This window comes from Aythya fuligula, chromosome 4 (assembly GCF_009819795.1).
Source record: "Aythya fuligula isolate bAytFul2 chromosome 4, bAytFul2.pri, whole genome shotgun sequence".
NCBI lineage: Eukaryota > Metazoa > Chordata > Aves > Anseriformes > Anatidae > Aythya > Aythya fuligula.
Window position 1 is genome coordinate 5,512,647 of NC_045562.1, and position 222,976 is coordinate 5,735,622.

The 222,976-nt window shown below is 38.6% G+C and overlaps 3 protein-coding genes across 9 annotated transcripts; 2 read left to right on the top strand and 1 right to left on the bottom strand.

The window, feature by feature from the left end:
- The first annotated feature begins 65,147 nt into the window (after positions 1-65,147).
- GIMD1 (GIMAP family P-loop NTPase domain containing 1) lies at positions 65,148-68,277 on the top strand. Its single transcript, XM_032187531.1, has 2 exons — positions 65,148-65,540; positions 68,005-68,277. The coding sequence occupies exons 1-2, from the start codon at positions 65,148-65,150 to the stop codon at positions 68,275-68,277; spliced, it is 666 nt and encodes a 221-aa protein (XP_032043422.1).
- A 1,253-nt stretch (positions 68,278-69,530) lies between these two features.
- AIMP1 (aminoacyl tRNA synthetase complex interacting multifunctional protein 1) lies at positions 69,531-102,436 on the bottom strand. 4 transcript variants are annotated; one of them, XM_032186917.1, is made up of 7 exons: positions 102,361-102,436; positions 85,725-85,858; positions 84,838-84,951; positions 82,222-82,380; positions 79,397-79,608; positions 76,362-76,530; positions 69,531-70,421 (listed from the first exon to the last, which is right to left on the bottom strand). In XM_032186917.1, coding segments are annotated over exons 1-7 (957 nt in total). In that variant the 5' UTR covers positions 102,363-102,436; the 3' UTR covers positions 69,531-70,254. The 4 variants fall into 4 exon arrangements, with proteins under 4 accessions (XP_032042808.1, XP_032042810.1, XP_032042809.1 ...); XM_032186919.1 differs by having other exon boundaries at positions 102,306-102,361; XM_032186918.1 differs by lacking the exon at positions 102,361-102,436 and adding an exon at positions 95,061-95,402.
- Positions 102,437-102,663: 227 nt separating this feature from the next.
- TBCK (TBC1 domain containing kinase) lies at positions 102,664-206,368 on the top strand. 4 transcript variants are annotated; one of them, XM_032186573.1, is made up of 27 exons: positions 102,664-102,693; positions 102,971-103,055; positions 107,801-108,035; positions 110,504-110,576; positions 129,639-129,753; positions 131,276-131,349; positions 132,021-132,162; positions 133,368-133,428; positions 134,715-134,776; positions 135,643-135,704; positions 136,406-136,554; positions 137,586-137,727; positions 139,146-139,245; positions 141,040-141,089; positions 141,468-141,597; positions 142,496-142,594; positions 143,866-143,928; positions 144,853-144,979; positions 145,523-145,573; positions 146,754-146,837; positions 149,864-149,949; positions 156,873-156,909; positions 158,271-158,432; positions 174,314-174,489; positions 189,980-190,155; positions 194,172-194,331; positions 205,687-206,368. In XM_032186573.1, the coding sequence occupies exons 3-27, from the start codon at positions 107,843-107,845 to the stop codon at positions 205,795-205,797; spliced, it is 2,685 nt and encodes an 894-aa protein (XP_032042464.1). In that variant the 5' UTR covers positions 102,664-102,693; positions 102,971-103,055; positions 107,801-107,842; the 3' UTR covers positions 205,798-206,368. The 4 variants fall into 4 exon arrangements, with proteins under 4 accessions (XP_032042464.1, XP_032042463.1, XP_032042466.1 ...); XM_032186572.1 differs by having other exon boundaries at positions 102,678-102,749; XM_032186575.1 differs by having other exon boundaries at positions 102,678-102,749; positions 137,589-137,727.
- Positions 206,369-222,976: the final 16,608 nt, after the last annotated feature.

Genomic DNA, 222,976 nt, shown 5'->3' on the forward strand with positions numbered 1-222,976 from the left:
TCCTTCATAAGGCATTCAGCCAAAACATTCATCTGCTGAATTTCCTTCCTAGTTATAGTGAGATTTACCCTTGAGTGTTTGTAGTGATAGATATAGCTTTCAAGAGACCAGCTCTCACTAACAGTCTCAAATGTAGACAACAAGAAGTACAAACAATATATAGCCTGCACCATGAACATCTGTACCCAATGTCTCTGCAAGTTTTCATCATTTTGTCTGACTGCTCATCTTTGTGAATCACTTTCAGGAAGCAGCCACCTTCTGCTGGAGAATTCCCTCTCTTCTGTTCCTTGCAAAGACCTCAGCTGCAGATGGCAATGACAGTATTTCAATTCAGCAGGGATTTTGACAGTGAGTGTTCACAGTTTTATCAAGCTTGAGGAAAAGCTGTTTAGGGTTCTATTTCATCATTTTTGGTATTTGTTCTGGGGAGTAAAAAAAGTGTTCCATCTCAGATGATATTTATGACACAGAGTAGTTTTCACTTCAGAAAAAGGCATTCAAACCTTGCCTCATCACACGAGTTCAATAAATGACTTCTAAAAAGTGTCTTCTGGTTTAGGTTGAAATGCATGAAATTTGACAGTTTGAATCCCGCACCAAGTTTATACTGAAGCAGTTCTATTGATTTTGGTGAATAGTTCGAGTATTCAGAAAATACAATATCAGTCAGAACATGGAGGAAAACTCCTTTTCTTCAGGAATACTGACAAATATCTATTTTTGTTGTTGTTGTTGTTGTTTTTTTGTATAATTAAAGTCCATATTAATAAGCTAATTTCTTATTTTAAAATTTACCCCACCTATATTAGATCATAGATGGTGACTGCTTTAAACAGAACATGCATTTTTTTTTAAGCAAACATCTAATACTGCGGGTAAGGCAGGATTAGGTCGGAGACACTGTTAATTTAAGTGTCGAATACTTTTAAGAGTTGAAAGTGTTCACTCACAACTGTTATGAATTCAGCATATGTTATAAATTACACGCACATAATGTCAAAAAACAGATGAATTCTGTGTAATGCCTTTTTTTGATTAAGATATTAATTGGCCAAAAAAAAAAGTCAAGATTAGGATAGGTGAGGCTGCTCTCCAGTTAAAAACAAACAAGCAAAAAATGAGTTAAAGGAATCAACCAAAGAATTCTCTTGCAAAATCACTAACTGTATTTGGAGGGGTGGGGGGGTGTCTGTTGCTTGATGTTTCAGTCATCTATAAATTACACTTGCACTGTTTATTTTTTCCCCCCCCCCAAACAAAAAAAGGTGTTGACATTCTTGATAGTCTACAGTAGCTGAAAATCTCACATTCAGATGGAAAGTCACAACCTCTCCTTCATGGAAGGGCTGGACAGCAACTGGGTATGTTATCTCAATACATTTTACTATCCTTCTATCTTAACACTTTTTACAATCCCATGTGGACTGTAAAACATTCAAAGCCCATAAAAAAAGGGCAATGAATTTATAAGGTCCCCATTATGCACCCATTTCTTACTGGGAAAAGAAAACATACACACGCACACAACACTAGTTAAGAATATAAACTGCATCAATTTTGAACGTTTTTACTTTCCAGACAAAACAAACACAGCAAAACACACACAACAACAACAAAATCATGCAAGATTACACCAGGGAACCCTTCAACTGACCCAAGCAGCTTCTCTGCGGCTACCAGGGTTTGGCAAAGTCCATTTGGCAATGACATTTCCTGGCAAAAGAAAAACTGGTCAAGAAGAACAGCATAGCGGGGAGTAGTACTCTGATTCAGACTCAGATAAATTGGATTACAAGTCTGGAACACCAAGTAACAGTGATCTGTAAATAAAGGTCATAAATGTTTCCCATCAAGATGCACACAAAGGAGCTATAAAGCACTGCCATGAATGCACTCTATTCAAGCATACATTGACTGAGCACTAAGTCTTGTCACAGTGCTTTCCAAGGTGTTTAAATACATGAACAATAAGTAAAAATAAAAAATAAAAATCTTACAGCCAAAATGAGCAAGTAGGGTAAAGACTCATCTAGTGACCATGCAAAATCCAAGATACCTCCCTCTTCGTTCTTGCACCCCCCAAAACATCAAAGGAGCTTGTTTATCTTTTCCAGCTGTTTTCAAGTGTTTGTGAGTTACTTTTCCCTCCCCAGAAGCTGAAGTAGAGATAGACCACAAGGGGCAATCCTTCTTGTGATACTGTTGACTTTATGGAAACCAGGAAATGCTGAAAGATTCACATGACGGCTCGGTCTCTTATGGTCGCCACACCAAGGAGCTCTGCAAAGCACTCAAAACTATTGCTGCCTTCTGTGGTCTGAATCATCCCACTAATGCATACTTCGACAGCCACTAGCAATGAAGCATCTTCTGGGAGATGAGATTAGGCCTTGATGTCCTGCTAAATGCTTTATATAATTATGGATTAGAACTTGAAAAGAGCCAAGCGCTCTCTTCTACCGAGGAGATCACAACAAATGTAAGTGATCAGGAAGAAAGGAAATGCCATCAAAACAACACTTGGTGCAAGAACGTTAACAGTCACCTTACTATGGTTACATGAGAGAAAATCGAAACTAACTTCTCTATAGGCCTAAAACAAACAAAATATAAAAGCAGCAAAAGCTGAAAAACAAAGCCCAGGCCTTCTGATTCTCATTCCCCTATCCACACCAGTAGGTCTCAGTTATCTTAATCAGATGCCTCAAGGAAAGATCAAACCATGGACTGCTTTTCATTCTGAGATACACTAGAAAAATTTGAAGCAAGTTTCAACCTGAGCACAAACAGCATAACCAGTTGATGAATGAACTGTTTTTTTGGACCTAAACTTATTTGAACAGACCAAAAATCTCTTTCAATGGGCCTTGAATGAAACCCCAAGGGAGACATCCTAGTTATGCTGGCCTGAGCAGGAGCTTTGAGTTCCTTAAGCAATGAAGTCAACAGTAAAGCAATGTAGCAAACAGTCCAGAGTTTACTGCAGAAAATACTCGGGGCTTCTCACCTCCCAGTTCAGCTTTCGCATTTCAATTCTACTGAGGATAACTGCTGTAGCCTGCCAATTTCAATCTGCTAAAAGGCAAGCGGAGTCAGCCAGACTCCTTCTGTGCAATCTACTGGAGACAGCATCAGAAACCTTCTGTGCCTTGCTTCACATCTTCTGAAGTGGCAGACCACCACATCTGAGTCACAGGCACAGCACAGGAATCCCTCCAGTCACATCGATGGAGGTGCTCAGACTGTTATGGTAAGGACCACAAATAAAAATTAAAAAAAAAAAATAGAAATAGTAAGGAGAAAAAAAAAAAAAAAAAAAGGGTGTGGGAAGCAAACTTCACATAAACAGAAGACATTGCCCTGCTCCCAGGGAAGCCAATGATAAAACGCCTGCTGACGTCAATGGGAGCACATTCAAACCTCAAGCTAGGTTAAATCTGAGAAGTGTTCAAGCAGTAGTTTGTGTCTTCCCGTTTACCCTCTATAAAAGTGAACAACTCCATCCTCACTAAATCATTGTTGTGTTTGTCAGCTTCCTGCCTCTCCCTGCATGGTGGGATCCAAGCAGCCAAGCTACTTATAGATACACACAGGCGTGTGCATGATTTTAATTTTATTCAACTCCAGAGGAGAAGAGCAAGGCTTGCCAGGGGTGGTTTCTGACACTATAGGATTCACTCATTTTCTTCATTCCCCTCATATTTGCAAAGCAGTGGTAACACATTCAAACCATAAGCCTCCTGAGGGTGTGGCAGGAGATACAGTCCATAAATATTTGTGAGAGCTCCTACAGGCACTCTTTCCATTTTTAAGAATTTGAGTGAAAGGCTTCCAAAGACACTAAAATACCTACAGATACTGGAAGGGATCTCATCAAATTCTTAGAAGTATTAAAGCAGGTAGATATGTATAAGCCCCATTGATTTCAATAATATTTAGGTATGTAACCTCTTCAGGCAGAATTGCAAACCTCCTGCTAACACAGTATCTGTATCAATACCTATTAACTGCACTGAAAATATAGTTTGAGGATCTTTGCTCCCATTGACTTTTGCTGAAGCATAGGTAAGCTCTTAAAAGTTTATATCAGTGGCAGACCAAAAGCGTTGATCTGGAATGGATTGGTGCTACTGAGATACCGAATGCAGAGGTCAAAGTCAAGAGGCAAATGCTCGCCTTCAAAGTTTGATTTCAGATCAACAGTCACAGCTTCACAAATTTGTTCCCCAAATGCATCAGTCCCACGTGTATTGACCTAGAGATTTCCAGCCCCTCAGCAGGTTTCCACCAATTGTCTTATTTCCTTTGACTTACGAGTTTCTCTAGGAGGCAGGAGTTGAGGCAAAGCCTGAACACCTGAGAAAGTCAGAAGAGATATGATAAATATGCTTAAATCCATTCCAGAACATGGCATTTGCTGCTTGTTGAGTGTGTGAAAGTCTCAAGGACTATGGCAACTGGAAAACGAACAAAGGAAGCACACAGGGAACAAGGCAACTACAAGCACATTGACCAAATATCCCTCTTCCTTCTCACACATAATGCACGTTTGAAAATAATCCAAGTAAAGGATTGGATGTACGCATAAAGTGAATCGAGTCTCTCCACCTTTGTTGTTTAGTTGTCTTTCTGCTCAGAGTGACACAACTCTGAGAAGTCGCTTATTGAAAATGTTGGTATTTCAGAATAAGATCGCAACCAAGTTGTCTAAAATATATTACTTCCTGAATAAGCTGCACATAGTTCTTTGAACGCATTTTTGCCTCACAGAGAAGTTACGGGGGTGGGCTCTTCTCCCCACCCCCCCCAAATATTTCCTTTATTGTGCTCTGAACTTCAGAGAAAGATGCAGGAGAGTAGCTGTGCATCAGCCAGGCCCCACGCTGGCTCTCCTCAGGGGTGGGGAGCAGGCACTCCAAAGCTATCCTGCATGGCAAGTGGGGTCTGTCCTAATTACTAACAGGCTGACTTCGCAGTCACCAAGCTATGTGGGGATCTGAAGATGATTAAGTCTCCCCTGACATCACTCCAAAAGACAGTAACTCAGCCTCCAGCTTTCCCTTCTTTCGTAGGTGAAGAAGGGCCACAGCTAACATCACTGCCTCTATAGTAAGGCCAAAAGCTAGAAGAGAAAGTGACAGCTAACCACACAAGCCTCACGGTATAAACTTCGTTCGTGAACATAAAGCATTCCTGAAGTACAATTAACATCCGCTGCTCCCAAAACTGCCAACATCCGATGATTTATCATTCAGTTTACTCACCACCATTTCAAAGCCTTATCTTCAAGAAAACAGGGCAGATGAGCAGTGTCTGTTGTCTCAGTTCAGTACTTGGATCTAGGTGCCTTCTCTATTAAAATCAAATGTGCCATCTATCATAGCACTGAATTCAGTCTACACTTGGGGCGAGCTGGCTTCGTTTGCTAGGACTCCTCGTACCGACAATACTGCTGGAAGAGAGCAAGCTGGAAACCCCCAAACATAGCAATCTTCTCAGGCATATTCGTACAGCCTTGTTCACAGATAAATGAAATGGACCTGTCTGATAAGGGCAGACCATCACTTAGATATCTGGGAGGGACACCTGTTCAGCAGAGAAAACAGGCAAAAGCCGAGAAAGGAGAAGACTTTGGCACACTGGATGAATTCTGTACAGTCACATCAAAGAATATTTCACAGGCAACCCAAAGGAAGTCAGCAGAAACTCCAGTAACTTAAAGAGTGGGAAACCACAATATAAGCTGTTGGCATTTACGGAAATTGCAAACATAAATCAAATACAGAAAATTGCACTTTTAAAAAGAATTTATTTATTTTGTTGAATAAGCCATGCTTCCATAATCTAGACCATACACATGGCATAGGCAGAAAGATATTAATTTTCACCTTCTCATTCAGGGCGTGCAATTTATGGTGTCATATTAAAAGGACATGAAACGAAGATAAGTGTCTAGCGCATGGCACATTTTCTTTTAAGAAATGAATAACCATAGATAAGTCTCAATAAAAATAGCTAAGCAGAAGGCAGCGAAGAGAGGTTTGTCAAAAGGTCCATAACGTTGTCAGTGAACTGCTGGTTCTCAAACTTTACTGAACATTTTCCAGCAGTGTACTTAGCATGTGACCTTTCTGTGGCTCCACAGTTTCCCCAACTGTTTTCATAGCTCATAAAACGTTTAGGAAGTGTTTATAAAAACTGCTTGAGGAAACCGTGCCACAAAGAACTTGAGCTTCACGTCTCAGCAGTCCAGCTTTGATTTAGTTCTCTTCGATGGGATTTAATTCTGCAAATGCCCCACTAACATCTGCATGCGGGTCCTCTTGGGACAGCACTGAGACATAGTCCAGTTTTATGTATATTACTTGGCCAAGTTTCTCCAGCATGTGATGGTTGACTTGCCTCCCTCATGAAATCACACATGCGAGCGTTCCCCCCACATACACTAACTGATGGCCATTTTCAGAGATCTGACCGTGTTGGGAAGAGATATTATGTCATAAACACCATCGCAACATCTGCAACGGATCCTTTTGGAGCCTGACACATGCACCACCAAACCCAGAGAGCGCTCTCGCATCAGAAGCCCACAACTGACAGTTCTTGACCTACTGCCTTGTGATTACCCTGGCTCCTTCATGCACGCTCAAGCAGCCTGTTTGGATACACACAGCCAGAGAAGTGTCACCGATGAGCTCTCAGTATACAGCTCTCTGGAGAACGTGAGGAAAGAGCAACAGCGAAACACAATCACGCAACAACGAGGTTTAAAACCAACATTTGACTACACTTAATTGACTGAAACCAACATCCATGATGTTCTGGAGGAACTCTAGTCTTCAGCCACAGCCTTGTGACTTCCTGAGCCTCAGATATGAATAAGTGATTATTAGTAATTAACAAATATGTTTTGGATATGTCCACAGGAAGACCCTCCATGGCTTTCCTATGCTTTAGCTTTCAAGTAAAAACACGACCAAAACATTCTACCAAACAAGAAATTGTTCATAATATATTTTACTTAGAAATTAGGAAGACATCTCTGGTGACAAACCATTAGTGCTCCAGTTCACTAGTTTTAAATCTAGTCATCTTTACACACTTGTCAGTATGAATAACAAATGGAATATCACCTTGCAGGTTGATGGCCTCATCCACTACCTAAGCAGTCTTCTTACAAGAGTCAGTAAAATAAAAGGCATTTAAGACTTATTCACATACCTACATCCACGACCCTAAACTAGTAAGTAGGATAATTTGCAAAAAAATTCAATGCTGTGCAAAAAAAAAAAAATAAAAAAATAAAAAAAAAAATCCACCAAATACAGCAAAGATTTTGTTGTATTTTAGTGGTAGAGATTCAATATCCTCTTTAAAAGGATAAGAGAAGCACTATTTGTAATAAAAATAAATTATTGCATACACATAAAACTTTTAGCACATACTTTTGACAATAGAGCTTTTCCAGTTCAAGGCTGTTTTATGACACCAAAAAAAATAATGTCATTCAATTCCAGGAATCACCTATGCGAATTCTGAGTGTCTAGTCAAGCGTGCACATTCTCACCCCTGTTAATTAATTATCCACTCCTAAGCAGTAAATAAGAAGCAGTCGTTACCCTGGAGGAAAAAGCATGACATACATATCAGGTGTTAGACATAAAAAACAGCTTCAACCGGCTATTTGGTTCCCAGGCTTAGCTCGGGAATTAAAATGAAACAGTCAGTGGAAAACAGCTACCCTGTTCTAGCTCTGAGGACTGCAAGGCTCTTTCGGAGTCACCAGACAACAAAATGGAGTATCTTTCCTTAGACTTCAAGGTATCGCACAGCTCCAGTCATTTGGGTTTTGACCACATTTAGACAGCTAAAAAAGGAACAAGGAAAAGTGAATGCCCTTCTTATGTAGTTTTAACTACATTTCAGAGTAATGATCAATCTCTGCTTGTGATATTCAGAATAAATTGTAAAATGCCTTGTAAATCCTTTTTTTTTTTTTCTCCAAACCTGTTATTGGCTATCTTTTATCAACAAAGACCTCTCTGTAATGCACACAATGCTTTTTTTTTTTTTTTCTTTTTTTTTCTTTTTTTTTTTTTGGCACTCTTTATTTGCCAAGCATCACCTACTTTATTTCATTATTTCTTCCCCATTAAAGAAAGAAACCCTCCAACAATGCTCTAACTCCTCTTCACCTTAACTACATGACCCAATCCAAATATTTCTTATTAATATCTGGCTAAACAGAGACACAAGCCCTGAAGATCTGAGAAATAAGATCAAATGACAGAGGTCTGAACTGTAGCAAAGCATGACTTTTATTACTTATATGACTTGAAACTTCTTTCTCCAAGCAATTAGCCACATACTGTGCTACAGGTGGTTATACATTATTACAGTCTATATATTTGAGTACATCCTACAAATAACTCGTTTCACTCCACAGATCCGGCTTTTGTAATTGAAAGGGTGGCCAGCACACCCTTTAACAGCTGCCACACAAGTTATAGGTTAGGAAAATGAGTTTTTGTGTTCTTTGCAGTTGATAAGGGTAACCACAAAAGCATAACATAGAACGTCTATTTTGCCAGTACAGAGGAAAACAGAAAATAGGATGAAAGAATGCTTCAGGATATTATTAAGTCCTTACTTATGGAAACCACAGAGAGAATATAACAGCCAATACATTAGCATGTACAAATATACATAAGCTGATGGTCTCTATGCCTAACACCCTTGCTAAACAGCAATCCAGTCTCAAGAGCCTTATTTCTTAATGGACAAAAAACAGGCAAAAATCACATCTGCCTTCTTTAGTGGGATAGAAAGGAAAGGCACACTATTTTCCAATAACTGAAAGCCTTAGACACAGTTCCTGAAGGGGAGTGGTGGGGTGGGGGGGACGAAGAGTCAACATAGAATCTTTAAGAACAAAACCCAAACCAACTGACCAAACAAACAAGAAAAAATACCACCACCACCAAAAAATAACAAAATACACACAAACTGCTCCGTAACTTTAAACACGTACGGACAAAATCATTCAGCAGACTCCCGTCTTTACAGTAATAGTATAAAGCAGCACAAGCAATGATTCCCATTAAAAAGGACCTCATTTGAGGTGGTAACCCTCTCTGTCCAGGATCCATTGCAGAGCTGTTTGCTTTGCTGCCCTCCTGTTTCTAGGGGATAGCATTGTCCAGATGTGCACATAACAGCACTCTGGAAGTCTGTACTCACCACATCTTGTGAGCTAGTGCAGTTTTACTTTTTAAGTCACGTAATTACATCATAGGTGAAAACACTATAACACTAGCATCAAAGATGACGCTTGCCAAAGCAATACAGCTTAATTTCTGATTTATTAACTAAGAAAACATCTATTGACAATGCTACCTTCCTCCCCCTATTACCCAACTCCAGCGCTGGCAGTCACCAAAGTAAATTGAATGTCACCAATTCTGTATCACCATCACATCACTGTTTGTTCACTTTACTGAGGATTAAAAATCTTTACTAATATAAAAATAAATATCACCTTCCATTTAAACACAAGTTCGCTTGCAGTAGTTTAGATATCTGACTTTTATCTTTATGCTTCCTCAAAATATAACCCAACCTAAAACTGCTGGAAGGCAGAAGATACACAAAGCGTGCAATTTACTGTGCTCAGGAGGGGTAATTCTCTCTTTGGGGAGTTAAGCTACCGTCCTTCAATCATCATTGTCAAGCAGGAATGAAAGAGGTCATCAGCAAGAAACATTGCGAGACCTGGACAGCAATTCAGAAGAGCAAATGCTCTAGGAAGGCTCTTTGATAAAAAACATGACTTTACAGTCATAGTGAGATCTTCACACTGCTCTGTAAGTTCTTCACTACGCTAGGGCAGATCTGTGATATTTGAATAATTATTTGTATTGCATGAGGAAGCCAAGGTCTGTTTAAGAAATCCCCCTTTACTTAACTTCACAACACATTTACTTTATTATTGTGCTGGTGTAGGCACACACACACACCCCTACAAAATTAATTCTCCGTCATGCTGTAGCTACGCTAATAAGCTGTAGCTGAACAGCTTTATTTTAGAGGTAAAACAGTTGGAAGAAGATTTGTTTAAAGTAAATCAAGTACGTGACTAATAAGTGAAAGCTTTTAAACAAATCTTTTTCCAGGAGGTTAAAAACAGCACGGTTGAACACAGATGGGAGAGCGAGTAGCCTGGCAGAGCCAAAGCTGCCTGGGGTGCCACGCAGCAAGCAGCATTTCTGCAGAGCCAGCAGGACAAGCACAAACTCGGTTCCCCAGTGCACACTCGGCCTTATGTTCCTTTTACTCCACCCTGCCGGGGACCTGCCCTGCCCCTTAACAACTCCTGCAGAGCACGTATCGTTCCTCCACCTAATTGAACTGGCCAGCAGAGCAGTCCCACTTGTTGGCTTGAAGTCTGCCCAGTCGAGGAGCCTGTGACTGTGCTTGCAAGAAAGGTCATCAGTGTCTTAACGAGACCAAACCACCTTCCATCCACCTGAGCTGACAAAAGGACCGATCTTGTGCACTTGAGCAGAAATCAGAGCATTTTTTTTTAATTATTTTTCAAAACATGCCATTTCTCAGCTGCGATGCATTTCTGTCATTAGCTTGGGAATCATCTTACAATTTTCTATCCCGTAAAAGTATGACTTCGCCACTGATGTAGAACAGGGTTACGTCTTTAACTGGATGGCAGCCCACTACTTAAAAGGCATCTTCCCTGGTTGACGCAGTTATGTTTCTGCCAGCCTTGGAGCACAGACAGCCCGCTCTCATGTGGTTTCACTTGTGCGTTTGTTTCCCCCTTTATTGCAGATTCCACACCTGAATACGTAATCTTCAATGGTGTTGTGCGTGCTTGGCCAGAACTAAAAAATTTTATGCTTCAGCCTCGCATTTCCCAATACATAGATGAATATGAAGGATTTACACACACACAGTACTTCTGACCTCCTGCTGTGAGTGGTATTTCAGCAAGATGTCCTTTTTTTGGCAGGAGTGGGGGAGAGGGGAAAGAGGGAATTCCCACCTTGTTGCAGTGGGTCCAGAACCTCAATAATTTAAGGTAAGATGACCAAATGACCAACAGAAGTGTCCCACGTGTAATATTTTTGCCAGGCTAGATCATTTTATCTCAAACTCTTCTTGCTGTGACTTCCACATATTTTATTATATAGTAAATCACAAAAGGATACCCAATTAAAATAAACGTATATGTTTCCTAGGATTAGAGAGTACTTATATTTTTAGGAAAAACAACACAAACTGTCAGTGAAACTAAAAGGGCTCTGCACACTATTAAATCTAATATGATACCTAGAGAGCATCTCTCTTTTCACCAGAACAGATTTCTGTCCAAATACTTATGGATATAAAGCTGTCAGGCCAATAAACAAATTTAATTACAAAACAAATCCAGTTCCTGTTCATGATTACAGTGGTATCAGAACAGATCAAACCTAACTTCAGTAAGTACTGAGTAACAAAAACAAAACATCACCCATATATCCTCCTCCTACATTCCTGCGAGCTACTAAAACATCTGATCCTTTGACTACACCACTGTGTAATCAAAGAAACATCGTGCCACTGATTTCAGAATTGTCAGCCCTAATTAATTTATGAATCAGTTATTCTGGGAGGGGACTACAGGCCAAGAGAACATCCTCCTTACTCTTGCTTGTATCCCTATCAAGCAGCATGGCAACTCCAAAAGCAGAACTTCATGGGATTTTATGACTTGACTGTATGTTATACAAAGAAAACTTAAGTCACCTTTTATGAGTCCTCTGCCTGTAGAGGGGAAATGCCGTGTGATCCTGGCTTACCTTTGCTGGAGTCATTAAATGAAAAGCCAAAAAAAATCCAGGATAAGTTACAAGAGCTTTGAGAGAAGCTTCTCCCCAGAACAAAGAAGAGTTTTCTGATAAACCCCTCTGTCCTGAACAACAGAATGACACCACACCCACGGTGATTTACAGCACAAGCTTCAGTGTGAATATGTACAAGAAGTCCCAGTTCCGCTGTTACTTGTAAGGCTTCAAAAACAGGATCCCACAGAGCTAGCTTGTTCAGGTACAGCCAGAAATTGGAGCGGTATACAACAGCCGGGGCTTTGAACACCTGATCTCAGCATATTTGTGCATTCCAAACGTAGCAAGTTATTGCTTCCTGGCTGATGGCTAATACATCTGCATCTTTGCAGCGTGCCTGGGGGCACAGTTATAGGTCTCCAGCAGCATTTTAATAAGCTATTCTATACACATCTTTTCTGAATTCCGTTAAGAAATTTACCACAAAAGACACTCCCAGGAAATTACAGAGGGAGTGGGAAAGCAAAACAAAACAAAACAAAACAAAACACAACTCCCACAGATGCTCCGCTGAGTCCCCTACTGTCAACATAGCATTAAGGCTACATAGGATTAGCTCACGCTCAGGAAGGCTGAGACCCACACCCAGAACAAAGCCGTGCACTGATGATGTTTTGTTCACCTTAAACATTTTCTGCAAGAATAAAAGCCTCTTTAGGTAGAAGCCATGGAAAGGTGAGACAGTGAAGCAGCCACATTTATGCCCACTGCTGGAGCTTGGCTGTTGTTCCAAGTGGCCCAGTTCAGCCTTTTCTAGGATCAGACACACAATACAACATCAATACGCTCACTAGTGCTCCACTGCTCCTGAGCATTAGAGTCCCACTGGCACAAAGGTACCTGCAGATTACACCCAGGGGACCCTCACTGGGCAAGGAGAATTGTTCTCATGCATTCACCTGCTCACAATGCTGACTTGAACACCAAACGTGCCTCCTGAAAGGAAGAGTTGGAATAACCACCAGGGGTTGATGTATTATTAGTCTTTTACTCAAATAGCTGTAAAAGAGGACCCTATTGCAAGACATAAACCTGTTTCTGAAGAAGTGGCCGTTCATCAAATGGTTAAGACAAAAAGCTACACCAAACTGAGCTGTCATGTCTGTCAGTGTTGATATTCAGGAGCTTATCACCTTGTGACAATTGCCTTTAATTCAAAAGCTGCCCATACTTCTTGCAAGCCAACAGGAAGTCTTAAGTTGGAAGAAGACACAAAGCAGACATTTCAGGGCAACTCTGGAAGATCATGAGCATATCTTCATTTCCACATCCACCCTGAGCTCACCTGCAGCATGCCAAACACATGGCCATGTCTGCTCTTACAGGATGTCAAACCTGTCTCACCCACCAGAGCCTAACCCACAAGGCAGCAGGTGAGCACACGGCTTCTTCACCTAAACACAAGCTAAGTTACACATGGGCGCCAGGCTTGCCAGGGGAGCAGGGAGGCAATAAAGAATGGATGTTTGGGGTTTCTGGTCTGGGTTTCTCCTCCTCCTTTCCCCAGCAAGCTCCGTAGTTGGAGTAAGGAATTAATTTGGGGGTTAGCACAAGGATAACTATCTTGTTTATTGACCGAAGAGCAGGATGTTTTCTTCATATATTCAGAACAGTTTGCTTGTAGTGACATGTATGGAAGCACACAGTAGTCAAGTAAACGTGACTTGCCTGATGAGGAACAGCTCTCTCGCTGAGGACAGAAAGCAGTGTTTCTGGATATAAGGCTGATTTGCATGTTTCAGGGCTAGGAAAATCTGCAAGTCCTGCCCTCCTTGCATTGTCAAATGCCCTGTTACAGCACAGGGCAAAGCAACTGAGAGTTAGCACGTACACTTAGGACTAAGACACTGAAACATGGGGGAAAGCTTTCCCCTAAAACTGTTACACTGGGAAAGTTTAAGGATTTTAGCAGCCAAGTGCGCAGAGATACCTGTACTTGTACTCAGGTGCTGTACAACTTGATCCTCACATCACCCTACCTGAACAACACATTGCTTCCTTGCTGTCCTGTCAGGGGTGAATTTCTGAGCATCAGACAGGCACAGTCCTTTAATGCTAAACCCGAGACCCAAGCTCCCCAGGATGGAAGTGGATTCTTTTATTTTCTTGAACATAATTAGATTTCAAGTTCCCTCCCTCAAAACCTAGAGGAAAAGAAAATACAGATCAAAGAATCGGACTTAAAATATATAATGTGAGTGGGGATTTACTTTTTCCTCACAAAATATAACTAACAAAGATAACTAACAAATCAGAAATGAATTTTTGTCAGCCAAGATAAGCTTTCTAATGGTATAACCAGCTGAAAGTAGCAAACTACTGTATGCTACCTTTGCAGGTAAGGAGAAGTAAAACAATCCTCAAGGTCCTGCTGGTGCTCAGGGTTTTGTACCCTTTTCTGCTCTTGCTGCCTTTTGACATAGGTATTTTCTACATCAGTCTCCCAGAAGGCCCAGTCACAAGCACAAAACAGCCCTTCTGCTTGGGACCTTCCTTGCACATGGTGGCAATTAAGTAACTTGCAGTTCTTTGCTTTATTTCTCTCAATCCACCAGCTTATTTTCTGCCTCCTGAACTGGAGCTTTGCAGCTGCTGGTATCACTAAACCACACTTGGCAAAGCTGGGGGAAAACTACTGACCACCAAGAAAATAATCCATAGTTCCTCACCTAATAACACTTCTGAAATCCAGCAGAATTTTTGTTTCCATGTTTCATTTCCAGGACACTTCAGGAGCCTCTGTGGCAGTAGGTAGAGAACTTCTAGTTCAGCTTGTACCCTTCCAGATGATAGATATCTCTTCAATTTATCAAATCTAATGAAGTGCTGGCTTCTGTTGGACTCTGGAAGTAAGGAGTTTTGGAGTTTGTGGATCTAGGTGGGAGGCAAGAAAATATCCCACCTGCCTGTACCTTTGGGAGGCACCTAAGCGTTTACTTGGCAGTGCCCTTACCTTGGATCCCAAGGAAAGGACAAGGGGGAAGTACCTAAAACTACAGACTACGTGGCAAGTGACAACATTTAATATTAGCAAGGGATCTGACTCATGGAGAAAAACAGCAAAAAATAAAATAAAATAAAAAATGAAGCTATGAGAGAATAAAAGGAAACAAGTATATTTACTCCATAGCAGTTACCGCTAAAAGCATGGAAGTGTTACTTTTTGACATACATGCAAGTTCCTTCTCAATCTTAATCAAATCAAGTAAAGCTCCACTCCAGCTGAAAATGCTGAAAGATACCTGTAAGAAGAATGTTGGAACTACCCTAAAAAGGGATTTATGTATAGAGACAAAAAAAAAAAAAAAAAAAAAGAATCTCAGTTGCTGGGGAAGGGCTTCAAGTCAAGCTCAATTCCAAGTTCCTCCTATTTAGGAAAAAATTGTTAAGTGAAGGAAGACTCAACAGCACAGATTCAAGTCATTGAAGAGGAAGCTATGAGCATTAAAAAGAGAGTAAAATCCATTCTAGGAATCTAACAATTCAGATGAGAATACTGAATTATTTTGAATTTAGCAAGGTTTGCCAATTCCAGGAACTAATGATTTTAATTTTTTTAAAAACTTTAAATGGTAATGAAATTATCATTGCCCTAAGGATTTTCAGCTAATTTGCTCCTTTCACAATCATGTCAAGTATATAACACTTCTGAATAGCTTCCAGTTACTAAACACCAGCCTTTAAGATATGCAATTGTAGCCCTTTCCTTTGCACATGGGACTATAAGATTGAAAAGCCAACCTGCGACTCTCGTTCCTTTTCTATCCTGCTTGCTTTTCCTATAGTCCTCACCCTTCCTGTGGTCTTTTGTTATACCATTTTATTCATGAAAGCAAAAACTGTAACAACATTACAAAAAAAAAAAAAAAAAAAAAAAAAAAAAAAAAGGAGGTACACAGTTTATTGGGTACAATATTTTCTTTTCTTCGTTACATAGCCTGGTTTCATGCTCACCCAAGGTTCTGAAGGAAAAGGAAATTTGGTGGTCTACCATCAGTCCCACGGCAGAGGGATGTTACATCACCAAAGCAAAACACATGATTCCACAGAATCTGAAACGTATCTGCTGCCTCTCCGCAGAGAAATGAAAGTTGACATGAATGGAAATTAAATTATCTCCTTCCCCAAGAGGTGGTCATCTTCCCAGGTCAGAGGTACGCAAAGACAAAATGGAAGAGTTCACGTTTCATTGCTTGCAGCACAGCTGTGACTAGACAGACAATATCTGTTTTTTCTATTTTTCCCCTTCCCTGACTTAGATTTTCCAAATATTCTTCGGAATAGAACTATTAAAATACAGAGGGGAAAAAATGCAGATTTAGGCAAAGCATTAGTTGTGGAAATGTGCTGAAATTGAAAATTGTGTGGTTTTGTATGAAGGAAGAGAATACTGTCACATAACCTCACTGAAACATATGGTTTGCGTTGATTCTCAAAAACCATAAATAAACATTAGGAAAATCATTATGAAATTTTTAAGAAATTGTTGGTGGGAATTGGAAAAGAAGAGACATGACAAAAGAGAGCAGACTGCCAGACTTGCAATTGCAAGCTAGCTGAGAATAGATACTTCTAAAAACAAGCTTATGTTTCACAAATATTTACAGTAGATGAAAAGCCTAAAGGCATTTAAGAAAAAAGCAGGAAGACAGCACAGTTACATCATTAAGGCCACCATGAAAATTTCTGGACTTCAATGAATTAGCAAATCCTGCTAAGGCCCCTTTCAGCAATTCAATCAGAATTCAAGTTTGGTGTTAACAGATGAGTTCTACTACATTTAAATGTACACATAAAACAACAAATGTAACAAACATTTTAATGCTTGGAATGTTAAAATAATCTGATTTTTTTTCCTCAACACTGTGAACAAACGGTCTTCCAAATGACAAGTAATATGTCTTTAAAATTTATGCCATTTCATAAGTATTCAGAAGCAGGAAAAGCTCCACGACTTACCACGTTCCTGCTTATAAATTGCCCTTTTTAATTCAATGAAGTTGCAGAATTAAATATGTTGGAGTTGCAGAATTAAAATACTATGAATATGAATCCATTAATACTGTTTTATTTTAGCACCAGTCTAAGAGTCCTAAAACCTTCTGGATAGCAGTAAGTCACAAAGAAATAGAAATGCAATCACTTCTGGCTGTCTGTATATGTTCTTCAATCATACCGAATTAGTTTTATCTATAAGGATGGGAACAGGTTCATTAAACATGTTCATTTTGCTGACTTGACTAAGACAGGTCATATAAAACAAGACACCAATGATAAAGTAGCGTAAGGGAATTGACTTCCTCATCCTTCACAACATCTAAGAAACAGGCCCTATATCTAAACCATTCCTGTTGGACAGACACAGTACTGAGATCTATTCCGTTTCCCTTTTGTTGCTTTAAATCTTGCCACTGATCTTTTAAAAGCACAAGTCTTAGAAGTCCTCAAAGATCTTGCTAGGAACACCACTGAACAGGGCTGGCAATCCTAGCTCTGTCCTGCACGTTTGCATTTCAGTCCTACTATTCAGGAGAGAAGTTTTGCCTACTCTCATCGAAGATAATTTCAATTTTGTGCTGAGTTTATGTTACTGGCTAGCCTAACACTTGACCACAGGGTTAGGAATATGCAAACACATCTTTACAGGAGCTGAGTTTGGGAGACTTCCAGGTCAGTGAGAACACAGAAATGTAACTATGGCAAAAGAAATCTTCGTGGTAAGAGGTACTTAGTTTTCAAAGCTTGCTTCCCTGGAACCTTCATAAAAGAAAGGTTTTCGATAAAAGTGGCCAAAAGGAATTTGATTTTATTTTTCCTTTTCCTACAGAGCACTATGGTGAGAAGAGAGGATGTGCAGCCCATAACACTGAGCTCAGCTGCATGCTTTGCTACAGTAGACTTGTGATCATGTATGCAAACAGAGCCTGTCTAGCCATACATGTGTCTTGTCTTCGGCCCTTCCATGGGGAGAAGCTTGTGACAGCTCAGACAAATTCATGCCCTTTAACTAGGGATGCATTTCTGCCATTCTAAAACTATCAGTAGCAGTAATACCCAAGCCAACTGGAACATTGCAAGGGAAAATGAGCAATAGGCTAATCCCACCCTGAACGTTTCCCATGCAATGTCAAAACATGGCCAGGAACCACCTAGAGCCTCCGCTTCTATGGCAGTATAGCTGTTAGTTGTCATGATAGGTGGGTCTTATCCTTCTTATCCTGAATTTACTCTCTGGCACGAGATTGTTGATCCCGTGAGACTGGTTTTATGTTCAAAGCATTCTCAAAGCTTTGTTTCTTTTGTGGCACATTCTGTATCCATCAACATCAAGCCACAAACTCCATTTTTTCCTTGTTAATTATGCCTGTGCTGCTCTGCTCTGGCTTTGTTCATCGCAGAGCTTTGATAAATGAGCTTTCTGCCCTCATCATTCTGAGGACACAGAGAAAAGTCCCATCCAGTTCCAACTTACATGATGAAAATAAGGAAATGGGTTGGTTTTCATATTAGAAATTGATGAAGTGTGTGGGGAGGTGGGGAGAGAGAAAAGAAATTCCGGAATTAACCAGACCAGACCAGCAGCTCTGCCTTCCTGGAGCTGCTGGGTCAGCCAGCTCTGGCTATGCTTCCAACTATAAAACGACTTCTCAACTTGATTTTGGACCAGCACAGCTTTCCAGTTTGAAAGATGGTAAGGCTCCTCTTAACTTAGATAACTTACTTCTTATGAGCACAGCTCATTTACAATTTAGTAATTGCACATTGCTGCATTAGGGCCACAAGACCACTAGGAGATGTCCTGACCTTGTGACAAGTTAATAGCAAACTGTTTAGACCTAGAATTTCTGTTCAGTACTGTACTTTAGACAGTACAGCTAGTCTATCTCAGCTCAGTCTACTTCCATTGAGCTCAACAGAAAAAAAAAAGGCAGCCTGTAGCTTAGTTTTGCTAAGAACAGCATTGTGTGCCTCCCTCCAAGCCCAAAGGAAAAATACAGAAGAGAAAGGAGGGGAAAGGAAAAATGAGAAAAGGAGGGGAAGGGAAAAAGAACAGTCCTAGAAACACAAGCTCATGGTTACTCAGTTACAAACTAACAGCAAAGTTGTCATAAGGGTGCCAGCACCTGCTTTTCGTAGAGTAAGAAAACTGTGCTGTACTGGTACTAGCTACTACAATTACCATGGCTTGCACAGACTGATTGTAGGACAGCAAAGCAAGGAAAAAAAAAAAAAAGTGGTTTCAAATTGCTCTATGTAAACAGATAAGATTTCTGGTTTATGCAGGTGTAATGTGACAAAACACGTTTAAATAGCAGTAGTCACCTGGCCACTTCTTTATGCCGATTCCTCTATCAGGGAGGTAGCACTGCTCACGAAAACGCCAGGCTCAGAGGTCAGCTATAGGCCAGCTCTCTTCAAGCAAGTACAAAATAGCGGATTCCAGCTCTCTGCTCATCAGAAGTGGCATTTGCGAGGCAGCCCTTTTCTGTGCTCTTTGCCCAGGGCATGCTCAGAAGCAGGCGGCAGGGAACATCATATGCTGCAACACAGTCACGTCCAGAGCGCAGTAGCCCAATACCATGGGCTAAGAGGGAGCACATTTCTTTCACTTCTGATGTTAATTCTCTCGTTTTGCCTGTTTTCTATCAAACAAAACATCCTTCACTTTTCAGTAATAAATTACAGTGAAATGTATCCAATGGTACCTAGAGGGATAACCAGCTGTATTTAAGTTCACTTAATTTCTTTGTTCTCATGAAAACTTGTGAGTTTCAGGCATGGTCTGAATAAGGAAACAAAACAACTTGATTCAGAACCAGAACCTCAGTGTTCCCATGATTTGGCTCCTTTGTCCTTCTCCCATTTCTTTGTTTGCATCTGGTTTTTCAGCAGCAGGATGGCACGGCTTCCTCTTCTTTGCTAACAAAACCATCTTTACACGGATTGAAAAAAATGCAGTTTTCCTCTACACAAAGTTACAAAGTGTTCCTAGCTGCTGGCTTCAGAGTTGGACGTCCATTGCAACCAAGGCAAGAAAAATATCTTAAAGGTCAAATCCAAATTGTGTATTTTGGAGATAAAGCTTGTGGAATAAATTCTGCACTGAAATACACGTTGTATAATTTCTCAAGCCTAAACAGGCTCACCTATACATGCACAGAGGTGAGACGCGATGCAAACTGTTCTGAAATAACTAAGAGAAAGATGTCGATTTGTAGGGAGACCAAAACAAATATCATTCCTGCCTGACCAACCCTTCTGAGAGTGCACGCTTTGGTCAGTAGAGCCCCAGATATGTCTTGCCTCTCTCCTACCATTCCTCCTATACAATCACCAGCGGGGCAGTCCTGCTGGCAGGGGCTAAGCATGTTCTCTGCCCCTTCAGCATACACATCAGTGCTCTCTGCACACGTGGACTTCTCCAACCTTACACTTCACACTCCTGACATATGTATCTTCTACTCTCATAAGCAGCTCTTGCACTCTAGAGTTTAGTCATCTGCATTACCCGTTGTTTTGGGACATGCTTGTTTCACTCTCCCTGCTTCATTTTACAAAACCAGTATTAGCCCTGCTTATTTTCATGTTGGTGATGCTTGGCTGCTCTCAACCTCTCCTCACCTATGGTGTCCCCACCATGAATGGGATACTTGAATATCCATATTTGGTGAGAATTAGCTAAATTGATTAAATACACATATGAAAAAATTACAGGCAGCAACAGATTAAGCTGATAAACATGGTGTCAGCTCAGCCATTCAATCCTTCTTGTCCCATTGCTTTTCTTCACTAGTTTATTAGACACACCTATTAGATGCCTATTCCAGGAGCAAGTGAAGAAGCAAAGCTGGAAGCTAGAAAATTATTACCCGTGCTAACGTGAAGCTTTTCAAATTTTCTAAAAGACTGTGGGTAGTTTCAGGATGTCTTATACTTACTTTTAAAGGCAAATAAATATACTGTTATTTTTTTCCCAAATATTTATTTGGAGGTTTGGCATTTCCTTATTTCACTTGAGCTCTGTCTTTTACATGTGAGAGAGCTCCAGCAGTTGAACAGCCCTTTACAGATATCACTCCTACATCTACAGAGAATAAGATCAGCTAGCCCATCAGTACAGCTAATCACAGGACAATTGGAAACTGCATAAAAAGTCAGAGCATTCACGTGCCTAAGCATCTATTTAAGCATCTTTCCTGGTGCCTGTGTCTTCTTTTTATATAGATACCTCAAAGGAAAGCCCTGGATTCACCCTACGCCTAAGGGAAGTGAGTGGAAAAAGTTGAAGGGAGGGTTCTTCCAAAATAAAAATAGTTTGTGGAGTGTGGTGACTTGTGTAACATGCCTTCTGTTTCACTGACATGCAAGCCAGGCACATCTGATATTCAGCTGTTTTTTTCCACACAAGATAGTAGGATTATATCAAACACTGTGTGGCTTGCCGCACCAAGAAGGGAGGTGTGCCACATGACTTTCATTTGACCAACATGAATAAACATGTCACTGAAAGCTTTCTTAGGAAACATAGACTTCATGAAATAAAAACCATATTTTGAAAGATAGCCCACAACAGAAGTCATGGAATCAGTGGCCTTTGCAGAACATGGAACATTTTCTGGAATAACCATCACGGCGCAGCCGTCTTCAGGACTGCCTAGCCGTTGGCCTTCAAGCTACGCCATGCATGGGGTTCAGATGCTCTGCCTTTGGCAGCCAGAGGAAGGTACCTTGAAAGCTCAACAAAACTGAAGTCCAGATCCAGCGAGTAGCTATTACTTTTCGTGCTGGCAGAGGGCCAAATCGCGTTCATTTTACTCACAGGAGCCATCCAGCTGAGGTCAGCGTGATGACTCACGCGAGCAGAGTGCACAGGACTTGGCACAAGGCGATGCAGAAATGCAGATGTGGAAACTACAGCCAGAGACGAACAACGAGGCTCGCAAGGCAAGAAAGGATTGGAGCTTGTTTCTGCTGACCTGCTCGTGCACTGAGACCCAACCAGACTATCGCAACTCCCTAACGGTAGACTTTATTGCTAGTGTGTTATTTATGGTTTCAATAACCTCTATCTCAAGAGCTCACCAGTTCAACAGGACCCACTGACACTTTCTGAGCACCTCCTGCAGTGTAGATCCAATTGTTAGGCCTTGAATAGCAAATGTCATTAAAGATTCGTGCTTCTCACAAACACACCTTGATATTAGTATTTCCCTACACCTGAGTACAGGAAACGCATTTTCCTAAAATATAATGCAGAATCCCAGACAGTTCTGAATAAAGGGTAGCCTTCCCATGCAATTCCAGTTCTATTCCCTCCTATACTATAAATTAGGTATTAGATTTTTATTATTACATATATAAGCAGCAAAATTGTGGAAACACTGAGCAGATGTATAAGTTTCTAGTATTTTTGTCAAATTCATGAATCTCCCCTCTTTGAGCAGATATTCTCAGATGGCTCAGCTTTATGTGTACTATGAAGGACCTGGAAGAATTGTATGCAAAAAAAAAATCTGAACAACTGCAATCTTAAATGAGTTTGCATTCCATTTGGAATAACTCATGGACAGCAGGTTGGAAACTCCACCAGTTTTGACTTGTGGAGTGTTCCTGTGATTTCTTTCTCTGAGGGCATATTTGGCTCTCCCCAAAGAGACCAGGGGTCCCACCCTACTTCAGATGGAGCACTAGATGCGAAGGTCACCTGCGCTATAGCTAGCTATGTCTGCTATTCCAATGAGCATACACTGCTTAAGTACTCCTTCCAGGTTCTTCCTTGACTGTGTTTTTTCCAGAACAACCCTTAGATGGGAGCTTCCAAACCACAGAAAAGGAAAACATTACTAGCTAGTGCTGACTATAGATTGTGCTATCAGTCTGGGATGGAGAAAGAGAGACAAAGAGGATAAAAAGAAAAAGAAGAGAACTTGGTACAGGGACATACCCAGTTTCTACACAATTTAAACTCCAGATATAAAATACAGAAAAGGAGCATGAGAGTAGATCTGGGAAGAATGAACATGGCATTTATGGTATGAGGAGGAAAAGCCTTTTAACTAAACCAGAAGACTCAGTTGTAAATTAGATCAACCACATCTCATCAACATATTCTGACTCACCACAAAACTGGTATTCTATTCCATTTGAGGTTGCTGTTAAGTTTCTTCCATATAGAAACAATATTGTCCTAGTTTTAGCAGGGGGGTGATTATTAGCATCAAAATAAACAAGACAATAAGAGTTTTGTGTTAAAATTTCCCTACCACTAGACCAACTCATTACAAGTTCTGGGCTTTCTTTACATGATTACTTCAAGAAAGTAGTTGCATTGCTGACTTCACTCACATGTCGTATCCTTGAGTGAATTTGGCCATTAGTTTGTTTTCATCATAGCAGCAACCTTAGCTGGCTTGTACCATTTTGAACACTGCAGTGATGTGTTTGATGTCTGAGGGACTGACACTTAAATGTTCCACTGTAAGCTAACAAATGTTGGTTTAAGCAAGCAGAAGCAATAATGTTTTCAGCAATTGAAGGCACGCATACAAATATGCGTTTCTGAGTACGTCTCCATTCTCATGTCCTCTTACCCCCTGCTTCCCCTTTTGAACCCCTACTTTCTCCTGGCTCAGTCAAGAACAAACCAGGGTTCCCAACCTGTCTGACCCTGAACAAGTCAGATCTCCATCTGCCCCTACACATGGAGCCTCCATGATCAGCTTATATACAGTTCACTCACGCATTTGTGCACCTGTATCATCATTTCTCACTCTTTTTGCTTCAGAAATCAGGGATGCTACAGGTGGAGCTATACATTTCTCTGGAGACCACCACTGGGATGTGAAACCTAGCCGACCCTGCCCAGGTTCTCAGCATGTCATTTGTCCTTGTCTGAAGGCTGTTTGGCACCTCAGGTGAGATGCTCTGGAGGCTGCCAGAAGTACTAGAAATTCTTTCCAAATCCTGTCCCACTGTGGCACAGCCTTTCTGTCCCTAGCCCAATGGGGCTGCACTCACAGGTGCCAGAGGCCACCTGCTTCACCATACAGAAAGGGGCTACTTCGTGTGTTAGCCACAGATAAAAGGAAACAAGTGTTCATGGATTAAACAGGGCTGAAAGCCTTTCTTATTCACTATTTTGAACATGGATCAGAGGTTTCCTACCTTATCTCAGCTTAACAACAAGTACAAGTATGTTAAAACAGAGGGGAAAACTGTTATGGCATTTCCCTGCAAAGGGGACTATATGAATTACTCCCTGCCCACCAAAGGTATCTCTATGCAGACACACACAGAGATATTAATTTGATTTTAAATACCTATTTTAAATACCAGAGCACAGATTCCCTCCCAAATCATACACACACATGGAGAAACTCAGCACCTCAATCACAAAATGGCTGATAGAAACTGCTTGGATTTGACCATATTACAAGTACCTGAGAAACTTATGTGTCTGTGAAGCGTCATCAAGATCATCTTTTCCCGTTAACTTCTAGTACTTGGTATGGAAGCTGACTCTGCAAAAAGTTCGCAGCAGTCTGTTTGCATTACCTGAGTAATTCTGGGCAAGCCTAATGAATTGAATTTAAGCGGTCTTCTGAGATGCACGCTGAACAAGGTGTGGTTCTGCAGATGCCAAGTTACTCACAGCTCTGCATCAGCGAGCGCAGGCTGATTACAGGGTAATACAGTACAACACTAGCATCACACATCTTGCTTGTTTGATGGTTCAGCTCTTCTTCTGCAGCTGTAAAATAACCAAAGCACATCCTACCAGATTTCTTACAGGCCTCCTGCTTGCCATGTGAGGTCCAGGGAAGAGCCTTGAGCTGGTCCCAAAGAGCACTCCCCTAACCTAGCCCTAAGCAAAACTTATGCTGATTCTTCACACTGCAATCAATCCTTGTTTAGTTTTGTAGTCAAAGTACAACAGCGTCTGCCTTCTGTCAGCTACAGAAAGCCATATGTGACATTGGGCACTGGAAAGCAGACAAGCTTTGTGTTTTCATAAGAAGTTACACCAAGTACTTCAGGACATCACAGAAAGACAGGTTTGCTTAATGTTAATCAGGGACAGGGTTACATTCAGTTACACCAGAAGGATGAAGACTTGATTTAAGCCAGCCACTACAACACTGCTTCTTAACGTTTGACTCAAGTCCTGCAGCGACAGCACTTCTATTCAAGTGCTAAAGACTAGAAACCATGTTTTGAACGTACAGAAGAATTTACCAAAAGAGACTTAAATTTCTGCTATTCTCTTTAAGGTTTCTCTGAAAACCGTGACTTTCCTAAATCTTTCCCTTTGTGCATCTGTGAAAGAAGACAGCAAATATTTCTGTAAAAATGGCAACGTTAATAGTCATTTGATCACATCTGCAGAGCTGGCAAACAGTTCAAATAGAAATAAAGCATCTTGGAAGGTCTGCAGGACCAGAGTCCTGCCAGTGACCATGCTAATACTTAACAGCATGACTGCTCTCGTGTCAGCACTTGGGTGATCCATGTTAGCATTGCTGTTGCCACCTCTGTTTCTCCAGAGCACTGCAATTTTGGCAAAGACAACTTTGCCAGCTTTTGTGAGCTAGTTCACAAGTAATTTAGGGAGAGCATTTCCAGCAAAATCCAGCATGATCAAATCAGCTCTACTTCTTGGCATAATTAGCACACAGAGCTAACCTTCCCATCCCGGGCAGCTTCAGCTACATCAGCTCCAATACCTGTGCAACTCCATACCAGCACATTACCACCTTGTATTAAGCCATCCTTTCTAGGGCAACCATACGCGTAACACTTTTTCTGGTCCAGAAATGTGGCTACGCTTGCCATTTTTTATTGCATGTAAAAAAGCAGCATCATTTCATCTTCCACTAACTGTTCTAAGAAGTTCGGAAAGTTCTTTTTTTCCCCCGCAGACATCTCCATCTTCTAAGACAAAGTACAAGAACAAACCCTTGTAAACGTTGCCTTTCATATTTATTGTGCTGTTCTAATTATCACAAACATTCTTCCCAGTCTTTCAAACACCCTTCATATACCTTGCCTAAGAGCCACATGCTGTTGCTGACATCAGCATAAATTACATCTTTCTTGGTGGGAAATTATGCTATTTAGAAATTGAAGGCAACAATAATAAATTCAAGGAGAAAAATGCAAAAATTCTCCATGACCTTCCTGACAAACTGCTGTAATGGTCTGAAAACTGCAGATGTTTTTCCACTAAGTTTTTACAATGTTTATTTTGAAACGATTTTTTTTTTTTTTTTAAATCATGTTGTTTTCCTGTTGTAATTTCTGTAAAGCAGATGTGACATCTTGGGCTTAAGGGCTTTAAGCTGATTTTGATGGCTTAGTCTTGACACTGTTCATGCAGCACAGAAAGGCCTCTTGCAGTGGAAAAAGGCCCGCTGTGTAAAGTGCACGATCACCTGGGAGGAAAGGGGCTGTCCTCACCGTGTCGAGGACAGGACTCTGACCTTGAATTTAGTGAAGGGGTCCATCTACGGCTCAGTCCCACGTGGTTAATCCTCTGCAATTGGAAGGACACAATCGGCCCTATCAACTGGCCTTACACATTTTCATTTTGAGCAGCCTAAGGCCATTTATAAACACCCATCAGGGTTACAGCAAAGCTGGGTTTGAGAACTGCAGGAACACGGATTCCACCTTTGAAAGCATTTAAGAACTACTTCTTTCTCCTAAAAATCATAAATCTGTGGAAGAGTTACGACCTGGAGCAGATAGGTTAGCCTCTTGGATAGCCAAGTTACAGTCAGGACAGAACTACAGCTTTTTCCCCGTCGTAAGTCCTCAGAACAGGACGAGAAAAGCCATTGTCTGAATGTCCAGCTGGTGAGAATGATCAATGATCCTAAACGCCTTGTCTGTCTGCCAGTTAAGCTGCAAATGGTTTCAGTGAGGTGCTGAACAACCTCTTGTGTTTTTTCCATTCTGCATTCCCAGGTTTCACCGATGTCTACACAACAGGCATGTTGCACAAAACCAGGTGGATCTTAGGCAGTGCTATGAGAATAATTACAACAACAAAGAAGCCGATTCTTTCTTCCTTTAAGGTCCTTCTTCCCTCTTCTTCAAGGCCCTCTCACAGACCCCTACCCTTCAGAGCAGCTCCCCCTACGTAGGGAATTCTACTCGTGGCTGCTGTCCAGAATATTCTGTGATGAGGACAGGTGTGATTTCAGAATTAACCACAGAGGTTTTAGCCAGTACCTAAAATTAACATTTACCTGCACCTTCCATCTCACTCACCTCATCTGTGGCCCTTCAGATGACACAAAAGCACCATGAAAGCCCACCCCCAAGGAGACACTTACTCATGTCGAGAGCATTCAACAGCTACATACTGTTGACTTGCTCAGGTGCTGGGAAATTCCCCATTTACCTGCAATCAAGCCAGGAAACCTCTCCATTTTCCCAGGAACTTAGATCCCTGGACAAAAAATGCTCAGCTATTTTTCTCCTGATTCCTAATTAACTTTTGGAAAGTCACCTTCCATACTTAATGATACCTTGCAAGCCTACGCATCCACAGAAAGTCTGTGTTCAGATGTCCCAAGGGGAAAAACAAAGCTGCATGCTATGCATTTATGATTTCAGAATACTGTGCTGCTAGAAGGTAGACAGGAAAACAAATACTTCAGAGCTCATGAGTAAACGCTGCGAGATGTTTTAAGTGAAAGGAGACTGCCATTTAGTGCCAGTCACATGCTGCTCATAAAGCGAAATACATTTAAAAAACACTCATTAATCATTCCCAGCATGCTGGGAACCTCCAAACAGATGTTCATTGCAGGACAGACCATGTGGTTCAGATGTCCCTCAGTCATCTGCTTTGGCCTCTTCAGGGACAACGTGTTGTTTTATAGCGCTGCCTCAGAGAACTTGGGAAAGGGGAGTGAACATTACTACATATTAAATACAGTTCCAGAAACAGACTTACATACCTTACGTAGGCAAAATAAAACACAAATAATGACAGATATCTGTCTCGGGCCCTCAGCCACTCATCACTACAGCATCTTTTCTCAACTAAGATAATGAATAGTACAGAAACATTAAGAATTAAGAACGAGAATTTCAGAGCTGCCTAGATGATTTAGATACCAGTTAATTTCTGAACTGCTGGGCAGCTCAAATGTTTCCCAGAAATTCCTACTGATGGCTCAAAGGCCATACAGAAAGCTAACACCCATGGCAAACTATTGCCATAAGAAGGCTCTGGGAACTCAAATGGTAAGCTAACCAAGGAAGGTGAGCAATACACCCTGTATGAAGGCTTATTTGATTTTTCCAGTATAAATCTAGCTTTTAGTCTATCACTCCCCTTACAAACATTCACAAGGAAGCTGTGCAGTGTGGGATGGTGAGACCATGCCTTCTGCTCTTCACTTGACTAAATGCTACCCATCAAATCTTTTGCTCAAAATATCCCTCTTATCGATGTTTGGCTATCCTAACTCAAATCTTTATGACAGTATTTTATTCCTTTTGCACCTTGAGTCAAACAGAGAGGAGCCAGCAAACAACGCAGCCCTACAAGGCACAAATAAGGCAATTCTATAATCAAGCCAAGCCTCAGTCTCCCTGAAGGCTGTTCTCTCCGAGCTGTTCAAATATTGAGTAACCCCAGAATATAATTACCCCTTGTATCCGATCACGTGCCAAACTTAAACTAACCCAAGCATTGTAATATAATATAGTTCCTTGAACCAGCTAAACTTTCCAATTGTTTATATCTCTGCCATATGGAGAAAGACCACCCAAACACAGTAGCAGGTGAAGGTTAATGTCACTGCTCAGCAAAAAGGAAGGTCCTAGAGAAGATGCTAGGTATAACACAGCAGATAAGGTGCTTTAGTGCCACACAGGTGCCAGGAGATTTGTGCTTTATCCTGTTCTGAGCCCCTGGCAGCCATATGAAAAGCTGTCACATAACCTGTCTGGCCATGACTCAGTACTTTCTTCATGAACTGGAGGTGACTTCACTAAAATGTACGTGTTGCCTGAAGATTTTCTGTGGTTGGAAGAGAAATGCAATCCTTTACTACAATATAACTGGATTTTACTTTCAGAGACTGGAATTTTCTGTATTGAACATGACAAAAGGAGAACACTACTCCCAAACAGTCACAGATATTTCGCTTGTGCAAAATGTAACCTTACAGCTTAAGTTTAAAGTTTGAAAGTTTAAATAAAGGAAAGCTTTCCATTCACTAAATCTGATGCCAGTAAATATCCTTATATTTTACAAGCACTGAATAACGTTTCAAATCAAGAGATGTTATTTGAACCTGGGAATACCACCTGCTATTAAAGACTTTTTGTTTTCCAGATAAACATCCAACTTTGAAACATGTAGAAGTAAGAAAACACTAAATAATCTGTTCAAACAAAAAAAAAAAGTTACTTTCATAGATACCTTTTCAAAAAGTGTTTTAAGACCATGTGGGGAACAGCTGATGAATTTAACAGGCTATTTTTTTAATATGGGTCATATTAAGGACTAAGGGTCTCTTAAAAAAAAAAAAAAAGTCGGCGCCCACTAAGCTTAGAATATGGTATTTCCTGGCTGTTGCAGTTCAGATCGGTATCAGTCCAATTTTCCCTGCATTTTCCACTCTACAGCCTTTCCCCAGCCATTGTCTGGAATACAAGGTAAGACAAAGCGTGAAATGGGTTTTCCATATGGACTGAAAAACACACCACCAACCATTCAGTTTAAGTGAGGGAAGTGATGTTATCATTTACTGTTGATAGACAAGAGAGAACCAGAGTCTCCCAGCTTCTGACCCCAGTGGTCTAGAAACACATCTTCAGACAAGTCAGTCTCATCTTGGTCCCCCAAAAGTAGTTAACTACCAAACTTTCAGAGTAGTTATGGGTTCACACTGTGACCCAAAAAGCACGTCCTATTATGTGGCTTGCTGGTCCAGCATTTTAACTTTCCTGCTTTATTTCCAGACTATGAAATCTGGACAGAAACATGTAACAAGAGGGCAAAACAAACTCCTGTAAGATCAGGCATCGGATTTCCCAAAATAACTTTTAGATGTCTAAAGTGAGATTCCTAAATACCTTCTGTGCAACTCTGACTTTAGTTTCTTTTTAGGCTGATAGGGACTGAACTTCAAGTTTGGCTCTACTAGCTTTTTTTTTTTTTTTTTTTTGGCCATTCATTCTGAAGCACTGAGACTTGCTAGGGATCCTTGAACTGTTAGGAGAAGGACAGAGAGAACCAAAGGGTAAACCCAAACAACATCTGAGCCAGCAGCAAAAATCATCTGGTAGAAGATGGGGCTGGGAGAGCCTCTGCCTCTTGGCTCAAAGAAGTACTTGACCAGTACTGCACTTGGTCCTTCTGTGTAGTACTTGTCAGCAGATCATGCTGCTGAAAAACCTGTAAACTGGTAGACCAAAGTCAAGAGGTTTGAGGGCAATTCACGTACAAGAGCGTACGCTCAAGTTTATCACACTGATACTACCAGCTAAGTCTCAGAAGGATCCTACAAATTCTTATTATTTCAGCCTTCTAGAGGGAAGAGAAATGAGAAATAAGATACATTCAGCAGAATAAGCCTCGACCTATCTACAAGCCTCCACTGTAGAGAAGACATTACTACAATAAAGAGCCATCCCACTTGGACAGCTGATGAAGGGATACTGGACTGAGTTAAATAGAGGGAGGGATTATCCTACACTTTGCAGGCTTTTAAGTCACTAAAAGCACTTTATAAATTCCTCTGGCACCAGGAGCTACATAAGGAAAACATAAGTTGGTCTGTACGAACATAAGGTTTTTTAAAGCTTTCAAGGAAAGCTCAAAATCAGCGCTTATAATACGTTTCCAATAAAAGAAGAGATAAAAAGAGGAGAAGAGATTTTTGTATGCAACAGCCCATACAACAATCCTCTCTAACAGCTCATTTCAAACCAGCTGTACCCTCTGAAAGGATTTGCTAGACTTACACAGGCTATTTTTCAAAGGCCACGGAACCAAGTTGCAGGTGATGGGATTGGCAGTTGGTGTAATTTCACATCAGTGCATTATAAAACAAAAATCCCAACGAAGCACAAGCCCAAAAGACCCACAGCTATCTTCGCAACAAAGAACCTCAGTTTTTCGGTTCTACCTTCTGTACAGCCCTCGGTTGACTGCACTACCTCGAGCATCACATGCCATCAGAGAGCTGACAAATGCATTTTTGAAGTTTGTAAAAATAGCTGAAAAAAAATAAAATAAATAAGTTATTTGGATTTCTGCAGGACAGTTCTAATCTGACATTTTGTTTGCCTGCTTGTTGTCATACAAAATAAGCCTCAGCTGCCACCACTGACTGCATGTAACAAAGAGGCTGGATTTTGCTTTGTTTAAACACAAAGTTCCACCAAACTGCTTTAAGCCACTCTACAATTTAGTGGCATTTATCCTCTCTGTGCCTGCTGGAAACACATTAACGCCACAATTAGGGCTGTCAAATGACTTGCTACTCATTAGCTAAGAGAAACAGAAGCAAATTTGAATTGTATTTAAATCGACTGCTTGTTGTGTATTGAAGGTAAGCCAGCCATTCTCATCAGTGGGAGACCATCAGTGTCTACAGACATAAATAAATATGCACAGAAATGTTTATTTATGAACAAATGCATCAACCTTGACACAAAGATCTCTCTGAGAAGGTTGCCGACAGACACCAACTATCCTTCTCACCCTGAAAGAAGCAAACCCTGTGGCCACAGTGCTATTTTCAATTCTCCATCTTCAACACTGTCCCTAGTTACATGTTTGTACAGATGTGATCAGGTTTAAAATTTAAGAAGGAAGATTGGCATTCCTCAGAGCCAAAGCCCAAAAGTGGCAACTGAGGGTGAACTGAGCTAATATTGCTCTTTGAAATAAGCCATCCGCAAACGGCAGTAACTTAGTAGTAGTGCTGGAAATGTCAGTCAATTGTTTTGATGTAAACACTCTGCTTAAAAAGGCACTGGATTTCTACTCAGAAAAGAGCTACATGTGGAATAAAGAGCATTCAGACAACGTGCGATCAAATAAAAACCAATGAGTAAACTAGAACATCACTATTAATGAAAAAAACAACAACAACAAAAAAAAAACTAAGGTGCAAGTAGGTCATCTTTCACTCATCTTACAAATTTCTCGAGCTGTCATCCAAACAGCACATAATCAGGAGCGCTCTGTTTTAGAAATGTAGACTCCGAGAGAGAGGACATTCTAATATTTCAAAAATCGGCCAAGATTTGCAAATATGGGTTTGATTTCTTGCTTTCACAAGGGTTTCCAGTGTATCTTGGATTATATTACCAAAGGGATTCCAAAAAAGTCAAAAAATCAAACTTGGTAACAAATTTAGCATCAAATTTTCAAAGAGCGGCTGCTTAACTTGGAAGCATCTAAGCCCAGCAGCATCTGTGTTTTCTACCTTCCATTTAATTAAATAAGCAGCTCTCCGTTCTGGAGTACGACCACAGCACCCCAGCCTTACTAGTGACGAACAGCTCTCTTGCAGCGAGCTTCGATGGTGAATCCCAGAGGGACTCCCTTGCTGGAGGCTGGGCAGCAGACTCCCACTGCAGTCCCAGTTACCCACTGGGAACAGCGCTCCAGTTGCTTATGCTGGGGACCAGACACACACATACACAACCGCCTTGCTACAGGCATGCAACAAAAGCAAACTGCGTGCATGCTTGGACTGCAATTGTCATGTCAGCTCTCTTGTGTGTCCCTCACTTTCACACTGCTCTCTTTGAGAAAGCAAGCACAGTCCAGGCGAGATGCTTAGTAGACTCTTTGCTAAGAGGGCCACGCTACGCAGATCGAAAATAACCCCATTTGGGACTGGCTAGAGGTACTAAAAGGCCTTGTACAGCAAGCATTTAAGAGCTTTTCTAGGTCATGGACCACGGGGAGAACAAGCCCCAGGGACTGCAGCTTTTTCTAGCGAAGGAAAACCTCTCTGTTACATGAAAACGTCCTGAGAGTTTGGCACACCTGTACTTAAGGTCTTTAGTGAATAACACCACCACACGGTGAAATGTGTTTTCTATTGTGTTACACAGGGCCAATATTTAGATTAATTTTACTTGACATTTTCCACTTCATATCATTACTTTTTTTCATCAAAATGGAAAACAAGTAATAAGACAGATTCCCCTGAGAAACATTTTTCTAGCGTGAAGAATTTGTATCAGGGATCCTGGCCAACATACAAATTTAGAATAAAGCAATCAAATGCAATTTCACCTGTAGCTTTCTTCCCATCCCATCCTCAGTCTGCTGAACACAGTCCTGGTTTTCCATTTTCTCCTCCTCTGTGCTGTTGGGGGTACCCTGTGACCCACTGTGTTAGGGGAACAAATGAGCTCCTGGTTTGATGGGGTTTGCTTTATCTGTCCTTCAGATCTTGCGAGGCTTTAACTGCAGTTCACATGGAACATCTATCACTCTATGGAACTCTATCACTAACCTGTTCCAGTTTTACAGTTGAAGTAGAAATAAACAAGAAGCTGAAGAACTATAATAAAAATAAGATTTATCTTCAACTTCTACCATTATCTCAGGACTCCCTTCATTACTACTAGTGTTGAAGCCTCTGTAGGAAAACTGGTAGTCAGCAGTTTTTTCTTTACATGGAATGACCCTCTCCAAAGTCCCCTGCTATCTGACAACCATAAAAGGAAGAACCAATCTCACTAGGCTAATCTGAAGGCGTGAACGTGGACGTGCAGTAGTAATGGAGGACTCTAAGGAGCTAGTAACAGAAATGCCAATTAAAGACTGGCATTTATTTCTGAGTCACTAGAACTCCAATGCAACTGACCTTTTTTTTTTTAGGTTAGTTATTGATGACACTAATACCATTTGAATGGAAAGGATAGAAAGGATATTGATATATTGATATATTGATTTTGGTTTTGCTCACCTAGAGTAAATCCAGACATACTTGCAAACCTAAAGTCTGGTCCATGTGCCCGGACTCCTTTGGATGGAAAGGAGTGAGCAGTGATGGCACATCTCATTCTACCCCAAACAGACATGAAACCAGCCAACTACACACACGCTATGGTACAGTAATTTGAAAGCACCCCAAAGACCTGCCTGCAGTTTAGATATAGATTTAGCACTGTAAAGGGATAATTTCATCAAGGAGGAACCGGTGTAACCATACCCAGTCATGCTCAGAAGGGCTACAGATGCTATAAGTACAGTTCATCCTTGCTGTTCATCCACAGGTGAAAAAAATATAGTTATGAGCTGATAAAATGATTGACTGGATGCTTTGACACTTCAGCTGAAGTGCTGCCAGCAGTTCATCTTTAACATTTAGTTCCTACTGTTTTCATCTATGCAGTTTCATGTCTTAACACAAGTTAATTTTTCTTTATATAGTAGTGACACATCCTAGTGCAAAATACATCTCAGAATAATGTTATATATTTAGAATAGGTTTTGAGAAAAGCACTTAGAGCTATTACAGGAATAGGCAACTCCTCCCTAAACTCAGATTGAAGAAAGATTGAAAGTTCATGTTGAAAGGGAGGAGAAAGAAGAAATACAATCAAGTTTTCAAAATAGCACCTAAACTACAAAAGAGACTTAAAATTAGTAGTACCCTACTTCAGAGCACAACAGAGATGAAGGCCATGGCAAGATGAAGGCATTCATGCCCTACTTTAACATGCAATAGAGTTGTGTTTTTTGTTGTTGTTGTTTGTTTTTTCCTCTTAATCTAGTATTATTCATGAATGAAGACAGAATATCAGACTACAGAGATCCCAGGTCAATTCCTAAGTCAGGTGGCCATTTCAAAGTGCTTCTGTGTGACAGCTTTCTACGGCAGAAAAAAAGCATTTGGTCATACTTTTGTACATGCACAAATCATTAAGATTTTTACTTACACTTTATACATACTAATTAGCCACAAACAGTCCCACACAAGCCATGATCAAGAACAGAATACTCTCGCTTAAAAAAAAAAAAAATCTCCTTTGAGCTATCAGCAACTCAAGGACATGCCAGGAAGTGGTTATTTAAACAGTTTTCTGATCTTCAGCAAGAAGCTTGCTGCTAAGTGAAAAAGAATGTATGAGCACAAAGGCAGCAGTGCTTTGTGTTACGGTTGTGAGAAGGAACGGACCTTCCCATCCCTTCCTTCTCAGTGAAGCCTTGTCTACACTATGTGCAGTCCAGAAGGGAACGTCTCTGCCATTGGTGCGTTAAGGATCCTTTCCCACAAATTATTCCCTTACCTGATTTATCTTATTGTTGAAATCTTATCTTTATCTTATTGCTGGTTATGCTAGTCTAATTTCACTTTGAATTTCGGGGAGTTTTTCTGCCTGCCAACTGGACTCGTTGCTTCGCAGCACTACTTGAAACTCAGCCCCAACAATACAAAGAGGGTTCCTAAAATAAACCATGAGCTCTTGCAAGTCAGTGACAGAATGAGATGAGATCTCTGTCCTCTTCCAACTTCTTGATCAGCTCTCTGAACTCTGCAATGAAGATGAATGAAATAAAAACTAATGGTTTGAAGCACGTTACCCACAGTTGCAGAGAAAAAAATATATAGAAAGACCAAATCTTAGAGAAAAGACACTATTCATAGCAGATCAGACTCTACTGTTCTGATGGTGGGTCAACAGGACAAGCCTTTCAGCTGGGCACCCCCAGAGGAAACAAAAAGTTACGCCCCTTTAGCTGAATGGTAACAGAAGCTTGGTTTTGCTTTACATACATTTTAAACTATGAAGATGTTATGAAGCAAGAGGTTATTCATAACTAGTCCTGGTCAACTTCCTTAATTCACATGTTACTCAAACAGCTAATCTGGTGGCTGTGTTTCAAAGGACTTTGTGTGTACACAGCTTTATCAAGGGTACATTTCGGTAGCATCACTAACATTTGGCTACGCTGCAGGATAAAGAAATAAAATAGAAGCAAAGAAAAGTCTTGAGAGCAAACTGCAAGTTAAAATCAGTAGGTATGATGCTAATAAGGATGTTCTAAACAACTCATGGAGCCACAAAAGGGATACAGAAAAAGCGAATTTTTGAAAGATGCAACATCTGGTATAATTTTTGGAATCCACACCCCTCCTCCCCGCAACCACTAGTACAATGTGTAGAACAAATACAACAAAAACATAAAGCTGGGGCAAATATTTGTTGAAGAAGGAAAGTAACACCACACAAAGAGATGAGTTCAGCTATTCAAGACCTTTACTATTAGCTGTTACCTTCAGATGACTTGGATTTCTTCAAATCAGAACTTTAGGCGTTCTTGTAATTTTACCAAAGTATCTTTAACAATACTCTCTTACATCTTTACAGAACTAAATGAAAATAAGCTGCATAATGTCAAGTTTCAGTTAACTGCTGTATTGAGTTCACAAGGCTACCTTTTAAAAGCAATCAGGAATTCCTTTTAAGGTTTTCACTTGAAGCTTTGCTGCCTTTTTGTTTCTCAAAAGACTTAAGAAAAGTGAGTGAGGGTCAAAGCTGGGAGGTAAAGCTAAATAGCAATGCAGTAATTCATTTTCTCTCAGCTAGGAAAGTTGCCTGGTGAATCTTTCAGCAATACGGGAACATTGGCACAAGTCCTTCTTATCCCCTGAGAGAGTCATCTGGATTATATCCTCTCTAGCAGTGGGATTAAACCACTTGTAAAGAAAGAGATCCCTTTTTATTAGTTTTCTTTATTTATTTAAAGAAAACAACTTTAAAACTAGCCCCATAAAAAAAGAGGAACTTTTGTGTGGGTTTCTCAGGGCTCAGAATGAACTTTACAAGTTCTTCAGAAGAAAAAACGGGTTTGCTTTATATTTTCAATATGTTGCAAGAGTCCTACCACGGGCCTGATCATGACACTCCTCTGGTGTGAAATTACTACAGAGTGACTCCACTGATAGTTTTGCAAGTACAAGAACAGGGGGCCCTATATCTGAGGTCTCCCAAAAAGTCCTTTAAATTAACGCACTGAAAAAATGGTCTTAGCCCTTATCAGTATTACCCCAGCACAAGAATAACACTAAAATCAAATAAATCACCACACTGGAGATTTCTTCAACACCGATCTATGCTCAATATCAAGAGGTTGTTTTTTTTTCCCACCTCTACAACTTCAAGTGAAAAGCAATGATTTTGGGTACAGATTAAGCTCACCTTTGAGTAGGCTTTGGGATGTCTATAACCTTGGAAGACAGAAGTTTATTGCTCCTACTCTGCTCTTAATGTCGGTTTTCACAGGGCCCGTGGGAGATCCTTTGACAGCAAGCAGGTTGAAAAGCAGCTCTGATCAGAGTCACTTGGAGGTTGCCACATACTGCACGCGGGGTGAGACAGCATCCCATTCAAGATTTTGGTGTTTTCTGCCACCAGAGGTTTTACATTTTGATAAATAAAAAGCACAGGATTAAGACATAAACAGCATGGTGCATGGAAGAAAAAAAAGAAAGGAAAGAAAAAAACAACCCAAGGTTGCTCCTTCAGCAGCAGAGTGGAACTGAGGGCACATATACTACGCAGCCACGTGAAGAAACCATATAAGAAGTTTTGGATACATAAGATGCAGGAACCCAGCAGTGGCACAGGGACCCAGGTGTGCAGAGTACTTTAACTCAGAGCATTACAGCAAACTTTGCAGAGCATTTCGAACATCCATTCTTCACAGACTGACTTTTCACATCTCTGCCTCCTCTGGTAGATGTCCCTGCACACCCCCTTGGCCAGCCACAACTGCCCTGAAAGCACCCAGCAGCCTCTCCTGATCTAACACTGCTCACACCGCAGCCAGCAAGGCACTCGGAAATCAGCTCAGCCCTTTGCTCTCCATACAGACCAAGTGATTGAGATGTTTCCGAGCTACCTTTGGCACCATTTTCTGAGTACATGCAAACCATCCTCCCCACTGCTCCAGACTGTATCCTGACATTTGATTAATTCCTGACGCAGCCATCTGCTTCATTAATCTCTCCTCCTGTCATTATTTTACAGCCATCTCTTATCTGCATGTCAGATAATTCAACACTTTCTTATGAGTTACTTGTGGACTCTTCTCCAAAATTATTTCTTCTCATTTGAGCACGTTCTGTTTGCTCGTATTGAACGGGTCAGCGAAGGGTTTCACAATCGTGTCAATGAGTTCACAGAAGATATCCAAATGGAGAGCAAACTGTTTTCATTTGCTTCTCGCTGTGTTTGTCAAAGGATACCGAGTCAGTTTGGAAATGCTGTAATCATATTTCACATGCACAATGTTAGAATAAGTTAGAATGATACAAAGCAATAAGGGGCTATTTTACCTTAATATTTTAGGATGAGATTTATGGTAATTTATGACAAGATTATTTGTAAGAATGAAAGTTATAAAGATAAGGAATTAATCCAGACATTCTATATTGAAGATGAGGTTGCTGAACCCAGTTTTAGATGTGTTTTAATTCCATGTAAAACCCACTAACTCCTTTGCTTTCTTCTCAGATGTTAGCTGCCCAGCAGTCACTATTATCAAAATAATTGTATTTTAAGTCCTAAAGAGGTACGCTCTTGGGCAAAAATGGAAAGAAAGACAACATGTCTCTGTTCTGTTCCACCAAAGTTTGCTTTGGATGACAAGCTGTCATGTGTCTTGCAACCACAAACTTTTATCGCTGTAATTTTTTTCACTAAAGTTGTGAAACACACTGGAACGGAATTCTGTATTGCCCATGGATGTTAAGCTTGCCTGCTTGACACAGGAACTGGGGAAAGGACACACAGAATATGCTCACTTACTGCATTTGCCACAGTGCACAAAGCCGAATTTAAGTGGCAAGTCAGTATTCTTAAACTAGAGAATTAATGCCTGCCTTATGATTTTCATTAGAGCAGAACACAAGTCTTTGAGGCAAAAGGCTTCCTCCATCTGTGAAAAAGAGAAATTCCTCTTCAGAGAGACAGTCTCTGTGCTCAGGCACTGGGCTTCAGCTTTGATACAGCTCACTATCTTTTTACCCTAATGCAATGCTCTTCTAATTGATCTTTGATATAAGTTTAGAAGCATGCATTAAATGAATAACACATTTGGTGAGCCACGTTTTTGCACCTCTCAGTACCTCTCCAAATATCATTATAATATTCTGGTTACTCATGAATTAAAGTACCTTGAAGTAAGGGGAAGGGAGGCTAGATGCAAGATGTTATACACACCTGTCCCAAATTATCATACACTGTTTCTTAAGCAATGAACACAGAGTGACCTGCTAATCAAACTAGTATTAAAAACACCAATACAATGTAGGTTAAAAAAAAACAGAAGTCAGGAAATACCAAAGTTAAGTTCAACCATGCTATCTGGAACAACAATGGATGTTGATTTTATTATTATTTTTTTTTACTATTTGTTTGGCAACACATTTCATTCTTTTACCTCTCTTAGTGGTGAATGCTTTTGACAACAGACACTTGGCTGAGAAGCTAGAAATCAAACTGAGTACTGCTTTAAGAGGTAACAGACGGCATCTTAATCTTCCAACAAAAGAAGATGCTATCTTTACAGCGCAGGAGAGGATCTGCCTCCCAGAGCACGTCTCATCCTGTGTGCCGGTTACTGGTTTGTGCTGTTTCAGGACCCAGCGTTCCCACCTAAAGCCAAGTTGTCTACAGGTGAAACCGAACCACAGCCTGTAAAGTAAAATCAGCAGGGAAGTTGGTCCTTTGTCTTTCAGGATAATAGAAGCAACTCTAAGTCATCAGAAAAGACCTTTCTTTTCCTCTGCAACGGGAAGGCTACACACCACTTGGCTGTTAGGTTGCAAACAGCCATTTGAGCACAGGCACTTAGAAAAGTGAATAAGAAGTTAGAGGAATCCCAGATTGGTTTTGTTGGGTGGCCAGATTAAGTCCTATTTTCCACCAGACAAGTCAAAAGTGAGATCAGAAACAAACAAAAAAGGCCAGCCTGGCTTATATGCCAAAAAAGGCATTCTGCTAGTCAAATTATCGCCTCTGTTGTGATTCCATCTCCATGGTTGTTCTAAGAGTTTATCCTGCTACACACAAGTGAGTGGGCAGACGTTGTAGCAGTTACCACTCACAAACAGCTAGAAGCTGCTTCTCACCTGCCTTTGCATTCTCAGTTCTCTAATGCCTGAAAACATTTTTTTAAAAGTCATAAAAGCACCATCATTTTTGTCACCGCAGCAGTCGGATCCGAGTACAGATGGACAGCAAAACCTCCATGACGAACCAGGATCGCTATTAAAACACTTGAATTTTAGAGTATCTCAGTACAAACCTGAGGTGGGACAGGAACAGTAACACATTTGTCTTTGCTTCCCCCTTCAGGCAAGCTGTGAAGACATCTTTCTAAGCATTTTTCCTGGCTGCCTCATATTTGCCAGAGATGGCAAGCTGTCTCCTGCGCACTAGTGTCCACGTTCATCCTGAGATCAGGTGGCTCTGTAATCAACTCAGAGTTCATTACTACAGGCCAACGATGTCATCCTTGTTAGCGAAACACTGCTGAGGCACCCATCACAGCAACAGAGGCCTCAACGAAGTCCTTAAAACAGTAGTAAAGCATTTGTTTAGCATTTGTGTCCTGTCAATCTTCATCTTTTTGTACAGCAAGATCTATTACAGCTGGCTCCTCTTCTCTGAATGTGCAGGGTGTCCAACATTCTCTTCATAGCATGTTTTCCTAATGAGATATCCAATTAGTCCTGTACATCGTTACAAGTTGCATACGGGGGTTTACTCATGAAAATACTTTACTTCAGAAAGTGCCAGACCACCCCTGCAGGTACGCATGCCACACAGAACAGTAACATAACCTTTGTCTATTCTTTGCTCTAATCTGGGGCTGAAGACACCTTAATTCTTTCTAGAGATGACCAGGACTTAATGCACTCTTCAGAAATAAAACACAGGTCAATTCATGACCACAATCGGTACCTTCTTAAAAACTTTGCTTGAACTCTGCTGTTACATCTGATAACTTCAGCTCACTTTTCTTCTGGTATATAACACACACTGCTTTTTCTGGTCGTCATACTCTGTTGGCTCTCTGAGTCCTGTATATATCGCATACTGCCAGTTATGAAGTCATGCTAAGATTGTGAAATACATCAAAGCAAGGACATTCAAAGTTTCTTCAGGCATTCTCATCTCATTTCCTCCTTTTCTGCCTTAGCTACAGTTTGTGCTGCACTAAATTCAGGCATGAGCCTGAGATTCTGGTAATCCATCAAAAGAATAAGATGCAGACTTTACGCTTTTTCAGAAGTACTGTTAGTGGGTGAACCTCAAAGGCATTGCTGAAAACACCCAGTATATTCACTAAACCTCATGTCTTTGTGACAGCCTTTTAGGAATCAGATGGTATCTTGCTTTTTCTTCTCCCGAGGAATATGAAGTATTTTTTGGTTTTGGAAATTAAAATGCAGGGTTAGTGTTTTGTTTGTTTTTCTTTTTTCTTTTTTTTTTTTTTTTTTCTTTTTACAAGGCAGATGTAACTCCAAGTGGCTACATCTACATTGCCCAATACTACTCGGGGTATACATTTCTCATGAAACTCATGTGTATGTAGACAATGCCAAGACAGTTAAGAGTAAGCTTCGGACTTGTTCTCACATCGGTTTTTCAGTTACTATTTCAAGCTTTCTCACTTACAGCTCATATGCTGCTAAAGAAGATCTTTAGATCATGCCACTGACCAGCTCACAAAAAAGCCATGATTAAAACTGTTCTGCTAAGATTTGTATTATTATTTTTTAAATCTGTCTTGCTACCAGCATAAAGAAAAACATTATTCCCAATAACCATCATCATTTTTTTCAGTAGTTCACATTTATTTTGATGTCAAGTTCCTAACTAATCCCATTCTCTTAGTATCAGAGGACAATGAGAGGTCTCTGAAATCTGGGTGTTTGTAGAGTTTGTCTACTTGTGCCTATCAATGTGCTGAAATAGCATTGTTCATGGTCTCTACAGTAACTCCAAATACCTCACAGGCTGCTATCCCTTCCTTCTAGAGGCAGCTTGGATAATGCAAAATCTGTGGCTTTTTTTTTTTTTTTTTTGTCCCCTTTTTAATGGAGTGGGTCAATTCCCATGCATACATCAACTTATCAAAAGAAATATTTTTGTTGAGTGCATCAACAGCAGAATCTCATTAAAAAACAACACCAAGAAAGCAGGCTCGTAGCGAGGACACAGTATGCAGATTAACAGGGCTGATCAGTACTGAAGTTCTGAGTGCTCCAGGTTTGATCTCACTTGTTACAAGCAGGATTTTCTCCAGCTCACATTCTGTAATGAACATGAAGAATCTGCTAGCGACAACAACAACGAATTTAGTGGAACTACAGGAATGACTACTGCCATGTAGCAGTGCAGCTCTCCTCAGGCTCTTAGATGGATCCAGCAGTAATTTAATATTCCACTGTAGCTCATAACGCTGCCACACAAGGCAATGATACTGGGAGTCTTCATCCATTTGCTTTTTCAAGGTTTTCAAGATGAAAGAGACATTACAATACTAAACTGTATCTGTAGTTATGCTGTGGGCTGGCAAGCAGATTCATATTTCAGTGAAAAAAATAAAATACTTTTTCTTTAAAAAAACTTTTAAAACCAGAATAGGGAAAATGCTACTGCAAAATCCCCTGGAAAAATCCCTGTTTTAACTCCAGTTTTTCTGCATACTAAAGTGATGCTCACTTTGTCCATTATTATTCCTCTCTAAATACTAACCTGTTTATAACCAAGCAAGCACATGTTCTCCACCATTTTCAAAAGGCCACAACTGACCCTAAATCCCAATTTATAAACAACGGCCAAAACATCAGAATAATCAGAAATCAAAAATCAGAATACATTTTTGGTTTTACTAAAGAAGCCTCCAAGAACAGCAAAACTACCACCTTGCCTTTTTATTTGTAAGCATTTAACTGCTGAGCTAAGCTGTCCCCTCTTCCCCAAGTGCCAGTTGTAGGATTGTTTGACGTGCCTGGCTAAGTCAAAAGCCTCTAGAGCACAATTTGGGGTTGGAGTGGAGAAAAAGGATAAAGAAGAGTTTTCAGAAGTTAGTATTAGATCCATATGCAGAGAGGAACCTCAGTCAAGAATCACCTTTGATAAATAGTCTTGTAATTTCCCAATTTTCTAGTATTTATTAAAAGCCTATGATTTTAATCACCTCTGTGGCTTCTCTGAGCATTGGAAGGTGCCAATTTCATTATGTTTTTTACCCTTCAAAAGTCCTTGAAAGTACCAGTTTTGCAGATGCATCAAGTCTGTTATTGGAGACATTTTATACAGCAGATGAAATTATCCTGAAACAAGTTCAAGACCTGGAAGAGGCACTGTTCCAGAGGGACAAGGCTTGTAAGAGGTTTCTAATGCTTAAAAAAAAAAAAAAAAAAAAAAAAAAAAGGAAATACCCAATAGAAACAAACGTGTCTTTGTAACTTTGATTCTCATTTCAGATAAATTGAATACAGACACCAATTCACAGGCAGAAGGTTACTGTACACAAACATGAACTCCCCTACCACCTCAAGTCCTAAGGCTACTTGCTTGCAATCTCTCGGTCCACAACTGAAATGAAGAGTGCAAGGAAAAAAAAAATCCATAACAAAGCAAGGCTGAAAGTGACATAAAAAGCCTGTAATCACACGGAAAAGCTTGCATAAAAAACAAACAGTACTACAGTGAACTTGAAATTCAGAAACACTTAAACTTCCATTAATAAGCCAGTTAACATTAAGAATTGTTTTGGTTAGAGGCCCTTGCCAAAATGACTCAGTAGCCCTGCTTTTAATCCCCCTTCTGCCATGAAGCATCTTCAGATGCCTAGTTTTCTGGAAGTTATTTCTACAGAAATAGAGCGTCACAAGTGGCTCCTGCTTGGAAGAAAACCCCACAACAGTTCAATTTTAAACATGCTTTTGTATGGAACATACTACAATTTAAAGTCTCAAGAATATGGTGGAATATAAAAAAAAAAAGACTGTTTGGGGAGAAGAATGCCCAAATCATTCACTGCTGCAGGCTTAAGAAATGGCAACCCCACTTACAGGCTGACATCTCAAAACTTGTACCATGAGTAAGGCCAGTCCCAGGCATGTGGAAATCATGAACTCAATCCAAAAAGAGAACGGAAAAAAGTAGAGCACTAAAAAAAAAATTAAAAAAAAATTGCTTGTGAGAAGGGTTGAGCTACCCACAAGGTACGGGGATGGGGCAGAAGGAAGCAGAGCCCCCGGCGTATCAGGCTACAGGTGGGTCCCAGCAATCTTTTCAGTTCTGAATTCAGATGGCATCAGGTAAACACAGAAACACAGGACAGAGATCTGATGGTCACATCGATACCGATCACAACATGTTGGTGAAACAACAGAAAGACTATTCTTAAAAAATGACTATTGCTTAAACCAATCTTCCAGACGCTTCCAGAAGAGCCTTATGGTGTTCCATGTGGATGGACAAGGGCTCCAGGAAAAATACAAACAAAAACTGCCCAAGGAGCCTGGGACCAAGCAACAAGTTTGTTCTCAGTTACTTCTTGCATTTCTTTCTCTGCAGTCATGCAAAATAAATAAATAAAAGAATTAAAAGCCAGGAGGTCTCCTGGTTCTTGAGGCTGTGTTTCCTACAACATGTACATTAATATTCATAGGGATCTTAATGGATAAACAATTCTAGGGCAGGAATAAAAATATGTATTAAAGAAGTTTGTTTCAATTCTGATCTGTAGAACTCAAATATTTAATGACTTTTTTATTAGGGAGGTCTGTAGTTTCTCATTCTTCACATTTTTTTCCAAGACCAGTACTGGCTTGTTTATTATTGATGTTCATTTGTTGTTAGAAAGAACAGATGAAGATGAAATTAAATATTTTTCTGATGTGTTTCCAGAAATTAATTCCCACATTTCATTAAATTAATAACACTGGGCAATTAGCTTACACCTCTCCTCTCAGCATCAGGAGCTAATTGAGCAATGAATGCGTGTTAGAATTTACACTAAAAATACCCCTGAAAGACACAGAAACAGGAAAAAAGCAGAGTTTTTGTACGATTTAAAAATGAAGTGGAAAAAATCAAAACAGAAACGATTCCCACAGTTACAACATCACTGGAGGCACACAGCAAATGAAGAAATTATTATCTGGGTTCTAAGGGCATTGGGTGGGGATCAGGTGCTGCACGCTGCAGCAATACAAAGTTCATTATAAGGAGTATTTAACTATTAACCTGTATTCGGAGTCTATGTTTGTGTTCAGATTAATCAATCATTTATTTATTACTAGTATGAGCACATCTCCTTTAGTGACCAGTTTTGGTGAGTGACGCTGAATTCCGATGAAAATTTGAGCTGCATTATTTAAGACACATCAGTATGGGATTCTCTGTATCTTAGGAAAATAATAGTAAAACAGAAACATAAAACCAAGCGGTAGGGCAAAAAGCTCCTAAGTAAGTTCAAACATCTTGCTGCATGATATTACTTTAGTGGGGCTTCTCCTGATTGGAAGTTGTACCAGAAAAACCTTGTCACTACTTAAAGTGGCTCTGGACACTTGCAAATTGGCTTGTGCACCTGTGCATCTCTTTTCTGAAGTGGTTTCCATTCAGAACATCTCAAAGCATTCCCCAAGATTATCTGAATTTTCTTAACACTTCCTCAGATCTAGACTATATAGCCATCCCTTCTGACACAAAAAGCAATCATTTTGGTGGTGGAACAGGGCCACTTTTAACCAGTAAGCAGCAGCAAGCCCATAAAACTGATTAGAAGAGGAAAAGACGACAGACCATTAACACAAATCACAGATTTTGCAATCTCTTCAGGAATGAGAGCAGGACTTCTGTCTCTCATGCAGCCTAGCCATGTTCTTCCAAGGAAAGAGCTGTGCAGGGTCTGAAGTTTTATAGGGTAGGAACTGACCGAGCAGCTTGCAGCTCCACTGCAAAGCCCCTGGGGTCCTGATGGACAGGAGGTAAACAGTGAACCATGCAACCTGGCAGCAACGAACGCTAACAGCGTACATGGCTGTACCAACCAGAGCATCCCCGATTTTCTAGAAAAGCTATTATGCTCCCTTAATTGAAAAAGGTTACACTGGCTCTGAATTCAGCACCTTCCAACCTCACTGATTTTTTTTTAGTGCCATTGGGCTGTCAGGAGCACAGTGGAACCTTTTTTTTTTTATATTAAAAAAAAAAAAAAAAAAAAAAACAAACACTTCTGCCATTGCAGCATCTCCTGAAATAAAAAGCATCTGGTTCTACACACTGTTATGCCCCAGAAGGTTTGCATGTTCAAGATCTAGCCCTACCTAGCTTTGAGATCAGATCTCTATATTATCATTAAGCTCCATTCTTTAGAAACATACCTACCACGCTAGCCAAGTCAGTCAGTCTTAACAAAATCCACTCCAGCATATTTGAAAGATGACATGTATGATTCACTCATTTAATACAATTACTATGATGCTTTTATTGGAAAACTCTTGCATTCCTCAGATTCTCAGGGCTATTCATTATAAAGCGACCTAGGAACAGGGAACTTTGTTTCTTTTGTCTCACATTACCAACCTAAGCACCACCACCTCACTGAGATCTTTAAGACATTTATTGAGTCGAGCCAGGGCCAAACAAGTGGTCTGGTAAAAAGCAACAGTCACTATGCTTATCGTGTATTGCATGGAAGGGGGAAAAAGTGGACTATTAATTTATGTTGTCCAAACATAAAGATGTGCCTAAAACAATCTCGGCACCCGACATCCCCCAAAAACACGGCTGTACGTGATCTAACTGCGTCCGTGCCAGGTTTGCTGCAGGAACAGCAATATCTCCAGCCCTGCACTGGTTGGAGTGGGGAGAACACCACTCCAATATTTAATAGCAGCTCAAAAATTTGTTGAGTGTGATTAGTACATTCCAGGTAATAGATTAAAATGACTTCATCCTTCAGGCATCCCGGAGTGTTTAAGGGATTACAATAGGTAAGTATGACTTTAAGGAAGCCCCACATGGTATCACTTACTATGAACTCAGACCTCAAATTAAACACATGGAAAAAAGAGAAATGCTTTGGTAATTTACTCTACGCCTACCTCTAAAACTCCCTGTTTCATCTTCTGCGCTGCCTGCACAGCTCTGTGTCAAATTGTCTCCTAATGTGCTCCTAAGTCCTGCCTGTCTCTTGTTACGGCACAGGCGTGTGCCAGGCAGCAAGCCAGCTGGAGGCACACAGCCCCACGCTAACTGGGACCAGCTGATGCTCTGCCTCCTGCAGTTAGGATGATCCACTGATGCAGCGGAGCCACGCTTCACTTTCAGCCTCTAATCGCCACCACACCTGCCTTATCCTGCCAGTATGCAGCACGGGGCTTCCCATTAGGGCAATTTTATCCTGAGTAAGGGCTGTTTCAGTGGTTAGACTAGCTTACTTCAACTTAAAATTACCCATTCCAACTTTTTTTCGAGTTGGTGAAATTCTTTCTTCCTCATGAGAACGAGGAAAAAATAAAAATAAAACCACTTGTGAGGCTGGCATATTTGCATAAACTCAAAGTGAACAGAATATAGGAATGAAAAAACACAGCACTTCAACCAGTTCCCATCAGATGTGGCATTTTAAGATCAGCATGAACAAAGAAGAGGAACCTCTGGAAAAGCTCTAGCCTCCACATGCACCAGTGTGATTTTCTGCTTGGTTTTGACCTCTTTTCAGGCACCTCCAGCTCCCCTGATGGCCAAGATGGACTGCGACCTACAAGGTCTGCAGTGCCAAACACCAACTGCTTATAGTTAAACAATTTGGACACAGCATCTCCAACCTTCTCTTCCTTACTTATCAGCAGATATGAAGCACGCTGCAGAGCTGCGTGTACTTGTGACCACAAAGCCCACCCCAGGACAAAGCTCTAGAGACTGAAGGTACCTGGTAGGAGAGAGTGGCTGAATTTCTTAAGCAGGCGCAGAGATAGCAGTAGTTTTCTGGAAATACTTCATTAAAATATTCCCAAATTTTAATAAGAACTAGCTTTGCTAATCGGATTTAGACTGTCCTGAAAACAGCAGCAAGCTCTGGAAATTTCAACACATCCAACAGAGCAGCAAAAGGACACAGATATATTAACACAAGCAGGTACAAATGCCTCTTCCCCACGTAAGCTGTAGCAAGAAATACTGAGATTTCTACAGAGCTGCCCAAACCCTTCTGCACAGCTATAAATCATGACCAGGATTTCATCCACTTAGCCTACCAAGCACTACCCTTTTTCCACTATCCCAGTCTACCTCCTCTCTTCCCCATCTACCATGTGGAAATCGCCTTGCTGTAACTTAATTAATTAACACCCCTCGCTTCCCTTCGGCAGCCAGTCACTCACCTCCATTAGGCAGCACAGGAAACCGCACACTGCTGCTCATCAGAGATCAGCTTCTCTCTTAGCTTTGGAGTGTAGGAAAACTAAAATAACTGTAAAACCAAGAGCTAGCATGCTTTTTTGAAGAAAACTCCCACAGAGCAGACCTATGCTTACCCCACACATTCTCAAATGAAGGAAGAAAACCTTCCTATGGTATGCAAGCAGCTCACAGGTGTTCCCCCCTGTTTGGATGCCATCACCTAGATAGCACAGGTGCTACAAATCAAAGCCTAATCACCACTCACCACCAGGTTTTGCCAGTTCAGAAAGATAACAGCATCATATCAACAAGGCTTTACAGCTGTTACATCTCCATGCATCGCAAAACATTTTCTTTCTACTGTTTTATTTGCAGGAGTACTAAAAATGCTGTTTCTTCCAAAAGTGTAGAGAGGGGCTTTTCCTCTCAGAGCTCTAGAACTATTCAACCTGTACTTGAATTGTCTTGATGCGTGACCTGCGTGAATTGCACTGATGCTTTTAAACAACAAGGCAAAGATGACATATTAACATTTGTTAGAGTGTGAAATGCTGCAAAAGCAGCACTAAAGAGGAGGCTGAGCGCCATGGAGCAGCCTTTCCCCTTTTCTCTGCAGTTCTAGTCACATTACAGAGAGTGGATGTTTCTCCTTGCTTAGATGTCATAAGCAAGCATACACTGTGCTGGGCTTGATTTTTTTTTTTTTTCTGGAAATTCTCTCCTGGAGTGAGTGAGAAAGGAAATTTTTAAGATGATTGCAAACAGTCAGTGTTTTACAGCTCCAAAAGAAATGAATAGCCCATCAAGAGTCAGTAGAGTTATTTCCATCAGAGATCAGGAATGACATTAATAGCATTTTGAAAAGTACGAGTAGAATCCCGTCTTCATTACCTCAGTAATCCTGGAAGGAGGAGAAGCCAAGAAAGTTGTATGTTTAAAATTTCAGTTACATAATTTCCTTCATGTTTCACCAGAGACAATTCTGCTTGCCCTTTTCCATGTCTTGTGAGAGCCAAAATGTTCCCATGCATTTCATTCCAAGTTCGTTCTGTATTTTATACCTTCATTAGTACATAACCTTTGTGGTTATATGTGGTTGTACAGTACAGTCCATTACAGCCAACTGTGTATTCTCACATTTAAGACCATCCCATGAAAAAAAAGTTTATGGATCAGTTTTAAAATTGTACACTGAGCTGTGGACACAGACACATGACACACAGTTCAAATAAGAGGCATCCTATGCTTTGTTAGCAAAACTTATCTTTGCTCAAGGTTCTCCTTTAAGCAGCAACAACAACAATTTCTGAATTTAGCTCTTCACATCCACCTTTTTTCTGTCTATATGCTAATCTCATTAACATATAAGTTATATGGTAGAGCATATGCTCTACTTCTTTGTTTTTAAATTAAGTTTTTGATACATGGTCTAGTAGGAAAGACGATGGAAGTACCTGTGTGTAAGGCTGACAAACAGTGGGGTTTGGGCTGGCTTCAGCTTTTTCATTCAGAGCACTTTGCCTCAGGAGCTGAAGACCTGCAAGGCCCCCTTTCTTCTCTACAGACTGAACTCCTCTTGTACCATTACTCCTTATATATATATATATATAAAAAACACAGGTCTATTCCTGAAAGGTAGCCACCTTCAGAAGGAACAAGGGTGCAGCTAGAATACAGCAATTCATGATAGGAAAAAAATGTTGGAACAGCCCCTTCTCTGTTAATGGTTCGTACAAGTGAAAGTTCAGCAAAACGGTAGATTTCATGCAAACATCTTTCAATTGTACTTCAAAAACGGCTATACAGACCTTGACTAGAATTCTAAATTATTCTGTCCTTCAAATTCTTTGATATATTGACTGTTGCTCCTTTGCCTTACCTTGTTTTCTTTACTGTTTCTACTATCACTGCGTCTTGCTTGAGCTCCAGATCTGAAAGCTTCCCCGGTGCATCCTTCCTGTCCCACACATTCGGCGTCCTTTAACAAGCAATCAGTTGCTCACCGTCTTGTCAGTTAAAATTCTGAAGTCTCCTCTTTTCTTTCAGCAGAATTGACGTGTGAGATGTGACTCGGCATCCCTGTGCGGCGACTTCTCAGAACTTGCCTCACTCTTGAAGAACTCCTTTTATTTTCAGAGCAGAAACGGGAACTCATTCCATTATGAGAAATTTCTCTAATATCAATTTAAATGCAAGCCTTTTACCACCATGAATATAAATATTTACATTCTTTTATAAACCACTGTTTCCTGATAGCGTATGCCCATCCATTAGGTGTTTCCAGGTCTCTCCAAACTACGCTTCAACCTAATGTATTTACTTGCCTTTTTTTTTTTTTTTAAGCACTGCACCAGAACAGGATGTCCTACAAGAACTGGCAGTGAAACCTTAGATCATTAAAAGTCCAGTACTATATTTTGCAACATTTTTGATGAATCACAGGATAAATATTTGGCCCGAGCACAATTTCTGCAAGCTTGAATTGACTTTTCTCACCCTATTTTCTTGTCCCTTGATGCTTTGATCTTGTGTAAAAGGAAGAATGGACCATAAAAACACTTAAGACAGATATTCTGGCTTCACAGAACATGTTTTTTCCATTTTGACAGTTTTTAATAAGGTTTCTGATTTCTTGAACAACTGTAAAAAGAGAAACTGTGATTTAAAAAAAAAAATGAAGTAAATGAAAAAAAAAAAAAAAAGAGAAAGAGATATCCAAAAGAGTTATAGAAGAGATTTGAGGATATTCCAGTTAAAGTCCACCAAAACAAGTAGCATAAGATGTATGTTATGAGATGGACACAGGCTCTCCAAAGAGCAGTTATAACTGAACACTGAAAATGATTTTTTTCTATACTACCATAGCATTACACTTGGCTAAAGAGATCTACTATGAATCCTGAAAGTTTGTTTTTTTTCTGCAGGTGAGGGAAAATACCAAATATATTAAACAGAATACAGCCAGGAATTAATTTTGAAGTTAGGAAAATGGAAAGACAGGTGAAACTAAGAGGAAAAGCACTGTTGCTTACGAGTCATAGAACTGTTAGTTTTCTACTAATACCATTGTTGTCTTTATTTTTCTATGTAGAGTGCCAAAATTTTATTTTTTTTTAATTGATGACTAAACTATCCAAAGACTATACTGCTGTATCACAACTAACTTAGTCATTGCTCATTAAGAAGTTTTCTAACTGTGAAGGTAACAGCCTCAATGAGGACTAGCAAGGCAGCAAAGCAAATATAGCTTAAGCTTCCCTCAGTTATTTCTTTTCCTATTGAGACACACTAAAGGGCACGTTGCCAAACCAACATCTTAGAAACTTCTCCCACATTTGTATACTCTTCCATAATGACATTTAATGTGGATAAATGATCATCAGCATCTCAGAAGAAGTTCATAACCAATGCTTTCATGCACAGTTTGTGTTTTAAGTTTCGCAGTTTAACTTTTTCAAGAACTTTTAGTTTCTTGCCGAAGTAGTTTGGCCTTCAAGTTACGTCTGAGGATCCTGCTTTTAATACACACCTTTCCAAAAGGATTTTCAGTGAGAAGAATCAGACACACACGCTGACCCGCAGCTCTAAAAAAGAAGCAACTTTTCCCTTGATATCTATGCATAACCGAAACATCGTGTATCTTACAAGTTGTACAATCCCCAAATGAAAAACATCAGGATGAGCGTTCAGATCTAGCAACTACTGGCTCCCCGTTCTGGCAGGTAGGAATCTCGGGATTTCACAGCTGCAGCTGTCTGTCAAGCAACCCAGAAAGGCCACTGCCTTTCCCCCATCACATATCCAAAATGAAACTTCTGCGATGCGAACCACATCCTTTGGGCCTCAGGTGCAACATCCGAAGCTGTTCCAACACCACAAATGATCATTTTTAGCAAGGATTCATTGTCGTCAATTGCATTAGTCTTAATGAGATACAAGGTAGGCACCAGAGGAGTCTGTAGAAGACAAAGGCAACTTAAATTTGCTGAGAAAACCAGTAGCCATCGACACATAGAAACCTCAGGACACAACCAGCACCACTTGGTTTTGTGTAACCTCAACTGCAACTCTCGAATAAAGCAGGGGCATGGAAGAATGCCTTTCTGTGGCACCACCAACCAAAATTAAATCCCTGAGTGGAAGGGACAGAACAAGAACTTATTGAGAGGAGAAAAACGTTTGTTCTTGAAAAAGCTGTGAAATTGCTTTATCTTACCTGCTGTGCTCACTTTCAGAACATCATCGCTCCTTGTCCTTTTGTACACAAAACGCATGCCCTGGGAGAAATGAGTACGGGGGCAAAAAGGCACCTCACAATTGCGTCTTTCTATGGGTGACAAAATGCTTGTCTCCCTTTCTTGAGGAGGGCCATTTAGAGAAGTGTTGCTTTTTATCCTTTCAATAAATATTTTTCTCTCTCTCCATCCAGACTATTAAAAATAATAAGAGAAATGTAATACAACTTTAAATGAGAGTTTATATATCACATGCTTTATGACAGCTGCTTTTATTTCACTTTAGATTAACAAAGCCTTTATGTTGAGACTTTGGAGCTGACCTTACAAAGCAGCAATACCATTAACCCTGCAGCACATGTTTCCCATTTAATGTTTCTGAGGTAACATTCTTTGTGGAAGTGAGAGAAAGGAGAACGCAAACTTGCAGGGAAAATAAAAGTCTGAGCGTCCTTCTTTTGAACAGAATTAAAGTCAGTCTGGACACTGGAAAATATGAAGTGAGAGGCTATGGCCTTACAAAGAGCTTCTCAATGGGATCCCAAGAGCTACAATGCTCAGCTTTCCTTTAGTATGCCATAGCTCATTGTCATTTCCTCTCAAGAGGCTGAACATATTTTGCCATCTCAATTTGAAGTGAAAGGTCCCGCTTACATCAATGTTATTTCAGTTTTAACCAGCATAACTCAAATGATTTATAAGCACGCCCAACCAAAAGAGCACTGTTGTAGTTTGAAGGAGCGAAGCCAACAGAGTTGTCCTGGGGTACAGCAGAGAGAAATCTGATCTGCTGCATTTGCATGAGTCATGAGCCACTGTTATTCGTGTAAACCTAACTAGTCCTAGTGGCATTTTACCATTGTCATGTCCTAGTGGCTCAATGCATGAGCAATATAGTCACTTTTTTCTAGGTTAAACTTAACAGTGCCTACACACAAGTCCTCCATCCTGTTTCTGTTCTTGTTAATACCTGCACATATTAAAGCCTGCTCGGTATTCTTAAGCTGCTTTCACAGTTATGGTTTTGTGCTTGAAACTCTTTCTATGCTCTTTTCAGTCAGTGAATCTGAAAAGCTGCAAACTACAGAGTCTACAAAGTTCAAGATAATCTCAAAAGAGACAGACAGATCCAGGAAAGAGGTGGAAAGAGACAGTTTGGTAGCCATTATATGCTTATATCTGGGACCTTGCCAAAGAAAAGAAAAAATGAACGCACAAGAAAAGGAAAAAACTGCACGATTTGGATGAGAAACCAACAAATTCAGTGCTAAAATTCGCATTGATGCCAGTGGAAGATGGATCAGAGTTCCTGTAAACATGCAGACTTTCACTCTTAGATCAAGCCTCCTCTTTGAAACACTCCTGCCAAGCCTTCCAAGAGTGATGATGCAGGATTTGCTGGAGCTGCAGCTGTTATCCAAAGCCCAGAGACTGTGCCTGCGCTGTTATCTGTGACCAGTATAAAACTGAAATTTTTTATTTTTTTTTAAGGACTTGGAAAGCTTGTTACATCCATGTTTAAGCACTTAATTCATAATCCTAACTCAAAACTGCAACACTTGCCCTTTCCTACTGACTCAAATGAGAATTCTTGGATGCTGAACGCTTCTGGAAATTAGAGCTGTCATCTAGGGGGCAAGGCAACAAAGGAGCAGCCTGCTTGAAGTATCCCTCTGTGATACTCGTGTCCTAAGCCTCAGAAGATCCAGCTGCTTTTTGTCCCAAGACCAATGTTCATTTTCAGAGAGACCCATCAGCAGCTGCACAACCCCCTTTCCCAATCTTGCATATAGTCTGGATTTACATTCCTGACGCATCAGGTGCATATAGATGTGTTTGGTTTTTTTTCCCCTCATTCTGGTTAAACCCAGTATTTGGCAAGAGGGCACAACAAAAGCAGGCTGATACAACATTTTAGCTACCAGACAGCTGGTATGCCCCATTCCCATCCCACAGAAGAGATTACCCTCTGCCTTTACAGTCCCTCAGAGTTTCCCGTGATATTTACCTTCCTACTCTAAACTGCTGGTTTGCTGTGTTTTTCTGGAGGCACGGCTGCAGCTAAGGGACTCCCATGTCCAAATCTGTGTTTCAGTAAGGTTATGCAGAGATCTGAGAGGTGAAACACTACAGAAGTCACTCTGTGCCAGAACAGACTGAAGTACCCAACGTTTTATCCAAACTATTGTCTAAATTACCACATCATCCTTGTACTGAGGTCCAAAAATGCTAATTTCACCACTTTGTAGTCCCGATTACAATTTTTCAGCCAACTTGTTGTCCTATAAATACAAACTGTGGGCAAGTCCCCTCTCCCCTTTTTCCTCTGTTTTCTGTAATAGCTGGTCTTGTTATCATTAAAGGTATAAAACAGGCCAATATTCAGATTTCTGTTGTTTGCTGGTCATTTTGACTTCATTACCTTTGATGTCTAGAAAAGCATCTTTCTTCATGCTGTTTGCATTCAAAGGAAAAAAAAAAAACAAACCTGCAATTCTTTTGGTGTGCTATGAATAAGCATGGGCATGCTGGGCCAGGAAATAAAATACATGCCACTACAATTAAAAAGGACTAATTTGTTAGCAATTCTGTAATATTCCCCAAATGCAGAAATTCTAAACAGTGTGAAGTCATCTGCATAACTCCTCTCTTCAGCTGCCAGGGTCCATAAGCTGAGTCTTCCATAACAGTGATTATCATGTGTAATAAGATAGCATGCCAAATGTTGTGGACAGAGTAAAAAAACATACAGTACTGCTCCATGGTATAGAGTTCGTATTTCATGCAGCTATTGAACCTCCCATCTACTAAACAGCCCCCCTGCCTTTTTTTTTTTTTTTTTTTTTTTTTTTTTTTTTTTTTTTTTTTAATAAAAGCTTCTTCTCTATTATTTTCCATGCTTTCTCAGCATGCAGAGGTGGATGGATGCCTGCCCTTCTTGGTACATCCACTTCCAAAGCCTGTCAACCCCACATGCTGCCAGTTGAACTCTGGTGCTTATGGCAAGTTAAGAGCTGCAGTTTTAAAAAGCTATTTCTTACCATTTTTGGAAGAAAAAAAAAAAAAAAAGTGCCTATCTTACCTATTCCTACCATAAAGTTATGTTTCTGAAGGATAAAATACTAAAATATTGCTGAGCTTAGAGCCTTTATTGAATGACTGAAGCATGCAGTTCATAGGACATGACTACAGGCTTTCAGTGACCCCTCAGGAAGCACAGGATCAGACTGTCAGGAGCTGGTCTTTTCTAGGGAAACTGATAATTTAGCCACTGAATCCAAGTTGTAGATATGCTAAAGAGAGTACTTCCTTGAATCAGGATGGATTTATCCTTTTGCTACAGTAAGAACTGTCAAAACCAGTCTAAAGTCCCACACTTGTCACAAAATAACACCCAAAAGAAGATAACAGGAAGGAACTGGAGATGCAGCTCATGTAAAAACATGTTAAAGGCAGCACATCTCCTGCCCAAGTGCAGTGTATATACAAGCATCCAGTTGTTCAAATTTGAAACAGAAAAACAAAAATGTGTTTCTCCATACAGCAAGATTATAAATTAAGACAAATCGGGTCTTGTGAGGTTACGTAAATGCTGACAGCTGTAAGTTCTCATTCCCACATTAGTTTTTAGTGTTGTTTTTAAGTAAAGCTGTTCTCTCATTTCAGACAAATATGATTTCTTAAAAAGAGCTGTGGGTGTAGACTAGGAGTTAGTGCTCATTTGCTCTTCAGAGCCCATAAATGATATTGTGCTGACTGAAAAAGGTTTTATGAAATATTAGCTGATGAAAATGGGCAAGCAGAGTTCAAACTATGAGCAATCTGATGCGAAAACATCAACTCACTGCATTAATTTTTAATTGGAAAAAATAAACTGCACTTGAAGCTCCAATTTCTTTTTGTTGGTTCACTTACCTGCCAGGCAGAAACCTTTGTTGCTGTACTGGGAGTCAGCATTTAGTCTCTGCTACTTGGCTGTTGTTAGTGTACTGCTGGGTCCTGCACACCTCTGTTCTGATAAAAGGCATATTACATTGCATGACAACAAATCTTAGCTAGACTTCCACTGGCCATGTTTCGTTTGTGTTGAGCTAAAAATGGAAGAGTCTCATCTCTCACATAGAAGTTAGCCCCAGCACGACACCACATTTTAAAGTCATCCCACAGTTTAGTGCATCATATAATAAAATGCACTGGGGACTCAGAACTTGGATAAAAACCAAGAGAAAATGCTTTTATTCTAACTTACATTATCAGCTCATGAACCCGACAGAGTGTGAGTAAGGCCACAATCATCAGCCTGCTCTTCAGCCCCCAGTTACCCTCCTTTGTAGAGGGGGTTCAGGCTTGCATCAGAACTGGAAGTGCTGGCAAGAAACAGCTTTTTCCTGGATGCCAGGTATCTGATATGGGAGGAAAACCAACCATTCTTTGGGGCAGAGAGGCTGCTGTCAACTAAGGAACTGAATGGATGGAAATTGTACCCAGCTCCTCCTGGCTAGAAAGACATGGAGAAGGAAACAGCTGAAGTATAGAGGGTGAGAGTAGTGGAGAGAGAGGACAAGGTTTCCTCAAAGCCTTGGGGACCTTAAGGAGCAAAGTGTGTTCCCTGAATTTGCAGTGGCTATTTCCAGACCTCGAAGTCAGAAACAAACAATGTAAGCTGACTTCTGAAAACTTTATTCTAGTCCCTATTTGTTTCTTCACATGTCATAATGACTTTATGACCCTTTATGACTGCCAGCCTTGAAATTTTGGTGTCTTAACAAAGTAAGACACAACAAGGAACCAGGCTCACATTTTCCATGTGCCAGTGCTGACTGTTTACATCTGAAGATGCTTTGCAGAAGGATTCAGTGCTTACTGGCTCTAAGTTTCAGGTTGGTAATGTTTCCATACAGTTTTATTTTTCTTGTCTGTATCTACAAAGCTACCTTCAGGAGAGCAAGCAGCGACACAGCTCTGTGTTTTACATTAAACAGGCAGACTTCCAGCCACCACATAAGATAATAGCCTATCACACTTCAAGTCCTGAAAGGGGGTTAATTACAGAGTCTGGGGCTCAGAGTCCTAATCCACACACCAGCTTTATAAACACATACTTTGCACCCCCCTACACACTATGCAGAGCTTTAATAAAACAGAAACAGCAATTACATTTTTCTAAACAACTGCATTGCTAGAGCAAGCCCCAGCGGCTTGGCGAACAACTTTTACAGCATAATACTGATGTTACACATTCAGTGGCTTGACATCATGAAATATATGGGAAGATACCCTCCGACTCAGCTTGTTTCAAATTTTTTAGAATATAAAAAGCATCTGTTCAGGCTTCATGTTTAAAAGCCATCATGATTATCAGAAATAAGAAAGGGTAGTAGTACTTTTAGTTGGTATTCCAGTTTCTTAAACTTGTACTTTTAAGAAACATTCCTTGCAACTGAGCAGTTTGCCCCTAAAGCGCATGTATATAGACAGAAGACAAGAAAGAACCATAATCTGAGTATAAAAAAAATACTATGTTGTTCGGTATTAGGTATTTTAGGAGAAGTCCTCAACATGTGTTGTATCTTTACACCCTAAAAAGCCTGGAAAATAAGGAATGAAGTAACTAAAGCTCTCCTGAATGCACACGGATATGTTATTGAGTAGAAAAGTATCACTTTTACATTCTCAAGTAGAAACTTTATACGCTCTGTATGCCTTACATCCTATGAAAAAGCACTTAAGGATTAGAGTGCATATGAGTAGCAGTGGGACCAAGCCATCTCTGCGTATAGGTGCAGCTTCTGTGGTTATTGGGGTTACACCGGTTATAACCTTTCCAGCATTGTGGGAATATTTTTGGAAAGTAAGTCTCAAGTTATCTGAGTCCCTAGTGAACACTTCACAATAACGATAATACTTTTTTTTTTTTATTATTATTGTGATCAGTGCTGTTATTGCCCTACAGAAACCTGTTGCCTTCAGGTAAATCAATCCCACTATGTACTGTCAAAAGAAGGGAATACTCCCCCTGCTATTTAGATGAGGAAACTGAGAAGTTGTGCAGCTTCTCCGAATAATGGAGTGAGAGCTACAAAACCAGTAGCCAGATCCAGGTTTCCTGAGCTTCCATGAATGTTCTCCATTCACAGCACATACAGCAGAGGGGCAAAATGCTTTTACTTACGAGGATGCATTTGAGACTAATCATAAGAAAGTGAATGGGTATGGTGCTCTGACTCGGGTTGTCAATGCAGAAGATGATGTATGCAGCCAGTCACAGGCTTCATCCAGGTGAGTATGTGTTAGGGAAACAGGATTCTTAAGTCTCTATTTTCATGCTTTCTGGATATTTCTTCTTTCTCAAGTATCTGCCTTTAAAATCAACAGCTTATGATTTAATCAGATTTCATTTACTGCTATTTATACACGTATAGTCGTAATTGTGGCATCACCTCTTATTTGCTTTGGCCATTTTGTCTATTCATGTGAAGCAGTGAGCAGAGACAAACACGTCAGCCTTGCTGCACAGTCCTATGGCCAATCCTATGCACTAGCAACTTACATCCAACCTTTATACTACAGAAAATGTATCCTGGAAACATGGGTGAAAACAAGACAGCTTAAATATCTCTAAGTAATCTGCTCAAAAGACAATATAGCACAGTAAGGTATATTAAAAACATTCTTTCTATATTAAAAAAAAAAAATCTGGTGCCATGGAGGAAGTTGTTAGTTAAACCAGAGAAGGTGGGAATAAGTAAGAGCATTTGAAATGGGAGGCCTGTTGCAGTATGAGATGCCCCATTGTACAACACATCCCCCTGCCTTTCAAAAAGCCTTGTCATGCCAAACCATGTTAAGGGGAAGCAAGAAGAGAACCTGCTCCTGTGGCTTGTTACAGAGCAGCACTCTGAAGCCAAGTGCTTTGAAGAACATCATTCCTGCCAACTAAGCAGAGACAATACTTCCACAGCAGAGACACCAGAGCAGCATGTCAAAAACACCGCCCTCTAGTACAAAGGGTTTTGCAGGGGATGAATGAAAGGGTTGTCCTGTGGATCCTGGTGATCCAGTGGGAAAGCAGAAAAACAGCTTCTGGCAGATGCTCTCACTCTGCTGACACTTCAGCTCAATCTCCTCCTGAACGCAAGGCAGGCCCTCAATCTGCCTTTCTGCCAACCTTATTTGCCCTGACCCCATATTCCACTGTAAGGAGTACAGGGGGAACCTGAGGAGCTGGATCCGCAGTTGTAGTGTCCCAAAGCAGGTGTAGTTAGCCTGCAGCTACACCCCACCTCATTTCTTCCTAGCAAGACCAATCCACTTGCACATAAACTACACACCGCCTGTACTGCAAAGAGAAACACGATCTGGTAGGTTGCTGATGACTGCTTACTGCAAAATACTGAGAATAAGGAGAGGATTAAGCAAAGAATGAAAAAAAAAAAAAAAAAAAAAAGACTGTTTTAAGGTAACAGTGTATATTCTGAGTGTGTTCATTTAGGATCAGTACAGCTGTCACTGTGAATGCAGTCCAAAAGGAACACAGCACCATTAGTCTGTCCTATCTTTGTCTCAGCAGTGGCTTGCGTGGCTTTCCTTTGAACTAACGTGTCTACCAGAACTGAATCCCCACCAAGTACACGGACTGCATACCTTCCTGGATTTCTCATGTTGTTTGGGAAGGCTAAAAGCCTGCCTCTGTGTGTGGCAATCCATCAAATGGCTTCACTGGGTTTTCTCCAAGAGAACTTCATCAAAGCACATCTTAAATTACTTATTCTGGCATCATCTTGGGCCCAAATAAGAGCCCACATAGGGAAAGAAGCTGTAAGGGATGGGAAGGCGTGGGAACTGAAGGGAGACACATGGTGAGGGATGTCATGTGCCTAAAGAGAACCTATGGCACTGCAGCTCAGGAGATGGAGCCTGCTTGGAACAGACTGAAAGGCAGGGTGGAAGCTTGCTCGGGGTGCTTGCAGACCAACTGGGTGATCACAGGAACCCAACAGCAGCTGACAGGGTAATGTGATTAAGATGCATTGCAACTCTAGTTAACTCTGTAAATATATATAAACCCAATAGCAACTTGCAAATTATTTTAGCATTGCTTTTTCAAAAACGGGAGAAGTTGCACACCCAAACTCCAGCTATTTTCAATCGGATTAGGGGCCTTAATTCCTTCAATTCTTGGTAATCCCTTACTAGACGACTTGCTTGGCATTTCTGTGGGAGCAGTAGAGGACTCATTTATCAATTACAGGAAGCCTTCTTGCCTGCCAATCCATAATAGGCTCGGTTTTATTTTTAAAATGGCAAAGTGAAAAACTAAGTCTTGCAAACACAAAGGAAGCCAAATAATAGCTTACCCACAGGCAGTGAGTAGTGCTAAAAAGCATCAAGTGCAATTATGTCACACTCCGTACTCACTCTTTGCAAATTCATATTCTGACAGCAGACTGTAAGATCTCAGATTCAAAGCCCCATGACAAATGTCACCAACTAAACTCACAAGCTGTGGGAAAACAAAGGTCTGTATTAGAAAAAAGAATCATGTAAGGGACAGCAAATAAAACTTCCCATTTCTTAACTGCTACCTTGTGTTACTGCTGTTCAAACTCATTAAGATGTTGTGCTGTGTTTTGTTTTGTTTTTTCTACATACATATATATAGAAAAATATAAATATTTTTATTACACAAATATAAAGTTTTGTTTTTTTTTGTGACAAAGGAGAGAGAAATGCTTCTTACATCTTTGTTATTTTAGCAGATGTTTGAAGGCCCCTATAATTATTCTGTATCTTCTATTGATTTCGCCCATTTCTAACCTGGTATTTCATTTCAGCATTGGACTTCAGAGCAAGGGGACCCCAGCTGAGTTTTACAGTACCTGTGGAGCAGGCTGATACTGCCACCTTGGGGAGGATTCTTTCCATGTACTTCAAGGAGCCTAAGCAAGCGTCATATAAATCAGTTTGACTTTTTCCATCATATCCTCCCAGGAAAAGGGCTTCTTAAAATCCCCTGCCCATGCTGACGTAAGACCTTCCAGATGTGTCCCAACTCAGACTGCTACACTCACAACTATACTGGAATGAAATGTCTTTTCTTTTGGAGGGGGGAAGAATGCTCAGTTAAGTTTTAGATAGCATTTAAACAGTGCCTCGTTTACACTGTTCTTAATTTCATAGCCATTTCGCCAGTGTAAGAGCCCTGTTCTGCCTACAGCTGGGCAAGCTGTATTTTGCATACACCACTCCACTGCTTCTGTGATTCTAGCTTTCTTGCTATTTTGAATTCCTGTCCATGCACAGCTTAACCCTTTCCCTGGCAGGCTATAGGTTCAGCTAAATGCAACTGCTAGGACTTACACCGTCTCAGATCTAACGAGAGGCATTATTATGCATAGGAACAGTCCAACAAAAGGTGCAGAGCTGGACTGTGACGATTTAACCAAAGGCAAGACTTCAAGGTAAATTAAAGCAAAGCATCTGGATTTTATCTTCACAACATCCAGTGTCACTGACCTACTCTTTTGCTTTTCAAGTATCGCCCCTATCCACTAGCAGATAAAGAAGCCTTGCTGTACACCTTATAAACATATGAAGAGATAAACCCTGCGCATGACTCGAGTTGTACACAATCCACACGGCGTTGACCTTCAAGGCTTTTCATGGTGGAAACGAGCAGTATGTGCCTCAGCTACTTGTACAACACAAGGAAAGATTTAACATCTCACCTTTTAGCAGAACAGGCAGGCTCAAGAGCAGGGAGCTACCTATAGGTAGCTGACTTGCTATGTGCTCTTAAAAACATACAGCAACAGAATTGCTGCACAGCTGTTGAGTGCCAAGCAACACAAATGATGAACTCGTGAATGAAGAATAATGTGAATTTACACAAGGAGGCTGTGAAGGCACCATTAGCTCCTACCTTCTGCCAAAGCACTGTCTGTGCTTGTGGTACAACAGTGGGAAATCACAAGAGGCTTCTGGAGGAACTGAAGTCTTCATCCCAGTGCTGCAAGCAAGAGCAGCCTGGTATTGGAGTAAACCAGTACATCTGAGCTCCCAAATAGAGCTACATTTTGGATGACAATGTCCCTAGCAGGACTGGGCTCTGGAAAACACCCTCCTCTTTTCCTCCCACCACAGGCAGCCTACATACCAGACCCTTGTTCGCAGATTTCCAGATTATTGGAGTAAACATACGCCTCCACCCACCTGGGATTTATGGTCGGAGGGGAGGTATAGCTAAACCTTTCCTTGTGAACGGACAAGCAGACTTGCTTCACCTTTTTGTTCTGTTACCAGAATCCAGACATTAAAGCACACGTGTGGATTTACTTCCTACTATGGCACACGAGTTCAAATTAGTCGCTTACCCACTTGTGGCAAAAATAAGCAAGTGATAGGGCTTTTCTGTAAAATGATTTTACCTTTGGTTTTAATACTGTTACAGCATGGCAAAGAATGATGCTTGCAAGACAAACTTATCAAGCATAGCACACGATCAAAGCTATCTAGCTAACAGTGAATGTGCGTTATCGGCACTGGTGCAAGCGTTCAGATTTCTTCCTGATCCATACATGATTTCTGTAGTTTTATCCATTTTGGGATTATCTTAATCCATCTTTGTTAGGCAACCAGCTTTATATCTGCATAAGGTTTACACGGTGCTTTGAAAAGCTGAAAGTAATCCAGTACCTCCACTGCCACTCACATTATACTGCTGGTAGAACTTCAGTAACTTGAAAAAATACCAACTTCATATAATCAATAAAGTGATTGCAAAATCCGCATTTGCATCTAACTTGCAAAACTTCAGTGGACACTGTCAAGTGCAGACCAAATGTATCCAATTGAATGAGGATCTATCAGTAATAGATTAACCAGATTAATGTGTACGTAACAGTTTCAGCATGGTACGTTGCTGCTGTTAGTTTCAAAGTTCACCTATGAACGTCTTTTTACTCAGCGCACATGGATTATGAGACAATGAAAGAAGAATTTCAGGGAATATAAGGTAAGCTACATACCATGAATTTAAACTAAGCATTTAAGTATAGACTGCATATATGGGGAAAAAAAAAAAAAAGAACAAAAATCTTTGGTTATGACTGGGGGGAAAAAAAGGAATGCATGAATTCGCGTCCTCCATATCACATTGTTATGTTACGAAAAATGAATACAATACCCATCTAGATTGATGAATAACTGACGACGACCATTTCATAAGGTGTTTTTTTAAAGGGAATAGTTAGGTATTCTTAAGAAAAAAGGGAAGTGGATCATGGAAAATTTCACAAAAAGCTCACAAATAGCAAATTCTGTAAGATCATGTACAGTGTTTAGTGTTGTCTGTAACAAAAGTAATGTTAATGTAATAGATATTGCATGTTTGGCTTTGTACCGAAGTTATTTCATAAGACTGATTTGGGCATGGATTTGATATAAAGGAGAATCCCTGAACTGCATATGCAAAAATCTGAAATTAAATGCAGACAATTCCACTGTAAAGTTACCCACAGTCTGAGTACATAAACGCAGTACATTAAAAAATAAAAATAAAGAAACACAAAAACTTTAAATTCAGGTGTCACTGATAGCCTGAAATCAGCTGCTTGCTTACCAATTGCTTTTCCACCTGAAACATCTCTGAACTTAACCAATATTCCTCTGAGACAATTAATGTGCATCAAACCCCTTTGGACACTGGATTACAGAAAAGAAGAAAATGAGATGGCTTATTTATGAACAGTGATACTAACTGGAAACAATACTTACTTATCTCCCCTCTCTATCCACTAGCTTACACTTTTCTTTCTCGCTGTGCTGTGAAAGACTGTATAGATTTCCTAAGTTTCAGTTTGACCTGGAGTTAGAATCTGCAGCGTTACCTATTTCAGCCCTTCTTCCTTCACTAAGACATCCTTCCTGTATTTGTTTACCTGCATCAGAAAGCTCTTTTGAATTATTGTCTCTTACAGCTTTAGTATCAGTCTCCAGTGTGGGAAAAGTGCTCCTTTAAAAGCTACTTCTTCCATACCACCCTTTTTCCCCCTCTTAAAAGCATGTGAAGATTTACTTCTTGAAACAGTCACCTACTATCAGCAGCACACATTTGTCAATTCTTTCTCCCCTAATTTTCCTTCTTTTCATAAAACACTCTCACAATGCTGTTTTCCATGGTTGTTTCTCAGCTGCTGCTCTCTTTGTTTGTTGCCTCTCCTTAAATTTATCTGCTTTATTTCTTCCTAAAGCTCCTCAGATCTGACTCTGTCCCAGCTCCTCATTCTCCACCAGTGTAGGAGGGCAGCCCACCAAGCTACCAGGGAGTCTCGCTCTTCCCAAGCAGCAAACTGGAGGACAAAGACGTGTCCTTGGATCAGAGGTATGCGTGCGGTGTATTGAATGTCTAGCAATAGTAAATAGATATTTCAGGCAGGGAAGGACACTCAAAAGACACCAAGTTTTGCCATTTTTGCTGGAGCGTTTTTAAAGTTGTCGTCTCAAACAGCTCACGTTATTTGTTCTTCACTTAATGACAGGTTTGTAGCTAAAAGCATAGACAATGGCAGGCAGCACCGAGATGACAATCAACCTTGTCGTCCTTGGAAGGACTCAGACTGGCAAAAGCGCTGCTGGGAACAGCCTGCTAGGCAGTGATGACTTCGAAAGCCGGCTCTCCCCCAGCTCCGTGACTACGTGCTGCAGCCTGGGCCGCAGCTGCCACATTTCGGGGATCACACGGCGCGATGGCTGCGAGCTCGCCCTCCGTGTGCGGGTGCTGGACACTCCAGGCTTCCCCCACAGCAGCCTGAGCAAGGAGCGGGTGAGAGAGGCGGTGCGATCAGCCCTGGCGCAGCACTTCAGGGAGGAAGGCCTGCATCTAGCCCTTCTGGTCCTGCGGGCTGACCTGCCTCTGTGTCCCGATGAGAACGAACACACCGTTCAGTTCATCCAGGTAACAAATAAGTAAATAGGAAGAAGCCTCTGCCCACAATGGGGGCTCTTTGTCTGTGGCTGAAAATAGCTATGGAGGAGTTCACTGCAGAAGCAAGTTAAGAGAAGTGCAGCTGAAAATGGGAACATTTCCCTATCCACTATTTGAAATATACACCATGCCCAACTCCAAAACTGTAAACCAGAGCTACACTTACCACACTAAACCGAGAAGAGAGCTGAGAACTGCTGTCTGCTGCACTTGGACTCAGCACAACAGGATTTAGGAATTACATTTACCCATCAAAGCAAGCTTCTCTCTCAGAAATGAGTTAAAGGTTTACTATGACAGATCTAGCTTGTTAAAGAGAAACATTATACGAAGCAAAGGTCTGGTTACCTTACTCTTCTGCACTCTGTATAGGATACAACACAGCCCGAAGCAGAATATGACAGGTCCAAAATCATGCAGGAAATCTGACTGACCTAGGGCAAGGATGCTCAGCTCTGTCCTGCACTGTTATTACTGCTGTGTCTGTTCAAGAGAGAATAACTAGACAGTTCCCCTAAATTTACGCTAGGTAATGAAAATTTCTAGCGTAACAGGCTTGAAGCAAATATTTTGAATCTCTCCTCTGGGGGAAATTTTTTTTGGAAGTAGGTAAGAGAAGTGGGAGGGAGAGACACTGAAATGGAATGGCTTTCTTTTCTGTGGAAATGTTTTCATTACCATGCATATACTTCATTGAAAAGGAGACCAAAGGGATATTGTTCAGTTTGTCTATCTGATCAGATCAAAGAGGTTTGTTTATACGAGTTACAAAAAAACAAGGCTTTCAACCATTGTTAAAGTCTGGGTATTGCACTTCACATCCATCTACACAAATAACTTTCTAAAAATCTTTAAGACTGAAAGGGCCTTCCTGATGCATCAAGCATTATCACCTGCAGTAATGACATTACCTAAAAATATACATATATATACACACATCAGTTCAAGTTGTTCTCACTTTTCTCCTGATTATTCTGTACTGCTAGGCTACTACTTACTTTCCCAACAGTTTGAGAGTTAGTTAGTTGTTAAATTTTCACAGCACTTTTCCTCCTTGCCAGATGACATATATATTTGTTCTCAGCATTACCCTTTTTCTTTATCCAGCTCTCCCATTCCTCTATACTTCAAGATACTTAAGAGGACTCAGTATTTTTCTCTAATATTTTTACCCTAAGCTAATGAAAAATCATCCTGAGATTGTTTTGGATCAAGTCCATGTGGGCATTAAAAATTTAAGGGATGCCAGGATACCCTTCTCCTTTAATGAAGCTACAAAACCCCCCACTGGAGATTAAATAAAGCATGTTAAAAAGCAGTGAGAGAGCAACACTTAATTCTGTTTTGTGATTGTAACTGACTCTCAGCTTATTTTAGTTATTAACCCCTTAAAACACTAGGTGCTATGATTTCATCAGCCACTACCAAATAGGGCAGGACAACTGTCTGAGTGCTGCAAATACAAAAAACAATTGTTATATTTCAGTATGTCATTGCATAATAAATTACCATAAAGTCTACTTTTAGCATTCAGTTCTCACAATAATCCCCTGCATATTAAGGATGATATATCAGTAATTCATATAAAAGACTATTATTATTTAAATCTCTTTAATTTAAAATAGAAATCTAAATCTAAAAATTTAATAGTCTAATGAATTAGGAAAGTGGTAGACATTGATTTCAGAATTAACGTTAGCACCAATTCATCCGAGTACACAGAAAATCAAGGCACTACTCTCTCTCCCTAAAACCTATACCTCAATTCTTCCTAAGAGAACTTATACCAAAATACAGTAAACATCTAACTGCAAGGGTTTAAAAAAAAAAAAAAAAAAAAAAAACAGCCTATTTTCTAAATTCCCTGCCATCAGATGAACCACTGCAGTTAAAGACAAACTCCCCAGCTGTCATTTAAGTTGATGCATTTGATTTGTGTTTTTCCTGAATTGCTGGGAACGGTTCAGTTTTAGGGGATAAAGCTGTTACTGAAATTAGCGTTATAGAAAAACGTGTTATTTATTTATTCTATGCAAGGTGATTTGTAAAAGCTTTTCGAAAGAGCTTCTATAAATAGAAATATAGATATGTAGAAACAATAAACTACTTGAATTTTACATGTTATGCTGATATGTGCTGTAGCTAACAACCATTTTCCTTATTTACACACACACATATATATTAACTCTATTAACACCTGTAGCAGGAGAACAAAGAACCACTAGCACTGCATGACCACTTATTTCCACTATATGGGGACGTCATTTTCTTCCAAGGTCAAAACCCCCTGAAATTTCAGCAACTCAAATAGCATGAATTGGATTACTGCCAGGAAAAGAACATACTCTGGTCTGTTAATACATAAGTATATGAGGTGGGATTGGGTAAAGTGAACAAGAAAAGATATCTACTTGAGATTTGTTTTTCATTACAGGAACTTCTGGGTCCCACATGGAAGGATTTCACTGCGGTTTTACTTACTCATGCAGACAAGGCCAAAGAAGCTGGATTCAGTGAGGAAGTGTATTTGCACAGTGTCTCAAGTACCCTGTTGTCCCTATTGAGCTCAGTGCAGCATAAATATGTCTTTCTAGACAACCAGAAGAGCATAATTAAAGAGGAAAGAGCTATTGTCTTACGAAAGCTCTTGAATTTTATAAGACAGAATAAATATCAAGTGCTTCTATTTAAACACAATGAAGAATAAAATTAGCTTTCGGGTACTCGTGTCTATTTTCTGTAGTTGATAACATTTAATGGAAATAAAACAGTAGAAAAGCCAGCAATTGGAACATTCCACACCCAAAACCATTCTATACCAAATGCCTTGGAACACACAGTTGGAAATATCTCTTTAGTATCTCAAACCACATGCCTTTCACAGAGTAGTACCTCATGCTACCAGATCCAGAATCCTAGCTTCAACCACACCATCAGACCAAAATAGTGCTAATTTGTTATATATGTAAATGTAACTAATATACTAATAGTGCTAATACCTAACATGCACACAGTGAGGAGTCAGGTTTATGCTACATTTGGTTGTATATTGCAGATAAAACACAGAGCTGGAGAAAAAGAAAGCATATAATAATGCATGAGTTCAGGCTGTAAGGAATGAAGGAACTTTTCTGCTCAGTTTTTGGAGCTTTCATAAGTTCCTCTGAAATCTGCTGTTTGTAAAAAGTTTTCCAGTGTTAAAAATTAAGATTTATCTACTGCAAAGTTGTTTCCTTACCTTGATTCAAGAATAATTAAAACTGAGATTTTCAACTTCAAGAATATCGTTTAATAAGATATTATCAGATATGTAGTTTACAAAGCAGTTAAAATAGTTCCCACATGCCTAATGCTATTCTGCACATTTAAAATGTGCTAATTACTACCGCTGATTCCCAGATGCATAGAAAATGAGCACAGTTAAGTGTATAGGCACATACAAAACGCATCCAAAAAGAAACCTGTTCATCTTTTCTTTTGTGCCTGCTCCTTTCAATTTTCTATCATCATCGTTTTGTTTTTGTCTCCCAGCTTACGGGATGAAGTTCAAAGCCTGTGAAATTCAGGTTGGGTAAGTTTCTTTTTATTTCAGTGGTTAGAAAAGTGCTGTTTGAGTAGTTAGGCTGTAGACGGTTAATTAAATAGTATATGCTCAAACATGTAATTACCTCTAAATAGTTGCTTAAAAGGTTTAATTGTGAATTGATCTAAAATGGTTATTTCAGTGTATTGCAAGGCAAGAATTAAAAGGAGTAAATTGAGGATTTTCCCATAGCCATTGTGACTGCTCTTAATGTATTATGGAGTAATTCAAATGGTGAAACCTGAAGAAGATAGCTATTACTATTAAAACCAAGACATATTCTGCATAAAATATTACTCAAAGATACATTAAAACAAGAAAAATACATTTTAAATGTGTTTCAGGTATTGGAAACCTTTTTTTTTTTTTGGGGGGGGGGGGGGGCGGTATTTGACTAACATTGTTCGGCCATCTATTAGCTATTCAGCCTTTTGTAGTATTATCTGTCATTTGGCACTATCGAATTGGAAAAGATGAGCTAATATAGTAAAACAACGTATTTGATGTATGTCAATGTGTTTGTATTAGGGCGTAACAGGACATAGTTTTATATTCCCATTACAACTGCCCACAGACAGCTCAGATGACACATCCAAAACCAAAATTTGCAGTTTATAATATAACTGAAAAATTCTTGAGAGAAGTGAAACCTTTGAAAGACAACAAGAAGAACGAAACTAATTATGGTCTTCACTGACCAACTGCTCATGCCGTACCTTTCTAATTGACCACCTTGTGTTATCACACAAGGAACACAGCAGAAAGTTTTCCTTATTGAGATGTTCGTGCTTCATGGATCCTCTAAAACTTTCAGCTGTCTAGAAAAGATGCTTGCCAGCCTTTAGTTATACCATGAACAAGCTTTGGTAATTAAGTCTTGAACATTGTGTGGTTACTGACTGCTGAGAACACAACCTCAAGGACAGTAAATATGGAGAATGAGTGAATTGTTAAAGTATTACAGACAGAACATTCTGTATCTCTGGAAGAGGAATCAAACAAAAAACATATTAGCCATGCATTTCAGAGGGGTTATATATTGATGTTTTTATTGTGCTCTCATTACTTTCCATTTCAACATCTGAACAGGCTAATAACCACTTATTTAATTCCGCTGTTTGCCATGGTCTCTGCCCTGCAAACACCTTTCCCTTTCACTTCAAATGGAACTCCTTTGTATGTAGCAACACACTGGTCATTGGTATGAAGATCAGGTTGGATTTGCTCCCACATCTTCTTCTTGGGATTAAGTTCCTTCTCGGGATCTCCTGTTTCAAAACAAAGAATAAAACTAATAGCACACAATACAGAAGACAGAGCAAGAGATCTATTTATGCACATGTGCATAAATATGCATTTGTGAAAGCTCACATGGTATCTGTGTAAAAACTTTTAAGGGAAAAAAATATTACCTGCGAGTCTCAAAATGGAAACTTTAATCTTAATTAGGGACTGTCTAGAAAATGTCTCCAGATCCTCTCTCAAAATGCTGGGCTTTCAGGGAAAAAAGCATCAGTAACAGACTACTACTATTGTCAAAAACGAAGAAATCTATTTAGATAGAAAATAGAAAACTATTGCTGGTTGTTAGTTTACAAACATTACCTAAAAGCAAAAGGATTTCTAAGAATTAAGTAGATGTGGACCACAGGATACCATAGAGCAACACACTACCCACATGACGCAGCTTATGTATCTTAAGAATTACTGAATTTTTAGAAATTTATTTTGCATTTACAGGTGAGAAATATTGAACATAGACAAGAATAGTCTAAAACTAGGATACTGACCTATAATTTTAGCCCCAAATTTCAACGTTTTTCTCTTACTTCTTGTACCATTTAGGGATCAGCTCCAGTGCATAAAATAACAGTAGCATTAAGGGCCAACTTGTATCTCAGCAATTTTGGCCTCAGTCTCTTTAAATCACCTGTTTCCACATGTATATCATGGTAAACTATTGATCAGGTGAAATACTGACAGGGGGACAGCCTAACTACATTAGGAAATCTATTTAAAAATTTCTAATGACTACAGAAAAAGGTTCTTTTAGCAATATTTTAAAATATAAACTCATTACTCAGAAAAGTGAAGTGTTCCAGAGTCAAATATTTCTTACTGTTATTTAGTAAATGGGCATAAAATCCAAAATATAGGAACGAAACAACTACAGTAAATAAGATCCCCTGCGGTAAATATTTATACTGAAAAATCTGCTGCCTGCCGATATAATCTAGATTAAGCAAGACAACCAATTTTCCAATCAAAGGTCAAGCAAATGCCATTTCTGAATTTTAATACAATACAGATCCTTTTACACAAAAACATGATTTCATTTTAAAAAGTTATTTAATCATAATGCTGTTGGATTCTCTTAACCTCTTGTGTGTAACACACAAGCAGGACAAAGGAAAACCCCAAGACTTGTTTCAAATATGATCAGAACACATTTAAATGGTGAAGGGGGTGGCATACTACCTATAACCTGTTGATGCTGTGCATGTATTTCTACTTGCTAAAAGCTAGGTGTGCAATATTTCCTTGCTAAGGAAAACAAGATTCAAACAACAAATCCTGGCAAACAGATCTTCCCTCAGATCCTCTCAGGGGATCAAGAAGTTCTTAAACGCAAAATGAAAAAAAAAAAAGTTCTGTATGTGAGCAGGATGTAAAGTACTCACATCTTCCACTACTCAATGTCCCCAAAAGCTCAGGAACAAAAAAAAAAAACAACCCTGTAGGTTTATAGCACAAATTACGTTTCTAGTAGTTGGATGAGTTATTACTGCTTGGTGTATTCTCGACTGACTGACCAGCGTGAGTAAGTGAACTACTCTCATTCCAACCTGCCTTATTTTCTTCTTTAAATGTTTTCAGTAATTCAGTCTACTCACATTCTCAGTTCTTGCAATATTGTTATTTCAGCCTGTAGACAGGCCTAACTTCTATAGTTCTACATCTGCAACTGTGCATGAGAAGCGTACCGAGCCAGACTTCTGTGTTAAGCAGGCTAGGGTTGCCAGAGCAGCATTCAGTAACGCAGTCAAGTTATTTCACAACTGCAGTGCACTTAATATTTAAAAGAAAAACAGCAATACTATTAATAACCTAATCACTCGGAGCCAATTGTGCATTTTCAAAGAAACTGAAATCCTACTCAATGCTTAAGTTCACAGAGACAGACTTGGATTTAGACCAAGTGAATGCATACAAATTAATAAAATCATTAAACAGAACGTTAAATGATCCATTGTGCATGTCTTCCCCCCTCCTCAAACATAAAAAGCAAGTGATTTTTTTTTCCCCAGTAAGAACAAAACCTGACTTTTATTATAAAAAACACATTTTGGATGCTAATAAGTTTCTTTTCAATCCCATTTCAACTCTCTTGGGATCTGTGGTGAACTCAGATTAGCATAGGCACCAATTTTAAATACTACCAGAGTTTTAAGCTGTGTATTTTCCTAAGCTTTCCCCTCATCACATTTTTCCCTCAGAAAATATTCTTTAGAAGGACATTTAAAAATGAATTTGAACTTGTAGTGGTTTAACGAGCTTCCCAGTCTACATAAAAAGAAACAAATAAAAGGTCCCAAATTTTGTTAAATATGTAATTTGGTCTAATAGTTTAAGTATTACAGAAGAAATTCTCATAGTAGGCAAGAAACGTCTCCACTCTGTAACAACTCAGTAACTACGAAAAGACTTTATGAAAAGTTGATACCACAATGCCCACCGTGGAATATAACTACGCAACTGAAGGAAAGCACCCATACACCAAAGCTTTGATTAAAGAAATCTGTTAAATACAGACCAACCACCGGACTGCAGTCTTAGCATTTTCTTGCTTTGAAGAGCTAGGTATTGACCAAAAGACCAAAATGACAAAAATTCTTAAACCAGACCTAGCATTAAATCAAATAATTTACATAATAGACTTGTGGTTCCTGTGGCATTTTCGCATTTTAGAATTTTGTCATGACATTAATTAGACTGCTACTAGAAAGAAGGTTTCTCAGTTAGCTGTGAAAACTCCAGTTAATTGCTGTCTCACAGCAATTACTGTGTGGGAGGGTATATTTACAGACATGTGAAGGAATAATTTTTCTATGGCTCATGAATCAGATCTTTCCCATGAAAGTTGGATATAAATTTGATAAAGTTCTTAATACAAAAAAAAGCCCAATATATCTTGAAGATTAAAGTGTTAAAGTTCCCTTAAAATGCAACGACATTGAGTGAACAGGTGGTCCTCCAGACAAACACATTCTTTAGCAAATCTTTCTTCGCCTAAAATACTGAAAATCATTCTAAGAAAACTCTCAAGCTTCTTCAGAAAAATGATCAACTAGTTTTAATGAGGTTGAAGCAAGATACTGTTTGTTTAGCTAAAAATCAACAAGGAAAATTAGCTTGTATCTGATGAATATTTTGTATGGCACTCCTACCACGTAGGAGTGCCTTCCCTGCTTGGTTAAGGGACATTATTAACAAGTTTCCAGTTCCTTTAAAAAAACTACAAACTGTCAAAATCCTAAAACTGCATCAGCTTTAATTTGTATCCCGTTGAGCTCTTGCATGTGAATTCACTCTTAAAGTTTGCCCTGCTCTATTACTATTAGATTACAAACGCACACAAGATCCCATCCATGTTGCATGCCACGATGTGCCAGTTACCTCATTACAAGTTGTGTCTGCTAAAGACCAACACATGAGGACAAAAGCATTTTCTTTAAAAGATAGTGCTCTACATTTTTTCTCAGTGAGTTACTCTCTAGCTTTTCCTCATGTTTGCTATAGGAACTCTAGGAGATATATCATTTTACTGTTAAGCATGAGGTATGGTTTCAAAGTCCATGACTCCCTTCCAGCTCATACCTGCTAATGTTTGTGAGCAACTATTTATTAAATATTAGGAAACAGCTGCCATATTTCAGACTACAATTCGTAGCCTTGGATACATATGCTTTTCAGATAGGTTGTAAAAGCATTCATTTGGCACTTACCAAAGCTCTGCGTCTCTGGCTCCCTGTCAGAAGGAAATGGCTGTGAAGCGTACAAAACCTTATAACCACAGGCTACAGGTTATAACTTTAGTTCTAAAGTACAACTTTTACACCACCTTTAGCATACTCTACGTCTTTTTAAGAATCAAAATGTCAACAGAGTATCAGTAGATCTTATACATCTGGCAATGATTGTAAAACAAATGTTCCTATAAATGTATTTTTCTCGGAAAAGCTTTTTGCAAGTCAAACAACAGAGTCAGTTTTATTATTTTGATAAAATCTACCTCATTAGTCCTGATGTGCAAGAATAGATATGCAGGATAACAGAACAGCACCACTAGCAGGTCTTACATGATTTTCAAATGCCAGCTATATGAATTTACTCAAGACAAATTTAGAGTAAGGATATGTCTTAGACAAAGAAAAGAAAAGTCACCCTCCATCCCTCAAAACACACACACAGACTGCCTTTTCCATTATTTTGCAGGTCTTAGCTACTAATAGGGTTTACTCTGCAACTTGATGTTGTCTCTTGCATGCCCATTTCCACAACAACAGAGTAGTATGAGTGGATCCGTGCATTTAATAGAGGACACACACTTACCATTCGATCTAACTTTACTCACAGATATGTGATGAAAAATTAGAGGTCAGGAATATTCCTTCAGCTTAGCCAGTACAATTGCTGAAGCCTTTCAGATTTCAGTATGCATTGCATACATATATATATATATATTGCATACATGTATATATATATATATATATATATATATATACACACACACAAGCAACATTTTCATCCTGAGAAGTGCATAAAATGCACACATACATGTACATATGCACACATATGTATTTATGAAAGGTATTTATGTAGATGTGTATAAGAAGCATAGGGCTTACCAAGAAGCTTATAAAACAAAATACTACTCTGCATCTAGAAATTGTCAGACACAATCATTTAAAAAGTTTGATAGGATCTGTACAAAACTGAAAGTTATATGTTTTCCTTACATGTGAAAGAAAACTTCTTAGTAACAAATTCATTCTGAAGAGGATATAAACACTTCACTGATAAATGCACACACTCAAAATTCCCCCAAGATAGGAAATTCTGGGAGTTATAGACAGCTTTTTCTTAGAATAATGTCACGTAGTGATCCTGAGCAGGCCTCGACCTATGCTGTGCTGCATAAATTCCTTGGCCGCAGTATAAACTTGGCCAGATAATTTTAACAGAGGGGCCGGCAGGCAGCTCCTACTTGCTACCAGCAATTACATCTCCTGGATATCCTTGCCTTTATCAAAAAAACAAAAGCATATCACCAAGTTGGCATGTGAACTTCCTTTGTTTGATAGTTGAAAAACTGAGTAGAGCTGTTTCTCATTGTATGAAAATCCTACAATAGTTCGAATGACCAGAAGGGGGAATCTTCTACACAGAGGGTTTGCTTGTGAATTAGAAAACTATTTTGATGATATACTAACTTGGAGTTCCCACCATTTAAACAATGCAAATTTATTTCTACTATTTTTTGTGTGCTAAATACTGATTATGTATTTGAAGTGGAAAGGAATCTCCCTTTCTTTGGAGACCCAAGGAATCATTTCTCCCCCTCTTCAGACAAACAAAAAACAAACAAACAAACAAAAAATCCCCCCCCCTCCCATTTTGAATATTATAGGTTCCTCTCATACATAGGCATCACCCTTCCTCCTGCACAAAAGCCTAGCTCAAGTTCTGACTTTTAGTAGGGAGAGGACCTGGAACCATCAACTGGTGCTTCATCACTTAAACTGGGACACTGGGCAAGATGCTTGTTATTTCTATGCTTTATGTTTGCTAATTGCAACTTGCAAAGTGCATTTATCTTTACTCAAAGATCTGCAATGCTGAAAAACTTGAGAAACTAATATAAAATTGCTCGGTTTCGTAGAAGTACCATAAAACCTGCAGGAGTTAGTTATTTCTCTGTATTTTCCAACTTTTGGCAGGTGGCTAAATATTTTCAATTCTTTACTTACACAATCCTAGCACTGTAATAAACGATTTTAACATAACTAATTCGGAAAATTTCAACCAAAAATGTAATGGGCTTTAGAATACTGTTTTATCTGCTTCAACACCGATGTCACCTTTGCAAAGGTCAGCTGTTTCCTAGTTTCTTCAAGTTCCTCATTTCCCAAATACCCAGTGCTTACCAGGAAAACCTTCAAAAGTGATTCTGTCCCCAGGTACTGCCCCAGGTGGGGGAGCCAGAATTTCCACTTTTTCTGGGGAGCTGGCACACATCACCATTGCTTGAGATACGACTCCTCTCATCTTCGCAGGCTTCAAGTTGCAGAGCAGTATTGCCATCCGATTCTGCATCTTGAGGGAGGAAAACAGAAGGATTTGAATACTTAATTGCCTAATGACTTAAATTATTTCATTTCACCCACACTTTATTCAATCAAAATCATCACTTCAATCCACTTTCAGTATAGTACGATAAAAGAATCTCCATTTAAAAAACACTCTACAGATTAGGCTAGCTCATAGATAAGAAATTCTTTGTGCCCTGGAAACATACAGGTGCTTTACACAGTTAGCTAGCTCACTTTAGTCTTAAATTCTATCTTACTTAACCCAAATGTTTTGAATTTTTTGAACTGCTGAAAACAGCTGTACATACCATACACTGCAATTTGTTAGAGCAAACAATTATAAAACCAGATTTCTTCTCTGTCCTTGAATGTTAGTAAAAACTATAACAGTAAATTAGAGAGAAAAAAATGATATAGGGAATAGTCACACATTAGCCTAGAAAACAAAGCACACTTTCAAACTGAAAAGAAATTAAACCCAAAACATCCTTTGAGACAGAAAAATGCATGCCTTTAATCCCATACTCCTAATGCACACAACATATAACCATAAGTAATTCTAGATTTGACTTTGTGTGTTTTTTCCCAACATCCTGGTAGAATGAAGGAGAAAGCATGGGGGAAAAAGAAGCAAACAAACTAAAATAGGCCAAAGCTCCCTGATGCTTACTACACAGAAAACACAAGAGTTCATTCTGGAAGTACAAGTGTTAAATCACTCTTTAGGTAATCCTTGAAGTTACCTGTATAACTGATTGCTAAGTAACTATCCCTCTGTATCTCAAAATGAGATACTGTGACAGACAGGCTAATGAATAGGAATTAAAACTACTACATTGATTGCTTTAAAGACAGAGTAAGTTGCAATGACAAAAGCAACAAAAAGCTCTCGCCAATTTCTTCTTCCCTTTTTGTGAAGTTTAAGATACTTGCCCCGCATCCTTAGTCCTTCACTTCTGATCATTGATGTGAGGCTCTTAGATCAAATGGGATTTAAGGAAGTGAAAATAAATAGAGGAAAAAAAAAACAGATACTTGAGAACTGTCTGAATTTCAAGAATGACTGCCTGAAATAGGCCTTGTTGCTAGGAGCACATGGAGATCCACTTCAAAAAGTCAAAACCAGTGGCAGAAATACTGCCAATTTCTGCAAATGTTTCAAAATCTTCTCCAATTGTCACCAGCTACTGCTGAAAGAGCTCAGTACTAGCATGGTCCACTTCATGTTCCTGTACCGTATCCCTATTACTGATGACAGGTTCTAAATGTGATACCAGAAGGTGCAGCTTCCAACTGTCCTTGACCAAAAACACACTGTACTGCACATAAATGCGAGAAATGTTCATGCCTAGAAGTGACTTACACTGTGTACTGAAACGTGAATTAAGATGTATGTTTTGCTTCCCAACGTGACGTAAAATCAGATAATACAGCCTCAAATAATACTGCATTACAATAGCAAACACAACAATCATAAATGGCTGAATTTTTGGTAAATTATGTTTCTAGTACTTGCTATAACGTATACGTTTTTAATTAAATATATTGCACTAGTCACAAGCCAGGACTCCACAATGCTGTACACTGCAAAAACAAAGTTGGAAACTCGTCCCAAAGAATTTACAGAGACCTGTTAACAGACACTTGCCAAAACTAAAACCAGATAGAAACTGTTCCTAATGAATGTGCAAGAATGACACCTAATTTTCTGTTAACGAGTATTCTGGATTATTTATTTCATACAGAAAGCAGGGTAAAGAGAAAGGACTGTTACTGTTGCTACATTCTGTACACTTCGTGTTCCTAAGTTTATTTAGAAAAAATTTTAAGAGTTGTTTTTCCCGAAATGCTTTCCCAAGAGCAGGCTGCTAAAACATTTAAATTTATTTAATTTTATTAATTTTATTAAATTTAAATAGATTTGAATTTGTGCCCACTGCAGATCCAGTAGCTGGATACCACTGGGTGACCAGTGCAGAAGAGTTATCATATTCAGTCATTTTTTTCCCATTCAGTAAATTTCTGTATCCTAAAAAGCACAAATGCAGCTTTAACTGCTTCCTGCGTTTGCAACCTCACCATGGGGAGGGGGCATGAATAGGGAATGAAAAGGCATTCAAAGGCATAGCTTTTCCACACTAACATCAATTCCTTCACAGCCAGCTTGCAGTTGCTCAATACAACATTTCTTTAATTGCCAAGCTTGCACTTGAATGTCGAAGGAGCCTTCATTCAATTCCTCCCTCCTATTAACCCTCTAGAAGAGGTGTGAAGGGAAAAAGAGATCTTAAAATCTCAGGTTATCAAACACAGAAGTAGACCAACTGAAAAAGAGATAGAGGCAGACCCTATCCCTGCCAAGGGAGTAAAAAACATGGTTTGTATTCCACAGTTGTTTAAGCCACTTGTTGAAAGGTATTTTTAAGTTAAATTTACCTTCCCTTTGCTTTCCTCTCTGCCAAAAATTTCAATGGGCTATAATGAGAGATGGAAAGCAAAGGTTTCAACAGTCTGGACGTTGGCAAAACCTTCATTACAGATTCTCCACTACATACTAGAAAACCTTAAAGGGAGAGTCATATCTGCTTAATTTATAAGTATAATGTGTACCAAAGGCATTACAGAGGAATCAGAATAAGATCCCAGGACAGAAGCAATGAAAGGAGAAAATAACTAATTTGGGGGAGGAGTACTTTTCCTTTTTTTGACTAATGTTGTTAAGCTCTACTCGCACGATTCTTTTTTTTTTTTTTTTTTTTAAAAAAACTTTAAAAACCTTATAGCAGAATGAAAACATATGCTATAAAGAGGCAACAATCACAAGTTCCTTTAGGAAGGGATAGGTTCTCAGTAAATAATGTTGTTAATACCTGATCCAGAGGAACATGCTTCACTAAACCACTGACGACAGTCCTTGGGCTTGCTTCTCCAACATCCACCTTTTCAACGTACAGAGAGTCTGCATCCGGGTGCTTTTCAGCAGTGATGATGCAGCCAACACGAAGATCCAGACGAGAAACATCTACAGGCTTTGAATCACTACTTCCAGCAGCAGGCTGCTGTTTCTTTTCCTTCTTTTCACCTGTTGAAGGAAGTTCAGTTCAAGAAACAAAAATTAGTATAAAATCATGTATGCAACTATTTGCAAGGGAAAAGTGAGCTACAATCTCAGAATCAAGTATAAATCCAGTACAAAATGCAAATGACAAGTAAGGAGTTTGCACTTCTATTGCTTGTTTCCAGAATGGAACCATCTTACACCTTCCAATTTAATTCGCTACTACACATGATTTTCACTGTAGGACAGAAGTGTTTTCTTGCTTGTAAAATGAAGTCATCCTGACCTTAAATATAGGTAAGATGTAAGTGACAAACATGCTCTGCCAAAGGCCATGTTGATAAGCCTAATAGTACTGCTTTAATAATTAGCAATTAACAAAAAGTCTTGCCTTGGTGTATCACTAACAAATGAAACTAGACAATCATAAGCCATCAGGTTAGGAGCGCTTCACAACAGCTCCTGACTGCAGGCACTGCTAAATAACTGCAACTGCAGCATTACAGCTGCAAAGCAGCCCAGCAACCCTTCAAGATGACCTCAGCTAACATTATTTACTCCCCAGATAAACCAGTGTGTGAGTACGCTCATAACTTATGAAATTCCATTGATGAGTAATAAGGCCTTACCCAATCACAACACAAGGGTTTGTTATCACCTATATTTACACTGTATACAACAAAACAGGAGTTAAGCAATATTCCCCATACATCGCTTCCTATTTAGACATTTCCTTGAGATAAGCAAGCTACATTCACTTTGGATGTAAGGTTGTTCTGTTTGAAAGACATTCACGATTTGCTTAATGAACAATAATCTGTAGGGAATAAAGAAACATGTAAAAAGTGCTTACTTAAAATCAGTATGTTCTTTCATCCAGCCAAATTTATGTATTACCACAAACCAAATTCCCTTCATCAACGCGAACTAAACTCCCTTTTCTAGGGAACAAAAAGCAAAAGTGGACACAGTAGCCTATGTGATTCATGATCATTGCTCCAGTATAAAGATAAAATTCATTCATATGTTCAAAGATAGAAAAGCAGCTTTTTTAAATAATAAAAAAAACTTAACTCTTCAAAAATATTTCAGTTCATATATGATGAATTAAAAGTACTAATGACTGAGCTGTATTAATTCAAGTGCAATTATTGTGTATCCCTATGTTAAAGTGAAACTGAAAAAAATGTCATCAAAATAGTTGACATTTAATGCATGAAATCATTTTAAAGATTCATTATCTTCATCCTTTATGTCATTTCTAATAATTCTCCACTTAATAGCATTCCTCTGCAATAGTCAGGAGCCAAACAATTACATGCTAGCTCCCTATTTCTCTTTATGGAAAATGGAACCTGTCACCGAATAAAAAAAGAGAACACAGGGAAACATCTGTACCCAGCACACACATAGATGTGCACAACAAACCCACTCCAATGCCGTGGCTAAGGAGAGAGCTGTTCTCTGGCCAGTGACAGAGTCAGCCCAGAATCAATCCAGAGAAGCAGCACAGATGAAGGCTGTAAGAAGTGCACTGAAGAACACGGAAATTACCAGAGAGGAAACAAGTGAGGCAGGTGACAGAAAACAGAAGGGGTTGGGATATTCTGTAATTTTGTCATTTTCCAAGACTAAAAACCAAATTTTACATGATAGCTACTTTGCTAGTTAATTACCATGTCTACAATAAGATGTTGAACTCCACAGAATTATCCTGTTCAGGGCTTCTACTTAACATTTATGCTATACTTCAACTTTTTCCAAATTCAGTATTGGAAAAAGAGAAGTCAAATAGATTGCTTTCTAAATGTAAGCTGTTTACACAGCATAAGGGGAAATTCAATACAGGAAAGATTTCTTTTTCCTTACCAAGCCAATACTTGTTCTGTAGCCAGTGATTAGTAGCAAAGAACAGTTAATTGCCTGATTAACATGTGATCTCTGCTCTGCTTTCATTTTACAGCTACATAAAATATTGACATGTCATATGCTGAAGTACACCAAAAAAATATGGAGTAGTTTATAAGCCTGCTTACAACTCATCAGGAAAAATAGGTAAATAAACAGATGCAGTGCCCTACAACCATAATATACAAGCACTGATAAGATATACAAGTAAGTTCACAGCATATTAATAATAATTTGCATAAGATAATGACTCTGAGACATGATTAATAAGACACGCACCTACACTTTTGTGCAAATGTAACAGATTCTTATACCTTTTTCTCTCTTAGAGTTTGTTAAAGAGAAGTCAATACAGGCAGCTGAAAAAGTAAAAGCCTCATATAAAGAAGCTATCCAGTCAGCCAAAAAGCTCTCTGAACTTTGTGTCCTTGTCCTCCCTTTGTTTTTTGGGATTGTTTTTTTTCTTGGTGGTAATAGTGGTATATGTTTGTAGTTGTTTTTCAGATAAGGGAGTTCAGTAATATTAAAAGAAGTTTGGCATATAACCCACCTAAGATTTTTCAGCTTGACAGCCTTAGATTCAGGTACTTGCAAGATTTTAAGAGCTAGCACATGACTCTTCCTACCACGGCTGTATGAACTGTTTTTTTTCAGTCCCCAGAATGATTTAGAAGTACTTCCATAAATGAAATGGCTTGTGCCTATCACAGTTAAGAAAAATTAAAATACCTTTTTTTTCTACTTTTTCCTTCTTTTTCTTTTCTTCATCTTCACCTTTAACGTGATCTTTTGGGCCAGGAGATGATGTAACTGCTGTGGTTTGTGGATCACCATCTACAAACGAAGCTGTAGAAACAGTTGTACCAGGAGGAACTGCGATCTGTTTTACTAAAAAAGAAAAACACATACATTATAAAGGGTATTAAAGCTTGGAACAATGCAACATTTTAAGTTTTCATTGTAAATGAAAAAGTAGAGACTGAAAATTATGCTTATAATGCCTAAGCAACCACAACTGCTGAGTAGTGAAGCACAACGTTACAAAGTAGACATCACAACTCAATTTATATATGGCTATTCTGATCTCTTAGATCAGAACAATTAAGAACAATGTCTTCAGCTACCTATTTTTTAAATTGTGAAAAAATGCTAAATACAAGAAAATATATAAGCAAAGTCTTTTTGTAGCTTACTTCAGCATCTAGTTATCTTTACTCTAACTCCTTATTCTTCATTTGTGTTTCATAGAATCATAGCATATCCTGAGTTGGAAGGGGCCCATGAGGATCATCAAGTCCAACTCCTGGCTCCACACAGGACCACCCAAAAACCCAACCATGTGTCTGAGAGCATTGTCCAAAGACTTCCTGAACTTGGGCAGACTCGGTGCCATGACCACGGCACCAGAGCCTTCCCCAGTGTCCAACTACCCTCTCAGTGAAGAACCTTTTCCTAACACCCAGCCTGACCCTCCTCTGTTGTAGCTTCATGCTGTTCCTTTGGGTCAATTTTGTTTTTGTGTTTGCCTCCTTTTAGCTATTAGCTCATTATATGTAATACTACCCAATAATTTTCTCCCAATAAAATTAAATTTAATAGGGTTGTCAGATCACTCCAACTCTTTCTTCTGATTTACTAAAGAAAATGAGTCTGAAAAAACTTATTCTAAGAAAGTATCTGAAGCCTCAAAATGAGAAAGTATCTGAAGCCTCTGTCAATAGCACACATTCCTAAATTCTCCATGCTTCCATTGTATTTCTTTTTAAATTCCCGATAATAAGACGATTTCCAGTATTATGTATCTCACCAGATGACAACTTAAGAATCACCTTCCTTCTACTTTCTACTTTTCAAAGGATCTCATTAACACCATTTAACATATCATTGTACTGAGTAACCATCATTAATGATGGATTGATTAATCTTTCTAGCATCACTATTATACTGGTCCACATTCTGCACACATGCTTCATTTTACACCTTAGACATCACATTTTCTGAAGAATTGCACCGAGTTTTTTGATACTTGCTGTTGATACCAACACAAAAAAACTTGCGCAAGTTACTTTTTTCAATCACTTGTATCAAATTTATACAAAAAAATGCTTGCTGCTTACTACTTACGGGAAAACATTATTTAAAAAAAAAAAAAAAAAAGAACTCTGAAAAGAATCACTTGACTATGTTCATCAGATTTCTGTGCTCAACTGCTTAATATTGTCACAGCCAAAACACATTAATTTACTGCAAAATAAAAGATCTGAATTTATTTCTACTGCCTTGTGGATAAAAAAAAAAAAAGATAAAGAAGGCAAGATATGTATCAAGCAAAATATTAGTTTCTTTACTCTTTTTGTGTTGTATAATCCCATCTTGGAAAAATCTATGTACCTTAAGACTTCACTCTCAGACATAATAGAAATTATGCAAAATATATTGTCTCTGTCAACAATTACTGTGGACTAACATATGATGGAGAAATATAAGCTAATGGTTCGGTTTAGTACATGAAAGGTCTTTATTCATACCAAAAGGAGAAAAAAAAAATCTGTATTTATAAAATATTAGTCTTTTTGAAGACTGAATGCATTGTTTTACCAGTAAACAGTAAGTATGGTTGAATGCTAGCATCTAGATACACTGGGTACTATCTTACCACATTGACAGCTTGTGTAAACATAGTAGTAATTGTTGAAGGTAAAAGAGGTTTTCTTTGGAAATAATTTTAAAGAAAGCATGCCACATCTGAAACATTTCAGTTTCAATTTTCCTTCTTTATTTATTTTTTTAAGTATGGAATTATATAATGATGGTGTGAGCTGAGTAGAGCTACACAAAAGAGTGTAAAAAAGAAAAAATAATGCAACGAAAGGCTGGTCTTACCAAAGGATGAAATCAAAATTCAAGACATCATTTCTAGTTTTATACTGCCATAGATTTTTTAATAAATCACTATTTGTACATTGAACAATGGCTCAATTTTCCATAGGGATTTCAGTCAAACTAGATAAAATCACTCAACACTATCAAAAAGCATCAGTTTCAGCCATTTTAAAGGTATTGTGAGTGCTCAGACATCATTCAAGTTTGGCACTCATTATAAAAGACGCCACTACAAAAACATACAAAGAACCAGTTCCATGTCTGATAAAGATTTGGCAACATGTACCTGTTACACTTGCAGCTTACTAGAATGTTGGAAGTACGCAGCTTCTCATAGGCATGGAATCCGGAGTTTATGAGAGATGCCACAGAGTCACAAAAAGATAAAGTAGTAGTAAGATAGCCCAAAACATGACCAAAAACTCGATCTAATTTGTGTCAAGACAGGACTTTTTTCCCCACCTCCATTTCGAATTTCTGCCTGAATCAGCTCTTGTTTCAGCCCTTCAATCTCTTTCTTCAGTTTAGCGTTTTCCACACGAAGCTTCTTCTCTTCTCGGAGCGATGCCTGCAAGACTAAATTTGACACTATATTAAAAACAATAGGCTTCGATAATTAGCATTCATTACTTGGCAAAAGGTTTTGTTTTTAAGAAGGAAGTGAAACGTAGTGAGCCAAATACCAAAAAGCTGGCAACTTTCAAGGAGTTTATTATTACAGATATTTTGGGAATTTTTGTAGCTGTTAAAATTGGCATTTCCCCCCCCCCCCTTTTTTTTTTTTGAACATAATATTTGTTTTCTCAAGTTGCCTCTCAGTATAGTAGTTTTCAGTCTCCTTAGTTGACTCATAAGAGGAAATTCCAAGAAACCTACTAAAAAAGCAGCTTAAACACATTTGGAATATGGAGCACCTTCATTCACTGATACTGACCTGTGTAAAATATCAAAGATGAAGGTATGATATTCTTTAGAGAATCCCATAGTGGTAAAAAAGCAGTAACACATTCATGCAAAATCATAGTCTCATACCCTTCCCAAGTGCCTTTCTCCCCTACTAAAGGAGAAACATCATATACTGCATTTTCATGATCTTTTTGTGCCATTGGGTCTTCCCTTCATTCCCTTCATTCATGCTTTTTTATTTCAGAATAAGCAGCTTCAAAATACCCACAAACTACGAGACAGTGAAAAGGTGCTACTTATACAAGCTCGGTCTTTGAGAACCTGAAACACACTTGAAAGGCTGACAGCACCAATGAAGTTGTCCACGTTCTCATTTTTTCTGATGAGCATTTCATGTTAATCACCTGGCTAACAAGCTTATCGTAAGACAGAGAATTCCTTACTAGCTTTTTCCTTCAGCAGAGCAACTTGCTGCTTGAGGTATTCAATAACTTGATCGGCCTCTGCACCCTTCTGCTCCAGTCTGTTCAGCACCGCATTGTTGGCTGCCATCTTTATCAAGAAACGGGATAAAAACCTAGACAAATAACAGATGGTCTAAAATTAATTACTTCTTGATGTAATTAACGTTACCAGCCCTTACCACATGAAGCAGTTCTAAAATCAGTTGCTGAGTAAGAAAATTTGCTAAGCGAACAAGCTGGGCTCCCACCTCCTAATGCAAAGCCCAAACAAAAAGCTATGTTAAACAGAATCTGATGTTTGACAGCTGCTTTCAAGTATTTTGGAAGAAAAGCAACTCTCTTCCCAGCTGCAGAAAACATGTTCTTGCTTCACGAAACAGGAAAAATTCCACCTTCTGAAAAAGAAAGGTTTAGAGAATACCACGAATATGTGGAGGTGGGGGGGAAACGAAATAAAAGGGAAAAGGTTAGACTGAAGAACATCGTATCCTGGTTTTATCTGACAAAATTATGAAGTGTACCCAGAATTTTATTGAATGTAAGGAAATAGAAACATCCCACAAAAGTTTCTAAACTTCTAATGAGTTGATTCAGAAGGTATGAATACCTTCCACAGTGTGGTTGTGCATACTTTCACCGTTATTTCACTTTTAAGCAGAATTCACCAGCATTTTTACTCCTCTCTGATTAATATGACTTTTCCTGCAGGTTTCTAGCTTCAGATTTATTTTAGCTTTGATTTTGATCATCTCATTTTGTTTCCACTGCAATGGAAGGTCAGTAACAAATTCAAGAAGCAGGAAGTACAAAGAAAAATGAGTGTAAGAAAACAAATAAATGCTGTCAAGTTTTCTTCCAGGATGTTCAGTTTCTTTTACTGGGTTCTCTGATATTCCAGAAATGAGCTATGCCTTGTGAACAGCCCCTATTTGTTGAATCCTTCCGAACATGATCCACTTTCTTCCCTGCAACATTTGCATCTAACCCTAAAGACGCAAGTATTAGCAACAGAATGATGAAATACAGGCACTCATATCTGCAGCACGGTGCTTCTACCCTCTGCCCAGGACCTAAAAGATAAAAGAATCCGTGCTAACAGCTGCCTTATGTAAATCAACAAAGAAAACAGATTATAGGTGGCAAGAAAAGATGCCCTGCAGATCTTCACAAGTAGCAGCGAGGTAATTCCTGTGAATTTGCCCATGAACTACAACAAAGGGAAAAAAGAACTGGTAAGAAACTAGTGATCCAGATCCACGCATCGGCTCCCAAACCTTACCAGAGCCCCGAAAATGCCTCTTCTCATACCAAATTGGCAAGAAAATTTTTCACTTTAGTGCAAGATTATTCTAACACTTTGACCTACGTGTAAGTCTGCTTTAACATGTGAATGAATACTCTCTCTTGGGATTGGCAACAAAAGCCCCACTGATGATAGTTTAAAAAGAACTGAAAGGAGGTGAAGAGATACCACACTCATCCCTGTCACAACACAGCAGCTTTGCTCAGTAGCAACTTACATTTCACGACTGACCTTCTACTGCATAAGAACTCAGTTCTTCAGAATCACTCCCCACCCCTTTTTTTTTTTTTAAATAAAGGACCAGAGCTGACAACGAATTGGGTTTAGTGTAATTAAAAGTTCTCAAAGGAAAACTTGTAAAGCCAAAGAGATACAGTAGTCCAACAGATGATACATGGGCTATATTCTTCCTGCAAGCAATGAATGAACAACTCTTTTGCCTTCTTTGCAATCTAAGACAGTGGAAGCCTGTTCGACACACACCAGTTTCCTAAAAGATGAAGGAAGTGTTACTGTCATCACACCTTCCCCCCATCCACAACACATTTTTCTTTTTAAAAGCAAGAAAATCTCATGGATAGAAGAGCAGCAGGAATCACCTTCATGAGGCAACTGAAGTGATTTTAATACTCAAATTCATCTCTGCAATGAGATTTCTTTTTTTCCATGTGCAGCACGCAGGATCTATTATTTATGAAGTCTGAAAAATCCTGAGGGTTTTAGAAAGGAAAAAAGCGATTCCAATAAGTTACTGATTTAGATATCAAATGGAAATAAACATAAAAATATTATGGCACAACACAGCATAATACAAAGCCTGGGGTATTACTGTCTGCATACCAGTAAGATTTCTTGCAAGCTCGATAGTCTCTCAGGGGAGCGCAATACTAACAGGGGAAACTTTGCCAACAACAACAGAAAATGCTACTAAAACTTCAAAGCGAACAGAATTGGTACATTTGATAGGTTTTAGCCAAGTTGGCTAATGAACTGAAGATCTGGAAATAAAGTTACATGATTACAATGGGTAGACATTTTCCCACTTGTCAAATAAATTTCTGGAGCCCTAGCACTGTAACAATAACAGAGAGGAATAGGTATTTCCGAGGCTAACACAGAGAGCCAACAGGCTGAAATCACTGCTGCACACGAACCTGTAAAGTGATGTGATAAAAATGCATCCAAAAAGGGCACAGTCTTTTTTGTTTGTTTGTTTTTAAGATCCATCCTTACTATAAAACACAAGACACATAACAACCCATCGGTATTGCAACAACCAAAGGTTAGTCAATTTTTCCCTTTCCCCTCTGTTATCCTGCCCATCCCGCAAGAAAAACTAGTGGCGATACAAAAATTAAAAGAATTTTAAAATAGCAATAATATAGCACAATGATTTTTTATTTACTTGTTTTTAACCAAAACAACTGAAATCACTTCATACAGTTGTGTCCCTTCTTCGTATACAAAAGCCATGGAAAAAACAAGTAAGGAGCTGCTACAGCAGTGGAGCAGATCTTCTGAAAAGGGTGACCAAGTGGTTTGCAGCCCCAAAATCTGCTTAACCCCAGACCTCCGATCCCTGCTTTGTTACCTGCACTGCCCCAGACCTACTGGGTAGCAGTAATGGAGCTCTATCTTCAAACATTTGTGAAGTTAGCTATCAGTATGTACAAGTGGTTTCATTTCTCATCAGTTTGCTGACTTCAAAGAGCTGCCCACCTTTTTCCAACAGAAAGCACAACTTGCTGGGATCTTCTAAGTAGCTACAGTCCCCTAACGTAAGAAAACAGGCATTTTTCTATATCGTCTCCCAAGATCACCCAATGTAGAACGGTCCTAAAAGTGGCAAGCTTCAATACTAGCCATAATGCCAATGTTTTACAAATAGTGGTTTAGTGAAATTGGCCCAGACATTAGACTTTGTCCAGATCAAAAAATGAACAGACCAAGACAGTGAAAACCTAAACCGTGGTGTATCTTACTCTTCAATATTAATATTATCTGCTTCTAAAAGCAACAAAAAGCCAAACCCCCAGTAAAACTAATGACAAGATTTAAAACTTAAACTCTAAAAATTGTTTTTGGAATCTATCCCTAGCCCGAAGATGGAACCAATTACTTTTCACTTATTGGAAAAGCAATCACTTCACCAAACCCCAGAAACTGGAAGCCAAGTGACCCCCCAAAACTAAAATAATTAGCTCCACGCATTCCATCTTCCAGCTGCAGGTTTAAAAACAAGTCAGCGCGTTCAAGTACTCAGCTTGTTCTTGCAATGCTTTGTTAATGCCAACACACAAAGTAAGATTACTTTACCTAAAAGTCAACAGGTTCCCTGGGTACGCTTTGAGTACATCTGGGGCAGTGTTGCAGATTTTGTTTTAGCATTTTGAAGTCAGTGAGGTTTTATGCTATTTTCTTATAGCCGTCTCCTTTCTTGTTCTCATTCTTTCCTACAGGCCTTAGTGCAACACAACCAAACGCCGTGTGATCACCTTGGGCACGTACTGAGACAAGGAATTCATCAACCAACATGCAATGAAATAAAATCACCACGGAGATATTCCATGAGATATCTCGAGACGCACCACAGTTTCCCACTTGCATAGCTGCATGCTCTACTTTCTGTAAAAGACAGAAAGCATCAACCACCACTTGGTTTCTGCAGAGACTGTGTTCAAAGACGTCTTTCTGAGCATCTTTTTCTGGGATGGTCATTTCTGGCAGACAATCTTACAAAAACCCATAAATATAACAGAATGTGCCAGCTGTTTGCCAGATTCTGCTTCCCTGTGCTCTGCACTTCTATGAACTGTCAGGACACGAGGTGAAGCAGATTTAAAAATCTCACATCACACCTTTTTATTCCGTAGAGTAAGGAACAGTAGTGATCAGATCAAAACAGAAGAAAAATAGAGTGAAGATAACTCGAGAGATCGGTGCAATGAGGAGATTGTTTTACTTGCCCCATATTCTCCCATCTCCAGAGAGTCAAGATTCATGCTTGAAAATGAATTTTCAGAGACTAGACTCATTTTTAGCATTGCTTGCAACTCCTTCATGATGATCAAAGCCCTAGTTTGCTAGTTCTAATACAGCAAGAAGACATATCCCACCCCATGACACCTGAAGATCATCTCACCACATTGAAAAGACAAACATGTATTAAGACTACTCCCAGCTCATCTCTTTCAGAGCATACATAGCTAGCTCTGCAAGGAGAACACAGGTTTCCCAAGCCTCACACTGTCAAAGTAAGTTTGTATGATTAAAAATCTGCCTTGGAACCCTAAACATGGAAATGATGGAAAAAGTAGATGCTCACCTAGACTCTTCTCCACATACAGGAAAGGAGATGTGCAAATGGTATTTTTGGCACAACGGTAGCAAACACTGGAACGAGAGCAACCAGTGGAATAGCAGCAACTAGCAATGAGAGCAGATTTAAAATCAAGCTGAACTTTCTTATGATGCCAGAATTTTGAGCATTATTCATAATTTCAGTGTAAAAACTCCAAGTCTGTAAATGATTATTAAATCAATCATTACAGAATCATTTTTGACTCACTGTACCAGTTCAGCGATCACCTGCCAGCTACCAGAAGTGTGCCACCGTAAAACATGAAATGAAACTTTCACCATTATCTTGTATCTCTAAAAGAAAGAACACAGCTTTTGAGAAAGACAGAATTACAGCCTAAAACATAAGAGAATACTGTAAAGCAAAGAAATAGAGTTTTGTAAATTTATCAGTGCAATTTGCCTTGTTCTCCCCAGACAAGTGATTGTTTTGACTCGGTCTATAAACAGCCGAGCAGCCCGAGTACTGCTGTTGTTATTACTGTTATTTCTGGAGCACTTAACTACACTTTTTAAAGTATTCATAAACTATAAACTCCTGTGTAGTCAGTCTTGAAAGCAATTTGCCAAGCAGCAAATTATTAATCAAAGTTGTACATTCCTGCCATATGTTATTTCCACTCACATCTTCTGTACCGAGACTCCGAATAATTGCTCTGCAGATTTCCAAACAACTAACATGTCTAACACCGGCCATCCAAGAAGCGATGCCAGCCCTAGGAAATGATTTGCTGGCTCTGGAGACTACAGTTCAACCCTTCTGGCTGCCAGATAAATCAGGCTCAATCCCAGCTGCAGACAGGTCCTTTAGTAGCCCTAAGAGCCTACCCCTCCCTATTTTAAAGGGCTGTAAAGAGTAAAAACACACACAAGCAAACCTTTTCATATTGAAGAAACAGCACAGCATGAAAGAGTTTTTCTTTTTTTTTTTTTTCATGTGATGGAACATTGCACAAAAAGCCCATCCACTGGCAGCAATTTGGAGGCAAGAGAAGTTACTCAAGTAAAGACTATTTTTAAATACGAAGACAAGTCTTTCTTGAAAGGGAAGGATGTACCAAGGCTGTGGGCAAGTCACGCCAATAATGGGACAAGCAAAGTCCGATCTATAACAAGGACTGCCTGAAGAAATGTGTCAGTTATTTATTATAACGAATGAAAGCAGAAGCACGAGATTCTTTAAGAGTATGACGGCAGCCTTCATTTGAATGCAAACACATCTTTTAGAACTGTATGGTAGAAATCATTAGAAACAGAAAAAAAAAATTTTAATATTTTGCTCAAGTTCGCATTTCAGGATTTAGTAGATGCTTCAACATTAATTAAGTGCATCACATCTAAATACAAAACAGCTACGGCATTCAAAGGCTTAAGGAAAGTGACGAGCACTTGCAACTTCATTTAGACTTGGTCTGTAAGCCTGTGCTAAATTTGTACTCAGGTTGGTGTTTCTATTACCACTACTTGTCTCAGCCCAACTCCAAATGAACTTTGTGCTCCTTCCAACCTCTGAGAGGACACCAAAGCACTAAAAGCAGAGACACGACTATTAGGAGTTCTGGCCAGGCTAAGGCAAAAGTCATGAGATTTGGATCAGGCTTGTGACAAAATTCTTTGTGGCTACCAAAAAATTGTCAGTAACAAAGACAGGATACAAAGCTACATGAAGCTTAATTTACTAATGGGAGAGGAGTGCCCAGTAACGCTTGGGTGGCTCAGAGCACAGCTGAAGGAAAGCCACGTCTTTGCACTGCTCAACTTCAGCCTCGACAAGCTGTGCGCCCACCACAGCTGCCAGGTCTGCTGGAAGTTCAGCGGGTTCATCTGGTTGTGCTTTACAGCGCACTCTGAAATTTAAGCAGCAGCTCCCATGCCAGAACAGTTGGCCAACCTCCTGTATTTTTTCAGCAGAGTATCTTTTGGCTCCCACCGCATTAATATTTTAATAGCACTGTAAGAATCGTACCGTAAACCATCACCACGTGCAGAAGGAATTCTTACATAACTCCTGCGATGGAAAAGATACACCACCTCCAGCACGGTGCCTTGTTTCCTTGACCTCAAGCAAAGATTTCCAAACCCCAAATGCATCCAGCTCTTTGGAACAAAAAGCTTATATCCAGTTCTTTTACAGTTTTTTCAATTATTTATAAAAGCTTAGCTTTCCGAAGAACGGTGGTGTATCCAGTGGATACCACTGAATTAAAAAAAAAAAAAGTAGCTGACACGTATGCCTCAAAGTATCCCTATAAAACTTCCTTGACAGGTGACAGACTTCACAATTACAGACACACACACGTGCTTCTAGGTTCAGAAACATAAGTGGACTCAGCTGCATCTGGACAAGCCTGCAGGGTCAGCATATGCCACGGAAGAACTCGAAGAATCTGTACTGCTCTTCATCCTCCGGGGCTTTTCCGCGGAGTGAAAGCTTTAGGTTACTGTCATAGCTACACCGTGAAGCACCCGTAAATCAGATGGATTTCACTGCAGTTCCGGTTCTTCTTCTGCCACCTGTTCATATCAAGTAGAACACCATTTCTTGGATATTTTTGTTGTTTTCTGTAACTTTATCCTAAAAAAGCAAGTGTTCACGCTACCTGCTTAATTAAGAACATGAACAGCAGTCATAAAAAGAGAAAATGTTTATTTTTAAATTTACGTTTAATGTTTATTTTAAAATTCCCCATTAAAAGGGAATCTTGAAAATCTTGACTTTTAATTAGTGTCAGTTTTTCTACACGTAGAAGCAGTATCTTGGAGCAGTGCTAAGACAAAGCAGGATTTAACTGTTCAGCAAAGGCAAGCACAGAGGTTAAAAATAATCCTTATTCATTCACAAAAGCATCCAGCAGACATCATGCAGATGGTACAGCAGGAGGATCAGCGGTCTCAAACTACAACTGCACTAACAATTGCTAGTATTTACTGAGGCAGAAACTTTAGCTCTTCTTTATGGGAGCCAAATAAAGGCTGAAGAAAATTAAACTTGAAGATGTGCGTGCATGCGTGTGCACGTCTGTGTGTAATCAGCGCAGGGGCAATGGCAAACATCACTTAATGGGGAGCAAGAAAGCTGCCTTTAAAGAGAAAAGCAGTCCTTGCAGACCTTTGAACCTGCAGTCACAGGATCGTAGTTCCCTAAGCTAAACCCTCCCACACACATTCAGCTTCCCTGGTTCATTCATCATACAGACAACTGCACTTTCCAGAGATGAATTTAATCACTTGATACAGCAGGACAGTATTTTAATGATGATCTTTCATAAAGATACTAACTGAGCCCATGCAGAGAAAATTAATTATTCAGCTGTAGAGTGAAAAGCCAGAATTAACTTTTAAATTTGAAGCAGGCTGACAGCAACTAATCCCAGCAGCAGTCACGTGTCTCTTGAAAAGCGTGTTCCCACAGCACATAGCACTTCACATCCCGGGCATCAGGGCCGAAGCACAGGTGTCTCCTTTAATCACATATACAGAGAAGAGACTTAAAATTCCTACCAAGTATCTAAGAAATCTCCAAAGATAGCTACTACATATTGTAGCTGACTAACTATTCTCCCTTTTGAATCAATTATTTTAACTTACATGCAGCTGAAACCTGCAGAGCATTCTTCCCTGTAGCAATGAAAGAACTCTGAAGAAGAGTTTTCAGTAGCTTTCTATTTCTGCAAATGAAGACTTTGCTAGTTGGTGAAAGGCCTCAGTTATATTCTATATTCTAAACTGGAGGGGAACACCAAGAGTTTCTTGGAGTACCTTCTAGCTTCTCTTGTGCAACTCGGCTCTTACAGGACAGTGCCCCCATCTATTTTCCTCTGTCAATTTAATGTTGCGGGTATTCATGAGCTACTTTCTCACAAAAATGCTCATGTGCTGGTACCAAAGAGATCTAAAATAGGGAGGTCAGAGTTACTAAAGATCTGGTTTTATGAGCACTCGATAATCCTTTTTCAAAGTAACTACACTCAGCAGTAACTAGACTTGTCCTGACACAGTTCAGACCAACATGGTTTCTGAGTGAATAGTCCGTCAGTCTCAGGAAATTTCTGAACCCTATCACCTATAAATATTTGAGCACCCTTTACAATAAAACACAGCAATATTGTATCTTTTAATGGTACCAAAAAAGTAAGCAGCCTTGTACCAAAACAGTAAGCAGTCTTGTAATTATTGCCTTTCGAGAGGATCAGAGTTTTTAAGACTTTTAGGATGTAAATGACTTCTCCCTCTTAAATCCTACATTTGCACAGAGCAAAACAAACAGAAAACCTTTTGTATTCATCATGGACGTGGAAGGCACTTACACCAGCCACTAGGTAAAATCCTCCAAACAGCTTTCAGGGAATAGCTGTATTTCACCTACGGGGTCAAAGCTGCTTTTGTTTCCAGCATTTACAACACATTGAGCCAAATGATGCTTTCATTGTATTCCAAATTATTCTATTGAAAATACAGCAGCTTAAAAACAATTATTTTCAACTACAGTAACTTGTTTTAACATTTTCAAAGATGCAAACCTGCAGGTAAGTTCTCGGTAAAATTTCATTATGGAGAAGCTAAAGGTTATATGAGCGAAGGCAAACACCACATCGGAGTTCTTATCGTTAGTGTTATTTTATAGATGGTCATATGGATGTGAAATCACTTACCCACTGCGATGGAGCAGGGTAATTCAACCCCTAAGACCAGATTAATTTCCCTGATGTACAATTCAGTGTCATATCCTAGCTGGCAATGGCGACTTCCTCAGGGTGCGACTGTTCCCAATTACCAGCCCGCTTCACACAGAAGGTTTCAGAGCTGCCAGGAGGACAAGCCAGTGCGTGAACTTAGGGCCTTTGCTCCAGAGCAGCTGCTGCTAAGCCCCGTGCAGAGCCTCCTCCATGCCATGAGCAAACACACACGCTCCTGCGGGACCTGCAGCCCCGAGCTGCCCCGGCCAACTGAGCTGCTGAAGCGATTTGCTCACTTATCTTCACTCTGAAATGAGATCCCACTACAAAGCTGTATATTAAACTGCAATCGAGAAACACTCCGGGATGGAAACTAGATCCAATAGCCATGGATCGTTTCCGAGAGGGTCCCGAAGTAAGAGGCTAATCTTTAAACTATCAATTCGGACACAGCGGAGGTTATGTTGGGAAAGCTCCTGATGAGAAGGAAATGGAAATAAAAAGTCTCCCGTAATGGGAAGTTTTATGCCAAAACATCGTACCAAATGATCTCAAGAAAAGATTTGCTAACTCAAGGCAGTTTTTAAAGATGTTTTATGCATTGCCAACTGCTTTCAAATGTAAAAAGCATCTCAGAATCTGTCTGCTTGCAGATAATTAGGATGTGAGACAACACACCAGGGAGGCAGTTATGAGAGGAATTCAATTTTCCTCTAATCCAGCACAGAATCTGTCAGGTTTTTGTCCCCAGCATTTCACGGAAAGAAGAATGGATTTTTATACGTGAATTGGGTTTAACCAATGGTGATTAAATACGGTATATGTTGCTTTCCAGTATCAGTGCTAGTTTAAGCTTCTCCCTATAGTTTTTTGGTTTTGGAGTGCAAGAGCAGTTTCTAGGCTGTTAAGTTACATAAAGTTAGGATAAGAGCTTGTGAATTTTGTACAAAGCTGTGGAGTGTGACCTAAAATATAAGAGCTAGGTTAGCAGAAGATGGCTTTTCTCTGGAATTTCTCTCTAAAAAGTAAAAGAGCATAGAGGGGTTCTATGAAATTTTCGTTTCATTAAGGTATCTAAGCCATTTTCTTTAGAAATGGCAAACGTCAACAAGTGATTATAGCTGCTGTGAAGGATCTCCAATGATGTGTTAATCATCAAAATAGAACAATTTCAAACTGTAACAACTCTCTAGGCTGTAAACATCACTGAAGAAAAACCTTATCCTTCATCTCCACAGGCAGAGACGACTGCCTCACCAATCCATTTACTCACACCTTTATTGAGAATGGCCACATTAAGAGTGGGCACCAAAGGCTTGCAGGATAAGCACCCCCTGCTCAGTGTCTCCGAATGAAACAAGACAAACCGCAAGCACACAAGCAAAACACTGGGAGCGAAACACTTGCTTTGGCGCAAGACTTCAAAGGAAAGATGATTCACGAAGATGACCTCTTATATCCCAGCTGATTTTGATGACCTATTATCTCAGCTAATTTTATCTCCTTGCTCCTGCCCCGATCCCATGTTAGGAAGCAAGATTTGCTGAGTTACAGAGGAGGTCAGGAGCCAAGGACATTCAAAAAGAATACACACCGTGATGCAGAAACAAATCCCTTGGTGGTCACACGCTGCTGCTAATGCAGCTCAATATTAGCCTGTGAGCAGCAGCATTAGAATGGGTGGAGATTAATTGTCATAGCAAAACAAATAGTTCAGGAAGGAACAAACAAGTGATTGAATGGCTCTTCTTCAGTCCCCATCTGTATCACTTGAGCTGGCCAAGTAATTTAAAAGTGCTGAAAACTGAAATTGCAAACTAGTCCATGAACAAGTGATACAAAAGTAAGAGGACACTAAAATCTGAAACAGCCACCACCTGTCGGTCCTGATGGTTTCTCTAGAAAAGTATGTCAACAAAAGCATTTAGAAAAAAAAATGTAAATTAAACTTTTGGGTGTGTATGTCTGTGTTGTGCCATTACGTGATATTACAGAACATCATCCAGGAGAAGGTCATGACCGGTGTTATAAGCAGCTGTCCCCTTGAAAACTGAGCAGAATTCTGCATGCTGAATTCTCTCAGCAGGAGTGGCAGCAATCGCCATGCCTAAAACCACAGCGACAACCTGTCCCAAATACTGAGCCATGCTTTAGTTATAAGCATTTGGGAGAAGTACAGAGCATGCTGAGACAAGGTGCTCGGTCACTTTAGCAGTACTCAGAGCAACACGGTGACAATCTCAAAGTACTCAGAGCAGAGCCATGATATCCATGAAAACCAGCAGCACGTTTTCACTATGTTGCAGAAGTGCTTTCTCCTGTTCTATTAGATGTATTTCACTGATCAGAACCACAGAGGTTACATTCTCAAGATGGAAACACCTGCTTGAAAAGTGTCCCATGCCTGTTAGTGAGTTCACTGTTAAAAGTATTTATGGCTTAAAACACAGAACATCAACTAATGAGTACGTTTACTTAAGACCACACCAGAAATACACTAGGGAACGAGTTCTTATCTGGGAATCTGTTCTCCTGCTGTGTTCCTCAGCTGAAAAACAAAAATCTCTTCAAGGTTGTAACTTCCCTAGAAAAGAAGGAGACAGGAGGAAAGAAAGGAAAGACAAGCCAGGAATACTTTCTAGCCACACTTTATCACAGACAAAATCTTTCAGCTACTCAAGAGGCCTCCCAAGCAATATTCCCACGGCCCTCACGCATACTGCAGACCCCTCACAATTGCCACAGATTTGCTTTTGGTCAGGTTCTCCTTTCCTGTCCCTCAGCTTTTCAAAGACGCTTCAAAAGAGATCAAAAGGCTTGGAAGAGGTAGAGTTGTTTAGTCTGTAGAAGAGAGATGGGAGACGGGGTCTCATTCTTCAAACACAAATGAAGTTGGTATGAGAACAGGACTAAACTGTTCACCAGGTCTACTGCAGACAGGAAAAAACAAAGAAGATTTAAGTTGGACATTTGGAAAGCTTTCAAGCAAGAGTAAAGGACTGAACAGATTGCCTACGGAGGCTGTGGAACATCTATCACTGGAAGGCTTTAAAAACAGGTTAGGCTAATGTACCAGAAGCAATTTAGGTAGAACAGATGAGAACAAGCTTGAGATCTTTTGCTCCCCTTCTGTTAAAGTCTTTTCTTTACACCCAGCATTAAGAAAATAAATATTTTTCCTCTTTTATATCCCTGGGTTTTAACTTTTCAAAATCAGCAGCAAATCTGCCTTTGTAATTATTTTTCCACATATTCAAGTGCGATAACTTGGAAGAACAAAACACAAAGATTCGCTAACTGTGAAAAGCAGGAAAAATAAACCACCTGGGAAATAAAACATCAATATATTCATTTTACACTCCTTCTGAAGAAATTGACGTATAACTCAATTTGTTATTTACTTGGTCGGTTTTGCAATCTGGAGAGATCATAGGAACTTTAGGGAGAAGTTGCACAGTCCTTGCACCAAGCATCTTCTCCAGACCTGAGTCTGATGGAGAAATTGGCCTGGACCATCGACAGCAGCGCTAGAGGCCCACCAGCAGCCCCCACTGTGGGGCACACCAGGAGAGCAACGTATCTTTGCCATCTGATGACCGACCTGGCTGAAAATAAGCTAAATAGACTTATTTGAAAGATAATCCACACCAAAAAGTCCTTTTCTTAAGTTCCTCTTAATCTCTATCTTGACTGACGTCTTTATTATACAACATAATTTTTAACCCAAAGAAAGAGAAGCAGGTTGTAAAGTTCATGTTAGAGCTGTAGCAACTTTATCCATAGTAGTGTAGTCAGGTAGAGGAATGCTAACTCACTCTTGGTTTGGATAAGACAACTATTTTTCATAGATTGCACTGGCTGGTAAGGAAATAGAAGACAGAGAGAAGATACACAAGCAAGAACTGAGGACAATCTAGGCCACCAGTTATCACTTGTATCACAGAGCAGACCCCATTAGGCACAGTTTTAGTGCCTTTATTTTCTTCTGGAATTTCACCTGGATTTTCTTCAAATGGGCACCTCTCAAAGAGCATGGTGCAAGTAAGATGACAGCAATATTGTGACATCTTTCTCGCTACCTCTTTTAAGTATCACCACAATTCTCTTGCCAGCTTCTAGACCAGCAGCAGACAGCCTTACAAGACTAACATAGTCACTCTACACTGTACCTACTACGCAGCAGAGAAACATATGATGATGGATGACACATAAAATTCCTAATTTATTTTCTTTATTTTAAGTTACAAATTAGGAATATATTCTTACAGTCTGAATAACTAAAATATAGGAGCAGACTGAGATCCCATAGCCTCCACAGACCATAATAAAAAATTAGAATTATTAAGAAGAACTATTAAAAAAAAAAAGAACTATTAAAATAAGCATCTGCCAGGAAGAACAGAAGGAAATTTTGGGACACGTGACAAGAACTAATAACATCAAGGTCCTCTTAAGCCATGTTTTATAAGTCTAAGGCAGCAGCAGGTAGGTTATGGTACTTGCACTAATTCTAACCAGATGAATCATTGGCAATGTACCTCGAAATTCCTAACGCAGCGGTACTCTGTTTTCTTACTCTCCAGGAAAAAAGAATTTGGGAAAACTCACTGATGACTTACTGATCTGTGGTCACCAAGCCTGGTCAGTAAATCAATTTTCAGTTTTTGCTCAAGAAATTTCTTTATTTATTTGAAGAAAAGCATTTTTCCCAAGCATTTAAAAAAAAAAAAAAAAAAAAGAAACAGTTATGTTCATCAGGCTGCTTTGAGACTTGAGACTGTATTCAATAATAGGTAAAGATGGCTTTGGCTACACTGGAGAGAAAAAACAGCTATCAGAGGAACATTCTTGCTGCTATTTCATACTGAAGTAACCATGGAAATGAAAACTAAACTTTGATCCCCCCACCCAGCTCCCACGGGCAAGTACAATAGAAAATCTAACAAGGGAAATGTACGTTGGTGGAGTTAACAAGAACCATACAGGTAACTGTTTAGAAGGAAAACTAAATGGGTTACCAAGTTTCTCTGCTGGACTCCAGTCACAGAACTCGTATCAGCGAAAGAAACAGGAGAAGCTGTTTGCTTGGCTCACATCTGATGTTCCTAGCAGCTGCCTTCTACACTGGCCACTCCTTTTATCTGTGTTGCCTAGTATTTGAAATTCTTTACGTTTTAGAAAACACTTCCATAGAAGAGACAAATGTCAATGAAATCTCTACATGGCAGCTGTGACATGCAACCACGAGAAAGCTCAAAAACATTGACAGAAATCAGATTCCTCTTCCTGCACACTTGATCATTTTCCCTTATGACAACTGCTTTACACTCACTCTTATTATACAGACATTTCTCATCCCAGTTTTAGACATTTATTGTGCTCTTTCCATCTTCCAAATTCAGTCATGTTCTCCAATTCATCTAGAATTTACTCATTTATCTTCTACTCATGCCACTGAGTACCCACACCTCCCAAATTCAGGATTTCCACAGTGTACATGAGAAGAAAACTTAATACATCTTCCAACTAGCTAATCCAACGCAGCACTCAACCCAAAAAAGCTAGCAAAGTGTTGGCTAACTATTCACACCAGATCCCTATTTTCCAAACAAATGGGATGAAATGGAGGCCAGAACAGAAGTGGGACGTTTTTTCCTTGCATGAAGCATGAATTCATGTCACAGTCAGGATTATTCATTGCTAAGATGTATTTATAGGTCAAAGGAATTCAAAGCAAATCCACACAAAGCCCCAAACTCAAGCCCAGTACCCTGAAGAAGACTACTTATTAAGTAGGAGGGATTTAGGCTAGACAGCTCTTGATAAAACTTCTGTTTTGCATCTGAATGTGTTCTTGTTCTTGCCAAGTTCAGATCCACTCTTCACCCTGGTACCATTGCTTTTGAGTTCTCATCCTCCAAAACATACGAGCTACCTCTGCTGCTTTCTCAGGCCTTTTTCAGATAGAAACAGAGTAAGGTAATCTGAAAGTTTTTTATTCCACTGAACTGGGGGTCAGAGCTGAGAAAGCAAAGCTTGTCCCATTTAGTTCTCCTGCTAATCAACAAAATTACAAAGAGCAGTGACTTTAGGAGTGGGCTGTTGCTTCAGAAAGAATACAAAAGTCACTTCAGCTGATTATTTCCTCCCATTTTTTATATTATTACCTTACAATATGAACTAGCACAGCGCTATAGGATCAACCGTGCTGTATCATGAACGCATACACATTTTAAAGTATTTTTATAATGTTTCTATAAACTGTTTTAAAAGCTACAGTACAATTGTTTCAATTGTCCTGAATCTCAATACACTGCAGAATAATGAAAACAATTATTATCATTATTATTATTATTATTTACTTTCTACTTCAGTCCTAACTTAAAAAAAAAAAATCAAGCATTTCTACTTTTTAGGACTTTGGTGCTGTTTTTACAAATATGTGGTTTCCTTTTCAATAGGTCCTCAAATAATGTATAATTATTTAAATTTAACTGGGGAATAACACAGTAAGTGGATGAAAAGAGCCTGCAGAAGCGGGATGCTGTATTTCATCGCTACTGCTTTGAGTTAACACAGAATTCATGCCAAGCGTACCCTGAAACGCAAATACCTGTGAGAGGAAAGGAGGACATTAAAAAAAAAACGTATATAAAAATCAGACTTTGAGGAACAGAAAGAGCAGGAAACACTAGGATAACTTCGTACTTATTCTGCAGCCAGTTTTTCCTTGTTTTGCAGTGTTCAACTCAGTGCAATGACACGATGATGGGTTGGGGGCTGCTAACGTAACCTGAGGAGCAATAAGCCACCAGCCCATCCCTCTCACCCCATTTATGCTTCCCCACAGAGCTACGAGCCTGTGGAGAGACCAAAAGCAAGGCGATGCCAGCTCTCACCCACTGAAGCCTGTACACCACCACAACGACCATATATTCATAGTGTATCATTACAAACACCACAACTCCTCTCCAAACCCCAACCCCTCGCTCAAACGAAGCCATGGCGAGCCCACCACCACTTCCACACCCCCCTACCCCAGCAGGGCGACCTCACCTTTCCCCAAAACCCCAAAAACCCCAACCCCAATCCCCAAACCCCGCAGCCCCCCGGCGGCCCCACAACACCACCCCCGCGCTCGGCGCCATGACGCGGCCCCAGGGCGGCGGCGAGGGGCGGCCCCGGGGCCATGCTGGGACCGCTCTGGGGACACGAAACCACCTTTTAGCAGGGAAACTCGGGCCGTGCCGAGCCGGGCTGGCTCGGCAGCACTCACATGAACCGAGCCGAGCCAAACCGAGCCGAGCCGTGCCCCCTCCGCCGCCGCCGCGCACCTCAGGGCGCTGAGGGAAGGAGGCCCCCGCCGCCGGGCTGCGCGAGCTGACGCCTGAAGCCGCCCCTCAACATCCCCCCCCCCCTCCTCACAACCCAGTGCCGTGACGTTCTTAGCGCAAAATTGACGAACCTGGGGAAAAAATTTAAAAAAAGAAAGATCGCTTTGTTTATTTTTTAAGGTTGGGAGGAGAGGAAAAGACAGGCAGCGTGCAAACAGCCTCGCAGCGCGGTCCTTCCCCGCTGGCGGGGCGGGGTGTCGCAGGCAGCTGCTGAGGTGCCGGCACCTGCCCCGGGTCGGGCTGAGGCTGAGGGGGGGACCCGTCCTGAGGGGTACGGGGGCAGATTTAGGGGATTTTCCCCTGGGTTTAGGGGGTCCCCTCTCGTAACCAGGGGGCTAAGGGGCTGCTCATAGTCCTGGGGTTCGTTTTAGGGCGCCGTGGGGGTCTTGCTGCTTGTCAGTGGGGCGGGGTGGTTGTAGGGTTGTTTTGGGGTCATTTGTAGGCTTTTGGGGTCGCTTGGAGCCGGTTCCAATTAATTTCTCTTCTCGCCAGAGGTCATTCCCCTGCTTTCGTGTGTAAGTGACACGGCAACACGGCCGGCTTTATGTGCACAGTGGCAGGGACCCAAATTGCACGGGTAAGCGTGTAAACATAACGGAATTAAAAGAAATAGCGGGTTTACGCCTGCTAAAATCCCTCCTGGGCTGCCAGAATTAGGCTGTGTGCCTCCTTGAGGTGCTCCAGGTGTTGGCTTTAGGGGGCTTGTGGGTTTGTTTTCCTGTTTTATTAAATGTTCTACCTGCAGATATGAAATTTGGGATGCCGCTAAGCCTCGCTGTTACACCTGCCCTTCACAGCAGCAACGGCCTAATCTCCCTGCGCTGTGTAGGTGCACTATAAATGCCTTGAATTATTGTATTAACCATTATTACACAACTCCCACACACAAGGCAGAGGCTATGACAGAATTTTTCAACTATCTCTGAAAAAGAAGGCTTTTTCATGTTTGTTCGTGGCTGTATTCCACTTGCCTGAAGTGACGCTTGAATATCCCTGGTAGGGCAGGGAAAGGAGTTGCTATTTCACATCTTCAGGAAACAATTCTTCAAATATCCATCAATCACTTGTGCCAAAGTCAGCGTGACATTTTGCTTTCTTTTCCCCAAAAAGTTGTGTAGTCGTAGGAGACCAAATAACAACATTGGAGCCTTGACAAAACGCGTTTTGTATTTTCCGTTAATCTCAAATTGGGTAACAGTTAAAATGAAAATTTTGACACATTTATTATATGAATAGATGTGCTGAATTGCTGTATCTGGAATCTGAATCAAAGCATTTAGGCAAAGTGTGCCTACGCTTGCGTTTTTGATACAGGAAATAATGCTGCTTGCTGTGTTGTTTTATTTTTTTTAGTCTAGACAATAATTTTAGGGGAAAAAAGATTTAAATATGCTAAACATTCTGTCACTATTTCCTCTTGATTCTATTGTTACTCTTTATTGGTATATGGAATACTTCTTACTTAAATGAAGGTCAGAAGAGTTGGGACATTTTATAAAAAGGGACGTGCTGGTGTTATTCCCAAGGGGAAGATGGTTAATAAAAAACGATGCTGTTTACATTGAGAATCTTAGGCAATCGAATACAAGAGTAGCAAAATAGTGCTAATCTGCACGTGAAATAGGTACTTGTAGGCATCTGTTGGTGGTGGGAACGTTGGTTTGTGTTTCTGTGTACTGTAAAGGTATTTAAGGGAGATTTGGATGGGGGTAGTGAGGCAGGGAAGGTCATTCAGAGGTGGGATGCAAACCAGGCCGCTCCTGGACTTCTAATCTCTATGCCAGACATCTTTTGCAGATGTGGTAGGCTGTCTCTCGTATACTCAATAAGCAGAGCTTTGGAGAGGACTCAGTAATTTTAGATGACACTAATAAGACAAGTCATCGCTTCTTCCTCCATCCTCACTGTTTTGGATTATCCGAATTGAATTTCCAGAATTCGGTCCTGGAATTAAATTTGCCTTAGCTGTTCCTGGTGTCAATTTAAAATAACAAACTCTTCTTTTTCTTCTTCTCTTTTTCTTTCACAGTAATTAGGAAGCTCTGCAGAATATAATTCATTCCTCCAAATTATAAAATTAACGCAATACGTGCCTTTTCTATGTAGAAGAGATGAATTTCATGTGTTGAAATTAACGTGAGGAGAATGCCATGAACATGAACAGAATGTGTCGTACTCTGTATTTTTATAGTTGTACCTGACTTTGTTGTGGATTTGGAAAAAGTTTAAAATACAGTTACATGAGATCTTTTTTTCAGGTGAATCTTTGAAATGTATATAGCACTTATGTTTGAATTTAGAAATGTCTGTTACTGGAGAAATAATTACACTGCAAAAAAAGTCAGTTTAAAAGAACCTTTCACTTAGGCTGTAACTTGTGGCCCTTCTTAAAGGTGGAAGAAGAAGTAAGATTTTAGTTTCAGGGTTGCTTGGTTTATTTTTCTATTCAGTCCTGGGATTTATGGAAGTTGAGAGTTAAGGATGGAGATCAGAACTTAATGGTAAAATTACTTATTGACAGAACTAGCTCTTTTCCAGTATCAGAGAGAACTTTTTAATGTTTGTTTTTGTGGATCCAATGGAATTAACTTTGTAATTAGAACTCTTTTAATGCATACCTTCTAAAATTCTTGCTTGTTTCCTTTTAGTGGCTGGCAGGAAAGACTGTTTGCTTTTCTTGTTTCTTCTGTTTTGTCTGTGTGCTTCCCAACCAGATGATACATCTGCAGCTGTTTCACTGAAAACATTCCAAGTGGTCTAACTCATCCTTGTAGGCAAAGTGCATCTAGAATGGAAAAAAAAATTAATCTCTTTAAATGGGTATTAAACTTTTAATATTTAACATTTTTTTAATTAAAATTTCCTTCTAAGTGTCAGCTGAAAGTAGATATGGTATATTAAGGACTGTCTAGCTGATTATTTTTTCCACGTTAAAGAAGATTTTTCTTACCTGAGTAAATATGTTTTACACAACATATTGAAGTATTTATACACATATATTAAAAACAAAATACATCACACTCTTTGGTATAAATTTACTCCTTCCGCACACCTCTGCCCCCAGACTCTGGTTATATTAACATTTCTTTACTCTAAAGTAGTTATTGGAGGACTGACGTGCCAGATAAGGTTATAACTCACTTTCTAAATCAGAATTCTTTCTTCATGGTCAATAAATATTTTCTTTCTGAAGCCAGGTAGTTCCCTTTGGCACGATGTTTTTACAGGAATCTGGATCTTAACTTATGGTAAATACACAGTTAAAGCTTTCCTGTTGGAACTGGCTGTCTGACAATAAATCTTTTTGCTTCCACTCAGTCCCATGTATGTTTTTCAGTGGTACATTCTAACTGTTAGTTGCATTGTTGGCATCCTAAAAAATAACTTTCTCAAAATACTAAATATCCATGAATATGAAAACATTATATCTTTACAAAGAGGACTTTTGATACAAAAATACAAATATAAAAACAACAATGCCATTTTGTATTTTTCTTCTGTATTTAATACAATGATCTGTGCTACAAATTAAAGGACTGTATCTCACATTTTTGTTTCTTTGGGCAAAATCCCACATGCACACAAATACACAGCAGTCTTACATTTACTTTGTATCTGAACTCAGACTGTACTAGTGAAAACAGAAGGTGTGCTCTGTAATATCCATTTGTATAGACTCTGTGAATGTGTCTGGTGTAGGAGGATCTCTGTGCAGCCTGTTAAGGAGAATGCTATCTCAGTTAAGATTCACAAAAACTATTTTTAATGGGATTTTTGTGCAGGTTACAAGGTTGTGATGTTGGCCAAGAGGCCAATAAAATAGTAGCATTTAGCTTCATTAGTGGTCTGCATATTTTTTGTATCAATTTTTTATTTCTTGAAGCCCCTAAGATGATAAAGAATTATCACACCTGGTTTGAAAGAATTATGCTGGTTTTATACTTTAAGCTTTTCCTGTTATTTCTCTTGTGGGCTTCAAATCCTGTGGGTTCCTCTGCCTCTCCAATTATCCTGGTGCAGCTACATAGCTGGTTCTACTCTTTAGAGCTTAGAATTACTGTTCTTTATCTGATGAGAGAGTTGGATGTGCTTTCCACATCAGATGGTGGACTGTTTCTGTTGATTACATACACAGGGGCTTCTGGACTCTGGAGGTGAAGTTAGTTGGATGGTACTCTTCTGTGTAGGCTTGTTGATGAAGCTTTCTTTTTTGTTGTTCTGAGGCCTTTTGTCCACTGTTACATGGAAATGCACTTCACTGTCACAGCTTGCAGGCCAGAGCTCACTAAAGAGCACTTAAGCTTGGCCTTTTTCTCTCTTTTTATGTGCCCTTATACACAAATTTGTGTGTGTTATGGAAGCTGACATACAGAGGAGCCATACTACCTCATGACAGTTTGCAGTGTCTTGATTCATGATCTGGGCAATCCAGAAATGGGTTGAGCAGAGGCTTGATTCCGTTTTCGGATTTTGGTACCTGGTATATCAAATCTTAGCCTGCTGGTAAAAAGAGGCCAGGAGGTTTTGTCTGAGGTCTAGCTGATTGTGGAGGTGTCTGCTACTTGTGCATGTTCTAGGTTTTTATACTCTTGAACTGCATAATAGTTGGTTATGGAAAACTGCAGAGAAAAGATTTAGCTCACACTAAATGGACACGTGTAGTTCAGAGTTGCGAAGGTTCAACAAGGTTGTTTCTGCTGGGGAGAAAAGTGGTCATGAAACTAAATGCTCCTGAAACTGAACTAAAAGCTAGCTTTCTCTTGTCTGTCCCACAGAAATATTTAACATAGATCACTTCCCTGATTTGTTACTGAGTCAGTGTGGGAGCTAATGATTTACCTATTGGTATGGAAGGAAATATTGGCAGGACAGAAGACTTGTTACTTTCTAGCTTTAATGACCTGGAACGCTATGGTATATATGCTGGATTATTACTAAAGCTGTGCTAATCTGGATTTGTGGCCTGCTGGTACAAGGTGATATTTTAGAAGAGCGTTTTTCTCTTTAGAGCCTTCACTGGTTTTTGAATAATAACCTGCTGTATTGCAGTAGTCATCTGAAGATTGCTTGTGTTAAAGCATTTGTCTGTTCCTAAAAAGAGTTTTACCTCTGTGTTTAGAACTAACACCGTATTTTCATCTTTAAATGTGGCGTTTATGATGCACCTGCACTGTATTAATAATATTACTGTGTTCATTATTCAAAAGTGCCTCCCCAATGGAGAAAAGAAGTCTTAATTTTGTTATTAAACAACTCATAAGTCAAGTCAGAAGAATTTGTATCTTTTGTGTATAATTTTTTAATCTGTGATTTCTTTCTAAGGAACAGAAGTCGCTTGGAAGGGCGTAAGGTCGTGCGAAAGAGATGTTTCCTTTAAAAGACACGGAGATGGGTGCCTCCACCTTCTTTGCCTCAGCTCTGCCTCATGATGTTTGTGGAAGCAATGGCCTTCCTCTGACTCCCAACTCCATCAAAATTTTGGGGAGATTTCAAATCCTTAAAACAATGACCCATCCCAGGCTTTGCCAGTATGTCGATATTACCAGGGGTAAACATGGTGAGTATCTGTTTAATGAGGATATTTTATGTTTTATTATGGTTATATTTTTTGTGAAAAAAAGTATCTGAAGGTGCCCGAGCAGAATATTGCCATTATGACACCAGTTAAAGAAGGCGTCTAGGTTCCAGGCCCAAAATGACTGCATGCCTTTGCTGTGACAGACAGCATTAGTGCTTTTATTTCTTTCCTGCAGAGGTTATTGTCTGCGTTCTCTTTTGTTACACATTATGTTAACTGAAAAACGCTAAAAACTTCCTTTTTTTTTTTATTCCTTACTGTAAAATTCTGGTACTCGATTGCTGCACCATGTCTGTGTGGGACACTGGAATGGATACATTTGTGATGCTTAGCCCCTACACTGTGTTTTTGTTATCAATTTTAATGTGATGCTCAGGTCTCTTGTACATCATTTGCAGCTGTTCTTGGTGTCTCAGTTATCCTCTATCTTGGCTGCAAGCTTCTCATATTTTTATTTTTTCTCAATTCTGGCTGCTTAAGATCTTTCCCACTAACAATTACTTTATTTTAGTACAGAGGGTTTTATAATAACTGTTTTCACATGTATTGTTAGCTCAAATACTGCTTCAGTTGTTTTTTATGCTCCAGATGATCTCACTCTGTTGCAAGCTCAGCAGGAGTACAGCACTTAATTTCCACAACAAGTCTGCAACACCTGCGACAGAATGTATGTGGTTACCAGCTTTAACTGTTAAACCAATGATGTTCCAATGTAAAAGTGCATTCTATGTATCTGAGTAGTTACACTGTCTCATAAAGTAGAGCAGGTAATATATTTCCCCTGTAATTCAGGGTGATAGGATGTTTCAGATTGGTGGAAAGTTGTGATATCACCAACTGAAAATGTTCTGAAGTATTCCGGGGTAGGGGAAGGTTCTTTTTATGTTTTCTTTTGCTCTCAAACTTGACAATTTTTAGTTTTCTTCAGCCAGGAGATCTAGAAATATTATTTGTTTTCATCTTAGGTTGGCTAGTACGCCTTGAAACAGAAAATGGGGTGTTCTAATAGTACTGTTTGAGGTGAGAGGTTAAGAAAAATTAGCTATCGTAATAAATACAAGAGGTGGTTAAATAGGCAAGCTTGGCCTTTTTGACAGTGAAGAGTCCACAATGTGAAGGTTTCAGTGCATATAAATACGAAGGAGAATACATCTTAAGATCATTAAAGTAGCTTGCAGAGTAGCAAATGAAATGTCTAACTTGAAGTCAGAAGGCTGTCCATTTATAGCGGCTAGAATGCCAGTTAATCATTTTCAAATAATACATTTTTTTCTTACTAACACACTGATAACATCGATGGGAAAGTTTATCATTCTGATACTGACAGAATTCATCACTTGTCAATCCGGACATAGTGATTTAATGTTTTCATGCAAATGTCAGTTTCTCTCCTCATGAAGAAATACAATAGCAGTCTAGGAAAACGATGCAAAAAAATGACATGTATGCATTCCCCACAGAAGGACCTCAGAAGAATAGTGTATAAATAATAGAAAAACATCCAAATGGAAGTCTTTTTTCTTTGTGAAATTAATTTATTTGTAACCTTGGATAGCATTATAGAAGGCAATCCCAGAATTGTTTATTCCAAATGAAGCATAAGTGGTCCTTTGATTTCAGGAAGGAGAAGGAAAGAGTTAAGTAAGCATTCCAGCTTTAATGTGTTACTCTCTGTGTGCCTTACAGTGTTTTCCATCTTTGTTATTTTAACAGTCTTGTAAGAATATTTTGGAATACCTTAGTTTGATTTGGTTTTGAACCTGAACATTCAGTACTTGCTGTTCTGTGAGTATCAGAAGTAGCAAAGCCGCCTCGTTCAGTAGTTCTCTGTCTCCCCTGCACAGTCTTGCACTATCACCTTCCCTTTATAGTTGCCATCTTCAGTGCAACAATCGTTTTGTCGCTCCCTCTGTATTCAGAGCCATACCTAGAACATGTGGGACCCATGTAAATCCTTAGCTATTTTGGGGCAAAAAGTACTACAGCTAGTAATGTGCGAGCTGGTCAATCAGGACTGAAACTCCTTTGCTTGCTCGGAATCCTTTTCCTCAAGGTTGATGTTGCTTTGATTCTCTCGTTCTCAACTCAACCACAGATTTTTGTAAATTTGTGAATACTTGCCTTCTCTGAAGCCTCTATTCTTGAGTCAAATTTGACTGTCATCAGCTGAGGGGCTCAGAATTTAGTAGGTTACTGTATGGATGGAATAACAGTACTTTTGCTTAAGGAAACAAAAACAAGAAAGATCTGGTCCAGTCATGTAATCTACTCTATTTCATGAACGAAAATGATCATGATATATACAAGTTGTACGTGATTACTTATATACGGTTTCCTATTCAACGTGTGTCAATGTACTTTAACATCTGCCAAATAGGTACTAAGAAGTCTGAATTCCCATTGTCTCACTTGCATTCTAATCCTCATATCCTTCTTTTTTCAATTAGAGAGGCTGGTTGTGGCTGCTGAACACTGTGAAAGGAGTCTGGAAGATTTGCTACGAGAAAGAAAACCAGTCAGGTAAGGTGTCAAGTTAACCTCAAATCCATTTGACAAAGTTTCACATATAATCTGTGGCTAATTCCTAGACTTTTTTTTTTTTTTCCTCTTTAAACTTTTATTGGTTTATATAAATTTTACTCTGTTAAAGCTGAACATATAAACATTGTTTATCAGACAAACATATGCCTAGATTACTTACTTCTGTATGATTCGAGAAGCTGGAAGATATATGGGGAGCTTACAACTGAAATACTTTGTAGCTCATAAAATCCTGTCTTGTAATAGCAGTTTTGGGGTTTCTTTTTTTTAAAAAATACTGTCAAACCTGTTACAGAGTCATTATCTTCCTTGGAATTAATTTGAAAATTTTATGTCTGCCACATGATGAAATGCAGCTTTCACTACAAGGGATAGGATTTGGTGCGTGCTTTTCATATGCAGAAATATATGAACTTCTTACCTAGAAAAGTGGACAGGATGTCAGATACATATGCCAGGCTGGTAATAAGTGGTTTGAATTTGGGTTAATACAGTCACCTGGCCAAACCAAGTCCAAAGGCTAGATGCTAAGAATACTGGCTTTCATGCTAAGATGTATAGAATAGTTGAGCTATATCTTTAAAGAAGCTAACAAACACACACCCCATTAGACTTGTTGATGTTAACATGTTAACTGTAATTTTAAATGAAAAGCAACTATCACTATTGGCTTTGGGGAAAAGTCCCTTCCCCTGGAGAATATAGAACCCAGGAAGCATAAAGAGTTGAGAAAGAGAAAAAATATTTGTATTTGGGATAGCGGGGCATTGTAGACTAGTTATTTCTAGAACACAAAAATATACAAATTTGCAGCATGCTCAGAGAAATCCAGTCTCTTCATTCTAGTTTCTGGCATTACATTATCTGAATTTATAACAAGCATTAGATCTCATACTGTTTTGACATTCATGGAAGTGTAGAAAATAAGCTTACTCAGAGAAATGTTTGGCACGTTTTTGTGTCTTCCCAGTTAACTGTGATTAATGTTAGGCATCTCGGGTGGGCTATGTTTGATAAAGTACTATCCAGGTAGAATTCCTGTTGCCTATCCCAAAATAGGCTTGTGTAGAGAAGCAATACTAGAACTGAAGCTTTTTGAGCCTTGCAGCCCTTTAATAGAACGCTAACAGTTTTGTCAGGCAGAGATAAACCTAAATGCAGAATGCCCTGTGCCTGTACATTAGTTTTTTGTGGGTGCCAGCTTATATGACATCATATGTGTTGCAGAGGACAATGTCTTGAGGAATGTAAGGCAAATATGGCTTGCATTTTCTCTTCAGATAGAGAGGTACTTAGAGGTGAAGTGTAAAGGGCTTTTCATGTGTGATATAAATTACAGCCCTTCACACAGTTTTGCATCAGGTTCCTATTGTGCCAAGTTCCAGAAATAGTGAAAGCATCAGAAGCTCTTTTCTTTCCTTTTTCATTCAGTTCTCACACTGCTTTTGGAACATGTGTGTCTTGGTGTCAGATGAGAAGCAGCCCAGATTGTCTACTGCCTCTTGACTGTTTTTGCAAAAGCATGCATGTAGCTATTTTAATTTGCTTTGAATTGCTTGATACGTTTCTTATGTGTATTCTGTTGCTATGAGAAAGGAGAAAATTCTCAAAATTGTATAAATGGAACTTTTCTCAGATAACAATTGTGACCTGTATGCACATCCATCATGCCCCTCTACATCAGCATGGTTTTGTGGCATCAAGAAATATATATTTTTTTATACATTTTTAGATGGCTTGCTAAGATACACAGCTTTGGTTTGTTGACATGCTAAGAGAAGGTACTTCGCCAAAATAACTGTCACAAACTATTTTGGCTGTTGGTCTATTGAGAGTAGATGCATAAAGCCTGGCTTTACTTTTTCCTCTTGGCTTGAGATAGTAGAATAACTTATTTCAGTAAAAACTATCTGATCTTTGTTTTAACAAGCCAGTTGGGAGTTTTTCACGAAGTTGTAACACCTGAGGCATAGGCTAAAATGTAGCTTGTCAGTAAGTTCCTAGCTTCAAGAGATGTTAGTATACACCTACTTAATGTAAATTACAGCTTTTGCAGTAGTGGCTAAGAGATGAATTATGTTCACTTTAAAGGAAGTATCTTGCAAGACTGACTTTTTCCCTCTACTTTTTTCTTTTTTCTTCTTTTTAAAATTAAAACAGACATTTTTGTTTCTTTTGTGAGACCCATAAATTTCCAGAAATAACTTGGATGGACCAATTCCCAGTTATTGGTTATCTGATCTGTCTATATTAATTACCTTTGGAGGGAAGTATTTGGCTTTTTCCATATATTCTGATTGCATTTGTCAATGATAGTAAAACTGGTTACATATCCGGAGCTGATGTGTGTGCTATTGCAATTAATTTTATAAACTGTTTATGGAATGCAAAAAGCTGCTTTTCTGGTTTCTAGATTAATTCTCCTTATGCTTGCCAGTAACCTAAGTCCTTTGCACCTGTACCACAAGCTGACGTAAAATCAGCAGGAAATCTTCTATTATGCTAGTGCTGAAATTCAAGACGTAACATTATGAACTGTCTATCTTTCCATACATACTGGAAAACAGGCCATACAGCTGTCTGGTAGTTATTTGCAGTTAATCTTGTCTGAAGTCATGCGTCAAGAGTAGCATGCATTCCTTAATATATGAATTATTTAAAAAAAAATGCAGCTGAGTGATTAACCTCAGACTTTCATCGGCTTTTATAATTCTAATGAATCACTAAGACATAGGTTCCAAACACTGGATATTAGTTCTAATCATTTACCTAACCTGCTCTGTCACAGCGCAGTAAGTCGTTTTAGGGAACATATGACCAAACAATTTCTAGAACCTGGATCTGTGAATTCACCTGTTACTTACCAGCGCTGTGACAGAGCTCTCCAGGAATCGCAAAGATGGTTTGCCGTTTTTCTCAAAATTAACATGCTCAACTTCACTTTCAATGCAAGTCAGTGTTCGGTAACTCGTGGCCAGATTATTTTCTGGGTGATGCATGTTTGGGATCCTAAAAGGAGCATGTGCCATAGTTGGAACTCTATCAGGTAACATTCAAGAACTCTCAAATGGATGAAATAGGTAGGCTTTTTGCAGTTCTTATCATATGTAACCAGAAAAGGAATTTAATAACTCTTCATTGTCTTTCGTGTTTTATTTGGGTGGTAGCCATGTGGACATTGTAACAACAATTAATGCTTCTAAAAGAGACATTAATTCAGTTGTCTTTACTATACTTCCATGGAACATCATGGTAAAAGCAGGGGAGCTCTTTTGGAGTTGTGTGCCACAGGGAACTCAGGCTGTAATCATGGGTAAGAGTTTTAGGACAGAATATGATAAGCTTTAGGTAGTCATGCCCCATTATTTTCCAGAGCAGTCTCCACTGTCTTCAGTTTGAGAGTTTGTATTTTGGGTCATTGCTTGGTTTTTGTTCATTCCTGATTTATTCTCCTGTTTGTTGTTATTCTTTGTCAGAGCAAGTATGCACTTAACTTTAGCTAATAATTTTTGCTGTTGCAAAATCAGTTCTCAGATACATGTTCAGGATTCAGTTATTTTCTTAAAGGGCTATGAATTTATGTGCACAGTGAAACACAATAGTAAATACCTGATTTAAGCACGTAATAGTTTAATGCCGTTTAGAGATTTGAAAATGTGGCTCAAAGTCTGGCTGACTTCCTCTGTGTCATCTTGTGCATGCAAGGATTTTGTGAATGAACAGAAAGTAAGTCACAAAAATTACGAAGGATAAAACTATTGCACTTCAGAATTCTCACTAATGGTAGTTTTCATGTTTGTGGCAGTCGCAATTTTACAAGACTTGCAAGGTTACTAGTTCTTTTAGCACTGTTGATATCACAGACCGGAAAGTAGGATGTGAACTTATTTTTAAGGTTCTCCATCTTTTAAACACATTTAGGGCCATTCCTTTGGGATACCTTTTCCAGACAGTGTTAAAGGAGTTATTTTCTCTGCTCCTGTGCTCTTATAAGAGGACTTGTGAGCTTTTCCTTTTCTGTCACGCTTGAAGTGTGTTCCTTCTTTCAAGAAGCAGGTCTGCACTTGTATTCATAATAATAAAAATGCCAGCAAATACTGACATTCAGCAGACTTTTGGCACCTACACTAGAGTTTCTGGATTGGTCTTCAATTTGTGGCTTGGGCAGTCTAAGCCTATTCCTTTCTTCAGTAAAATATAGTTGTCATATGTTTTGAAAGTTATGGTTTTGAAAAATTACTAGTGAACCATCAGAGATACAAGGTATGGTTTGTTATACATGGAACGTTTGATGGGAAGCAGGCTGTGTCTGCAGCTGTTTACTAGTTTGGAGAAAACATGATCTGACTGATTCGGTTGAGTACATTTTATTTGGCTGTATTAAACAGTTGTCTGCGCATTGATTAGATTAGATTTCTTCATGCCATCTTTGCTGTTAATGTACTTTTGGCAAACTTGACGTAAAGCTACATAATAGAAGGTATTATTGGATGTTGCGGGGGAAAGCAATTTCTGGGTAGCCAGGGATTCTTCAGGAATATTGTAAGACAGGTGCAAGTCATCAAAAGGCTGAAGGTTTTACATGGTTTGACTTGAAGAGCTGCATGTGAGCAGAACTTCAAGGGCAGAGTGTACTCTGCTTTGAATCAAGTCTGTGTTGGAATTTCACATGAGAAATCCATATGTCATAACGAGGTTGCATTTAGCAAGGGTAAATGATGAAGTAGTAGAATGAAGTAGCGTTAATAAATAAACTTCTTAAAATTAGTTTTTTCCTAAGCATGTGTGAGAATCTGTACTTTGGCCGTTTAGTGGCTGTAGAGTTTTCCTTTAGTTTCTTGCCAACGGTTTGTTTCTAAAGCTGTGATGAAAGTCCAGCTATTAGTCCTGACTTGCTTATATGTTATCCAATGCTGCTTTTCTTAATATTAGGAGTATTTTGATTTCCATAAGTTTTAGTCTCACTGCAAATCTTACTGTAGCATTCTTTTTAATACAGGGTATCTCTTGTAATTCACAAGGGAAAAAAAGACTGTTTGGAATGTCAAAGGGGCATAGTTTTCATGAGGTAGTTGAGGAGAGCATTTCTCCTCTTCACGTCAGAGTGAACTTTTTAGGTATGGAACCGAATTCTATGCTTGTACGGTTGGCTGCAGTGTTTGGCAGCACAAAGACATCTCATCTATGCCCACATCTCTGTTGCTTGTGAAACAGTGTGCACACTTGTTTTCTTCTTCTCTTTTTCTTCTTCTCTTTCAGGAAAAAAAAAAAAAAAGAAAAAAAAAAGAGATTGAGATATTTCTACTAAAAACTATTTCTAATGGCTGTATACAACATAAAGTCTGTACATGTGGAGAAAGCGCATAATTGTATTTCTACCCTTTATCCTGCTGTGCTGCTCCTGTGGCTGTTTGTAGGTGCTTCATACGAATTTCCATTCTAAAAGCAGTAGCAAAGATCTTGAGCTGAAGATGAGCTGTGCTGTGCTATCAAGAACAAAAGCAGTGGAGAGCTTTGAGCCTTCAGGGGAAGAGAATGCTGAGTTTTCCTCTAACAGATCAAGCCCCATCCTCGACAGGAGCAGGAGCGTGGCTTTATCCTGCAGGGGGATTTCTGTGCTAACTAGCTAATGGCTGAGCAACCAAATGTCAAGTTTTTGTTGTGCAAATATTGCTAGATTTAAGCCACATTGCTAATTGTAATGTTGATTTATGATCGTTGTGTTTGTAATAAGCATTGTCCATATACTTGGAAGAATAAGATGTGGTTAATATATGGTTATTCTTACTTAATGCAGTGTTTGACACTTCATCCTACTTATAGCGGGGGGGGGGAAGGAAGAACTAACACTCTTTAAACTTGCTATAGAGTGCATACTTCTAGAAAGGGATTACATTTTTAAGATACAAACTCATACATCTGGAACTACTGAGCGGTGTCTTGAGGGAAGCGTTTGTCACTAATTAGGGATCAGACAGCTGGTTTATTTAGATGCATTGATACGCTTGCAAACATCTCTAACGTCATTGTGGTTTGAGATCATTCCTTCCGTATGTATGGATGTTTTCTCCTTGACTTCAAACTCCTCTGTTTTACAGAGCAAAAGACCCAGGCGTGCGCCTTCACTCCCAGCTAGCTGCTTTCCTGCTTCAAAGCTGCATTAGCCCCGTATCGCATACCTACATCAGTGCAGTGCCAGGCTTAAAGTGGTAGATTTACTGCGTATGATCATAGAATCAGAGAATCATTATGATTGGAAGAGACCTTCAAGATCATTTGGTCCAACCATCGCCTTACTACGAATGTCACCCACTAAACCATGTCCCTAAGCACCACGTCCAACCTTTCCTTGAACACTCCCAGGGCTGGTGATGCCACCACCTCCCTGGGCAACCTGTTCCAATGCCTGACTGCTCTTTCTGAGCAGAAATGTCTCCTTATTTCCAAGCTAAACCTTTCCTGGTGCAACTTAAGGCCATTCCCTCTAGTCCTATCACTAGTTATTTGCAAGAAGAGGCCAACCCCGAGATCCCCAAATGTTCCTTTCAGGTACAGCTCCCTTCTCCCTGCCCTGCAGTTCTGTGGGAACCACAGCTTGAGCACAGCACTAAGTTAACATCATCGCTTGGCTGCTGTTCCAACGGGACTTTCCGATGGACAAATACTGGCACAGGCAGACAGGACTTGTATTTCAGCTCAACTTCTATGTGTGCATGTGTGTATATGGCCAGGCAGATAGCAGGGAATTAGAGATTGCCGTCATTCGACTGTTTCAAACTGGCCTGATCTGCCAGACCTCTAGAGCTTAAAGACATTAAATATATTCTTATAGCACATATGTTGCAAAACTTCAACTTGTGCCTGTTATTAATCATCACTATGTACACAAAACCATTAGTCTTTAACACATACCCTAAATTAACTGTGAGTATACAGTACCATGCAGCTGGTGCTGCGCAATTATCTGTGGTAGCTGCGGCCCTTGGTGGTTCTTGAAAATAAAGGTGATCATGCTCGAGAGCTCTTTGAGAGAATTAAGAATCGAGGTGGACTCCTCTCTCTTCTACTCTTACCCTCACTAACATCTGATATTGTCTGTCTCCACTGACAAGGAGTGGTCTCCTCTAATCCCAGCACTGCTTATTTTGTTTTATGTTTTGCCAGTCATCCTTTACTGGGTTTGGGACTGTCCTACACATTTACATGCATTCTTTTTTTAGGCACAGTCAGCTCTTCTTCTCTTGTTCTCCTGTCTGGCAACTTTTGTTACGTGGATATCTCCTACAAGCAACTACAATCTCTTTATCCCTTTTTTTATGATTTTCGTGTCGTTTTGAAGGCAGTTTGTTATTAATTATATGCTGATTAGTACGTTTCTTTCTAATTTTTATTCACAGGCATCTGCTTTGGCTACTTAGAAGTTTATTGTTACATCTAGATAGGTGTTTCCTGCCTGTTATGGTGACACATAGTGGATTATAGATCAAAGTGATGCCCTTATAATGCCTTTAGGAATATTAGTTGTTAGCTAAGAAATTCCTAGCAGCACCATTGCTTATTGGCCTAGTTGCAAAGTCCCTTTGATCACCTGCATTTGCAGACTGTTCTTTGCTTGGAACTTTCTGTTCTGTTTCACTTTTTAGTAGCATCTGTACCACTGATATAACGATCCAGATTTTTTTTTGAGCTAACTACTAGACTGTATCTCAGCATGGTTTTTAACCTTTAGATACTTAGTTGGGGAAAAAAAAAATCCACGGTATGGCTAAACTGTTAAAAGGACACTGTTGTAAAGTCTCCTGATTCACAGGAAATACCCGGCTTTAAGAGGAGCTGTGTGCTGCTACAATTTTTGTTCATAGCTTTAAAAATTGTGTTGCACCTTGATAAAACATGTAGTTGTGTGTTTGTTTTTAATTAGGAATGTGACTTGTTACTAGTGCTTGCTCCCGTCCTGCAGAGATGGCAAAGTGCCGTTTTTCTCTCAAAGGCTGAAAATGTTGTAAAGAGATTGCTTTAGTGCAGTTTTACACAGTCCTGTGTGGTTTTCCTCCTGTCCAGTAACTCTCACAAAAGAAAACGTGCTCAGTTGTCATTCTTGCTAATCGTGGTACTTAGTGGTTGTATGTGCTACTTTGATATTACCAGTTCTGCTTGCACTAGGTTGTGTGCACAAGAGGACTGTTGTGCTTGGAGAAGCTAAATACTTTAAGGGGACTCAGTCTTTCAGTTTTTAGGTTTTCAGAGAGGAGTGCTCTGTTTTTTCATGGCTTGAGTGTTTTCAGATTGTTCTTTTGGCTTTTTGTGCACGAAGCAGTGATTTTTGGACTCTTTTTTTTAGTCCTGAAACGAAGGGAAGGAGTCTTAGATTTGTCAAGAGCAGAAAGGAAGATACTGAGAATCCCACCATTACTAACATTTTCTCTTCTTATTATGTGATGTGGTCAAAGCTGTTTTAATTCATAATACGCAGTCTCTCAATTCAGACAACATTGCAGTGGTTGGGAGCTTGCTGCTTGGAGTGCCTGAGAATGAAAGTTGGATTTCCAGGAGCTTGTCTGTTCTTCTCTCTTCCCCAAACAGTGAAGAACGGCACATTTGTCCAAGCTGGGAGAGGTTCAAAAAGAAGGCAAATGGTATTGTGCACTACCTGCTTGCTCTGTTGTTAATTTCTGTTTGGCTTCCAGACACAACTGAAGTTTGTGCAAGTTTATGATGAAAATATAAAGGCAGACACGTGAATTCTTTCCTGTCTGCTATCAGTAATAGTTGGTAGTCTCCAAAAGAAGTCATTCAGTTTTAAAACTAGCTGAGGGAGGTTTAGGCTAAGGGAAATCTTCAGAGACCTGCAGATGTAATATGATGACAATGAAAAATGAGACAAGTTTTGGAGTTTCTTTACTGTTTACAAGTTTCTTTATTTAAGCTATGGTTAGCCATTTGGAGCCTTTTGGGTAAAATTTCCCTCAAATCCCAAGCAGGCAACCTTTTTTTTTTTTTTTTTTTTTTTTTTGAGACAACTTTATCCCACTATCTTCTGGTGAGATCTTTGATCTTCTGCCCTTAAAATTTGAGCAAACATGATAAGCAATTGCTGTGAGTCAAGTTCAACCATTTTGTTAGTGGGATATTTAAAGTCATAAAATGTTGGTTTTGCTTTTCTTCGTGGGGGAAAAAAAATGTGCATCAATCTTGTATAAAACCCTGTTAAAACACCAAAACTTCCTGATTTTTTGCTCTGAACTTCTACAATATTCTGTGTTGTTTTTTTTTTTTTGTGACCTGGCAAAAGTTAGCAGATTTTTCTTCAAGCATCTAAAAACTTCCTTAAATATCACTGTTCAGTATCTGATCCAACTCCCTCCCGGAGTGAAAACTTATGCAGAAATCTTGCTGTGATACAGATCTTTGTGGAAGAGAGTCCTCAGCCCTAGTAAAACCACAGTAAGGTGGCTATAGGGCGGTTCTGTCCACATTGAGCTAGGTTTGAAAAGTGGTGTGGGTCGGAGTGAAAAGAGCCTTAGGATCTGAAAGTAACTTGGCTTAAGCATATGAACTTCTGTTTTATTAAGACAGTGCTTCAAAGGTACCATCTAAAGTGACCTGCTGATACTGTTCTTCCACATGTACCTGCCTGTGCCTTTTGATTAAGAAAATGTTTCCTCTCTGGCCCTGATCTACAGAAGGAAGCTGCGCTCAGTTAACTGTAGCACAGTGTGAGAGCTCTGCTTACATCCTCCCATCCGCCCTGCTTCCCTTTCTTCCTGGCAAAGATGATACCCGCCAACTCTGCGCAATATTAGCTCTTCTGTTCATGGGAGGAGGGAGAGAAGCGGTGATTAAATTAATCGGATGTATCCTGTCAGCAAACCTTTGGAAAGCAGTCGCTCTGAGTGACCAATGCAAACAGCGCTGAGACTTGCTGATGTTACAGAATTGCCACTGAACAAGCAAGGTGGTAGTGTCTATTTTAAGTGTAACACCGGGATCTCTGAGAACCTTTTGGATATTCCTTGAGTGGACTAATAGCACAGGACGGGAAGTTCTTGTTAATTCCTATCATTTCCAATAGCTCTGTTGAGTCCATTAGAAACTGACCAGTCTTTATTTTGGTTTCTCATTGCCAATTCAGCAGCCATTGAGAATATCATTTCACTGGAGACAGGGAGAGTGGAAATAATATATTTATGTTTTTTAAGTGCGTGATTGTGGTGCCTATAAGAATAATTTTACTATATGCTTCCTTTTGAAAGAACACTTTAAACATACAACATACTGTTGCCATAATTGTCATTATGTAATTACACACATGACATAATGTGAGCAATTTTTTAGGTATATTTTTTTCTTAAATCATGCATATATTTTGGGGGGAAAATGAAAACCTATGTAGCTATAACCTGAATTTTTGTAATCCTTGCTAGCTCACCCCTTGTAAATAGAAGAACTGTTCTTTTTTTGAAGTCAGTCTTGTGAGTGTGTGGACCTGCTGAGTTTGTTTGTTAGCCATTCTGAATCAGGCACTTACCTTTTCTAATAGTTGCCATGGTATGGCTTTTGGAGGAGGTGATAATGTGTTTGCAGGTGTCTTTGTGTGCGTCTTGAATAAAAGCTATGGTGAAAAATCCCAAACCATGATTTCGTTTCACACTGAACTCTCCCAACTGAGATAATTTGTGTATGATCTTTGCTGGATCTTTTACTCTTTGTCATCCATTTTTTATTTAAGCATGTAATATTATGTTTTTAAATCTAAAAAAGATTGTCATGTAATGTAACAGGGTGATTGTGACAGATTTGTGAAGCAGATGGCTTAATCTACAGCTGTTGCTTTCAGACTTCTGAACCAAGCTGGATCCAGAAGCGTGGGGTCTGAGCCAGATACTGACATTTGCTATTTCAGGATGCAGTTAGCAATTGCTTTTCAGCTATGTCTTTTTATTTTAGCATAGAGAAAGGTAAGGAAATAGGAGGTGCCTGCTGTGCGACCATTTATCCTGCATCTTCGGAAGTCACTTTTTCTTCAGCAATTGTGTGGTTTAAGGCTCTGGTGTTACTGCTGGTTTTACCTTCTACTGCATAGTAAATGTTTAATGGAGAAATATCAAGATCTTTATCCTTTGAAGAGCTGAAATTGAATATATCCTATGCCTTAAAGTTTAGATGCTGGTGCTTTCAGATGCAAAAAGACAGTACTCCTTGCCTAGAGCATGGGGTTTAATGTCAGGTTTGAAACGGGCTTGACAAGACGTTTCTGAACAGCCAAAGATCTGATTGGTGCCTTTCATTTTATTAAAGGAAGAGTACCTGACCACAGTTTATTCCTTTATTTCCTTTTTATATGTTGTCCATTTGGTTTCCTGTGTCTTTTGAATTGTGATAGGTCTTGATGTGATCAACAACTTTCAGAAGTACTTGTATTTGTTCAGAGGAAGTCCAAAAGAAAACAAAGGTTTTTTGTGATCCATGCCAGTTACTGTTGGCTACACATCTTGTTCCGTTGTGTTATTTATCTGAGAATGTGTAGGCTGTGATCAGGTTTAAAATGAGAGACTGCTCTACCAAATCTTACCATGCGGTGGCTGAAACTTCTTCTCTGTACTATTTGCTCCAATTGAAATCATCGTTATTACACTTTTTACATCTGAGGCAAAGATGAACAAAAAAAATTACTTCTCACATGTTAGTGAACTAGTGGCAAGATCAAAATCCGAGTATTTGTGTGTCTTTCCCCTTCTGAGCATTCAAGCAGAAGGTGCTACAGGTTTCATTTTTCATTAGGTTGTGCTTTATAAGGTGTATTTACTGTTTTGTAAAGGACTTTGTTCATTTACTCCCCCCACTTACAGGATGAGTGCTGGATATCTTAAAGGAATTCAAGGTGCCATATTTTAAAATTTTTGCTTTCTGAGGAGGAGATGCATTTAATACATTCAAAGTGAAAATGATCTGAAAAATCACATCCATTAAAATTGTTTGTGTGCAATATGTTGTATATATGAAGTTACTCTTTTTTTATTTACGCCTTCATCCACTGTTTTATGGATTTTTTTTATCAGACATTACGAGTTGAGACCTTCATAAAAACGTAACGTCATTTGTGTTGCTTTTAAAGTCATGCTTCCAGCTTAAAACTTTGGAAGTGGAATGGAAGGACTTACTGAGTTTCCTCAGACGAGCAATACAAACTTGTTGAAGATATCCTGTGTGAAATACCTCTGTGCATGAGTTAGAGACTTCCAGAGAACTTTGTCCATAAAATTCATGCTTTTCTGACTTGTACTCTCTGCTTGTTGCATTCCCTTTCCAGTTCATTTCATTCTGATAATGTGAGTGCATTTCCAAGTAAATTGGCAGTGTTTACAGTCTCAGTCCCTAGTGCCATTTTTTAATCAAACACGTAATAAAGTGCTAAATAAACCATTCCCACCTGCATCAAACTCTTTATGGCCTGTAGAGGGTATTTTGTAATTTATTTACCCAGGAAGACCCAATTCATCTGCACATCTGGTTTTCAACCCAGTCCTGCTTTTTATCCAGTTTTCCAGCTGGTTGATTGAGGCAGGAGGAGGTCAGATGGCTTTCTTGAGGTCAGTGTAGTGGTTGTCTCAGCTGGGATTATACCCAAACTTTATCCCTTGCTGTAACCACTTGGCCACACCACTCCCAACCAGTCGATCTGCATTGTTGGCTGTAATAGAGCTAACTGCAAATGTCATTTTCTTTGGTTTATAGTTTTGCTTGTATTAAAATACTGTCACTTTTATGAGTTCGGAAATATTACATCTGTTCACAACCTGTTCCGTTCCACTTTGAGTAGACGCAGTTTGTTGTGATGAATCTTCTTCCTGAATTCCCAGTGCTTGTCTGTCTCGCTAGGTCTGGGGTAGTGATTGATGACACTGCTGGTTTGTGTCACCCTGGTGTGCTTCCTCAGGGCTGACCCTGGCTGACACTCCTTTTTGGAAGAGGAACCCGTGTTTTTGCTCCTGCGTACCACTGCCATGAGCTTCTTCAGATTCCTGGTTGCTGAGATGTTCTTCCTCCAGTTTTTACTTCTTTTTGTCAATAATATGAGGTTAGAACAAGATACACAGATAGGATGGAGGACTTCTTAAGCACGCATTTCTATGTATGTGCCCATGAGTTTCAAGTCTAAGGAAAGAGAAACTCTGGAGTATGGTATCATGAACATAACTGTATTCTACTTGGTCTTCTTGTGCTTTCCTGAGGGGAGTCAAAATGGTTCTAGCTCCAGGTTTTGTTATAAGCTTCCTTGTGTTTGGAGTTACCACTGCATTGAAGAAGCATTGCTTCTAGCACACGTTCATGTGTATGTCTCAGGTAGGTTCAAAAATTACAGGGCTCTCTCCAGTTAAGTAGATGATGAGGAGGGATCTCACCAAAAGGGAGATCCCTTTGTTTAGGAGAAAGTAAAACTGGGAACAGTAAGCAGACAGGAAGGTCTCTTGTGATGCTTGCTTGCTTTTCCATGTTAACCTATTTTCTTACAGCACCAAAAAAGTATGGAGAAGACACCTGAATGGGTAATACCATGGATGCATGTCTGTTACAGATGATGAATACAGTGAATTCGTGTAGATTGGCATTAATTTTCCATTCAACTGGTGGAAAGGAAACCTGTATGAATCTGACTTCTGTGATACTGACATGAATGCTGACCTCTACCTCTTTTCATTATTCCCTTTCTCTTTTTGGAACACTCTTACTCCAACAGTTTAATAAGTCAAGTCTCCGGTGTCCACCCACCTCTGATTTCCAACTGTGTGATCTACAGTCCTCTTGTTCCTAAGTATTCAAGATGTCATTCATAAAGTAATTTTAATTTTCCCCTCAGTAATCTGTGGTATGCACAGGGACTACTGCTGCTGGCTGTCAGATGCATTTTTCCAAAACCTCCTTTCCTACTCTGGAGTTTGGCAGTCATTTTCTTTGCTTTGAGCTGAAATTTAAAATTAGTCTTCTGGAAGTTAGAGCAACAGAGCAACATGAAGAGAACCCCGTGATAAAACAGACAGCAAGGAATTCGTACCAGCAGAATACTTGGTGGCTGTGGATTTCCACAGTATCTGACAGGTCATTTCCTCTGAACATGGATGAGGGACTTGGAATAATGGGTGTCCTGTTAAGGGAGCTGCTGAGGCTTGCAGGGGTTACCTTGTGTTCAGACGTTATCAGATGTGATTCTCAGGAGGCAAACCGTGTGTGTGTATACACCTGTGTGTGTGTTTTTGTGGTAGTGCTTTTGTTGTTTTGCTTTTTTGTGTTTGTTTTTTTGTTGTTGTTGTTGTTGTTTGTTTTTTGTTTTTTTCTGTGTGTCTGTGTGTTCAGTTTGGAAACCAAGCAAGTATCAGGGTCCATACATTTCACATAATGCTTGTCCTGTGTCCCCCCCTCTCCTAGGCATCTGCCTATCATCTTTTTAGGAAATAGGATATTGGTCTCAACTTTAGTTTTGGGTCTGCCCTAGTAAGCCAATTTTTAAGGTTTGGAAGGCCATTCATTTTACCTAAAATGGAAATAATCAATTGCGGAAAATTGTTTGCTACCACAGCATCAGACCTTGGAGTTTCTGATCCAGCTTCTTACTTTCACAAGCAGTTGCATTATCACTCCCATTAATAATCAGAAATAAATTAATAACTGTTCAAGCTGAATCGTATGTAGTTAATATTTGTATGTGGTTTTTCGTGTGTGCGTGTGTTGGTGTTTTTTTGTTTTTGTTTTTGTTTTTGCAAGAATTCATAATCCTGCCTTTAAATCATAAAGTTTCTAATTTCTGATCTAAATGTTTGTGAGCTTTTTTGTTTGCTCTCGTGCTTATGCTGACTTCCAGCTTGGGCAATTCTTCATGTCTGTTTGTTCCCAGGCATTGCTCTGGTACTACTGGCTGGTTACAGTCACTCAGCTCTTCATTCCACTAATTATTTTAGGGTTTATTGTCTTTAATTAGTTCCTGATAAATCTCTCTTCTCTGTGTTTCTTAATAAAAGGTCCTCTGAAGAAGGCAAGGATCTCAGTATGCCACTTTCTGTTAGTACAAATTTTCCCTTTCATCTTGGCCCAGATGCCATTTTCAGTCATACAGAAGATTGCAGTGGGCACACAAAGAGTAACATTTCTTTTTCTTCTCTATCTGAGTCCAAAAAGTGGCAAGTGTCCTAAGAAATCAGATCCACTTGTCAGTGGCTTTGCAGCACGGTAAGAGATCGAAACTTTGCTGGCACATCTGTTTCCTGTGACAGATTGGGTTGGTGGCTCCTGAAGCAAGCTTCCAGAAAGCAGCTCCACATCCTCGGCAGTAAGAATTCAGCAGGCTGGAGATCAGGCTGTCTGCTAAATGGAAAAGTTAATATATTTTTTTTTTGGTGAGGGCTCAATGCAGCCACCTGTGTACTATTAGCGTGTGGAAATTAGTCATTTGTCTGGTATAGCTTTTGGTCTGACAAATTCTGGAGGTAATAAAACAATCCTCATTTTTGTGGGTTTTTAAGTCTTCCCTTCTCTCTTCCCCCACAAATGCCACGCACATGCCTCTTTAACCATGCTGCCTTTCTACTGATGACTGAACTTGCTCGTATCAGCTTGTAGAGTTAGTTTTTTTCTGCCCACAAAATTAATTTCCGAGGGAGCAATTCAGTTACTCCCTCAGAATTCCTTCACTACAGTTTTATACATTCAAGTTTCAAATGTAAATCCAGTATTGGATTAATCCATATATTATTTCAATTCTTTGTTTCTAGAGTGAAGGAATATCAAAATAAATACCTCCTTTCACAGCTACTTTCCTTCTCAAAACCAAGGAATTAACAGAGAATGATTAAATCAAGCAGTTTGGTTTTATACCAGTGTTCAGTCCTCTCACTCAAAGATAATCCTTTCTTAAAAGTCTATTTGAGTAGATTATAACTGAGTAGACTTTTTGATATCCAGACTGAGCATAAAGGAACTGGGATAAGTGCTGGTAGTTGTAGACAGATGGTATCTTTTTTTTTTCTTTTTCTTTTTTTTTTTCCTGTCTGCAAAGTGTTTCTTTTGCAGATAAATTCCGGTTTATTTACAGTTGCTCCTGCTGATAAAGAGAAGAGCCTTAAAACTTTTGCTTTTAGGAAAAGTACGAAGCTGGAAACGATTGGTGCCCCTTCAGATCTTCAGGTCACTTCTTGAAGTGGATCTCAGCCTTAATTCTTAATGCCTCCTACCATACCTGCTTTGAGCAGTGGAATAATTTCCTTCACAGCAGTTTAAAGGCATAATCATGACCACAGCCGATGAGATGTGCAGGGTATTTCACATCACACCACTGGTTTTGCAGTCCTTAGTAGGTCAGTGGTATAGCAGTGGTTGGCAGCAAACCTGCTATGCCTCTGTCTTGTCACCTTTTTCTCCTGGTGTAGATTACAGTGCTTTTGCCTTTTTTTTTTCCCCTTCCATTTCCTTTTTCTTTTTTTTTTTCCTCTTTCTACCTCCTATTAAAGGAGGATGCTGAAGCTCCTCTACTTTAAGAGCTCCAGTGGCTAAACATTCCTCTAAATGTCTCATAGTTACGTCGCGAGGTAGCCTGTTGAAAAATAGGCTTCGATATTAGGGAAAAAGTTTCTGAATCAGCTCAGACCTTGTCCCTGACATTTGGTGCCCTAAATGTCCTCCTTGGATTTTGTGGTTTTATCTTTAATTATGATTGTGGTTTTATTTTTAATTATGATTTATTTATTCTATAAAGGTCACCATGCCTGAAGCCTGGAGGTAGTTCCAGGAGTGCACCCTCTGCACTTCCCGAAGCCTGTTTCAGTGCTTGCAGCGCAGACAGTGGCCACAGAAACTGAGAGAGCTGGGCCACCTGAAGCTAGGTGATAACTTGGTAGTGATCTCCAGTGAGACAAACGACTGCTGTTGAACTTGCAGTTAAATGCAAAGCTCATTAGTAATAGCCACAAACCATGTGTTGTACATGATAAGTGAAATAAGGACTAGTTAATGGGCAACAATGCTTTGGAGAGCTTGTTACACAGAATTCCTTTTTGGCTTGGGAGTGTGCTTGCTTTCCTTGGAGAGTGAGATATTTGGCTGAACACTTCTGCCTATTAGGATGGCACTGAGAGCTTGAGAAATATGCGTAATTTAAACATACTTTATTCATGTGTTTCTGCTCATTGCAGTGCCGAAGAGGATTTATCTTAAATGGCAAAGAATCCCAAACCAGTATTTTTGTGCATTTGCCTGAATTTTTTTTTAAGGATTGGAAGGGAACATGGAAAATGAATGGGTAGCTGAGGCCCCCTTGTGTCTCCAGATGATACTGCACCTCAGGCACAGCGGCGTCAAGTGCACTTCATTCACTTTTTAAAAATATATACAGAGAAACACTTTTTAGGCCAGAATAAGGTGCTAACTTTTCACATGCAGTGGTTCCTTACTGCAAACCTGAATTCGTCATGTGTTACTTTTTGCAGTAACAGGTTTTACAAAGCTATGCAAAACTAAGAGGGTATTTGGTTTGCAACAGTTATCAGGAATATATGAGATGCAAACAAAAACTGCAGAAAATCTGAAGGCCTGCAACATAAATTTTTGCCGTGTTTGCATCTCTGCTTAAGAATGACTGTGGAAAAACTACATAGCCAACAGCTTTTAGTGCTGGGCTGTATCATGTAACTGCAGGATAGGAGGGATGGGGAAGGGCAAAAGTGCCAGCAAGGGAGGTGTGAGATGGTTGCAGGGGGTTGTTTTGGTTTTGTGGTCATCAGCCATGTGGTTCTGGTTCAATTGCTAAGACCCTGAGAATCACTTCCAAATGCTGTGATCCCAGTTACAGCTACGTGGACATGTGTTAGAGTGAATTTCCATTGTGCTTAGCATTTAACTTAGAAGTGTATGTTCACAGCTAGTGCAAAGTAGTGCAACGGCTTTCTTCAAGGAAAAGATTAAAGTCCGGAGAAATAACCCCATATAAAATAATTTAATGATCTTAAGAGACTAGTATTAATAGACCTCTTCAGTATTTCCGTGTTGCACTACTCCATGAGCATTTGTTGGACTTGTGGATTTTGTCAAAATATAGCTATTTGCTCTCATGACAAAGTTTTGGCTTTCGAACAGTAGTGAATAGTAGCTAATAAAACCTTAATGAAGAAATTCATTTGGGTCTTAGGTCAGGTAACTTGGCTTGTCACTCATGCCAGTCTGTAATGCAACCCTTTGTTCTGCTGTTGCGCAGATTTCTAAAAAGCAAGAGAAGGAGGTGATAAAAAAAAATAAAATAGGATAAAAAGGATTTAAAAAAAAAAAAAAAAAAAAAGGAATCTCTCTGGGTGACATTGCACCTGTGGTTTATTTTCTTCTTTTGGGTGCAGTTAGGAAGCCTAAGACTGGTGGTCTCTGCACAAATTCCTGTTCACTTCTTGAGCTTTGTCATGGTTATGTCAAAATGGGTTGGATGGTAAATATTTCTTTCCGAAGAAGATAAAGACGATGCTTCCAAAGTTATAAAACAAGCTTTGCAGAAAGTGAGGTTTTCTGCCCTTTTTTGTTTCTTGTTTTAGATGTCAAGATGGCAGAAGACGATAGGTGTGAAATAGCAGTGTGTCTACACTGTCCTCTAGATGAGCTCCCATTTGCATCTGAGTTTCAAAGCTTCAGTTTAGTTAAACTTATCCATTAACATTAATATCAGGTTTAGGAAGAGCAAATAAAAACCAAGTAAGGATTTTTTTTTTCCCCCAAATTGAGATATATCTCATAGTCTGTGTCACAGAGAGTATGTCACACTTCATCTCTGAGATACGTTTTCTGCTCTTTTTAAGGACTAGTTCAGGGTGAAGAAACCTACTTGTGGGATTTTGAAGAGCTGTGTATGCTACTGAACATACCCTACTTTTTTCAGTGTTGATCCATTAAACAATTCCAGAATTGTGAAAAACTCGCTTGTGGAGTTCCAAACCTATTCCAAACACTTTTTTTTTTTTTTTTTAATTAGAGGGGAAATATTTGGTGTAACTTGTTCTTCTCTTTTGTTTTCAGCTCCTCGAGGATTTTATGCATAGCCTACGAGGTTTTACAAGGTTTGCAATATATGAACAAACATGGAATGGTCCACCGAGCACTCTCCCCTTGCAATATTCTTTTGAATCGAAAGGTATGGCTGCAGGAATGAATCTTTTTTTCATTTTTGTCTCTTGCTGCCAAGTAGCATGCTGTGTCATATTTGGAGACTGGACAGGAGCAGACCTTTTGGGGGGAGGGAGAGAGGGAATGGCATATTCAGCAAGTGTGGGTTGTTCGTTGTTTTTTACTATACTTCACCTCATTTCCTAAATTTCAAGTATGTTGCAGGATTTTTTGTTCCCACTTTCTTCTATCCCAAATCTGTTTTTTCATCCTTCTTAAAGAAGTGATTTAAGTCTACCTGACTGCCATCATTGTAAATAGTTACAAAGCCTTTCTGTTTAGTAAGGATTTTTTTTTTTTTTAGCTAGTGAGTAGTTAATAACATTTCCTGTGTTTCATGGTGGTCTGATACTTTTAAGATATCAACATATTTCTTTGTATTAAATTATTAAAATTCCAGTCTGTCAATTCTGTTGTCAGACTACTGAGTTGGCAGTGTGGAATAACGGTTTCCCTCAAAAAAGATGAGAGAAATTAATAGCTACTGCTACATTCAGAGCCATCCCTTTATCTGAACTAACAGCCAAAGAGCTCAGTTTCTGTGGACAACCCCTCTCTCCTTCCCCTTCTTACTCGATTTAAATAGAAGAGCTAGATCTTCTCCTTGGAAGGTAGAGAGAAAAGAGGAGGAAGGAAGAAAGGAACACTTACTAATATGTTCTTGGGTAAATTACTTGTACAAATGAACATCATAATAATGCTCTAACAAGCAAAAGTACTTAGGATTTTAAGATAGCCCTGCAATCAGTAAGAGAGCAAAGGGGGCCGTGAGACTATAAATTTCAAGACTTTTTCCCTGCCCTCTGAATTGCTTGCTGATGTAGCCTTCACTGTTGCACCACCTGCAGAGTAGCTGAGTATAATTCAAAATCCAGCAGAAACTATATATCAGTTTAACTTCGATGCCTATTTTTTTGTTGTTGTTATTTTGGTGTTGGTGTTACCTTTCTACCTCCACAGAATAAAACCAAGCACCTGGAAAACTTATTTGATTGAAATGTATGTGGATACAGTTAAAGAGAGCAAGATAGTAATGAGTTGGTGAGAAAGACTGGAGGAGCAAGGCTGGGTAAATGGCAGAGGTGAGAGAATAGTGGGGCTGCTTAGGGAGCTCTAGGATTCAAACAGGATTGCAAACAGTTTTTGAAACAGGAAAAATGTTCAAGAGAGTATTAACTCCTTTTAATTTACTGAAAATATATTGTAACTGTACAAAGTTCTGACTTGCTGACGTACCCCAAAGTGATTACACAGTGCTCTCAGAGAGTAAAAGCATTAGAAATAAGCACCTTACTAGCTTTTAGTGGAATTGTACCTAAGAGCTGAAACAGAAATGTAAGAGACTGGCTTCTTATGCCTTCTGACAACTTATTACTTATGACAAATTAGCATAAATATATATATATATATACACATCTATATTTGTAAACTCAAAGATTCTTCTGATGTCAGATTCTGCTGCTCTTGATTTTTATTTTTATTTTTTTCAGGGACATGTCAAGTTGGCTAAATTTGGACTCTACCATATGACTGCTCAAGGCGTTGATGTTGATTTTCCTATAGGGTAAGCATGGAGTTGCACAATACAAAAATATATTAAGGATATTTTCTTGGATGCACAAAGGTAGTAGTGATATTTCCCTTTGAAAGTTTTCAGATTTTTTTAATTGTATTATCATGAATGGTTGAAGGAACAAGTGATATTGTTACTTTTAAAATGATTTAACAACAGGTAAACCTTTTGCTTTTTTTTTTTTTGGGGGGGTGGGGGGGTACTTATTTATTTGTTTTGCTAATTCAAAAGTTATTTGATGGGAATCCTGACAATGAACAAGACCAACCCCCCACACACTCCTGGGATGGATCTAGGGTACATTTATTTAATGTACTACTGCTGAAATTCGGTATACATTTACTTTGAATAAATATATTGCGTCTTTACATATATATACATATATACACATAATATTGAATCTTTAAATAGATGAACAATTTTGAAAAGTGCTGTTCTTTACTTTCACCAAAAGACAGAGCTAATAATTAAAATTTGACCTTTCATGTACTAGACACTACTTTGTCATGGAGTGAAACTGCTGCAATGTGTACATTTTGGCTAACAACCTGCATTGGTATGAATTCAAGTTTCTCAGAACACAAAATTAATTTCATTAGTGTAACTGAAAAGTAGGTTTTTGGACAGACAGATTATTACTTAATGTTGCTGCATCTTTTTAGGTACCCGTCGTATCTGGCACCTGAAGTAATTGCACAGGGAATAGTCAAACCAAGCGACCATACGCAGTGTGAGAAGCCTCTGCCTTCTGGCCCTAAATCAGATCTGTGGTCTCTTGGCATAATACTATTTGAGCTTTGCATGGTATGTAAGAGGGTTTGACTGTGACTTTTGGGGAATAGTTACATCAGGTTGATTGCTCTTGCTAATGGGGTTAATGACACTTGTCCAGCACTTGACTCCAAATATCAGACTACATTTTGCATTCCCACCTGACCAGTACTGGTGGTGGTGTTCAAGTTTCTGGATACATGTTGGCTTGGGCTGAGTGAAACCATGAAGGGCAGCTGCCTTGAATAAGCCACAATGATGCAATTGCGTGATCTAATTCTTAGTAATAGCTTCTAAACCAAGTCTCTCTAGGTAACTTTTTGTTTTAATTATGCTTATAAGCATATTTATGACAGCATATTGCTGTCATGCCCTCGTTCTCTTCAAAAAGGATGAGAAACTAATAAAGTTTCTTTACTATGAAAGCACTACATCTGCCTTATTGCCAGAGTTTAAAGAGTGTCTATAGGGAATTAAAGGTTTATTTGAAAAATACTTATTTGGCTTTAGATGTTAGAATAAATTAAGACAACATAATCTTTACCACTTGTACATGTTAAACTTGACTTTCAATCAAAGACAGCAACATTCACTATAGAAACACGATCTGGCAAATATACCAATGCTAACAGTTAGTTTCATTATACAATTAAATGGTCTGACAGTTACATGGTCAAGAGCATGTACTAGTTAGTGAATACATCAGGGCACTGGAAATTCTTTTATGTATTCTGTGACTTCTCATAGTGTTCATAGATCACTATTCCTCTTTTGAATAAGTATCTTTTCATAAAAATATTGTTGAAACATTTTAGAACTGATATTTGGATGACTTTTCAAAAATAGTGTGCCATACAAGCTATGGCTGTCACTGGGTCAGGACCACGAACATCACCTTTTTTCACGCTTACATTGGAAAAAATACAGGTTTTTGAAAGCTTGTTACTAAACAAATAATAAACCTGCAGCTTTGCTGAAGCAACCTGAGGATTTGTTTTGCATGTTTTTTGTTTTTGTTTGTTCCAGTTAAGAGACATTATAAATGATACATTTTTTTCTTTATGATGTTATGAAACTGCTTCTGGTATATCTGGGGGTAAATCGTGTTTCTAAATGTTTCTAAAATTAATCTGAAGAAGCTTATTTCACTGTTTTTGTATATAGGTGGATGTGTGTGCTATCTAAATATTTTTATGTAGTAGCATTCAAATGTTGATTTGATCTTGTTACTCATTTAGGGGAGAAAATTATTCCAAAGTTTGGAAATAGCAGAAAGATTAAAATTTATAATTATGTTGGGTAAGTAGCACAAAATCATTTTTTTTAAGTTTCCTAGTAGTGTTACCATTAGAGCTTCACAAACTAGTCAGCTTGTTATGCTCAGACGTACGGTACTTTATCTTTTGTCTGCTTTCATCTCCAGAACTTAAAATGCATTTGAAGCATGGTTACTTGCTTAGGGAAGCTACAGAGATGGCTGACAGGTAAAATAATGTTGCAGAAGAGCCATGAGTGTGTTAGAGTAAGGGAAGTTGTGGAAAAACACGTTCAGGAAAGGTGGTCTTTGTGTTGGTTATTTGTTGTTCTGTGTTCCAGGAAGTCTCTGAAATGAGATAGGAACTGTATGACACTAAAGAAAACTGTCCCTGCAGCAGCGGTGTGATACCAAGCAGGGAGAAGCAGAACTCAAATTGGAAGGCAGAAAATAGAGAGCTAAGGAGCTTATTACTAGGTCTAGGCTTTTGTTCTGACTTCATCTACAAACTGTATAAGCATTAAGCAAAAAATCAGTGTCTACAGTAATGTAAATGAGTGTGAGAGTAGGACTTTTCTGTGGCATTTAAAATTCAGTTTATTGTGGGGGTTGTGTATGAGCCATGAAGAAGGGCAGAGCATGAGCTTGCAGTTTGAAGGTTTATGAGTAAGTTATTGAATTTATCCAGAGCAAATAGTGATACCTTTAAAGATACTGTCAGTACAAACATCTTTTTATTGAGTAGTTAGTACTCTGGTGATGAAATTCTGTCTGTTTTGGCATGTGGTTTATTAGCAAAGCTTCCTGAAGGGTTTGAGTCCCTTTCAAGTTAAGTGCAAGTTATTATAAACCTTCATCCACTGAAAAATGCCCACATTCTGACTTGGGAGTTATTTTCTCAATAATGCATTGAAAACAAATTATAAAACACTTCCAGTATAATCTGCAAGTAGCAAATAAAAAGTCCTTTGAGCTTCTATATGCAGGTATTTTTTAAGTTCTTTCAATTTCCTTTTAATAAATAGAAAGGCTGTTGGAATTTATTTGGCAGAGACTGATGCTCTGGATTTACTAAGCCTGCAAAAAAGACTTTTGCTGTTAAATTAGATGCACTACTTAAATTTTCTAGGCTTTAATTTTCTGTCTGCATTGGGGATATTACTTTCATGTCTAATTTTGGGAATTCACCTTCAGTTGATGTGGCAACGTCAATAAAAAAAAAAAAAAAAAGTATTCTATGCTGTGGTGGGCTTTCATCTGATATCCTGTTTAATTACTATCACTTTTTTCATGGTCTTCAACTTTTTTACTGTTCTGTTTGCTTTTAAAGGCTGTGTAGACGATATTGTAACAGTATTAGCTGAAGAACATGGTTGCCTTGATATTATTAAGGTTTGTGGAACTAGTTTACTCTTCTATGCTATCTTATCCAAAACATTTTTTTTATTTTATTTATTTATTATTGTTTATTTGTTTATTTATTTATTTATTTATTATTTATTATTGTTGTGCTGCATAGGATTTCATATATACATATGAAATATAAGTTTGTTTTTGTTTATATACATAAAAACTCATGTATATAATATATATATATATATATAAGTAAAGTTATTTATTCACTTGAATTTATTGCACTATACTGCAAATATATGTGTAAGATTCTTTCAAGTACCCTGTGCTGGTAATGTTCATTCTTTCTTAAAATTGTTGTCAATTAATTTAATACTTGCTGGATACTTGTCAATTAATTTAATACTTGCTGGATGGTTCAGTAAGTTGTTAATTTTTTTTACAGTGTTGGAGGTTAAGGATTTTTCTTCTAGAAATATAGCCTTCTACCTAGTGTGCTTTACACATTCTGACAATGTTGTTACGCAGTTCAACTCCTCCCCGCACACAGAATGAATCAGTGAATTTTAGTGTTTATGTCTTGAAACACTGTGTGTAAAACGAATTCTGACTGTTATCAGGAGTTCCCAGGTATTGTATTGTTTCCAGCTGTGTACAGAATATCTAGACTAGAAAAAGTAAAAATAAATAACTGCATATACCGAATTTTCTAGTCTTCTTTTCCCCATAGTAAATGTGGGTTATGAAATTACTTCCATACAGCATTTTGATCTCATGCAGCTAACCTCATACGTGTGGATGTCAAATTTTATAACTTGTATATTAAAAGCTAAGTATGAGCTAAGTGGCTTGCTCAATTAGGACAGTAATGACCAGAACCCCTCCATATTTCTCTTATGTTCCAGGACCTTCCTGAAAATACCATAGATCTACTGAAAAAATGCCTTACATTCCAGCCTTCTAAGAGGCAAGTATTCACTCCAAATGCATAATAAATTCCGTTAGGATTCTGTGAAATTAGAAGTCCAGTCACTGATGGTTTTTTGGAATACTGATGGCTTGTGCTACCGACAATGACTTCTTGGTTTTATTACTTTGCAATATTAGAAAGTAGAGAGTTCGGAAAAAAATAATGAAGTGTGCAAAACCTTGAGATTGATGCAGAGTATTTTTGTGGGAAAACTGTTTGGTTATTTTCAGTTTTAATTTCACAGCTTTAGTGATTCCATAACTGGATGTCCATGGTGGTTACTGCAGTTGTGCTGTGGTCAGAATTAGTACCGCTTTCTTCAAATCTCTTCTTTCAAAAGACATTTTTGTTATGACAGTCCAACGCAACTCTCTTCTGAAAATGGAAATAGGCTTCTGTTCTTTAATCGAACTTTTGCATTTGCATTTTTTTCATGTTTGCTTAGAGGAATTAAAAGAGAGTTAAGAAAATAGTTGCTTTATATATTAAATGAAGGTGAGATCTGAACTTGGGCTATGAACAGACTGCACAGTGTTATAAATTATGAATTGAACAAAATTGACAGGTTTTTTGGTAATAAAATTTCTGAAATTTGATATCACTTGTTAATATTTATTACTGGGGACATTTCTTACTGAAATGCAGTATTTATGGAAGCACTTTACTCAGAGCATTATATTCTCTTTTCTTAACTCAAGACCAACTCCAGAAGAATTGCTGCATGACAGTTTGTTCAGTGAAGTATCTTTGGCATACCCTCCCTTTCACAAACCTGCTGGTCTGTTCTCATCTTCTCCAAGGTGTGCTAACTTAACGCTTCCTGAAGACATAAGTCAATTATGCAAAGGTAAAAGCAGATAGTGGGATGAATGTCAGTGAAAGGGGAAGGAAAATAACATGGTTTTGAGTTTTCTTTTAATGCTTTGTTAGAGAGAAACTATAAAATTGTATAAAACTACAATTTTTGTAGTAAGTTTTTTAATGGGCACAGCTGGAAGCAGACATGATTTTGAGGGATGTGTTCAAATCAAAGGATGGCATCTTTATTTTTGTGCTTTGACTTCAGGGAATAAACAGTTAACATTAATGTTAACGTAACTATTCAAGTGTACCTTGGGATATCAGTATAATTTTTGCCTTTTTAATTTGAACACTTACATGTACAAGATGGTTTTTGGTGGTGGTGGCTTTTTCCCCCCACTATGTTGTGTTGTGCATTGGTAACTGGATTCTGTTGAATCATAGCATGAGATCATTTTTGGAAATACTGAAAAACTAAATCCTTGTGAGAGAGGTCATATTGTCCAGAATAAAAGAGGGTTAGAAGTTTCTGAGTTTAAAACTACAGTATGCTGAAAGTTTCAAGTCCTCATTGACGTTTTTTGATGAACTCTGAGATTCGTACATATATAGAAAAATCTCACTATACAATTCCTGGTGACTAAGATTTTATACCTAGTTAATGTATATGATATGTGAAAGGAAGATGAGACAGTATGAGTCACTAGTTTCTTTTTTGTACTCTTAGCATTGTTGGGGACAAAATAAGGTTTTTGTTTTATTTAATTTTGGGGGAAAAAAAAAAGATGCCCAGAAAGCAAAACTCCACCCTTTGATTAATTTATCTGATTGGTTCTATTTTCTACCATCAAGGCAAACTGCAAAAACATCTTCTTTTTCTCTGATCACTGCCCATCTGCTCTTTCTGTAAATTTTCCTAAAGAGCAGTGCAAAGGGTACATCACTTTCTCTTCTAACCTCATATTATGCTCTTTTCAAGTGTAGTAACTTTTCTTCCACAGAATGTGTTTAGAGTGATAGGAAGAAATACAAGCTGCCTAAAAAGCTGTAACTCACTTTTTATGTGGTTTCTCCTAGTAGATGAAGATAGTGATTACCTAGCAGAAAGATCAATTGAAGAGGTTTATTATCTCTGGTGTTTGGCTGGAGGAGACTTGGAGAAAGAACTTGTCAACAAGGAAATCATTCGATCAAAGCCACCTGTCTGCACACTTCCCAAGTAAGGAAAGAGAAGCGCTTTAAGGGAAGGACAATGCATGGGGAAGTGATGCTGAGAGAATGTTTTGGTTTGGTTTTTAGTTTCAACACCTGTGCATATGTGAAAAACAGTGAAAATAGCATTCTTGAACAGCAGAAAATCATTTCACATCCCATCTTACCAAATTTGAGGTGTTATTTGAACAGTTGTATCTGTTATCTAGCTGCATTGCACATTGCTTTCTGAAATTTGAGAAGAAATTTAGGTGAAGTGCAACATAATGAACTGGAAGTCCCTAAATTTGGCATGAATTAAAATAGCATTAAGTTTCAATTAAAAAAAAAAAAAAGTTTCACTATGCTTGAATACCGTATTTTTAATTGGAAGTTAATTCATTCTGTAGCAAATTCTCACAATCTGAATTCTCTTTCACAGAGCAGCAGTGCTGAATGGTCAGCTCATTTCTTCAGCAGATCAGCTGATTTATTTATTTATTTTTAAATGCTTGGCTTTCACTTGTAATTCTATAACAGTGTTACTGCCTTTATCTTATTGCTGCACATGTTGCAATTTTATGTAATATATTGATGTCTTAATCCTGCAATCTGATCTTAATAAACAGAATTTTGTGTTCATATAAATCAGTTTGCTGGGTCTGTGATTTAAAAACATATGAAATCAGCATGTACAGCAAAAGTGCAGTATCTTGAAAAAAAGAAAAAATCTAGATTTTAGGTGATGGTATGATAGCAGCAGTAGTGTGACATTTTGAGGGACTGCCTATTACTGTGCCCGTAGGTGAATGTTTCTGCTTTCAAGTTATGCGGGGAAAACATTTTCAGTCGTGCTAACTATGATGAAGATGAGGTGTTCATTCAAAAATGCAATTTGACTCAATTTCCTAAGCCATATTTTAATTTCTAGTGATCAGTTTAATGCTGTCTACTTTAAAATAACACTAAACAGGCAATTCTTATACACTCTTACTTGGATGCATTTGTTAATCCCTTAGACTGCAACAGAACAGGTCTGCATCAGATTTTTGCTCTTTTTTTTTTTTTGTCATGGTTGAAAATGGCTTTCAAATGACAGTGCTGTTTTATTTTTGCTTCTCCCATTAAATAGTCTTGGTCTGTGCCAGCTCAAGGAATAAAAGGGAATATTAATCTCATATCTCATTAGTCTTCCTTTGTGCGCAAACCAAAGTCGTGGAAAGCCTGAAATGTGCCTTTTTACACAAAAAGCTGTTTGAATAATTTAAGGTGATCGTACGTTCCCTTGATAGCAGGTTTCATGCTTTGCAGAGTCAATGCAGTATACTTCTAAGACCTACTGTTTTGTTTTAAAGAAGAAACTGATTGATGTAAGATATTTTTTTTCTAAATCAAATCTTATGTTATAAAATGACCTGAATTATATATTTTCTCTCCCTTTTGAAGCTTTTTATTAGAAGATGGTGAAAGCTTTGGGCAAGGACGAGATAGAAGTTCCCTCCTAGATGACACAACTGTGACTTTGTCTCTGTGCCAGCTCCGAAATGTAAGAAAAATTCTGTGCACAGGTGCTTCTGTCTTTGCTGCAGAAACATTTGTTTAAAGGGAATATGGAACAGCAGCTCCTACTGCTGTTTCTACAAAAGGGCAGTGTTAATGATTCCAAGAGAAGACTTCTTGGTATCTAGGTTAGATTCTGATTTATGCTATTAAGTTGCTTTTTCTGTAAAAGCTTTCTAAATTTGGTTTATCTTCCCCCTCCTCTGTTCTAATTTTTTATCACCTGTGCTTTGTTCTGGTGCAGTCACAATAATTTTGTAGCACCTGATATTCTGCAGTGTTGCTAAACTAACTGGGGCAGTGAGTGTCTTTTTGCATTCTTTAATTCCTGTCTGTAGGTGGCTCACAATATTCAAAAGCAAGATCAGCTCAATTCAGTTGCAGCTCCTTCAGATATTTATCCTTTAGAGTTGGATGTCAAATTTCTGGTAGTTTAATACTAACCTTTAAAAATATATCTCTTAAACAACTACTTTGAAAGAACACTTCAAAGTATTTTGCCAAAATGCAGTAATGCAGTTTTCTCTCAGTGGAATAATGAACTCATGCTAACTTATTTTACCTGCTGTAGCAATGGGTTACAAGATTTACTGCATACATCACTGAAGTATTTTAATTGTCCACGTATCTTCATAGATGTAGAGCTTTATTGCTACAGAATTAGAAATTTACAATGCACTGTTTATAACTGGCTTTTTATAGTAGCAATTGCAATTCTGTAGCAGTCTTTATAAAAATCGTTTCCATATGACTATGGAGGTTAATAAGGAAAGTGACTCCTGAGGTCTTGATGTCTGCCACCAAAAAAAAACAAAAAAAAAACAACAACAACAAAAAACACTTACTCTGTAATTTTGATTATTAGTGCCTACTTGTATAAATGCAGCAGCATGCAGGATTCAGGCTTGTATCCTCCCCAAATAAAACTGCAGTAAACGTGTACTGCAGTTTTATCTGGGGAGGATACAAGCCTGAACCTTGCAATGTTAGTTGAAATAATTTTTTTGAACTTACACAATTCTTCAAACACTTTTCTTGGAGCAGAGCATGGTGCTTGAAATCAAAAGAGGATCAGGTCTGAATGAACTGAGAGTGAACTATTCTGTCAATCCCAGGAGGAACAGGCTGTGTGCTGTATGCCTTTAAGTTGGGGATTGAACTGCAAAACAGAGCACTGCAGGGAGGATGGTATTAAACATTAATCATGATGCACCAAAGATGTCTGAAAACTTGAAGCAAGAGTCCAGGCACACTTGTCTGTCACCTTCCCAGAGAGTGTCTGTATTTCTGTGCAGCTTTAAGATGCTGCTACTAAAAGGAACTCAAATTTACATAACTTTTGAACTGATTAAAAAAATAAAACCAAGCTCTGCAGTTGCTTTGCAGCTACTTAGATAGGAAGTCCATGTCAAAAAGCAAGGAAAAAAAAAAATAGTAAACAATATTGATCAATTAATCCATGGTCTATAGAAGCTTTTTCTGTGTGTGCATGTGTAAATACATTTATGTAGACAATAACAGTTCTTTTCAGGCAGAATGATTTCCGTTATCTCTTAAAAATAATAATAAAATAGTTTGTATTAGTAAAACTTTCTAGTGTTAAAGGCTGTATGTTTTTTTGCTGATTGAGAGCTGAGCTAATGCTTAAGACAGGTTTCAGAGCAAGCTACTAAACTTGGTAAATGAATTGTAAAGTAATAGTTTTCAGAGCCCACTAAGTATTTGTTTGTGAGTTCTGAACAGCTTTCTGATTATGAATTGTCTTTTTTCTTCATTTCAGAGACTGAAAGATGTTGGTGGGGAAGCATTTTATCCATTACTCGAAGATGAGTAAGTGTGTGTGTGTAAATCCATATACATGTATATGTAAGGGACTGAATTTTGAGTTACTACTTTTGAGTAGCACATCGTGCAGCTAGACAGCCATCTTCCAAGAGCAAACCTAGCATGTCTTGCTTTGGCTCTTAAAGTTGGTCAGAGCTGAAAGGCACTCAGCACCAGTGGCTTTAGAGTCCTGAAACCAAACTGAGAATTCCAACCTGCTTTCCTGTTCAGTAAATCAACTGTTTGTGCTGAATATTTAAAATTATCCATTTATACTTGGTTCTGACTCAAAAATGCATCACTGGGTATTCATTTTTTTTCACAATGAATTGTGTTTTTTTTTTTTTTTGCTCTTTACTACTACTATCCTAATTCTTTTTCCAGCCAGTCAACTTTACCTCATTCAAATAGTAGTAATGAGCTGTCTGCAGCTGCCAGTCTTCCTCTGATCATCCGGGAGAGGGACACAGAGTACCAGCTAAACAGAATTGTCCTGTTTGACAGGCTCCTAAAGGTATGGAATCTTTCTGATGCTGGATAATTGGATTCGGTCTGTTAATTAGAGGATTTTTGAAGGACTAAGTAATTGAAAAAGGAAGCAGAGATGCGAGAGACCGCAAAGGAGAGGAGTGAGAATGCCTTACAAAAATAAAACAAGATTGAAAATAAAAATATGAGAAATAGGTCTCTTTATTGTGCTGAATATAAAAGTAGACTTTAAAGTATGCACATAAAAATAGAGCTGCTGCTAATACCTGCTATTTACTGAAGAAACTAATCCTGCATCCTTGATTTCCTGATTTACTATTCCAGTTATTCCTGACTGATTCCCTGATTTATACCTTTTATAGGGTATGTATACCTAATACAGGTATAAATACACCTGTGCATATTTCTGCATTTCCAAGCAGTACTGTAGGGGAAAACAACAGCAGTCTTAACCTCTATAGCTGTGATACAAACATGGGTTTCATACTGGGGAGGGGAGGGAATACCAAACCCTACTTATATGTTTGCAGAGAGATGGATTCTTGCTTAAGAGTGAGATTGAGTTAACAGGTACAGTACTTAGGAAGGCATAAACTAGAAATGTTAAATGAAACAAAATTGGATATATGAGTATAAACATGTAATTAAGAAAAACAATAATAATTAGTATCACTAAATTTATATATCAAATATATACCAAAGCACATGAATACATTTATGAGAAAGAGCGGGTCTTTTAATATCTAACCATACTTTGCCATCCAGGGTTTCCTTTTAGGAATGAAACTTGCTTGTTGTAAAACTTGCATTCACTGTTCAGACTGACACAGTTTGTCGTTTGTAGAAAAAACTTCCCAGAATGGGGATTAGATTCATTTCAGTTATGTGTTAATGTTTTTGCTATTAATCTCTTCTCGTTGAAGGCCTACCCATATAAGAAAAACCAAATTTGGAAAGAAGCCAGGGTTGACATCCCTCCTCTTCTGAGAGGCATAACCTGGGCTGCCCTGTTGGGTGTTGAGGTAAGAGTAATGGGAAGCCATTTGTGGAAATTCCAGTGTTGACCAGGGAAGGAATGGGATAGGAATTGGTTGGACAGGAAAGCCGGAAAGGATTTGAAGATTTGGCAAGTAAATTAGTGCAATTTTAAAGAAAATGATGCATGAAATTGTATGAACAAAGACTGTTCAAGCACGTTTCTTGCTTCTGACATTATTTGATTTCAAAGAATATTGCTTTAAAGCCTTTATATTTCATTTTGATTATAGATTGAAAAAATAGTACCCATACAATAAATCTTGTGAAATTATTTAAATACAACTGGTAGTTAACTTTTTTTTATTATTATTTTTAGTATTTTTGGCAAATGCAGTTCTTCCCCAGTCAGCAATAGGTGGGCAAATCAGGGTGAAAAATATCAAATATATCTTTTTTTCACCTACTAACCAATACACATCCTCCAAAGATTGGAGAATAAATAAATAAAGTGTCCTTTGCCCAAAGGTACATTCCAGAAATGAAGTCCCCTCAGAGAGATTGCTCAACAGCTCAGCTTTTGCATCTATTCTGTTTGCAATCTTCAGTAGGGCAGCAAAGAGATTCTTACAGATTACATATCTCAAGGTACTTTTTTTAGGAAATCCAGCTTAGGGTGTGATCAGCTGAGTGCCGTATAATATGATGAAAAAAAAAGTTGTAAAGGAAACAAATAACTGCTGGTCAAGGGTCTGGCCTGGCCCCTGCTTGGTGAGTTCATATGCTTCATCAGCTTAGCATGTGTACAATGAAGGTAGTATTTCCCTGTCCCATAACATTAAAATGCACTTGTGAGCATACCTGTTCCGGGATTTAGGCATGTACTGGCTACTTAAAAGTTGTATATATTGGTAATATCAGTAGTAATTAATAGGCAGCCTTTATGCAGTTGATGCTGAAAGCCACTTGGCAGTGTTGAAGGTAAATTACTTAATTTAAATTGAAAGCTTCAGTGAACTTGAGAATGGAAAATGGATCAAGTATATTGCTTCCTGTGTAAACAACAGAAAATCACTAAGGGTATTTGGAACATCACAGAAAGGTCTATATATCCTGAAATATAGCAGGATAAAGATGCTTTTGTTAAAATTGAGCAGTGAGAATTTTCTGTACTTTGGGAAAGTATATATTTTCAGAAAAAAATTGCCTACTAAAGTATTTGACAAAAACAGTCAGTTTTTGTATACCTGTGTGTACGTTATAATCTGCCTTTACATCAGTAAGGGCTTTCTAACTTCATCTATTCTTCCACATTTAGGGTGCCATACAAGCAAAATATGATGCCATTGATAAAGACACACCAATTCCTACAGACAGACAGGTAAAAAGACTTCTGTTGTGATGAAACATTGTAAGTTGAAGTAATGCAAAGATCTTTTCCACCAGTGGCTGTCATTTGTTTGTGATGGCAGATGTGGTTGATCATACTACAATGTTTCCCTTGTCCTCTAACCTTATTCGTGCCATAGCAAGAATCTTGCAGAACTGATAGGAACAACTAGTTTAGCTCAATTTGAGTTATAACACCTGGTAAGGGAAATCTTCTTTTACTTCAGAACCTCTGTTTCTGTAGCAACAGTAAAGTGTAGTGAACAATTTTATTGATACGTTGTTGAAAAGTCTGTTTTTATTGAATATTCGCTGTGCCTTTTGGACCTGATGCCGGACTTCACCAAGTACCCTGAGATCCTCTGAACTAAAATGTGCTTCACAGAAATGGCTTCTTGAATGATTAAGTTTTCCAAGAATTATTACCACATGTAAATAGACACCATGAGCAACAACTATTCCATCAGCTGGCTGAATACGTAGTTTCCATCAGATTGGGTACAGCTTTCTGAGTACTCTGATTCAATTACCCTGTTGAACAAAGGTATCACCTGAAATAGGCCAAAGGTTGGGTTAAAAATAGATAGATAGATAGATAGATGTAATCTGTTGGTTTTTTGCTTTCAATTGTTAGAACCCTTCTTAAAACATGAATCTGATTTTTATTTTTATTAAAGAACAAACCAACAAACCCTCTCTGTTTTTAATCTTTTAAGTGCGGCTGTTAGTGCCCTGTCCCCTTTCAGTTACATTTCTGAGAGTGATGGGGGAAACAGACTGTGGTTTTGGTGGTGGTCTGACCTATTTTGTCTGGCTGACTTCCACCTCTAGTGCTGCATGATTGCTGTAGCGTTTCCCCACTTGTCCTGACTCCTTATATGTATTTCTTTATATTGTATGCTTGGCTGTGGTACAGATTGAAGTTGATATTCCTCGTTGCCATCAGTATGATGAACTGCTGTCATCACCAGAGGGTCATGCAAAGTTTAGGCGTGTATTGAAGGCCTGGGTTGTTTCCCATCCTGATTTGGTCTACTGGCAAGGTGAGTTTGACTAGTTAGCAAGTTCAGATAATTACCTGGAAAGCTACGGTTAACTTAAGAAAAAACAAAAAACACCTTCTTTGGATTGCTTTCCTTTTGTCTCTTTTGAAGAATGAATCTGTGGGTTATTGCAAACTTAGATCCTAATAATTTATATTTAATTTTTAATGTAAAATTGCCCGCCTTTTTCTTATGCTCTCCTTAAATTTCAATCAATTCATTTAAAAAAAAAAAAATCTCTTGCTTATTCTAGTTCAAACACTGAAGAACCTACTGGGCAAGTTCTTGGGAATGTAAATTGCATTTCTTGAAAGCCAAAGCAGAATAATCAATTCAGTGCTATAGTTTTAACAATTTTAAATCCTTTTTGTTTTTATGCACTGATTTCACGCTTGTTCTCAGCATTATGCGTGAAGCCTGATGTTGAAGGTATTATAATCACTATCAAGTATGCAAATGTTCATGGTAAGTTAATGAATTCATCTTATGCAATACAATAAATGAGATCTTCATGCTGTTTCTTTGTGGCTCTTCCCTCTTTAGGTCTTGATTCTCTTTGTGCACCATTCCTGTACTTGAATTTTAACAATGAAGGTGAGCACCTCTTCTACTGGGGATGAGGGGAAGCACAGTCTGTTATCTGTATCTAGCTGTATACAGCTGTGTGCGCACCTACTTACAGACAAGAGTTTCCTGTAACTATGAAGGAAATTTAAAGCTCTTGTTGCCATGGGTCAAAAGAAATGGTCAGTTTTTAGAAAGAGTATGTGGTGTGCTACTGCTCAAGCAAAGGGTTCAAACACTGTATTTATTAATAAACACAATAAAGAAAATGTAATAGGAAGTACAAATAACTGTAGAAAAACAAGAAATGCTTCTCTAGTACTTGTGTTTTTCAATGAACGCGTTATTTGGTAACTATTAACCTGTCAGACTAGCATCATTCAGAAAAGATGATGGTGGATTTAAATTCCTAAAATCAGCCCACCTTTAGATACCCAGCCTTTACCATCTTAGAATGTGATTTGTTCAGAACAGGGCTAGTCCAGCTTTCCATTATCTTGCACCCAGCTTTTTCATAAGATGGAGGAGAGGGGAAGTTAGTTTCTCAGGACAGTAACTCTTACTATGCCTACTGTGCACCTTTACATATTTCTGTCAACAGGTTTTTCTCGCTCTTGGACATGTTCCTATAGTTAGATTGTAGAACCTGGTTTTCTTTCCATTGCAGCAAAATATAATAGTTAAAAATGCACACTTCCATGTTCTAGTTTACTAATTAAATTGCATACATTTGGCTCAGAAACTTAAGTGGTGGTTTCCATGCCAGAAAATTCATAAACCAGAATTCATTTCTAATGTGATCCTATGTCACTTCAGTATAAACTTGATGCTTTGTTTATCATTTCCCAAACTATGTATAATTTCTTTGGATAATTTATGTCAAAACCATATTTCTAACTAAGGCTCCTTTTTAAATCTCTGATCTACCACCATTGCCAAGAATTGTATTAAAATAGGTAGACTGTCTCTCAGCCAAATTCCCAAGAATTAATCAAGGGGTAAACGTTGGGAGCTTTTAAAATTCTTAATAAGGAACGTGCCCTTTTTATGTATCTGTACAATCATTTTTGCTTATTGGTTGATTTTAAAAACTTATGCTTTTTATCTGCTTAATAGTAAGCATTTTTAGATATACATACATTTCTACCTCTGTGGTTGCATCCTTTTCATCCTTTTCTTTTTCTTTTCTTTTTTTTTTTTTTCTTTCCAGCTCTGGCATATGCCTGCATGTCTGCTTTCATACCCAAGTATTTGTATAACTTCTTTCTGAAAGATAATTCTCATGTTATTCAAGGTAAGTAAATCTCTTTAATTTTTGTATTTCTTCTAAGAGGCAGAATTAAGTCTGCATTTATACATACATTTTTTCAAGTGGTTATAAAAAGCCTTTCAAAAAGTTTATTTTAAATAAAACAAGAAAGTGTGCAAGAATAATGGGAACATGATAAAGTAGGTAAAGATTTGTGCAAGGTTTAGAAAAAAATAAAGCTATAAGCTTTACCAAAACAAGAAGTACAGCTCCGTGTTCTATCCAAGGTAAGAGTCAATTGATTATGCAAAGTTGTAAAATGAGGGAATAAGTTTTCCAGTGTTAGATGGTAGACTTATCCTTCGGGTGGTTGAAATCATGTCATTACAGAAGCTATCTTGATAACAAGGCAAGGTGAAGAGGAGGAACAGTACAACGTAGATTCTACTCAGGAAAAGGGTTTTACAGTATTCAGAGAGCTTGAGACATGAGGGGATTTTCTTACTGAACTAATAAGGTTTATCCACACAGGACATGACTTAGCCATGGGGAATATGTTCTGTAGTTCAGCGTTCAGCTACATAGGTGTCTCAAATTAAAACAACAGCTGGGGGTTAAATGTCTGTTTTACTTTAAAATTAATTGTAAATTTCAAGGAGACACAAAGAAGGAATTGTGCAGACTTAAAAAGCCACCTTGGCACTGTCTATGATGACAAAGATAATTTCTCTTGTAAACAGTTTGTGTTTGTTTTTGTGTTTGTTTTTTTTAAACAGAAGCTGTTTCAAAAGCCTTTGATAGTTTAAAAAAAAAGCGTGTGGTAATGAATATTTTTAGATGCAACTCAACTGTTCAAGTGTTTGTTGAATAGTGGGTTGCAGCATGGCTTGCAGTCCTTGTATTTCTTCATAAGAAGTTCTCTTTTCTGTATAACTTGTGAAGCTTCTCAAGGAACAATGCCCGTCATTTCTTTGTCTTCAGAAAAAGAAAGGAAATTAAGAACTGGTCAACAAAAAAAGGTTAGCCATAAAAGCAGTTAAATATTGGATAGTAGGGGGAGAGCTAACATGAGGATTGAACATGGTTAGGAGAGTCAACATATGAAGGACAGTGGATCAGAGACACTATGAACTGACTGTGCAAAATAGTGAATAGTTTGGAAAAGCAATTCAAGACAACTTTTTTGCATACTTTTTTCTATAAAGAAAGAGTGTATGCTGAAAAAAGAAGTTTGTAAAGGTCTAAAGATGAAAAGAGCATACTATATCAGTTGTTCCTGACTTTAATAGCTTGGTAAAGATTTTCTCAAGGGGGTATACTCTTACATAAAAAAAAAAATTCTCTCTCTAGAGGTTCCCTATTGTGATACCCACAGGAATCAAAATTTTACAAAAATATCAGCTGAAGTTATAAGTACGGGTCAGTAGGATTCCATAAAATAAAGAAGTACAACATTTCCAAGTTGTTTTGCAACACCTTTTGTCATCAAAGACTCAGACAGACTGGAACTCTTAGGATTTTTTCAAGTATTCTGATACAATCCTTTCCAGGGACTTAAGTCAAACACCAGAGTTTCACACAATTTCAAGGGAAAATTCTTTATAATTTTCCTGTTTTACTGGGTAGCAAGAAAGCATCAAGAAGTGTCATTTGACTGCCTACTGCAATTTTAGCTTTTAGCTGCCTTGTGTCTTCCATATAGGGGCTGAGAGAAGAAATTGTTTAAACTGCAGAGTTCAGCATTCCTCATGTCTGACCAGTTCTAAACAGTGAAGATAGATGTTTTTTCCTAAGCTTATCAGATGGATTTCCTTACATTAAATAGGAAGCAAGAGCAGTTAAAGATGTTTGGATACGGAACACTTAATTATGCAAAACAAACCAAAAAATTGTTTAATGAAATTCCAGCCAGCAGCAGTTGGCTGGACCCAATTGGTGAGTTTTTTGTGAAGGCTCATGTGTCTTTACTAGACCCTTAATTAACCATGTAATCCCATGCAGTAATTATATTTTGTGAGAGAAGCTAGTCAAATAAAGATGGTATTTATCAACTTGTAGTATATCTGCAGAGAATAATCATGGGTATGAATTTTCATTTTAAAATAAATGTTCTTCAGGGAAACTAATTGTGAAGTTGTTTTCGTCAGCACACAACTGAATGTGTAGGATTGTGTTGAATTACTGGTTTGCTATTACCTGTCTGGTGACTGGTTGTTTAATGGTGCAAAACTGATAAAGGATGAACCTTACAGATGAAATTTTTAATTATTTTCATTTAAGGTCAGCACATACAATGGTATGAACTTCGGGCATAGATTCTGTTATCTCCCCAATTTGTGTGGATGTGAATAAGAATTTCTTTGTCTTGAGACTGAGATAACATGCTGGAGAAGACGTAAAAACCTCTGAAGCAGCATGGCCTTGGTGGCACAAAACTCAACATGGGTCTGTTTACCCACTTAACTCACCAGTGGTTATGCTGACAGGTCATCTGCACCCTAACAGATGCAGCATCAGGTGGGAGAGGCTGGCACTCCTGAGATGCCTGATTCTTGAGGCAGTAATACTACAGTGGTTTAGTGTACAGCGGTTTCTGTACACTAATCACTACCTTTTCTGGATTATAAAATCTAGCTTTGTTGAAAATAAACTACATAGAACACAATTAAAGGAGTATAAACTTTGTATTTCACTCGGATTGGGTCTTAAAAATTCTAGAAACAGTGTTATTCTACTGTGTTTCCAGCAATATCCTGTGGCTCATATCCATACTGAAAAGTCTTTAACTATGCATTCCAAGTATACATCACAATTTGAGTATGAGTCAAGTAAAGCTTTGTTGAAAATCCAAATTGATATTAAGGAAGACAAGCGTTTCTCCATCTGTGTTGAATATAATGGTGATAAGGAAGACAGTACTGGTATTCACTTGCTGTTTTATTTTGTGTTTTTTTTTAGATTGCTTGTTTGTTTTAATAAAAAAAAAAAACTTTTTTTTTGCTCCATAATGAAATAACAAGATGTGCCGGCATGTATTTTTTTAGTGATCTTGAATTTGCTTGTCATTTCAGAATACTTGACGGTGTTTTCCCAGATGATTGCATTCCATGATCCAGAGCTGAGTAACCATCTTAATGACATTGGTTTTATTCCAGATGTAAGTGGAATATTCTTAAAAATATTGTTCAAAGGAAGTAAAAAATGGAAAATGAGGACAATTAGGCTGAGATGCCTTTCAAAATTTTTGATAGTAGTTTGTTAGGAGACGTGTATTAATGGACCTTGTTGGGTATGTGGATAAAATGGCAAAGTTTTGATTATTGTTTTATATACCTCAGTCCTTCCCCTTGTGTTGGCATGGTAAATACAATGAAATTACTACTAATCACTTGTTTTAATTTACTGATTAATCTTAAAACGAATATGTAATTTTATCTTTAAAATGTGGTTTAGCATGCAAAACAAACGTGGCCATAAATGACTAATAGAAAACTTTCTACAAACTAATTAAATGCTTTTGGTTAACACAGAAGACAAATCAGTGTGCAAGCAATAAAGAATATATATATACAAGTGATGGTTAATCTGTAGATATGTCAGATCTTGGAAAAATGCTTAGCAATCAAGAGCATAACATGTATGTAAGGTGGGTCCTTTCACTGGACAAAGCCTTTAAGATAGAGAGAAATGAAAAACAATTCTGTATTATGGGCAATATAACAGAAATTTTGTTAATTATAAATTAATCCTAAGACTAGATAATGGAAACAATTTTTGTTGTCAATATGAAGAGTAGAGAAGTGAAAATCGAAGAAGGAAACTGAAGTCAGAGCTTGACATAGAAATTATTTCATAAAAAGAAATATATATGTGTTTTGTTTGTTTGTTTTCATGTCAATCGTTCTTTTATCAGTAAAGCATTATGCTTAAGAAATGCTTTAACTTAAGGCAGCAAGGCCAAGGCTATCAAAATCATGTTATACACAATTCCTGGGTGAATTTGCTTGTCTTTGGGACTGGCGGATACTCATTAGCACTGTTTACAAAAATTGTAGTGAGGAAAAAAATGCTTTCACATATAAAGGTATTATTAACCTGATAATGTTATTTATGATGCAAATTTAAAAGATAATGTAGCATTCAAATAAGCAAAAGATAAAGCTAGGCTACTGCACTATAAACAGATGCTCTATAAGGCCACATGTACTGCTAATAAGCCACATCTGAAGAAGGAAGGGATGAAGGTGAGGGAAAGTGGGAAGAAGGGAGGATATTCACCCGTAGAAAGGCTGCGTGCTTGGTGGGGGATAAAGGACATGGGTAACATCCACATTTAATTTCCTGTGGGATAATCAAGTTAGCGGCATCACTGTGTAAATGCACCCAATATTTATTTGCTGTAGCCTGTGGGGACCAGAGCAATTTCTCTGTATTTCTTGTTGTCCAGGGCACTCATTTCCATTGAGGATGTGTAGTTGTAAATTCCCTGACCATCCTACAGGTCTCTGTTTCTGCTATTAACCAACCTGTTGTGGTTGTTTGCTGCTCTTTCAGCAGCTCCTGCTTTATGCAGTTACAGTTCTCCACATCAAAACCTTCCAAAAATGCAAGTCAAATGGAAGAGTTAAAAATCACCTATTTTTATATATTTTAGATTTTGTGTTGTGCCAGTCATCAGACAGCACATAGTCACATGTGAGCCTTGTCTCCAAACGTTACGGTCTAGAACAGGAGATGAGTAGGTAGTGCAGCAAATAATTACAAAATTGGGGTATAATTAAAAAAAATCCAATTCTAAAATTAACAGCGACCTCTGAAGAGAGGTTGTCTTTTCTAAATCATGTCATTTGGAAAAAAAAAAAAAGTTCTGCCTTCCAGATCAGTGAGAGAGGTGTTTTTTGTTTTTTGTTTTTTTTTTTACCTGTAACAAGACAGCCCAAGATCCATCAAGGTGAAGAATATGCACTTTAGTAATGAGATCTGAACCAGAGTTTCGTGCTTGAGTACTAATCCTATCAAAGTAAACCCTGATTAATCTTTCATCATTGAAACGCAGGCTCCCGCTGCAGGAAAGATTGCGTTTCCTGGCACCTTTCCCATTTGCTTCAGGTTATGTAGCTCTCCGAATATTGAACACTGCTGAAGGTTCAATAGTTGTGAATATAGTTACCTGATGTGGTGCCTGGATTAAGTACATTGCTGTGGCTATGTGATTTACATGTAAATAGAGAGGTATGTACGGTGAATCTTCCAGTTCTTCTTCGCTCGTTTTCCTGAAGTTTATAATCTCCACCACTCTCTGTAATGTTTTATAGCATCTGTTCTCTGTTTTACTGAATAATTCTGACATCAACAACAGACCATTTTGAGCTGAAGAAAAACAAGGAGGTGTGCTATGTTACTAACGGGGCATAAATTATTCTAAATAGCTTTCAGCTGCAAATTAGGGAAGCTAGATGCAGTTGTCAGCTGGCCACTAAAAGAGATGACAAAGTCTAGCTGCACTTACTTAATACCATCTTGCTGGAGCTGCTGTCACAGGTAGATAGATACCTTTGCTTGGTTTTGGTGATAATTCGGGAGGTGTTTGTAACAGGGTTTCATCTAACCAAGAATTAAAAATCCTGTGATTGAAGTACTTTATCTCCGTTTGCCTCTTCTGTTGCATGATTACCTAGTGGTGAATCTGGGGGAGAGGCTTCTTGCTGATATTTTTATCTTGTGAGGAATGTGATCGTTCTTCATGTTTTGTGTAGGTGGGTAGAATCTGAAGTTCAAAATTGGTCTCCATTTCCCTTCTTTTTGCATCCCTAGTCCTTTAACCATTTTTGCACCTTTACGTAGCAGTTACGCATGGAATTGTCTAGGCCCCTTGTAGGCCTGAGGTATGTGTGAATGCATTTTGAAGACAAAGCAGCGGTATATGAAGGTGCAAGATCAGGGGTTTATTCCTTTTAGCTGGGGATCATTGTCTTTACCACCTTTCTGTATTGCTATGTCAAATGGTCTTTTAGTTTGGGAAGCATGGGAAAAAAAATAGATTGGTTTACTTAACAGATCTTCACTATCTGGGATTGCTACTGGGCGATTCAATAAATAAATAAATAGGAAGGCATGATACATTTTGTGAGTGCTTCCTGTTGGCATTTAAGGCAGTGCCTGCATAAAATATGTAGAAAGCAGCTTAGAATGGCAGACAAACTGTTTTGTAACTGTCCCTTGCAGCATTTTTAGCATGTTCTCCTGAAGCAAACAAGCAACCAAACTGTTGGAGGTAGAGTACTTGTCCCATGTTGCCTTTAATTGTGGTAGTTCCTCTCTAAGTGATGAGCCTGGAGGAGGCAAGGTACAAACAATCAAAGTCTGAGCACTGAAAATAGCATGAAATACATACCATAAAATAGTTCTTTATCCATCTACAAATTTTTCTTATTATGTGTGGAGATATGACAGGAGATACGATCAGTTTAAAATAACATATTGTATTAAATGACAGATGGTCAGATGAGAATTCTTCTATAAAAGATTATGAGGATGATGATTATCCCTATTGTGTGTGTGTGTTATCTTTAAAATGATAGGTATTTAACCTTGATCTCAGCTCTGTAGTTCTGAGGTGCAGAGACTGAACTTTCTTGGAGGTTTACGGTAAACTTGTTTGTTATGCATATACATAACATTCAAGAACTTGTGGAGAGTGTTGGCATTTTTGATGCTTTGAAACTTCAGACCTTCAATAATAAATAATTCATTTTCATTATCTTGTAGCCAGGTGCATAGCTTCACTTGAGTTGCCTTGTGATGTTCATGAGGTGCACCTGGTTCATACCGGTCAACCACTTTATTGTTGCAGACTTTCAACAGAGCCAGATGCTTGCGTATGCTTCTTAGTGCTCTGTACCATCCCCACCAACAAAAATTAACACTCATGTTCAGCTTGCTATCCCTTCTAGAAGACATTTTGAATCAAAAGCCTCTGAACATAAGTATTTTTAAAACTGTTGTCTATAACAGAAATCTCAAACTTCCATGCAAGTCTTCTGTATTTCAATCTCAGCTTCTAGAGAAGCCGAATAACAAAATAATGCAGGCAGTAATAACAGGCAACAATAAATTTCTCATGGAAGAGGTTCTCATCAAGATTTCAGTCAGTGTCTCTGAGCAGGTTGAATTTCTAGTGGGAAAAAGACTGTTCTCAAATACTTGTTACCTAATTAGGGGCAAATGAAGGCCTTCACCCTGTTAAAAACACTGAACTGGGTCTTTAGTCTCAGGTCTTGAGCAGAATTTGTCGTATTTGAATTTGTCAGCACTGTTGGAGACTTTCAGCTAGGAAATAGAATATAGAATAGTGGAAGGACTGACAGTGAAACAAAGTGGAAGGACAGGAGATTTCGATTTTAACTAAAAAAAAATACGGTGTTTTTTTTCAGCTTGTTGTTAGTGATGTTAGGGCACTGCTGTGTTCTTTATAGCTAAGAGATGTCCAACTGCTTACTTAAAAGCACAGAATTGCTCCTACATTACTGGCAAAGCAAAACGATAATTCTGGCATTGCTTGATCTCAAGCTCAGTCAAAAATTGAAGTATTGGTTTTAAAGGCTTTTATTTTAATGTGACTTATCCCCAAGCTCTTCCAGCAGTTCAAACGCTACTTTGGATAAAATCAACATCGTTCTGAAGCATACCTAATGTTAAGTGTGAATAAAAGACATAACCCCATCATATTCCTTGGTTCAGTAGTAAAGGGTTGAAAACCTGAACAGCAAGCAAGCAGCTTGTTAGTACAGAATAGCAAAATGCTGTTCTGGCCTGTGATTGCTAGAGGGCAGTATTTACTAATAATATATTAAAAGTGAAGCCATTTAACTAAAAAGATTTGGTAGCCTGTTTATTTGAGGACTTCAGGTTTGTGCAGTTCTTTTTCTCATCTTTGTTTTTCAGTTTCACTTGTATGGTAGAATAATAATACCAGCATTGTCTCTTTGCTTCCTTATAATAGTAATCATAACCACTTCAGGTTTATCTGGACCTCCTTGTCTTAGAAAGTTACATTTATGAAAATTTGAGAGCAAAATCTCTTCAATAAAAATTTGACTGATACTGTCTACTTAAATAGTTTGACTTACATTTCATGTTGCTATTGATAGGCTTAATGAGGATCTGTTTAATATTTCAAATTTTGTCCTTCTTGTATGTTTTTATGTATATGCATACAAGATAACAGGTGTCTGTGTATGAGGTTGGGAGTAAGTGGATATGTTCTGGTAAAATATTTTAATCAAATGTATGAGAAGGAGGAAGGAATTGCTTTTAAATACCGAGGAAGTAATGTAGTTCAAAAAAATGATGTCTACGTAATGTGTACCTCAAAGCAAAGAGGAGCCTCAGGCTATTAGGAATGCTTATTTTCCTGCTGCACAGAATATATCACATACAAGTTAGCAGGTAAACAGGTATTAGCTGATCACAATCACTGCAGGGGATATTTCAGGGAGCAGGGTGTTATTATTCAGTAGGGAGCCATCTACTGAAGGCACTGAAGAGAGATACTCGGGGAAACAGTATGAATGTACAATGAGGCTGAAATGGTGACAGGAGATGATTTGTTTTTGTTTTTGAACACTTAAAATCAATTGAAGGGTTAGAGGCCAAGCTTTATTTAAATTAAAAAAAAAAAAATTCAAAACACAACCGTGTAAATATTGAAAATGCTAAGCAGTCATCATCAAAACCTTTAGTTTTATAGACAGTGTACGGTTCAGATACGATTGAATACTCATATGAAGGTGTGGGAATAAAATCTAGAGAGAGCCTTGATAGACATATTTGCCTTTCAGCAAATGTGCGCATGGTTTTGTCAGTGCCATAACCCTGTTTAAGAGTTTATGGAATAAGTAGTCATTTATTAACATAATATTGATTATGCTTTCTGCTTTTCATTTGCTTACTTCCAGGGAAGGCATAATAGGAGGATTAATTTGCACTTTTTATGAGCTAAAAAGTAATATATTAAGCTTTATGTCTAACTGTAAATCTTCAGAAATGGAAAACAGAGCACATGAGCTATGCAGCTGAGTAAATGTTAACAATGGTAGTCCTGCCTTTGCATTCCTAACTTGTAGGGACCTTCTGTAGAAATTGATGTTTCATGAAAATAGATTCTGTTGCCTTCAACACACAAAGTACTTCGTTAAAGATTAGGAATCTCTCAAGGTGTCATAAATGGGTAGCTATTCTAAATACATACTGAATCTTTTATATATATCTATATCTATCTATCTATATATATAATGTCATAAGTACTCTGACCGAAAGGAGGTTTTCTGTAGCTGTTACAGTTCTTAGTCCCAGAGTAATAGAAGCACTGAAGCAGCCTCAAATTCTTGTGATGACACCTGTCTTTACAGGTCCCATTAGAACAATGTAAATGCCCAGGGTGTCAGTAACTGGCAGTATTTGCTTAAGTGACTTACAAGAGTGAAACTTCTTGCTGCCTTTCACTGAGAAGTATACGTTATAATAAATATCAACAAAGGCAAAAGATGTCGATACCATGAATCTATAAATTCTTCTGTTGAAAATTGTGATTTGCACTTTTAATTATGTATATAAAAATATTTTTTTCTATAGTCAAAAAGTTGTTTTATGCTTGCTCAAGCACCCTTAGTCATGTTTCATGTAGCAGCATATGATGTAAGGGGAGAACTGGGACAGTTTACTAGAGCAGGTTCTTGAGTGCTTTACGACTTTGGTGGTGGTTGGGTGGGTTTGCTCGTGGTGCTGGTGCTCTTTCCAAACGTAACCCTGCTGAAAGTGATGGTTATTGTTGTTTCCAGTACAACATCAGGAAATAATAATTTGGAAGAGATGAGAATGGGGGTTCTGGGCATGGGAACACCTTTTGGCAGCTGAAAGTTGTATCAGAGCAGTTTGGGCCCTGCAGTTATTTCCCATTTAAATGTGTTCCTGCCAAGCTGTGCAATTTTTAATATAGTTTAAAATTGATCTAAACAAGGACTTGAGCTTTTAATAAAACATGATTTTTGTTGTCTTTTCTCCTCCCCCCACCTTTTGCAGCTCTACGCAATTCCTTGGTTTCTTACAATGTTTACACGTGAGTATGGTTTCTTTTCTTTTCTGATTAATTGTTCTTGTATTTCTTAAGGATAACTTTTCTCACTTTTTCAGCTAGAGCTTTCCTAATTGATTGCGTGTGTATGTCATTTAGCAGGTCACTTGTAATTTGCAGGGATGTGTGTTGTGACTTGAGTCTCAACAGTGTCTGTCACATTATACTTTCTGCTCTTAGTTGACAGTAATTAGTGTTTTCTTATTTCTGAAAAAAAAAAAAAAAAAAACTGTATTAAACTTGATCTGGATTATTCTGTGCGTGTAGTACTGAAGGAATGTGAAAAGGAAGCTGTTATGCTGGAAAAAGGAATAGTAACAATAATAATAATTAAAACACCTTTTCCCCACCCAGTTAAGGTAACAAAGACTAACTTCATTTTTGAAGGCCAACAAAACAAGCTTTATCTTCTTGAACATATTATTCTGCTTTACTGCAATATTTGTGCATGTATACTTGGAACAAAAAGAGCTTTCTGATTTGGTGGGTTTTTAATGAAAGACAGGAAAGTTAGTAAAGCAAGACTAGAAAGCAATTTGTCGTTTTCTTTCCTCGAAGATCTTTGATTTTTTAATATTTTTTTTCATTTCATGTCATCATTGGCACACTTTGAATCAAAAAAAAAATGGTGAGATGAAAAGAACTGATGGATTATGTCTCTAAAATGACAGAGAATTTCACGTGAGATTCTTGATTGCAGTTCCTAAAGATCTTGATTGTAAAGCATTGGCTGTTGCAGTTGTCCAATCTTCTAAACCTTTTATGAGGATTTGGAATGTTCAACTTTGGAAAACTGAGAAAATGGTTTTCTTGGTGATGAATTGAAGTGTTAGAACTATTTAGTTGAAGTATAATGTATTTTAGGAGATCCACCTTCGGCTTTATATGCAAAATGGTGCTATTTTTAATATGTCTTTATTCCTCTCTGCCAATTTTTGCTCTATTCTGCTCATTTTCTTGTCTAGTTTAAAGTAGTTGAGCTTATTGATTCACTCATTAATGTCTTCATGCTATTGGAAATTACTGATTATGCATTTCTTCATGCTTAATTATTCTGTACCAAAAGAAGAATAAACTGCCTAATTTTGTTTGTGTTTGAAATCTGAAAACCTTCATATTTCAAAGTATTTAATAAAGAAAGAAGGTACTGATTTCTTCTAGAATAGTCTGTATACATACGAAAAGAAACATGTTTAAACAGGTTGAATCCTGCTTGCTCCCAGATTAAAAAAAAAAAAAGAAATAACCCTAAGACAGGAGATAAGAAAGTGTCTCAAGTGTGTGTATGTGCATTTATATTAACTTACAACTTTATTTATTTATTGTGGTGCCTGTTTGTCATGCAGATGTCTTCCCTTTGCATAAAATTTTTCACTTGTGGGATACACTACTGCTTGGAAATTCCTCCTTCCCATTCTGTATAGGAGTGGCTATACTTCAACAACTGAGGGATCGTCTTCTGGCTAATGGATTCAACGAATGCATTCTCCTTTTTTCAGACTTACCAGGTATAGAAAAAACTTTCTTCCCTTTTTCTGTTTTCCCAAGTGTGTTGCTGAAGAAACCATGTGCTTTCATGTGAATATGTACTATAAACCTTACATGTGTTTCAAAATAATGTTAGATTTAGGCCCTGCACAAACTGGCAAGGAGTTTACGTAACTATGGCTCAATGAAATTAGTAGAAGTCCTTTTGTTGTCTTAGCAAGAATTGGGTGAGTTCATTTTTATTTCTGTGTGAAGGTTGGAGTACTTCCTTGTGAAATTTAGAATAATCTTAAATAATTCATGAGTGACCGTTCACAGACTTGCCACTTCTAGAAGCAATGCAGTTGGCAGGGGCTTTTTAGTAGGAAATAAGTATTGTTCTATATAGTGCTGTCTCACTTTGCTGCTGGTGCTAGTCTGTTTTCCTTCCATAAAATTAAACTGTTGCTATGAAAACGACTAAGGTAAAGTTAATATACTACAAAAAGTGATACAGATACCATTAGAATTGCTTGGCGTTAAATCAGTTAATTTGAAACTTACAGCTTTCAAAAGAACCCCCAAAATCAGATAGGAGGCTACATAATCATTCAGAAGTTCTGCCCTCCTGTTCAGTGGGAAGTTGTTGATCTATCCATATAAAGAAGTCTTACATCTTTTTGGGGAGAAAAAAAAAAAAAAAAGAGGCAGTTAGCAATGAAGCTTGGCTTTTATTTCTGAGTGAGTTTCTAGGGAAGCAGTAGCATGCGTTTGAATTGAGTAAACAGTGTACACTGGAAGATGTTTCCATTTGTGACAGACTAATATTTACATAATACATGAATTGGAAGTCTACTGCACACAGCACGTGCTCATGATCTTGTACTGCTTCACCTCTCCTCAACCCAGGATCTCACTAACATGATATAGGTTTTGGTGAAGAGGTGATACAATTTTAATCATGTGGCCTTTTCTTAAGAGAATTTTAACATTTGCTTATTTCCTGGGCCAATTATAAATTTAGTGGAATGTATTCTAACACCATGTGTGTAATTCAAATATTAATTCCCTTAAACAGAAGTCATTCTTTTCCTGAAGAATTGAATGAGAGACTCAAGTTTGGAAGAGCATTGAATCTAAAAAATCTCTTATTAAGTGTGGCAGTCTCCACAACTTCAGAGTTCTGGGGCTAGCAGTAGCCCACAGTGGGGTAGCAAACCAGCTGCACCTAAGTTCATAGATGTGTAAGTCAGTCTCTCAGAAGTTCAGCAAGGTCTCACTGGTGAAGCTCTGTGGTTTCTCTATTGTCACAAATTCTGTCTCTCACTGTATGCCATTAAACAAAAGTCCAGATTTCAAAATTTTGCTTTTCTGCTACCTTTCAGCTCAGTTTCTGCTACACAATTGCTATTTTATTTTTTCAATTTATAAGAAAATTAAATAGGCCATTCCATATAGCGTTGGTTCTCTCTGGTTTTGGTCTACATGCTCAGTCATTTCAAATTCTCTTATTAAATTTAACTTGGTATCTTCAGGTGGTGTGAAAGGTGAGTGCTAAACTAAAAGATTGTCTCTGTCCTCCCCTATGCATTATCTTTATCTTAGCTAAATATAGGTTCATTAATATTTTACCTATTTTCTTGCCTAAGGTCATACCTTCCTATTTTTTCCCGTAAGTGGTTCTAAATTATATATTCCAATTTATCTTGAACCGGCTGATTTTCTGACAGTTGATGTACTTTATGCTGAGGTCAAGTGTAAGAACACATTAGTTCTCATAATACATATCTATTTGTATAGTAAAATTAAATAACTAAAGCCTGCAATATTACAATGTGTATGCTTTCTGCTGATTATTGGTTGTCAACTTTGATGTTCCAGTAGGAAACGTTTTGGTTAATTTCTGAAAACAAATATTTAAAGCATTTGTGATGTCTGCAATGTTTTGAATGTCAATAGTGACACAGTTGAATGTTGGGAGATTAATCCAAAGCACATCACAAATTGACTGCTAAGGGACTTAAAAATGAAATGTTATATTGGTCTAGTTGAGACTTCTGGAATCAGTAACCACTCTGAACATAAAATTACCATGGCCTTGTGCTTCTCTTTCTAGCCCAAGTCATACTTCGTATTATGTCGTGACAGCTTTTGCATTTTGTCACCTGTATATTCCAAACAGGGGTTCCGTTATTTTGGCTAAAATAAATTCTGCACCATGCGTGTGAATTTTCTGGAAGTAATTTACAAACAACCTTTAGGTGGAATTGGGTCACCCCAAGGAAGAGATTATGTTGTTCTAAACATCTGCAATAATTTAAATCTAAAATCAATTGTTGCTCAACAGCCTGAAACTCCTGTGGTTTTTAAGCTTTCCATGCACCAGAATGGCTTATCTCAGGCTGCCAGTGAAAGCGACTTGCTTTCCAGACTGATAACGCTACTTTACCTCTATCTTGCAAATTTGTGAAATGCTTTTTTTAAACATTTCTTGTTTTTACAGTACCTGTCACTAAAAAGATACATTTTAATTTAAAAAATAACCCACAAATTTATTTACGGGTCACTTGGTTGCAGTTCACAGTTGAGTTCAGTGCACATAACACAGTTCTGATTATTGCTTAGAGAAGTTAATGATGTGGGGAAAAAGAAGGTGCACGGTGCTGGTATTGATTACTTGATTCTGAAAGCCCTTAGCAATGCTTATCTCAAAGCTTTGACTATATTTTATCTGTATAAATGGATATCGCTTGCTATTTTTGGAATCTCTAGTGGAAATCTCAATTTGTTAATATTGAAAACAGATATTCCTTCGTGAGTGCCATACTTTGCTTGTGGCTTCATGTAAAAATTGAACTCTGGCCAGGAAGGGAAAATTAAAAGTTAATTAAAACATTACACTTTAAAACTCCATGTATCTGGATTTCTCTGAATAGAGATGGTGATGCAGGGAACCTTACAGTTTTATTTACTTGTTGGAGGGACAGTTGCACTGTATTTGAAATTGGATCAGGATTTTAACTCTTGACTAAGTTTAGGTACAAAACTTGGGAATTTCCCTAAAAATCTTCAAAAACAGTTCTAAAGTGGTTTTGAAGTAGCTAGGGGTTATGATTTAATTTTATGAATAAAATTAGACTTTGTTTCCAGAATTGATCATTGCTGCTGTTCTCCATAATCTTGTAGTTGCTGGAGCTGACAGTTGTACCTAGCTCTGCGTATAAGGATTTCAGTCAGAAAAATAACTGTACCGTAGCACTGAGGGTGTTTCTGTCGTGAAAAGCCATGTTAATAATTAGGTTCAACAGTGCTGTCTTCTGCTAGTGGAGCCTGTAACATTGCAGTTTTTACATTAAGGAAAACACTGCAAACTGTTCCCCGAAATGCTTGTTCTTAATCTCTCTGCAGACGTAAATAAAAAATGGTCCCGATTCTGCTTTTTTGTTTATTTCTTTTCCATCAGTAGTACTCTCTCATCAAGCGTTTCCATTGGACTTTCTGTTCTTTTCAGAATTTCTTGGCTTACAGCTTCTGAATGGCAAAGCCTTCAGTGTTCACGTGTGCCACTTTCCTCTGCTTGTAAGTTGCTTGGTATAGTCATACCTCAGCGTATTTCAGGCATACATTTCCATGTTTGAGAACCATAGTTTTAACCAAGTTCTCCTGTAAACCGTTGTTTGTACCTCTACTTGTAAGGGGAACAGAAACGATACATGTCACTGTGCAAAGGAGATTTACTTTTCATCATTCATCTTGTGGTTAACATTATTATTCCAAATTGCCATTTGCCATGCAGAATTCTCACGTGCTTTAGTAGTATTTAGGTCTAACAATATTCTCATGTACTAGGAAACCTACTTGAAGGATTTGACAAAATAATTGGTCAACTGAAACACTGCAAAAGCCCTTTGCTGTAATACCAAATGTCCTAGCCCCTGGTGGGGCTGCACAAAGAGGACATTTCAGCAACTGCTAAAACTTGCTTAAATTAGATGGTTTAGGAAATTATTGCCCAAAGGCATGTGCTTTGTTTGTTTGTTTTGTTCTGTATTCTTCTTTCTCCTTGTGTTTGAGGAGCTACTTTGAATATAAACTCTATTCAAACAACGTGATTATCAGGGAAGATTTAGAGGTACTATTTGACACGAACAAATAAAACCAATTCCAGAGTCATTGCTAATTCTTTGTGTAGTTCCGAGAATTTCTAAATCTTATGCCATTTAGGTGATGTAGAGAGAGCAAACACATTTTGCATTACCTTTGTTTTTCTTTTATCTTTAAGCCTGACATATAACAGGAGGATGTGGCAGGGGAAATGAGAATGGTAAGGGTGGCACTACTGATGTGGTACCAACAGAAGCAGGACTTTGCTTTCAGACCAGTGCTGGCCTACACTAAACCTGTTTGGTTGTGTCTGCATCTTTCGTATCAAGAAACCTATGACCCAGATGGCCATGCCATGCATCGAGGGCTGACTATTACTAACTTTACCTTAAAACGTGCGGTTTTTCTTATAGCATAGTTGTTAACATCTTGACTTTAGTCTGTGTGATAGTTTTTGAGTTGCATAATATACATGGTGATTGCTGTAGCTTAAATTGATTTCTAAATTCATTACCCACTGTACAAGTAGTGCAAAGTCACTGGCACCTTTTGTTAGGAAGACAGACTCAGGAATGAAACATCCAGATACAGACAATTCTTTGCAAGCAGTTGAAGACCTATTCAATTCTACCCTGAATCAGTGTAGTGTAGGGTCTGACAAGCAAATGCTCTTGCAGAGATCCACGCTGATATCATCACTGAAATACAGCTATTCATTTCGGTCTTGAGAAGAGATACACCAGCTTACAAGGTGGGGAGCAGATGCTATTAGAGGATAAGGAAACACCAAGCCTAGATATGGGATAAAACATGTTCTTATACATACAAGCATTATAGGTTAGTTTCTGCAGTAACCTCATCTTCTGAAACTTTAGGTGGTGAGGAGCATTTTATGTGTTCTTTCTGTGCAGCTTAGGAAGGTGGCTTTCTGCTGTTTTCAGGCTAGTCAGCACCTCCAAAGAAAACATCAGATACAAAGTCCAGAGCACTGGCGGTGAAGAAGCAGTCCAGTGTAACGAGGGGCTATAGTAAAATTGTTGAAGCAGAAACGTGGAGGACTCTGCTTTGTGAGATACAGGCACGTAGGTTTAACATGCAATGTGTGGTCAAAAATTACACATTAGAAAACCACAAAAGTAAATGATTCTCCAAGGAACAGGGGTTCTCTAACATGAGAGAAACAATTACATGTATATCTGTTTCTACTGAAGCAGTGTGCCAAAATGATTAATTCTGTGATGATGAAAGTTGTATAAATGTTTAAAAATATTACATCCAGCTCAGGAATGGACTAAACATTAACAAATATCAGAAATTCTACACTGGGGTTGCATGGTGCAATTTTAACTGATGTTTCTGCTGACAGCAGCAAAATTAAACGTACATCAGAGAACTCAACTTTAGTTACGTATTCAACTCCTAGATAGCTACAGTTCTACTTCCAGCTGTTTTTTTCATTCTGAAAATACTTTGTCTACACATCCGCAATTCATATTCTTTTATCTTGACAGAATTTCTGGTGATTCAGTGTTCAGTTAATTAAGACTTGGCAGGTGAAAGAAATGGCACTTGGCCACCAAGCCCACACTGAGTTTGTGGATGTATGGGGCCAGTTTCCAGTTGTTTCACCACTTCTTGGCTAAAAATGTGAACTTGGAGGTCAAAACACCGACTGTGGATAGACTGAAAGGGATGCGATGGGGTCTTCCATCTGTGAGTGAGCAGTAGAAAAACCAAGATCGTGCACCGTTTTAACTAAGGTTTGGCTTTTTTTCGTACAGCTTAGAAAATGTTGTATTGCTGAGATTAATACTCTGGGGAAGAGAAATCATAATAGCTCTTCTAAAAGGAAGCTTTTTTCATAAATTCAACTAGGAAATTTTGGCATGTGGCTTTGTAGCTTGCCTAAGTTCAAAACTGTTGTCCCCTGTGGAAGGTGACGCTGCAGGTGATTTATCATGGCATTAGTGAAGCTGGGCTGCTTTTTCAAATTACTGTATGTCTGAAGAAAAACAATTTGGTCTTTGTCACATGATGTACATAGTAATGGTGGTGTGACTATAACCAAAAAAAAAAAAAAAATAGATTGGAAGCATCAAGAGGCATCAGAGTTTAAAAAGGAAATCACTTTTTTAGTTTTCTGTTCTTGAAGGATGTGGGTCAGACTAATATTTATGGAAACATCTTTTCAACGTATTCTTCATCCTCCTGTTAAATGGCTTTTTAGATGCAGGTGGCAGGTGTATTTTAAAATGCAGTCCGTGAAGATGTATTGTCACTAGATGATGGCATCTATGAAGCAGAAACTGCATAGCTGCTAGGAACTGTTGGGGTTTTATGTTGTTGTTTTCTTTTGTTTCTTAATGGCTTACAACCAAGGGTTGGTTGGGAGCTGGCTTTGGTACAGAAGCAGAGTAATTTGTTCAGGCACACCTGCTCGCCAAGGCTGTTCTGTTGTGTCAAACTGTAAGATTGATATCATTTTACCTGAAGCCGTGAATTCTTTAATTATTCACGTTTGCCACTTGTAGCTACATGAACAGCATGCGCTTCTATTTATAGATTCCACCTTCTTGAGACTAAAGAGCGATGCTGGGATGGATGAAACACTAAAGGAAGAAAATTCCTTCATTTCGTTCATATTAGTGCTTTTGCTACGCTGTAGTTGTCAGTGGCAGAAAAAAATAGAATATATATCTTTTAGCAAAGGACTATCTAAAGCTGTATTATGTCAAAGAAGGAGGGAAACAGTTCATCAGTAAAACTTTCCTAGTGTGTTAAGATCAACGTGATGCACAGCTGATGCCTCCTGTTTCTTGATAGAAGCTGTAGGTACCCTTCATAGCAAAAGGGGACTTCAGAGAATAGAGTAATACTTTTGTTAGTCTTATAGGATTTTGTACACCCTTACCCTGGAATAAAATCAAAGTAGAAACAGTCAAACTGTCAAATATACCAGCATTTCTAGGCACGGAAAGACAAGTTAAACTCCTTTTATTAGAGGTTTGCATCTAAATGAGGTGAATATATTTATATATATATCTTTTTTTTTTTCTTTTTCTTTCTCTTTTTGCAAAGATGTCTTTGGAAAATCTTCCCCTCTTCCTTGGTTTCATTAAAATTGTGAGCATAACAACTGCTTCAGGATCAGACTATTGCTTGTAAAGCCAGCGTGCAGTAGATTTTTTTTCTTCCACAGTTATGGGAAAAGTTGCTGACAGCAAGGTGCCTGATGGGGTATCTGTTCATATCTTCGTTAAGCTTAATGTGTTGTTTGTATGTCTGTACAGGTATAAATGATCTTCCTTATGACCTTTAGTTCTCTACTTGTTAATTGACTTAAAACGAGCTGCACAAAAAACATTAATCAGCAGTGGAAAGGGGGCTTTCCAGGAAAAATGAAAGCACCAGAACTATTGGTACCATTTTTGACTGTGGAAATGGTAGGCTTCACACGCACAGGTTTGTTGAGTTGGAGCTGAGTGGGGTAAGCTCTAGGAGGTACAGTGTTGTTAAGACTCCTTGATTAAAATGCACGTTAGCAGCACATCTCCAAATGATCATAGACACACTTGCTGTGTGTCTTTAGATCCAGTGCTGTTAGTAGATACACATAACTACTTAAATACAGAGTGTAGTCTGAGTGCCAGAAAAACCTTTCTGCTAAAGTAAGGGCTGAGGAACAAGGTGTCTTTAAGGGAATTCCCAGCTCCCTCACAGTTCAGGATCCCTTGGATCCCTTTAGGTCCCTTTGGTTTACTTCCCGATATTGAAAGAATTTAATCTCTTGCCTTTAAATCTGCATCAGTCTTTTTATTCTGTCTATCCAACCTTCGTTCGTAATGTATTAAGACCTAGATTCTAGTAGAAATCAACAGAAAGAACAGAACTAATCGTGGAGAACTAGAGCAAGGTTTGCACATAAAGCTAAGACTTAGTTCATGTTGCAAGCTCGGAATAAATTTTGGGACTGGATTGCTGGCATTGAAGGACTAAACGTGTTTAGGAAGGACAGGTATCCCAACTGAGCTCCCATTGTATGTGAAGAATGTAGCTTCTATTTTGAAAATGGTGATAAATGGGCTAAGTACACATCGGGGGTGTGTCAGGTGAAACCTCTGTCGCTGCAAAAATCTGAGAAGTCTAGACAAGTGTCTGTAGGGCATGGGGTAGTCTTATTATTTGGCCTCAGAGCAAGGCGAGGAGCTAGATGATCTCTTGCTGTTTATTCCACCCTTACACTTAAGGAAAAAAAAAAAAGCATTTTATTTTTTTCTCACCAGCATCACGTCATCTGTTTTGTATTTTTTCCAGCAGTGATGCCCATGCCAGCAGTATTGCCTGCAAGAAACTTTTTCAGTTCATATTTCAGCTCGGGGCAGAGCTGTTTCAAAGCTCCCAGCCGTCTCACTCAAGCTGTCGAAGTACACGAGTTAACAGTTGTAGGGCAAGTGGGTTCAGTCAAAACAGACGGTGGGTTCGCGGGGCTGGCCACAAAGATTAAAAGTTAAAATAAATAAATAAATAAATAGCTAACATCATGGCAAAATTGTAAAATAGTTGTGGTGGTTTTTTGGTAGTTTGTATCGCATGGTTCTTTGGGCAGATGTAGATACCTGTATTAATTTTTACCTAAAATTTTTCAGTTATAGGTCTAGGAAACAACAGGTCAAATTAGAGACTTTGATCCTATTCCCGTGGCAACAAGTAATCCTTATTAAGTTTACTTGAATATTTCTCTTACTTCAAAAGCAGAAATGCAAAATTACTTCCTATTAGTACCTTGAAATTCTCCTGAAATCCAACAAGAGAAAAACTTTGCTAATACAAAGCTCTTCTGCTTGTGACCCTTCAGACGTTGATCCATTCTATAAGCATTGATCTGGTCAGAGTTTCTGACCGTAGAGTTTTTCACTTTACACGTCACGTCTGGGAAGCAGCTGAAGTGAGTGGGGTCTCCCAGCTGGAAGCCTACACAGCGTGAACCTTGCTAATGCCTACTGAGCATCGGTAGTTGCATATTGCTGCTGTGAAGCACAGGTTTAGGCTAAAGAAGGTAAGGTTCACTAGTATTTGAGGCTGCTGAATGTCTGCTAAGCCAATTTCAGAGACATTTTAACAAACCATACAACATAGAAAAGAGGGAAAAAATCTTTCAAAAACTGGATGTTGTTGGATGTTGTGTTGGTGGCAAACAACACTCATTTCCATGTGTTTCTAACAAGCTCTTCCTCTAAGTTCACCACTGATGTTTTGTAAATGTCATTTTCTGTATTTTCTATATATGGTTATCAGCAATCAATGAAATTATGTTCTTTCTTCTAATAATTTGCTTTATTTTGCCTTATTCTTTCATGATTTTTTTAATTTTATTTATTTATTTATTTATTGCATAATGGCCTACATCTGACTATTTCCACTATTTCCATTACACATTTTCAATTCCTGTTGCTTCTGTCATTGGCCAGTATCCTAATCTGGTGTTTTGGCTGGCTCACGTGTCTTTTACCTTTAGTTAGCTGACAGAAACATCTGCCCCTTGCCCTGTTACGCTTCATATAACTCTTTAAAACACCGTCTCCTGCTGGAGCTTTTCAATGAACCACGCTAGCCCGAGCTGTGTAAGTCTCTATGTAACCTCTTTCATTCTTCTCTCTCTGTAGGGCATAGGATGTAGCATTTGGTGGTTGACTCACAGAGCAAACCTTTATTCTTCATACAGCCATGCAGCACCCTGTTTCTTCCCTGCTCATCTTTACCAGTGCAGGACAATGTGATGTTTCCATGTGGGAAGGCATTCTTTATGAAACCTTTTTCCTAAACTGCTGGGCCAGAGTGATTTTTACAGTCCCAAGTAAGAAAAGGATTCATGTTTGCCCTTTATGCAGCCTAATGTCTCTGGGAATGACTCAGTGCTTACTGTTGATCGTCTCTGTTGCTCGCTCCTTTGATAAGTGTTTGCATGAACTGGTCCATACAACTCCATAACTGCAGGTACTGTTCTAGTTCTACTTTAGTAACTCTCCTCTCAGCTTCTTTGTGTACACAGGCTGCAAGCATACCAGCTGTTGGTCTCAGCAGAAGTGTCTCTGTCTCACCTTGATATGTTATTTGTTCTTGGACTATTTTGTTAGTAATACCTTCCACTCCATAACTCTTTTATCTTGAGACATACTTAATTTCTCAGTTCTCAGACGTCTCCTTTATGGATGAAGATAAGAGACTAACAAGTTCATTTTCTGCTCTTTGGACATTGCATGTGATCTCATAATATAGGAACAAAATTTCTTCCTTTCCTGGTGTTTCTAAACCCTGATACAGATGTTTGATGTGCCTTCTCCAAGACAGAGCCTGAACCATTTCATTTTTAATATTCTAATCACTGACTGTGGGCACTCAGGCTCAAGAATAGTTTGGCAGCCCTTCCCAACAGCAAGAAAATTGTCACATGTGCACTGCAAACAGCAGAATCAGCAAGAGGTGGTAAACAATACTGACCGTAGAGAACTGCCTCTAGAGATTTTTTATTTTTATTTTTTATTCCAAGATACAAAAATTGTAGAGAAATGTGCTCCCAGACAAGGTAGGCTGTCAATGCACGTTGAAATTATTGATCCTACATTGAAATTATCGATCCTAATTATAGCTGTGCAGTAATTATAACCCGTCTGAAGTCACAGCACAATAGTTTGTGCCTTTGCTTCTGCATCCAACCATTTATCTGTCTGAGTGCAACTTCTGTAAACCTGCTGTGCTGCATTAAAAACGTGATGGTCTCATGATTGACAGCACTTGTCCCTGTGACAGCTCTTGGAAGATGTATACCTTGCATCCATGTACGAAGAAAATGGTAGCTTTCTACTTTATTAGTTGATGAAGTTTTAATGAGTGGTATTTATTTTACCTTTGTATTTTTTTTTTCCTGAGATGCATTGAAAGGGATGCTGATGTAAGAGCAAATGTCTATCCACAAAACAGTAAAATAGCACAACTATCCTGTGATGTATGAAATAAATTATATAAAAAGAATAATTTTCCATTGGCCTTATCATTTATTAGTAACCTTTTAGCACTAATAGATACAGAGCTGTTGGATGGAAATGTTACTTCTCTTACTCGATTAGTCCTTCTAATTATCTAGGCTTAGTGCATCTTTTTGCGTGTTGCGAGAAAATCAAAGGTTTATGGCCTTTCCACCCCTATTTCTTCAGAGAGCAGGAATGGTGAGATCAAACCGCCTGACCTATTCAGCTTCCCTGCCTTTATTAGGCAGAGGTCTGCTTCCCTATTTATGTGGCTGTGTGGGGAAAGCAGAAGGTGCCAGGCAGGGTAACCATAAAGTATTTGTGATGGAGAGGTCAAACCAAGCCCATAATTCTGGGTTGCATCCAAAACGCAGAAGTTTATTTTGGCCAGGCTTCTTAACTTGTGCCTTGTTACCCAAGGAAAGGCCTCTGGAATTGATTAACTCTGCACAAAGACTTGGTCTGTGTACGTTTTCATTAAGGAGGAGCCCTTCGTGTTATGTTTTTCCCCATTCATTGCTTTCCCTTGGTGTGAACAATATTTTTACATCCAGTTTTACTGTAAAAATAAGTTTTTTGTGCTTTTCTTACAGGTGCATCGCCTTTAAACTGATGTTTTCTAATGTATATTTCAAGGACAGTCTACTTCTCTGCTGTATTTATAAAAGAAAAAAAAATACTAAAACAGAACTTAAAAAGCAGATCTATCAGGTGAGCCAGTGTTTTCAGATGAGACTGTTGACAAACGAAGGCAGCATCTCAGTACAGAGTGATGTTTTAGCATGAGCAGAGAAAAACGAGTGATATCTTAGAGCAACAAGAAAGCTTATTTCAGAAAATGGACAAAGTATTTCAACAGGCTTAATAGTGGGATGGGGCCATGACAAAACCACTGATATCCATTACATGGATACATTACATTAATATCAATTACATGGATACTAGTGTTAGATTACTCTGTTTACTACCCCCACGCACACACTCCTGCCTTTTTCAGTTCATATATTTCACATATTTTAAAAAATCAGGAAAAAAAGGCTTTTGATGCCACACGGCGAAGATGTTAGCTAGTGCCATAGAATTATTTCCTCTAAGGCTTAATTGCTGCTTGACTGTGAAATCCTCCAGCTCGGTTGATCTAGAACTCCTAAGACCAGTGTTATATAGTGAAACTGGCCATTTTTAGTTTTTAGGTACTTGGGTGCCAACTTTGACTTTTTGAAATGCAGGTGCTCTACACTGTGTGAAAGCCAGGCTGCTTTAAGACATACTCAATTTGAAATAACTATTTTTTTAGTATTTTATTATGTTTAAACCTGTGCTTAACTTTTTTTTTTTTTTTCAGTGCATGCTTCAGTAGTAATGGCGCAATATTATGTTAACACATTTTGATTACAGATTTTCCAGCAAAGTAACTTGCATGAATAAAAAGGGAAGGCACATGATTTCTGACCACAAAACACACCAGTGTTGGGACTTCAGAGAGCACAGAGATGTTGTGTGTACATCCCACAAGCAGGCCCTCCCCATCCTTTCTAGGTTTTTCTGTGTACTTCATGCTGCCACCCTGAGATTTATTCAGAGCCTTCTCTCAGAAGGATGTTCTTCTAAATTGTTTGTGCATGACAAGTAGTCTGGCATCCTCATGAAGTATTCTGTTCATTTGTTCATTGTCCTGCTCAAGGATCTCGGCACTGACTTCATGTATTTACACTTCTGATGTCCCAATGATATGTGTTTAATAATGTGTAAGCTTTAACATTGACTCACTTGTAACACAAAATACTACTTGCAAGCAGAAAGAGTACAAGTAGGATTAATATTGTGTGGGTACAAAGTCGTGGTGTGATTTAATTTTTTTTTTTTAAAGGGCATTTAATAGAGACTGAATCATTTTTCAGTTATTTGAAAGGGCATGGGAAGAAATCAAGACTGAAGTAGTGCAGTAGACCCTAATTTATTAGTCAAGGGGAAAGGAAAAGATCTTATCTAGTGAGGCTGCAAAAGATTACACTGCATCTTGTTCACTGACGGGAAGTGATCTTTCTTAAACACAAATTCCAAGCAAAGGTTGAAGACAGGCTAGAAGGCTACTCAAGTCTGAAGCTCCTTCACCCACCGTGACTAATTACATGTTCTGCAAATGATTTACCCACTTTAATGTCTTCTTAAGTTCCTGGATCGTGAAGCTAATCACTTTTAAAAAAGGAAAAGTGAATAAATGCTTTTGCTACCAACAGTCTTTTCTCCACTGTGGGTGATAAATGTTGATCTTCCCAAATGTATGTATGCATGTACCTATGTGAGCATGAACACATTTTGTTATCTGTTTGTGGATAACACCATCTGATTTTTATATTTTGCATTACTTGGAAGCCTATTAATCAATTAGCAGCCTGTGAATTGCTGCTAAGTTTCTGAAGGCCTCACAAGCTGTTTAAAATTCCCTCTTGTTCCATGGAGGTTCGTTTCCAGGCATGGCCACTGCCTTCCAAAAATGCTGCTTGGACGAAGGGAGAAGCCGCACAGCTGGGAAGCACAGAACAACAGCCTCCTGAGTTTTTTGACTCGCACTCTGAAATGGGAGAGATGGTTATCTTTTTCAAGGAAATCCATTACTGAATTTTGCATTTATCAGCATGGAGTCCTGCTGGAACTACAGGGCTTGTTTCTAGGAAAAATATTTTGATAGTCTGTCTCAAGGTTTAACTCTCTCAATCTCAATTCCCACCTTCATCTTTTTCTTTTCTTCCTACTGCATAGAAAATTCCTATTCTATTTCCCAATTCTCTGTTTTCAGTTTCAGATATTTGTAGGCTATTATGCCTTCTCCCTACTGAAAGCTCCTCATGCTATTCATCAGTGTTGGTCTTTTTTTTTCTGCCTAAATTCTGCTTTCAACTCAGTACAAAAGTACTGAGAAAGGGCTATAAGTCGCTCTAGAATACAGTAGAAGAGCAAAAATCATGTACGTATTACAGTCTTGAACTAAAATTGTCATGTTTTTGTGAATAGCCTTCAGAAATGTAGAAAAATGTGACTAATTAATGTTTTGGTGTGTATTCTGGACTTCAGAAATAATAATCAGTGAAAAGGGATCTGCCGTCTTTCCTGAAATTTGAAGTTGTGTGAAATTTGCCAGTTGGCCTGGATTTTCCTTGGGAATGATACTAAATATGGGAGTTATAGCATTTTCAAAATGAAAAATTTAGTATGTTTTCATGACAGAATGAAAAGTTGTTAATTACTGTGGAAGCACACACATTGTCCATTTATTTCTGCAAGTATTATCTTAGTAGCTCGGGAACCTGATATGGTTAAAGAAAATTGTGATTTAATCTTACGCATAAGCATGTTGTCTTCAGTGGAATTAAAACACTGAAGACTGTATCCTGCCTGAATATGGACAGCCTTTTGAATGTTTGAATGGGAAATTAATAGATGGCATCACGCATTCGGTTTTAAACAAAGCAAATAACCTCATGCAACTAGAATATTCTGCCCCAGGCTTCGATTTCATTCTCTTTTGCTCACCCTGCTAATGACTGAAGTTTCTGGTGTGACTTCTTCATTGATGGCAATGCATCAAATCAGGTCATGGCAATGTATCAGGTCTGTTCGAGTTGTACAGATAAAGTTTGACTGCATTGTCTCTATTTTTTCCAAAGAAATTCATGGCCCAATCATCTAAATTGTGAGTCATGCAGTAAGTTGTCCAAGATGCTTGGGGCAGACGTGAGAAGTGCAAATATGCTTGTTGTTTGTCTGCACTACGCTGGGTTCATCATAAAATGCAAGTTGGGATAATTTTTCTCTTTGCCAAACTGCAGGCAGGAGATGTAAAAGTAACCAGTCGTTTTGCAGTGATAAAAAAGGAAATGGTTTTTATGTTACACCTTGTTAGAAGACAGATACATGAAGGATGCTCACTGTTGCAAAAATGATGTTTATAGTAGTTTGTTTGTTTTTTTTTTTTTTCTTTTATGTATGTTTTTCATTATGCTTTGGTCACTTTTCTTTGACCATAGCTTATTTTAGGATGCTTCACCTTTAACAGGTGTCTACCTTCCTCCTAATTTGAGTAATATTTTGTCACATTTGGCACTTTGTTTCTTTGACCAGAGTATTCCCCTGTAAGTTGTGGTTGGGTTTTTGGACTCCTCAGCTCTAAGAGAAATCCATTTTGTGCACCAGCATGCCATCAAACACCAAGTGACATTGAGATTCCCTGTTTTCCACAAAAAGGCAGCGTATAGCTTTGTCAAAACAGCAGGCCATGCAAGGTTTGACAGCACCGAATGCCTTCAGCAAAATCATTTGGCTTGTAGCAGGTACATAACTGATAAATAGGATGATGAGGTGATCCAAAAACCCCAATTTGCATACACTGCATGAAATATACTTTTGATGTACTGCATACGTTTATATTTGTGTCAACAATCTGATTTGCAAAGGCATTTTATGAAGATGCTTTAGAGTGATGAGGCTTTGCTTATATTCCTGTCATTGCATTGATTGAAGTTCTGTTGTATTTCTCTTCAATAAAAGTTCGCTGTGTTTTCACGCATACCTGGGGATAAAGCTAACGCTTAAAACGCCTTTGCTAGTTTTTTTATTGAAGTTGCTAAGTGCTTTTTGAATGGCCAAGGATTTTTGAAAGCTACTTTTTAAGGGAGAAAGACAGAGGTGTATAGATGGATATGTGTGTATTTATTTAGAAATGTCATAGCTAATCGGCTTTACTGACTTCTCACACTTGCATTTGTTGTTTTTTTTCTTTAAATCCTTGACAGAGATTGACATTGAGCGTTGTGTTCGTGAGTCAATCAACCTGTTTCGCTGGACCCCAAAGAGTGCTACGTACAGGCAATATGCACAGCCTCCTCGACAAGCGGGTGACAGCAACGGCACGAGAAGTTCGATGTCCTGCTTTTCAGCAGATTATCAGGAAGCACCTAGAAGTGACCTGGTAAGTGCCCTGGCACATGGAGGGGGAAGACAAGTGACACACAGGCACGCACTGTTGTCCATTCTTGCATTGTTTTAATGCAAAGCTTTATTTATTGTGTACATTTGTTTCTCTGCTGTAACTCAGAGAACTCTAAATCCTCAAGGCCTCAGCGAACTCTAAATCCTATCATCAAAGTAGTCATGAGTGATAATAATTGTACCTAGCTTATGTTGATATTTTAAATTATTAAAGTTTAAAATGGTGCGGTATGTCCCTGCCTAAGTAGGTGAGAGGAGGTAGAAAGATAAATGGATCGTTTTAGTTATGTAGCTGCAATCTTGGTTGTTGAAATACCCGCTGATGAGTTTATTGGTCATCTTGTTTGAAAATCTGAAACAATGTTCTTAGTCTCTTTCTTGCATCTATAGGATTCACGTGAGAATTGCAGTGGGTGGGCAGATTTCAAACTGCTGTAGAGGAGAATTGCTACTGCCACTCAGTTAGGGTACTCCAACTGCGTGCAAGTTGGAGGAGTCACATAAATGCCAATATTGTGTGCATGTGTTTTGAGGGAGATTTTTTTTGGTGAATTTTTGTTTGTTTTTTGTTCTTTTTTTAATCAATGCCACAATTTTACTTAGAGCCGTGCTATAGCTGGCTTTTTGCCTTGCTTGCAGTGCGAAGTGGTTACTTTCAGCCAAGTTCAAGTTAGTTGCTCTAGGGCCTTCTTAGTTATGTACAAATTTTCCAGCTCTTTTGATAGTCCGTGCCACCCCATCACAGTTTAATGAGGTGGGGCAGAGGGAAGAGGCTTTTCTTTTTTTGTTGTTGTTTTGTTCTGCTTAGTACAGTAAGAAAATACCCACCAAACCTCAGTCCCTGGTAGTTCTGTTGTCACTACCAAGCACAGGAGTTTTGACACATTCATCACACAGACTTGCTTCTTAACTACTGCACGGTGTTAGAGCCCATGCCATGGTATTAATTCTGAGGAGGAATCAAGTGCAGTGAATGAGGTTTAACTGCTCTGAAGTGTAATTCTTTATTCCCTGCATTTTTTTTCCTGAGCAGGAAGTAGAAAGTTTTTTTTGGTCATGTGGGATTTTTTATTGTTTTTTTGTCAAACTTCACTGCTTTGAACTTAAGTTTCTTTGATGTACATGCCAATAAAATTATTTCTTTTTGTGCTGGATCTCTGCCTCTCTCCGCTCCTGCTCTTCCAGCTCTGTGGTGTTCTTCGTTACTACAACAGACCACTATCCAGGTCATACCTGCAGAACTACAAACAGGCTTTGTCTCGGGAGAGAAACAATAAAAGAACAGTTTTCCAGTGAGAACTGGAATTTTTAGGGAAAACTTCTCAGAAGGAGCAGTCAGGCATTGGAGCAGGTTGCCCGGCATTGGAGCAGGTTGCCCAGGGAAGCAGTGGAGTCACCGTCCCTGGAGGTGTTTAAGGACAGGGTGGATGTGGTGCTTAGGGACATGGTTTAGTGAGGGATATTTGTGGCAGGGGGACAGTTGGACCAGATGATCTTGGAAGCCTTTTCCAACCTTACTGGTTCTGTGATTGATTGAAAGAACAGGGTAACAGGAAAGTGATGCGGGCAGCTCTGGCTGCATTTTTCCATCTTGGCATGCCAGGTTAAAGGGTACGGCTCAAGCAGTTGTGAGAGGCAGTACGTAAGTTATACCTGCATTTGCCTTAGCAAAGAAAAGCTGATAAATAAGAATATATCTGCATAGCTACTCAGTTCAGGAAAAATATCCCTTTGTCTTCCTATTAAAATCTGATGATTGTTTTTTGTCAGCTATACCGTCTGAAGGGTGCTGGTGTTTTGAAGTGATTCTGTTCCATCCTCTCAGCAGTATAAATCTAGTTAGTCTTTATATAAATAAAATTAAGCAGTATGTCTTTCTTCCATATTCTCCTACAATCAAAATTCATTCATTACTACATTACAATAGTAGGGGAAGAATATACATGTAGGTATGTCCTATCTATTTGGCCGTCTGCATTAGATTTTAGTCTTTTGATCTGTTTTTCTCAACTACTAAGAAACTAAGCTCTGAATTGTCACTTCAGTGTATCTGAATACTTAAATAGTCCTTAAACCTGAGTATGATATTCAGTCATCATCTTTTTTTTATATATATATATAATTTTTTTAATGTTACCGTATTTTCTGTAAGCCTTGGGCACAAATCCAGGACTCCAAGAGCTAGACCTGCAAAAGCCGAACAAAAGGAAACTAAAGAGTTTATAGGATTTAAGAAATAATAGGTAGGAGTACAAAGGCAACTGGGGAGAAAAATGAAATGACACAAGAAGACTTGTGGTTGTCATACAGGAATGTCACACAGCAAATACGACTGCTGTGCTGGTCTACAGATGCATAGAGAGGCTTTCTGAAGGAGCCAAGGACTGCAAATTCATAGAATAATTCTGATAGGAGGTCATCTGGTACAAATTCTTTCAGAAAACAGACAAAACCCTGAATTCAGATGAGCTTGCCAAGGGCTTTGTCCTGTCAGATCATGAAAACTTCCAAGGAAAGTAATTATGCAGTCTCTTTTTGCAGCCTACTCCAATGCTTGACAGTGAAAATGTTTTCATGTATGTGCTAGCTTTTCTTAATGTATGACAAGAGTAAACAGCCAAGTTTCCTCAGTCCTGAAGCTCATGTTTTTCTGTGTCCAGGCAAGAGTAAAGAGGCTTGGAAGCAGCAAGGAGGGATAAGGGAAAGAGCAACAATGATGTGCTGAATTAGTAAATAGAACAAAGATTTGTAATTGTAGCAGAGAAAAAAAAATCTATTGTTTTGGGTCAAGCAAAGTTTCTTCCATTTCCTGAGAAATGTGTTGGGTCTTTTTTTTCGGTGGTAGTTTTATTTTCATACCAAAAAGTATGTTTGTTTATAATGCCAGTAACTAGGCTCATCCATCCCATGGTTTCCGAGAAATTAAGCTAATGTTTTTTTCTATTTTATGGAAAAAAAAATAAATACCACAACTTCTATTGCCTTCTCTTTATTTTCTATTTCTTTCTGCTTAACAGTAAAACACTTTTGATTCACTGCCACATAACTGATGGTTTAACTTCTTTTGAAGCTCGAGGGTGTTGGATCTACTGTAGTTGTGTGGGTTTTTTTAGCTCTTATTATGGTGGAGGACCCTGTGATTTATACAGAAAATCGTGAATACACTCAGTTGTGTTTTTTTTTCTGTAGGAAAGCGAAAAGTCATCTCATGGAGACTAGCAAGGAAGCAGATTTGTATGTGAAGTTCTAGTGTACAAATGTGTTTGCTCTCGTGTGCTGTACTTGTGTGTCAGATTTTGAGACACGTATGCTATGGTTGTTGGGGGCCGCAGTCCAGGCTTCTGAAATCCCATGCAGGGTGAGCCACTAATGAGGCACCTGTCACTTGTAACCACTTCTGCACCTTCAGCTATTTGGCTTTGCAAGATGACACTTCATCAGAGAATCACAGAATGGTTTGGGTTGGAAGGGACCTTACAGATGATCCAGTTCCAACCCCCTGCCATGGGCGTGGACATCTCCCCCTGCTCATGGATTTGAGCAACATAGCGAAGAAAATTTTGAAATTGTTGTTGAAATACTGTTTATGCACAAAGGTGTTGGTTTTTTTTTGTTTGTTTTGTTTTTTGTCTTTGTTTTTTAGCCTTAATCCCAGAATTATCTGTTTCTTCAGTCGTGTTCTCTGCTAGTGTTTTCTGCCATTGGAAAACTTTTTTCCACTTGAAAGCAGTGGGAACTGAGTTCAGTCTGCAGTACATGCTGCAGTTTTTCTAATACTCCGTTGTGTCCTTGCTGGTCAGTCTAGCTCTTGAAAACATACTTTTTTGTTTCCCTACCTATTTACCTGGTTCCTGTGGGATAAGCACTACATGCTACACTTGTATCTCTGGTTTTATCTTGTGGATCACATCTGTATTTAGGGCTGGGAAGAGTAGGAAACAATTCCTTTGAAAACAGAGTTGTGGGTTTGCTTCTCAAGGTAATTTATGACTTCTTAAACCTGAAGTGTTCAGTGTATTTAATTCTAAACACCGTCTGTCTCCTACTCCCGTATTTGTATGTTCTTTCTAAGCTGTTTCAGTTTGTCCCTTAAGTGCTTTTTATTGGCTACTCAAATATTTGTGTATATCTGCATGTTACAGTGCTTTGGTTAATAATAACAGAAGTATTTGCCCCTGGGTGAGCACTTTTCATCCTAAATCAGCAGCCAGTAGAACAAACTGTTTTGACTTTTTATTATTAGCATTGCTTAGTTTTCATTTTAGTGACATCTATTTGCAACTTCGTAAATAGGCTCGGGTACTCTCCTCCCTCCCAGCCTTGTGTGTTGCTTAATCTTTTACTCTTTCAGCCAGTAAGCATATTTCTGCTAAGATAAAATCTCAAGGAGGAAATAGTTCCAGAGAGAACGAATGTGCATCATAAATGAATTAGCATGTGTATTTTAAAAGAGAGAGAAAGTCCAAAATAAGAATTAAAAAACCCTTTGCATTCACCACTGAATTTTAATAGTAGGTCACTCAAATTAGTTTCTGACTTTTTCTTGACCAGTACACTGAATTTTTTTCTAATTTATCTTGGTGCATGAAATTTACCTTCATGCCCTAGAAGCACGCAGAGTAGTCTTCTTGAAAGTCGAGGAGTCAGACACTAATACTATTTATCACATAATGATTTTCTGTGATTCCTCTATCTCCCTTCTTACAGCCATGGTAGATGTGCACACCCTCTCCAGCTACCTGTGTGCATATAGAGGAGCAAGTGGTGCAGTTCCTTTATCTCTGCATACGCCTGCTCGGTGTGACAGATGGACTCCAGACATCCCCAGGCTGGTACAACTAGGCCTTAGTTTTTTCTTCTACCACCCATCCTCTATTCAAGGGTGGGAGTTCCTGGTAAAATGTTGGGGAATTGAGGCATTCAGATGGAGAAAAGCCACCACAAGATTATTGATTCTTGGGCTGATTGCCCTCAGTTCAGATTTTCCTTTTTTGATGAAGCAGTAGGAGAAAAACCTTCATGGAAAGGTGGCTTAATATCTTGATGAAACACTACAAACAGGAAAGCTGCTTTCTTACCAAAAGCAGTTTGAGAAGAGTTTCCTGAGGGTAATTTTTCTATGCATGTAATCAAGGACAGTTTGCATGACAGATTTCTTACAGATGGGGATTCAAGCCTATTTGCTATTGACTAAATTTGCCAAATCTCAGTTGCTTATAATTTCCACCCATATGCACCTAAGATATAATTGTCCATATAAAATGTATTGGCTAGGTTTATGCAAAGTCCTTGAAGAATTGGTGTGTACAGTCCCTCTATTCCCCTAAGAGGAGCACAGTGAGTAGTGCACACCATCTCTTAGCTTCTTTGTGCAGGCTAGGAAATGTTCAAGTGCCAGGTCTGTGCTGTTCGTAATAGCCATTAGATATATTCTGCCTGAAGACTCTTCTGCCATTTCCAGGTTGATTTTGTGTTCTGTTTCGAGAAGAAACTTTTTTTCCTTTTTTTGTAGATCAAGACAACAGCATGTTGTTCTTCACATTTATTTCAGGTTGTACAAAATGTTAACCAATCAAGATACAAGTTAGCTTCTAATGATATAAATTGTATATATACATATAAATTATAAATTTAAGTGTGCCTTTGATGCTTCTGTTTTTCTGACTGTATCTACCTCTGACTGTATCTACTAGCTTGAGTGAGAAACTGGGTTTATTTTCCAACATGCTTTTGCTAAAATACACTTTTATGTCACACTACTTCAAGAATTATTTAATTAGGAGCGCCATCATTAACTCATCACATTCTGGCAACTATTTTTTGGTATTGTTAGAACCATCAACACCTTCTCCATGTATTTAGTAGCTTTTCAAAAAAAATTCAGAATGCATAAGCCGGGCAGGCTGTGTCAGTGTAAGGAGTCTTCTGCTTCCAGTGCTTTGGTTTTGCAGATTAGCTTAACTGAAGGAAGCCTTGTAGCACTTTTTTTTTTTCTCTGTTTGGTTTTAGAAACATGAATGTATTTTATTATGCTTTAGGGCTTTTTCCAATAGCAGATAAGGCATTACACCAATTAGCAAAGTAAATAAATAAGATATATATTGACTTACGAAATAAGTGATGGTAAATGTTAATTTTTGAGTCTCTAATGAATGTTTTAGTTGTTTATTCAAGTTATAAATAGCAATCGTTTTAATTGAATGTAAGCTGATTGTAGCAAATGTGCTGTGTTTGTAGCTGAGGCAGAATCAGTGTGTTTATGATAATCTAAATATTATTTAGATGACTTTAATAGCTTCTTAGATGCTTATTTAGATCACATTCAATTATTGCAAACAGTCTGTATTTTGTACAGACTTTGGGTTTTGAGTCCATTGGGATGTGTTTGTCTGCTGTGAATATAAATGGGGCGGTAAGGGCAGGCAGAGCACACTCTGCAGCCTTAGCCTCAGGTTCTGGGTTCACTGGTTGCCCATCCCCTTCTTCCTCACAATCCTTCATCATTACACACACTTTGAAGTTGAAAGCTGGGTGCATTTGACCTTTTTGACCTCTCATAATTGGGATTCCATGATTGATTAACAAACTTTTCTTTAGCAATTATACCTGTAAAAAAGAAATAATGTTAAGTAGCCTGATCTCTCCCTTTGCATCCTATGGGCAAGTTCTTTATATTTAACATCATTGTTGTGTTATGTTTTTCAAATCATTGTTTTAAAATCAGATTTTGCATATGATAACTAGTAATTAAATATTAATGGCAATGTAGTCCGTGGTCAGTCCTTGCCAAGATAAATTACTGGAATATCAAAAAAGAGGAATGGAGTGAGAGCAGAATCTCCAAAGTCTCTCTGGCCAATGTTACCTCTGCCCATCTATGCTCAGCACTCAGCTGTAGCTGGCACTTCCCAAAGTGGCACTGTGATTTTTACCTGTGCTTTGTCTGCCAGCCAGTTTTCTTCACTGATTATTGATGGGTGATGCTGTATCGACTGCATGGCTCCCTTCTTGAAAGTTTAACCTTGTGCAAATGTTTCTTTCTACAAGTACAGCTGGGGCAAAGCCTTGGAGTATGACTAGTTTTCAGCAAGGAGGAATTCTTTGTTTTGTCTCACTGAAGAGTAGGAATAGTAAACTCTGTTTTCCTCTTTTCTTTTTTTTTTAATACACGTCCCATGCTTGAAGAATATTAGGAAGCAGTTACACAAATCATTGTTTTAATAACTTCACTGCTAATTATTTATCAGGTTTCTAACAATATGAGGTAAGCTGACATTTTCTGAAGGATACTTTAGAATTTTCCCCTGAGAAATGTGTAAGGAGTCAGCTTGCGAGTTCCCAAGGAGAAAATGATTTCAGGCTGTAGTTGTCCTGAATTGCAAGCTGTCTGTCTGAAGACATAGATGTAACTTCTTTTTCTTTTTACATAGTTTAACATTCACCCTGGTTTCCTTGGAGAGGAAGAATTCCAGTGGAAGTCCGTTTGGCAACCAGTATAAATACTTGGTGCAGTTTCCTGGGTATCGGCTTTACTTCATACTTGGTTAAATAATCCATATTTTATAAATAGCAGCCTGTGTTTTTCGCAAAAAGGCCTAAGATTTGATTTTTTTTTTCCCTCTATTTCCCAGGTCTCTCCTTCTCTTTTTCTCTAAATGTCCCAGAGCTGTGCTGCCTTTGTTAATACTCATTCAGAAAGTCTTGGTTAAAAAGCAACTACAGCTTAATCCCAAAAAAGATGCATTTTCTAAATTGAAGGTCCTTGACCCCAAGTGACGTATGTGGTCACGTTGTAAAGAAGGAATTTCTCTCCCACTTACAGTTTGCATTAGGGTGTTATATTAAATTCCTGTTGCTTTTGTTTTAGAAGAGGGCAAGGTTGTATCTGGCAGTTGGTATTCTTTAGATTCTGCAATTTTCTTTATTTTGTCCTCAGAGTATTACAATTTCTTGCCAAAGAGGCAGTATTTATCGAGCGAACTGGATGCACTGATGGAAAGCGGGGAAGGCAGGCAAGATTGTTCTTGCTGCTTCTAGTTTCATTTCATATTGAAGCTTCTTGTCGGTGTTCTCAGGCACAAGCAGATTACAGCTCAACTCTGTAATTTAAAGGGGTTTCCTGCAGTGGTGAGAAGAGTTTACCTGTTTTATCATATCAGAGGCAATAATAAATGAGGCCTTGCTGCACATCTGCCTAGCTGCATGCAGGGAATAACTTGTCTTTTTGCTCTGCTGACTCAGCTGAGTCACTCAATCACGTTATTCCAGGGAGACAGAGAGAGGTTTCCATAATAATCAGGCAATTAGGCTACTTAGGCAAGCAGAACCCACTTATATGGTATTTTTGTAGACGGCCTGCAACTGTGTACGGAGACATTTGGAGTAAGCTTACGAGTAAGAATGGTCAGCCACGGCTGTTTGCACTCTCCTTCATCTTCTTTGGCCTCTCTTCTCCTCTCCTTTCTGCAGCATCACCTCAAGCAAAGGGGGAGAGGAGATGTGAGGTGTAATGTATGGCCGGGCTGCAAGGTGGGTCATGGCTTCCTAAAAATGCCCTTTGCAATGCAGAACACTGCAGATTGAACTGGCCACAGAGCAGCACTGCTGGAAGCACGTACCTTGGTAATTTTGGGCTCCAGCTCTTTGTGATACTGGCATGGGTGCTGGGAGTGCAGTGGGACACAGATGTGCGGTGTGGACTGGTGAGCGCTGCAGGAAGGGGAGGACACATGCAGCTTCCAGACCCAGGAATGGGGCAGGCTTAGTGCTTGGGAAGTAGAGGGAGATGGGGAGCATGGACAAGGGTAGGATGTTGGTATCTTGACTTGGAAATCTGAAGAGCTGAGTATGACGGCAAGGGAAAACTGAATTCAAGGCATAACAAGGAATTTGCAAGTGAGGTTGTGTAGAAAACAGTGACACTACAGTGTCTGCAAAATTTTAGAGAAAGTTCCTAATGTCTGCAAGTTTGGCTGCTCCTCCTTTTATAAGTAGTCCTGACTGAAAATCAAAATCTGTGTTACTCCTTGCTAATGATGATCATAAAAATGGCATTGGTTGTGGGGCTGAGGGAGTGAAAAATCAAACCTTTTTGGTTTTTATTATTGCTGTTGTTGTTATAATACTTCCCTGACTGTATAGGCCTCTTTCTGCCAGTAACAGTGGCTCTATGCATTATTCTTTCTCACTGGGTACAGGAGTAAAATAGCTTTTGCTATCGGGCCATCAGAATTCAAGGAAGCAATGGGACCCCGTCTGTTTGAAAACAAACAAACAAAAAAATCCACCAAAAATAAACACGCAAAGGACAGAGATCCTAGAGGATTAAGTACTGCCTTCATCTACTCAATTACAAAGGATGTAAAGAAAAACATTTGCATGGAAAATGCTAAGTAGAAACATGCTAGTCATGATTGGTTTTATAAAACCTTTTAAATTATGTGACTAAAATCCATAGTGTTCGTCCTTGATCTTGTTTTGAGATGTTTCCTGAAAACTGTCTTTTTCTGTCATGAAAACTGCTTTTGATTTCAAACTGGAGTGATAACTTTGCCTGCCTGCCTGGCAAGGTGGCTATGGATATATCCTGAAGTGTCCAATTCTTGCTTATTCTCCCTCTTCTTTCTACCTGTTTTCATCTGACTGCTATGTTTTAATTTATCTAAAATAGTGTTACTCTATACGAATATATTTGCTCCAAAGCTTCTTTAGGACCATGACCTTGAATATTATGTTTACATGGAAATCACTTTAACATCACCTAAGTATCAGTAATGGAAGAAGGCTTAAAACCAAGCACAAAAGCAACATCTTTGCTACAGACTGATGTGATCTTTGATTCAGAGTTGCATCTGTTTGTGGTTGCTGTGTGAATCTGCTTTTGTCTGGTTTTGTTCCATCAATTCTTCAGATAACTTTTAAAACTTTTCTTCTAAGCTGGTTGAAAACATTATTTACTACTTATTCCTAGCCGTACATGCATACACTGATTTCAGAAGCAAAATCTTACATTCCAGAAACATGCAGTGACATTGTCCATGAAGAATGTTTCCTTATGAAGGATTTGGGAACTATGAAAAGAATATTTTGCCTGAACCCCAGATTTTAATCATACTGACTTTCAGGCTGCAGTTCCTTCTGTATTAGATTTGTTGCAGCAAGCTATGCCAACTTCAAAGACAAAAGCGCGGGAGCCCTGCTTCTATTTAGATAAAGCTGTCCTTTCCATGGATAAAAAGTTGCTTTATAGCTCCTGTGTTTATCAGATGGGACTGTTAAGTTCAAGTTCAGCAGAACTAAAGATACTTGCTTATTTTCTCAAGTGTGTATCTTTATTTAATAGCAAGGGTGAAATGTCTGTAAGAGATTACAGGCTAATGGAAAAATAGATAGGAGTTATGATTGCACCAGCCACATGTCCTGGAGTGCTTTAATCTTTTTGAAGCTTGATTTCTAATTTGAGAATGTGTAAGCAGCTTTAGTTCTAATATTTAAAAAAAAAAATAAAAAATTAATTCGTAATGCCTATTTCTTCTTATTAAGAGCAGTAAGTGCACATGGCTTAGCAATTCCCAGGCCTATTTAAAAATTAATGAGGTGAGAAGAGTAAATTCTTTACTTTGCAAATACTTAGGGTGTTGTCAGGGAAACTTCTGGGACACAACGAGACCTCAAACTTTGGTTGAAGTGCTCTTTTCCCTGTATCATGCTGGTCTTCTCTGAGGAACAGCTTCTTATACCTGACTAGTCTAAAGTAAGATTCACCCCCAAAGGTAAGATATGCTAAAGTAAGTCGCTGTCTGTCAGCCACCTTCTCTTTCTCCTCCTCTTAAATGTTTGGCTGGGCTAAAGCAAAGAGGGTAATCCCTGAGGTAAGGTAGGCCACAGCTTGAACACTGATGTGGAAAAGAGCAGGGAAGGTGTGGAAAGTTGAGAAGAAAGTTTGGGTGGTTAGGGGCTGAGACAGCCTCAAGTGCAGTGCCAAAGTGCAGGTGTACGTATAGCAGGATGGTGGTATGAAGAGGAGGTGTGAGGAGGCCATGCAGTACTACGGGCTCGGGGGAGAGTGGCTCAAAAGCTGGGCAGAGAAAAAAGGCTCTGGGGGTGCTAATGGGTGATTAGGTGGGACTGTGCCCAGATGGCCAAAAAGGCCAACGGCATCCTGGCTTGTATCAGGAATAGCGTAGCCAGCAGGAGCAGGGAGGTGATCGTCCCCTGAACTCAGCTCTGGTGAGGCCACACCTCAAGTACTGTGTTCAGCTTTGGGCCCCTCGCTATCAGAAGGACATCGAGGCCCTGGAGCGTGTCCAGAGCAGGGCTCCGAAGCTGGTGAGGGGCCTGGAGCACAAGGCCTGTGAGGGGCGGCTGAGGGAGCTGGGGGGGTTTGGGCTGGGGAAGGGGAGGCTCAGGGGAGACCTCATTGCTCTCTGCGACTGCCTGAAAGGAAGCGGTGTCGGCCCGGAAGGGGTGGGGGTCGGCCTCTTCTCACAGGTAACTAGTAATAGGACGAGAGGGAATGACCAGGGGAGGTTTAGGTTAGAAATTAGGAGAAATTTCTTCTCAGAAAGAGTAGTCAGGCATTGGAAAGAGTTGCTAGGAAAATTGTGGTGTCATGTGACACCTTGGCGTTAGCCTTGTTTAGCTTGTGCTGACTGACAGGAAAGCAGGAAAAATGTCTGATATGAGATAGGTTTGTTACAAGATACCTCAGATGAAGTCATATTTTTAAATGTAATTAGGAAGTATGATCTTATAAGTGCGTGCATGTATTTCACTTTGCAATTTGAAGGAAATAAATTAGTCTGATAAAACAGCTGTTACTGGAGAGAATTTATTCAGCAATTCTCTTTCCCAGAAGTCTGTCAAGGAGCTTTAGGCCACAGCTTTGCTCAAAACTTATACAGAGATACTGGAACACAAAATAGACCATATAGGCAGAACTGGACACCCTAGATCAGGAGGAAAAAAAAGGCGAAATTATAACTAAAATTATGACAAAGGCAGTTGCAAGGTTCACAGTTGAATGTTTATCCTTATTTTTGTCCCAGTTAATGGAAAAAAAGCTTGTCCTAGTTATTAAAAACTTATTCACAGTACAGATAATGTCTGCCTTTAGAACCCTTCTTGTGACTTCACGCTTTGTAAACGGGGAAAATCTTTTTGTGTTATCATAAGGAAGTTCTTTTTGACAATTTTGCTTTCTGTTGTAAACTTCATAGACCTAATGCTTTCTTCATAAACTTATTATTTCCTGAGGTATTCATCCCATACGCAGAATGAGAATTGGCTAAATTAAAGTAGGAAGTGGTTGTGTAGTTGGAATCCACCACAATGAAAATGTTTCTCCAGAAGACCCGATTCAGGTCATAACAGCCAACTTCACCAGCATAATCTGCTTATATAACTCCTGATGGGGCTACCTGAGTGCTTGTTGTTACCAGCAGCCATCAGTTCCCCCTTCAAAGCTTGAATTCTTTTTGCAATGGACTTCCTTATTTTCCTTCCACATTGCTCCACAAATGTCCTCCTGAAGCAGAAGCTGTTGCTTGAGGAGGGTGTAGCGATGCCAGCTACCTTTAGTCATCAGACAAATGAAGTGTATTTATGTAATCACTACTTTTCTACATTGCTAAGTTTCTTGGATGTTGAAAACTTGTCTGATGTGATTTCTCTAGACGTGGACTGTTGAATTAATTTGACAAGTCTGAAGTTTGTCAGAAGAGTTGGACATTGTTCCTCTTCCTCCTCCTCCTCCCCTTTGATCCAACTCTTTTTCATGGACTCCTCCTGGGGAAATGCAGATGCTCAGGTGCAGATGCACCCTGGCAGGTGGGATTCTACAGCAGCTGGGAGGTGGCTGTGTCCTCTGTCACACTCGTATTTTTGTTGAAACAGGTCTCCCTTAGGTGTTGGTCTATTCTGTTGAAATACATAATATGTTACCTAGAAACTCAAGCATCTTTCTGATTATAAAGCATTGTGACCTCTATTATCCTGAACCTGGGAGGACATTAGGTGCTGAGACTAGAAATTTGGAAATTCTTGTGTTTTAAGTGTATTTGTATACAACAGAAAAGCCAGTTTGGTGGGCTGATACATTCCCTGAAGTATACCTAAAGATTCTGTCTGTAATTTTGAGTACATTTTGATAATCTGTGTTACAGTAAAGGTGTTTATATCTGCACAAGGAGTGTCTAGGAAGTCTTTTCACAGAATCACAGAATTGTAGGGGTTGGAAGGGACCTCAAAAGATCATTGGGTCCAACCCCTTTTGCTGGGACATACCTCAGAAAAATGTGTATGCTTATGCTCTCCTTAGTATGTTCATGGCCTTCTTCTCTAGAGTTGGAATAGTCCTCAGATTAAATGTGAAATTAATATTGTTTAGAACTGGAAGAGAAAAAAAAAAAAAAAAAAAAAAACTAGAGCCCATATGTTAGTTAAGCTAATGCTAATTAGTAATGCCTGTTTCCCTCAGCACATTACCCTTTTTCTCTTGAAATTTTTTATGTGCGCATAGTTTCTTGAATCTGTGTGACTGCTGCAATCTAAAACGAGGTGACATGGAATTGTTTTTTCAAAGGAGAAAATTTGGTACTGTGGTACCAGAATGTATTTTGAGTGTGCTATATGTACTCGTTCTCAAAAGTAATACACTGTAACATTATATTTGAGGCTGTCCTTTTTTTTGTTTTTTTTTTTGGCTTTCCACAGTCCATCTCTGTGTGCCTGTGCTCATGTTCTGAACAACCATGGGGTGTATGAACACATCATTTATGATGAAATTATTGGCTATTTAGTTCGTCTTCTTCCTCAAGAATAAGACAACACAGTCTGAAGTTCTTTCAGAAGATGCTCCCTGTAACATATCCTAGCTATTCTGTTTGTTCCTGTCTCTTGACAAGCCAGAAAAACTCACTGGGAACAGCTGTAGACTTGGTTATAAACAACTTTTGCCTCTGTTTGACCTTCTGCACAATAGGAGCTTTTAACAGTTGCACAAGACAAACCAGTCGAGTTGTAAGATGACAACGCTTTATAAGCCTATCGTTGATGTACCTAACTCTTGGAGTAAGTTGAGTTCCATAATGGTTTTTTGTATGCATAGCCAACGTGTTAACTCTGTATCTGCTGGATTAAAGCATAATGAAAATAAGCTGCTTTAAAATTTACCTGTGATTTCTCAGATTGAGGCAGTGGCAATAACAGAAAATAAAATCTTCCTGCAGAAGACCATAAATAAGTGCAATTTATTAACTCCTTAACACCATGGCGCATGCTGATGTATTTTTAATTGCATAGTGTATGAAAGTTCTCAAAACTTGCACTTTCAACAGTTAATGAAGGACCCTCTAGTTCTTTTGGATGCAAGTGTAGTTGTAATGGCACGTAGTTTCAGCATGTAAAACAACCTGAAGGAAGGACAAAAAGTTTCTTCAAACACTTTACAATGTGCTCATCACAAGATGGTTGTATTTTTTCTGTTGCGGTTCAGAGTTTTGTATGTGTTGGCAGTTATGAAAGTACAGGATATCTACATTCTTTATTATTTACAAAAATAAGGGGGATTTTTTTTTTCTTTATTTAGAAGTGTGTGAGCTTTTAAGAACATGAATTGAGAAAAGCACTGCAGAAATGTTACTGCTTAGGAATATTTCTGAGATAATTCACAATGAAGGTTCTCTTATGAAAAACAATTTAAGTATTATTAAAGTAGTTGTTGGAATATTACCAGGTTTGATACCCTACTAAAGAAAAAGGAACAGATTTTTTTTGCGTTATGATATTTTATTTTTTCTTCAGGTTTGGTTTTATTTAAAAGTAACTCTCTATGTTTTAAACTGGGGAAATTCCATGGTGTTTCAAAATACACAGTGAAAGATTTAGGACATTTTACGCGTGTGTCAAGACATGGAGACAGAAGGATCAAGAAGGGTTGTGCAGGACTATTTCTAACATTTCTGATGTCCTGATCTTGGTCTGATCTTCAGGCTGAAGGTTGCACCTGATGTTTAGATAGTTCTGTAGCTTACAGTGGCGTTCCTGCAGTTTCTGTGCCAAGTCTCCAGGTGCTACCCTTCTTTCATTCTCTAAGCCTTAGCCATTTCAGCTTGTCTTCTCAGAGGGTGCTTCACAGCCAGTTTGCTTCACTTCTTCTGATGCTGAGAAATGTTCTGAGAGTTTTCTGAGCCCCTCAGCCAAGGTGAATTGTGATTTGTTAATGAAAAAATTAAAACATTTTGCACTGATCATTGAACAATTTTATTTTCAAACTACTTCAAAAGAAAATAGGGCTGTATTTCTTGGATAGGCATTTGACACTGCTCTGTATGGATAGTCCAACTCTGATGATTTCAGAGTTTCCATCTAACTGGGTTGTTATACTTTGAGGTTGTCAAATGAGTAGATGATTCAAAGAATGCTATGTCTTTAATTCTATCACCTTTAATATTTTTTTTCTCCTTTTAAAGTCTAGGGATTCTATCAAGCTGGATGACCTGAAAGCAGAGGTGTCACCGCGCATTTCAGCAGAAGATCTGATTGACCTGTGTGAATTGACGGGACCTAGTCATTCTAAAACACCTGTAAAGAAAACAAAGCCTAGCAAACCAAAGCTGCTGGTGGTGGACATTCGTAACAGTGAAGAGTATCCTTCAAATCCAAGTGCTGGTCTTGCCAAATCATGCTTGCATCAATTACCTTCTCTTTGTCTGCAGGCAGTGTAATATTGGAATGGTAAAAAAAAAAAAAAAAAAAAAAAAAAGGGGGAAGGGATGTGTCCAGGTACAGCGGAAGAACTGAAGGCTGATTTATTTTTTTTTTTTTTGTAGGGAGTCCTGGTTTGTAGAGAAGAGTAGGGATGTATTTTTGCCTTCGCGCTTGAGGCTGTGGTTGTAATGAAGCCTCTTTGTACCAACAGCACAAGTGCTTTGATACCACTTGGGGTTTTTTTGTGATAAGTGTTGTTAGCAAACCTTCCTCACAGAACATGACCAGTATTTCGGAAAAGTGGGAGACTTCCCACGTTAGTGGAAGGGAAGTGGAGAAGAGTTGATAGGGACTGGCAATGCACATGAGCTCAGTGGAAAGTCGCTTCTCTACTGAGAGCCTTCTCTCTACTGTCAGGTAATGTAGCCCAATGGCTGTCCTAACTTGTCATCTAGTTTGCTTGTAACCAGCTTAAACATATCTTGAAGCTATATTTTTATCAGGATTGCTACACGGTCTACACCATACTCTTCTGTTTTTCAAATACATACTACTGCATTCATGGAGGAATTTTTTAATTGTTTTTCTGTATTGGCATAGTTAAGGGGCTGGATTCACTTGTTTTTCGGAAGGGGGATGCCTTCTTACCAGATGTGTTTTGCCAGGAAAAAGCATGTTCATCAACATCCATCTAAAAGTGGGAACAATTACATGTTTTTATTTAAGGTAACTTTTAATGTTCTGTGGGAGTACTGAGAATATACTTGTTTTATATCATTTTTTAAGTACTTCTCCTTTCATAATAGTAAAGGTGATGCAGATTGTTGCTTTTGCAGGGAGGTGTACTCTTAGTTTGCTGTGTAGCAAGCTGTAATTTGTAAGGATCAAACAGTACTCAGTAGAAAAATCGTAAAAGAATCGGGAGTCTTAGTCCAACTTCTGCTTCCAAAAAAAGGAGGAGCATTCATATTACGTATGTCTGGCTTATTAAAGATCGCCAGTGACAGATTCAGCCACTGGGAAAAAACTTTCCTGTGCCTGACAATAGACTGCATGTGTATGAGAAAAGAATAAATACTAGGCAATGAAGTGAATGTCCAAGAGTTATAAGCTTCCATGCTTTCTAAAAGGAAAAGTACAGTTACTGTTAAAGCTCTTAGATGGATGATATTATTTCCCTCTAATGGTGAACCAATGCTAAATATTTGAGCTAAAGTATATAGTAAAAACTTAAATACAATTTTTACTTTTTACTTTAAATAGGTGTAAATATATTATTTACATAATAAAGAGGATAGTATAACTTGATTATTCTAGATAAAAACTCTTATTTTCAGGGAGTTATAACCTTATTGTAAGCCATACTTGAACCTGTAATGTGGTCTGCTGCAGCACAGATAAAACGAAGTGATCAAAGGAATACAAAAAAAAAAAGATATTTTTTTTTCTATCGCTTGCATGTAGTTATTTCATTCATTAGTTAAGGTTTCCAATTAAGTAGAATGTCATCAGTGTGACTGTTTTCTAGACTTCTGTGGCCTATTTTTCTCCTGGAATTAGCCTGTTGAAAATGTGGTTCTCCTGTGTTTGTTTTTTTTTGTTTGTTTTTTTTTTTTTGTTCTTTTTGAGGCTGTGTTCCAAGAGATCATTTCTCTATTAAGAGAAAAAAGTTTAAAAGAGAAAGCCCTGGAATTAAAAGCTCTAAAAGGTTATTGCTACTGTATAAAAAGCTTTGATACTACTGAGTTAAATAATGTTTTTATTACAACATGCATCACTGTGGTGTTAATTATTTAAGCTGCTTACTAGAAATCATCAAGGAGAAAGCAGGTGGAAAGCAAGTAATATGAAATGCCTAGACTATAATCATTGTGCTGAAAGACTATTATCTGTGTACAGTAATGGATTTATTTGTATTACAATCAAGATCAAAGGCAAGGTGCTTGTTTAAGTTTTTCTGTAGCCTTCCTAATAGCTTGATAATAGGTTTTACTCTACTGTTGTACTAATCCTATTCTATTCATGTGGAGTAGATTCAAAATTTCAATTATTTGGAAATCATTTGACTGCTGTGAAGTGGTTTTGTGAGGTAATTTTTCGTATTACAAAACTTCAATCAGTCTTTCACTTTATATTTCATAAACGAGGAGGCATGCTGGAGAGAGAAAATCTCGGTAGTTCAAGCACATTTTAATCAATGTCGGTGTTGTTTCAGCATGGTCGGAGTCTATGGTGGTAGAGTAAGGTGTGATTCGCTGCAGAAAGACCTACTTCCTTCTGCTTGTAACCTGCCGTTTAAGTATTGGGTTGACTTGAATCTTCCAGATGTTAGGAGGTAGGGAATGTCATTTTAGAAACACCAGCCTAGTCAGCAATAAAATTACCCCACAAACGATTTATTTTTTATGTCAGCTGTAGAAGAAACTTACAGTGTGTAGAACACTATTAAACTGGCATCAATTCTGAATATACATAGGAAACCATAGGAATAACGTGTTCACTGTCTTATTCTTGCAGTACAGAAACAGTCTTTGTCAAGTTAGGTGATAATGTTGGCAAATGTATTGCTTTTCTTTAAAAAAAAAAAAAAAAAAGTTACTCTGAGCATTTAGGCACACTCAGTAGCATGAGCATAAGCTGCTAAGTATATCCACAGTCACATTCTGTGTAAATAAATGTCATTTCAGACCTTTTACCCTGATTAGTAGCTATCAGAACGATGCAGTTACAAATTAAGGGTGGGGAGGGATGTACCTGCACCCCTGAAATGGTGAAGGAAGGGATGTCATAATTTTCCCTTACCAAACAGTAATAAACTGATAATACTTATGGATGGTATGTGATCATCTTTGTTGTTTCAGATGTTTTAACAGAGCCGTGTTTTTTCCCACACAATAGTAATGATGAACGTAAAGCTGAGACTTACAGAAGTCACAAGAAATGTATACTAGTATTAACCTAAGTCAGCTAAATCTTACCTCCATTTAAGGCTGCTCCTTTAAAAACAGGAATTCTAAGATATATAATCAAATCTAGTAGCTTTCTGCAAGTATGGTAATAAAGGGTGACTAATCTGGATATTTGACATTGTGTATATTTTCACACAAGCTTGCAGTTTCCCAGCTCTTCAAAGCTTTTCTTATTTACTGTTGGGGTAGGAAGTATTCCATGAATGTGCATACTGTCTATAAAAGTAATTCAGAGGTTTATTAAGGTCTTGACACTTTTTGGAAACTCAGTAAAAGCTAAGTAGTAGTGATTCAGCTGAATTTTTATTGAGGAGACTTTTACATTCATTACTTGTTCAGAAAATCTCACTGAACAATTACCCTCTGAGAGTAAAGCACAATTTAACAACATCTCAGCATTGCTGGCATTCATATGTGAACTGTTTTCTGTGTAAGACCCAATATGTGCTCACTGCTACTGGGATTGCAGGTAAATATAAATGATGCCCTTTGGATCTGAATCATAGGGGGGCTTGTGAGGAGTTGGCAGGAAGTTTAAGAAAATTTCCAAATAATCCTGATTTAGTAATGGTTCTCATTTTAAGTAAATTTGCATGAAACTCCTTTGGAAGGGATGCTTCAGCTGCTCACTGATATTTGGTTCCTGTGATTGGACTAGAGCAGCTGGATTGAAGTAAAACCCGCAGAAATGTACATACTGTGAATACTGGGTCCTTAGTACTGTTGCATTTAACAGATCAGTTCCTGTAGTGCCATGCTGTATCTTTTATGAAAGAAACTCTTGATTCTCTCCATTTTTCTGTGTAGTGTCAGAAATTGTTTTGTCTCTGTGTAAGTAGCAACTGAGGTTTGTCAAAATATACCAAGACAAAAGACCAGCATTGTTGTATCACATCAGCCAGGAGGAAGAGCAGGTTCATCTTACAACTATGCGCGTGCCACACATTTCTCTGCCTTTCAGATGTCCTTAACTGTTCTTCCTAAGCTTTAACCGTGGCCACATTTCTGGCAGCATCAATGTCCCATTTGCATCAGCATTTACTGCGGAAGGAGATCTCATCCAGTGCCCAGCAACTGCCACACTCCAGAGCTTTAAAGGAAGAGTTGTGGTGATCGTAGGAAATGCAGTGAAGAATACAGCTGCTGTAAGTCTATTGATATAATATATATGTTTATATTTAGAAATACATCACAGGAATTAATGCATACAGTAATCATAAATACTAAGTTTGGATAATTTAGGCATTAGTAACTGGGTATCACCACAGGATTTGGGGCAGGGGGGTGAGAGGTTCTGCTTCTAGACAGAAATATTTACAGTGGTCAACATCTGAGAAAGTTAACATTTTGAAGTGAATTATTTAGCATTTTTTCACCTTTAAAATCTTTATGTTGGAATGTTATGAAAGTGACATCACTTCTAACGTGCATCAGTAAGATCTATTTTTCAAAAGTGACTTGGGTTTAACATTTACTTTTTGCAGTGTTATTAATTATCTACAAGTTAAGTAGGGAGCAACATGCATGTTGTATTTGAACTCCAAGGGAAATAAGATACAGTTCATATTCTCCAAGTAAGAAATAACATACTGATTAATTTTATAGAATCATTTAGCTTAGGTAATTCTGCTCATTTAAGAGAAGAATGGTTCATACAGCTGTCTTCCATATGATACTTTGACTAGATAGGGAGGATATTGGGATTTGCCTACTAATTTCTTTAAATTTTTAATGGTGTTGTGAACCAGCAGAATAATAAATAGAATTATTTCTGTTTCTATTCTTTGTCTCTGGTGAAGTGAACATATTTTACTGCAAAGGTGTGCTTTTAGGTTCAGTATACCTTTAGTTCACCACAGTCTCTTAAGCTTATTTACTCAGACAGCAAGAACTCATCTGCATAACAAATGTTTTTTTGTGTTTTTTATGCATATAGGGAGTTGTAAGTAGCATGAGAAATTTCTTTCATTAACCTGTTTCATCATTTAGAAAATGAACTTGTGATATGTACCCTATTTTTAAACAGTAGCAGAGGTGGTATAAAACAGACTGTACAGCACATCAAATGGTTTCAGTCCGTGAGTATCTAGGTTTCTGTATTAGACTTGGGTAAGTCCATGATAAATATTTCAACATGAAATCAATCAATTTGAATAATCACAATGGCTCACTAAATGCTGAATGCATAAATTGCCCCTCAGTGGAATAAATACAAAATGCATAAAATGCTAAGTGCCAAATGGAGATGATTTAATGGACACTTGACACCTTTGATGGTGGGCTATGCAGCAGCTTTCAATAATTACATTTTAAATCACTGAACATCCTAATTTATCTCAGTAAGAGTCTTACTATTTGCTAACCTCCTGAGGAATGGGAACAGAAAAAACAAAATGCTTTCATTTTCAGTAATGACTGTCTTTATGGAAGATAACCCACATACTAGCAAGTCATTTTCTGGGAGTTTTTTTTGCAGGACCAGTCAGAAATGTTGAATCTGAAACAGAGAAACACTGTAAGTGCCTAGAACAGAATAAAAATCAACCTGAAACAAGTATCTGTAGGAAAGAAAGGACAGAGGCTTTACAGTATGGGTTGTGGGTTACACTGTAGCTAAGAAGAGCAGATTTTTTTCTCATATAACATAGTGACACTTCTAATGCAATCTTGGATTTGTTTTAGCTTTGAAATGCTTCATTAAATGGAAAATCAAACTTTTTCTTTGCTATGCACTTCTACACAACTTCGTGTTCTTAGCGAGTCCAAGCACTTCAGCCATGTATAAGGAATATGCCTTATCACTAAGCAGTCTTGCTACATCTGAGACAATTGTTACCATGTTTGCATACAACTGTAAATATACATATATTATACATATATTTACAGTCGTGTGTGTGTGTGTATATACATATATATATATATATATATATATAAATAACAACCTCAATTAAACCATGTTGCTAGAACTTAGAGGTCCTTACTTTTGTAAGTTTTTTGTTTGTTTGATTGTTTTTGTTTTCTTTTGTTTTGTTTTTAAGGCCAGTTTCAGTTTTACTCTGCACAGGTTGCATGGAACTGTCTGCTGCTATTTGTGAGTGTAACCAATCCAAAAATACCTAGCTTGAGACTAGACAAAAATAATAACTATTGCTGTCTTGAATTTTTGCAAAGTAATCTAATAGTATGAATGTGTGGAAACAAAAACAGTATTATCCAAATAACATAGTAACATCTGAACATCTCTTAGTGTTGCTAAGAGATGTTCAGAATAAAATATGTCTTTTCTAAACAGAATTATGTATTTCCAGTTGAATATGAATTAGCCACAAATTTTTTTCTTCACCATAAAGGAGAATTTTTCAGAAGTGTTGACTGATATTTACTCTACTAAAAATACAGAGATTGGCACCTCCAAATGTGTTACTTAAGTTTATGCAGGGCTGTGTGGGTGTCAGAATTATCCAAAAATATTATTGATTTATAAGGCTATTTGTAATTAGGAGACTGAATCTTTCAATTACATTTCATATTAGTAATCTGCTTAGCACCATAGAAGTAATAAAAGAAAAAAGGCAACATTGAGTGTATTGAACAGACTTGTAGAAAGCTCCTTTTATTTCCATTTTCACACTTCTTTTCTGTCTCGTGTATTTGATTTGGTGCCAGATGATAAAATATTTAAATTGGAAAGAAAAAGCTGTCTAGAACTTGATAGGCAAGAGGGGAAAAGAGAAAACTTCCCAGTGGCCCCGCTCCAGAAGAAGACAAAGCAGCCAGCAGTGCCCCAGACTGGCTTTAGCAGAACACTTCCTTCAGACAGAATTAAAACTGGGTAATCCTACTTGTTAAGCAACTTAATTTACTCGCCTTGAAAGCTAAATGAATAGGTTGTCTGGTGCATGAGAACCTTATGAATGCACTGTTAGCAGCACAATGGTGTCGCAGAGAGGCACTTGCACTGGGCATGGTGCAGCAGTGCTTGGCAGGCGCTTGTGCTCTGCAGCACGTCCCTTCCTAAAGGCTGGTTCTCCCGTTGTGCTGGCCTTTCTTCTCCTGGGGGATCCCAGGCACTTGTTAGCAGAGCAGAAACTTGTTCGTCTCTCAAGACCATATAAAAGGTGTTATGCTCGAATTAACCAGCCAGATTCTGTTTTGATTGTTAACTTAAATACGTTAAGCAGCAGCATCTCTTAAGTGAATTAAATTTCCCTTTCCCACATCCACTGATACGAGTACCGTGAAAATTCCAATCCAGACAAAGAATCGTTACAGTTGGCAGTATAATGGTCAAGTGCTCAAGAGGAGCACTTTCTGGTTTTGTTTTTGTTTTTTTTTCATGCACAGCAAATAGCATTTTGGTGCTCATTAATCTGTCTCCCCTGACTTTTGTCATTTCTGAAATCTGAGATACAGTGTGTGAAAAGGTAGACCATAGTTACAGACACGTAGGAAAGGCATTAGTTTGGGTTTTGGGGAAGGGTGACATTATTTCTTCATTTCCCATTCCTTAGCCAACTTCGAGGTGGTATTTTCTGCTCCCATTTGCAACTTTTTGACTGTATTATTGTGATGAAAACTGAAACTAGGATGGGAGAAATAACTTATCTGATATCAAGTCATGCTGCAGCAGCTCAGTTTTGACCCTGACTTACTGCTTCTTGTGTGGTACAGTTAAGATAAATTTGTTACGTTTTTTTTGTTTGTTTGTTTTGTTTTTTAATGAAATGCTTTAATAGAATAAAGTTTATAGAACTCTAATATGTGTAATAACTAGAAACTCATTTATTTCTTGCCGTCAAAAAAAAATGCAGGCAAGCTGTATGCTGAAACTTAAAGAAATCTGTATAGTAAGCTAATGAATTCTAAATGGGAATGTTTTAACTTGTGATTGTTACTTTTGTTTAAAATCTGGCTAAGTTATGTTGCTATAAATACATTGTCTAGACAATTTCTACAAGTCAATGAAGCAAAGTTGTCTGTCTCATTGTGTCACAGAGTAGCTAATAGTTAAAATGTATGAACTAGCTCCAAAGCAAAGGCAAGTGGTGCAGGATTTCCATGAGATCTTACTGACCTTTTTCAAGGCAAGAGGGAGAGGGTCAAGTTCAAGATTCTTTTTGTATAACACAGTTCTAGCCTGAAAAAAAAAAAAAAAAAAAAACAACAGCAGCTCTTTCTATGGGGAAGTAACATTTTTCTCTAAATGTAGATGCTGATCTGTTAACATAAAATCTTTCCTCTTGCTTAAAAATGTTGGGTAAAGGTAAAAAGATAATAGAAAACATTTATTTTATGGTACTTGGGAGACTGATACCAAAAGTGGTTTTTTTGTTTGTTTGTTTGTTTTTTTAAAAAAAAGTCCAGAGAATGTAAAACTAAAATGTATTCTCCATCCACTCATACTCTTTTTTTTTTTTTTTTTTTTTTTTTCTCATTGTTAAAAAGCTGAATGCAGTAGAATACATGTTCGGACCCATATTGTAGTTCCTTGTGTTTGTGTTCTTGTTCTTGATTGTCTCGGCACACTGCAGAGATGTGCTTCTTATTATATGAAGGCTGAGATGCATAGGTAAAAGTGTCTAGTTACCGCTGTGGTGGTGTTTCATTGTTGGCTTTTTTGTTGTTGTTGTTAACTTCTGTGTTGTTTGTTTTGTTTGTTGTTTTTTTTTGTTAAGGCCTTTTAAAGAAGCTTTGCCAAAGAAGCAAGTCCCCGCATGTTCCAGCTTGTTTCTTCTTATAAACCTGCTGTAAAAAACAAATGCAAACCCATGAGATTTCATAGGGTTGTCTGAAAACTAGGTGTTATGTAGCATACTAAAAGGCAGATGAGTTCATGCTTCTGAAGACAAATACAATTACTTAGAAGGGCCCCCTGAAAATTTTGGAGTGGAAATTTTGGAGTGAAAATAAATAGAAATTAGACAATTAATTTATTGAGATGTTTTCACTATCTATCTAATGTATTCTGAATTTCCTTGTAAATTATTAAAAATTATTAAATTATTAACAAAAATTTCCTTGTTGCTTAGCAGAAAAGCAATTGAGCAAATGGGATGAAAGCTGAAGGTATTTTCTCTTTGTAAAAAAGGAAGGGCTCCTTATGATTCCCAGAATGGCTCTTTCATCTGGTTGAGTTGTTAAGGCAGCACCGTGGAGTCTGGGTTTAGATTCAGAGCCTAGTGGCATCATCAGGTGTCTTTTTGCCACCTTTAAAGAAGAGATAGGCTTCGTTAATCAGCAGCAGTCCTGCTGGGTGTCTCTACCTAGGACATGCTAAATAATCTTCATTATTTTATTCCGTTAAGTCTGTATTTTGTTTAGTCTGGTTTTGTTTTTGTAACATGTACACATGTTTATTTTTTTCTTAATCAGCAGAAAGTTAGCCCAGCTGCTGTTGCCAGAACACTGCTCTTCACACAGCCCAAGAAAGGCGCTTGGGCTGCAAGCCAGCAGTTGTGCTATGCTGTTGTAATTCTGTGTGCATTTGGAGGGAGGGTCGAGGACTTACATCTTGGAGTTTAAGAGGAAACAGGACAAAACTGGCCGTGTAGGTTTGCCATCAATAATGTCTAAAAGCTGGCAGTTTTTATATTGATTTGCTGTAGGCTGCCTCATCAGCTGTCCATCTAGTTAAAAAACACGACTTCAATTTGGGTAGTGTTACTAAAAATTAAAGCAAAGTGCGAAGAAAGGTTTTATACTTCCAAGCATTTCTTTAAACATTTCTCCACATCTAGGACAGACTTTAGACAATTTTACAAAAAAGCCATCCTAAAAATAAAGTGAAGAATAAAGTGAAGTGAACAGAATTTCTTTGCATACATAAGGGGAAAGAGAGAGGCTCATGCACTCTTTTTTATGTTCAGGCCACATGTGTTATGTGTCCCTTCACTAACAGCTTTTCTATTTTCTGATCAAAAAATAGAATAGGTATGCTTTTTGCAGTTTAATTGTACAGTCTATTCAGCTGTATTGGGTGCATTGCTTATATTTTGGTCAGTATAAGCTGTTAACAGCAGCTAAAACTCTACAGATGAGTTTTCATTCAGGTTCTCACTCTCAGCTGTTTTGTGTGTTTGTGTGTAATATTACATTTCTAAATGGAAGATTAAACATGCAGGTGTTAAAAAGTTTCTACGTGGAGAAATGCGAGTCTTTGCTCGTACTTCCTCAGTAAAATCTATCCCAAAACCAGCTATTAAATATCTGTTTGTCTAGGCTTATTTTCAAATCTTTGCATTTGAGTCCTTAAAGTTTCTGCTGTATTTTTGGACTGATGGAATGGAAAGTGTTCCTTGTTGGCCAGGTCTGTGTGGGAAGATTTTTTTTTTTTGATCTTACTAGAGTAAGTTCTCTTTTTCCTTTTTTTCTTTTTTTTTTAATCATAGTATGTGTCTGTGTGAAGTTGTGCTCCTTGTGTTTTGTACTTCGTACCGTAACTGTTAGCCAGGCACTGTTTTGTTGGTTTGGGAAGCTTCAGGTAACTCTCTCTCACCTTGGTGTTAAAGTGCCTTTTCACTTCTCTGAAACCTTTTAATAGAAGAAGAACCTGACTAAAATTAATCTTGTGCTGGGTCTGCTTTCTGACACGTGGAAAGGGTTGGTTTAAATAAATAATAATTTTAAGAAGCTGTGATGACCATGATGTGCTTTCAGATTGGCTAACTCTTTACTGAAATCATACAGCAAAGCAGACTGCACTCCCTGATGGGTTTGTCCAATATGTGATTACAAAGGAAAAAACCAACAATCTTATGATAGTGGATGGCAATACCACAGAATTTGGTTAACATCTCTTCCAGCTTCTCATGTACCTCCCTTTCTTCTGACTCCTTTGGTGTACGATGTTACACCTATACCCCGATAACATTGGTCACAGCAGTCCTTTTTGATAGCCTGGTACAGTAAGTTACTCCTCCTTCCCTCCCAGCTTGCCCTTTAATCACTACCTGTCACAGGAATGTCTGTGAAAGTGAATAATGTGTACGGAACAACCCCTGTGGCTGCCCTGAAGGGAGCTGGGAACAATGCTGCTCAAGCTGTGTGCTGTTATTAAGGCTCTTTGCTGCAGACAGTCTGAAAGTGTGATGTGCCTAGTGTAATACGCCCAGCACACTTGAAAGCTGTGATTTTACTGCTTGGAACAGAGGAGTCGAAACATTTTGATAAATGCTCCTTTGGTGAATATCAGTTTCCCGTTTTAAACTGTGCAGATTATTAAGGTTCTTGATATTTAATGGTACTTAAAGGAGCGGTCCTGTCATGCTGTTTGTATCAGGAGCAACACCCATACAGGGTAAAATGTTTAATATTTACCCGGCTTTTGATACAAATTTGCTTTGATCTTGCCTGTGTTTTTGAAAGCCTGATTTTGTGAGTGAAAAAGTCTTAGCTTACTGCTTTCATATGTAAATTATAATTTTCTGTCTCAGTTGTACTCACCAGGAAGGATGTTTTATGTGGAGGTGATTGATGTATTATGTAATAGGGGAATGGTGTTTCCAAAACCTTCACCAAAGCTGTGGCACAGGAGCTGTTAAACAGATTGCTTATATATTCATCCTTCCATATATAATATTTTCTGTGAAAACAGCGAAAGGAAGTTCAGTTTAAATTCTAGATGCAGCCAGTAAAAACACAGTAACCTAACTTTCTTGGAAACTGCGTTTTGAGGAAAGGCCACCTAAGACAGAAAGGAAAAAGCTTAAAGTCTTCTGGCATCTTTCTAATCTTTTCCTCTCCTGCAGATAAGCAGTAACACCATTTCCCCCCAAAAAAGGGTCCAGTATTTCGTAGTTCTGTCGGAAACAAAAGCGCTACAGAGGACTGTGATCCAATGGTGGTATGGGGAAACAGAAGTGATGTCAGAGCAGGCACTTTGTACAGCTGAGAAAGCATAATCACCTTCTAAATGACTGAGGTTCGTTTCTTTTTAAAATCAGCCTGTATAATAGAAATCTAGCTGTGAACTACATTTGTATGTTTCAATAAATCTCTCCTTACAGTGTAGGTGGTTTACAGGTTGCTAAAGTTGATGTAACTCACTTCCTCAGCTCCTCATATTATCTTCTGTCATAATACCACCTCTGTAAATCAAGTTAGTGGAATGCAACTGTATATTCAGGTGCCTGTTCTTTAGTTTCTGGTTTGACGCTTTAAGATAGCACTCCTAAAGGAAACAGAGCCCAGGCGTTAAGTCCAAGGTGACAGTTTCTGCTTCAGAAATAGTCTGTGGTATAAATTCAGAAGAGCACATTGGGCTTGCTTTCTTGATTCTTTCAACTTTTGGGGGAAATACCGTTTTTTTTTCCTTCTCTCTCTTAATTTCTTGGATGTAGGTTACTGATATTTCAGCATAAATGAAGAACATGAAGGGAGGAAGTCTGTGTAGCTATTTCAGATAGCCCTTCCTCTCGTGCCTCTACATCAGTGCATGTGCCAGACACAACACTTCGTGTGTCCTGAAAATACTGGCTTCAGTTCTGAAAATACTAGCTGCAGTATTTTCAGAATTCAACAGGATATTTTGGCAGGGAAAGATAGCAGGTGGTAGTGGAACATTTGGGAAACATGGTGAACAAGCTCCTCTTCTTGTCTGCGACAGACGGACTCCTCCCTCTGGGAGAGGAAGGCACAAACATATACTAGAACAAAACTATAAAAAGTCAAAGCTTTAATTAGGGAGGAAGGCTATTACACTAGTTAGATGGCTTCTTCTAAATCTACTCTTTACCAAAAGTTATTTCTATTTTGTGTAACACAACGTAGGAACATGGAAGTTGAAGTGTGAATGTCTTTAATTGGATCAAATCCCATTAACCTGTGAGTTAAATCTTGACTCTTCTCTTGTTTGCAGTGTGGAGCCACAGTGCATTTTCGGAGGCAGATGTATTTGCAGAGTTCACGGAGGCTGATATTTGGAGTTTGATGGCAGCTCTCACCATATAGCAATTTATAAGCCACTGCGCCACTGCCGTGCAGCTAATTCTCATGGTAGTGAGGTATCAACAGTAATGCAATACTAATACATTTTCTGCTCGCTGAATTTTCCCCGTCTGGATGTTCAGATACAATATTTTGAGCTGTATTTCTCACAGAAGCTGTGTGGACAACTGCAGACAGTTCTGTGACAACTTAAGGGGGAAAAAAAAGCCAGTTCATCTTGTGGTGTATCTTCTTATCATGTCTCTTGTGCTTTCTACCTGCCATTTGCTAACAGCCACAGATTCTGCAGTGCTTGCTTCGTGACGCCTGCTTGAGAAAGTGAGACTCTTCACCATAAGATTGTAAGGAAATCTTGTCATGAGCAGTAAACAGAAGTTATTTTTAACCATACCTTGGTTACTAAAGCAGTTCTAAAATATGGTGGGACACAGGCCTTAGTGCTCAAACCCTAAATATAAAATAATTGTTTGCATATTTTCAGATTACATGGAATGGTAATTATAATATGGCTAGAGCCTGGAATAATTTGGAGGAACGTTTACAGTTCATTTTCAGAAATGGAATCTCTCTTCTGACACAGGGGACGTTGTACTCTGCCAACAACATACTGCTTCCTGTCAGCCCGAACGCTTGTTGTCATTTTTCATTTCTGCCAGTTGTGAGCAGCTTTGGATGCAGTCCAAGGCAGAGCATCATCCATTAGTCACAGGTGGAGAGCACTGTGCAGTGACAGATATGAATGTATGAAGCAGAGATGCGTAGTAGGAGTATTTCACTGTATATACTATTTTTGGAGCTCGTGGCATGCACAGCTGAACACTGTTGTTGACAAAGGGAAATATATTTGCCTCTTTTACTGTACACCACGTTTATGGACTGTAATTATAGTGAAAGGTAATTGGACTTTCCTAGTGCAATGTCTGTGCAAATTATACTGCTTCTGCATCAGAGAGCCTCTGTGGAAGCATGGCATTTACTTTTCTCATGCAAAATGGCATCTGTATATGGATTAACTGTAATGTTAGCTGTTTTGATTGTTTGATGGTATTGTGGGGATTTTGTGTTGTTCCCTCCCCCACCCCCTTTGATCCTTTGAATCCTGAGTTGACTGACTCAAACTAGTAAGAGAAGAGATGATCAAACCTACTTTTGGTCTTCCTTAGGCAAGTACTCCAAACAGACATGACAGCCAAAATGTCCTGACTGATCCACTTCAGCCTCTTATTCTGCCTTGAGCTCTTACTCTGCCACGAGTCCTCAGTGGTCACAGATCATATACTGGTTGCTCACTGCCTGGTTAAATCTGTCCTGAAACAGAAAGAGAATAATACAGGAGCTGTTTTGACAGGTAGATGTACAGAAATTAATTCTCTATATTAAATACCTTCAATATGAAGCAAAATTTCTGGCTATGGAAGGAGGTTAAAACTTTGCTACTGTGAACACTTCCCTTTTAAAGAGATTATTTCAGTTGTTGTACTCAATCAGGTAGTCACATCGTGTTCTGCCTTAGTATCTGTTACGCTATCACAGCCAATTAGAGTGAATGTAAGAGGAAATCCCTTGTACCAAGTTTGGACAGGGTGCCTGCTGCTGTTCTTTAGTTGGTAATGTTGTTTCTGGAGAGGTAGTTATTTGACATCATGCTTGCACTGGTTTCTGCAATAGTATCATGAATCATTTTAAAGAGTCGAAAAGGGAAGTACGACTCTTTTACATGGCCCATTTGGAAGCACTTACTGTTTTTACAAGTGGTACTAATTTGTCAACCTGGTATAAAGCAACAATTTGCAAGATTGGAATGGCAGGCCAGTCTTTCTCGCAGGTATTGGAAATAAGGTAAAATTGCTGTGGATTCTCTCCAATTAATCCATTTTTAGTGACTTGCTTTTTAATGTACTGCAATCAGTATTTAGAAGGCAAGTTTGACATGTAATGAACGAAATAATGTTCTTTCAGCGGTGTAGCAATTTTTCATCAAGATGCTACAAGGAAACTGACAACTGCCGTGTTGGGTTTATGGAATGAATTACCTGGGGAGAGGGTTTCAAGGACTGCGGAAGGTGGGGGGTTGCTCACCCCATGTAACTTGCTTAGTGAAAGAGTGTCAGTTAGTGTCTGACATCTGTGAAATCAAGTCATGCTGGACAACTTTGACAGGTAAACAAATGAGTATACCATCAAACGGTGGTGCTTGTACATTTGGGAACATCTAGGAGTTAGATTGTCCTAGTGGAAAATACCTGATATTTCCCACTTTGAGGAGAGGCGTTGCAGAGATTACTCCAAGATTAAACAATTCTGTAACAGTGAGGTAAAATCCTGCCTGAGCAAAAATGAGTAAGGTTCAGGTATGACATTTTCACAACCACCAAACTATTTCCAGCTGTTGCAACAGACAGGCCTGGATTCCTTTGTGGGACTGGTTGGTGCAAAGAAGAACTTCTAGAATCTTATAAGCTTTCTTTTGTTTAACTTGGTTTTCATAACATAAAGCGTTTCATTTTGACTTATGGTCTATGATACACAGCATGTTAATTATATATCTGCTTCAGTTTGCAGCTCATCTAGTGAAGAATAAATACCCACGGGTCTGCATTCTAGATGGAGGAATCAACAAGATCAAGCCAACTGGTCTCCTCACTGTTCCTTCTCCACAAATATAAGTGACTGTAAATGTCTGGGACGACCTGTCTGAGTAGGCAAGTCTTAAAGTTCAGCGTGCATATCCTGAACTCAAAGGGCATTATGTTATTTTCACTATACAACCTCTCTGGATGATCAGTTGTCTTAACCTGCAGATCAAGAGCAGAGGTATTTTACACTTATTCTTTGATAAAGAGCTTCAGCTGGCACAGATGGAAAATGTGAATCTTAAGGTTTTCTACAAAACTTCTTTCAGCAATGATGTATTATGCAACTGGCTGAGCTCATCTGCACAGAGAAAGAGAAACTCAGCTGGCATTTGGTTTCTTAGAAATTTTTCTGCAGAATGAAATAAACTGGCAAGTGATGGCTTGAAGCTGCACTTAAATAGATTATTTTTCAAAGGTATTTTACTGTGAATATTGAAAGTAATGAGCTGAAGTTGTGTCCTGTATATCAAAGAAGGAAAAAATGTGTTCTCTTTTATTTTGAAGAATAATTGCTGTATCTTGTGACCTACTTTTTTGTTGTTGTTGTTTGGAGAAAGCATTTTTCATCTGGATTGGAAATAAAGATATGTCCTAGACTGGAGATCACTGTAAGAGCTGCTGCTCAGTCAGTCCAAAGTGTATCATATGCTGCAGAAGTGGAGAAGGCATACTCCTATGTGGAGAATTTAACATCCAATTTCCTGAAACATGGCAAATGCAACTGTTTCTGAAAAAATTGTGTGTACCCCAAACTTTTTTTTTACAATGCTATCTTATGACAATAGATCCTGTATTCCACAAATGCTAGTGTTTATCCAGGTTACTAGCTCACATCTTAAAAAGAAACAAGGTAGTTGTAATTTTCATATAAAACTAGTCTAGAGAAATTACTGTTTTATGAATGTACTCTAATTGGAGGTGTGAAGTTCTGTTTGGTTTATTCGCAATTCTTTCAGCTAGTGGTGCAGACTTTTTGGAGGCCTGTTACTGAAGATAGCAATCCTGTTTCCAAACTAAAACGGATCCAAGTGCTGTAGATGAGTGAAAGCAGGGTTCTGCAAAGGGCATAAGGCGACAGTCCACTACGGGATGTGGAAATTACTTTGCAATAAGAAGCCAAAAGTTTTGAAAGCACCAGTAGGGACAGGAATTAACATCTCTGTTGGCAGTAAGCTAAGAATAAATGTGATTCAGACAAAGTTTCAGGAGATGTTTTAAAACAAACAAAAAACCACCACTGTATTTCTTCCCCTAAAAATCCCAGGTTAACTTTCCTAGAATGTCAGCTCCGTTACTCCAAAAATCATATGGGGGAGGTGTGGAGGGATTCTAGGAAAAGATAATAAACGAGTTCAAGAATGCTATTTGAAAATAGTATCTTTAATCCAGGAAAAGCAGTTCTTATAATTTAAGACTGACAAGGATGGCTCTGACATTAAATGGGAAGTTGGAAGGATTTACTCTAGACAGAAGGGAGGAAGAAGCTTTTACACTTCTGTTTCTACATTTTTCAAGTTTAGAAAATGTTGTGACACTTGGGGTATAAAATATATTTTGTAAAACAAACAGAATGACAAAGACCTGCTCACCTGGTTACAGTCATACATTAGTTTTTATTGTAAATTTGACACTATTTTTGCTCTTTGTTAGAGCATAGCCTGACACGGTGGTTTACACAGTATGACCTCGCTGTTAGGGTAAGAAGGATCTGCTCTGGAAGATACAATTATCATATGCCTTACTTGAGGATTTTCTACCATGAACAGTTTATAGTTTGGCAAATAAGAACATGGCAGCAACTAACTTTATTTTATTTTTTCTTTGTCACAAGAGATTTCCAAAGCTGAAACAGTTGTGAGAGGAGAGAAGAGGTTGCTGAGAAGGCTGTGAACCCAGGTCATGAATATTCTCTGTAGATCACAGGCGAAATGATTTTTATTTTTTTTTAATCTGTTGTTGGTTTGTTGGTTGTTTGTTTCTTTGTTTTTTTGAACTGATGCTGCGGAAGATGAGACCTTGTGGAAGGCGCTGAAGAAAGAAGTCTTTGTCTTCATCTGTGTGATGGCCAAAATATTTCATTCTGAATTTTCAGAAGCTAGCATCTCTGGAGCTGATGTTATCTCCAGCAAGTTTTAGTCTTACCTTACTGCAACTGTTATTTCGAGAACATTAATGGGAAAGTGTGATGAGTGAAAAGAACATGGGGAAGGAAAGGCACCATTCAGCTCCCTTTATCGTAGTTACGATTTGTCTTTAAAAAAAAAAAAAAGAATTACAAAATTACAATTTACTGATATATGTGGGCTTTCTTAGGTCTAATGCCAGCATACTGTACTGACGTTTTCAAGAAGTTTTTGACACTAAAAATCTAAGACATTTGATGCAGTGACTGGGTAAAGGATCAGAAAGAAAAACAGGTCTCTCTGCTAGCAGAGGATTTCTACATAAATGTCTGGCAAGGCTTATGATATTCAGGTGACTTGTAAAGTAGTGCAGAAACACAGAGGCGTGGTGAGTAAACACCGGCATGCTGATAATACAAAATCACCCACTGTGATCCATTTTTTGGTTGTTTGCTTGGCTAAAGAGAAAGACCTTACGATACTCAAAGACATAGAAATTCACTATGGAAGGGTGTGTATGGGACCCTGGAGAACCAGTTTTAACCATATTCAGTGGTGAATTCATTGATAGACAAGACATCATTCCCAAACTTAAGAGCAGCCAGATAAGCCCCACAGGGTGTTGGTGATTGTAAGGGAAGAAGTGAACAAAGCAAGTTCTACCATAACAGAAATAACCTGTTTGGTACATTTGGAATACAATACAAGAGCTTTATAGTACCAAAAAAAAAAAAGATGCACAGGGTACAAAACAGAATAAGGTGTTGTGTTTCCAGGACTTCAGCATGGAAAAAGAGACAACCAAAACAGAACATACCCTATTTTCCCAAAAGTGCATCCTTCAGTTGTGGAATTTGTTGCCAGAAGAAGCCAAAAGTGTAAAAATAGTCATAAAGAAGGATTTATCTAATCCTTCTTTATGGAAGCTTTGTAGAAGAGTTGAGTTTCTGACTGTTACCACAATGTATGATCAACAGTATTGAACTCGTGGAATTCCTAATTTATTGGTTAAGAGAGGCTGAGAGAATACACCAGAGATGGATTTTACCATATTTCCTGTGCTCCTTTTTCAAGCATCTGTCTTTCATTAGTGGATATTGGGCCATACCCACTACAACACTTTGGGTGATGTTCTGTATTTAATCCCAGCTTAATGGTTCCTTCTCCTTTGTGCAGGTACTCAGAAAAGGACTGTAAGCCCAAAGAATAGAATGCCTGTAAGAAAATAAGATTGAATGTGTCCCTCGCTCCTTGTTCCTCTGGTAGGAAAGGTAGGAAGTGTTCAGTATCTGCTGCAGCTAATATTTAGAATGAGAAGCCAGGTTATCTTTCAAATTAAAAATACCTAATATTTAACAGGTTCAACACTTTGTTTTTGAATAATACAGCCATTTTTAGTATTTAAATATTACACATCTGTAGATTTCAGCTATAATTTGAATTTAAATAGTTTTAAATAATTTTTAATTTTTTAATAATAATTTTATATATATATATATAATTTTTGAATTTAAATAGTAAGATTCCAGTCATATGTATTTGTGTATGGATATATTCTTACAGCAAACTTAAAAGCTGCCATTAAGTAAGAGTTTACGTGGTAAAGTGATGTTTATATGTGTTTTCCATGGGAAGTCATGGGAGAGGATGTGTGTAAAAGCAGGAAATGTCAAGAACTGCTAAACAACACTGTTTTTTTCCCATTTACATAGAACTACGTGGAAAGCTGTGTAGCTAACAGCTGAATATGACTGCAAGTCACTGGTATACCTGTACTTACTACTTCAGTCAACATTTTTGAAACTGTGCCTATAAATTGGCATACTCTGTCTAGATTCAAGCGTATAGAACAAGTGCTCTATCATAAAATTAGCTCTTGATCTCCTCTTCCCTATGCTAGGGAAAATCTTGCATTTTGTGGTAATTTTTCATTAGAGAATTTATCTCATTTTTATAGTGGTTGCCCAGTTTAAGAAATGAGTAACAAAATGTATTTGCTCTGTTGTTCTGCCAATTTTGGCAGTGTTCTGGTAGAGCAAGCAGTTGTCAGATTTCATAGAGTTCCTGAGAGATTTTTGGAGGCAAGGGTTTTTTAGCATGTATATTTCTATCATTTATCCAGCAGTGCCAGAGTCATTCTCTGTTTTAGATTGCAAGTGGATATCATGAAGATCTAGTAGGAGAAAACTAACTACTGTTCTTCAGAGGTGATGTTTTCTACTGCTAGAATAAAAACATTCCAACTAAATATTTCCCACTGTTTAGTCTGGAAAATATAGCCTTTCCCAGTCTGATTTTTTCCTACAGGTTTAAAAACCTACTGAATTTGCCCCAACTATGTGTGCCTATAGCTTCCTGCTAGGACAGCCAGGTTCCCCATATAGTACCCAGGTGGACACCTAGGGAGAAGCGAGCAAAGGAGATAAACCCTCCTAGTCTTCCATCTTTGATCATTGCAGACTATCAATTTCTGTTAAAATAGAATGTCTTTCTTTAGACCAGACATAGTGTTCTGAGAATTTTAAAGTCGATACTTGTTATTTTTAAAATGAATCTTTTCCCTTTAGAGTCGTGGTCTCCCCTCTGTCAATATAGGGTATTTGGTAGACAGCCTTTCTAATATTTCCGACGTAGAAACAGTAACCACAGCAGCTAGGTGGAGAAAGCTATGTCTTCTTTTACTTAAGTGATTTCTTCTGATCTCCTAAATAATTTGTAGAAGTATGAAGAGCTAACTAATTTGTTGGAATGGGCAAGGGGTTAAATTTAAACAACATCCTTGCCTTGTGTCTTTTTTCCAGGCTTTAATCTATCATTAGGCTAACTGATCCCTTTGTGTCTTTGTGTAGACAGAATTTGTGCAGGCGTAATAAGATGATGCAATCTTTTTTCAATGACCTTCTGGATATCATTAAGTATTTATCAACTTATTAGATCTGCCGTCCCCTTTTCTATGAGTATTACCTCTCATGTGAGAAAGACTCAACTTCTCACACCTTCCCTGTCATCCTGAGAAGAACCTGCTCTGAGAGTGCCCGTGGTCAGGTATGTAAAAGATAGTTGTACACTACAGTCAGTTAGGAAGACTTCCCATGCTGCTTTAAAGGAGGATGGTTATCAGATTCAATCTTAGCTGGACTTCAGAGCTGCATTGCACACAGCTCAAATGATAAGGTTATTATTCAGAGAGGTACTGTGAGAGAGTCTGTTAATTTTGTGGCCTGAGACATACTCGCTCTTCCTATTTGCAGGGCATGAGTGTGGTCCACAATATCCATTCTGGAGATTTAATTTATGTTTTCAGTTTGGGTAGTGAATTAGGCTTCTTCAGTGAAGATAAAAACTGTCTATTTCATTCTTTAGCTTTCACGGTGTTAATATTTTGCTATTTTGGTCTGGGAATTGTGTGGGAATAAGTGTGGCCTTTTAGTCTCCCATTTTCAGTTATCTTTTCTCTGCTCATGAGTCAGACTGACCTCTCTCACTGTTATGTTGGAAGCTTAATTACTGTCATCAGTCTTATCTTGCTATTTTTGATTTCTTGTCCTGGTCCAACTTGCAAAGATTGACTGAAAGAATTTTTATTCCTCCCAAAAGAGTGTTTCTTTCCAGGACGAGTAATGAAACGTGATCAGTGCTGACTGAGCAAACACTAGATTTGTACAGTTGACTAGATAAACTGCAGATTTTCCTTTTTCTTTGAGTCCCAAGCTGTAAAGCCAGTATTGTCATTCTTTTAAATTTCCAACCTCAGTTGAGAGATGATGCTAGAAAGCGTGTTCTGTTTTGGAAGCCGTGTTCCATTTGCCTTTGAAGTAACCATGAGTTTTGAAGTTTGCTGGTGGTGGTGCTTTTTAAGCCTTACCACCAAAATACCTGTTGGACAGCAGTCTGCATTCTATGAGAACAGTCTGTATGCTGTTAATGTAGGTTGACAAATTTATCTCATAGTACTATAATCATGTTGGACCTAATTCAGTATTCCAGCGTGGCTGTCCCAATCAGCAGTTACTAAACCCGTGTATTGCAGAGTTTAAAAAAAATAAAATAAAAAATAAAAAATAAGATCAGCAAAGTGTTATTACCAGAAAAGTATTTCTTGTAAAGCTTTCTCACAAATTGTGTTTAATCATAATGTAAATACATCTTCAAATTAACCTCTGGTAGTGGTCTTGCATGTGATGGTAGAGTGACATCAGCACATGCACTGTTGTAATTCACTTATTCTGTTACTCTAGTGATAGGCCCTAAATGCCTTAGGATCTGTATCCCATAATGCAGACACCAAGCGGGTTGCCAGACACCGCAATCTGTGTGAAAGAACAGATACAGGAGAGCAATTCAGAGGTCAATCTGAATGCAATTGACATTGTATTCAGTGTGAATAACCCAGAGAAAAGTTGTTCTAATTAATACTTCTTAACTGAAGCAGTATTAAATTTATCTCTTTCTTGTCAATCTAAGGTTATCTGGCATTATATCATTGTAAAGAGTCATAGCATCTGATGATATCAGCTCTCCCAGCTCAGCTGGCCAAAGAAGTCCAGTGAGTACAGAACAGGTACATGGAATCTTTTTTTTATTTTATTAAGAAATCAAATGATCATGGCAGTAGCTTGAGTTATTGGGCTATTGTAGCCCGTCTTGCTACAAACTTTCAGTCTGTCTTGCACAGTTGTGCTGACTTAGACCCCCTCACTAAAATGGGATTAATGGTGCTTTCTAATTTTACTTGATGTGGGAAAAAGAGCTATAGTGAGTATTGTGACCAATTAAAATACAAGAGTATTAGAACAATGTAGAAACTTAGAATAACTTATTTTCCTAGTAGTTTCACTGGCAGGCCAAAGATAGATGATAACATGAATTCTGCATGACCAGATTTGTAAACTGTCCTTTCCCTAGTAAGTACTACTAATGCGTGGATGTCAGCATTCCCACAAACTAGTCATAGCATCTATCAGCATTGTAGTTTCATGATCAAGAAGTCCTTGTATTACAAAGCTTGTTATAAATGTTGGTTAGTTATATCCAGCAATCATGTTAATAGTGTGTACTAAACATTCTTGTGCAGTTAGGAAATAATAAAATCTGATCTATTTTCCCTGACTAAAATACTTAGATTTTTCTTTAATGTTAATCAGGAGGTCAGAAGGGTAATAAAAATATTTTTCTTTTATTTTATTTCTTCTCTTTTAGCATTTCAAGTGAGTTTGTGTTGCATGCAGGGAATTTGTGTGGAAGTATCATTTTACATAGTTCTTCCATGTCCTGCTATGGCTTGTTAAGGTATAAAACCTCTTCCTCAGCAGTAGTGAAATGCCAAATTCTTTTTGCTAACAGTTTTCTCACAGCTTTTCAGTGGGGAAATACTCTTTTTGGATCTCTGTTTTCCTGTTCTGTACACATTTATCTACTTCAGATCTCTATTAAAAGGAATTTCTAAGGAACAAACCATTTGTGTTTACAGAGATAAATCTAGACCGGAATTTTGGAACTACATGTCATGGAGCCGATCATGTGATATTTAGCCTTTGCTTAGATAAGTTAGCATGTGATATCCTACTATTATTGAGTCTTCCACAGTTCTGGGCTGTCAGTGTTCATATACAAATTGAATACATTCATCATCTGGGTATTTCTGACATGTTCTAACAGCTGTTGAAAGACAGGTTTTAGCCTTAATCTTTTTTCACTTGGCATTATCACAGCAAGCTGACTCAAAACAAGTCAGAGCCATACTTTTCAGTCTTATCCATAGAGAGGACTTTATCTTGTTTGGGAGGTTAGCTCATAGTTCTGGCACCAGTGAGCACAAGAGTAGCACAGTGTATCTTCTGCTATGCAGTTATAATTGCTACTTCAAAAGAATTGTTCAATCCTGGGGTTGCAGAAACATACTTTTATTGAGCACACAACATTCAGCTTCCTCAAAGGGGCTAACTTTCTGGCCATTAGGACAAATAATTTGATGTGCCTTGGTTCAAAGAAATAGGTGACATCAGTTTCAGGATGTTAGAGAGGAACTTGGTGAATATCTTCAGTATTTCATGCCCTCAGTGTAGGACTGGTTCAGAGCTCAGTGGCTGTAAATCTTCGGGAACTGAGGCACCCCTGCACCTGGAAAGACGCCCCATTTGCAGTAAGTACCTAAAGAATGAGTGTGGAGAGTTTGCTTTACCATCATTTACAACAATAGAGTTACCCAACAGCTTTCTGTATTCTGACAATGTTGTTAAAAACTTCCGGCTCTTTTTGCAAGCTCCTCTGAACCCAGCTAGAATAGCTAGGAGGAATTGGAATAATAACAATACCTCTGTGCAATATTTATATAGACAAGTAGTGCATGCAACATTTAAGATTTATTATATACATGAATCTGAGTGTTTTACAAAAATAGGTAACACTTCTTACCATTTCGTGCAGACAAAAATTGTACTATGAAACATTGCAATTACTTTTGAAGGAAAAAACACCTAAATGCACAGTTACACTGCATCCATTGTAAATGAGTTGTTCAGACTGTGCTCACTGCTTCTGAAATGCCTTGTGCCTCTTGGTACTGTATATGCATATACATATTTATCCGGCATTTCTTCTTAAAGTCCCATAGGTAGACAATATTTGTCCAGGCTTCTTTGTGCTCCTTCAACCTGCCTGAGAGTGTTTTTACTGTGTGCTTTCCAGGCCTGCCCACTCACCCTTCCAGGATTTAAACTGGAATTTAAATTGCTCACCTTCCTTACTGGAAGCATGTGAGGGGTTCTCTTTCTCGGAAGTGTTTTTAATGCACTCACCGTGTCTCCTGCTCCTGGAAATTGCTTGTTCCTTATTAGCAGATGCCTGAAGCCAGTGACATTAGCATCCCGGGCTTGTAATGAAATGAGATTGCTGCCATGAGAAAGGGGAGGGAGAGAGAAGTAGAAAATTCCTCTCAGTGCCTCCCTTGGAAAGGCAGCCCTCTCATAATGAATCACTGAGAGAAGTCTTCATGATGATGGATGGGGACCAGTGGGCTGGCAGGAGAGAGTTGAAGGCAACAGGGAGTTATTCTCTAATTACTCCTGCCTGACAAGATAGAATAACAGACACCTAAGGCTGTGCTTCAAACTATGCCTCCTGCACATACTCGTTACAGGAGCACCAGTGTCCCTCATGGCCAGGGGCTGCTCTTGGATTATCACACCTTGAGACAGTGGCATGAACTGTCACCTCCCCCTGTGGCAAAGACAAGGTGGCTGCCTTTTTTTTTTGTGAAGTAATGAGAAAGAAAAAAAAAAAAAAAAAAAAAAAAAAAAAAGGCAGTGAAAATAGTAAAGCAGTCCTAGTGTGTATGCTACACACGAAAGTTATGCAATAAGCAGTCACAGTAGCTAGTGATTTAAACGTGAAAGATAGTCTTATGTTATACTGAACTTGAAGATTTCCCATGTTTCCGGTGCTCATTTGGTAAATGCCAAAAAAAAAAAAAAAAATCCTGAAATCCTCAGTCTTCCACCTCTTTCACTTGATTCATTTTTCTTTTATTCTGTTTAATGTCTTCTGCATGGTACCCCTCCATATGGATAAATCCTTTTAAGGGTGTAGCAGAACAGACCACGTGCTCTACAAACTTGCTGTGAATTCCAGGTACTTAAGGCTGAGTAAATATTGTACTCTGGTTGTGACAGGTCACCATGATACCATCTTATAAAAACGAATTTTACTATTTTGGCAAAAGGAAATTTTGTGTGTTATGGAGCCCTATTTTTTTTTTTTTTTTTTGCCTTTGGGCATTGTGCAAATATAAGTATGTCTATATAAATCGTTCCAACCTTTCAATAAATGTAAGTATACATATGTTTATATAAATAGTTCCAACCCTTCTTCTCCAGTTTCTGTGATGAGTGACCCCAAACCAGACTTTTTGTCCTCCAGGGCGACAGGATTAAGTTTTCCAAGAGCGCTGAGAAACCTTTAACTGGTGCATGTAGTACAGTACATGTATCTCTCCTTTTTTTCTGTAAATAATAATTTATATGTGTACATAGGCAGGGGGATATCGCCAAAAAATGAGGTGAGGTCAGTCTAGGAAGATTGGAACAGGCATTAGTCCTTTAGATTGCAGTCCTTTAACTGTTTGGTTTAGGTATTTACAGGGAACTGACTAGCAAAGACAGAATAAATGCAGGAACTGGAACTTAAATCAGTTCTTAAACAAGTAAGAGGTAAGAGTTTCTGAACTTTTCAGACCTATCCCTGACCCTTTGCTGTTGGCACATGGGACCCTAATTTCTTTTTCAACACTACTGTAGTTACAACAATAAAAACATCTCATAGTTCTGAGTTACAAATGACAAAAGAACATGCCTAACAATTTTTCTTAGATTTTGGCTTGATGTTTTCAGATTTTATTTTTAACTAATTGCACAGGCAAACATGTATTGTGAGGATAATGTCATATAGGAGAAGCCCCTGAGCATTGTATTCCAGTTTTTGAAGGTGGTTGCTCATCCATAGCAAGCATCTCAGGTGAAAGTGCAGCAGTGGATGGCTCACCAATATGCATGGGAAATGGCAGGAGGGATTGGGAGTTCTGACTTGGTGTGAGGAATTTTGAGGTTCGTTTTATTCTCTATGCAAATTCATGTCTAAAACTTGTGTCAAGCAGACAGCCCCAAAGATCAGAAAGTCATGATTCTCAGGCTCATATATTTAGCTAGGTGTAAGCCTTTTCTTGCTTGAAGTGCACGCAGAGCTGCACCTTGTAAATTTTGATACAGTTGGCCAAGTCTTTGCTGATGCAGGGAGTAGATGAAAAGGACTTAATGCTTGCCCCAGCCTGTTAGTGGACATCACTGCAGGTTTAACCCACTGTTCTGCACTAAGGGTTAGTGTAATCTCTGCTGTACACCTAGTAATCGCTATAATGCTTTGTTGTCCTGTTGCAAAGCCTCACCTGTTTGATGTATAACATCTTGATAGATTATTACAGCACTGGACTGCTGCAGTTTTGTGCAAAAATATGCGTGTTCTGTGTACCCTGCTTGGTATGACCTAGGTTAAGTAAAGGTTTCTTCATGCAACAGCAACTGCTTCTTGAAATGTAGCCAATTTTCAGAAGTTTTCAGTTACTTACACAAAGGACTTGTAAAAATCTGAACCTTATGGTAAATGAGACTCAAGTTCCTGAAAATCTAGCCTTTGCATTGGGTGCTAAACACTTAAAAAATTTGGACTTGAGCTTGGAAAATTTGTCCTCATAAAGTGAGGATTTACATACAGCCTGTTTGTAAATGGTTTTGGTGGGAAATGCTGGCAGCACCATCCCTCTGGTATTAATTGTTAACCTGTTTTGCAGACCACCCACTCTGTGCAAACCCAAGTGGGTCACTCATTACCGAGATTTGTCCTTACTGATTTATTTTAGTTGATTAATAAAAAAAAAAAAATCTATCCTGCATCTGTTTTCCTTTTGAAATCTTAGGCTGACTACAAAATCCCTGTAAAGTCCCTGCTGCCCCTGTTTCAGATTTCGTTTACAAGGGAGTGCTTTTTAGGAAGAAAGTTTAACAAGTTCAACTATTAGCAGGCATGAAGATTGTTTTACTGATTCAGCAAGACACTTATGCGGGTGATCAGAAGCACAGTCAGGTGAAGATAATGTCATGATTCCTAGCTCTAAGTTAGGTGTAGGCCTAAATACCTTAAATACTTTATTCTGATCTGGCTAGAAAAAGTTATCAGGCAGGATCAAAACATTTTGCCTTTGCCTGAATCCACTCAGAGACCTGAGGGCTTTCTGCTGTGTTGCCGTTTTGTTTTATTAAACCAAAATCAAAAATACCTCCTGTTGCTGGAGAGCTTTAATCAGGCTAACGGATAGCAGTCAGAATAATAAAAGTGATGGTACTGCTTCAACAGAAAGAGGAGGGGGTAGAAACAATAAAAAAGCAAAGTGGGGAAAGGCCACCCACCGAAGACGTGTTGAAGGGATGTAAACAGCCGTGAGAGTATGCAAACAGAGCCTGGAACTGCTGACGTTCAGATAACACATCCCACTTGTGAGCAGTTGCTGTCAGAGAGAGGAGGAGCCTTTCTTGGCTGGAGCTGCTGAGCTGCAGTCTGCAGCTAGGTACTGTTTTCTTTCGGGGGCCTGCTCTGTGGGAGGTACTGCTTGTGCGAAAGCTGCCTTTGCTCTTGGATTTAGCAGTGGCGTAGCCTCCGAGGAGAAAAATTATCTCATTAGCTCTTGGCGAGGAGGTGGTGTACAGCCAGAGGAGTCCACATGTGCACAGCATGGTCTTTGTCACACAATACAATTTGTAATCGCTGATTGCTTTTTGGCTGATGCTGAAAGCCTGCCTGTCAATCCCCACCTAGAGTGCAAAGCAGTGAGTTATCATCCTCCCCCATCTCCAGTCTAGTTCAGCACGAGCTCCGCAGTAGAGACAGTAAAGTCTCACTGCAGGAGAGGTTCATAACCTTTGGCCATATACAACTCTCCAAAGCTATAAATCAGATTGCTGAAGGATCATCCTTCTAGTTAGATTCTGTGCATGAGTACATACGTACCTAATACATTTCAGAAATGTTTTTTCCCTCCTCTTTTTCTCTCTCTTTTTTTTTTTTTTTTTTTACACTTTTTTTAGTGGCCTCCTTTTTTTATTTTTTTTTTTTTTTTTTTAATGCTAACCATGGAGATTGGACAACAGTGGAATTTCTCGCACGTAGGTACATCCAGTATAGTGCCACGCTTGCTTGCAGTAACAGTTATCCAAGCATACGTTGAAATATTTAAAAGAGTATTTGGACAGAGTATTTGGACCAAAAGCTTTTTATAAGTGCATACTTCCAGACATAATAACAATTAACCAGAAATGGCAAATTCTTTGAAATCAAAGGACTATTTGAAACTCTCATGCAGGAGAAGGAGGGAGGGAGAATCCAAACTTCATATCTGCATTTCTTCAGGTTGTCCCGTCAATGCTGGAACTCCATTTCCTGGCCGAACTGAAGGATGTGAACCTTGCTGATCTCTGCTAATGGCAGTGTCCTCGCCAAACCAGGTAGTGGTAAAAAAGATTCTCTCTTTCTGTACATTTCCTAACACAATTCCTCCTGCAATGTAGTAGCACGGCCATGGATGGCAGTCTCCTCTAAAACAACTAGCCTTGTGCACACAGTCCTGCTCAAAGATTCTCTCACCTGCATGGATGGCAGCTAGTAAGAGCAAATATTGAGCAGATCAGCAGTAATTCCTATACTTTTTTGGAGCACACATTGCTACAGGGAATGGTAACATCGTTATGCTGCTAGGCCGTGTGAAATAAACCAGACTTACTTTGTGGGAAAATGGTTTAGGGTTATCCAGAACTCATGACTCAAGAGGCAAGAACAAAGAAGCGTTTCAGCACAGACCAAAGTTAATTTCTGTTTATCTGAAGAAGACATCTTTCTGGAGGTGTCTGTCCATTTCTTGTCTCATGAAGATCAGCTACTGAGGGAACATTGCTTATGGGAACTGTGAAAGCCTCTGACTGTGCCTTGTGTGCACATGTTCGGCTTTGACTGCAGGGTAAAGACAACCTAAAAATGCACAAATGTTTGGTGCGTGGCATGGGCTAAAGACCTGAGATGACTTTTTCTTTATTTTAGATTTATTTCTCAATTGTCTTTCTCCTCTGATGCAACAGTTATCAACACAGCAGCAAAACTGGGAGGGCAGGTGTTGCTTCATGAAGTAAATCCCCAAGTTGCTGCTATGGTTGAGGACTTCTCTTCCCTCAAGGTACATTAAGAAGGCTGGTGCTCAGGTGAGCATCTCTGCACACACTCTGTTGCATGGCTCTAAGCATGCCAGGCAAAATCCTGCACAGACTTAATGAAAGGGGAAGACAGCCTTTATTTTATTAGGTAGGAACATGAGGAATGGTTTTCCAAACAGGACAAGTCTAGGAAACGAGGCTGCCTAGTCACTGGGGTTGCGGTTGAGCTGGCTTGTACGGATGATTTCTGGATTGCTGACACGCGCGAAACGCCGAAGCAGTGAATGGAGAAGGCCTCAGTGATGCTGACAGATTGGCTGTTCAGAGCGTCTTGTGTCAGGATTTGTTTTTGCTTAAGGCTGGGATTGGTGTGTATGCTGTGTATGGCAGCGTTTCTGTTTTGATTAGAAGGAGTGTGTGGGAAGCTCTTTGTACTCGCAGGCTGCATTATTAAGGCACGATGATTTATAGCGATAGACGTTGGCATCATCAGAACTGTAAAGCTTTTCTCAGGGGAAATCTGAGATAGCAAGGAAAATTAATGCTTTCTGTATGGATTAATTATACAAAATTACGCTTAATTAAAGGGGGTAGTTTATTGTAGCTTAATCCTAAAGATGCAGAATTTTCAGGCTCCCCATGGGCCTCTCAAGATATCAGTAGGGCTGGAGAATATTGGCAGGGCTGGCGGGAGGTATGGTTGGGTATTCCTGGAAGAGTTTGACCTTCAGACCCATTCAAAGGGAAAGAAAGCCTAAGGGAAAACCCGAGACCTACAAAGTCCAGCAAAATGTTTGTGTAGGCATTCAGAGTGTACAGTCAGTATGGAAGGTTCTCTAACATTAAAAAAAATAAGTGTAATAATAGACGGGTCCCCACAGTCTGTTAACTGTGGAAGACAAATGGGAGCAACTTAATATGTACCAAGAACAAAGGGATTAATGTCAAGTGTTGCTGAACAAATTTGTTATCCAGAAACTCTCAACTGAGTGCAAGTCTGGAATGCATCCGTTCTCCCAGTATTGCGCCAGTGTAATTATTTGTTTAAGAGGTATTCCTGTGTTTACTGCCTTCGCTGAAGCTGATGTTTGCTTTGCAGAGACCCGCAGGTAGGTATGGCCTCTCTGTGAAACCTCAGGGACAGTCAGTGAGCCAACAGCTTGGATTCTCAGAAACCATTCAGCAAACCCCATGCAGAACATTTCATGCACAAGAAAAGATTATCAGGTACGTACTTATGCCTGTGTGGACAGTGGTTTAACGTGATGAGTGTACCGTAGCGCGCTCATTACATACGGATGTCCTGAGGAATAAGCAATGTATTTGATGTGATGTAGCATAGTCCCTCTTCCAGTTTCTTTGCCTCCATTTGCCTCCATAAGAAAACTATTTTTTATCATTTGGTTATTATTTTTATACATATGAATTATTATTACCAGGTGTATCACAGATAGCAGCATTTTATTCTTGTGTCAGGCCTAGGGTTCTTGGTTTTATCCAGCTTTCATATCCTCCTGTTTCCCTTACCATCTCTGAGACTCACATCCAACTCCTGAGCAAGACTTCAGTATTTTCTGGCAGCAGTGGAGCTGAAAGCCAGGTGCTAACTAGGAACGTGGGAGGTGCAGGTCTCCAGTTTTCACCTGAGCCTCAAATTCTCTTTCCAAATATGCGTGTTATTTCCTCTCTTCTCTTCTTTTGCCACCTCTGAGGATATAAATGTGGTTCTCGGCCTACGATCAAGCTTGGTAATTTATTTACAGTTAAAACTGAGTGCAGGAAATCTTCTGTCTTTAGTGCAGCAAGCTTGATAGTGAATAGCTGCAAAAATGTTTACAGTATTTCCAAAAGAGTTCGTTCATTCTGCTACTGAAACATTGGAGAGAATCTGATGGTCTTCCTCAATGAAGATGAGTACATGTTTTTAGCTGAGAACCAAATTGGTCACTGTCTCCTCTTGGTAAATGCTTATGCCAAGCACAGTAGTGTAGATTTGGACCTAGGAGAAAAGGGAAATGAAGCATTCCTGACTGGGATTTTTCTGGATGTGTCTCATTCCCTGTGTTTCTTATTAGCATTAATGGTAACTAAAACATTGTCAGACAGAAAACTGTCTGAATCTGATCTGCCCCTGTATGAACACTAGGAGATGAGACTCTGAAGCAGGAGGAAAATAACTGGGTTTCACCAGGAACTTCAGGACTGAACTGTAGGAGGAAACTTGACTACATGCTCCAGTGTTTGATTTGTCTCTTTCCTGCTTTTTTAATACAATGATAGCAGTCGTGTTTGTTCTGCATGACTTCTGTACTTTGTTAGGACTTGATTTTCTGTCATTGCTCTGATAAGCTGCTGCTCCTGCAGTGGATTCTGCTATTGTTATCTCTTTGTTTTGTTTCCTGGGGTTATTATTTTTGTAGCTTTTGGGTACACACATGTATGACGTTTCTTGAATACATTTCAGGGAGTGTATTACAGTGCGAGTCAGTGGGAAGGTGTAATAGTTTGCCATTTGGTACCAGGGTTTTGACAGAGCTATCTGAGCATGAAATATAAAGGATTGGGTATTAAAGAGCAATGTTGAAGTTTCCTCATGTGCTCCGAACTGATGTTTGTGTGAGCTGTGAGAATCCTGTTCTGCTAAATGCAAGGCATTATTTTTTTCTGGGATAAACCTGTAACCTGCTATCTTCAGGAAATGGAGAATATAAGCACTGTCTACTCATTGCTTCGTACTCTGCAAGTATCATGGTTTGTAGGCAGAGAACTGGAGTACTGCTAATTATTAAATTATCCTGTGGTTTCTGTGGGGATCCAGAACTATGCATCTACCTGTGTGTTAAAATATCTGACGATATAAACCCAGTACCTACCCCTGTAATGCTCACAGAGCTGCTGACTGGGAATCGCCTACATCAGAGGGTCTCCTGGAGCACTTTCCTTCGAGGAAGGCTGAGTGGGAATCTGTATACAATGACAGACAGGCTTTATTCTTGCCTTGTGTCTGTTTTAAGATACTTTAATTAGATTAAGAGCCTCTCTTGCAGAAGAAGTTAAGTATCATTCATGCACTGGGCAAGATCAGGAGCCTCTCCCTGCAGAGAGAGCCTCTCACGGCAAGCAGTGGCGGTGTCAAATGATGCCTGGATGCTCGAGAGCTGGTGCTGACCACCTGGTTTCCCAAACAAGATGACGACTAATTGATCCAGCTTTTGCTTTAATCAGGTGTCAGGGTGGAAGTGTGATGATAAGTGCATTTTCTCTGTGGCTGTGCCAGTACTTCCTCGTCAAAAAATACACCCACTCTGATTGTAATAAGGAGGCATCGTAAATCACAGT

What these genes read in the sequence shown, in the direction of transcription:
- GIMD1 (XM_032187531.1), top strand. Translation starts at nt 65,148, where the DNA reads ATGGCAGGCAGCACCGAGATGACAATCAACCTTGTCGTCCTTGGAAGG. An exon ending in ACACCGTTCAGTTCATCCAG is followed by an intron (nt 65,541 to 68,004) that starts GTAACAAATAAG and finishes TTTTCATTACAG; the next exon opens with GAACTTCTGGGTCCCACATG.
- AIMP1 (XM_032186917.1), bottom strand. An exon ending in GGCAGAAATTCGAAATGGAG is followed by an intron (nt 82,381 to 84,837) that starts GTGGGGAAAAAA and finishes TTTCTTTTTTAG; the next exon opens with TAAAACAGATCGCAGTTCCT. An exon ending in CACTTTTGAAGGTTTTCCTG is followed by an intron (nt 70,422 to 76,361) that starts GTAAGCACTGGG and finishes GTTTTGAAACAG; the next exon opens with GAGATCCCGAGAAGGAACTT.
- TBCK (XM_032186573.1), top strand. Translation starts at nt 107,843, where the DNA reads ATGTTTCCTTTAAAAGACACGGAGATGGGTGCCTCCACCTTCTTTGCC. An exon ending in TAATTCTCATGTTATTCAAG is followed by an intron (nt 146,838 to 149,863) that starts GTAAGTAAATCT and finishes TTGTCATTTCAG; the next exon opens with AATACTTGACGGTGTTTTCC. An exon ending in ACATTGGTTTTATTCCAGAT is followed by an intron (nt 149,950 to 156,872) that starts GTAAGTGGAATA and finishes CACCTTTTGCAG; the next exon opens with CTCTACGCAATTCCTTGGTT.